This window comes from Cotesia glomerata, linkage group LG5 (genome assembly GCF_020080835.1).
Source record: "Cotesia glomerata isolate CgM1 linkage group LG5, MPM_Cglom_v2.3, whole genome shotgun sequence".
Taxonomy (NCBI): Eukaryota; Metazoa; Arthropoda; class Insecta; order Hymenoptera; family Braconidae; genus Cotesia; species Cotesia glomerata.
This window is the reverse complement of record NC_058162.1, coordinates 20577149-20818487: the sequence shown is the minus strand read 5'-3', so window position 1 is coordinate 20818487 and position 241339 is coordinate 20577149. Positions and strand designations below refer to the sequence as shown.

At 30.1% G+C, this 241339-nt stretch overlaps 27 protein-coding genes and 2 long non-coding RNA genes across 41 annotated transcripts; 7 read left to right on the top strand and 22 right to left on the bottom strand.

Annotated features, from left to right (window-relative positions):
• Nucleotides 1-288: 288 nt before the first annotated feature.
• LOC123265687 (PHD finger-like domain-containing protein 5A) lies at nt 289-1693 on the bottom strand. Its single transcript, XM_044729543.1, has 4 exons — nt 1459-1693; nt 943-1091; nt 641-831; nt 289-420 (listed from the first exon to the last, which is right to left on the bottom strand). The coding sequence occupies exons 2-4, from the start codon at nt 992-994 to the stop codon at nt 331-333; spliced, it is 333 nt and encodes a 110-aa protein (XP_044585478.1). The 5' UTR covers nt 995-1091; nt 1459-1693; the 3' UTR covers nt 289-330.
• A 243-nt stretch (nt 1694-1936) lies between these two features.
• Nucleotides 1937-2774, top strand: LOC123265688 (PHD finger-like domain-containing protein 5A). The gene is made up of 3 exons (XM_044729544.1): nt 1937-2137; nt 2233-2423; nt 2501-2774. The coding sequence occupies exons 1-3, from the start codon at nt 2086-2088 to the stop codon at nt 2588-2590; spliced, it is 333 nt and encodes a 110-aa protein (XP_044585479.1). The 5' UTR covers nt 1937-2085; the 3' UTR covers nt 2591-2774.
• A 932-nt stretch (nt 2775-3706) lies between these two features.
• On the bottom strand, nt 3707-10330 carry LOC123265682 (protein real-time). Of its 3 annotated transcripts, none has more exons than XM_044729534.1 (15): nt 9959-10330; nt 9065-9214; nt 8861-8992; nt 8668-8796; nt 8484-8590; nt 8029-8399; nt 7867-7955; nt 7643-7780; nt 7116-7236; nt 6928-7052; nt 6794-6862; nt 6169-6409; nt 5953-6065; nt 4430-4569; nt 3707-4354 (listed from the first exon to the last, which is right to left on the bottom strand). In XM_044729534.1, the coding sequence occupies exons 1-15, from the start codon at nt 10019-10021 to the stop codon at nt 4285-4287; spliced, it is 2058 nt and encodes a 685-aa protein (XP_044585469.1). In that variant the 5' UTR covers nt 10022-10330; the 3' UTR covers nt 3707-4284. The 3 variants fall into 3 exon arrangements, with proteins under 3 accessions (XP_044585469.1, XP_044585471.1, XP_044585470.1); XM_044729536.1 differs by lacking the exon at nt 9959-10330 and adding an exon at nt 9858-9924; XM_044729535.1 differs by lacking the exon at nt 6794-6862.
• Nucleotides 10331-12351: 2021 nt separating this feature from the next.
• LOC123265684 (post-GPI attachment to proteins factor 3) lies at nt 12352-16791 on the top strand. 2 transcript variants are annotated; one of them, XM_044729539.1, is made up of 7 exons: nt 12352-12988; nt 13063-13205; nt 15393-15545; nt 15608-15866; nt 16099-16303; nt 16395-16443; nt 16697-16791. In XM_044729539.1, exons 1-7 carry the CDS (start codon nt 12850-12852, stop codon nt 16706-16708), a joined length of 960 nt encoding a protein of 319 aa, XP_044585474.1. In that variant the 5' UTR covers nt 12352-12849; the 3' UTR covers nt 16709-16791. The 2 variants fall into 2 exon arrangements, with proteins under 2 accessions (XP_044585474.1, XP_044585473.1); XM_044729538.1 differs by lacking the exon at nt 16697-16791 and having other exon boundaries at nt 16395-16545.
• Nucleotides 16792-17341: 550 nt separating this feature from the next.
• On the bottom strand, nt 17342-23977 carry LOC123265681 (integrin alpha-PS1). 2 transcript variants are annotated; one of them, XM_044729532.1, is made up of 7 exons: nt 23252-23977; nt 22531-22658; nt 21956-21979; nt 18877-21398; nt 18701-18795; nt 18447-18576; nt 17342-18367 (listed from the first exon to the last, which is right to left on the bottom strand). In XM_044729532.1, the coding sequence occupies exons 1-7, from the start codon at nt 23413-23415 to the stop codon at nt 18137-18139; spliced, it is 3294 nt and encodes a 1097-aa protein (XP_044585467.1). In that variant the 5' UTR covers nt 23416-23977; the 3' UTR covers nt 17342-18136. The 2 variants fall into 2 exon arrangements, with proteins under 2 accessions (XP_044585467.1, XP_044585468.1); XM_044729533.1 differs by lacking the exon at nt 21956-21979 and having other exon boundaries at nt 17343-18367; nt 23252-23976.
• A 100-nt stretch (nt 23978-24077) lies between these two features.
• Nucleotides 24078-29950, top strand: LOC123265683 (D-glucuronyl C5-epimerase B). The gene is made up of 4 exons (XM_044729537.1): nt 24078-24402; nt 24602-24740; nt 24904-25035; nt 27162-29950. Coding segments are annotated over exons 1-4 (1707 nt in total). The 5' UTR covers nt 24078-24400; the 3' UTR covers nt 28596-29950.
• Nucleotides 29951-31000: 1050 nt separating this feature from the next.
• On the bottom strand, nt 31001-33560 carry LOC123265686 (coenzyme Q-binding protein COQ10, mitochondrial). Its single transcript, XM_044729542.1, has 3 exons — nt 33534-33560; nt 33254-33382; nt 31001-31488 (listed from the first exon to the last, which is right to left on the bottom strand). Exons 1-3 carry the CDS (start codon nt 33539-33541, stop codon nt 31041-31043), a joined length of 585 nt encoding a protein of 194 aa, XP_044585477.1. The 5' UTR covers nt 33542-33560; the 3' UTR covers nt 31001-31040.
• A 317-nt stretch (nt 33561-33877) lies between these two features.
• Nucleotides 33878-38072, top strand: LOC123265685 (succinate dehydrogenase [ubiquinone] iron-sulfur subunit, mitochondrial-like). Its single transcript, XM_044729541.1, has 4 exons — nt 33878-34027; nt 34717-35190; nt 35915-36016; nt 37592-38072. Exons 1-4 carry the CDS (start codon nt 33986-33988, stop codon nt 37814-37816), a joined length of 843 nt encoding a protein of 280 aa, XP_044585476.1. The 5' UTR covers nt 33878-33985; the 3' UTR covers nt 37817-38072.
• Nucleotides 38073-38271: 199 nt separating this feature from the next.
• On the bottom strand, nt 38272-43950 carry LOC123265680 (structural maintenance of chromosomes protein 1A-like). The gene is made up of 16 exons (XM_044729530.1): nt 43725-43950; nt 43135-43246; nt 42959-43058; nt 42584-42898; nt 42054-42506; nt 41567-41995; nt 41104-41315; nt 40590-41019; nt 40466-40531; nt 40238-40392; nt 39637-40039; nt 39298-39561; nt 39040-39219; nt 38788-38966; nt 38529-38709; nt 38272-38458 (listed from the first exon to the last, which is right to left on the bottom strand). The coding sequence occupies exons 1-16, from the start codon at nt 43852-43854 to the stop codon at nt 38393-38395; spliced, it is 3675 nt and encodes a 1224-aa protein (XP_044585465.1). The 5' UTR covers nt 43855-43950; the 3' UTR covers nt 38272-38392.
• Nucleotides 43951-45049: 1099 nt separating this feature from the next.
• Nucleotides 45050-48054, bottom strand: LOC123265039 (zinc finger protein 883-like). Its single transcript, XM_044728619.1, has 3 exons — nt 47600-48054; nt 46694-47399; nt 45050-46607 (listed from the first exon to the last, which is right to left on the bottom strand). The coding sequence occupies exons 2-3, from the start codon at nt 47390-47392 to the stop codon at nt 45171-45173; spliced, it is 2136 nt and encodes a 711-aa protein (XP_044584554.1). The 5' UTR covers nt 47393-47399; nt 47600-48054; the 3' UTR covers nt 45050-45170.
• A 229-nt stretch (nt 48055-48283) lies between these two features.
• Nucleotides 48284-50441, bottom strand: LOC123265041 (zinc finger protein 761-like). Its single transcript, XM_044728621.1, has 4 exons — nt 50401-50441; nt 50187-50311; nt 49445-50119; nt 48284-49100 (listed from the first exon to the last, which is right to left on the bottom strand). The coding sequence occupies exons 2-4, from the start codon at nt 50257-50259 to the stop codon at nt 48343-48345; spliced, it is 1506 nt and encodes a 501-aa protein (XP_044584556.1). The 5' UTR covers nt 50260-50311; nt 50401-50441; the 3' UTR covers nt 48284-48342.
• Nucleotides 50442-53463: 3022 nt separating this feature from the next.
• LOC123265040 (zinc finger protein 665-like) lies at nt 53464-55979 on the bottom strand. Its single transcript, XM_044728620.1, has 4 exons — nt 55792-55979; nt 55563-55703; nt 54716-55504; nt 53464-54382 (listed from the first exon to the last, which is right to left on the bottom strand). Exons 2-4 carry the CDS (start codon nt 55636-55638, stop codon nt 53505-53507), a joined length of 1743 nt encoding a protein of 580 aa, XP_044584555.1. The 5' UTR covers nt 55639-55703; nt 55792-55979; the 3' UTR covers nt 53464-53504.
• A 398-nt stretch (nt 55980-56377) lies between these two features.
• LOC123264745 (uncharacterized protein MAL13P1.304-like) lies at nt 56378-58848 on the bottom strand. 2 transcript variants are annotated; one of them, XM_044728187.1, is made up of 5 exons: nt 58829-58848; nt 58562-58713; nt 57139-57692; nt 56885-57074; nt 56378-56801 (listed from the first exon to the last, which is right to left on the bottom strand). In XM_044728187.1, exons 2-5 carry the CDS (start codon nt 58620-58622, stop codon nt 56509-56511), a joined length of 1098 nt encoding a protein of 365 aa, XP_044584122.1. In that variant the 5' UTR covers nt 58623-58713; nt 58829-58848; the 3' UTR covers nt 56378-56508. The 2 variants fall into 2 exon arrangements, with proteins under 2 accessions (XP_044584122.1, XP_044584123.1); XM_044728188.1 differs by lacking the exons at nt 58562-58713; nt 58829-58848 and adding an exon at nt 58447-58534.
• A 326-nt stretch (nt 58849-59174) lies between these two features.
• Nucleotides 59175-61705, bottom strand: LOC123265512 (zinc finger protein 624-like). 2 transcript variants are annotated; one of them, XM_044729309.1, is made up of 5 exons: nt 61519-61705; nt 61321-61449; nt 60598-61068; nt 60304-60522; nt 59175-60225 (listed from the first exon to the last, which is right to left on the bottom strand). In XM_044729309.1, exons 2-5 carry the CDS (start codon nt 61394-61396, stop codon nt 59570-59572), a joined length of 1422 nt encoding a protein of 473 aa, XP_044585244.1. In that variant the 5' UTR covers nt 61397-61449; nt 61519-61705; the 3' UTR covers nt 59175-59569. The 2 variants fall into 2 exon arrangements, with proteins under 2 accessions (XP_044585244.1, XP_044585243.1); XM_044729308.1 differs by having other exon boundaries at nt 59175-60228; nt 61519-61704.
• A 2466-nt stretch (nt 61706-64171) lies between these two features.
• Nucleotides 64172-66800, bottom strand: LOC123265510 (zinc finger protein 267-like). 2 transcript variants are annotated; one of them, XM_044729307.1, is made up of 4 exons: nt 66401-66800; nt 65944-66331; nt 65208-65318; nt 64172-65177 (listed from the first exon to the last, which is right to left on the bottom strand). In XM_044729307.1, exons 1-4 carry the CDS (start codon nt 66698-66700, stop codon nt 64321-64323), a joined length of 1656 nt encoding a protein of 551 aa, XP_044585242.1. In that variant the 5' UTR covers nt 66701-66800; the 3' UTR covers nt 64172-64320. The 2 variants fall into 2 exon arrangements, with proteins under 2 accessions (XP_044585242.1, XP_044585241.1); XM_044729306.1 differs by having other exon boundaries at nt 64173-65318.
• A 1626-nt stretch (nt 66801-68426) lies between these two features.
• Nucleotides 68427-70102, bottom strand: LOC123265539 (zinc finger protein 714-like). The gene is made up of 3 exons (XM_044729339.1): nt 69635-70102; nt 69436-69538; nt 68427-69367 (listed from the first exon to the last, which is right to left on the bottom strand). Exons 1-3 carry the CDS (start codon nt 69773-69775, stop codon nt 68619-68621), a joined length of 993 nt encoding a protein of 330 aa, XP_044585274.1. The 5' UTR covers nt 69776-70102; the 3' UTR covers nt 68427-68618.
• Nucleotides 70103-70571: 469 nt separating this feature from the next.
• LOC123265538 (PR domain zinc finger protein 5-like) lies at nt 70572-71935 on the bottom strand. The gene is made up of 2 exons (XM_044729338.1): nt 71584-71935; nt 70572-71518 (listed from the first exon to the last, which is right to left on the bottom strand). The coding sequence occupies exons 1-2, from the start codon at nt 71828-71830 to the stop codon at nt 70587-70589; spliced, it is 1179 nt and encodes a 392-aa protein (XP_044585273.1). The 5' UTR covers nt 71831-71935; the 3' UTR covers nt 70572-70586.
• Nucleotides 71936-72362: 427 nt separating this feature from the next.
• On the bottom strand, nt 72363-77083 carry LOC123266125 (zinc finger protein 184-like). Its single transcript, XM_044730155.1, has 9 exons — nt 76946-77083; nt 76446-76689; nt 75985-76096; nt 75708-75917; nt 75082-75632; nt 74269-74338; nt 73467-74212; nt 72975-73398; nt 72363-72889 (listed from the first exon to the last, which is right to left on the bottom strand). The coding sequence occupies exons 2-9, from the start codon at nt 76602-76604 to the stop codon at nt 72378-72380; spliced, it is 2784 nt and encodes a 927-aa protein (XP_044586090.1). The 5' UTR covers nt 76605-76689; nt 76946-77083; the 3' UTR covers nt 72363-72377.
• A 6171-nt stretch (nt 77084-83254) lies between these two features.
• Nucleotides 83255-84204, bottom strand: LOC123265806 (RE1-silencing transcription factor B-like). Its single transcript, XM_044729724.1, has 3 exons — nt 83958-84204; nt 83804-83882; nt 83255-83739 (listed from the first exon to the last, which is right to left on the bottom strand). Exons 1-3 carry the CDS (start codon nt 84111-84113, stop codon nt 83285-83287), a joined length of 690 nt encoding a protein of 229 aa, XP_044585659.1. The 5' UTR covers nt 84114-84204; the 3' UTR covers nt 83255-83284.
• A 3450-nt stretch (nt 84205-87654) lies between these two features.
• LOC123265803 (zinc finger protein 449-like) lies at nt 87655-89580 on the bottom strand. 2 transcript variants are annotated; one of them, XM_044729719.1, is made up of 3 exons: nt 89133-89580; nt 88470-88883; nt 87655-88390 (listed from the first exon to the last, which is right to left on the bottom strand). In XM_044729719.1, exons 1-3 carry the CDS (start codon nt 89263-89265, stop codon nt 87675-87677), a joined length of 1263 nt encoding a protein of 420 aa, XP_044585654.1. In that variant the 5' UTR covers nt 89266-89580; the 3' UTR covers nt 87655-87674. The 2 variants fall into 2 exon arrangements, with proteins under 2 accessions (XP_044585654.1, XP_044585655.1); XM_044729720.1 differs by having other exon boundaries at nt 89163-89577.
• Nucleotides 89581-90512: 932 nt separating this feature from the next.
• LOC123265804 (protein hunchback-like) lies at nt 90513-104705 on the bottom strand. Its single transcript, XM_044729721.1, has 4 exons — nt 104494-104705; nt 104271-104422; nt 91126-91315; nt 90513-91033 (listed from the first exon to the last, which is right to left on the bottom strand). Exons 1-4 carry the CDS (start codon nt 104582-104584, stop codon nt 90594-90596), a joined length of 873 nt encoding a protein of 290 aa, XP_044585656.1. The 5' UTR covers nt 104585-104705; the 3' UTR covers nt 90513-90593.
• A 4707-nt stretch (nt 104706-109412) lies between these two features.
• Nucleotides 109413-109976, bottom strand: LOC123266124 (zinc finger X-chromosomal protein-like). The gene is made up of 2 exons (XM_044730154.1): nt 109876-109976; nt 109413-109818 (listed from the first exon to the last, which is right to left on the bottom strand). The coding sequence occupies exons 1-2, from the start codon at nt 109974-109976 to the stop codon at nt 109413-109415; spliced, it is 507 nt and encodes a 168-aa protein (XP_044586089.1).
• A 21-nt stretch (nt 109977-109997) lies between these two features.
• On the bottom strand, nt 109998-111423 carry LOC123265808. 3 transcript variants are annotated; one of them, XR_006509674.1, is made up of 5 exons: nt 111151-111423; nt 110854-111058; nt 110644-110755; nt 110253-110557; nt 109998-110140 (listed from the first exon to the last, which is right to left on the bottom strand). It is a non-coding gene; the product is annotated as an uncharacterized LOC123265808 (long non-coding RNA). The 3 variants fall into 3 exon arrangements; XR_006509673.1 differs by having other exon boundaries at nt 110224-110557; nt 111190-111423; XR_006509672.1 differs by having other exon boundaries at nt 111190-111423.
• A 2249-nt stretch (nt 111424-113672) lies between these two features.
• Nucleotides 113673-121238, bottom strand: LOC123266122. The gene is made up of 7 exons (XM_044730153.1): nt 121128-121238; nt 120869-121025; nt 120316-120413; nt 119620-119833; nt 119421-119555; nt 119078-119243; nt 113673-114276 (listed from the first exon to the last, which is right to left on the bottom strand). The coding sequence occupies exons 2-7, from the start codon at nt 120978-120980 to the stop codon at nt 113673-113675; spliced, it is 1329 nt and encodes a 442-aa protein (XP_044586088.1). The 5' UTR covers nt 120981-121025; nt 121128-121238.
• A 25632-nt stretch (nt 121239-146870) lies between these two features.
• On the top strand, nt 146871-147893 carry LOC123265807 (probable ATP-dependent RNA helicase DDX5). Its single transcript, XM_044729725.1, has 3 exons — nt 146871-147298; nt 147374-147546; nt 147618-147893. Exons 2-3 carry the CDS (start codon nt 147399-147401, stop codon nt 147869-147871), a joined length of 402 nt encoding a protein of 133 aa, XP_044585660.1. The 5' UTR covers nt 146871-147298; nt 147374-147398; the 3' UTR covers nt 147872-147893.
• Nucleotides 147894-152484: 4591 nt separating this feature from the next.
• LOC123265809 lies at nt 152485-157084 on the bottom strand. 2 transcript variants are annotated; one of them, XR_006509676.1, is made up of 5 exons: nt 156913-157084; nt 156487-156688; nt 156003-156269; nt 155867-155926; nt 152485-152543 (listed from the first exon to the last, which is right to left on the bottom strand). It is a non-coding gene; the product is annotated as an uncharacterized LOC123265809 (long non-coding RNA). The 2 variants fall into 2 exon arrangements; XR_006509675.1 differs by lacking the exon at nt 152485-152543 and adding an exon at nt 155185-155243.
• A 37170-nt stretch (nt 157085-194254) lies between these two features.
• LOC123265802 (thyrotropin-releasing hormone-degrading ectoenzyme-like) lies at nt 194255-215731 on the top strand. The gene is made up of 11 exons (XM_044729718.1): nt 194255-194517; nt 194955-195167; nt 195260-195709; nt 196467-196895; nt 197567-197723; nt 197807-197990; nt 200347-200630; nt 204242-204444; nt 214887-215087; nt 215184-215330; nt 215427-215731. Exons 1-11 carry the CDS (start codon nt 194255-194257, stop codon nt 215671-215673), a joined length of 2778 nt encoding a protein of 925 aa, XP_044585653.1. The 3' UTR covers nt 215674-215731.
• Nucleotides 215732-217357: 1626 nt separating this feature from the next.
• Nucleotides 217358-228007, top strand: LOC123265800 (membrane alanyl aminopeptidase-like). 2 transcript variants are annotated; one of them, XM_044729714.1, is made up of 12 exons: nt 217358-217497; nt 217585-218099; nt 218934-219395; nt 219649-219832; nt 219912-220071; nt 224780-224861; nt 224934-225298; nt 225376-225650; nt 225735-225925; nt 227142-227444; nt 227541-227622; nt 227704-228007. In XM_044729714.1, exons 2-12 carry the CDS (start codon nt 217591-217593, stop codon nt 227932-227934), a joined length of 2844 nt encoding a protein of 947 aa, XP_044585649.1. In that variant the 5' UTR covers nt 217358-217497; nt 217585-217590; the 3' UTR covers nt 227935-228007. The 2 variants fall into 2 exon arrangements, with proteins under 2 accessions (XP_044585649.1, XP_044585651.1); XM_044729716.1 differs by lacking the exon at nt 217358-217497 and having other exon boundaries at nt 217508-218099.
• A 3468-nt stretch (nt 228008-231475) lies between these two features.
• Nucleotides 231476-232962, bottom strand: LOC123266121 (101 kDa malaria antigen-like). The gene is made up of 2 exons (XM_044730152.1): nt 232714-232962; nt 231476-232048 (listed from the first exon to the last, which is right to left on the bottom strand). The coding sequence occupies exons 1-2, from the start codon at nt 232960-232962 to the stop codon at nt 231752-231754; spliced, it is 546 nt and encodes a 181-aa protein (XP_044586087.1). The 3' UTR covers nt 231476-231751.
• Nucleotides 232963-241339: the final 8377 nt, after the last annotated feature.

Below are 241339 nucleotides of genomic sequence, written 5' to 3'. Positions count from 1 at the left end.
GAAATTTGGATGATTCAGAACTTTTAGAGAGCTTTCCAAAAATCATTTTTGGCCATAAAAAATTTTTGAAAATTTTGTACACAGATTTTTTCGCGCCAAATAATTCCATATGCGTCCATTTGCCGTAACTCCATTCCTACTCGAGATATCCGTAACTAAAAATTATTTTTATCGGCTGTGTGCTAACTTCAGGGTCATAATTAAATTACTATAAATGAATTTGTTTAAAAATGTATTAAATCAAAATTATTTTTACATTTAAAATCTTTAAAAGACGAATTAATTTATTTATAAAAAATTGAAAAAATTCTTATCAATAATTTACTAAATTTAACGTTTTTTAAATCCATATTTTTTCCTTTCGTAGAACAAATCGGTCTTAGAGCTACCCAAGTTGACAATTTTGGGACATCCGTCTCTCTGTAACAAACACAATAATTTTATTAATATAATTTTATAAAGCAAATGAGTTAATTAAAATAAAGTAACAGGCAATAGTTATTAATTAATTTTCAGTTATTTAACTTATGAATTGACAATTAAAAGCAATTCTTATAATGAGAATTAGTTTCATAAATTCAAATAACAATTTTTTATGTTACTCATAAATTAAATCTTTAAATATTCATAAGATACTTACATCTTTTTCCTGAATAGTGCACTCCTTACAGTAATAGGCGTCTGATACACCTGGGCCACCACAAATCACGCAACGTCCTTGGTACGAACCATAATTGCATTCATCGCAAACTCTGACCAACGTGCATGGTCGGACATAACTATCGCAGATCACACACTTTCCATCACATTTTTCGCATAAACGACCGATAGCTTAAATAAAAATATAATATTATTAATAAAATAAACTCTTAAACTAATCCAACCAAAGTTTGAACAATTTTTTAAATTTAATTACTCCAAAAAATAAGTGAAAATACATACCAACACCCGGTTGCTTGCGACAAAAAATTAAATCAGCATGATGTTTGGCCATGGTTTAATAAATAAATTAAATTGTAAAGATTACTCTACACACGTGATGTTTGCTCCGAAATACTCCTGTCAATATTTCATACCTCTAAAAATTTTACCTGCAGGAAAATTTCGGTAATGAGAATCTGTTTTTTATTATCTCCAACAATCACTTTCAATACATAGCAATGAATTATGTATGATATTAAAATTAGCCTTTTTTTGGCAATTTTTTAATTTTATTTAACAAAAAAATTTGTTCCGAAAAATTATTTTTAAAAAATTGCATTTTTAATTTTTTTTAATTTCTACATGTCAATTTTTTTAATAATTTTTTTCAGGTCATAATTTATTTGTTACAAAAATTTTTAAAATTATCAAATATCTGCTAAATTAATTTTCATGAATTATATTTATGAAAACTTATGAATAAAAAAATAGTTGATCGATGTATTCTTAAAATGAAAATAAATTAATATAACATACCTTGAAGAATTCCGTTAAATAATTTAAAACATAAAAAAAATTTCTCTACCGGTGAAATAATTTCTGTATATTGTTTTAAAATAAAAATAAATTTTAATAAATTATTTTCAGATGGATCCAACTAAACTTAACCTCAAAGAATGCTTTTGTGTTGTGTTTTATATATGACTAGATTTAACGTGCGCGCGCAAGCGCGCGTCTGAATTTTAGTATGGAATTATACCTTCATGCTTATAATATATTTGACTAATCACATTACGAATAAATTAGCTTTACATCTATTTCATCTTAATTTTATGTGGGGATTAATACTTTAAAATCAATTTTTCATGGTTGTAATTAAACAACATCTGATTGCTTGATGTGTATTATCTAAATAAATGTGATATGAAAAATTTTTTAAACAAAAAAAATAATGATAAAAAATTGAGAACATACTAGTGGCGCCAAAGAGAATAAAGACGTCGGTGTTATAATGCCGCAGAATTTGGATCTTGAACCGCTTAATTTCGCCTACAATTTTGTCTAAAAAAAAAAGAAAATTTCAATGAAAAAAAATAATTTATTTATGTCATTGATGATAAATATATTTACTAAAACAATTTGTGATAAAAAACCAAAGTAGTCATGGCGAAACATCACCCAGATTTAATTTTCTGCCGAAAACAACCTGGAGTCGGTGTGTAAACAATAGTAACCTTAACTCTTACAATGTTGATCTATTATGCAATATCAATAATAATAATTACAATAAAAAAATTTTTACTGTTTCAGCAATTGGAAGATTATGCGAGAAGTGTGATGGAAAGTGCGTCATATGTGACAGTTACGTCAGGCCTTGTACTCTTGTAAGGATATGTGACGAGTGCAATTATGGAAGTTATCAAGGAAGATGTGTTATTTGCGGTGGTCCAGGAGTCTCTGACGCTTACTACTGTAAAGAATGTACGATGCAGGAAAAAGACGTAAGAATTTTTTTTTTTAATAAATTTTATTACATTAGTATAACAGTTAATTAAATATTTTTTTTATTACATTTCAGAGAGATGGATGTCCAAAGATTGTTAATTTAGGGAGTTCTAAGACAGATCTATTTTATGAAAGAAAAAAATATGGGTTTAAAAGAAGATAAATCACTATTTATATATTTGTTACGTATTGAATAAGTAAAGATATAAATAAGATACGGGATTATTTAAATGAAAGACTTAAAGTTTTTTATACTATAGAAGCCAAATTAATAAGATTAGTTTACACGTAACAAAATAAAAAAAAAAAAAACAATATAATTATAACGTTATTTAAATTTATTTTTATAATACATAATTATAAGTAAAATATTTAACAAAACGTATTTTTTATTTAAATGCAATAAATGCATTAAGATATTTTTTGTCATGGATTTAAATATATGAATTTGAAAAGTTACATCTGAGTATTCAATCAAAAATATTTTCTATACAGTTCCAGGTGTCAAATTACGGATAAAATTTTAATTAATTATTGTAATAATTTTGATATTATTAAAAAATATAAAAAAAGATTTTATATTAACAATTGATCTTCTCAATTAAAATAATTCAGCGTTAGATATTTTACGCTCAAGTTAGATGTTTTTGATTTTATACAAACATGAGACCGTTTAAAACTCTAACATAATTTTTTTCTAATCTATCTTTGCAAACTTTCTAATCGAACGGATTTTTATTGATAAATTTTCAATTCGTTGAAATCATTTTCTCTATAAGTAACATCTACTATTTTCCACGAATAAATTTTAGTCTAATCTAAGATTTGTTTTCTGTATAATTGACTAATCTAGTGATTCTATTTTCGTGATAAGTCGTCGTGATATCAGTTGCTAAAATCTATAAAACCTCAAAAGTCATTGATATACGTTCTGCTACAATTGTTAATATTGACTAATGATTTTCCCAAAAAAATTATAAGTAAAATAGTGATGTTAATCAGATTATTGTTACAATATTTGCTGATAAAAATATTAAAAATATAATATATGTATAAAATTGCAATGTGTAAATAATAGCTAAAAAAAAAATTACTAATAATATTGTCACTAATTAATTACGTAGCACTCTAATTATCAATTCTATTGGCATCGACTTAAAGTTTATTATTATTCACGCTAATTATTTTTATTAAAACTAAATTAGTGATCTGACGGACGGAAACATTTAATATCGCCCTCTTATATATCAACAAATATATATTATTATAATTTTTTATTTTTTTTTTATATATAGCTTTTTTTTTAATACTTATTAACCGCTTCGTCAGATTCAATTGATCTTGCTCTTGATTAATCGTAATTAACCAATAAATTAATTTATTAATATTCCTGCGATGGAAGAGATCAGTATTATATTTATAAATTTATTTTTTTTTCAAATTAAAAATATATATGATTTTTCTCTTATGCATACTATGGAGCGATCATGGATCATTTTTTTTTATAAATTATTTTACGTACTTACGTAATATTTTTATGTATGAAAATAATTTATCAACGTATAACTCCCAACACCTTTTAATTGTATGTATATTAATAGTATTATTTGTTTCTTTGTTTATTATTGTTAATAATTATTAATTTGTTAGTTAATTAATGTAATAATTCGTGATTGATATTACTTTGACACACAATTATTAAATCAATTTAGTTCACCGAGAACTAAATTTATTTCAAATAAAAATTGTTCACTCTGCATTGTTGTGAATTGACGTATGAATTAATCATTATGATTATTATTATCTTTACGTATCAGGAATTGGATCAATGTTGATTCCTTTACGGACATCTATCTCTCATCTGGACAGAGAGGAACTCGCAACAGAGCGTCCACTTACAGCTGACTGAAGGCTCATCATTGATCCCCTGAAAAATTTATTGCAATAATGAAAATACGCACAAGAGCGTCTTTGTGAAATTTTATTAATAAAATGTAATTACCTATAATGCGCAGATGGTAGTACTTCGTAAAAGTACATAAGTTGAGCTTTATGCGAGCTTATTGAAGGTAGAAATTCACCCTCATCCGGATTTTTCCATTGCAAAATATATGTTCCCGGTTCTTGGATTATATGTGTACCCTAAAATTATAAAATAAATTTAATTATCTGTATAATTAAGAGAAAAAAATTTTGTCTCCGGCATATTTATATGATAAAATGAGATTTTTTAATTAAATTCGGTGTCATTGGGAAGGTCTTGATTTGAATTAGAGCTTTTTCAATATTTCATATGCTTTTCAGCAATAATTAATTTTTTATGATAAGTTTTCGAAGTAGTTGTAAGTAGATTTGAATTTCGCTATACAAGTCATAAATCCCGGAAAAAATTTTAAAGTTATGAAAAATTCATATTATTTCATTAATATTATTATAAAATAAAAATGATAATAATAATAATAATAATAAACATAACCAAAAGATCCAGGTTCGAGTCCTGACCTGAGCGTTCCGAATTATTTTTTCGGTTACTGAAAAAAATTTCACTGAGTAAAAAATAACATCTTTATATAATTCCAATGAAATTGTCTTCAAAATCAAAATTTTTAATTATTATATATATTCACCCGAGGATGGTATGAGTGATCATACCGACAATATTGTGGTAAAAAATAATTAATAAATAAAAATTGAATAGTCTCTAAGTGGATCGGGTGTTGGCTTAAAAAATTATAATAAATTCTCTTTAATAAATAAATAATAATAATATTTTTTTTTTTGGAACAAAAAATGGAGCGATCATATTGGGGGTGCTTGTTTTTCAGGAAAATTGTGGGTATGATACAATTATTATCATTATAATTTCTATTTTATAATAATTTTAATGAAATAATATGAATTTTTCATAACTTTAAAATTTTTTCCGGGTCTATTTTTTCCGATTACCACATGTCGTTTGTTTATTTTGTTTTATATGTATAAATGTGGTTATAGGTCAAAAATTAATTTATATAATTGAGAGACTAAGAAAAACTTTGTAACGAGTATATCTTCATCTTATATTGGGTTTGATATTTTTTCAGCTATAGTATTTATGATCAAAATAATTGAGAGAGTAACGAAAATTTTGTGACGAGCTTAATATTATTTTTAAAGGAATTTTTATATTTAAATTTGGTATCATCAAAAAAATCTTTACAAGAATTTGTGCCTTTTCACAGTTCTATATATTTTTCAGTGATAGTCTATTTTTTATGTTAAGATTTTGGAGCAGTTTTGAAAATTTTTTTCGTCCTATAAATTTTTTCCGTCCCATTTGTCCATTAAAATATTTTTCATTGGTCCTGCCATAACACTATTATTTTTAAAATTTACTTAAAAAATCTCCAATGTACAGTGTGATTATAAATATCAAAAAACTATTGAGCCAAAGTTTCTTATTCATAATACATAAATCTCGGCAGTCACATAGTGACTGCAGGTGGCTAGTATCTGTTGATCAAATTCATCAACTAAATATTTTACCTGAATGCTTTCTCCATCGTGACAAACAACACTCGATTCAACTTTAACACAGTTGACACCGTCTTTCCACTCTTTCAATGCATCAGAATCAGCTGTTGTTATTTCTAATGACTCTGTTAGAAAAATTAAAAAAATTTTTCCAATTACTTATAAAATTCTTTGGAAGAAATAGTTAATATGAATGAAATTTTTTTGTACTCGTCCTAAATAAATTACCATTGATATCAGTAGCATCTTGTTTTTCATGTAAAACAGTGAAGATAACATTGTGACGCATAACATCAAAGTCCCAAGTAAGTACAGCACCCGGATCATTAGTGTTGATAGCAACATGATGAACTTGACCATGTGCTAAACTTATAGAATGATACAAACTATGTTCATGGTCATTTGAAGCTGCTTCCAAATCCAATCTGTACAAACTCTTGGGCACAACTCCGCCTTCCATAACATAAGTCTAAAATAAAATTCAGTCAATAATTATATTAAATTACAAGGCTTCCATCGATAACAGAAATAACAGACACAGCACTTATTCTATTGATACACGAATATGTAAATATTTATTATCGCAATGTGTAATTAATGTGTGTATTTTATTTTCAATAAGACATTATCTTGACAATCAGACAACAAAAAATGATCGTGAAATAAAAGATCTTTTTCAACAATTGAAAAATTTTAAGTCACGTGCGTTGTCTGCATGTGTAGTTTAAAAAACATCACGTTGTACGAGTGAACGATTTAATACAAGTACAAATTTTGCACGTGATAATGATAATAAAAAACGTGATCATTGCGTCATTAATTTTAATATTTGCTTTTTATTAGTACATCTTACGTTATTACTTGTCACGGTGTTACTGTAATACCGAGTTGGTATTGTTAATTCATCGACCAAAATACTGTCCTATCATTTTATCAAAGGTTTATTATTATAAGTACAACTAAAAATAAATTCCACGATTGACTTACCTCAGATGGCCCACCAAGAAAATCAGGAATATATTCAGCGTCAATGTAATCGGTTAATCCTCCTTCATTTTGTTCTTGGTAGTCAGTTCCACAGTAAAATATAAATTTATTTCTTGTATTTTCATCTAAAAACAATAACTTGTCAGTCATATAACCCAAGAAATAAATAAATAACTAATTTAACTTACGTATAAATGTACTAATTAGTGTCCATAGTATTGGGAAACATCGAGGAGCACGTATTATTAAGACTCTACCCATTGTTTCTGGGTAATTCGCTTCGACAATTTCAATTATTCGCAGTAAAGCCTGTAATAATATTACATGTATGCTATTAAGAGAATTAGGTGAATTTGGTGACAGATATATATATATATATATATATATATATATATATATACGTCAAAACTAGGTTAATAATGTGGTTTCACTTGATATCATTAGAAATGTCTTGATTTAAATTTGTGACTTTTTATGGTTTCAGATGGTTTTTATCGGTAGTTAATGTAATATAAATATTCTGACTAATTGTAAATATATTTAAATTTCGAATAAAAAATTTATTTATTTATTTTTATTAAATTTAAATTAGCATACTCGAAATCCTTGAAATTTAAATATTTAAACAAACGCGTAATGACTTTAGGTTGGTAGTCAATATTATTTTTTAGATTCACATTAAGCTTGCGTTAATTATTTATTAATATTGACTTACTTTAATTCCAGGACGCCATAGATGACGCATATTTAATCCTTCGAGATCGATAAGTAAACACCACTGAGACACTGGATGTCCTAGTACAGTAGTAGCCTCTTCCATTAGCGACAACCCTTCTTCACAAATATGTAAAGCCTAAAAGTATTAATATAAATAATTCAAGTTAGCCAGTAAAAGTTTTAAACTATTGTCCACGCTGACGATAGTAAGTAATTACTTACCAACAGCAATAATTCATCTTCCCCGATCGATTTCAGTAAACCTTTGACGTCCATTTGTCCAAGTCGTAAAATGTAAAGCGGACGACCATCTATAAAAAAGACAATATTTTAACATACTTCTTTTTTTTTTTTTTACAACTATTGATTTCTTTTTATCCTCACCTTTGTCACAATGATGCCATCCACCAGGAAAATAATCCTTTACGACGCGCGGAGCCTCATACTCATCCAGTAATTTGTCAATTTGATATTTTTTACGCCAATGAAGCGACTGTGTCAACATTTCTTTAGCTTTATCAACCATAAATTCACGGGCGCGTAAAAACCGCAACAATGTAGCGTCATTTGGCACCGATGCACCTCGTAATTCTTGTATACTTTGACGTAGTTGTAATAGTTTACTTTCCTGCATTAAATCTAGTTTACCTAAATATCTCTCTATGTAATCAGAAGATAACTTTATTTCTTTGTTGACTGGTAATTTTGTTTCTGTCTCAACATCATTTTGATCCTTGCTTTCTTCAGTCTCAATCCTAAAAATATTTAATTAAATCAGCTTTTATAAATGATACTTTTAGATAAGTATGTAGTAAATAAATCATAAAATATATACTGACGTTTTTTCATCTTTCGGAGGGTTTTTTTCAGGGTCAACCCACGGCGCTACGTATGTTACCCCTTGGTCTTTTAGCTCATTAATAAAATATTCAATTATTTCCTTACCCTAAATATTTAAATCAATATAAATTAATAAGCCAATCATAATCAATTTGGTAAGTAAATAAAATAATAACTAAAAACCTTGGCTATATTTTGAGCGTATTGCTTCATGGCTAACTTTTCCATTGAATTTTCAAATCCAAAGAAATTTTTTATATCCAAACTCGCTGTTTGCTCGAAGCAGGTCCATTCGCTGTTTTCTGGGTGTATCTAAAATATTAATTTAATTAATAAAAATCCGAACATAAATAATAATATTAATGTTAAAACTTACAAAATATCGGCATTTCTCAATAACTGTAACACGGGATGAAAAACTTTCATTCCACGCTTCTATTTCTAAAATGCTATTACGTCTATCTAGGACATTTTTTTGTATAAAGTAAACGTAATCGACTCCAATTATCTGTAAAAAATAATTACACCAGCTGATGAATAATTGCTGCTATTAAAAATAATGATAAAGAATAATAAGAACCTTCTTCAAAATGTAAGGGGCTTCAACATTGAGTTTACATCGTCTTTCAGTGGTTCTAATTGATCCTCCTTGGCTTTCTTCATCTTTCGTAACATCGCATCCGACAAAAACAGGAATTTGTGGACACGTGGGGAATCTTTTCTCGTACGCCTTTTTATAAAATTAAAAGAAAAAAAAAAGAACAAGTTTGAGTAATAATTATTACAAACAAGAATTTAAGTACATATATCTAGAGTCTATAGAATTTTAATGATTGACTATGGTCAAGTGATTGCTATAATCAATAGCGTGTCTCTGTCAATTACGTGCATGAATAGCTTTATTATGACCAATCAAAATAATTCAACTTCTTATTCTCCTTACAATTAATTTATATTTTTATTTCAAGTCAAGCCACTTACAAACTTGACAGGCAATAAGCATTGATAAAAAAAAGAGCAAAAATAATTACTGCTGATAATTAATGAATGATGATAATGAAGAAGAGTTAAAGTAGAGAATTACCAGGTGGATTTAATTAAAGAAATTAATTTAAATTACTCAGGAGTAGAATAAGATTAAAGTCTTGGAAATAAAAAATTGTTATTGTTGATGTTAGTTGTGAATATCAAGGTTTTAGTACAAGTTCAAAGGCTAACCTTTGGCATTAAAGAAACTAAATAAATAAATAAATAAAATAAAGTGCACAAAGGTAAGAAAGTAAACTTTATACTGTTTACTATTTGACGGCGTGCAGTATAAATTGGCATTGGCATTATATACCCGCGTTCACATGCTTATTATAGGTACATACTATAAGTTAGAAGAAAGTAGGTAGCTGGTACGAGAGATGAATGTTTGATGACAGGAGAATTATTTGAAGGCTACAGACACTATCTATAATAATAAACGCACCAGCATAACAAGTGCAAATGGGTGCTTGTAGACCCGTACGGGCGACTGGTACTGTTGAACCATTTTATCCTTTTTTTCTTATTCCTTATTCCTTAAACTTGTTCTTTTTTTTTTCTTACTATGTAACAACAGATAAGATTTCACAACACGTTCACTTTTTACTCCTTTGTGTACCTTCTTTGTTTATTTTTTTTTTTTTAGTTATTTAGTTGAGATTGAAAGTGCAACGTGATGAATTTATATTATGACTTATGACTAATTGGATGCTGAGGTATTGTTAAGGAAGTAAATAAAATTTATTTTTTAGGTCGGCTGTTAATCCAATTGTCACAGTTCGAGATATCACGGACGAATGCGATTCTGAGGTCTGGAAGGGGCGTGATTTCGTTGTTGAAGCTCCGATCCTAGTGGACTCTGGTGGCGGTCAAGCAATTATATTTTATTGTAAAATGCGGGAAAATTTAAATTTTAGTGTGAGTTTAAAATTAGCGGCCAGCTGATTCTTGATAATTTCAAGTAATTTTAAATTTAATGATTGAAAATCAATCTTGAAAATTGTACAGAAAGAGTTATTAAGTTTTTAATGTATTTTTTTATCATACTATTTTTGTAACGAATAAATTATTAATAAATTTTTAAAAAGTATTACTTCAATCATGTAATATTTTTTTTCACTGTTTCATTTAATGATCGACGGCAAATAAAAACAAGTCTACATACAGTTCAGTAGTTAAGTAGAATTATAAAATATCGCAATTAGGTACAGTGTTAAATATTAATTTATAAGTATAACTAAAATAATTAATTTGAAAAAAAAAGTTTAAAGATTGCTTCAAGAGTAGAATTACCTGAAAATTAAATGAAAACTTTTAATTGTATGTGGAATTAGTAAGTGCTCAAACATATATGTCGCTCAAACATAATTTATATCTATAAATTATACTTTAATGATAAATCTTTTTTTCACTATTTATTAATAAGCATAATTAATAATTAGTCATAAATTCTTGTCATGAAAATAAATATTTGTATGAAAAATTCTTTGTTTGAAAAGCGGTTTGGAGCATGAATATGCTTACTAATTTCTTCCGTGCGTGCAGTTATTAAAAACTGAGAATATTACCTGTTGTTATCAGGATACAGGAATAGCATATAAGCCGCGGATGATCTTTAGTTTAGTATATTCGACCAAATTGTTGAATTTAATTAATTAGTCCAAAAATGGTTTGCCTAAAAACTGTAATTGTTCTCGCGGTCTTGGCTTCTGTTGTCAGAGCTGCTGAAAAAGAAACAAACGTATTTCCCAATATTGTAAGTAAAAAATTTTAATTAAGTTATTAATATTTAATAATAAGATATGTTACTCATATTTGATTTCAGAATACAACAGAAATATTTGTTCATTGTTCACCAACAAATATCAGTTTAAAATACGCACCAGAAGCGAATATAGCTGGTAAATTTTATTTTGAAAACTCTACGGATCCGGCGTGTCAAAAAGAATTTTCAAAAGGAGCTGAAGAAACATTAGTGGTGGATTATGAAACTTGTGTTCCGGACGAGAGTAAAAACTTTAGCATTATTGTCGAATACGTTAATGAAATAAATGAAACTATGAAATTCTGTGGGTCTGGTAGTTGTCAACCGGAACCTTTTGAGACTCTTACATTTTCAAAAGACAAGGAAGTACCAGTAGCCGAAAACCAGAAAGACGTTGAAGGAGGAAAAAAAATATTCCGGAACATTACTGAAACAAAAACCGAAAGTAATAATAAAACCGACAGTAAAATTGAGACCGAAAGTTATAACAAAACTGATAGTAATAATAAAATAGAAAGTAATAACAAAAATTTTAAATTTTGTGTATCGCTTAATGAAGACTTATTAAATCTTCCTGTTAAAATTTCAAATCGATTCTCAGTACAGTTTATAAAAATGTTTTTTTTTTTTTATGTTTTGTTTTAAACTAATAAAGTTTTTTTTAAATTTTATTATTCAATTAATAAAATATTAAAATATGATGTATAATTCAAGGAATAATTTGTGTATGTTAGTACTTACTTAGAAACGCATAAAAATAAATTAAATTTCAATTATTCACAAAGTGATTCAATAAGTCGCAAAAATATTTATTTTACTATAAAAATAATTTAACATTAATGTATTATTACTTATAAGATAAAATTTGTTTTGGTTAGAGAATAATGAAGATGATCTTTCTTCATACAATTATTTTTTTTTTTATCGTCATTATTATTATGCAATCATCTTTTTATGATTAAGAAATGTATATATTACTTCAAACTCAAAATTAAATAAAATTTAATTATATGTAATTTTTTTCTCCTGATATTTAAGCTGTACATATTATTTTATAATTTTATTTGGTAATTAGTCGCGTCATTGGCGTAAGCTTGGGTTTATTCGACTAAACCGTCTTAATGTGTTAAAATATGTCAGTTAAACTTAATAGATAAATAACTCAGTAATAATTTTATCAAGTTCAAAGTGCAGCGCAAAATTGAAACAAATGGTTTTATCATTATCCTGAAATTTATTCGGCAGAAATAAAAAACGTTGTAAAAGATTCATTATTTCTAAAGTCACGGTTGAAAACACAGATTTAGTATACGTAACTGTAGATAGGGGACAGGGTTCCTCTGATACACTACTGACGTAAAAATACAAAACATGTGTACGTTGTGTAATCTGTAATAATTGATAAATATCAAAAGTAATAAAATACTAAGAAAATTATCAAGAAATAACTAACATGGATTTAATTAACACTTGAAGATTTTTCTATTTATAAAATAATGACGATGCTAACAAGTTAAATATATTTTCTTTTATTAACTAGATCTCTTAAAATTTTTGTAAAATAATATTTGATGAGTAAAATGACAAATTTTTATTTATTTTTATTAATAAATGCATTTATTTACACAATTGTATCGGCTTCCACGGGCGACAGGTCCCAGTTTTATAGACAGTGTTTAATTGTTTGTTATTCTACTAGTTGTAAACACAGTAAGTAATGAATGACTTTTTCTGTATCATACTTTACAAGTAACTAAGTTTTAATTTTTTTCTTTTGATTTAAGATGTTGAATTTGAAGTTGTTTCCTTTGAAAATGGTGGATTCTTATCCTGGTCATGCGAAGAAAACTGCCGGTATGATTGCATGTGGGAAACTGTTAATCATTTTATTGATCACGGTCATCACGTACCACAGTTTCATGGCAAGGTATCATTTAATTAAGCCAATAGTCATAAGTTATAATTTATCATTGATAAAATAAGAAAAATTTTATGACAGCTATATCTGGATGATAGATGAGTCTCTGTAATCTATATAATTAAGAAAATAAGAAAAATTTTATCTCCGGCGTATTTATATGATGAAATGAGTTTTTTAAATTAAATTTAGTATCATTGAAAAGCCCTTGATCTGAATTTGGGCCTTTTTAATGGATCATATGCTTTTTAGCAATAGTTAATTTATTATGATAAGTTTTCAAAGTAGTTATAAATGGATTTAAATTTCGCTATAAACGTAATTTATTTATTTCCTTTGTTTTGTACGTATAAATATGGTTGTACTTCAAAAATTAATTTATATAATTAAAAGACTAAGAAAAATTTTGTAATGAGTATATCTTCATCGTAAATTGGTTTTGATATTTTTTCAGCTATAGTCATTTATGATTTAAATAATTGAGAAAGTAAGGAAAATTTTGTCACGAGTTTATTATCGACGTTCTAATTAGCAAATTGTCTAACTCCATTTTAGAGAATCCTCTCTTTGTACGAAAAAAACAATTAGTTCAAAATTTATTATCACTTAAAAAAACCATTTAATATCATTATTATTATCTAATAGAGATATTGACGTTCTAATTAGCAAATTGTCTAACTCCATTTTAGAGAATCTTCTATTTGTATGAAAAAAACAATTAGTTCAAAATTTTTTATCACTTTAAAAAACCATTTAATATCATTATTATCTAATAGAGATATAATATTTATGACAATAAAGTTAGCCGACATCTAAAAATTTTTAGAAGTTCTTTTATTGAAAAAATTAAAAAAAAAAATTAATTGAAAAAATTTCACATGTAGAAAGTTTTAAAAATTATACGTACAATTTTGTAAAAATATTTTTTTTGTTCTAATTTAATTAATAAAAAAAATCTAAAATTGTTGAACGTCAGTTAACTTTCATGTCATATAATATTTAGGTTTAAATCATTCAAATAATTTATAATTCGATTATGGCTACATCAAAATGTTAAAAAATCACCCTCTAAAAAATATGAAGTTAGACAAATTGCTAATTAGACCATCGATATAATATTTAGGTTTGAATCATTTAAATAATTTATAATTGGATTATTGCTATATCAAAATGTTAAAAAATCACCCTCTAAAATTTTAAAAAATCACCCTCTAAAAGGGAGCTAAGGCTTCAGGGTCTAAAATTTTAATAAAATAAATTAATAAAAAATAAGGAGTTAGACAAATTGCTAATTAGACCGTCGTTATTATTTTTAAAGAAATTTTTATAGTTAAATTTGGTATCATCAAAAAAGTCTACAAGAATTTGTGCCTTTTCACAGTTTTATGTATTTTTCAGTACTAGTCTATTTTTTATGTTAAAATTTGGAGCAGTATTATGAGTTGTTGTGTCCATGATTTAATATAATAAATAAGATAGCAGGAAAGTGGACAAAGAAATGATGTAAATCAATATATCAATTACTAATTCAGCATTTCTTTGTTCACTTCCCTGCTATCTTATTTATTATTTAGAGAAGTTTTAAAAATTTTTTTGTCCTATAAAATTTTTCCGTCACATTTGTCCATTAAATTATTTTTCATTGATCCTGAGATAACATTATTATTTTTTTAATTTATTTTAAAAGTACCTAAATTATCTAGAGTGTGATTATAAATATCAAAAAATCATTGAACCAAAGTTTTCTTATTCATAATACGTAAATCTCGGCAGTCACATAGTGACTGCAGGTGGCTAGTATGTAATATAAAGGGAAAGATTTTGATATATATTGGTGGCTTATATGGTTTCAAATATTTTTTGGAGATAGTCGTGTTAATATTATAAATGATAACTTTTAGAGTGAAACTGAAATTTTTAGACATCTGTCATTTTTTTGGATTTTTACAATAAATAAATTACTATGATGGAAACATTTTTTTTTAAATATTATAATAACAACTTTTTTACACATCTAAAAGTAGAATTTTTTTTATATATTTTTTTTTATAATAGTTTATTTATTGAAAAGAATCCTAAAAATCATCAGTAGTCAGCTAATATTTTAGAATCAACTTTAAGACAGCTTAAAGTATCTTAAATTTTTTTTTTATATTTTTAATGTCTGCAAGTAATTTTTTAAATTAATTTTTGCAGTGGCCATTTATTAGAATGTTTGGATTCCAAGAACCAGCTTCTGTAATATTTTCAATTCTTAATTTCTACGCTCACGTTATGATGTACCGAAAATTCCGCCGAGAAATAAAATCCTCCATGCCTATGTCTTTAGTATGGACTTATTTCACCGTTGTAAGTATGAATTATTCAATTGAATTTTTCAGGTATTTAATTATAATAAAAAAATCTTTAAGGTTTGTCTGAATGCTTGGTTTTGGTCGGCAGTATTCCATGCAAGAGATAAACCATTCACCGAAGTAATGGATTACTCTTGTGCATTTACGATGGTGATAACTCTCCTCTTCTGTATGCTGACAAGAATATTTCATAAAAACAATAAGATACTTGCTGTGATAACTTTTGGATATATTTGTATGCTCGTCACTCATTTGTCTCATCTGTGGTCTGGAAGCATTAATTATGGATACAACATGAAAATAAATATTTTTTTTGGTAACTATTTAAATTAAAACTACTAAAAAATCTTATCAATAAATACTGTTTTGAAAATTTATCTTGATACGTTATCGCTTAGATAAATATTTAAAATCAATTTAATAATTACGAACAAATTTAATTTTTTTTAAATGAAAATAATCTACACTAACACTTTTTAAACATTAACTCATCAAATATAAAATTCCAGCATTGAAACTAATTATAAATTTTTTGTTTTTTTCCCTAGGATTTTTGACGTTTCTTATCACGATGATTTGGTGGTATCGTAATTCTTCAAAACTTCCTCATTCTTATCTTATCGGCTGGTTTACGATCTTGACTGTGGCGGTTACTCTATTAGAAGTAGCTGATTTTCCACCGATATTTTGGACCCTTGATGCTCATGCCCTTTGGCATGCTTCTACCGCTCCGCTTGTTTATTTATTATACAAGTAAAAGTTTTACTTATACTTAAAAAGATAAAACAAAATAAATGTTAGTATAATTTTTCTTTTATATTTTAATACTTTGTTATTGTTGCAGATTTATGATCTCAGACTGTCATTATTTAAGAAAGCAATATAGTTATCAGGTAATATCAGACATTCACATTGACTAATAAGTAGATTAAATAATAATCAATTTTTTTTTTTTAAATAATAGACATTTGTAGGTAGAAAATCAATAAAAACAATTTTATTTTTTAATATTTTTACAGTTATTTTTTTCTTTATTCTTTATTTACTTTTTTTTTTATCTAATAGATTTGTATCAAATAAAAGATACAGTTGATAAAAATTAAACATTTAATTTCTTTACATAAAATATATATGAATAATTGTCAGGTGATTCCTTAAAAATATACAAGCTGTGATTAAGATCAATGACCACTCAACAAAAAAAAAAAAAAAAAAATAAACAACGTATATTTGATTTTAAGTGGCAAGACTCAAGAAAGTCTACATCTTTTAAAAAATAATTGTATTCAATTATTGGTTTCAATTGTCAACGAATAAAAGTCATAAAAATCTTTAATAAAATTTGGCACTAACGATTAAAAATGACTTTTAAATTAACTTTAATAGTTAATAATTCATGCTTTAAAGTCTCAGGAAGACTATTGTTAATAAATGGTGATTAATAGTTTTATAAACATAAAGTTCAAGTTAATCGCATTTGAATAAATTTTAGAAAAAAGGAATGTTATTATTAACGATATCCAATTAAATACTGTAAAAAAAAAAGTTTAGTGATAATGAATTAATGAGTTATTAAAAGTTGTTGATAGTTAATTATTTAAGTACCAAATGCAGTTTTAATTTATTTTTTCTTTTAAAAATTATTAACATGATTTAAAATGTCAACAATTTAACGTTTTTTTATTTCTTTCGAATCTAAATTAATAAAATTTTTGCCTATAATATTCTTATAATTCTAAAAAAATAAACTAGTAAAATTTTTTTATCGTTAATTCGAAATAATTTTTGTATAAAATCATTCAATATAACGCTGCCTTTAATAATTACCTATAATTAAAAATTTTTTTATAAAAATACTCTAGTACACTAACTAGATTGTTTTCTTGCTAAAAAATAAGACTAAGTGCCAATGTTATGTAACTTATATAACAAATGAAGGGTTGATGATTATGATTAAAAAACGATATTGAGGAAGATGTATAATTTTTTAAAAAATAATTTGTTCTTTAAACAATAAATACTTTGTATTAAAAGTCAATAGCCAGATGTACGGGAGTAGATTCGTTTATCATCAGTCTTTAGTGAAGAGACACTAAATCTATTGTTGTGTTAATAAAAAAAATTATGTCAAAAAACATTTAGCACCATTGAATCTTTGACAAGAAATAAAAATTTATACACTGACCCGTCCAGCACCCAGTGTTTTAAAACGATCGAATATTTATAAAACTCTCCCGTCAATATCGCGTCTATTAAATATAAGTATATTCGTTATATCACTTAAATGCAAGGCATAATTATTAATTACTATAATTAATAATTAATCAGTTAATAAAGTTAAATTAAACCTCGAGTATAAATACATACGGCCACGTAAGTAACACAGAGATAATGCAGTCTTCCAAAGAACACTTGATGTTTAAATAATTCCACGAATTATAAATATAAATATATATAAGTATTATATACTTATAAGTATAAAATGCAATTAAGATAACTATTTTGTGCTACCTTATTTTTTTTTGTTCACTGGAAGTTTTCACTTGGGATAATCTTCTCTTTTTAAAAATATTTTTTTCCTTAAAATTAGTGTTTAAATAGCGCTTCGTGTTCTGGATTATCGTCTCTATGTTTTTCTAAGTTCCCGGATAAAGTAGGGTCGGGCCTACGTCTTTTAAAGAACCCTAGTTTCCATAAAACTAATGTCAGCAGTATTAGTAATAATAAACCAGCACAAATGGCGACAATTATTATCCAAATAGGCACCGGCTCACTGTCTTGTTGGTCGCCTAGATCTGGATACGCTATCGTTTCAGCCTATTTAACAAATAACGATTATTCCATTAATTAAACCTTACAATTAACATGAGCAAAAAAATTATTAAAAAATATCTACCGTAGCATGGTCGTTTTTTAAATTTTCTTGCTGAATTTCAATGCTCGGTGGGATAACAATCCTCGCGTTTGAGCCTATTTTTACCTGGTCAACCTTCGGATAATCCTCGACAAGCGTTGAATTCCACAGTCTATTGACAGAAAAGAAAATAAAAAAGGTGAGTCATAAATCAGCTGCTTGCATTTTAAATACTTGAGAGTCTTCACTCATTAAACAACAAATGTATGATGAATACACTATTTAAAAATACATACCTTGCCTTCACAGTAATTGTCGCCTCTTGTTTACGTTGTAAGTTATAAATAATGCATCGAATATCAAAGCATTTAGCTGTTCCTGTTTTACAATTCTGCAGACAAAAATTATAATTTTATTTCATTGTAATTTAAATAAAAAAGAAAAGAGATCAATATTTTGTAAATATACAAACCATAGAAACAATTTGACGTGAATGTCCATCGCGATCTGTCATCATCCTCGTACTAACGACCTTTTCAATATCCCGGCGGTCTCTGATGTGATTAATTGTCCGATTACGGTAATAATTAACCGGAGAGCTCGTGGTTGAAGGAAACGGATCCAAATCATCGTAACTAACACTGCCAAGTAACTTTAGTGGATTAACAACGTAACCAGCCGGTAAAATACACTCTCCATCCCCAGCGTGACTAACTGTCGGCATTTCTTCGAGATACAGTAGCCACTTACCGTGTTTTTTGTCATTAGCAACCTCGTAAGGCCATGAAATAACAACTTCAACGGTCCTTACTTTCCAGGGACCTTCATTGAAGACTTCATACAAGTGCGAGACCTTAGGACCAACTTCATTCAAGTGTTTTATCGCAGATTCACCGACAATAGGACCTCCATAGTAAGCCCACTGTGTCTTGGCGCTTCCTTTTATTGACAATTCTGCGCGCTTCAGTACGATTGCTTGCAAGCGTATTGGTTGCTTTTCTTGGACTTCTTTGGAAGTTGAATTAGCAAAAATTACAAAATTTAATTGCGGTTCATTGTCTTCGACTCCTTTTGGGTCAAATCTCACTTGAACATTAACAGCATTGTCTTTTCTAAATGGATTTCCAATTGAACAAATTACCAGCGTTGAATTGTGGAGATTACAAATAATAGACTCATTACTTTTACTTGCAATATAATTAAGACTAGGTGAATGACTGATAAATAATTGCGCTTCGTAAGCTGACTCTCCAATATTTACTGCGCTTACGTCTACAACAACTTCTTCGACTTCACCTAACAATAATTCATAAAAGTTTGGCTTGACAACCGACGCTGATAAATTCAATTTTGCATCGACTTGTAAATCACTTTCACATATTTCATTATCACCGCAATCCTTTTGGAACGTTGCTTCAAATATCCTCGCAGCCTCTTGTTGGTTTAATATAGGATAATTATTTATATCGGGCAGCGGATTGCCTTCACGTGGCATTACTGGCTCTTCTTGTATCAGCGTATAATTCAAACGGAATTTAATTGGTGATTGAATATCACGTGTATTTTCTTTCAAGTAAACAATTTCACGTTGACAGTGCATAGATTTTGTTGGATCTAATGTTACCGTACGATTAATATAATGTGGTTTGTTTTTACCGAATCCAAACCATACTCTAGAGAACTTTTTAACGCCTGAATAAGTTTCAGCTTCAATATGATAATTAAGTTTAAGATTTACCATACCTTCATTACGAGTTAATGATTCAGTTTTGCAACATGCCTCAAAAGCAAAGCAAGTATGATTAGATGTTGGATCTGCTGAGCAGCCAATTTTATTTGGATCTACAGCTTCTATTTTTTCTTGATAAGTACCATCTTTACGAGCATAACGAACGGAAGTTGTAATATCAATTATTTTTCTAGCTCGAAGCAGAGCCACGGCGTCATTATCATAAGCACCGATTAATAAATCAGGGTAGCCGTTTTTATCCATATCAATTCCGCCGCTAAGTGAATAACCGAATGTACGTAAAGGCACGGGAGTATCCTCTGCATGTATCACTTGCGAAGGTGTCGTGATTATACCTGATTTAGATCCCAAATAAATGTACACAGTACCTTTACCCTCATAGGGTGCACCAATAGCAATATCTTCATATCCATCTTTATTTAAATCCCGTAAATTGGTCAACGCGAATCCAAATCGCGACTCTTCACGACCTACTAACTTGGTAGGTTTACATTTATCGCTATCTTTATTGTATCTGCATAGCGAAGTGTATATATAGACAGCACCGCCTTCTGCTTTGTTGAAATAAAACGGAGCGGAGACAATCAAATCGGTATTTTTATCACCATTAACATCAGCAGCGGCAATTTCGTATCCGAAACTCGAAGCGAATTGCTCGCCATTAAGAATAAGGGCGACATCCATGTCAGGACGTGAATGTTGGCGAGTTAAAATTACAACTTGTCCAGTTCCATTAGATCTTGGAGCACCGGAAGCGTATGACAGACCTTTTCCAAAGAAGTTTCCAACAGTCACCGACATTCCCAAGTAACTGTATTTATTGACTGGTGATGCGTCTTGCATAGGTGCATTGTACACAGTGTTGTCACGCTGTAAAAATTCATCAGACACTGTGAAAACGTACATAGTACCTCGCCAAGTGTGTGGCCCAGGAGTTCCAATAACAACACGATCTTCTGGAGTTAAAATACCGCTCGTCCCAGCTTGGCAGTAACCAAATTGTTCGTGAGCTTTGCTGGTTGGTTTTCCGGAGCATGGTTTTTTGATGTCATCGTATTTGAGGTCTTGGGTCAATATGTAGCACTGGCCTTGTCCCCATTGCGAGTCCGCAGTTTTTACAATATGCCGATGAGCGCATACCATAACTTTTCCACCAGCTCCTTGACTTCTGACAGTAACTCCGAGCCATTGCCCGTCTTTTATCTCATCGTTTCCGGGTGGTATCAGTTCGTCAGAGTCAACATCTGTGAAAAAATATACGTTAGTATTTTATTCATTATTTTTAATTGTATATGCAAAATGAATGTTGCAAAGATGTAAATAAAAAAAAGATATAAATATAAATTTTTTTTATGTTGTTAGTTGTTATAATGTATTTGTTTTATTATTGCGATGCTTTTCTTGCAGTCTCTTGCAGAATATGATGAATGACAATGATAAGATGATATAGCGCTTGAAATTATAAACATTCGTGTAAAATTAGCGTTAGTATTTTAATTAAAATAATTTAAGCCAAGCGAAATGCTGAGTAAATAAAGTAAATTGATTAGCTTAATTAAATTATTTCAAATAATGAAGTTAATCTATACATTTTTATTATTATTTTAATAATACGAATTGCGTGCCATTAAAGCATATGCAAAATGCTATTCCATGCTAAGTTGTCTTTTTTACAGCTTTCATTTAATAAAAATGAGCATAGCAAATGCCTGTAAAAAATATAAAAAAAAAAAAAAGATAACAAAATAAATTGAATATTTATTTTCTTTTCATTCAAAGAATCTCCCATTGATTGACTTACTTGGATCAATTATACCGTCTTCAGCTGTTGAGAGACAATCATAAAAATTTATAAATATATTATTCATTGATAAAATATAATCATAAGTGATTATTTTTCCTCTACTACTTATGTAATATTAGTTATAAACAATCGTTATTTTACATAATTAAGTATAGTTAATTTAGCTTAATACATAAATATTATTGTGTAAAACTACCTACTATTACATTAATTAATAAGTTATTAATTATTAACAATAATAAGAATAATAACTATAATATTAAATTATTATATATTACAGAAATAGTATACATATATTACGTAATATCTTTATGATATGATATAGAGTTACACCAATCATTCCCATTGTTAAACTGACATCTGTTTATTAATAAACTAGCGTTTAATATTTAATATTTTATTATTAATTTATTCTTTAACCCTTTAACGAATATATTTTTATTTTTATCTTTATTTACATTTGTTATCGTACATCAAATAAAATACGTACATTTATTATTTAAAAACTTATATTTTTTATGATCCGTTAAAAAGTTAAGAATTTTAAGGGATAGATAAATTTAAATACTTACTAAGTCTGCCGTCCGTAATAACTTGCTCACAATCATTTGTTTTAGTAGTCAATGGACACTGCCATAATGCCCCAGATCTGTTTGTACCAGGTTGTCTATTTTGATCCAAAGGTGCGCCGACTAGAATCCTAAAAATTTTAACAAACTGTTACGTACAAATAATAATAAATAATTCAAAAGATAAATTAATTAATTAATTAAGAAGTCAATGGAACTCTGGCTTAAAAAGTTCTTCAAAACCATAAAATATGACCTAAATTAACAAATTTAAATAAATTAAAATACTTAAAAGATGACTAAGACATTTATCTATTTATCGTGTAACCGCAGTAATCCGAGAAATGTTTTTACAACGAAATATTTACACAGAGTATGAACGAACCAGTCATCTTCTATCGCATCATCATAGTAAATTAATAATAATAAATGCTGTCTTGTTCTTATTCATTTATCCGATGGATTACTCTCAACTCTCTACTCTTTCATCCTCACAATGTAAATCTAAAACCAGTCACGGCATATGCATTCAGTTATCTCATTCAAACTCCCACTCTCACAATGGGGAACCATGAACCCGATATGATAACATCACTCAATTTGTTCACCGTTTGGTTTTTTAAAAACTAGGCACGCGTTTGTTATCAACCAGTCTAAAACAAAAACTAAAGCTCTTATAAATAAAATTTAATTAAAAAATAATATGAAAAGCAATTAAACTTACCAGCTTATTGATTTGTTATCATCCTCAAGTAGTTCTTGGTGCTCTGCTACCGAGTACCCAAAATAAGAATCGCTCCGTCCACGTTTGATAACAGGTATCCTCCACTCAAGATTGAAACCCAACGCTCCGTAGATCAGCACAAAAATAATCCACGGTAGCTTCATCTTTCTTCACACGCTGATTAATTACAACTATATCTACAATGGTAATATTAATAACAATAATATTTATTAACAGTTAAAAAACAATACAACTAATCACAAAACAGTGGATAATTTTTTTTTGGCTATCATAAGTCTGAAGAATTATGTCGACGTCAACAAACGACTTGTTATATCTCCAGGTGACACTAAAATACTGGAGGATAAATTGTAAGCGAGAAAATACGCCCACGCACTCTCACGATCCGGCATCGACTGGCGTCTACAGAAACTCTTCCTCTTCTCTCTCGTGCTTGTACAATTGTTGCTAGTCAGCTAGCTCATTGATATCAGACCAACTGGTCTCTGGTAGAAAAGAGAGAGCTAAATAATCACTGGATCATTTTATTCTTGAGAGCGTTCACACCCACGCACACCCTCACCACAATAAAAAATAAAATTTTAAATCTTTAATAAATCCAACGCTTTCTCTCACAAATGGTGAATTTTTAGCGAGAAAAATCCGAAAGACCCTGAGAGTCTTGACTCCGCTGGCAACTGTCTCTTTCTTTGGAGCTCTCTCTCCACCATCACCATCAGGGACAAAAATCATCTAGGGTCCCGCGGAGTTATGGTTTTAATTTTAACTGAAATAGTTCCCGCTAGAGTTTAATTCGTCATGCGCAGTCATCTCCGAGGTCCAAGCAACAGCAGGTACTTGGATAGGAGAAGCAAGCGAGAAAAAAAAATTTTGGTCACATCAGGGGTCAGGTGGATTGAGAGGACGGAGTGCAGAGTGGAGCGAGAGCGAGAGCCGTTGGGGTTCGAGCCAATGTTCATTGACGTGCGTCAGCTGTGAGCGGGTTGACGTCGCGTCGCAACAGCAGAGGCATCGCAGATGTCTCAGTTATTTAATGACACTTGTCTCCGATGAATTATTTTAACAATGTGATCTCTTGAGGATGTAAATACCGGAGGCGGCTAAACGAAAACAAGAAGGATCGCGATCATGTAAGTTCACCTATTTACATTTTTTATTTTCAATTATTCGTGATGGTAATAATAATAATAATAATAGTTATATTAACTGTCAAGATGTGTGATGTTGATCTCAATACATCTGTAAATATGCGGCAACTAATGTTATAGCTATAAGTTTTTATATATTTATACTTGGATACTTACTGATGTTTGTTTGATTTTTTTTCAGGTTTTATATGATGATGAGAATTAATTTCAAGACGATCCTTCTTGTATTGATCGTCGCCGTAATTAGTTCTATATTTACGTCATGGAATAACTGCGGAAGTAGTATTCTTATCAGAACGGCTGAGTGGAAGACTCGTAGGGTGAGTCTATTTATTTTCTTCATCCCTTATCTTTTCACATATATACTCGACCTATTTTTGTCGGATATAATCCAGTGATTAATTAATCTTGATCGCTATATATTTGCTTTTAATTTTATTTTATCCACTTGTATCTATATGGGTATGCTTTTTATTTATATAGGATCGTCTGGCTAATAGCGAGCTCGGATATCAAGAGATTGATTGTAATATTAATGGAGAATATTTAATTGGATGTAGGAGAGAGGGAGATGAAGTTTACATTCCTTTTTCATTTATTCACAAGTATTTTGAGGTATCATTTTTTTTATTTATTGTCATTGCATTCTTGATAAAGTGGATCCAAAAAGTCGACAAATTTTTCTTTTTGAGTGCTATTAAAACTTTTTATTCAAACAACGTAAAGGCAAATTCTTTTAATCTTTGGAATTTTTTTACTTCGTCTTATAAGCAACGGACAGGAAAAAACAATACATTTTTTTGTAAAGAATTGAACGGTTTAAAGAAAAGGTCTTTTATAATTTTGCGATAAATTCAGTCTTTCACAAATTATTCAAGGTTTAAGTTAAACGGGTCTTAAATTTTAAGTTTTTCTTTCTTCTATGGTAAAATTATTACTTAGATAAAAATTTGAGATCTATTAAAAAAAAAATATCTAAAAAAATTTCAACTAATAAGGAATATTGTAGCTGTGTTGATGTTTATAATTTCAACTTATAAATTTTTAAGTTTAAACGTGACTACTGGGCTTGTGTGCAACTTGGTATATCGTCTCATGATTTTTTTTATGAAAACAAAAGTTTAACGAACGCCGTTCGATAAATGCTTTTCATTATTAAGTCGTTTGTTTATATGACATTGTCACGAACTGCGCTTTGTATATTTAAATTAAATAGCCGTTTAAAATTTTCAGTGAATAATTATAAATTTGACATTTTGAAATTTTATAATTTTAAAAATTTTTCTTTATGTATTTAGAAAAAAAAAATTGTCGATTTTTTTTGTACACCCTCATACTTATCAAAGAATACTTTTCCTATGAATCTTAGGATTTCGTATAAAAATATGTTGGTTTTTTTAAATACTTAAAATGATTAGAATGTTTATTTTTTTCCAATATCTAAAAATCATTGTATGAAATTCAAAGTTGAATATAATATTTTTAACACTCAAGTGGTTTATAAATAGACTAAACGTTGATGTTCTTGAAAAAAAAATAACATTGATATTTTTTACGCACTATTCGAATGCAGCTAACTCGATTTATTTCGAACTTTTTGAAGCTTGGGAACACTTCAAGGGAAGTAAAATTTTATGGACCCATTACACCTTCGGATCATAAACGGGTTCTGAATTTTTATGATACTGAAAATAGCAGACAATTGTTATTTTTATGTACTAATTTCGTATTATTAGAAAGAACTATTCGAAAAAATGCACCTACTGATCTCTAATGTTCTTTCCGTGTATTTTTTCAGGTCTCGTTGTTATTTATTTATTTATTTATTTTAACAGTACATTGAACCCTACAGCAATGCCAATAATTGGGTTCCATAGAAAAAGAAATGAATATAATAATTGTTTTATTATAGTAAAGCTTAAATATAAAATTAATAGTAGTAAGTCTATGTTTTATCTGATAAATTGATCATATATTATTTGATAGTAATTAACAATTAGATAAGATGCACTAAGTCAGTGTCCAATTGAGGAACAAAGTTTTGCAAGAGAGTTATTAAAATTTATTTTGTTTCTATTCGAAAGATTTCAAATAATAAAACATTTTTTTCAACAATGATTACAGAAATTAGAAAACTATTTATAAATTTAGAATTCCGAGAGTTTATTTCTAATTTTAAATAATAAAAAAATTATCCAGAATATATATTATTTCTTAAGAATTCTTTAAAATGACTCGTTCAACTCAAATAAGATTATTTTTTAATCTGAAGCCATAAAAATATGTAATTACAAATATTTCGCCTCCAGATATTTATAATCTTGTGCAAATAAATAAAAATTTTATCAATACAATTCTTAGTTCAATAGTTGCTCACTCAACGTCAAGTAGTGGGTGTGTTTCATTATCATAAAAAAGTCAGAGATATTTTTTTTTCTTCAATATAACGATACTAAAATCAAATCCCTATATTCACTTTATCGTACAGATATATTTTTTTTCTTCCTCGAAACAATAAATATTTACATTACAATCGAAATTCGATATAACTTTAAATATAAATAAAATTATATCATGATCCTTTAATTATTTCTGAATAAAAAAATAAAAATGACCTGAATTTTCCTTAAAATTTTTATTTTATTAATAAATTTAAAAAATTATACGAAATCCTTTAGCTATTGGAAATTTTATATTATGTATTTAACCGTAATTAACATATTTATTGATTTTTTATTTAGGTATATGGTAAATTAGCTACATACGATGGGCTGGAAAGATTCGAATGGTTGCACAGTTATTCAAAAATAGTAAGACCAAAATCAAAGTATGACCCACGCGGAGTTTTTATGACATTTGAAAATTACAATGTTGAGGTACGTGAGCGCGTAAAATGCGTCAGTGGAAGCGACGGAGTTCCAATGTCGACCCAATGGGAGAGTCAGGGTTACTACTACCCGACGCAAATAGCGCAATTCGGTTTGTCGCATTACAGCAAAAATTTAACAGAGCCAGAGCCACATCGCAAGATAATCGAGGACGCTGATAAAGTTCAACAGGCATGGATTGTGCCGCAAGGCTCAGTAATGTCGAGAAATTACGACGTGCAGTCGAACAGTTATGTCTTGAGGTTTGGCACACCGGAGACAAGTACTTCGGGAATTTCAATAACGTTAGATCACGTGCTGTCGTTTGTCCTGAAGCTGGATCTGATAATAAAGGACAATGGCAGCGTGACGGTTGTGATGCAGCACCGAGAACGGAAAGATTCTTACTACCTTCATTATACTACCAGCAATATTGTCCTCAATACATTGAATAATAACATTTATTATGGGATTGGAGTGAGTAATAGTCAGTGGCGTCGAATAACCCGAGATTTAGTAGTCGATTTACAAAAAGGGTTGAGTGTTAACGAGAAGGGGAAGAAAAAACTGTCGAGATCGAAGTTAAAGATAATAAAAATAATTTTGTACGGTTCAGGAAAAATAGACAATATGACTTTGTCGACGAGCGAGCATATGGAGCAATTTTACGACGCAGCGCGTTGGTTTGTTGCTAATCAGAATGTGACATCAGGCGGGTGGCCAAATCCCGTAAGGAGAAAAGTTGCCAGCAGCATGGAGATTTTAGAGCCCGGATGGTACTCTGCAATGGGTCAAGGACATGCTATTTCAGTCCTAGCTAGAGCTTATTATCACTCTGGAGATGAGAGGTACTTACAGGCAGCTGTCAGAGGTTTAAAGCCATTTAAAATAACATCTTCGAAAGGTGGAGTGGCTGCTTATTTTATGGATAAATTTGTCTGGTACGAAGAATATCCAACCACACCGTCTTCATTTATATTGAATGGTTTTATTTACTCGCTTATTGGTCTCTATGATCTCAAGTGTATTGCTACAGGCAGAGACGCCGATGAGGCCACTGAGTTGTTTGATAATGGTATGATATCGTTGAAAAATATGCTTACACTATTTGACACCGGTTCTGGCACGACTTATGATTTAAGACACTATACGTTAAAGAGCGCGCCTAATTTAGCGCGTTGGGACTATCATTCCACGCACATTAACCAGCTGTTACTTTTGAATACTATTGATATTGATCAAATTTTTATGATAACTGCTGAAAGGTGGATAGGCTACATGAATGGTAAGAGAGCAGCGCATAATTAATTTTTTTACTATAAAATTTTTCCAACGACAACTTAAATATTTAAAGGTACTTTTAGACAATAACTCCTATTTTTTTTTTTTTTTTAGATTAAAATAGTCATACAGTTTTATCAATAAATTTGAACAAAAAAATTCAAAAAGCACTGTTCGGTTGACAATAAAATAAGAGATTTACGATAAATTCTAGCCAATTAAAAAAAGAAAATAAAAGCATTAGCTTTATTCCTTTTATTTATAAAAAAAAAAACTCTGAAAGATATTGAAAATTTATGTGTAAAGTTATAGTTATTATTTTTTTGTTTGGAAAAAACTTTAACTACACAGAAATTGAATTTATTTAGTAATTACTCAATCAAAAGAAATATATACACAGTTCCGATTGAATTCTGCTTGAATATGAATAAAAAAAATTACGGTTATTCAAATTGGTGAATGAAATGCGACCATAAATTTTTTAATCTCAAATGATTTATTAGCTTATTCATCATTGGAGGTAATTACTTTTTATTTATGTTCCAGCGAAATTGCCACTACTTTATTTTTTCGTTTAATTGTTCAATAAATAATATTGAAATTGTGATTTAAATACTTTAAAAAATGGGGGGGGGGGCGCACTATCTAAAAGTAACCATACTAACATAATAACTTTTTAGAGCTTGAATTTTTACCATTTTCTACTTTTCACGTTAGAGTAATTTTACATTCAACAATCTTGACATCCTTATAGTCTACCTCCCGTCTTTTTATTAATCGATCGAGAGGAAAGTAATATATAAATAAAAATTACGTTAATAACGTAAAAAAGTTTATATTGACGAAAAAATAAAACGGTGACGCCGTTTAGTGCCAGAATTTTTTTCTAAATTAACTCGAGTAAGAGGTTTTTCCATGTATAATAATTTATTTGTCTTCTCAACCAGAGAATTATTCCTTGTGAGATAAAAAACAATCGTTTTGTAATTTATTAATATTAAAATTAAGAAATTGTGAGTTTTATTAAACTCGAAAATTTTTAAATCCTTAGCAGCAACTATTTGTAATGCTTTAGTTAACTAGGGTATAATTAAAATTAACAAATAAATAAGAGAAGAAAGAAGTAAGTTAGATTGTAACAGGGTAGATATTTGTAATGGTGATAATAGTAATGGAATATTTTTTTAATAAAAAATGAAAATAAAAAAAAGACACGAGCTCTTGAGATAATTTATTAAAGTGAATATTTGTTTATATGAGCTCGGAATAATTATGAACTGAACATTCCGTTTTGTAAAATAGCGTATTTTTAATTTAATCATAATGTTTAAACTAAAAAAAAAAAAAAAAAAAATAGTGTATTAAAATATCAATCGTAAATAGTGTCAATACAATGATATGTAAAAATTTGATGATCATTAATTAGATTTTTAATGACAGTTTGTCTCAGGATTAAAAAAAAAAAACTTAAGCTCAATTGAATGAGCAACTGGTTTGTAATTATGTAGATAGGTAAATAAATACTCGTACGACAATATAAAAATTTATAAAAAAATTTCACGAGGTGTCAAGGACTAAAGGAACAATTAAATTCTTTTGTCAAAAAATTGTACTTGGTATTTATAAAAGCTTGTTTAAAAAAAAACAATTTGTACTAGCTTCGTACGATAAAATAATATATTTAGAATGCTTACTTCTGAAAAAATAAAGATATATATATGACAAATATACTTTTTCATGAAGTCCTGTAGAAAACGAGCTACTTTAAAAAATACTTGTCAATACAAAGATTTAGTGCTATCATAGATATCCTGAGAGGCTCTTAATAAAACAAATAATTGATGAGATCTACTTTATATAGCAGAAACTGAGCCTTGTAAATTGTAAATTATACGCTTAGCTAAATTAATAATAAAGAAAGCTTCGATGTAGTTTATTAAATGCCAACTTAGATATATGATTAAATAATGTCAATAAAACATCTCACAAATCTGTCTGATTATTTTCGCTACTAAAAAAAATATATATACATATATTATAAAAAAATATATATATGTATATACATAAAAGACAGTTTAATAAAAACAAAATCGCTCATACTCAAATGAGAGTGCAAAATAGATTATAATTTATAATATTTAATAATTAATAATGTTATTATTTATAATTTATTAACTGTAATAGTTGAGATGAAATGAAATATTTTTTTTTTTAATAAAAAATAAAAAATTTTTCTTCAAATTTCGTCATTACTTTATTGCTAATAGTACAACGACCTGTCAATTTTATTTTTGTTAAGTATTTTGAGCCCGATGAGGGTCGAAGATAACGAGGGAGAGTGACAAAGGACATTTCAAGCCACCACCTTCCTATTGATTTTCAATTATCGAACTTGGTAATATCGGTTACTGTTGAATAAATATAAGTCCTAATTGATAATAATTTAAGTATATTGAAGAATTTTTTTTACATTTATTTTTCTAGTCTAACAGTTTTTATACACGGTTTCCCGTGTCGCCGATGAGCTTCATTAATAAAAGCATTCTCCATTTGACGGACTATTTCATTAAAGACCAGATTCGACAAATTAGAATGTAGTAGAGATTTAAATTCAAATGACAATGAAAAATCAATGACACATGTATGTGGATTATTTTTCAGTCCAGGGCTAAAAATCCACAGCGTATTCAGATGATTGAATAATTTACCGTCTTTGCATTCCGCTTTTACAAAATACGGTCGGTGCATCGTCACACATGACGTATAGTTTTCGTTTAACAGCGGTGGAAATCCAATAACCAAATTGGCACGTAAACTGTCCTCGGAGCGAGAATACACTTCGGATTTTTTACAAAATGGCAAAAAATTTTTGTACTTTTGTACGTCTGCAACCACGTCAAATATTTGTTCCATTGAAAACCTAGAATATATATATTTTTTTCTTAGATTATATTATTCATTAGGATAAATGTTCCAGCAGTTGACCGCTTGCATAAAAAAGTCCAAAAATTGTTATCAACTGCATTTGTTATGACCTTGAAATTTATTTTTAACTATTTTTAAACTTATAGTCATTAGTCATTATAATGAATAGGTATTGCAAATATTGTTTAATTTTTGGAACATCGAAAATAATTCATGAAAATTTCTTACAGCATGATCTGACTAAAATCGGTCAGTTACTATAGTAGAGTATCCGAGAAGTGAGTACATTTCTTTTGTTAATAAAAAGTTCCTATTAGGTTAATCTTGTCGAACTAAATTTTGAAGTAGTCTTTAATAGTTTCTTAACAAATCTTTTAATAAATTTTTGTAAAAATAATCAAATAAATACCAATTTAATCACCGGTCAGACACTGGTACAATAAAAACACCATTGTACCATCAATAAATTACTTCGGTCATCTATAGGAACCCGCTATTTTTCAAAATACCAGTAGTTAACCACATGCACAGTTGTCAGTTTCTAACTTATCCCTCGGAGTACACTAGGGGTCATTTTGATTGACCCCAGAATTTTTCTTATCTTTCTTAAAAACTATTTAATTCAAAATAATAATGATTGTATTCAAAAGAGCATTGTTTTACCTACCAAAAATGTAATAAACTGAATTCCGAGAAAACGCATAGTTTCTGAGATATAATTCTTTGAAAGTCAAGTGGAGTCAATTTGACCCTGTGTGTACTCCAAAGTTCTGTTTTAAGGTGTTTACTCCGAGGGTTATATAAAATAAAAGTATAAATATGTTTACGTGATAATTTAATGTTTACATGGATGTTGTTATTTAAAATAATTTATAATTATTAAATTAATAATAATAAAAAAGTATTTATACCTAATGTTTAATGTGTTTCAAATAAGATGACTGCTGAGTCAAATTTACATTTGTGATAAATTTAAATATGAATTTTTTTGTTGTCATTGGAAATAATAGACATAAATTTACAGTAATTAATGGTTTATTTTAAACAATAGCCATTATTTTTAATAATAATTGCATGCATGCACCTCAACGAAATGTTTTGCCTTTGTAATTATTGAATCTACGTTTAATTTACTAATATAATCTGTTACATTTTTACTATTATTAGTTTTGTTCTAAACTAAACGAACTTTTTTTTTACTAACAATACAAATCTAATTTAAATAAATTAGTATAAAAACATTATAAATTACAGTCGACGCTCTCTGTATTGGACCTCTCTGTATTTGACCGCTCTCTGTATTTGACCACATTCTTCCTCTGTATTTGACGATTTTACACAGCTCTTATGGACAAGGACGAGTCAAATACAGAGAATGATCCTGTACGGGTGAGTCAAATACAGAGAGCGTTGACTGTAAACATAAAAAACTAATTCAAGTTTAAAAAATAACCAATCTTCTATAATCGGTCAACTACTGGAACATTCCGGTCAATTTACTAAATCAAACCGGTCGAGTACTGGTGTTTTTATCTTACCTGCATTTAAATGTGAATTTATATGTAATTTTATTAATAATTCAAATAAATAACATCACATATCAAAAACTTAAATATTTAAAGTTTAAATAAACTTTGAATTATTTTCTTTTAACATATAATAATTAAATTACGATCAATTGAAATCCTAAAAATTCTTAATCGGTCAACCACTGGTACATTTATCCTATATAAAATAAAATAATAATAATAATTACTCACCCAATTAATTTTCGACCTTCATATTCTTTAGTTCGGTCTTTATTCCATGTCGAATATAAATTTTTAAAATCCAGTCGATGACGTTTCACACAATTAAATAAATTCTTGTTTAAAAAAATAGTCCTGTATCTAAAAACAAATAAATTAATTAACAATTAATTTTTTCCCGCCACATATTTAAAAACTAGACAATTGCCAATATTTAAAAATGCAATTATAACCTTTTGCCCCTCCTATAAAAATGATGAAATAAATAAAACTCATAAAAAGTAAAACTTACCTATACATTTTGTAAATAAATAATCTTCTATATTAATATTTACAATTAAAAAAATAAATTAGCTATCTAAAATGTCACGATATTTTTTTTTTAACTTTTTTCCATTTGATTGACATGACATTCATATTTTTTATAAATAATTCTTTCTATAAATAAATAGTCCGTTTGTGTCATCACATTGGTCTACTTACAAAATTTATCTTCAACAATTTACGCATTTAAATTCATTTAAATCACGAGACAAACCTACGGCAATTTATTAATATATTTAAGCAATAAATTATACCTAACTCATTTGATAAAATATATACTTTATTTGTACAGTTGGTACTGAAGTGAATAGTATAGTCTCTGGCTCTCTACAGTCAGTGTGTATTTTTTTTTATTATATAACCCCGTTTTTAGTTAGTGCTCGTAATTACAAGTGTTCTTCACAAAAAAATTTTTAAAAAATGGCAAAGATCGTGCCTGCTTGTCGAAACGCCTTCCAACAGGTAAGATTATTCCCTTAAATAAGTTATTTATTTTTCTATTTACTCTTAAAAAGCATTTTTACTTTTTGGTTTAGAAAAGTAAATAATTGCGCATTGACAATTGATTATTAGGTGCTCTGACAGATGATTATTTATTTTCTTTATCTTTTTTATATTTATCGTAATTTAAGTTATCATGAAATCATTCGATCCTAATGAACTGATTAATTGATTATGTTTACATAGATAAGCCGGAAAGAATAGATTTATACATTAATGTCAAGGTTCACATAAATAATTAAGATGTTTTCATAACATCATGAAATATTGTAGTTTTGTAATAAATTATTTAAATATGTTATTTATAAAAATTAAAAAGCCTAATTTTTGAATCTTTAATCAGAATTATATTTTTTTACATTCAAATAAATTTTTCAAGATTTAATTAAAAAAATAAATTATATTATAAATAAATAGAAATTATATTAAATAAATAAATAAATTATATTATATTATATTAGTATGACTATCAATAATTAAAACGCAGAAAGTCGCGTTATATTTTAAAAGAGTCTATACAATTATCAGAGAAATTTTATTTTTTATTTTATAAAGTTGGATTATCAGAAACTAGGTCATTAGTAACCAACTCTTTATATTATCTTAAATTTTAGTTAATATCTAATAACTGTTTTTTTTTTTCTTTTTAGGTCCGATCATTTCACGTGGCAAGTAGTCAAAATGCAGAGGCCAAATTGAAGACGTTTTCGATTTACCGATGGAACCCGGACAAACCTGACGAGAAACCATACATGCAAGACTACAAAGTCGACTTGAATACTTGCGGGCCTATGGTTTTGGATGCATTGATTAAAATAAAAAATGAAATTGACCCTTCATTGACATTTCGTCGGTCATGCAGAGAAGGAATTTGTGGATCTTGTGCAATGAACATCGGAGGAACTAATACACTGGCTTGTATTAGTAAGATTGATAACAAAAATTTGACAGAAACCAGCAAAATTTACCCGCTGCCGCATATGTACATTGTTAAGGATTTAGTACCGGATATGAACAATTTCTATAGCCAGTACAAGAGTATCCAGCCCTGGCTTCAGAGGGATGATGGAAAGAAAGTTGGAACTCAGCAGTATTTGCAGAGTGTTGAAGACCGTAAAAAATTAGTCAGTTTCTAATTAATATTTTTGTGAAAGTATTTTTGAAGTTATACTTCTTTTGGCGCGTTAGGCAAAAATGATGAGGGTAAATTTTTACGATGTAGATTTTTACGATTTTTACGACGCATTCAAAAGTTATAGTTCTTTAAAAATTCGTAAAATTTTGTTTTTCGGTATTTTTTTATGATATCTTCGAGATCTCTCAACCAATCAATATAAACCTGTACATTTTCTTATTTTGCTTTAAAAACTGCGTCGAATGATTTTTTAAAAAAGAAAATCGAACAACACATTCAAAAGTTATCGTTGATTAATAAATATCAAAATGTGAAAAACTGTGCTTTGAGCTTGAAAAGCTCAAATATTAATAAAAAAATACATTTTAAGGTGCTTGAAATGCAAACTTAGTAGGAAGTTCTAGGGTTGGCCTGCACGGTCAACCGATTTCCAGATTTCTTTAATTATGTAGAAATAATTTTTTTATGATATTTAAATAATCTTTATTTAACTAGATAAAATGCGTTATAATAAAACTTTCAATGTATTAAATACCTTTTCTTCTATTATAAGTGTCGTTTTTTCTACAAACGTAGGATAACGCGATAGATAAAATATTTAGAAAGATTTTCATCTTGTTACGCCAAAGAAGTATAACTTCTAACGTGCGTACATAAGTACACACACACTTTTTTTAAATGACAAAAATTTATTAATGATTTATTTTTTATAGGATGGTCTCTACGAATGCATTTTATGTGCATGTTGCAGTACTTCTTGTCCATCTTACTGGTGGAATGCTGATAAATATCTTGGACCAGCTGTTTTGATGCAGGTAAATAGTAATAACAATAATAATAATAATAATAATAATAATAATAAGAACTATCAACCTTGCAGTCACTATGTGACTGCCGTGACTTGTGAACTATAAATAAATAAAATTTTGCTTTATTAAATAATGACTTTTGTTAAATTGCACTGTACTTTTTTAACTATTGACGTTTTTAAAGATATAAGCTCATCCCGATGTTACATTCATCAAGAGCTTTCATTTGAGTACCCGCATGCATTTTGATATATTTTTTATATATACATATATATAATACATATAAATATATGAAAAATTGATGTGGGTACTCAAATGAAAAGTTTCAATGAGTGTAATGTCGGGATGAGCTTATATCTTTAAAAATGTCAGTAGTAAACAAGATACTAGGTCATTTCTTAATTATTGATATTTTTAAAGATATAAGCTCATCCCGATGTTATTCTCATCAAGAGCTTTCATTTGAGTACTCACATGTATTTTGATATATTTTTCATATATACATATATGTAATATATATAGATATATGTATATATAAATATATGAAAAATTGATGTGGGTACTTAAATGAAAGGTCTTAATGAGTGAAACATCGGGATCAGCTTATATCTTTAAAAAGTTTGGAAAATCCAAAAGTACACGCCTCATAACGCTCATTCATTTTTTAAGAAAAAATAAATTGTGTAACTGATAAAAAAAAAAAGAAAATTATAATTAAGTAATTTCTTACAGAGTATTTTTTTTTTTTTTTTTAAATATCAGCGCCCTCTTTTCTTGTTATATGCGCACGCAGTCTAAAAAAATCTAGCTTTATCAAGTGGCGCCATAGTTTTCACGTGACAAATAAAAAAAATTCGTTTGTCTTTGTACGGTTATATCGTAATAAATTTTAATAAAAATTCAATTAAAAACAAAAAATACGTAAACTAGGCTACTGATATGAAATACGGACCCAGTTCATCGCATTCGTAAACTAATAAAAAAAGTCCGGTCTTGAAATATCAATTTGTTCGGGAGTAATCATTGGTACATCCAAAATGGGGTAACATCCGGACGTCCACGTAAAATTTTTTTCAAAACGTTTTTTTTTCAAAATAGCTACATAAAATGATTTTAGAAAGTAAAAGATGGTTTAATTTGAGTGTTTTCTCCGTGTACATCTACTTATATTATTGTATAAGTGTAATATGGTTGTGATAGAGACATTTAAAGATCACAAAATTGCTTGACCTTGACGAGTCGAGTATAAAGCACAACCTCACGCGCTTCGCGCTATGAGGCGTGCAAAATATCAATAGATCATCAGATAAGATGTCATTTTTTAATTATGTATCTAAAGATAGAGCATTTTCGAATGCAGCCTAAATACTTATCATTATATATTGACGATTGGTGAGAATGATATGAAACCATGAAAAGGCACAACTCCAGGTCAAGATTTTTCCAACGATACCAAATTTAACCATAAAAACCCATTTTATCATATAAATACACTGGTCACAAAATTTTGCTTATTCTCTTGATAATATAGATAATAATAATAATAATGTCTTAAATAAACATTAAATTTTTCTTATCTAGGCTTACAGATGGATAATTGATTCACGTGACACCAAAACTCAGGAGCGTTTGAACGAACTGCGTGATCCTTTCTCTGTTTTCCGTTGTCACACGATCATGAACTGCACTCGTACTTGTCCAAAAGGTCTGAACCCTGGTAGAGCAATCGCTGAAATTAAAAAACTACTGGGTGGTATTATCCAAAAAGGCAAACCTGGTTTAGATACTACAGCATTGCACAATTAATTATTAATACGGAGATGATTCCGAGTATTATATTATAGTCAAGGGAGGTGTAGTTTAAGATCTCGAATCTCTAAATTGACTGGTTTAAACTTATAAAGTTTATTAATGTTATTTTAAATAAAACGCATCTTTGGCTTAATCGATATGAGTAGAAATAAAATAAACTTTTTCATTGTTTGAAAACTTGATAATAAAATCTAATTTCTAACGAGGTTCTTGTAATTTTTTTTCTCTTGTAAATAAATATTTGACAAAATTTTTGCTATTAGTTTATTTTTTCACGTTACATATTATTGATAAATACTTGCCCTCTGATAAGTAAACAATAATTAGTTTTAAATTGGTTTAAGCTTGTTTATATTAAGATTACTTATGACAAAGAAATAATTTTTAATTTAAATATTTATCTGAATTATATTGTAAAAACATTATAAAATATAAAACATGAAGTTGAATATAAAAAAAATCCATTGTATAGAAAAAATACAAAAATTATCCACACAGTTAATAAGAAGAAAAAAATACTATTAATGATTGAAAGTAAGTACTATGATATTCAATATTCCAAAAACTGTCTTAATTGTTTTTGTATTTATTTAAATCAAGGCTCACGTATATAGTGCGTTTGCTATGATCACTTTTCTGAAATATATATTATATAATTATTTATAAATTGCGTAAGAGTAAATTGAAAATAATTCTTAGAACTTACTGTAGCAGCATAAAAACCAGAAACCCGGTCCGCGCATTTTATTACACTATCATTGTGTGATATAAAAATAATTTGTTGGTCCTTTTTAGCTTCGTTTAAGTACTTAATGACGTTTTTTACATTTTTTTTGTCCAAATCAGCGTCAATTTCATCCAATAAAAGTATCGGGACATGCTGATCTCTAAAAGAAACAATAAATTTCAAGTATTTTATTCTAATAATAACTAAAAAAATTTTTTTTCAACTTTTAAATATTCACCCATGAATGGAAAATAATAAAGACAAAGCAGCAAGAGTCTTTTCGCCTCCCGATGGCTCAATGGGACCACGATTTTGCTTATTGGGTGGTACAAACTTAAATTTAATTTCATCTAAATATGGTTCTTCCGGGTTCACTGTAAGCAGAAATGCTTGAGCCGAGTCACGACCTGTTATTTTCTGTAATAGATTTATAAATAAGTAAATTACATTCGAGATTATAAATAGAAATTAAATCAACTGGAGTATGTACTTTATAAACTGCTCCTAGTTTCTCTCTGATTGATTCAAAAGATTTCATGAATGTATCATATCTTAATTTCTTCACTTTTTCAAATTCACTGGTGAGTTTCCTTAATTCTTTTAAATGTTCCTTGTGCTCTTTATTAAGTTGGTCTATTTTTCTTTTAACTTCATCCAATTCAGATTCCACCTATATAAATAAATAAAGATTCATAATTATAAATTATTTATGATGCCAAAGTAGTAAAAATATAAAAGACATTCAAACCGTCGAACTCGTAGGCATTGCAATTAATTTCTGGCGTAAGCTAGCAAGTTCATCTTCATAAACTTTCAGCAATTCATCAATATTACGACCATCTGCGGAGTCTTCTAGTAAAGAGTCGTAATTAAAACACAGATTTTTTTCAAGGTTGTATATTTCTTCAAGCTTTTGAGAGTCATAGTCTTCAGGCTCCACAGACTCAATTAATTCGTAAAGGTCGTTTAAAGAAATATCATTATCTAAGAGCGGCAATTCAATCATCTCATTCTAAAATTTTATACAATTAGTTGGTTATTTAAATTAATAGACTCTTTAATGAAAGTAAAAACGTAAAATATAAACCTTTGCTCTCAAAATCCAATCATGAAAATCTGCTTTTAAAGTAGCACCGTTTTCACTTGGGTTTTGGATTTGGGACAATATTTGAGGAATTATATTTTTATCTTTTTCAATATCAGCTCGTAATTTTTTTAATTCAGTGACATTGATATTTAGCTTTTCAATCAACGGATCTAATTTTTTTTTATCTAACTGTTCTTCTCTTTCCAGTACTTTTAAATCTTTTTTTAATCCTTTCATTGTTGTTTTCTTATCGAGTAAATCAGTTTCCAAATTTTTAACAACATCACTCCACCTTTTAACATTGTTTGAGGTATTTTTATTAGATTCATACTCAATACAACTTTCAATTCGTTCAATTTGTTCTTTAATTTTGCGTAAATTCGATTTTTTTTCTTCTTGAAGTCTATAAATAAAAAAAATTAATTGCTCATAAATTTACACCTATTTTATAAACATTAATAAAAAAATTAACCTGATTCAAGAGAAGAAATCTATAACTAACAACGACATTTTGAATAGTTTGATTATTTCAATTCAAGGATTTTTTTTTTCATGAATCAAGTTAATTTTTTTTATTAGTGTATTGTTTATTATAACATACCGTGATTGATTTACATATTCACTGATGCATTTTATGCCAAGATTTTTACAAAAGTCTTGATAAACTTTATTTTCTATAGAAGCATTCTGATTTTGAAGCTCTTGACATTCCAAATTAACTTTATCCAATTCTTTTTGTATTTCCTCACACTGAAGCTGAAATAAAAGTTTTAATTGAAGCAACTATATACAGTTAATAGATATTATTGTTATAAAAAGTAATTTATACCTGAAAATATTTCTTTTCATCAGTTAATTTTGAAATACTTTCCTTTAATTCATTACACTCGGATTCCTACAAACAAAATCAAATGATAGAATTGAAGATTTATTGAAAATAAAAAAATACAAACCATTTTCTTGTAAGCATCTTTTAAATATTTTATTTTCCAATTAAGATTATTCTGTTTTGATTCTAATGACTTTAATTCAGATTGATTGTCTAAATATTTTTGCCTTTCTTTAATAGCGTTCATGATTTCTTTTTTTCGTATCTTCAAATTTTCAGACATCTGAGAATCAATTAATTGAACTCTTTTGCTAATTGAACTCTTTCCACCAGAAAATGATCCGTTTGTTTTGTAAAAAGTCCCATCTAAAGATACACAATTATGCTTATTTCTAGATTTCAAATCATAAGCGACATGGTTTGCTTCTTTTGACAATTCACAAACAAGGGTGTTTTTAGTGACGAATAAAACAGCACGACTTATTTCTGTCGGGAATTGTAAAACGTCATACAACAGCTTGACATTATTTATACCGTCATACAAACTTGGATCACTGAAATCATTTACAATTATAAAATTATTTAAGTTTTATTTTAATATAAATATTTTTTCACCTAAATAATAAATTGATACCCACCGCAAGCGCTCTTGTAGTACAGGAGCATCAAGATTATCAAGAGGAAGAAATTTTTCGTATGTCAGACAACTTTGCTCTAAAATCTCAACGCACTTCATAGCTGTTTTTCTAGTGTCAACGATAATAGCCGAGAAGAAATGACCAAATACTTTAGCCATCGGAATTTTATAACGATTATGAATAGGCTCGCAGACTTGATACATACGCCCGAACTATAAATAATCATTTGTAATCAGAAGTAAAAAATTTATTAATATTTAATAAATATTATTCATTAATAATTAACAATCCACACAAAAAAAATATTTAGAATGAAATTGTAAAGTAATTTAAAAACTTCATTCACTAAACTACGTGTACTTTAATATAACTAAAATGTATACTTTTGCCATTCGGCTACCGCCTTGACATTAAACTCTATAAATAAATAAATAAATAAAATTTAATAATCCATAATATTTACCACTCCTTTGACGGTTTTCTTCAAATATTCTAGTGTTTCTTCTTCCCATTTAGCAATCTGAATTTGTGATTTATCTAATTTAAGAGAATGTATTTTCTCATCAATTGCATCAAGCTCTGCCATCAATTCTATTCGTTGTTTTTCTGATGTTTCAGTGTTCAGTTTTAATTTATCAAGATCTTGGTGAACTTCTTCCAATTCCTTTTCAGTTTCTTTTATCTTGTTGACAATTTCTTTTAGTCCACTCTCATTGTTTGAAAGTAATTTGATCTGCATTTCTAATTGGTTATTCAGGTCATTCAGTTGACGGTGAAAATTTGCCATTTGATTATCAAATCCTCTGCGTCGATATTCTAATGTGTCTAATGCTTGAACAATAGCCACATTTTTCTCCGAAACAATAGTTTTTAAGCGCTGATACTCATTTTCCTTAAAGAAAAAAAATGTTTTGATTTCAATTGTTAATTTATTAAAATAAAATATATACCTGTTGTTCCACTTTTTCCCAATAATCTGGATCTTGATTCGACGCATCTAGATATTCTTTTTTCTTCTCAATTTCAATCTTCAAAGCATCCTCCAGCTCTTTTATTGCTTTTGCACGTGACTCATCAGATTCTTGAGCTTTTTCAAGATTTTTTCTTGCAGATTCTATTTTTTTCTCATCTTTCGTAATCTGTTCATGCAATTCTTCAAAGTTAGCTCTAACTGTTGTTTTTTTCGAAAAATTTACTGAAACTTGAAGCTCATATTCTTCAATTTTTTTTTCATAACTATCAATATTCTTTTGTAATTCCTTTAAAATTCGCTCTCTTTCTTTGATCTTATTTTCTTTTTTTTCTTTTATTTTTAGCAGCTTTTGTATGTTCTTCTCTACCGTCTTTATATTTACGTCCAGAATATACAAATTAGCAAGGATAAATTTTTTTAAATACTTTTCCTAAAAATAAATAAATTTAAATGATATAGAAGTCAAAAATAAAAAACCAACACTAAAGTTATTGAAATTAAAGTTACATAGTGTTCTTGAAGTCCATGTGAAATTCTATTAGTTTTTGATATATCTCTAAGGCGTTTTTGAGTAGTGAGCAACTCTTTTTTGTTATTAAATGATTTCTTTCCATCGAGTCTAGCTTGCTCTACCTGGCTCAACAAACTTTGATAATCTCTGCGAAAAGAAATAGAGCCACTAACTCTTTCAAATAAATTTATTAAATTTTTTCCATTTAAAGAAGCGATTGCCTGAATGTCTTCTTGATATACGATAATATTATTCTTTATATTTATGCCAATATTCATCAACTCTTGCACGTATGTTTTTTCTTCTACTTCCTGTTAAGCATTTAAAAATTCATACAATTCTCATAATCAAAACTTGAAAACATTCCTTACTTGGTCATCAATTGAATAATTGAATGAAGAACCAACAATCTCCTTGGTAAATGACTTTTCAGTCAAGTCCGCGAATGAAAACGTACATTTTACATATGTCCTGTTGAAGTTTTGAAATAAAAATTTATTATTTAAGTAAAGTAAATAAAGGTAAAAAATATTAAAAAGCAACTCACTTTTCTGATTCGTCAGCATGAATATGAATAAGCTGTTTAGCGTTACGAATTCGTAATTTTCGTAAATTTTCATTGAAACAAAAAGCGAAAGCATCAAGAAAGTTCGATTTACCTTAGAAATATAAGAAAAAATTAAATAAAATTATAATACTGAAATCAGCAAACATCTGAAAATTTTTTTATTTTTATGACAAATCATGCAATCATAAAAAAAAATTGCATTTGTAATTCTTTTAAATTTCGAGATGTGGAATTTTTTTTATAATAATTTAGTTGTCACAAAAATCCAAAAAATTGACAGATGTTTGTTAATTTCAGTATCATAAAATTTGCATATATTTCAATGAATAAACCATTCATGACATTTAATTTAGCTGTCACTTAACAATTTTTTAATTTTCTTAAACTTCTTAAATTTGTTCCAAAAAAATTATTAAAAAAAAATTGCATTTTTAATTTTTTTAAATTTCTGCATGTCAGTTTTTTTTTCTAATTTTTTTTGCCATAATGTATTTAAATAAATTAAAAAAATTATCAAATATCTGTTAAATTAATTTCCATAAACCATTCATGAAAAATAATATTCTTACCTGATCCATTTAAACCATAAACGCCGTTTAATAATTCGAAAGGATAAATTTTATTATCTCCAGCAAAAGACTTGAAAAAAGATATTTCTAATCTTGATATTTTAGTATTTAAAATAGCTGATTCCATCATCAGATCGTTTTTTACTCGTAATGGAATAAAACCTTTGTTTAAGATATAAAACCGTCACAAAATGAAGACAAACTTCAGTGTTTTACTTCTAAGAATCATAGAAAGGGGATGAGAACAATGTTGAATTTAACGGTCAAATAATTCTAGGAAAAAAAGTGCACATAAGAGTTAATTATCAATATTTATAGTATTAAATTTTTCTAAATAAATAAATAAATAATTAAAACATTTTATTGTTTAAACTATTTTGATAGAAATTAATGAATAAATAAAGCGGAAAATAAAAGATTGGCGCCAAAGCGAAGTTATGGCGCGAAAATTTAAATGTCTAAAAGTCAATATTTTGATTCTAACTTCAAAAATAACAATTTATTTATTAAGTTAGAATTAATTTTTCATAATTCTCACTATAAAACTATTCTATTCGCTCAAAATAATTAAATTAAATTACATTTTGATTATTTATCGCCTTGAATAAATATTGATATTCTTCAACGATGATTTAAAATGAATTTATTAATACGATAAATTATATTTAATTGTTTCAAAGTTAAAAAATACTTACTTGCGGAATCAAATGATTGACTACGAATTTCGCGTACTTTTTTTATGATTTTTATGCTTTAGTGTCAGATAGAATCTAAACTAGACCTTTTTCTTCTAGAAGATAATCCGTCACAATAAATAACTGAGGAGGTTCAATATTATTTGAATTAATAGTTGCGTTATTTTCAGTTGTACTTTAATTAAAGATAAAAACAGGTTCAAATAAAATTTTATTAACATGAAATAAATGAAATTGCGTGTGTGATTTCATCAATAATAAATTTTGTGATTCACAAAAAATATTGAACTGTAAAAACTTGTAACAATTTGGACGATAAAATATTCTGTTTGATCCAGCTCAGAGACTTTTTTTATTATTTATTACACAAATTATTTCACACAATAATGTACACATAAATTTCACATTTTTTACATTAATAAATACTATAAAATATATTTTAGTAAATTTACATCACGTTAAAACAATAATTCAGTAAAACAAATGTATATTATGAATTAAATTAATTTTTCATTTTTTGTATAAAAATGATTTAAAATAAAATCTAGTAATTTTTTAATTTTAACATAATTTTTATAAAAGTACTTTCTTTATATATTAAAAAAATTAAGTATTAAAAAATAATTTTCTATCAATTGAAACAATTAGTCCACAATTATTTTGAATTCAACTTTCGATTTATATTCAGACTATAGTTTAATTTTTAAATTTTGATTAACTTTAAAAGCACGGATATGTTTTATATTTTAAATTAAGAACTATGAAATTTCTTCCTATGCTGTAGTAACAAAATTTTTCTTTTCGATGATCTTCCACAGTCGTAACAAATATACAACCCTGGTTTTGAGTGATTTTGAATATGAACTTTAATTGAAATAGGCCATCTTGTCTTATATAAGCAAATGTTACAGTAAAAATATTTTTCATTCTTATGATTCTTAAGGTGAAGCTTCAAGAAATAACTACTCTTGAAAGATTCATCACAAAATTTACATTTAAAATCTTGAGACGGTTGGGATTCATGATGCCTTATTTTGTGGACCGCAACATGACCGACTTGGTTAAATCCGGCGTTACAAATATCACAGTGGTACATTTTCTTCGTTTTATGAATATTTTCATGTTTGAGCAAGTGCTTTAACTTCAAAAACTTTTTCTTACAAACATCACATTCAAATGGGACTTCTCCGGTATGGACGCACTTGTGATGACTCAAGCCTCGTATGGAATGGAATTTTTTGTGGCATTCATCGCATTTGTACGCGCTACTGCCGGCGTGAATCTTCATGTGGCGAATCAAGCAATATTTTTGAGACAATTTCATCTTACAATAATCACACTCGTAAGATTTTTTGTTGTAGTGAAGACGGATGTGTTTTGACAAGTAGAATTTTTGAGAGAATGTCGATTGGCATTCGTCGCACTTGAAAGGTTTTTCGTCAGTATGGATCCGCATGTGTCGCTTTAGATTCCAGGGTCCCCTGAATTTCGACTTACAAATCTCACACTCTTCAGTTCTGCTGGTATGGGTTGCTTTATGCTGAGTGAGACTAATTGATCGAGTAAATTTTGCCTGACAAATGTCACACTGAAAGGGTTTCTCGCCTGTATGCGTGAGCTTGTGCTTCTTCATATTACAAGCCGCAGTAAATTTCACATGGCAAATATCGCACTCATATCTTTTATCACCGGTGTGGATGCGCATATGAACGTTTAACAGTGACGGCCAGATGAATTTCTTCTTACAAACGCTGCATTCATATGTCTGCTTCTCCTTATGAGTACGCAGGTGCTGTTTTAGTTTCAAAAGACTGCTGAGTTTCATTTGGCAAACATTGCACACATGATACGGCTTTTTAGCATCGTTACAACGCTTTTTGTGCTGTTCCAAAAACTCAGCCCACTCAAACTTTGTTGAACAAATTTCACATGTAAATGTTTCGGTGCTTTTATGAATCCGCATGTGCCGTTTTAGAAGATGAAACTGATGGAAATTGACATGGCATACAGAGCAATTAAATAATTTATCTCCAACGTCGTGAATTCCCATGTGAATTTCTAATTGATTTAAACTGTTGAATTTTCTTTTACAAATTTTACATGGATGGGATTTTTCTGTTGCCTGGGATTTAGTTCCAGATTCAGGATGAGAAGAAATAGAAGCATCGGGTGTCTCCTGGTCTTCTATCTGTAAAAAGAGAAGTATTAATAAAATATAAATATTATATTAACTGTCTTAAATTATTAATAAAAATATTTCATTCATCTAGTTACGTTTAATGAAGATTCTAAAGATACTGATTTGTCTACTGAGTCTGTTGGCAATTCACAACTTGGAAAATCAGCGACAGAAGTCTGGCAAGTATCAATTACTTCATTTTCTTGACTTAACAAATCCTGAGTATTTGGAGCGACTACATTATTAAGATAAATAAAATTACCATTGGTTTTTTCCAACTCATTGTCTACGTTTACCATCACAAAGTTACTGCGGTCTTCAAATCTCACTGGAACTTGTTCTGAAATAGTGTTCACTGGGATAATGGGTGGCGCAACAAGACCATCTTCAGGTACCACCAAATAATAACAAGGAACCAGTGCATAATCGTTGATCGGAATAGTCGGCATAAGATTTACATTTGGATAAGAAAACTCAGGAACAATAGGTATGATATTTTGTTCATTTTGATCTATGGATATTAAATTTTGAACCGGTTGATTTTGATATGAGTTGAGATAAGCGTCATTCTGTGAACCCAAAAGTTCATATGATGTTGAGATATAATTAATATTTTCTGTTAATGTCGGTTCGGTATTTGGTGGTGGTTGGAATTGAGTATCTGTTGCACTGTTTATATGCTCCGTGTAATCGTAGTTCATATTGATTCCATTATTATTGAAATTGGATATTTTAATAACGTTATCTATTCCATCACAAGGATATTTTATCATATCATCAACTAATGTGAACATTTTGATTCTGAAAAGAAATATATAATTTTGTAGTAAAACATATTCAACAATTAAAAATAATTTTTTTTTTTTTTTTTTTTTCAATCAAATAAATACAAATATTATCAATAAATTATTTTTATGCATGCACACTTTTATTCTTAAAAAATACACATTAAATTATTCCTAAAATTGAATTGATAATATTTTACACAATTAAATACTCACCTTGTAATCTTTTCTATTTATCGATAGAATCCTGTTGAATTTTTGTATCTTTAGGAGAACTTGTTGCCAAATTAAATCCCAATCTCAGATTTTATTGATTTTCTCATGATTTCCATCTGTGTTTGAACTGAAGTGAGTACACAATACAGGAATATGTTTTATAGACACTGCAAACCATGGATACTGAGTACTGAAAGACTGGACCAGCAGTCAGCTGCCTAGTTTTTTACATGGGGTGCGCAGACATGCAATCAAAGACATCCCCTTCTCGCCGTCCCCAACTACTCAATAATGTGCGTATGTATATGTATAAACTCGTGCATGAAATGAATAAAAACCAGTAAGTTTCAATTGGAGTACATCAATATCAATCGTATCATCAAAAGGAAAAAATTATGACATTTATGTATGATTGTATTCGTACAAAAAATATTTTTATTGAAGTATTGTCAAAAGGATTCTCATAATAATGAATAAATTTATTATTCATTTATTTGTTTATTAACTTAAACTAATTAAAAAGTAAATACAAAATTATTAATCAAATAAAAAAAAGAAACAAAGGGTATTTTAAAGTCAATTACTATAAACGTTACGATAAATAATATTTTTATCGTGCAAAAATATAATCGACTTGTAATATTTAATTCAATAGTCAAAATGAAATTCCTAAGTATAGATTATATTTAAAAAAACAAAAAACAAAAACTATTTACGTTAATATAAATTACATAACGTAAATTTTAATTATCAATCTCGTAATGAAAATTCGACCTATGTTGTACCAGCAACTTCTTAAGTGGAAAAGACTTGCTACAATCATTACAAATAAATAATCTATTAAATTTATGCTTATCCATATGTTTTTGAAATTGTTTTACAGACTGTGTCATGTAAATACATCGATTGCATTTACGAAATTTTTTATTCTTATGAATCATCAGATGCAACCTTTTATTATATTTATTTGTAAATTGATCTTCGCAAAATTCACACTTAGCTGTTTGATTGAACGGAAATACTGTATGATTGTCAAGTTTATGCTTACTAAAACTTTCTTTTTTTGAAAATACCGATCTACAAAGATTACATCTATATTCTTTACTTTTGTGAATTTCAATGTGAGATAGAAGTTCACTACTACATGCAGTCGAGTACGTACATTGAGAGCAACGATTAGTTTCTTTGGCAAAGTGATGATTTATATGAACATTCAACGCTCTTAAATTAGTACTACTGTAATTACATTCCGTACAGGTGTATGGTGCTTTATCATTATGAAAGCGACGTAAATGATTATTAAAACAACGTAAAGTAACAGTCTTAAAATTACAAAAAGAGCATTTATAGTACTTATTTTTGATACGTTCCTTTTTAGAGAGTCTTTTTAGATCTCGAGAAGTTGCTCCAGCGAAAGTATACGGAGGATGTGAGAACACAAAGGGCATCTTCTTTGTATGAATTCTCTTTATATGGTATTTAATATGTTTACTGAGTAAATCTAAAAAAAAAAAAATTTTTTTAATTAAATACAAAATATTATTACCAGGCATTTAATAATTATAAAATTATTCATTAGTAGTTCTCATTGTAAAATTATTTGATGAAAATTAATTTATCAGATATGTGAAAATTTTTCAAGAATTTTTGTAACAAATAAATTATGTCAAAAACATGAGAAAAAAAAATTGGCATGTAGAAATTTAAAAAAACTAAAAATGCAATTTTTTTAAAAATAATTTTTCGGAACAAATTTGTTTTTTAAATAAAATTAAAGAGTGATCGTGACTGCTAACTTTAATTTCATAATTATTTGATGTCATGTGATAAAAATTTAAAAGTTACCGTTCGAATGGAATGTTTTATGACAAGTTTTGCATTCAAATTCAAAAACTTTTTGATCATCATTATTAGCGTGGGACATTTCTACAGCAACTTTTGCATTCTTTACGTTATTTGCATTAGTATTGTCAACTTGTAAGTGCTTTTTATTAAAATTTTCTGAATGAATATTGTTATCAGGCAGCAAAACTTTTGTAAGCTGAACAACAGGAAGATATTTATTTAAAATATCCAGTTCATGCCTAGTTGTTTGACTTTTTTCTTCCAATTTTTTTCCACTACTTTCATCATCAACCGGTAGAAAGTAATGTTCTGATTGATTGTCTGTATATTGTCCTTCCCATACGCTTAATGATTCCACTTTCAATATCTGTATACGATTCCCATCCTTTAAATCATTACTCTGATTATCCTCAGAGACAAAAATGTTTTTATAACTCGGTTCAGGGACATCAGTGTCCGGAGTGATGGGACAAAAATTTTGATGGTCAAAATTGAAATTACTCACAGCCAAAACATTTGATAATTCTTGCATCAAACGATTATGATAATCATCATCACTCACGAACTCATCATCATCATTAGTCTTAAGTTTATATAATTCTTTGTTGATGCTTTTAGAGCTATTAAAAATAATCTGCGATCTTGTAGTTATATTGACGTTTAAATTTTTATCAGCTATTGAAATTAATAATGGCGATTAAAAATTTGTTAAATTTTTTAAAACAAACAATAAAATTTTTACCTGACGATGTGTTGTTTAAAACTTCTACCTCGGAATCCTCATCACTAACAAGAATGACTTCCCCGGAATACATTTTCTCTGGATAAAAAATCTTGACTATTAGATTAAGAATTTGATTTCTAGTCCTGTTTAAAAAAAGAAAATTATCACTAAAATAAATTTATTCATTAATAAATATAAAGGCACGTTTTTCACAAAACTATAGCCTAGTTACCATAGAAATATTTTATATTATCTGTTCAACAGATGATATATTTTCATTTGCCGTTAATCATTTTTTATTCAATTAGATTCATTCATTTTTATACAACTATCATTAATATAGTATTAAACATTTCAAATTAAGATTAATCTTATTAATTATTATTTAATATTGCTCTGGGCTATTAAGTATCTTTAACAAGTTAAATAAAACAATGAAGCAAGATGTCTGCTTACTTTGTACCGGAAACGTTCTCGGTATTTTTTAGAGCGCGATTTTTTAAATTTGCACTTAGATCTCAAGCGGCACAAAATTTTTTTTGGTAACATTTTGTTGAATTTAAGTTGACAATTATTAATTTTTGACTTCTTACCCAAGCGTTACATAAAAAACTGTCGACTTTTTGATAAATTTTATTTAACAAGAAATCAAAAATTAATAATTGTCAACTTAAATTCAACAAAATATTACCAAAAAAATTTTTGTGTCACTTGGGTAAATAAAATTTACCAAAAAGTAAACAGTTTTTTAGGTGACGCTTGGGATAAGGTAAAGTACGCAGTACTTGAACACATAAAAATGGGCCAGTACTTAAACATACTTTTCAAATTGTTGTAATAAAAAATCCGTATATTTATTATGAGTAATATGCGCATGTTATAATTATTCAATAATACAGTTATTGATTTCTGTAAGTTTTTTCAATTATAAATTAAAACAATTACATTTTTATTAACTTAAAATTTTACATATCGAGAATATCCTATAGATGCTATTTTTTTCATAAAAAAGGTACTTACTAAACCGTAAACCGAACAATAAGTAAAAAAAACGGTATATCATCATTTTAAGTAAAAAAAATTGTATCACCCAATGAAATAGCCTTATCTAAATAATAAATATTTTTTGCAAAGACAAACTATAATTTTTATATTAAATTTTAGCGCTTAACTATACCTTCAAATCTTCAAAGCGGTACCCTGAACTTGAACAAGCTGGGGCCGTATAATTTAAAACGTACTCTAATCTCTAATAGATTTATAGTCTAGAGATCAGCATTGTGATTTGTATTAATTACTGCAAATTAAATAAGTTTTATAGCTAAAAATTAATGTAGTTAAGAATTATTGAATGTTGTGAATTGAGTTTTTTCATTTATAATTGAAAATTTACTTTGTCATTCATAAAAAATTAAATACAAATATTTTTCATTTTTAAATGAACATATTAAATATTTATAGTATTATTTTTAATATTAATCAAGAATATGTTATAATTCTTTTGATGTTTTAATAAAACTTTGAAAATTTTTGCTACGCCTATTACCATATATTTTATTAGTTCAACTACTGCGGCTTGTCAGAATTGATTGTTCAACTACTACTCCTTTTATAGTCTATCTTAAGAACGTTGTCAAAATATAAATATTAAATTATCTTTGTTATTTTGCGCTTCAATCAATTCAAAACTGTCTATATTTTCATGAAAATCACTAATTTGATCTAATAATTACTTCTTCACATATTAAAAGTAGGGTCAAATACGTTTTACTTTGAAATCTGTTTAACTGCTGGGTACTTTACCTTAACAAATAACTCAATATTAATAAAAATGTAACTACCAGAATCTACCTTTTATAAGATTATTAAATTCAAAGATTCAATAAAGTCTCAGTGCTCTGAGGGACACGGAAATATTAAGAGGAGCCGGCTTTCTGAGTTTCCTCACGTTGAAAAATGCCTGCTGGAATGGATTAAACAAACCCTCGATAAGAACATTCCCATAGATGGACCGCTGTTAAAACAAAAATCACAATACTTTGCAACGAAATTAGGAGTCGAAAAATTTTCAGCCAGTAATGGCTGGTTAGGTTCCAAAAAACGTATTACGTTTCAAAAAACGCAAATTTTGGATGAAGAAGCCGAAAAAATTCCAAAAAAGCAAGATGCTTTAAAGGCTTTGGAGACGCTCCACAAATTTTTTGAATATTCAGCAGTTGTTGATAGGACTATATTTGATAAAATTTATGATTTGGAAAAGTGCACACAAAATATAAAATCAGAAACACGAAAAAAATTAACAGATTTCTTTAAATAAAATTCTAGATTATTTGATTTCATTGTACTTGGACTTATCACTCTAATAAATTATACTTATCTTGTTTATAACTGAATATTTTGCATATTATTAAATAACCTCTGTAAGAGAGACATACTTCTCCTATACCTTTATAAGCTAGAAACTCGGATTAGTGAGAAACCTCTTGAAGAGAAAAAAAAATCACGGTCCCTTGAACTCTCTCTTAACCAGGTTTCACTGTACTTGTCAAGTTAAGAATAAAATTATAAAAAATTTAATTGTTATAAATAATATATCTATTTTCTATGATTAGTCTATTAAAATAAATATGTGATTGAAGAATTTTTTGTAGATTTTTTTAATACATTTATTAGTTTCACAATTAACGATTAATTTATTATAAAAATTATAATCTAAGTAGAAAAATAACATAAAAGTTATTTTTTTAATATAGCACACACGAATGTTTACAAGCAAGCATCAATAAAGGAATAATTTTTTAATAATAAAGCTCGTATAAATATTCATACAACATTGTTGACAAAAGTTTTTTAAAATGTCATTGCAAATCAATAAATTCCATAAAATGTATGAAGAAATTATTTTTGAATCTCGTTATACATTTTTAAACATCATTGACGATCATCTAACATTTAAATATTAGTCAACTAACATGACTATGTCAAAAAATTTTTTTGTCTTAGAAGACATACAGTAATGGCTTATTATTTATACATTTCTAATCATCTTATTAATCAAATAAAATTATACATATATCAAATTGAATAACCAAAACTAAACATAGTTACAGCTTTACCCAAAAAACTAACAAATTTCAATTTTTTTAAATATTAAATAGATATTTGATGCTTATACTTGAATCTAACAATCCAATAAAAATTTTATTTCATAACACTTCATTAATACTTTGTTAAATAAAATAATTTTTTTCTGAAAGTACGTAATGAAGAAAGAAAATTGTAATTAAGAGCAGCTTAGCACTACAATTTTTTGAAGATAATTAAAGATCTTGGGTCTTAAAAATTATTAATTAAGTAATGAAAATTTATTCGATGTTCGCTACATAAGTTCTTGCTCCGAAATGATTTATTGCAATCATTACAAGTAAATAATTTATTTTTTCTATGATCACTCATGTGTATTCGAAACTTTTTTTTACTAGAAGTAATGTAAAGACATATGCCACATTTTTTTAAGTCTTTATTAACATGAGTTTTAAGATGCACCTTCATGTTATAGTTATTAGTAAAAGTTTCCTTACAAAATGAACATTTTACTTCTTTATTTGAAGAAAATAATGTGTGATAATTTCGAATGTGCTGATCCTTATTAATGAATCTTTTACCACAAGCATCACACTTAAAACTTTCTGAACTTTCAGTTTCGTGTTTACTTAAATGAACTTTCAATTCATTTGTACACGGTGTTGAAAATGTGCAATACGTACACGGGTACATTTTTTCAGTAGGATTAATAGAATTAATTTCAGTTTTTATTTCTTTCAAATTAACACTCGAGGAATCGCTTTCTAAGTGTCTATGGGAGCGAGATCGGTTATTACTGAGATGATCTAGCGAGACAGTTTTATCATTCTTGGAATGTCTATTTTTTATATGGTTTTTTAAATCTTGAGAATATGCTCCCGCAAACGTACATGGTAAGTGTGGACACACGAAAGGCCGCTCATTTGTATGAATTCTCCGGATATGCATTTTAAGATTTTGTTGTATCTTAGATCCATAATTACAAAGACGACATCGAAACGGACGTTCCTTGATATGTGTCCATCGATGAGTTTGCATTGACATATGTATGTCAGTGGCATAATGACAATCATCACACTTGTAAACTTTATTGCCAGGGTGATAACATTTAATATGTTTTTCGAATGCATCTGAAACGTGAATTAATAGTTTGAGTACGAGATGCTACACTGATAAAAAAATTAACTTGACTCAAGAGCCAAAATCTTGAACCAAGAATACCATTTTGAAGAAAATGATTTTATTAAGTCAAGATAATAAATTCTTGAGTCAAGAAATTAATTATTCTTGAGTAAATTTTTTTTGTCTCAAGAATTTATTCTCTTGACTCAAGAAAATTATTTTCTTCAAAATGGTATTCTTGGTTCAAGATTTTGGCTCTTGAGTCAAGTTAATTTTTTCATCAGTATACTAAATAATATAACCGACTATTTTGAAGTTTGTAATTAAAAATTTAAACTCACCTCTTGAATTGAATGTTTTAATACAAGTCTTGCAGATAAATAATCCTTGATTAACATCATTTACTGAATTTAATTCTGAGCCAACTTCCTGTTTTACATTCACCAAATTTTGATGAATTAATGGTTTTAAATCAGGGACATTAACATTAGCATCAATTTGCAACTGTTCTTTGATAAAATTCTTTAAATTAATACTATTTTTCGATAAAGAAATCTTAGTTAACTGGACCATAGGAAGATATTTGTTTAAAACTTTAAGTTCTAGCTTGTTCATCGGAGTTTTCATCCACGGATCATTTGGACTTTGTAATAAACTTTCTGAATTATCATAATTCAATTTTAACAATTCATGTTGATGATTGTTAGCCACAACATTATTAAAATTTCCCTCAAATACTTTTTGATCTTGATAATCAACGGGGGGAACAAATTCTTCTTCCATACTGGTATCCATCCATTGGTTTATTCGATGGTTTAATGACTCTACGCTCACTATCTGTATATGCTTTCCTTCACCCATATTATTATTCTGAGTACTCTCGTCAACATTTTCTTCAGCTATCTCAGGGACTATCAAAGAATCTTGATTAACTGAATTAGATTTATATGAATTTATAAGATCTGACAACTCTTGCATCAAAAAATTATAATTCTCATCATCGTTATTACCAAACCCATCATCATCCACAAGCTCATTTAATTCATTCTTGACATTCTTAAAGCCATTAGTAATTACTGGGGTTACAATGTTTGTGTTTGTTTTACTAGTGCTGCATTTTGAATCAGATGCTGAAAATAAAAAAGACTTTAAAAAATTTGTCCGGAGTTGCAAATAAATAATTTGTACCTGATGTGTTTTGAATCATTTCTACCACAGACTCATCGTCATCATCACTAATCACGATGATTTCGCTAGGATACATTTTTAAAAATTTTTAATAATTTTTACCGGAAAATTATTTAAAAAAAATTCTTGAGACCATGAATGCTATAAAAAATGAATTAACCAATCAGATTTCTTATTTAAAAATATGTAAATAAATAAATACTTTTTTCTTATAACATAACCTATTTACCTGAAATGTATTTTATCTATTTCAAAAGACTCATCCGTTTATTTAATTACCATAAATAATTTATAATTTAATAAAATTAAATCCTTATCGTGTGGAATATTCCACAGTAATATAAATCTGTAACATCGGTCATTTGATACTTTAATCGGTTAATCTTGTGAATACTTACTGAACGAAGCAAAACAAGCTTTAGTTTTTTGTCGGGCATTGCATAGGTCTGACATCTTTAATAGCGCGAATTTTGAATTATAAATGCATAACAATAAAGACAAGTTATTATTTAAAAAATAAAAAAATAAATAATGAAATAGTACAGAAGAGTTTTATTATTTCAACAATTGTTATTTATAATCAATATAATCATCAAATATGATTTTTTTTCAATAATTATTTAAAAAATAATGAAATAGTACAGAAGAGTTTTATTATTTCAACAATTGTTATTTATAATCATCAAATATGATTCTTTTTCAATAATTATTTAAAAAATAAAAAATAATAAAAAAATAGTACAGAAGAATATCATTGTTTCAACAATTGTTATTTATAATCATCAAATATGATGTTTTTTTAAATAAAAAGCACATGAAATAATTAGTTTAATAAATCTAAATAAACAGAGTTATAATTAAACAATTATTTATGAAACCAATGAATATCAGTTAGTAGTGATTATGAAACTAGTTTCAACAATAATCATTCAATTTGATGTAATATTTAATTTAATCGCATTGGTTTGTTAACATATAGAGTATTAACATAGCCCAGTACATTAGGGTGTTTATTTTTTCTCACGAGTAAATTTTCATGAGTTACGTCTCGAGTAAGGAAGCGAATATTTTTATTGATAGAAGAATTCAATAAATTTAGACCTTCTGTCGACTCTGTTGATTTTTTCATATTTTGAGTTATTTTTCTTTTTAGCAATAGAGCTTTATTTGCTATTTGCCGTTGTTTGTCATTATTTACACACGAAATTCGAGACAAAGTCACACTGCATTTTTTATCAACTAAAACAATAAAAATCAATCAATAAATTTTCAAGTTGATAAATATTTTTAGCTCAATAATTAATGAATCAAATATTATATACCATTTTTTTTATATTGATTTGGTGGAATCACGTCATCCTTTTTATGTTCAGCATTAATGACACAAATATCATCATCATCATCGTCATTATTATTATTATTATTATTATTATTATTATTATTTTTTTTTTTGTTCTTATTGTTAGCTTCATTTTTATCATTACGAACTGCAGGAAAATTAAATTCAGGCTCCTGTAAAAAAATTATGTTGTCAAAATTATAGCATGACTGATTTATTTTTATTTATTTTTATTACTTTTATGACAGGGCTGTCATTTATTTCTTCGGACCCATGAAATGATTTCATATGACGAATCAACATAAAATTCAGTTTGAATTTCAATGGACAGTGGCTACACTGAAATTCCTTTTCGGATCTCCGATCTGTTTTTGCTTGTAACTGAAAATTTTTAGGTAGCCTTTTTACTATACACGGTAATTTTTTACCAATCAATCGTTTATTATCTTTAATCAAGAATTTGATTCCGGTTTTTGATGATGATGAATTTGGTATTTCATCTTCAATTACTGACTCGTTTTTGGAAGTACTCACTTCAGACTTTGCTCTATCTTTCAAATTAATTGAGTTAAAATTTATTTGTTTCAAAATAGACTCGGTCAAGTCTTGTAAATTCTTCATCGCTAAATGACTATTCTGCATAGCAATGAGATTACCTTGCATTGCTAAACGATTGACTTTTAAAGTTTCATGGCTTATATTAATATACTTATTGAATAAAGCCGTATTCGAATTTTCTAAATTAAATTTAGAACAAGAACTCAAACCTTTTGAGAGGTTTTGATTGATATCTGTAAAAAAAAGATCACAAAAAACTTATGTCCATTGTTTTTGTAAGTAATTAACTGTAGGAATTTCTTTCAATTTTAATGTAAATCAGGTGTGAAAATTTAATGTGATATTATTACAGGAACGTTCAAAGTAGATGGAGATCTACACGGAAAAACAAGTGTGTAAAATTTACAAAAAAATCATATAATTAAAAAAAAAGAGATTATATAAAATTTACCAACCAATTTTGTAAAATTTACAAGAATATTCTGTTATTGTTGCTGGATAACTCCTTGAATTAAAATTAAATTTAATTATCAATAAAAAAATGTAAATAATGATCCGTTAATAGTAAATTTCAAATTTTTTATTATAAGTGAATGAATAATTTTTTTATTTTTTTTATTGATTATAAAAAAATAATTTGTCTAGAAGTACACTGTAAAAAATCAGAAAAATTAAAATTTAGTGAAAAATTCAAAAAGTTTATAAATTAATTTGTAATGATGCTGACCCGAGTAACATTTTTTAATTTAATTAATTACGATAAATTTTCAGTAATAATTATAAAAACGTTCTACCAGCATTACTTATAGAAAAAATTCTCAAAAATTACGGACTTAATATATAGAATTTACAGATTTAGAACCACAAAATTTGTCTTGTAAAAATAGCATATTGAGTTTTGCAAATTTTACATGTCAATTTTAAAGAGTAGTTTTTTCTGTGTAGGAACTGGAAATTATGGATTACATTTACTGGACGTCGACTCACATATAGGTATTCGATGGTGAGTCTGGAGATTGGGATGTCTACAGTCGTTAGAATCACAGAGCCAAAGGTTTCATTCGAAACAAGTTATTATTAAATAATGAAGGATGAAAATTACCTTCAACACCCTCAATACCAGCATCGTCGTCACTAATTATAATTTCTTCATGAGAACTCATTTTGTAAATTTTTTTTAATTATTGCAAGTGATTTGAATCAAAACATTTTATGTTGTAAAAAAATATATTTAAAATTGACCTGCTCCTTTTCCTATTTAATATAAGTAATAATTAGTTATTAATTAATAGATGGATAGTTAAATAACTTTTACTTAATTTTTATAAATTATTGTCCTAAACTGCTATTATTTAATAATAATACTTACAAGGTAATACATACAAGGTACTGTTTACATTTACATTTCTAGAGCTTCTTTCTAAGCCGAACAAAGTTTTAAACATGGCTGACTCCTTGTAGTCTGGCGCCAAAATTCAAACAAATAAAGAACTACGTAAAATAGTTTTAATTATTTATTATTTATTAATACAAAAATACAAGAAAACGCTGATACAAAAATTTGAATACGATAATATTGAAGCCGATAATTAAACAATAACTTTTACAAACAAAATTTTTTTTGTGAATATGATAGAAAAAATACAATAAAGAGGGTTAATTTTTAATGTTCTTTTAAACAATTAAAAAAAAAATAATAATCTTTCATATATTCTTGGTAATTTTTTTTCCTCAGCACGGAAATCAATATTTATACTTTAAATTAGTAAACTATTCTAATGATAAAAACACGCAAATCGTAAATTAAAAAAAATTTAGATAGAAATGTAAATAAATATTACAAATGTTTAAGCATTTTGATGAAAAGAAAAGGCTAAAGATAATTGTAAATTTTTTGGTGGATATATTCTTTTAATCAATTTGTTTTTTTATGTCCCTCAATTTTTCTAACGCGGATAACTATTAATAAGCACGATATTTCGTAAAAAAGCATACAAAGTAGTACAGTAATAAAGTAAGTATTTATATAATTAAAAAAAAAAAAAAAAGATCTAAAGAAAACACTAATCTCAACATGAAAACTTAGTTATAAATTAAACTCTGCTTTTTTTTATTTTCGCTTTGGAGTAGTTTTACAATGAACCAATTTAGTATGACGGCAAAGACATTCAAAGTGTACGAAATTGTACGAACACATGGTACATTTGTATGTTTTTTTTCGTAATAATGAAATATGATAAAAACCCCAATGCTCTTTCAGCAGCCCCTTTTGTTCAAATGATTTTCCGCATTCGTTGCAAATAAACAATTCTTTGTTGGCATGTTTATTCATGTGGCTTTCCAGCGAGCTAGAATTTTTCTTTTGATAATTGCAAATACTGCATGCGTAAAAATCTCCAACTTTATGGCTATCGACATGTTTTTTCCACTTAGCTTTATCTTCAAATGTTTCTTTGCAGAATCTGCATCTCAGATTATCAGTTTTTGGTGATAATAAATGACAGTTATACTTGTGTTTCAAAAGAGCTTGAGAAGTAGGGAATTTCGCTCGGCAAGTATAACATTTAAATGGCTTAGCTCCAGTATGCGAACGTATATGATTTTTAATACTTGCCAAATAAAAACTCGCAAAATCGCATCTAGGACACTTGTAAAAACGCTCACCAGTATTTTTTCGGATGTGCAAATTTACTGCCGAGGAATAATCGAATTCACGATCACATTCTTTGCAATTACAACTATTCTTAGAAGAATAATTTTTTTGTTCTTCTGTGAAAAATTTCAAAATTATTTCATTGAAAAATTATTTAATTTTAAACATTGAAAAATAAAAAAAAAACTTACGAAATGATTTTGACTCCTTACTTTCTTTAAAACTTTTTTCAGCTTTGATAATCCGAGCTGGCGGTTTCCATAATTCATCTTTAGGTTTTTTTGTTATGAAACGACTTTTTCTTAATTCTTTCAAGTCACAGACATTTTTAACGTTATCTAGCTCAAACAAATTTTCAAAATCATTATCTTCATGTAAAGAATTTTCACAATTAGTTTGATGTTTTTTAGCTATAAAAAGAAGTTACCAAATTAATACAGCAAGTTAAATAATTTATAACGATCGTCAACAAAATTTATACATACCATCTTCATCACTAACTTGCACAACTGCCGTTCCGGTACCATCATTTAAAACTACAACAAACAGCTTTTTGCCAGAATGGGGATCAGGATTTAAATTATTATCATTAATATCCTCTCTGTCTTCTTTCTTAAAAAATTTTTTTTCAGTTTTAATACTCAGGTTTTCTTGCATTTTTATTTCATCTTTACTTTCTTCTGGCAATAAAGTTTCATCACTAGAAGTAGTAAGAGTACTATTCGTACTAGCACTAGTAGATGAAACGAGGCTTTGAAAACTTCGATGACCTAAATTAAAATCCCCAGCATTTAATGTCTGGATGCTTCTTATTGTGATGCGATTTAAAGCCATGCAATCCTTCAACATGTCCATTTTCTGGGTTGCAATTTCTGAACGACAATCAATCTCCTCCTTCATTTCACTTATTGAAACTTTTTGTTCAATAATTGAATTGTCATCCGGCTTTTGCGAAACTAAAATAAAATGATATAAAACGTTAACTAAGTAGAAATAAGTAACTGAAGTAATAGATACCAGAAATAATTTTCTTATTTGCAAAAATGAATCTACATAAATTTTTTGTTAATATTACATCAGCTTCAAATAAAAATGTCGAGTATCTACTACTGTGTTTAAAAAAAATATACAAATAAAAATTTTTTCATTTATAAATATTAAGAATAAGCGATGTGATTTATGATGTGTACAATTAATGTTATCTTTACCAAAATCAGATACTTGACCCTCTTGAGTTAAGTCACCAGTTATAAAATTTTCCATCTCCACTTGATGCGTCGTCATTTTTTTAGCCAACGATTTCCGCTGTTGTCAGTAAATAAAATTTTCTTAATATCCTGTAATTATTACTTTTATTTAAACATTTGTTAACAATGCTTATTAAATAACATAACCTTGTTACTTACGTATTTATTTTTGCGTCATAACGGGTTAAGTATATTAATTGTGGCGTTTAATGACAATCTTATACCGGCATTTATTTTTCTTCGTATAGTTACATGTATAAATTTCTTTGGGTGTTTCTTCCGCGAAAAAATCTAGGGGAACAATGGCGACCTCCGCGCGCCAATTTTTAATTGGGTTAGTAAAAAAAAAATTACTATATTATGTAACTACGTCAAATATAAAAATTTTGTTAATATCTAATAAATTAATAATAATTATTGAGATTATAAATATAATTTTATTTTACTTTTGTTAACATAATTCTTTATGTTTTATTTTTTTTTATTTTAATAAGAGTTACTGTGAGTAATATATATATATATGTGCTCGGTTGCAAAATATTTTACTTTTAATGAAATTCGTAAAATCTATTTACTAGGACTTTAAAAAAATTGAAATACACAATGACGCACACCAAGTACGTTCCAAAATTTTTTTCTTAATTTTTAAATTTATAACAAAATTTTTTTTAACTTCCGAAAATCATAAACAATCATATCGGTTACTTGGATTTTTTTATTTTACATATTTTTGTAAAGAAAAAAACAAATTTTTTTTTTCTTAATAGTCTTATGAACGTGGACTTGGCGCGATTTTTTTACAGTGAAACTGTTTTTGTTCGGATTTTAGTATTTTTTGTAATTATAATAAAAATTTACAAATGGTACCAACTTAAATCTGGCGTTGGTTGCATTTTTTATCTAATGAAGGATTACTATGCATTCTCGAATTATTTAGTCTGTGGCAGATCACTTTGCCCATCGAAAAAAAGTCAGGATCGAAATTTTTGCGTTGCTATAGTTTGTGCTGATTAAATTTAATAATTTCAAGTAGATTAATTGTTATAAGTAAATATAATTAATTAATAACAGTCAAATAAAGTATGAATTACTGTTATAATATACAATTTAGGAAAAAAAAGTACCGTAGAATTAAATAAAATTTTGCAACCTCAAAATAACCGTTCTGCTTACAGTAAACACAGTCGGTAGTCTGGCGCTCCGTTTACAGCAGATTTGAACGGAACTTGGCGCCAGATTCTACCGAATCTGTGGAAATGACATTAAAGTTAGCAACCACTTAACCATTTTTTAATTTTTTTTAACAAATAGATTTTTTCCGAAAAATTATTTTTAAAAAATTGCATTTTTGATTTTTTTAAATTTCTACATGTCAATTTTTTTTCTACTTTTTTTTTGCTGTAGTTTTTATTTGTTAAAAAAATTTTTAAAATTATCACATATCTGCTAAATTAATTTTCATATAAAAAAAAATAAAAAAATGTCCACTAAAAAACTTTAGGGCTCGTTTTTTAATTCAAGATTCAATTATGACTATCAATATATCTAGATTTATAAATATTAAACTTATATTTTGCCATTGGACAAAATTATATCTCGAATTAAAAAACTAGCTCTTATTGACAGATTTCTCGAGAGCAACAAGGTATGAATGAATGAATGGTTTTTATTTGGATCATGTCAGTGTTTTCCGAAATAATATGAGATCAACAAGGTACTTTGTTACGTAACAAATTTGTTTACTCCAATTAATTCTTTCAGTCTCGTTGTGAATTTTTTGAGAGGTATCGACTGCGTACTTGAAATTAATCTATACAATTTAAAAAATAACTGAAAGTAAAAATAGTAAGTGAAACAATTTGCACTATCATTTTTTTCAAACACTGAAATGAGTAAACACTTGACTATTTTTGAAATTTTTATGACAAATCAATAATGATAAAAAAAATTTTTTTATAATTTTTTCAATTTCTACAATTCGAATTTTTTTAAATCTTATAAAATTTATAATTTATTCATTCATATAGACAATTCACATTTATGTATACAAATAGTAAATCACTTTTTAAACTGTCTGATACTACATTTTACAATTGATTTTCCAAATATTTGTCAAATAAATCTTCTTCGTAGAAATTCGTATGTTCTTTTCTCAAAGTTAATAAAAAGTGAAAATAATTTTAAGGTATGTGATCGAAATTTCACCTAAAAATTTTAATTTAGTTTTAAAAAAGATAATAATGTTAAAAAAATGATAATTCATTGAAAATTCTATTTTTTTAAGGTATTTATTGATTTAAAGTGATATACAAAGTATGAAATTAGCCTACAGAAATATTATAAGTAAAACAAATTAATTATAAAACAAAATCAATTGAAATAGATAGTTATTATTAGTTACTTCAATTATATCTAAAATTATAATTATTGTGATGCAAGTGATGCAATTAGAAAATAGAATATTAGAATAATATTAATAGAAAATAGAATAATTAGAAAAAAGAATGTAAACACTCGATTTTCATGATTTATCGATTAAAATATTATGGCGATTAGTATTTATTATTTATAAGAGGATATTGCAAGAATTAGACAGTAACGTTACTGACACTAGTTAACAATTTAGCGAAATCCCATTCATTTCATTTGAACTTTATCAAGTATATAACAAAACGCGTACTTGAACGATAACGAAATTCCGGGCCCTAATGATCAATATCTTTAAAATATTGTTTATTTTTTAATAAATTATTTTTTATAAATGAACATCAAGTTAAACTTGATTCAAAAATTATATTAATCTTAATAATTTTCTTATTGATAAATCAATTATGTAGAATAATTCTACTATCCAATTTCTTATTTTATGGTAATAACTTATGTTTTGTTATTTGAAGAATTCATTTCATGAGCCAACTGAAGATGTTGAATAAAAGAACCATTACTCGTCGACATTTCTTGTCACAGTGAGCAATGATAATTATTATCTTTTTGAATTTGGGAGTAATGATGCAACTTCCAGTGTTTTTCCAATGATGTTTTTCTTTTAAATGACATTTTACAATCGTAACAAGAATAACATTGTTTTGTTGTATTATTTAAACTCTTTAATTGTATTTCTGATTTGTTTGTATTCGTATCAGTTGAATCTTTTTCTTCATGTGTACGCAAATGTTGCTTGAAAATTCTCAAAGTTTTGGTTGCAAATAAGCAATGTGAACATTTGTAAGATTTTGTTCTTAAATGCCTACGAGAATGCCGCATCAAATTGTCTTTCGTTGTAGTGGCATACAAGCATTGAGTACATTTGAATGATTTTACAGTATTATGAGTTTTTGAATGAACCCGAAGACCGTGATAAGTTATACTGCCGAAGGAACATACTGAACATTTAAAGGGGCGAATACCAGTATGAGTAAAGCTATGACGCTTTAAATTCTCTAAATAGGCACTTGCGAAGAAACATTGACTGCATTTATAGGGACGAAATCCAGTGTGAATACGAATGTGCCGCTGCAAATTAGGTAGGAATTGGCTGCGATATGGACATACTGAGCATTTAAAATTTTTCTCATCTGAATGGGAGCGAATGTGAATTTTCAATGTACATTTAGTTTTACTAGAATAGTTGCAATCAGAACATTTATAAGGTCGATCAGAGCTATGTCGGACCATATGACGGCGTAAATTCCACATAGTCACAAAATCGCACTCGGGGCATTTCTTGAGCTGTTTCTTTCTTTTATATTTACTAATAACCTGGTTTTTGACTTGATTGTGATCCTTAAGAAACTTGGATATATAATCACGATCATTATGTTCATTAATCGTGTTAACACGATCATTATGTTCATCAATCGTGTTACCACGATCATTATCTTCATCAATCGTGTTACCATGATCATTATGTTCATTAATCGTGTTAGCAATCTCAGGCGGCTGATATTTCGCTGATGATTCTGTAAAATAAATGAATAATGAGGTTACACATAGCTTGACTAATTTTTTTGATGAGTTTACTGATTTAATGAATTAATTAAATCTCAGTTGATTGGAATAACTTGGCAAAACTTTTAAAATTTACATATAACTAATTTTAAGAATCATCTTATAAAATTCTTCTAATTGTATACGGATAAAAAAGTAAACTTGATTCAAGAGAAGAAATTTTTAACTAAGAAAATAAGTTAGTAGAATGCCTTTGTTTTAAACCAATAAATTAAAATGATTTTCTTGATTCAAGGTTTTTTCTCTTTAATCAAGTAAATTTTTTGTCAGTGTATGAGAAGCATTGATTTTAAACAAGATTTCTATTATTATTTTGACATTAAACACAATACTAATATACTTCAGGTCTCAAGTTGGATAGCTTAAAAAACTTAAATTAAAATGAAATTTTGTAAAATAATCAAAATTAATGTACAATAAAATTTCTCTTGTTTTCAACGAAACTCCCTGACTACTAAGTGAATCTATAATTTTACTTTTTTAATTTTCAGGTTTTTTAATAAATACAGCCATGTTAAATTTTACATTTTTGATATTTGTTTACATAATAAAAAATAAAAATCATTTGATACCTACCATCATTAGACATTGATGAATCACTTGTTAGGTCAAGTACTTTTAATTCATTTTCGTATAAGCTTTTATTAAAATTTTCAGTTCGAATACTGCTGCTACTTTCTTCGTCAGACTCACTCAAGCCTTCAACGTCAACCTCCGATTCCTCTGTCTGTAGTTCGTCATTCTCTACGTTAGAAAAAGAAGTTATCTGAGGAACCTTCTCAAAAATCTGTTCATCAGAAAATAATTCTTGTTTTTCTGAAGAAAATCCCGGTGAATAAACTTCGACTTCAACTTGTCTTGTCTTGGCGGGACAATAATGGTCGCTCTCTAAAACTTGCCCACTGAAATTTTCACAATTGTCATTCTCTTGACAATTTTCGGATATAATTTTTAAATCATGATCCTGGAATTATATAGTAAAATTAATTTCAATATTAAACTAAAATAAAATTAATGAAAATGAAATTCTTACATGTGTTGATAAAACTTCTATATCATGTCTTCGGAATTCAGTTTCTGAATTGAAACAAGTTGGAATAATATCTTCTTTATCCAAATTATATTCATCCAATTGACCTTGGTTATTATTTTGATCTTTAATTTCAACCCGGTAAACGTTTTTCGCTAAACTTTTTTGTAACTTTGATTTTGTGACAGGTGAACACAAAAAAGTAGGGTTATTTATTGTAGAGATTTGAAGTTTCTTTAGTAAAACAATAGGCAGATATCTTTTCGGGATATTTGATAAAATATTTGCTTTAAAATTCACCATTTTTAACAATTTGATGAAAAACGTGATTTAAAAACTTTAAAATCAAAAATTTCTCAATCCATGCCTCATCGACTGGGAGCGCGCATATATACCGGAATAAAATGTAAGTGTGTGTCAGTGTTCCCAGAAACTTTTGCTTATCTGATCGACACAGTGCCGTCAAATTATCGGATCTTCTGAAAAATTATTAATTCATGTTAATTTATTAAACATAAGCATAACAAAATAAACTGTGTAGGGCGATAGGGCACCCGCGGGGTGCTGCATACTTCGAGCGGATAATAAATGAAAGTTAACCCGCACGGATAAGAATGAAAATCAAACATATCGAAAATTATCGTACAATAACCGTATATACAAGACTCATTTTATCGTAACTTTTCGTCACATAATCAAAGTCGGATGTACGATCGTACAATGCTTCAAATTATGTGACGTTTACGATAATTATGTGACGGATGGGAACACTGGAGTGTGTGTGTTATGGATATTTTATCAAAGTTCTGAGCATGTCTTTATTGTGATTGTATTCAAGACTCGACCGTGAAAATTGAATATCAATATATACTTTTTCATTTTTTAAAAATGATTTAATTGATAATTAATAACTGAAAAATTATTTAAAAAAAATTTTTTAATAAAATTGTTTTTTCATTGTTATCTTGAAAAAATATAATATTGAAGTTATCCGTCAACTGTCAATTCTCACACTCAAATTTTAAAAATTTTTTCAATAAATCAATTACAATAAAAAAATGCTTCTAAAAATTTTTACTTGTAATTTTTATTAATTTTCACATGTGGAACTTTTTAATTAAATTTTTTTTATAATAATTTAACTGATATAAAATTCTAAAAAAATTTTTAATGTCTGTCAACTTCAGTGTCATAAAAAAATGTGATGAAAATTAAATTAGACGACATCTGAAAATTTTAATAATTATTTTTATTGAAAAAATGTTACAATAAAATTCAAAGAAAAAATTTCACATGAAGAAAATTTGAAAAATTATAAACGTAATTTTTTTTAAAGTATTTTTTTACTTGCAATTTAATTGTTGAAAAAAATAGAAAAATCTTTGAACGTTGGCTAACTTTATTATCATAAAAATGTGATTACGAGTAGAACATAAATCTAACTAATATTTAAATTTCTATAATAATTAACTTATAATGAAAAAAATTTAGCAAAAAAATTCCACATGTATAAAAATTTCAAAAATTTAGATGCAAGTGCGAATTTTAAAAAATATATTTCTAATAATCATTAATTGGGCGACAACGGCTGGCTAGGAAATCTCACAGTCCTAACAATATTAATAATAATAATAATTAATTGGTTATAAAAATTCCACCAATTGTCACATATCTCCTAATTTCAGATCATAAAAAACTTATGGCTAGTAAATTTAAAAATTTATTTTTTATTTTGCGTAAATATCACAAATTTCATCTAATAAAAGAATATTTATTCAACAAAAATAACAAAACTTACAATTTACTTAAAATCAAGTGCATATATGTTATTACTAAATATATATGTAGAAACTTCAGTACATTAACAATCAATAAAATATAATATTTATAATTAGGAATTAATTTTTAGATAAAAAATGACTTTTTAAAATTAATGCAAATGTTTAGTAATGCCATACTGTAACGTTTAAAAAAATATGAGAGACAGCTGTAAAATCAATTATTGCCTATCATCAGCTCGTGTATTTTAAATTCTAATGCAAAGTAGTAAAAAGCGATTAGTATTTTTAAAAAACGCGTATTAATAATTACACTTAATAATTCTAATGAATTTTTGTGAATCATCAATATTCTGATGTTGATCTCGTCGGTGTTTTTTCAGATTCCTTCGACTGGAAAAATCTTTCCATCAAATTTCCCAGTGAAACTTTGTATATAACAATTACTCTATTGAATGCTGTTCACGCTTGTGTATCAACACATTACGACTAGAATCAAATTCAGCTTGACAAATGTTGCACTTAAATTTTTCATTAGTTAAATAATCTGAATGGTACATGTTTTTATGCCTCGTTAAATCACCCTTGCGTATATAATTTTTTGAACAAAGCTCACAGGTAAACTCTTCTGTATTTTCAGCTTTAATTGACTCTTTACCATGTTTGTCATACTTATGCTGTGTCAAATGACGTTTATGCTTATACTGACATGAACAAAGGTCACATTTAAATTTATTTTTTTTCTGAGTGTTACAATCTGTTTTTGTCTTCAAAATTTGATTCATTGTTTGCTTTTGCTCCGTCGAACTGGGTAGGTTCAATTGGTGGTTCTCCAATGACATTCGTGAATACTTTCTACAAACATGTTTGACAATATACTCACGATCAAAAGATTTCGCATCACAAATTCGACAAGCGTAATAACCTTCTTCTTTAGTATACATCAGGTTGTTAGATTTGGGTGAATTTCCATGTTTTGTACTTCTAGTAACTCTTGATCTATTTCCAGAAAGACGCAACAAACTTTTATCATCTTCACGCGCAGGTGTAACTTTTGAGCTATGGACCTCAGTAGGAATTCGAGCACTCACACGATTCATATTTTTAAAAAATTCTTCGAGATTTTTTGCTCCAATAGACTTATGAGGACCTACGTGAACATGAAACTCCTGAGTATGGGCCGCATGTAGTTCTGTTAAGTATAATAATTAGTTATCATTTTTTAAATATATTTATTACTATATAAACAAATGCACTTACTGGCCGAGCAAAATGATTTGTTGCAATCTTGGCAAATATATTCAACACTTTTGAGTGTATATAAAAATTCTTCTTCCGAATCCATTTTAATGTTACCAATAATCTATAAGTAAAAAAAAAGTAGTTAATATCTGCACATTTATCATCTTGAAACATTACATAAATATTTTCTACTCTTAATTTCAGGTCAATAAATTACCTCTGGATTTGTTATCACTAGTTTCTCCAAAGGAGCATCTTCGACGGAGCATGTGACAGGACTTTCTTTAGGAATTTCAAGAGTTTTCACTGCGTTTGATAAAAATGTAAAAAGGCTCGACAGTTCATTATTGTTTGACATTGCTTCATATAAATATGTAGCTTTATATTTAAAAAATAAAATGATGGATAATTAATTAAATATTGAAAAAAAAAAAAAAAAACTAGATCTTATTTGACGTGCATTCCACTTTTTTTAGATCCGAAGTTGAATAAATACGTGTACTTTACTAGGTTAGATTTGTTTGTAAACAAGTTTGGAATTTTTTTTCTATATGTATATATGTATAAATCTTGAGTCGTTTTATATTTGAATTATGGTAATGCTGATTGATTTACTATATAGCTTCAATTCAATAAAATTAAATTTTTCATAACTGATAATAATAAATAGAGGATAATTTTTTTCTTTGATGATAGAATAAGAGTGCTAGAAAGGGTAACTTTAGAATAAATATTTCAAAAAATTATTGAGAAAATTTTTTTATTATAGAGCAGTGATTTTTTTTTAATACGAAATATCTTATACACAATATAGCTAATTAAACAACAAATTATTCAAGTAATGATCATTTTAGTCCGAAAATATCAGTTGTGAGAGTACAACTCATCATTACACAAGGACTTTTTGCAACATTTAATGTTGAAATTATAACAATTAAAACTATCTTGTAATAATTTTTTTTTTAACAAATGAAATAACGTAATTATTGAAAATATATACGTTATTATTAGTATTATGGTAACTGATGATCTTTTAAACAATCAATATTCAAAATACAATGTGCTCTAATCACTTTTTTACTAATAAATCAAACTTTATAAATTTTTTCAAAAATTTAATACATAGTTATAACGCCAATCATAGAAATAATTTCAAAGTGGATTAAAATTTATAAAATTTTATGTGTACCAGCAAAGCTTCTTTTTTCGGATTTTTTTTTTCCACACAAGTCTGAGTGTTTTTTTAACCATGTTTTCGATTGATAACGTTGACCGCATTGACGACAAGTAAAGAGATGAGGTTTCATGTGGTAAAGATTCAAGTGTTTTTCAAGAGAAATTTTGGACTTTAATGGTCGACCACAATGATCACAAACATAACATTCAGGTCTCATGTGCTGGATTTTATGATCTTTAACCTTAAGTAAGCTTATATCTTTATATTGGCATAAATCACAATGATAAAATTTTCCTCTTCGATGACATTTCAAGTGAAGTCGCAAATCATTTTCATCGACGAACTTTTGTTGACAAATATCACATTGAGACTCTAAATTGTGATAGAGTGTTAAGTGTTTTTCAAGAGACATTTTTAACTTGAACCATTTCCCACAATGATCACAAATAACTACTTTAGGTTTTAAATGAAATTTTTCGTGATTTCTAAGTCGAATTGGCACCGGCGTCTTATATTGGCAGAAGTAACAATAAAAAAATTCATTTTTATTGAAACTATTTACTTTAACTTTTAACTTGGTAGCTTTATTAATTTTCTGGTCCAATTTATTACTAAGAGTTAATTTGTTCTTGTGCTTGTGGAGGTGTTTGTTAAATTTCTCGAGAATGCTGGAGGTGTAATGACACATATCACATTGATATTGATCACCTTCTTTGTAAGATCCAACAGTATTTTCTTCTGAAAATTTGTAGCTGCCAAGTAAACACTTGGCTGTATTTTTCTCCATACGACTTTCCTTGGGAAGTAAATATGTACAATCAAGTTTCTCTTTGATTTCTAGATTGCGGTCGTCATATGTAACGTCGAATTCAGTCTTGACTTCAATGTTTAAGTGAGTAGACAATTCGTGCTGTCTATGTAGATCTAGAATGGTGAGTAATAATCAATAAATACGTTTGTAGAAACAATTTAAAAAAGTAAATAATTACCTGGAGAGCTAAAGGATTCACCACAATCTTGACAAATATATTCAACGCTGTGGATTTCATAATGATATTGATCCACTGTATCATTTCTAACAAAGAGTTCGGTGTTTTCCGGGGTGTCTGTCTTCGATGAACAATAATCAATAAATGAAGTAATAATAATACTTTTTTGAGGAACATCAATTTTTTTTAATTCTTCTAAGTGAATTCCTAAACACTCTGACAAAAAAACAAGATCTTCATTTTCCATTATTGAGATTTTATTGACAAACAAACCAAGTTATTATCTTGGAGTTGAAACAGAGGCACGAATGTCAGCCATTTTGCAATTTTAATACCCTAGCGCGGCCTGTGTAATATTTTTAACATTAATTTTTAGGCATGTGTAAGTACAAGTTTCATTTTGAATTTTAAATACTTAGTTGATTTTTTAAATTTTGAATCTTTAACTATAAATTTTTCGATCATTTTTTAAACTCTTCAAGAGGCAAAAAAAAAATGACGGTGTTTTATTAAATTTAAGTAAACAATTAGAAATTATTAAATAAAATTTATCAGGTAATTTAACAATTTATTGTGTTACTTATTAATTTTAAAATTCAAATTAAACAATCTATTTATCTGATTGAAAAAAATCAAAAGATGGATTAATCAAGAACCTCAAAAAATTATACCAAAAATTTTTATCATAAAGAAATAATTATTTTAACTTTTTTATATAGTAAGTATAAACTTAATTTTTTAATATGAAATAATTTCAAAAAAAATTAATCAAAATAATAGATAAAAATTAAATATTAATTATTATTTTTAGAGTTTACAGCTCCAGCTACAACTCCATGAACAGTTCTAAAATGACGAGACAGACGACCGTAGTAGGAAAATGTCAGTTGACACTCATTACACGAGTATCTGCTACTCTGTGAATCATGACTAGTGACACGGTGTTCTTGTAATAATTTTTTTCTTCCAAAAGTCTTGTCGCAGTCATTGCAATTAAACAATTTGTTATTTTTATGATTTTTTGTGTGTTCATTCAATAATTCTAGAGATTTCGTAGTATAGAAACAGATACTACACTTAAAACTGCTTTGAGATCTGTTGACCTTAGAGCAGCTATCGCGCTGATGAAGTTTGGCTGCATAGGAACGCAAGCAAGTTTTCAAATTAGATTGCGAAACTACCGCTGTATCCTGATGAATCTTGATGTGTCGCCGTAAATTTCCTTGAAAATTAGACGCATAGTTACATTTCTTACATTTAAAGTTTTTTTTAACGTGTTGAGATTGAACATGTACTTTAAGACATTCTGCAAATAAAATCATGAGTGATAAAAATCACAAAAAAATTAAGCTTCATGGCAAACATAAATTAAATAAACAAAAAACAATTACCTTTTGTTTTAAATGTCTTGTCACACAGCTCGCAGTTTACTTTAATGTTATTTATTTTTTTAATTTCAGTACAATTATTTTTTCTACTTGATGGTCGTAAATTATAAACATTATCCGTCTTTTTAGTCTCTAATTTCCTAACTTTTGTCTTCAAAGCTGACAATTTTTTTTCATTAATAGGTAACTTAATTCTCTGAAGTCGAACGACCGGCAAAAAACTCTCTGGAACGTTGAATTCTTGTTTCTTCGAACAAATTTTCGCGTTCAAGACTTTACGTTTTGTAGAGCGAGTTATACGTCGTTGTGATGATGAATTATCTTGATCATAATTATTTGCGTTAGCTGTAAAGCGCTTTTTATTATTTTCCAAATTAATTTCTTCATCTACAGCTTTACGTTTCAATCTTTTAGATGCTCGATTCATCTAAAACAAATAAAAAATTATTTTTAAAAATAATATTGATATAAATGTAATTATTAGTTACTTCTTACATTTGAATAAGACTTATTTGCGTTTTTTAGTACTTCGATTAAACTCAGCTTTTTATTCGGCTCTTCTGAATTATTGCTCACTTCAAGTGGAATTTCCTTTGATGTTTTGTTGTCTGATACAGCTGGATTGGATAAATTACCACTATTTACAGGATAGGTATTCTTCTCAAGAATAACAGTAGATGGTGAGGATGAAGAGGTCAGAGAAGAATATAAAGTTGAATCTGCTTGCTTCGGATCTAGATCAACATCCATCGCATTCATAAATTCATCGGATGAATTCAAATCCATTGAAGAAATAGATTTATTCAGTATTTCAATATCATCCAGTTGTGCAGAATTTTTATCTATTTTAGTCGATTTATCAGATTGATCTTTAGTTAAATCTTCAACTTTTTTATTTTCAACGATTGTTGCATTACAACTTTCTTCATTTTTAACAAATGAACCATTCCATATTTTCAAAGTTATTTCGCTATTTATTTTATCTTTATCTAAAAGTAAATTATGACCAGTAACAATCGAAGAATAATCAGAGATGATTTTTTGCGGAATTTTCTTATCAGCAATTAAATTAATTGTTTTTAGTAAGTACTGCATTGTTGCATTATATAATTTTACTTGTTCTTTTATCAAATAAATTCCTTCTTGTATAATGGAGTTATAATTATCGTTCAAAACAACATTCTTTTCATCAATCAAATTTTTTGTGACTTCTTCTTTAATTTTTTTATCAGGAGTAGATTCTGAAATCGGCAATATCCATTAATTGAAGTAATAAATCATTGCTTTATAAACATACCTGTAGTTCCGTTAGAATAAACTTCTATGTTATTGTTGTTTTGCTCCACAGTATTTAATTCCTTCATATTTTTTTTTATGAATTACCTTTAATCGCTTATTTACATCCCAATTGTTAATTAAACAGTGAAAAAAGAAGAAATATGAAAATTTTTTATTAAATAAATTTAATTTAAGAAAAAAAATTAATCAATTAGACCATTTTATATTCATTTTTAGTAATTATAACCTATTTACTTAAATTTCTATTCATCTACTACTAATAACAATTATTTTTGTTTTATAGAAAATATAATTATACCTGGTATAGTGTGATATAGTTGCGTCAGAATTTTTTGGCCCTACCATCTAATTTCTCTTTCTACGCCACTTGATAAAGCTAAAAAGTAAAAATGAAATGATTTAAGATAGATAATTTACTTTTTTTTTTTTTTTTTTTTTTTTAATAATAAATCACAATATTAGTCCATATAAATAGAACAAATCAATTGTTTTATTCAAAATTTATATTACAAAATTTATTTCATGCAAAGTATAAAAATACAAACGTCGTTATCATCAATTACAATCCATGTGATTGAAATTTTTAAATAAAAAAATGATTTAATATAATAATCCATAAAACATTATAGATATTTACAAATCCTTATACACAATTGAAATTTACTTTTTATAATATATTTAAAAAAATTCAACTAAAAAATCAAGCAAAAAAACAAAAATTAAATCATGAAGAACTTGAGTTATTTTAAAATGTTCAAGGTTAAAACGTTGGCGTAATAATACAAAAACAAGAAAAATTAAAATATCAGTTAAAGTGCTTGGTTATGTGTTTTTTCAATGAGCTCGAATAATTTGTCATGTAAGAGCATTGATTACACTTCCAATCTTTTCCGTGCCTGTGAGTATTCAGATGGGCAGTCAGGTAATACTGTTCAGTAAATCCGAGATGGCAATAAAGGCACTTTAGTTTTTTATTGTCAGAAGTTCGAATCTGATGACACTTGAATTTGTGATCGTTCAATTGACGTGATTGACTAAACTTGGCATCGCAGTCGTTGCATTTAAAAGGACGTTTTTTAGAATGAATACTCGCTATGTGACTTTTTAAATTATGAGAAATTACAAAAGCACGTGGACAGTAAGGACATTTATGAGGTCGCTCATTGGTGTGGATACTCTTGATATGAGATTTTAAATTACTTGGATTCCGAAAAGCTGACGGGCAATGAGGACACTGATGAGGTCTTTTACCAGTATGTAGAAGGATGTGTTGCTGTAAGTTGTATTTTTTGTTGAATACATAGCCACATTTTTCACATTGGTATATTTTTCTTGGAGCAGGACCATGTTTTTCTTTTTTTTCTGAAAAATTAATTAATCAATTAGTTACTTGTAATAATAAATCCTTATATTGAAAAATATTTTAATAATACTGACTTGTTAAATTAAATTTATTTTTACCCTTAGAACTGATTTCAGATTTATGAGTCTTTGATTCTTTGTGAGACTCTGTATCAATCTCTGTTTTTGTTTTTTTATCAGGTATATCTATTCGATTAAGACGGACAAACGGCAAATATTCAATCGGAATATTCAATAGACGATTTCCTTCAGTGTGACAAGTCAAGACATGTTTTTTATGAAGTTCTAAAAAAATAATTAATCATTAAAATAAAACATTTACTGATTTAGTTTGTGTATAAAGTATATTTACCTGCTGTATTAAATGATTTGTAACAATCTTGACAAATGTACTCGATGCTGTGAATCCTATAACTTACTTCGACCTCTGAATCTACCTCGTTGTAACGATTATCGTTAAAATCCTAGAGCAAAAATATAAAATTCAATATGACAATTTTAATGAAATAATAAAACTATTTATCTGATAATTTTGTTTTTAGAGCATGATAAGTTATTTATTATAAAATATTTGTACTAATTAAAAATTTTTTTCAACTTTATTTTGATGTAACTTTTTATTAACTAATTAAAAAATCGATTAATATATTACCTAAAAAATAAATTTAAATTTAAAATTTACGTAAAAAGATTATCATAAGCTCACATAAAAAAAATTCAATCTCATAAATCATAACTATTAAGATTAAAATCATAAAGTCAGTGACCTTGTTATCGTACTGAAAATCAATTATTATTTATCGTAATAATTACCGATGATTGCGCTGTTGAACCATCGGACAATGAAGGGTCTTCAATAATTGTTGATATTATAATACTGTTCTCAGGAATATCGATTTTGTCGAGGACAACACGTGGGAGATAAATATTTGGAAACGAATCTGCCGCAATCGCCGACATATTTTCACTCATTTTAAGTATTGATACGTCAGATTGTGATTGCTTGGCTTCCAATATAATTTATTCAGTAAACTTAACCTCACGTTGATAAACTTATCTGAAAAATATTAGAAAAAATAAATAACTGTATCCAATATTTAAATAAATGTTATAAATAAAAAAAAAATTTTTTAAATATGTCAAAGTATTGCATAATATTTTTAATAACATGTAAATAGATATTGGAGTAATGAATTATAGGTGATAAAAAAAAAATAAGAGCAAGTCATACTTAGGTAATTTTTACACTTGCTACTTTACTACTGAATTTGTTCTAAACAATAAAAAAGTAAAATTATTATTTATTTACTTACGTATTTGTGTAATATTTTCACATGACAACTAACAACTAACCTCGTTAAATGTTGGATGTAGACACTGACATTCAATAGAGACCGTATAGAAACGTTTCCCCTCTGGCCCCATATTGACGTCTCCTTCTGTCTCCTACCACTTAGCCATAGTCGTAGACACCTAAATTTTCGACATAAAAGAATTTTTTAACCGCGTAACACTGAATATAGCAAAATACGACGCATTTATACATACAGTCGTCATCATTGATTTGTAACGGTTGGCAATGATTCGGGTAGAATAAAAAATTCTCAATTTGGACATCTCTCACTAAAAATTTCAATTAATAATATGTTCAGAAAATAAAAAAAATATACGAAACTATGAAGAAAATTCACATAAAATGAATAATTGTAAGCTCAGATAAGCATAATTATAGGAATTTATCCAAATAAAAATTACTATGCATAAACTTAATTAAAGATGAAAAATTCCTACATGGTAAATCACCAGAGAAATAATTTGAATATTAAAAACTATACAAATAAAATATTTCAAATAAATTTGATGTTTCAATTAAAAGAAAATAAATAAAATATTAGTCTCCTTATAATTACAGTCTTAAAAATAAACAATATCAAATAACTATAGCTCAATATAAAGACATTTACTAAATTATTAGATCATATTATTATACAAAATTAAAATTGAAAAGGCCGAAAATTAGAAAATGGTCCATTGAAACAATTTAAATTTAAAAAAAAATGGAATTATAAAAAGAAGATACAAAGGAAATTAAAAAATAATGACAAACCTAAATTCAGACAATTTGATTAAAAGACATCAAGGTTATTTGACAAATACACAAATGAACAACTCTGAATATAGAAAAGCTTTACAAATGAACATCTCTAATTATGGACAAGAAAATTCGGAAATCTCTCAACTTGGACATCTCTCATTGAAGAAAACAAAAAAAAAATACAATATTTTCCGAATTAAAAAATAAGTAATAGTTTTAAAAAACACGCTTTAATATGAAACCAAATTTTTTAGAAATCTATCTATTGAATTGGTCTTTATGAATTTTATCATAGATAACTTTTCTTCTGATTCTAGTCATCAGCGATGAACGCTGCATTAACCGCGTACTCCTACGACCTGAACAATTTGAGCGATGACAAGATGGCGGGCGACTTGTCTCGATCATCAAATTCAGTGCATCATCAAAACGGATCATCGCGTATCGGTGCAATGGAAATTACAACCGCGCAATTAGCCGTGACTCTAGCACGTGCTGGTGCTAATACTCAGTCGGCACCACCCCCCTCAAAAATCTACCTAAAAATTAAAAAATCGTACATTATCTATGATGAATAAAAACTAATTTTTTAGCAGAGTTCTCCGAAGAAGATGTCTTGGTGCAGAGTTTATAACCCTCGAACAATTGTTTTTATCTGATCCCCACACTTATTTATATAAAAACGATTTTTTTTTATTAATCACTTTGACTACATTTTGAATTATCCAAAAAATTTATTCCTACTTTTTAGTTTGGTTTTATATTAAAGCGTGTTTTTTAAAACTATTACTTATTTTTTAATTCGGAAAATATTGTATTTTTTGTTGTTTTCTTCAATGAGAGATGTCCAAGTTGAGAGATTTCCGAATTTTCTTGTCCATAATTAGAGATGTTCATTTGTAAAGCTTTTCTATATTCAGAGTTGTTCATTTGTGTATATGTCAAATAACCTTGATGTCTTTTAATCAAATTGTCTGAATTTAGGTTTGTCATTATTTTTTAATTTCCTTTGTATCTTCTTTTTATAATTCCATTTTTTTTTTAATTTAAATTGTTTCAATGGACCATTTTCTAATTTTCGGCCTTTTCAATTTTAATTTTGTATAATAATATGATCTAATAATTTAGTAAATGTCTTTATATTGAGCTATAGTTATTTGATATTGTTTATTTTTAAGACTGTAATTATAAGGAGACTAATATTTTATTTATTTTCTTTTAATTGAAACATCAAATTTATTTGAAATATTTTATTTGTATAGTTTTTAATATTCAAATTATTTCTCTGGTGATTTACCATGTAGGAATTTTTCATCTTTAATTAAGTTTATGCATAGTAATTTTTATTTGAATAAATTTCTATGATTATGTTTGTCTGAGCTTACAATTATTCATTTCATGTGAATTTTCTTCATAGTTTCGTATATTTTTTTTATTTTCTGAACAAATTATTAATTGAAATTTTTAGTGAGAGATGTCCAAATTGAGAATTTTTTATTCGACCCAAATCATTGCCAACCGTTACAAATCAATGACGACGACTGTATATACCTATGAAATAATTTTATTTTAAAGGAATAATATATAATCACTGAAAATTATAAAATAAATTTATTACAACGTAATAAAATTACAAATGTTTACATAGGAGAAAATTCAAAAAAATTTTTTTGCTTAAATTCAGAACTGAATTATTTTTTTTTTTTTATATTACAGATTTCAAAACCCTGATTAAACAACTGAATTCGATCGAATTAAACAGAATTAAATTTTTAATTCTTTTGAATTCAGTTAAATTCTGTTAATTCGGTACCTAACTTTAAAATGAATTCTGTTTAATTCGGCAGGTGAGCCAGAATTTAGCCGAATTAAAACAAATTCAAAATTATTAATTCGGTTCAATTCTGTTGAATTCGGAAATAATCCTCGAATTTCTGGCTCTGACTCCGAATTAGACCGAATTCAAAATTATTAATTCAGTTAAATTCTGTTAAATTCGGAAATAATCCTCGAATTTCTCGCTCTGACTCCGAATTAGATCGAATTAAAAAAAATTCAAAATTATTAATTCGGTTCAATTCTGTCAAATTCGGAAATAATCCTCGAATTTCTCGCTCTGACTCCGAATTAAACCGAATTAAAACAAATTCAAAATTTTCAATTCAGTTCAATTCTGTTAAATTAGGAGATAATCCTCAAATTTCTCGCTCTGACTCCGAATTAGACTGAATTAAAACAAATTCAAAATCTTTAAGTCAGTTCTATTCTGTTGAATTCTGCAATAATTCTGGAATCTCTGGTTTTGACTCCGAGTTAGACTAAATTAAAACAAATTCAAAATTTTCAATTTAGTTCAATTCTTTCGAATTCGGAAATGATCCGCGAATTTCTGACTCCGACTCCGACTGTGACTGAATTAAAATAAATTTTAAATGTTCAATTTCGTTGAATTCTATTTAATTCGGAAATAATCCTCGGATTTTTGGCCCTGACTCGGAATTTAACTGAATTAAAACAAATTAAAAATTTTGTTGAAATCTGAATATTTTTGTATTAATTAAGGAAGTTCGAGCGTAACTAATGAGTCAAAATAATGTTAAAATTTTTTTTTAATTTTAGTCCTCCCAATATTCGTCAAAATTCTTTATTTTAATTTAAAATAATTTAAACAATTTAATAATTGATGATTTTTACTTATTTAATAAAGTAAAGTAATAAAATGACTTTCGTATTTATTACTTGCCGGAATAAATAAACAAATTTGGCAATAGCGCGCTTGATTATACTCATAACAGAGACGTGGATGAGTGTGTGAGTTAAACACCTCTGTAACTATACTTCTATCCTTTTCTTTTTTTTCAGCTGTTGACGCGATGTTGTCAAATCTTTATTCGAATAAATAGCTGACGGTAAACGAGTTACAAACATAAAATTTGACTTTAAATATTTCAAAAATTATATCGGTAATGTATTATTATTAAATTGTTTTTATATTTTGCAATAATCCAAGTTTCTTGTGTATAGTTTTTTATCTGTTAAAATTGGGAGGTTAATATTGAAAAAAATAATTAAAGTCTCGACAAAAGTTTGTCCGCCATAAGAGCTCGTGTATAAGGAGATAAAATATGTGATTTTTAAAATTTAATATCTAAGTAACTAAGCGGTGAATCATTTTAAACTTTTGGGATTAGATAAATAACGTATTTATTTATACGTTTACTTAATTTCAAAGCTCAAAGTTGGAAATTATTTTTTATGTTAGATTCGCTTGAACTTCCTTAACAGCCGAGACCAGTGATTGCAGTTTCAATCGGCTTAGCGAAGCGAATGGAAATTTTGAAAAAACGTTTTTAGAGATAATAGATAATTTAATAAACTATTTCACCACAAAGCGTTTTTTTCAAAAATTTTATTCGTTTCGTGAAACCAATCAAAACTGCAATTGCTCTGCTGTTGGGAGTGCAACAGAGATAGTTCCGTTGAACTCCGTGAGAGCAAACCGAGAAAAAGATGGTCTCGCCTGTTAAGTAAATAGTACTCTGAAATGAATAAAACTGTTTACTTAGATTATAAAATAAAATTTTCTACAGTAAGTAATTATAATTTCGTACGAAGAATAAATATTCATTAACGAAAGAATTTTTTTTCTCAATTCAAAATTTTCATATCCGAGAAATTTTTCTACTTGGCTCTAGAATATTTTGAACTCCCTTCCCAGCCATAATAGTATATTACACACTTAGAGAAGTAAAATAAGAAATGTCTTAGATCACATTTAAAATTGTTGGCCGAGGCGAAGCCGAGGTTAACAAACATGTAATCTGAGGCTTTCTTATTTACTTCTCGAGGGGTGTATCCTATTTTTTTTGCTCGACAGCAAGATATTTATTATCACTAGAATTTATTCATTAAAACAAGACTTTGGTAAGGAAAAATCAAAAATTGATAACAATATTTCTCATTTGGATGAAAAATCCTTTCATAGATATTATTTTAATCATAGTTTTAGGATTTAATAACAATGAAATTGCGATAGTAAAAGATTTAAGACGATTCAAAATATAAAAAATTAAATTTCAAAGAACTCAGTAGTATTTAATTTACATTATGTTACAATTTTCAGATTTATTTTCCATACTTGAACAGAATTGAAAATTAAAATTTTTTTTTTTAATTTTCGCTCTGCCAAATTCTGTAGAATTGAATAGAATTAAAATTTTTAATTGTTTTGAATTCTGTCTTACCGAATTTAACAAAATATAACAGAATTGCGATTTTCAATTCAGTTGGATTTTGTTTTGCAGAATTCAACAGAATTGAGCAGAATTAAAATTTTTAATTCTTTTAAATACTATTTTGATGAATTTAACAAGAATATAACAGAATTGATATTTTTAATTCAGTTGAATTCTGTTCTGCAAAATTCAACAGAATTGAGCAGAATTAAATTTTTTAATTCTTTCGAATTCTTTTTTACCGAATTTAACAGAATATAACAGAATTGATATTATTAATTTAGTTGAATTCTGTTTTGCAGAATTGAACAGAATTAAAATTTTTAATTCTTTTGAATTCGGTTTTACCGAATTTAACAGAATATAACAGAATTAAAATTTTTAATTCGGTCGAATTCAGTTGTTTAATCAGGGAACTTGTTCATATTTTGAAAAATTTAATTCTCAATTTTAATGATAATGTAATTAAAAAATATAATTGTGGAATTAATTCTAAAATTATTTATCACATTAAAGTTAGCAGCACTTAATTATTTTTTAATTTTATTTAACAAAAAAATTTGTTCCGACAAATTATTTATAAAAAATTGCATATTTAATTTTTTATAATTTCTACATATCAATTTTTTTTGCAATAATTCATTTCTCACCAAAATCCTTAAAATGATTAAATATCTGTTGAATTAATTTTCATAAATTATTTAAAAAAAAAAAAATTATAAAATCAAATTTGCAAGTTATTTTATAACTCAAAAAATTTTTTAACAGTAGAATTTATAACAGTATATTTTTAAATACCCTGAGATAATTTTTTAATGTAACTAATAAGTATTAACTTTTAAAATATTTTAAAACAGTCAAGAAAATTTTAAAACTTGGAGCTCTTAACATTTTCAAATTAAAAAAAAAACTTAATAGATGGTAGATAAAATATTTAAAACAAAAATGAGTAATTAATTTAATGTATATAATTAAATACGTTGCTATTTCAAATAAAAATTCTATTAATTTTTTAAATAATCCAAAATTATAGTATTAAAATAAAAGTAATTTATTCTCTATCAATGATTTTTCAATGTTTTTATAAAATCTAAAGTCGTTAAAACACAATGAGTATGCCTTTTAGACTGGTAGACTTTCATAAATGACAGGCAACAAGTTTTCCATTAAAATTGTTTTCTTTTGTAAATGCCTGAATATTAAAACTCAAAATTTTTTAATTTGAAAAAGTATACTTCTTAGAGGTATTAGACTTTGAACATGATCTTCATGGCAGTTATATTTACATATTTGCATGTTCTAACTGTGAACACTAAGAAAAATTATTCTTTAGTGTGAATTTTCTTGATGTGAATCTTTAAATTGCCTAACAGCCCACTTGCGTGCGGACAATGTGGACACTTAAAAGGGCGTTTTTTTAAATGAACCGTCTCAATATGAATCTTCAAAGAAAAAAATCGTATAGTTGCAAACTTGCAGTGTGCACATTTAAAAGTTCGTACTTTTTCATGAACACTTTTGATGTGATATGTTAAGCTAGATGCTTGAACACATGTGTATTCGCAGTCAGAACATTTATAAGGGCGTTCTTTACTATGAAACGATCTGATATGATTATTAATACTTGTTAAGTATAAACTCGTGAAATTGCATTCTGCGCATTTATAACGCTTCTGACCTAAGTGATTCATTATATGAGTTTTCGACGATCCCTTATATTTTGATGAAAATTTACATTCCTTGCAGCGGTAACATTTTTTATCGTAACTACAAAAATCTGAAATATTATCAAAAGTTTAATATGTTAAAAATGATTACAACAATTAAAAATTATCAAATACCTGGCAGTAATGGCTGGCTACTAATCTCAGAATCTCCGTCATTTTTTAAATTTAAATTATTGTTATTATTTAGCTCATCCTGTAATTAAAAATTTGTATAATTATTCATTCTAATTAATTTAATATACATGACAAATTAAATCTTGTCAAATACCTGTTTTGTATCTGATTTGTTCGATGCTAAGGTTATTAAGTAAACATCTTTTAAAGATTCAATTATATTTTTTTTAGAAAAATTAATTCGTTCGAGTAAAACAAATGGTTGACAATTATTAAGAATAATTGATGAATTAAATTTTAGATTAGACATTTTCTACAGTGTTTAATTCATTTTTTGCTTACTCCATTGATTTATTGGTTTACCCTACAAAACATATAGTTTTATACAATCACAGTCATGGTTGTTTTTTCATGTACTATATTAAAAAACGCCATTCGGCTAAGCCCGACATGGATAGGTAGATTTATTTAATGAATATAAAATAATTAATAATAAGTGAAGAAATTTTAAAAAAAGTTCTAAACGAATTATAGCTCAAATTGAAAATAATCGTATAAATTTGAAGATTAATTTAACCCTTCGTAGGTAGCGTGTCTTTTCCGAATTAAGTCGGTCGCATGGTGAGCGCTCCGCCGCCGTGTTAAAACGTACGCGTTGTTGCCAAATGTAAACTAATACTATTTTCTTGTGAAATAAAGTATTTTTTCAATGTTTTATGATTAAATATAATTTTACTTTTATATTTTATCCTAAATTTAATTGAATAACAAAAATTTTTTTTTATTTTTATCACATGTGACATAATTAAATTTAACATCTAAGACCAGATTATAAAATTATAATATGACATTAAATCTAGCTGTCACTTGACAATTTTTTAATTTTTTTTAACAAACAAATTTTTTCAAAAAAATTATTTTTAAAAAATTGCATCTTTAATTTTTTAAAACGTCTGAATGTCAATTTTTTTTATAATTATTTTTTGTCATAATTTGTTACAAAAATTCTTAAAATTATCAAATATCCGCTAAATTAATTATCATAGTTAAAATTAAATTCAATAAAAAAAAAATAATTTGAAAAATTGGCAACCATTGTTATTTTATTTTTTTTTTTTTTTTTAATTCGTTCACCTGAAATTTTTTTGTTTTTTCATTATTTAAATAATTAGTATTATATAAAGCCAGACATCTGTTAATTTTAGTATGATGTATTATAAAATAATTTATTTACCAATTGTATTATTATTACTATTTTTATATAAATAATATTTAACCCTTCAGTACCTACGTTCTTTTTATTTAGTGTCTCACTTGCACTGCAGCGACATCCTATAAGTTGAATGTTGTTGCGTGAGAAAAATTCTCATAGCGAGGGTACAGAAGGGTTAATATGTGTTAATATGAGTGTAATTATTACATTATTTTGAACAAATCACAAGTTATAATGTAAACAGTAAAAACTAACCTCAAACATTACTTTATTATTTATTTTTGTACCTCACATGCGGTAAAACAGATTGAAATAGTGGCGGTAACGACATTTGGCAACAGCGCAGTTAGAAAATCTCCCGGAGGCTCATTCGCACCGGGCGGTATAGCGCCACCCGGTTCCGAAAATTGATTTTTTAAATTCATAAATATTTTTATGCTTTTTGATAACGTCACAATTTTTAGAAAGGTTAAAAGAATGCACTTAATTTTTTTCAAAATTATCAATGAACTCAATTTCGAGAAAAAAAAAAATGCAAAATAGGCGGCGCCGCGCTCACTATGCGACCTAAGAAGGGTTAATAGATTTTAGCTATCTCATACGGCTGACAAATTGTAAGAAGATAAAATCTAAAAACATGTTTATTGATGAATTTTACAAAATTTTTCGAGTCACGAAATAAATTTAAAAAATCATCAAAAGTGGACCGAAGATAGCTTAAATAAAGATAATTAAGTGAACTTTGAGATGAAATCAATATATTCGAACTATTTTTGACGGTAAAAATATTTCGATAAAATTAAAAATTTTTCAAAAATGAAAAAAATTTTCGAACACCCACAACTCGTAAACTAACCGGCCGATTTTGCTCATCTTCGAACTTGATCTTAGTATTGATCCACAGAATGAGCCCAAAAAATTTCATAAAGATCAGTTAAGAATTGAGGGCACAATCCTGCTGATATCCTACAACAGATAGATTTCTAAAGAAGTCTACCTAAAAACATAATAGAAAAAATGTTGATGTTTATAAACTTGAAATAATTGTTCATATTTACATTATTGTTAAGTAATTAGAGTATTGAAAGTATCAACATAATTTTTTTTTTCTTCATTTAATCTTCAATTTGAAAAAAAATTATGATAAATATTGTGAATTAAATTATTTAGGATTAAAAATTTTTTTAATAATTTTTAATCCAGATATTTTGGTTTGGAATTAAAAATAAGAAATCAATTTTTATTTCAAAAATTTTTAACTGAAAAATAATTTATTTTTCAATTCACATGTAAGTTAAAAGCCCCAATAGATGATCACGTACCAGTATATGATCACTCCATGTATTTGTATATCTATATTCACAAATATAGGTATACAAATACATGGAGTGATCGTATACTGGTACATGATCGCATCTATTGGGGCTTTTACCTTATATAAAATATAAAAATGAGAATTCTCTTTATAAAGAATACTTCCAGTTAATATAATAGAACAAACAGTCAAAAAGTATTTAAGAACAAAAGAAAAATCCTAAGGATACAATAACGATACAACAATTACGTTTATTTCTCATAAACCAAGTCGATTATCGGGTTTATGTACGTCAAAATTTTTTAAAATTTTATTTTTTCTCCAACTCATAACTTTAAACTTTGTAAAAATTCGAAATCATACTTTGCGAAACAGAAAGTTTTGATAGTTAGTAAAAAACTTGATTAAATCTCTATGTTTAAGTTAAATTACATAGATGTATTTGTATTATAAACGATTACTTAAGAAACAAAATAATTGACGTGATAATTAAAGTTAAACAGAAATTTTTTATATATTCAGTCAACGCTCTCTGTATTTGACTCACCCGTACAGGACCATTCTCTGTATTTGACTCGTCCTTGTCCATAAGAGCTGTGTAAAATCGTCAAATACAGACGAAGAATGTAGTCAAATATAGAGAGCGGTCAAATACAGAGAGGTCCAATACAGAGAGCGTCGACTGTTCTTCGTTTCTTAGGTATTAATACAAAATAAGTTATCACTATGTCAAATAACTTAACCGTATAAAAATGGATCAAATATTTCGTAACACATTATTATTTTTAACAGATAAAATTGGATATTTATGAGCACTTAGTTATAAAAATAATTGTTACTGATTATGATTATATTCACTATTAAATAATAATTCAATGCTAGTCACACATTTGAAGTGTTATTACATCAGAAAATATTCAATTATATCTAGTTAAATAAAAATAAAAATTATTAAATGTCATCAGTATAATTCATGTGTATAAATTAATGGTTATTGGATGAAAAATATTCAATTAATTTTTTTTTCATCATCGGTAAGTATATAAAAACCAAAAAATAATAAAATATTGTTTCAAATAAATGCTTTCACGTTATTTTGGACAAAAAAAAATAAAGTACTATCATACTTTATTTATGATAAAATAACGATTAAAAAAGAAAAAATATAAAAAATTCACCTACTTTATGATTAAAAAAAACCCGGTCCAAATCAATTAGTCGTATATTTATTGTAATCTAAACTCAATTAATTCTCTAAAAATAGTTTATATCTGAATATAATATATGTGACATTAAATTTTTTCTAGAACAAAAAAATTTTTAAGCCTAGCATAATGAGTTTGTTACTTATTTATTAAATTGTTCTCGTCTTTATGGCGTCTACTCCAATGTCTTTTTAAGTTGGCTACATGTACTGTTTTAAACGGACATTTATTGCAAGTAAACGTTTGTCCATTTTTATGAGTTTTTCTATGAAGTTCAAGTGAGTATTTATCTCCAAGTTTTTCTTGACAAATTGAGCAAGTAAATGAACCAGCTGAGTGAAACGAGCGCTTGTGAGTACTCAAGGTATTAGGTGTAGCAAGTCTTTTCTTACAAATCTCGCACTCAAATAAGTTTTCAGCGGCAAAAAAACATCTGTGATTATGATTATTGAGTTGAATCAATTCAGTAAATCCGAGTGAACAATGTGGACATGTGTGCGGAAATTCATTATTATGTTGAATTTTAACGTGCTTTCTCAGATCCGCTAAACGTTTAGTTTTATGAGAACATTTTGGGCATTTGAATGGCAGATCACTAGAGTGAATTAATATGTGATGTTTTAAGTGACTTCTTCGTTTACATTTGTAATCACACTGTTCACACTTGTGCTCTTTTTTATCTGTCACCGGCTTTGACTTTTTAAAACTCGAAGAATTTTTATCAACTGAATTTTGATTCGGTTTTCTCACGGATTCTACATTTGCAGTAGAAGTGTTTACTATTTTTTCAGGTACTTGGATTCTTTCAAGCAAAACTACAGGAAGATATTCTGCCAGAGCATGAAACTTTGCATCTAAAGAAAAATCGTTTAAATTATTTTCAATCAATAAGTCGTTAATAAAAAAATACTTTAAAAACCATTTAATACTAACCTAATAAATTATACGGTCTAGGATTCTCATTACACGTAGATTCGTGCTCACTTGATTGTTGAGATAACTCTTCTTGATTTAATTCCTCAAGTACCGAGACTTTTTCTGGTAAAATAACTGGAAAACTTTTTTTTGGAACACTTGGATTGTTGAAGTTCTCCGAAATAATATTTTTATCCCGTTTGAATTCAAGTATTTTTTTCTTCCAAGTGTCATTATTTATAATTGGTTTTTTAAAATTAAATCTCTTTGAAACAGCTTTCTCAAAAGTTATACCATCAACAAGTCGATTTTTCAAATGATTCCGATCCTTGAGATTCTTTGAAATTTTTTTTTTTTTACTTGGCCTAGTCCTTACTTTCGGTACAAGAAAAGTCTCATCAACGTATTCTTGTACCCCAAAAATAGAAGAACCTGAAAATAGATATCCTATCGATTATTGTATTACCTTAATTATTTATAAAATATCATACACTTGCATTTTTTGAATATGATACTGAAGTTAGCTGACAATTTTCAATTTTTTTAATTTTTATAACAAATTAATTACAATAAAAAAGTTTTCACTAATATTTTTTTTTTTAATTTTAACGTAGAATTTTTTTATTTAATTTTTTTCATAATAATTTTATTGTTATCAAATTCTAAAAAAATTTTTAATACTAATTAACTTTAGTGTCATTCTTTGAATACCTGATGAAATGTCATCGGGAGCTTCCATCCAAGCAATACTACCACTGAACTCGGATTCAGAGTCTCCAAGATGAATTATGTTGCTTGAGTTCATTGTTATCATGAATATATCAAATTTATTATGTTGATTATACAAGATTACCGGAGAACGTAAGTTTATTTCATATAAAGCATAACCTTGACTGTATAGTTTAACGAGTTAGGTACTTTTTGTTGTTAATTATATTTTTTATTGAAGACGAGATAAGTTTTGTTATAATTAATCAACTATCAATACGTTATACATAACTCTTCATATTTATATTTACATTCTTTGAAAGGTTCATATTACTTTGTGTAGAGAAAAAATGTCGGCTCGGCAGATAAATGTACTACAGCGCCAGCTGTTCGGAATTTTTTTTTATACTTCCAAACAAATCACGAGATTTGTTTTTTACATTGATGTAATTAATTAAATCAAATTAATAAAATTAATTATATTTATAACATAATTGATAATAAAAAATTAATATAAATTATTAATAAAAAGTATAAAATTCCACAAGCAGAATTTAATAATTCATTGAGTAAATTAAAATTAGTAAAAAAGTTGAATAAATAAAAAATTAATGTTTAAATTAAAAAAAATTTTTTTTTACTCGACGGGCAAAAAGCATCAACTTTCGGCCCGCTGCGCTAAACGAAGTTGTCTCTTTCTGCCTTTGTCGAGCAAAAAAATAGTATACACTCCACGGGAAGTAAATAAGAAAGCCTCAGATCACATGTTTGTCAACCTCGGCTTCGCCTCGGCCGACAATTACATGTGATCTGAGACATTTTTTACTTTACTTCCCTAGGTGTGTAATATACTATTTTTATTACAAGAGTTCATTAATGCAAATAAAATAATTGTTAAACAGTTACTTTAGTATCAAAATTATTTTAATTAAAATTAAGAAAATTATATTTATCAATGAATTTTATTCTACCTTTTAACTATTTGATTTGACTGAAGATATAACAAACATCAGACCGCATTACATATTAATTAAACTAGTAATAATTAAAAATACGGTTTAAAAAATGTCCAGAAACTTTTTAAAATTATTATTCCATATTTTTTTATAATAATTTTCAATTTTAAATTACTATTGTATAAAAATATTGAAAAGTTGTCAGATGTTTGCAGTCATAATTTTCTTTAAAAATCATGACATTATAGACAGTATGAAAAAATATGTTCAACATATGTTTGAATTTAATTTTGTTAATGGTTTATAATTAGTGCAATTACTAAATGTTAATAAAATTTTTTTTTAATTAAAAACTTCGATGAAAATTTGAAATCAAATAATATAAATGTTAAACCAATGATTAATAATTGCACTAAGTAGTTTTAATAAAATTTAGTACTCAGTGTATCAATTGTTTGTTTTAAATTGATACTAAGAATTATGACTTATGACAAATGAAATGATTTTTTAATTGATCTGCATATAACGCTGAGAAAGAACATACACTACATGGATACTTAGGCTGAGTAAAATGATTGCGAAGATGAATTGCCAAGTAACTTTTAGAAATGGCAGCGTATGGGCAGTATTGACATTCGTATGAGCGGTCTGCACCGTGAATTTTAATATGTTGCTGTAAAGCTGATTGAAAGTATGTTGAAAAATGACAAATTTGACATTGATACGGCTTTTTAACATTACTATGTTTACATATAAAATGTGTCCTGAAAGTGCCTTTGTTAATAGCAATAAATGGACATTTAGGACACTTGAATGAGTTATTATTATTATGAGCTTCGGTGTGTGTTTTGAAACTCGTTTTACTGAATGCAGCAAAGTCGCACTCCATGCATTGATAAATTTTATGATGTCTTGACGCTGAAATAAAATAATTACTAATTAGCTTACAAAAATTTATTAATATTTGTTTATTTAATTTATATTTAAATAAAAAATTAGTATATTCTTACTTGAGTTAAACTCTCCATTATGATAGTCTAAATCAGATGATAAGTTGATCATTTCAGATTCTTCAGCGAATTCAGCAGTTTCTTCTTCTTTTAGAAGTACAAGATTGAATTGACCAGTAGCAGAATTTTGTTGAAATTTCAACAAGGAATTTGAAGATGAATCGTCTGGCGGCGTTAAAACTTCTGGTAGCTAGTTGGGAAAATAAAAATCTCTATTAAAAATTAAAAAATTGGCGAAAATAAAAAAAATAAGACAAGAAACAATAAAATTATCGAAATGATAGTATGAAGAATGTAAGAGAGATTCGAAACTAAAAAAAATTAGGAAAACGGTTGACTCTGAAGGTCACTCCTGCAATTTCCCGCTAATTCCATACCTAAGTGCTTAAAATTGCATTTATGACGTTTTTGAGCCAATCAAATGATTTTCACGTTCTTGGCAGCGATTGGCATGGTTTTTTAAGCTCTAATAATTATTTTGATTTCATCAAAAACGATCCGAAAAGAAATGTCGAAGTTGTGTAAAAAAAAAAAATTTTTTTTTTTAATTTTTCGTTTTCGATAACTCACGAACGAATCAACCGATTTTGACTGGTCTAGCGGCGACCGACGTGATTTTCTAAAGTTAAGAGCCGATTAGTTTTTTGATCGATAAGTTATTCCAAAAAAAAACGATTTTTCAAAAATTTTCTTATTGAGATTTCTCAAAATCTAGCGAACCGAATTGGTTCAAATTTTTAGGAAATTTAATAGCAACGATACTCTTTGAAATGCCAAAGTTTGGTCAAGCCGTTCAGAAGTATGAGAGGATTACATACATACACACTAAGGTGCTTCATTTGAGACGACTATTTTTAACTTCCCGCTACGAAAATCGAAGATTTTCAAAAAATGGGAAGTTATTGTTTTCACCCCGTTTTGCAAAAACCGAGTTTTCATCAGATCTCGACGTTTGAAGGTCACAGGAAGCTTCCCTGACTATCCCCGCGAGGTTGTCACGGTGTCTGTATGTATGTGTGTGTTTTTTTTAGGGGAATCCTTTTTACGGATTCTAGGCATAGCTGTTTGGCCTGGATATGTGGCGACTCGACGCAGCGTCATACTAAAACTCGACACTAACGCCCCTACCCACTAAACCCTAAACCCCTTTTCCTTCTTTCCTCTAATCCCTCATGGAAACCGCCGTCAGGCATTACTTCGTGAAGGGAGGATCTAGCTACTGCTCTTCCTTCTGGTGGCTAAGGTGTTATTTTTCCTTCCTTCTAGTTTCTGTCATTTGCCCTTTTTCTTTCAATGGAACGCAAGTCTTTAAGGACTTCTGTTGCAAACGTGTTGGTAGCGTTCCAGGCAGCTTCTGATGACAACATTGCTTCTACTAGTGAATCTGGTTGCATTCTCTGGTTCAGGATCCTCTCCAGTTCTTCACGCTGTGGATCGAAACGAGGACATACAAAGAAGACGTGCTCCGCGTCTTCAGCAGCTCCTGGGCAGGACGGGCACTCCGAAGAGTCATCGTGCTTAAAGCGGTGTAGATACTCTCGAAAACACCCATGTCCCGACAACATCTGCGTAAGATAGTAATTGACCTCTCCGTGATTCCGGTTAAACCAAATGTCGATCCGAGGTATGAGACGGTGCGTCCACCTACCCTTCTCTGCAGCATCCCATTGTAGTTGCCATCGGCCTATGCTCTTCTGCCGTTCTTCAATTCTAAGTTCTTCAGGGATCAGTGCAGTTGACCTTTTTCGTTGGTAAAGGGCCCGTCTTTCCTCTGCTAGAACTCTAAGAGGTAGGGTTCCAGCAATGACGCACACTGCTTCTTCTGATATAGTGCGGAAGGCACTAGCTACTCGTAGGGCACTCAGTCGATATACTGGTCCAGCCTTTCTCCATGATTCTTGTGTCTTTAATGCGTCGGCCCAAATGGATATTCCGTAAGTGAGCACCGATATGACTACTGATGACAATAATAGCCTCCTGCTCTGTTTTGGGCCTCCGACGTTCGGCATCAGTCGTGCGAGACTAGCCCTCACTACTGACGCTTTGGCACTGACATGTTCCACTTGCTGCTTGAAGTTGAGTCGGGCATCAAGCATCACTCCCAAATATCGGATATAAGGTTGTGATGTGATTTCTTGTTCGCCGACTTTCAGCTTAATGGTCTCTACTACTTTTCTGCTGGTAATAAGTACTGCCTCAGTCTTGTGTTGCGCCAGTTGCAGGTTCACTGCGTCCATCCACCGGTTAACGTGCTCAAAAGTGAGATCGAACATATGATTTATCTCGTCAAGGTGTTTGGCAACGATCACTACGGCTACGTCATCTGCATATGCTACGAGTTTGACGTTTCTTGGCAGAGTTAGTCTTAATAGACCGTCATACATAATGTTCCACAGGAGCGGGCCTAGAACTGAACCTTGTGGTACCCCTCCAGTAATATCATACTCCCTCGGACCGTTCTTCGTGTCATACTTCAGGACCCTGTTTTCAAAGTAGCTTGCTACGATCTTAAGCAGGTATTCTGGTACATTCTTCTCTTGGAGGGCCTGCATGATGCATTTCCAATTGGCGGAGTTGAAGGCGTTTCTGATGTCTAGTGTCGCCACCAGGCAATACTTCTTCGTTCCACCTTTCCATCTGGTTCCTGCGTTGCTTCCTTGGCCGTATCAACAACCTGTTTGATTGCGTCCAGGGTTGATCGTCCTTTCCGGAATCCATACTGATTGTCTGCCAGGAGTAGGTCGACTACTGCTTCAATTCTCTGGTGAAATATGCGCTCAAATATCTTACCCGCCATATCTAACATGCAAAGTGGTCGGTAAGATGACGGTTCTTCTGGTGGTTTCTTCCCTTTAGGTAACAGTACCAATCGTTGCTGTTTCCACTTACGAGGAAAAGTCCCCTCCTTGAGGCATGCATTATAAGCGTCGAGGAATAATGTTGGAGCTGCCTTTATGATGGTTTTCAAGGCTATATTAGGGATTCCGTCCAATCCCGGCGCTTTATTATTCCCTACACGGTTACAGGCCTCCAGTAGTTCTTCTTCAGTGACAGGTGGAATGTCGTCCAGTTCGCCTGGCGCCAACTGGTAATCGAAGTTGCGTTGCTGTGGGAACAGTGCAGTGACGATTTTCTGAAGAAGTTGAGGACACGTAGGTGATGGCATTTGTTGTTTTTTCAGGTGGGTCATAACCACCTTATAAGGCCTACCCCACACGTCTTTATCCACCTCGTATATAAGCTCTTTCCAGCATCTTCTTTTGCTCTCTTTGATGGCTTTATTCAGTTCACGACGCGCCTTTTTGTACTCTGCGATCAGCTCCGCAGAGTTAGGTCGTCGATAGCCACGCTGGGATATTCTTCTTTTCTTTAGACACTCTTTCCGAAGAACACTGATGTGGTCGTTCCACCAGTGCACTGCCGGGCGTTGGCTTATGCTGTGTTTCCGGACCATACTGGCGTCACAGGCCTGGACAACTCTTTTCATCAGGTCCTTGGTCATTTCTTCTGCGGATCCAGTAGTAATCGGTTCACTATTAAGGGCTATTACCAATGTGCTTGTGTCAAAAGGCTTCACTTTCCATCCAATGGTATTGAATGACTTGATTGGTCTTCTTGTATTCCGGTCATGTGATATTTCCCAGAGAATTGCCTGGTGGTCACTGGCTGTGTAGATATCCATCACCTTCCAGTCGTATTTCCCACTGATGAGGCTGCTGCTGACGAAAGTGAGATCTACGATAGAGCTTGCTTCTCCTTTAGTATAGGTTGGCGTATCACCACTGTTGAGCTGGACTACATCTAGTGTAGAGAAAGCTTCTAGGAGTGCTTTTCCTCGCGCATTTGTCTGCTTGCTGCCCTAGTCTACTGCCCAGGAGTTGAAGTCACCGGCAATCGCGACCGGATAATGCTGCTTGGCGTCCTCGGTCAGTTTGTCCAAGAATTCAGTGAATTCAACAATGGATAGGCTAGGTGGTGCATAACAGCTGTAGAAACGGATGCCGTTAACTGTTGCTGCTACAAAGCCGGCATTATCATTGTTAACTACACTCTGGAAGGGATGCTTACCACAAGACCAGATGACAGCCTTGGTGGTGCTGTCAGATTCCCAAGGCTGGGTATTCAGGTATCTGTATGGCTCTGCTATCATTACTAAGTCTAACTCTAGTTCTCTTGTTGTTTGCATAAGCAGATCATGTGCAGCTTCGCAATGGTTTAGGTTTAGCTGCAATATCTTCATGTCTGTTTGTTTGTTATCTTCTGGAGTGCCTCTTTAAATACTGGGCACCTGGATGCGCCGGCATGATGAGCCGAGTTCTCCGCACTTTGATCCGCGCATAATACACATTTCGCTGGGTTTTTGCATTCAGCAATCTTGTGTCCCTCTTGTCCGCACCTAATACATAGCTTAGACCGATCCACATTGCTCTTGCACTGGGATCCAAGATGTCCAAAGTGCCAGCACTTGAAACATTGGATTGGTCTCCTCGTAGCTCTGATTCGGCAGTTGGTCCAGCCGATCCGGACTTTACCGCTTCCTGTTAATATCATGCGCGCTGCAGCTGCTGGTAGTGTCACAACAGCTGTCTGAGTACCTCTGTAGGCCTTATGAATCTTAATTGTCCCTAGTGGTATCTCGCAGGTTTCTCCGATTTCCGTTTGCAAGGCAGCCTGAATATCCTCCTTGGTTGTGGTACCGTCAAGATCTCGGATTTCGACGTCTTCCTGTGGCCCTTTGCAGATTACCTTCGCGTCTTCTTGGAGGATGTCCGCGATGGTCTTCTGTAAGGCTTGGTCTCGGTCAGCGCTCTTCCTCGAAAGCGTAATCAGCAAGCTCCCGGTCCTAGTTCTTTGGATCTTATCCACTGTAGTACGGACCTGTTCGTCAGGGACGTCCTGCTTTATTCGCTTCAGAATTTCAGCATACTTTGCCGTCTCTGCGGGGCGGATGATTAGTGCGTCCGGCCTGATCCGTTTGCGCGGTTCTTTCCGATTAGGCTCTGGCCTGGACTCCTTCGGCGGTTGCTTCTGGAGCTTTTCTACTGCTTGCTCTCTCTTGGACTTCCTTGACTGGACTTTTTGCCATTCATTCACCTCCTTTTTTCCGCCGTTCTGTGTTACCGCGTTTTTCGGGGGACTTGGTTTAAGGTCCTTCTTCTTCTTAGTACGGCTGGTCATTGAGTCTGGGGAATTTCGTTCTTTCCTTTTCCCGGGCCTGATATCAGTTCCAGTTTCCTCTCCGTCTTCGACAACTGACTCGACGTCACCCTCGCCACCTGTGTCCATCTCCTCGACAAACGTGTCGGCTTTTGCTGGTGAAACCGCTGTCACACTCGTCTTCATCACGATATTACCGTGTTGTTGTTGGATCTCCTGCCATTCTTGGTCCAGTTTTTTGAACCTTCTCAGGGCACTACAGATGTTCGTCGACTTCGACTTGATCTCCTTGTGGACATTTTGCTTGGTTTGGAGAAAGTCCTGCAGTCCACTGACTAGCTTCTCCAGATGTGCCAGCGCATCTGTCCTCTTCATCTTTGCACTAAGTAGCAGTGCGTCTTGCTGGGCATGAGGCCCGTTTTCACTCTTGTTTGTTTTCTGTGCATTACTCATACTTTTTAATTTACCAGCGCATCGTACGGAGTGGAGCGGGTTGCCATAACTAGGAACGGGTGTACCCTCGGAGATAGTACTCCTACCCCAGTTCCCTGAGGCCTAGCCGACACTTAGCCAGTCCCGGAATACACGGATGGACTAGACTCGCTCGGAGCGGTGAAGATTCCGATCTCTAACACTCACTGCGTACTTCCTGATCAAGGCCTGAAGTGGCTGGCTCCTGATCCACTGCTGCAACTTACACCTCGGTAGAGCAAGCTCACATCAGCCGTGGCCTGCATCGTCGGAAACTACGATACAGGTTCCGGTCACTCCCAGTGGGTCACAGCAGAGAACGATCGTCTTGTTAGGTCAGTTAGTGCGACCAACCCATTAAAGAGGAGTTTTGTCCACGGGAGCGTATTTTGTTTGGTTATTTTGCTTGGCTCCTACCCGCTGTACCTCATCAACTAAGAGATTAAGTGTCATCCAAGGACAGCGAGCGTTCTCCCATCCGCTCGGGTAGACGCGCCCGGTAGCAGTATCTCTTCTGCCCCGAGTGTGTGTGTGTGTGTGTGTGTGTGTGTGTGTGTGTGTGTGTGTGTGTGTGTGTGGGTGAAAGTATGTGAACCGCTTATAACTTTTGAACGGCTTGACCGATTTCATCGCAGTTGGTGCCATTCGAAAGGGCTTGACCAAACTTAGATTTTGAAAACTATTTGGACCGATTCAGATCAATAGATTTTGAGAAATCTTCAAAAAACTGAAAAAAAAATGTTTTAAATGTGGTTTTTTTGGAATAACTTTTAAACGGCTCGATGGTTCAATTCCAAAAACTAATCAGCTCTTAACCTCAAAAAACCACGTTGATCGCCACCAGTCCGGTCAAAATCGGTTGATTCGTTCGAGAGATATCGTGAACGAAAGAAAACCGAAAAAAGTGTTTTTTCGGAATAACTCCGAAATTTTTAGCGCGATCAATTCAAAGTTTGAGATTCTTTGTGAGGCTTGAAAAACTGCGTCGAATGCTGCCAACCGCGTGAAAATCGGTTTATTCATTCAAAAGTTATTGCGGTTTAAAAATTCAAAAAATAGTGTCATCAAATCCCTATCAGACTTTTGAGCTCGAAGAGCTCAAAAGCATAGGAAAACAATCTCTTTGAGCTTGGAGAGCTCAAAATAACCCATAAATTGTATTTTTGAGCTCGAAGAGCTCAAAAACGTCATTGGTGCAATTTTATGCGCCTAAGTATGGAATTAGCGGGAAGTTTCAGAGATGGCCTTCAGGGTCAACCGTTTTCCTAATTTTTTTTTTCTCACTCCATTGACGAAATATTGTTCTGAACATAGAAAAAAAAATTCTCACCAAGGGATAGTTCTTAATTTCAATTTTAAGTACTCGCTGGATGAATTTAAAGTTTTCCCATATAATTAACCCGTTAAAATAATTTTTTTTGCTTAAATTAGCTATAGCATAGCGACATTTCATGATATTCATTTGACCATGGGCAGAAGTTGTAGAGGAATCCTTCCTCTTTAAAAGCTCTGACAGCTTATTTCCAATTTATGAGTTACCTCGCCAGTAAAAAATTGTACATTCGATTTTTACTCAAAAGTCGTGGTTTTTTTATTTTTTCTCCTAAACTACTGATCTGACACCTAAATTGCAAAGGACCTTTTTTGTAAAGAATTCGATTTTCTATAAGATAGATTGATAGCTGAACCCTTTCAATAAATTGCCTCTGAGATAAATTTCATTAATTACAAAAAAACAATAAATGACACTATTTTATCGTAATTTTTATACTTTTTAATAAAACAACAGTTGATAAAAAAAATTATAACATTGTATATTTTTATAATCAAATATTGTGATATCGTTATAATGCCTAAATTTTTAAAATTTTTAATTGTCTGACAAATATTCTAATAAATATAGTTATTACATAGAATATATCCAAAATATATGATCATACATAACTCTGGCACACAAAAAAAAGTGGTATGTACTTTGGATTGCACCTACCTATCGAAATGAATATTGACCCACTGAATCCGAATTTCAAGTCCGTTTGACCCGGTAACCCTCCAATTTTGAGCATAATGCAAAAAACCCCAAAAAAATGCATAAAACTGCAGTCACGGCGATGAAAAAATTCTTGTGGACCCGGATCAAGTATGATTCTTTTGTATTTTAATTTACTGAATCTAAATCTGAACGTTAATTAGCCCAGTGCCCCGTTAACGTTTAAAAATTAAAAAAATCTCAAAAAACCGAAAAAATTGGGAAAATTGCAGTTACAAATTTGAAAAAAAAAACCTGTAAAACACGATTAAATACTATTCTTGTATTTTTCCACGCATGAAATACAAAAGAGAATAACAAACGGAAGAAAAATTTACGGCGTAGATCGTTTGAGAACAAACCCAGTGAACACATGACTTCAATATGACGTCATTTATAAGTCATAGGAATGTCACAATATTTTACGTAAATATGACGTACAATTGACCTGTCTTGTGATCCAATTATGATGTAAAAATATATGATATATTTTTGACATCATACTGATGTAAGTTTATTACTTCTCCATGATGTAACGGAAATGACTTAGATATTACGTACAACTGACATAATATATAAACTACAATATTACGTAACATTAATGCCATCATTGTATGTCATAACGATGTAAGTTTAACATCATGCGTTTACATCAGTGACAAGTCACGGTCTTACGTAATACCGATACCATCTGTGAGTCATTATTTAACATCAATAATTTGTCACAATTGTACATAATACTGACGTAATTTGAAAGTCATTTTCTAAATCAGTGACAAACGATTATTTTCCATAATATTGATAAAATTTGGGGATGTATTTTTTAATATTATCGATTGATCAAAATTTATCAAATATAAAACTTCTTCAACAAGATGTCTAATTTACAATTAATCGCTAAATATTAATGAAAATTGGTTTAAAATTTAGTAAGAATCAGGAAGAGGTAAACAGCTGATTTAAGCTGGTACCTTGCAAATTTAAGTCCGCTCTTAATAACAAAAATTTATAATTTATAATATTAATGAATATATCTAACATATTAGCAAATAACATACAAAATATTTTTCATTTACGTTTTTAAGAAAAAAACATACAAATTAAATACATGTGGGATATAAACTTTTTATATCTTTGCTTGTATGTTTCCATACACTGCAGAAAAAAAATCTTGACTCAAAGGTAAATTTCTTTGGACTAAGAATATATTAGAGATGACTGAAAATTTCGTGAATGAAGTCAAAATTTCTTGACACTAAAACACTTCTTGCTCCAATATAACTTCGGCCTCCGTCAAAATTTTCTTGGTGCAAGAAATACTTTTTTTTCGTTGCATATGTTTCTCACTTATATTTTTTCCATGAATTTAGGTACTTTTATCCATTGTAAAAATATTTTCGACTTCATTCAGTATAAATGATTTGGTGTGAAACTGATAACAAAATACCGAGTTCAATTTATGTGGCATGAACTCTAAATTTTTAAACCGTCAAGCGAATAAACATATAATTTCTTATGATTTCGCGTCAAGAAATTAAATGTCAGTCATTTAAATATTGCACTATTACTTGAAAAATAATTTTCTGACATTAGTGCTGCTACTTATGAAATATTGTATTTGAAATAATTCAAACAGTTCCATGATTGTTATTGACGAGACTAATAGTATTTTACACAGTAAAAAATTTTGCGTCATTGCGTCAAAAACTTTAGTGTTAAAAATTTTTGTGTTAAATATTTAACTTTTTTAAGTGTAAATTTAACATTTATTGTGTTAAATCAACATAAAAAAATGTTAAATATTTAACATAAAAATTTTTAACACAAAAATTTTTGACACAATGACGCAAAATTTTTTTACTGTGTACATCAAGTTTCATAATGTTGTTAGTATGTTAAATTAAAGAAATTCAAATTTCGAAAAAAATTGAAATTAAAAATAAAAAGAAATATAGAAAAAAATTGTATACTTAAAAGAGTTGAAATTAAAAAAAAAATCTAAATTTTGTAAATTGAAATTTTGAAGAAGAAAAATCCAAATGAAAAATACTAAATTTTCGGAAAAAATTAAATAAAAAAAAAATTCGAGTCTTGAGAAATCAATAAGTATTAAAAAATATTCAAATGACATGGATACATCGTTTACTCTGAAAAAATTTCACTCTGTGAAAGTTCTCTGTGTCCGCTTTTAGACGAAAATTTTTGAAAGTGTAAGATTTAATCAATTCTTATGAAAATTTATAAATTGCCTATTCATTACCACAAGTTTCACTAGAGAGCCTTTTATAAGAGTTTTTACAAAGTTTTATAGAACTTTATAAAATTTCATGAGTTTAATGAAATTTTATAAATTTGTATAAATTATTAGACTTGAATTTTATACAATTCCAGCTCTTAAAATCCATTTAATCTCAGAAAAAATTATGAAATAAGCATTTTTCATCATGTAAGGCTTATGACATAAGTTATTTACTTCGTGACATGAACCGTTACTTGGACAAGTGAGCAGCGTTCCAGACTTCGATACGTGAGGACCCAAGTTCGAGCCCAGCATATTTCAGGATTTTTTCATCAAGTATCAACATATAACTAGTGTTTCAAACTTTGTAATAAGTCCACAACACTATAATTAATTTCAAAATTGCCATCTTTTTATTTTTGAGAAATTTTTTTTAAAATATTTTTTCTGAGGTACAATTCTTACATCACTTACATCACTTTTACGTCATAATGACATCATTATCATGATATAGACATCACAGGTATGTCATATTGACGTCATAAATGTCATTGAGACATAATACTGACGTCATGACTACGTCATATTTTTACGTCAGAATCTTACGTCAAGAAGTGTGAAATAATGAGTCATATATGACTCATTCGTGACTTGTATCTTACGTAAATCCTGACATAGCCCAATGTCATTTTTACGTCAAATTGACGTAAACGTGTTTACTGGGAAAGAGTTCGATTTCAATGAAGAACAGTTTGAAATTCGAGAAAATCGTTCTCTTTATTCTAGTTATACGTCATTTTTTATAGATATTAAAATTTTTTATATTTTCAGAATATTAATTTATATTTTATGCGTAAAAAAAAACAAAAAAAATATTTAATCATGTTTTATAGATTTTTTCTCATATTTATAGCTGCGATTTTCCCGATTTTTTTGGTTTATTGAGATTTTTTTTAATTTTAAAACGTTAACGGAGCAAGAAAACTTCAGATTCAAATTCAGTGGAATAAAATACATGAAAATCATACTCAATCTGAGTCCAAAAAAATTTTTATCTATAATTTCAATTATTCATGATTTATTGCAATTTTTTTGGGTTTTTCGTTTTTTATTTCAAATTTGGTCGGTTCAGCAGGCTCCCAGTCAGCATCCAAGTCAGAAAGATTTCAGTATGAAGTCTTTTAAAAAACTTCTTATAGAAGTCCTAATGTGACGTCTTAAGGAGCTCTTTTTTACGAGGTCAGAACTAAGAGCTCTTAATGAACTCATAAGTTTGGAGTCAATTTTCTGACATCTAACTGAGTCCCTTTTTTGGACTTCTTTTTGAGTTGCGTATAATGAGCTTATAGACATTATAAACAAAAACACAAATTTCTTTTTAATATAAAGCTGTCAAAATCTTATTCATTTTTCATTTATTACTTTCCTGATTGAGAAATTAAATTGAAAATGATTAAAAATAATTCGAATTAAATGATTTAAAACAATTTAAATAGATTAATATATAGATATACACTTGGCATAGGTTAACTCATTTCTCTTAATCCAGGTTAATTAAATTTTTCAAAAATTTTAAATTATATTATGAATTAATAGGCAATAATGTTAAAATCTGGTTCGTAATCAAACTAATTTAGATAAAATAATAAAATTTGATTCTAATCTGAAAAAATTATGTGAACTTTCTACATTTAAGGAGTACTTAGTAGACTTTTGAATATTTTTTAGTATATAAATATTCGTAAAAGTTACTTTTTCTCTATCGATACACAGTATCAAATAGAATAAATAATATAGACAATGATCGCAACATTTCATCACTATATAAACTTAGCTTATAAGAATAATGAGATGTGTAACGACATATCGTTTGAACAGCGTAGGGGGCTAGGTATCGATCTAGCACGCGCGCGACTCGGGTTCGAATCTTAGTTACGGCAATTGCGATTTTCACTGTCTCTCTTTAAACCGACAGTATTAGGTCAAACTGAAATAACGAACATTCGAAATCAGCATCGGTGCTTCATGAAACTCTGAATTATTTTTCATAATTTACTTTTATTATTATTATTATTAATATTATTTTTGTTGTGTTCTTATTATTGTTATCATTATAATAGCGTATAGAGATAAAAAATCATTCATCTGTGCGAGTTCAGAAAAAAGAGCTCTTTAAGAGCTCGTTTTGATGAGTTCTTAAAATCTACAATAAGCGGCGCATTCGACCTCTTCAGAAGGTCTTAAAGACGTCTTTTAGACGTAGACTCTGACGTCCAAATCAGAAATCTGAGCTCATTCGGAATAACTTAATACGTCATTTTGCTATCTGGGCTAGTTAACGTTCAGATTAAGTTTCATTAAATTGGAATACATAAAAATCATACTTGATCCGGGTCCACAAGAATTTTTTCATCGCCGTGACTGCAGTTTTATGCATTTTTTTGGGGTTTTTTGCATTATGCTCAAAATTGGAGGGTTACCGGGTCAAACGGACTTGAAATTCGGATTCAGTGGGTCAATATTCATTTCGATCTATCTTATAGAAAATCGAATTCTTTACAAAAAAGGTCCTTTGCAATTTAGGTGTCAGATCAATAGTTTAGGAGAAAAAATAAAAAAACCACGACTTTTGAGTAAAAATCGAATGTACAATTTTTTACTGGCGAGGTAACTCATAAATTGGAAATAAGCTGTCAGAGCTTTTAAAGAGGAAGGATTCCTCTACAACTTCTGCCCATGGTCAAATGAATATCATGAAATGTCGCTATGCTATAGATAATTTAAGCAAAAAAAATTATTTTAACGGGTTAATTATATGGGAAAACTTTAAATTCATCCAGCGAGTACTTAAAATTGAAATTAAGAACTATCCCTTGGTGAGAATTTTTTTTTCTATGTTCAGAACAATATTTCGTCAATGGAGTGAGAAAAAAAAATAGCCGTCTCAAATGAAGCACCCTAATGCATACATACACAGCCGCACGGATACCACCGTAAAAATAGTCAGGGAATATTTCTAAAACCTCAAAACGTCGAGACCTAATGGAAATTCGATTTTCGCAAAACGGGGTAAAACCAATAACTTCCCGAATTTTTAAAAATTTTTATTTTTTTTTTAGCGGGAAGTTAAAAATAGACAATTTTTAATTGTCACACAACAGTGCAGTTTTAATTATACACAAACAACTTAACGGGTGATAATATTGATATTAAATAAATAAGCATTAAATTTATTCTTAAAACTCTTACCGTAGCTGGTTTTATAGGTTTTACATCATCCGTCCAGTAATGTTCCTTTCCGCTCAATGATTCAATTCTTGTAATTTTTATTTGATTGGGATTTGGTAAACCAGTATCAATAAAATTACCTTCATTCTTGGTTACATTTCGATCAGTTTTCCCTAAAAATCAAATTGATTAGTTATTAGTCAATTCATTGTTTCATGAACTAAAGATTTCTAAAAATTCATACTTGGTGCTAGTACGCATTCTATTTCTACAACAGATGAACTATCACTGTCATCATCACTCAATTCTATTTCTATAATGTTATTTGCACTCATTTTTTTAATTTGAGATAAAAAAAATTGTAAGCAATTTGTTTAAAATATTAAAAAACCAAAATGTGGTGCTGCTTGGAAATGGTTTCTGTTAACCGTCATAACCTTAATCTCTTTTCCATTAATATTAGCGCTGATTTTTTAAGTTCTGGCGCAGACAAGAATGAAAATCTCAAACAGTGAAAATTGTAACAATTTTTAAATAAAATTTTTAATTAGTAGAAATCTAAAAATTCTTGGAATTTTTATAACATCAATTATTATAGAAAAAATATTTTTAAAAATTCACACTTATAATTTTTTTCTAATTTCTTTGTTGAATTTTTTTGCTAAATTTTTTTCATCAACAGACTCGATGGAGTCTGGCGCCAAGTTCCGTTCTCAACAGTTCTCAAGCCAGACTACCGTGTGTGTATATACCGTAAGCAGAACGGTTTTTTGAGGTTACAAATTTTTTTCAAATTTACTTTGATTTTTTTTTTATATGATATTTTATAATAGTAGTTCATGCTTTTTATTACGCGTATTACTTCATTATTATCAATTATCTTTATAATTTCTATTTAAAACTATTAAAAATAATCAGCACAAACTATAGCGACCCAGATTTTTAGATTTTAACTTTTTTCTTATGTAAAAAGCGGACGGCCAGAGACTAAATAATATAAGGATGCATGCTAATCTTATAATAGATGGGAAACTATAGTGAAAAAAAGATATTTGACAGCTTGCAATATTTGACACACGCCAGGCGGCGCAAGAATAACTTTTACATGAACTATAGCTAGAAGAGGATAGTTTGCCACCGGAAATGTATTAAATTAAAATTGTCAATTTTTATTATAATTACAAAAAATACTGAAATCCGAACAAAAACAGTTTCACTGTAAAAAAATCACGCCAAGTCCACGTTCCTAAGACTATTAAGAAAAAAAATTTTTATTTCTTTACAAAAAGATATAAAATAAAAAATTAAAAAATCCAAGTAACCGATATGGTTGCATATGATTTTCGGAAATTAAAAAAAATTTTGTTGTAAACTTAAAAATTAAAAGTAACAATTTTGGAACGTACTTGGTGTGCGTCATTGTGTACTTCAATTTTTTTTTAAAAGTCCTAGTAAATAGATTTTAGGAATTTCATAAAAAGTGAAATATTTCGTAACCACGCACACTAAATACGTTCCAAAATTGTTTCTTTTAATTCTTAAATTTACAACAAAATTTTTTTTAATTTCCGAAAATCATATGCAACCATATCGGTTACTTGGATTTTTTAATTTTTTATTTTATATCTTTTTGTAAAGAAATAAAAATTTTTTTTCTTAATAGTCTTATTAACGTGGACTTGGCGTGATTTTTTTACAGTGAAACTGTTTTTGTTCGGATTATAATTAATTTGTTATAAAAATTAAAAAAATTTTTAGTTGTCTGTTAAACTCAGTATCACAATTTTAAAAGCTCAAATCATTTCTGACCTTAAAATCAGCTGATATTTATTCGTTTTTGGAATTTTATTTATAAAAAATAAATAAGTTATAGAGAATCTTTAAAAAAAAAATTGCATTTATAGTTTTTTAAAGCTTTTACATGTAAAATTTTCATTTATCAAAATTTATTTGTTAAAAATTATAAAAGTAATTGAATGTCTTTGAATTTTACTATAAAAATTTGCATTATTTTTCGGAAAATTTTTTAGATAAATTTACTTTAATTTTTATTCTGCATACATATCAATTATTTTGTTTCAACTAAAATGAATATTAGTACGTCAGTTACGTCTTGAATAATAGAAGAGAAAAAAACGTTTTTTAAAACTGTATCACTTTTATTAGAATTCATGCAAAAGATTATAATTAATCACTCACCACTTACAACAGTTTTATAAATGTAATTAAAATTATATACAATGCCTTTCAATGATTCGTACCGGTCAAGAATTTTACGGAAAATGGAAACATTAAAATTTGGCCAACTCTAAATAAAGAAATTACTAAGTAAAAAATTTATATAAATATTATATTAGAAATAATAAAAAAATTATTTGTCTAAATAAGGATAATTCAAAATTTCAATAATAATAAAGGTAGTAATGTAAAAATTTAGTTACCAAAAAAATTGGAATTATTTTAAAAAAGATAATCATAAAATTATAAAATTAAAAAATAAGATATCTATGACATTAGACAAATCATAAAACAAATAAGTGAAATGACAGATATTTAAAAAAATGGAGAAGAATAAATTTAGACAAGTTAATAAAAAGACAATTGAAAATTTAGAAATGTAAAAAAATTGACAGTTTTAATTATTCGTAAACTTAAAAAATAGCCATCTCTAAATATAGACCAGTAAATTTAGATATCTTTAATTTTAGACATCTCTAAATATTTACAAATATAAATTTTTACAATTTATAACAAAGACGATTAAAAACATAGTAATCATAAAAAATAAGTACTAAGAAATTTAAAATACAAAAGATAGCTAAAAATTAATTAATTTTCCTGTGACCGCTGCTCCAGGAAGTTATAAAGGATCAATTGTCCTGTTATTTTTAAAACACACCAAGATTTTGCTTTTAATCTTAGTAAAAAATATTTTTGAGGACCCGGAACTACCAACAGCTCCTGTGACCGCTACTCCAGGAAGTTGTACAGTTATTTGCGTTCGATTGTCCTGTAACCTAAAAAATACACCAAGATTTTGCTTTTAATCTTGGTAAAAAATATTTATGTAGACCCGAAACTACCAACAGCTCCTGTGACCGCTGCCCCAGGAAGTTGTAAAGTTATTTGCGATCGATTGTCTTTTAATTTAAAAAACCCACAGAGATTTTGCTTTTAATCTTGGTGAAAAATATTTTCGAGGACCCGGAATTACCAACACCTCCTGTGACCGCTGCTCCAGGAAGTTGTAGGTCATTTTTGATCGATTGTCTTTCAATTTTAAAAACACACCAAGGAGGTTGTAAAGTTATTTGCGTTCGATTGTCCTGTCATTTTGAAAACACACCAAGATTTTGCTTTTAATCGTGGTAAAAAATATTTACGTAGACCCGAAACTGCCAACAGCTCCTGTGACCGCTGCTCCAAGAAGTTGTAGGTTATTTTTGATCGATTGTCTTTCAGACAATCTCTTTTAGACAGAGTAAAATCTCTGTCGGTTTTTAAAATTACAGGACAATCGATCGCAAATAACTTTACAACTTCCTGGGGCAGCGGTCACAGGAGCTGTTGGTAGTTTCGGGTCTACATAAATATTTTTTACCAAGATTAAAAGCAAAATCTTGGTGTATTTTTTAGATTACAGGACAATTGAACGCAACTAACTTTACAACTTCCTGGAGTAGCGGTCACAGGAGCTGTTGGTAGTTCCGGGTCCTCAAAAATATTTTTTACTAAGATTAAAAGCAAAATCTTGGTGTGTTTTAAAAATAACAGGACAATTGATCCTTTATAACTTCCTGGAGCAGCGGTCACAGGAAAATTAATTAATTTTTAGCTATTTTTTGTATTTTAAATTTCTTAGTACTTATTTTTTATGATTACTATGTTTTTAATCGTCTTTGTTATAAATTGTAAAAATTTATATTTGTAAATATTTAGAGATGTCTAAAATTAAAGATATCTAAATTTACTAGTCTATATTTAGAGATGGCTATTTTTTAAGTTTACGAATAATTAAAACTGTCAATTTTTTTACATTTCTAAATTTTCCATTGTATTTTTATTGACTTGTCTAAATTTATTCTTCTCCATTTTTTTGAATATCTGTCATTTCACTTATTTGTTTTATGATTTGTCTAATTTCATAGATATCTTATTTTTAAATTTTATAATTTTATGATTATCTTTTTTAAAATAATTCCAATTTTTTTGGTAACTAAATTTTTACATTACTACCTTTATTATTATCGAAATTTTGAATTATCCTTATTTAGACAAATAATTTTTTTATTATTTCTAATATAATATTTATATAAATTTTTTACTTAGTGATTTCTTTATTTAGAGTTGGCCAAATTTTGATGTTTCCATTTTCCGTAAAATTCTTGACCGGTACGAATCATTGAAAGGCATTGTACATAAATTTATAAATTACTAAAATTTTTTTCTTTTACATTTTATTTCAACAAATTATTCTAAAAATAAAATTACCATTGAATTATCAAGTGGAAATTATAAACAAACGACACTATATAAAAGAAGCAATTTGATTGAATCACTTATTTAAAAAAATAAGTACATTGAAATTTATATTTTTTAATTTATTTGTAAACTCAAAAATAAGAAAATTATAGCATGTTGGTTTATTGTCATGAAATTTATATGAGTAAATATCGTTTTTAAAAATACTAACTACACAGAAAATTAATTGACCAACTAATTTTTTTAAAATTAAAGTTAATTTTTTATTCGATCCATAAAAAATATCAATTAAAAAAGTTCACAAATAACAAATTATTAAAATTATGATACAGATTGATTTTAATCTCCAAGAAATAATTATAAATGCGCGCTCGAAAAGTGTTGTTTGAATAATTTTGTTCGCCGTGCCTTAAAATCACACAAATTACATTTATACATCTTCCCTTTCCGATGAGTATTTATATGAAGCTTAAGGTAAACTTTATCTAAACATACATTTTGGCAAAAAGGACATTTGACTTGTTGATTTTTTTCATTCGCATGGCTTTGTTCGTGTCTCTTTAGTTCGCTTAGAACGACATATCTTTTTTGGCAAACACCACACACATATGGTTTTTCCTTGGAGTGGTTGTTGGTTTTGTGATACTTGAGACCGTTTGAAGAAATGCTTGCAAAAGGACATTACGAGCATTTAAACGGACGTTCCTTGGCGTGAGTCCTTTCATGAATCTTGATATTCTTCGAAGTTCTGCTCCTGAAGTCACAATGAGAGCACTTAAACGGCTTCTCACCGGTATGAATATGCATGTGAGTCTTCAAGGTACTCAAATTTGGAGTAGTAAAATTGCAATCAGGATGCGAGCATTCATGACTTGGACGTTCTTCTGAGTGTTTAGCAAGCATATGTTGTTTTAAATTTTGTTCAAGTGAGCATGAAAATGAACAAACCGAGCACTTGTAAGGTTTTTCCTTGGTATGAGACAGCAAGTGTCGTTTTAAATTAGCTTCTCTGTAGCTCACAGTCGCATTGCTTACAAGGATAACATTTTGCGCCAGCGTGAATGTCCTTCTCAAGTTGTTTGATAGTCTTTGCAATAATTTATATCAATTATGATTAAAATTTATCAAATAATTATTCAATTACTTACTAGCTGTTGCTAAAAACTTCTTGCATATTCTGCATTTGAAAGTTTGTTTTTTAGGACTTGCCGACGATTCAGGTCTACTAGATTCATCGGACGACATTTTGGTCAGTCAATCTTTAATCAAGTCAAGTTTATTGACAAATACTCCTATTTATTGTGCACAGCTTTATCTTGTAGGTTAGTGAGTTCAACATACTTATGAGCATCACCATAACAAATATAAATATGAGGTAATAGAGCCAGTGCTTCCTCTATTGTAAACTTCTATAATTATATTTAAATATCCCAAAAGAATTAAGCGTGCAGTTATTAGAAAAGATTTTATTAATATTCAAACTCTTAATAACTAAATATATTAATCTATATAACAAGTTACTTGCGGTCAATTATCTTATGATATAACAGTCAAGATAAAATGTAAATCGTCTCAATATTCTGGCATGTTGATATGAAGAATTTAGATCTGTTTATCGTCCTGATTGATTTCAATTATGATGATTATTTAAATAAGCTAATAGTTGAGTATTTCACAAAATTGACAGCATGAATTGCAAGGATAACTGGCGACGTGAGTCTTGGTATGTCGTTTCGAGTGGCTTACTTAAGATCTAGAGTCAGAACTTTCGGAGCTTTTTCGTTCTTTTCTGGAATAATGGTTTAGTACGTGCTGACTATGTAATTCTATAAAAGAAAGAAAATACTTAATAAATAAAAAAATTCTTGATGATATATTAGCTAATAATAAAAAGAAATTTGAAAATATTTACCGGTTGTTTCAAATGATTGATGGCAACGTTGACAAATATACTCGATACTAAGAATTTTGTGACGAGCTTCATGATTTGGTGTCAAATCTTTGCAGTTACGATCACAAAAGTTCTGCGAATTAGAAATGAAAAAATGAGTATATTAAATAATTGATTGTATTTTTTTAATACTTAAATTTTCATTATATTATTAAATTAATAATCAATTACCTGTTTCGATTGTGTTATATTTGATTTTTCTTTTTCAGAAGTTTCTGTGTTAATAACATATACAGGACTGTCCTTTGGAATGTCAAGTCGTTGGAGTACGACAGATGGAAGATATTTACTAGGGATGTTCGATGATGAGTTTAATTTAATTCCTGACATTTTAGTTTATTTATTGAAACTCTAAGTAAATTCTAGCGTCTGTAACCTAAAACAACATGTCAAAATTAATTAATTACAAAATTATCAATTAATTAAATAAAATTTATTGTTTTAAATTTTTAACAACAAAGTACTTACCCAATGCGCTCACAGAAAGAAATGATTTATTATAATTACTTTAAGGAATTATTTATTCCATCAATTAATTGGCAACTCCTGGGGTGCTGTAGTTCTTATGTACTTGTAGGTTAAAACGGAGTACTTATTGTAATTAACTAATCATAACAATCAGCCATTATTGAAAACATATTTCAGTGCTCTCTGATGTGGGTGTTATTAATGAATTTTTGCATGAAATATGTTTAATTTTTCGTAGACATTTTTAAAATTAAAAATTGCGGATTCGAATAATTTCATTAGCGTAATTAAACTGTCAGATTTTAAATTAATTATTCATCAGGCATTAATGAAAAATTTATGAAATTTAATAAAAATTTTTTGTAGATGTCAATGTTTATAGTGGAAATACAACAATCAATTATTATTGAATGAATAAAAAAAATTATAAAAAAAAACTATTATTTTTCTAAGTATACATTTTTCTATTTTTAATCTACTTAATATTTAGTTAGTTAAAAAATTTTAAATGTAGCAATTGCTACAATCACGTTTATACTAATACTGAAATCAGCCAGATATCTAACTGTTTTTCATCTTTTATTGTATTTGATAATAAATTAGTAGCAGAAAAATATTAAGAAAAATTAAATTCATAAATTTCTGTACCGTTTAGTAATTTTTAACAACCCCATAATTAATATTACACAAATACACATGTTTCATTTCACGTCTTTCTTCTCAATATAATAATAAATTTCTTTAAATATTTATAAAAGGTCTAGGTAGTAAACAAAATTTTCAGTTAATATAAATGTCAGAAATATAAACAATAAGTTAGATTTTGATTTATGCATAGACCAAGTGATTTTTGCAACTACTCTGTTTTTGTTTGTTTACAAACAATAAATGATGGTATCTGATAGAAAAAAAAAGCCGAAAAGAGAAGTTATAACGCCATCTGTTGAGAAGAAAACAAAAAATTTTTTTACAAGCAAGCGCCAAAAATTGGCGCGATTTCGAGGTAATAGTTGCATTATTTCTATGTCTGTTTCGTTGAAGTTACCCGTAGCACCAGAAACCTCATTCCAGTTTAATATTTGAAGTTTTACAAAAAATTTTTAACTGCCTTTCTGTGAAATATAAATTAGAAAATTAATATAATTGAATAAAATTTAAACGTACGTATTTCAAAGTGATATGAAGTAAACGAAGGACGCGCTGAAATCGTCTGCCAATTATTTTCCATCATATTTAAAATTAACCTTTTTTTTTTTTTTTTTTTTTTTTGGGCGAGAGGAGGGAAATCTTCATAAGACACCGGCTAGATGTTGATGATTTGGTTTCCGGTAGTGTGAGATTTTTACTCACTAAAACCCTCCCCTCTCTTGTACCTGATACTGCGGGACCGCGTTAGCATTACTTCGTAGTACCAGGCCCCCTCCAAGCTACTCCTGTAGCTATTTCCTCCTGTAGCTATTCCTCCTATATAATCATGTAGCTATTCCTCCGCTTTTTTTCCTCTTTCCTCTCCTCCAGCAGGACCTCACGCGTCAGCCTTCAAGGCCTCGACATATGGGGTTTTTTACGTCCCTCCTACTATTCCCTCCGTTTTGCGGCTGTGGCCGACTTACAGTCTGTACCCGCATTTGCCTGTGCCCCGCCCATTAGCACAGGGGCACAGTGACCGAGGAAACCACAGAGACCTGGTCAAGGTATAGTCGGCAAGGAAGCAAGCCCCGAAAAATCGCGGAAAAATTGCGACTGCCAGGGCTCGAACCCACGCCTGAGCGACTGCTGTACGGCAGTTTAAGACTTAAACTGCTCGGCCACGCAGTCGCTTATTTAAAATTAACCTATTTAAGGGGTTAGGAGTAGTCAGAGGCACGAAAAAATGAGAATTTTCAGTATTTTTTTTTTTGCTATTAAATCATGTTATTTTACAAAAGTAGTAATATGGCTTCATTATACAATGTTTTGACTTGAAGTCACGAAAATTTCAAAAAAAAAAAAAAATTTAATTTCCAAAGTTATAGCTGTCTGTTTTGACCCAGTTCCAAAAAAAGGTCCTTGCGGTGACAATCATAAGTCCTTGGAGATTCATCTAAAATCAATCGGATGAAAAAAATTAGTTTTATAAATAGATAATCCTGGGCCTGATCGAAGGATTTTTTTTTTCAAAAATTAACAAAATGGCGGCCTCAGGAAATTTTTGTCTAGATTTTTGGGAAAAAATCAACAGTTAATTGGTCTTAAAAAATCGAAATTTTTGAAAAAAAAAAAAATCCTTCGATCAGGCCCGAGTTTATTATGTATTCTAAAAGCTGTATAAATTTTATCAAAATCTACTGAGCGGTTTTTGAGTTACAGTTGTCACCAGTTCAAAAAACATAGTTTTGAGAAAAACGCGTTTAAAGTTTCACACTAGATTCACGTACAGAAATACGAATTATTAAATTACTTACATCGAGTCATCTATTCCTGGGCCATATAATAGTTCTTCAGCCATTGTGGAAGTTTCCAAAACATCAATTTGCTGTTGCCTATCTATGAAGCATTCTGCCTTCCCGAGTGTTGTCGTTGGCGCGCTGATCTGCCACTTGCACACGTGCAGCATCCAATTTTTCAGCATACCGATGGGAATTAGACCCACAATTAAGTCCTAGGGTATCCATAATCATTAATAATGGATTTGTACCTTCATTAAATATACAAGTAGCTATGTATGCAGCAATTTGTACGATAGTAGAACTAGTATTCACGGTTTTTGGGCATATTTCCCACACTAGTTGGTTGAAGCTCTCATTATTATTCTGATTGAATCCACCTACACATCTTGAAAGTAAATTATCATTACTGAGATCGTCGTAAATCGGTTTGATAGCTTTTAAAACATCAGGAGGTAAAGGAGAATAATCTTGAGTATAAGTATCAAGCTCTCCACTTGCTTCAGCGCGCTGGTAAGAGCACCAAGAATCTTCGCCTTTGGGACACATATCATGATTCGGATTTTCATCAGTCGAACCGTAGTGGTAAAAAGTTGCCATAATAGCAGATTTCATATCTTCAATAGAATCGTAATGACGACGTATTGATAAACCATAGTACACAGTTAATTTGTCTATTACTTTTCCTGTAAGCCTACCTCTACCACCAAGACCTTTTTATTTAGTTTTCAGAGTACGCAGTCGAGTCCCCATCCGCTTCTGAACATGGCCTATACATTCCTTTTTATTTATGGTTGTATTTTTGTAAAGATCTGCTTTTATAATTCCAGAATAGGATGACAATAGAACCCTAAAAGGGGGTTTCTTGAAGCTGCCGCTAGCTATCTGCTCCCGAGCGCTTTGAAGTACCCGAGCTCTCTTTGTTATTTGTCGAATAACTCAAAAATTAATTATCGGATCGACTTGAAATTTTCAGAGAATATTTTTAAGATATTACATAACGAAAATGCAAAAAAAAAATAATTGATTTTTTGAAAATTCTGACTACCCCTAACCCCTTAAAATTAACCTTACTGAAATTTAATTGTCAAAAAATGTCAAAGTTGACAAAAGATTTGTACACGTTTAAGCCATTCGTCTTGAAGGAACATGCACCTATAGATGATGAAGATCCAGAAGGAAGATGTAATAGCAAAATATATTATAAGGGCTATAATCTTTATATCTACGGTGGACTTGATCCAATGGTGCTTGATTATAACGGACGAGGCCATGATGTCTCAAAGCCAGAATTTCGCGACATGTGGGTATTATGTGGGTATTTAATTTACTGTCAAGAGAATGGGCGTACATTGAGAATGACGATAAATTACCAAGTCGTAACCATACTAAAAATAGTGTAATCTTCGAAGGGAACTTGTTAACCATTTGCACTACGTGAGCATCTAATTCTGGCAATCTTACATACTTATGTTACGTCCCGGTTACCTCACGGGTTTGTAAGTAACCAGTAGAACAACTAGAGCTGGAGATAAAGATGTTACGACCTCCAGAGTCGTAAGTAGAGGTTCTCGAATTAACTCCGAAATAACTAGCTTCGGTGAATTTAATTAACAAATGCATTTATTTAACTATTTAAAATACACTTGGAAATTGTACGATTTGACAACTGCCAGTGAAGTACGTAGTGGTATTAGATTTAATAGTCTCTCGACAAGAATTAATTATGAAGAGTCTTAAGTTCGTAACTTTAAGATCAAGAAGAGCCCCGAACTACCCGTGCACCCTGCTTATATGTCCTCCTCGAAGGGCCGTGCCCTGGGAGGATTAGGGTTGCGTATCAGGCTCCGAATGTCCTATCATTTTGAGTTGATCGCGTGTTCTTTTCGAGGGCCACCCGGACAGCGGGCATTGACCTCAAGTCCAAACTCCAGGACACGCGGGCGTTCGTTTATCATATATTTATTTAGAACATTCTCTTGAGTGTTCTCAAATATACCCTATGTAATCTACGCTAGTTGTCTACAGTTAATCATTTTTATTACTCTAGATTTCTCATCAACATTCTTCGTGAGAAAATGTTGATGGGAATTTAAAAATATTTTGTTTACTCTGGCGTGAGCTGAGTCTTACAATTTTCTTATCAGTTTCTATTTCCTGTGAACTATTATTTAACATTTAATATTTAATGTTTAATATTTAACATTTGGAATTCTTTACTTATCATTTTACATTATTATTTATAAAAAAAGAATATTTATGAAATTATTGTATAAGTGTTAGAGTTTAAATTAGCGCGCGTATTTGCTAATAGAGACATCTGCGAATGCAGGTGGGGACGTAACACTTATCCGAACAAAAACAGTTTCACTGTAAAAAAATCACGCCAAGTCCACGTTAATAAGACTATTAAGAAAAAAAATTTTTATTTCTTTACAAAAAGATATAAAATAAAAAATTAAAAAATCCAAGTAACCGATATGGTTGCATATGATTTTCGGAAATTAAAAAAAATTTTGTTGTAAATTTAAGAATTAAAAGAAACAATTTTGGAACGTATTTAGTGTGCGTGGTTACGAAATATTTCACTTTTTATGAAATTCCTAAAATCTATTTACTAGGACTTTTAAAAAAAAATTGAAGTACACAATGACGCACACCAAGTACGTTCCAAAATTGTTACTTTTAATTTTTAAGTTTACAACAAAATTTTTTTTAATTTCCGAAAATCATATGCAACCATATCGGTTACTTGGATTTTTTAATTTTTTATTTTATATCTTTTTGTAAAGAAATAAAAATTTTTTTTCTTAATAGTCTTAGGAACGTGGACTTGGCGTGATTTTTTTACAGTGAAACTGTTTTTGTTCGGATTTCAGTATTTTTTGTAATTATAATAAAAATTGACAATTTTAATTTAATACATTTCCGGTGGCAAACTATCCTCTTCTAGCTATAGTTCATGTAAAAGTTATTCTTGCGCCGCCTGGCGTGTGTCAAATATTGCAAGCTGTCAAATATCTTTTTTTCACTATAGTTTCCCATCTATTATAAGATTAGCATGCATCCTTATATTATTTAGTCTCTGGCCGTCCGCTTTTTACATAAGAAAAAAGTTAAAATCTAAAAATCTGGGTCGCTATAGTTTGTGCTGATTATTTTTAATAGTTTTAAATAGAAATTATAAAGATAATTGATAATAATGAAGTAATACGCGTAATAAAAAGCATGAACTACTATTATAAAATATCATATAAAAAAAAAATCAAAGTAAATTTGAAAAAAATTTGTAACCTCAAAAAACCGTTCTGCTTACGGTATATACACACACGGTAGTCTGGCTTGAGAACGGAACTTGGCGCCAGACTCTATCGAGTCTGTTGATATATTTGCAATATTCTCAATGAACATGTGATTAAGCAGCCTCTTCGAGGACAGATACCTGAAGGTCCATTATCATGTAATATAATTAGTGATGGCGGATATTATTATCTAGTTAGAGGTGTCGATGATGATGATGATAATCGCGTTGGCAATGTCTACAGAATAAATATGAGGAGTGAAATTTAGGAATGTATATATAAATGTCAAGGAAAAGATAAAGAAAATGAACTTTGGAAATGTATTCCTTATTACTTAGTTTTTGATGGAAAAACGATTTTTACTTTTTTTTCTCTTGACTGTAATGGGAATGTTGATGAGAATGTTGATGATGATGTTTATGATGATGATGATGATGATGATGGGCAGCACAATCATTTCATTCCATATTCTTTTTTGGTAATTGAAATTTTTAGATTAATGGTTTTGTATTTCTTTGTAACTAACAAAATATATTTTTTTTTCTTCAGAAACTTGCAGCATTTGATGTAGAAAATCGTCGATGGAGAATGATTTATACTCATGGGGATGTCGCCCTGTGGAAAAAGTCTGATAAATCCAAATAAAATACGATGTTTCATTGGAAGTTATTGCATACTATTGTGTTTTTGAAACAATAATTTCAGATATTTACCGATTAACGAAAAAAATAATGGATTCATTGGATTTTATCTGGAACAGGAACGACAGATTTGATTGTATCAGTATTTTCAATTGGTTATAATCCAGAAATGTGATACTTGAATTAACCGATAGAGTCAATGAGGTTGTATCAGTAAATTACATACATTTGTTGTATAGTTTTCGATGGAATTATAATGAGTAAAAACAGATAGAAAAGTATAATTAAGTATCGGCAATTCTGAGCTACTGTTTTGATAAAGAAATTACGGATAAATTTACAATGGTTTTCATGTAATCCCTGATTAAAAAAAAGTATTGAACCTATGCAACTGTATATCTAATAGATATCTATATTGTATGTATATACAGATATACAGTGTGTGTAATTAAATACTTTTTTTTAATCAGGGATTTTATCAGTCAAATATACATGGTACTCTTCAGTATAATTTTCCATTCTGTTAGTATATCAATCTTTATCAGACAATCCGAACCAGAAGACAATCAGATTGTATGGGTATAATCAAAATACAGATTTTCCATTCATGTACTGTTGAAAAACAGTAATTGCTGATAAAATTAATCGTTTTCAATTCTTATTTATATGTATTTTATTAGATATAAATTATATAACGCAGTGTATGAGAATTAATGAAAAAGTTTCAGCAATATACGCTTCGTTTTTTAATGTACTATTCCATTATAATATTGTATTTAAATTAATCTGGTTTTATTCAAAAGAAAATGATCCCATTGAATGAGGCTGATGCAAATACATATTTAATATACACGTAGTGCTCAAAAAAAGTAATTACCGTTAATTAAAATCTTCTTTTAATATTTTTTTATATGTATTTCCTCAAACCAAAAGTAATATAGCTTATAATAATATATGAGAAAGTATCGGCAATACATACATATCCTTCAACGCATGAATCTATTCTTGTTTTACATTTAGGTTTATCAGGTAATCCAAATCACAAAAAGATAAAATCGTATAGGGTTTGTTCCAATTCATTTTCTCCATTCACAAACTGTTTTAAAACAGTATTTGCAAATAAATTAGATCTTTTTTATAATTTCCTATATGTATTTCACCCAATGAAAAGTAATATTGCTAATAAAAATCTATGATAATGTATAAGCAATGTTATAATAATTTTTGAACGTAATAATTCATCTTAGCGTTATGTTCAAATTTACCAGATAAATCAAATTGAAAAATGATTAAATGACATGAGGGTTTGATCAACAATAATTGATAATAAATTTAATATTTTTAAAATATCATACGTATCATATATATATATATATATATATATATATATATATATATATATATATATATATATATATATATATATATATATATATATATCAGGAATATAACATATTGGCAATAATTGTACTTTGTTATATTACTTGACAAAATTTATTTATTATTTTATTTATTACTTAAAAAATTAAAGATAGAAAAAAAAATTTTAGTTATCAACGGCGTCTTCATTGCTACTAGTTTCACTCTCAGAATCAGTACTTTCTTCACTAGAACTACTACTGTCACTGGAGCTAGAAACTTTTTTTTCCGGATTCTGGCTTTACTCTTTTTCTTTTTTCCATCAGCCTTTTTCTCAATTTCATTAGCCTCTTCTTTTTCAGTTTCTATAACATACAAATATTTATATACTGTGAATGAAATTTGATGCCATAAAATGTTTAGATCTAATTTTCATCGACACAACTAGGATTAAATATTGTTTATGAATGTTTATTTAATTAAGTTAATGGTATCTCAACATCAATATACAAATAACATTGATAACTTTAAATAATTCTTACTTTTAAATGGTATTTTTTTTGGTCTTTCTAGATCTGAAATTTTTCCCCGAATATATTCCACGTAGTCGTCAATCTTCTCATTGATATGTTTTTCTGACAATTGCCTGTGTTTCTTTAGATAATGTCTGTAAATACCTGTAAAAAAATTTAATTACCCTCAACAAAATTAATTTTTTAACTAAAAATAAAATTAATTTACCTCTAACAGCAAGCATTTTTATGGGATCTAGTTTTGGTTTGGCAGGTCCTTTGGTTCTGTTGCTTCTTTTACCTGTTATACTACTAGTCTTTAATACGTCTCGAGTAAATATATTTACTGCTATATTTTTTACAAAGATAGCATCAGTCCCAGCTGCAGCTTTTGCATTATTATAATCTTGAACAGTAATCCAGACATTTTGACCGCAATGAATCTAAAAATATTTCGATTACAGCAATTAATAAAAAGTATAAGAGACAAGCGGTTAATTGCAAGCTGTACTCTAGTGGTTAGATCTTTTCTCTTGAATTTATTGTTAAATCAGATGTTTAATAGAGCATTTTTCCGACTTGGATCAATTAATTTTTTTTGCGCATTTTTATTTTCATCGCAGCATATATTTTCATATATCGAGTAATTGAAAAATAATTAATAGAAGTAAATAAACACTCCAAGTTAACACTTGAAAAAAATTTCTATAGAATATTTAATCGCTGCTCATTTATCAAATTATAGGTCTCTTTTAAAGTTTGATAAGTAAACTTGAGATAGCTTTTCATGCAATCGACAAAAAAAAATTGAAAAATAAGTATTTTTTAGGATACTTTTCATTAGAGTAAACGCAACGATTCAATTTTTTCTACAGCAACAATAAAATAATTAGATTCAAATTTTTTAGTTTAAATAAAAATTTACCATTTCGGTGTCTGTCCGTACAAAACCAACTGGCGGAGGCACTTTTATATTTTCGAAATCTATTGCTTGAACTGCTGTCGGTACTGTTGCGCGTGTACCTGAAAATAATCATAGATATGAATTAATCCATATCAGTTCTAAATAAAGTATGCATTATTGTCGATCGCAAAATGTAAATTGATTCATGTTACATGAAATGTCGATTTTTCCTTTTAAATCGTATTAGTTATGTTGGCTAACAAGTGATATTTAGAGATTCAATGATGGTGCGAAGGTATTATTAAGAGAAATTATATAAGCTAGTATATATTACGTATATTTTAACTTGAAGAAAGTACGAACTATTTCGATGTATTACTTGCAGAAATAATCTCAAAAAAATAACGAAAATAGAATCTATGACAGTTTACGAATATTGGTCTTTGTTATTTTAGTTTTATTACTTATATTAAATTGTAGAGTTTTTTAACCGATTTTTGCACAAGCTTCTTGTATTACTGATATAGTAATAATGAATTTAAATGGAAATGATTTATAATATATATAATATTACTTTGAATCTGCTGCCAATTTGACAAAATTGTCTGCAAAGCTGCGGTGACTACTTGCTGAAAAGCCTCTTGACTTTTTTTAATGTCATTTATTTCCTGTCTTACTTCGTTCATAACGCCATTTTCCGATTAATTTCTTTGATTTTTGATTTTACTCTTCTGTAAGACAGTAAAGTATGTTATATTAAAGCGAAATAAATTATTAATATTTGAAAAACTGATTCATTTGATTTTAATAGTTTTATTACTTTAATTACGCACCTTCGAACTTTTGCTACGTTTCGGTTTTTTGTCTGAAAGCTTACTTTTCTTCTTCTTCTTCAAAGACTCATTCACAGGCTGATCGAAAGAACGAAAAGGTTCACAGGAAATCTGTAAGTAATATGATAAATAGAAAATTCGAAAGAAACACACTGGCTATTACATAAATAAAATGATAAAATAACTATATTATTCGTTTTGTTAGAATTCATTTGTTATACATTCTTTGAATGACAGGTAACAATTTATTAGCGTTTGATTATTTAAGCTTAATATTTTATAATAAATTATTTAGTTAAATAGAGTTCTAAAATTCACAGTTTGATTTCTATTAGTTATGAGAAAGCTTCAAATTTTCATAACTGATGGAACAGTTAAAAACTGAAAAATTGATGATGTGATTTCCAATTAACAGCTTCATTAGTTATATTGTATTTTCGCATACCAAAGGGGAAAAATATCACAAAAAAGCCGGCAACAATTTTTACCATTTTTTTGAGTAGCTAGTAAGACGGTAAAAATTCAAATTTTTATTTAATTATTATAAAAAATTTTTATGTTTTATTGAAGTTCATTTTATATTTTTCACATTTGCAAGATATAAAAGAAGATAAGCACTCGAAAGAATCATAAAATATTTTGAATATTTTATAGTTACTACACTGAAAAAAAATTTACTTGATTCAAGAGAAAAATTCTTGAACCAAGAATATAATTTTGAAGAGGGTAATTGTCTTGAATCAAGACAAAAAATTCTTTAATCAAGTAAAATTTCCTTAAATCAAAAATTTTTCTACTTAAATCAAGAATATTCAGTTCTTCAAAATTATATACTTGGTTCAAGAACATTTTTTTTTCTGTGAACTTATGTACGATATCCACTTATTTATTTTTTTATCGATAAAATATGAAGCTTAATATATTCTCTACACTTAAAAAATATTAATTTTTATTAAAAGTTATTACGTTATTATCATATTATCATGATAAATTAATCATTGTATACATACGTCTTGCTCAGCGGCACTTTCTTCCAAGACAGTTTTTGTTGATCCACTTTCGAGAGAAGTATTGTTGGCATTCAGGGTAGTTGCGGTCGAGTCTTTAATCAAGTTAATTTGCTCAAGAAATTCGGGAGTTTCAGCAATTTCTGATACCGTTGGATCAACTTCTTGAGATCCACTTATTTTTGTCTGAAAATATGTTAAGATAAAATTTGAAAATTTGCATTAAGCAGAAATAATGCAAATTTTATCAAATATTGATAAAATTTTTCATCATTTTTTATTTCGACAGGCCAACATTATTATTTTTAATTTATTTCCTAATTGTCGTCAACTTAGAGGCGTTTTTAAACTCAAAAATTTGATTAATAAGAATCAAATGTTTTTTAAGAAAAAAAAGTCTTATGTTGAGCGAATTGAAGGACATTTCAAAGTTCGACTAACAACTCGTAAAATTGTGAAAATGAATGGAATGGCAAAATTTCATAGAATTTGAAGCTTAATAAAGAATTTTTTATTAAAATCGCAATTTGAGTAATGTAAATTAAAACTTATTACAAGTGCTTTCGGAAAAACTTCACAGAAATTTATGTATATATACAAATTTCAGTTACGTTTTCAGGGTTTTCAGTTATCTATAAATACATACATAAATAAATTTTTGAACTTATGGTATTTCTTAAATCCACATGCCAGATTTACTTGAGAAGTAACAAAATCTGTAAAAAGTTGCGCGTTAAAGATAATTTTAATAGTTACATTTCTATGAAATTCACAAGACAAAAACCGCTACGGTTTAATGAACATCACTAATACTCTCAAAATTTTTATAGTGCAATATCAACATATTGTTAACCTAAATCATAACAATTTCTGAGATTTTAGCATAATTTTTTAGATAGAGATAAGTGTTCCGCTCACGGATATTTCAATTTAAAATAATTTTTTATCATATTACTTGAGATAGTTGGTCATTGTCATGTTCCTCTGAAATAATTTCTTTTTGTTTATTTCCCTCGACTATATCTTGATTTGGAAGTCCATCTGGAAGAATATCATGTGCGTCGCTTTTTGTTACTGTAATAGATTTATCGTCTTTCTTAACTTGTAATTTTACTGATCCTGTTGATTTCATAGATCCATTCTAGAAATATTTATAGATTGATATTAGATACTTTAAACATTTTCGAAATTGTCTGATATGAGCTATTTTTAATTATACTGACATTTTGCACCTGTCTACTGCCACCATCATGACTTAAATAGCTTGTTGCTTTTTCTATGATAGAGTTTCTCTGTTTTTTAGAATCTGCCGATTTCTGAAAAAGAAAAAAAAATATATATCTATACAGTCACTCACTTCGATAAATACTTTATTATAATTTTCACTGATAGATTAATTTTTATACTACGTATGAGAAAAGTACATAAAAATTTTTTTTTCCCGCATCTGCAATAGATAACTTATTACTGTAATAAATTTACTCTATTTCAGTTAGCAGTTTACTCTATATCAGTGAGCATCGTTTAAGAGCTAATCTTAGAAATTTTGTATTTTTGCCTTCAATTATATTCGTTTTGAATTATTTAATTCTGATCTTTGAATGTATTTAATTATTATTATTAAAAATAAATAATATTATAATTTATAATTTAGTTTTAAATTTTTACCTTCGTCCCTTTAGATTTTTTGTCTTTACGATTTTTACGAGATTTTTTGTTGGGCATAGTTTCCATCAATGATTCCGGATCACGCTTTCTTTTCGGTAAAATAGTATGAATTATCGCCGACTATTTGAACGGAATTTAGATATTGTAAATAAAATTTTTTACATATACAATAAAAACAAAAAAACACTTCATAGATGTAAGATGCAAGATATGTCTAATAAATTTTATTAGCAAGAATATTTAAATTTTGATCTCATAATAAATAACAAAAGCAAAATTTTTAATTTATATAGAAAAATGAAACAATCTACAGTAAAATGGATGCAACTCACTTTGTAAAGTAGGTCCGATTTTTCTGGATGTAGTGTTTTTGGAGGAGTAGTCACTTCTTTCTGAACATTTTCATGGATCTTTACTATGATTTAATATGAATTTTGAATTTTCTATATCATTATTGTCATGAACTTTGGTTGCCAAATTGTCATGAACTTCTGTCCCATTACTAATAGCCTGTTAGTATTGAAATATTCAAATTTTGTTTATTCAATTAATAAATTTTATCGAAACGTGTTGTATTGCTAAAATTTTTATATTCATTAAAATATGATTTAATATACACAGTTTAATTTTGAAAAACTTTTTAGACATACTTTCTAATTAAGCAATATTAACAATGAAAGTAAAATTACAGTAATAGTCAATGCTATAAAGTAAGTAACAGATAGTGAGTTCATAGAAATTTATAAGTTATACTGCTCTGCTTTAACATTACTTAAATATTTATTTGTTATTAATTGGTTCAACCATTCTGTTATTATAATAAACTAGTTTTGTGCGAAAAATGTAATGAGATAATGTATGTATTTTCAGAATTTTTTAGCATAATTTTAATAGAGAAAAATGACTAATAATTACATGAAAGAAGATTACTATAACACTTAATATTAACATAATACAATGAATAATTATGTCCCCAAATTTTTGGGAAGAAGCAAATGTAATCATTTTCACCAGTTGAAAAAAAAATAACTTTTGTTCGTATACTTTGAATACTGGCGATCAAAATTTCTTGTCTTATGCTTCTTACTTGTAAGATATGAGATAATTGAACATTTGATTGGAAAGCTGTTTGAACAGTTAATATTTGATTGCCATAAAGATAACACGTATTATTTAAAGAGAAAAAACCATCAATCCGAATAAATTTTTTTGTATCTAACTGAACTACAGTATCGTTTGTTTTTGTAGGACGTGTATAAGCTGTGCTGCGAAGCACCATTTTATTATAAATACATCGATCATAAACTTTAGTTGAATGAGTATTGTCAAAATATTGGTGCATCAATAGAATCAATTGATCGTCCGGTGATTTCTCAGTGCCAATCAGTAAAGCATGATCATCACTTCGTGTACAGTTCTTCAGTTTTCGTGGCTTAAACAGATCCTTACAATAATTACGGCATTTCACAGATTCAGTATTATAGTCAATGTTGCATCGAATATTTTTCTCTTTCAATATAGAATTAACTATTTGATTTGAGACACCACTAACTCCTGTTATGTAACGTTTAATAAGAAAAATCATGCTTTCAAAAGGAAAAGCAGAACTTGACCACAATGGTCCACTTTGCCTAACTGATTCTACAACATGCAACAATGAGTGTAAGTTAAATGTCATCGAGTTAACACCGTAAATTAGTTGACAATCACGTAAAAACTGAAGTATATTTATTTCACATAGTAAAAGATCTTCTTCACTTATATTGTCTGTCATCAACGTATATATACTTGAAACTAATAGGAGGTACGACTGAAAACATTTTTCATCGAGAATACCCGCTAGACACGGTACACTATCAAATAATAGCCACGATTCCCATTCTGAAGCTTTCCATTTTGCTGTTTGATCTACTGTTCTCACAAGTCTATGAATTTCTTGAGGTCTTTTAATGTGTAATTGACGAGCCATGATCTTTTTTCGTTGTTGAGGATTTAAATAATATGGAGTTCCTGGTTTAGTCCACAATGCCCATAAATGTCGGGATACACCTAATAAAATGCCGTGCATGTAATCTAAAGGAAAACCCCACACGCAGTCGAAATGTTTCAATTCTAGCATTGCACAATTACCTTTGACGCCGTTTATTGACTTTCTCAATTTTTCCACTTGTTCTACATCTTTAATATGATTTTGATTTGTTCGCAATAATGGAACTTGTTGAGTGATAGGGTATCTCATAGCAGAACTATCGTAAACTCCAGTCGCATAACACCAACTACAACCTGAATATCCGTTGAACTGGAAACGGTTTTGGATAACTGGTCTAGCAACCGAATCTACGCATGATAAAAGACAGAAAAATTTTAAATTTCTTATTCGATCCTCATTATCAGTTATATTTATACCAGCTTCCATTATATTATTTGCTTTTTCAAGAAATTTTGACATGTAAGTTTGCATAAATTCGGGAGATGGCTCAGCCGATGTAATGTATAAACCACCAAGAAGAACGTTACGAAACCGCAATGTTGGTGATAATTCATTCATATGAAGTTGTATTGGCCACATACTTCGTTTGGAGCTTTTTGTAAGTGGTGCGCCATCTGTGTTGACGTTGTAAGTCAATGCGCCTGGTGAAAGTTTTTGTACAGCTTTATACAGTTGGCCGTCATATATATCATTTATAACTCCATCATTTCGCGGTTGTCTCAATTTTTCCATTGTATTTAATAAATCATTCTTTACTTCCATATCTCTGAATAATAATTTCAATTGATATTTCAAATCAATAATGATAAATTGATTTTTACTCGCCGATGATAGTTTATACTTTGCTTTACAGTCAGAACATTGAACTTTTATTTTTTTGTCCTTATCCGATAATTTCCTTGTATGTAAAATGCGTTGACATTTTTCTGTCTGGCAATAAAAATTTGATTGAATTTTCTTTCTTGGAGGATTATATGCTTTCGACCGTGAATAATGGGAAGCATTCCAAGATTCAAATGCTGGACCAGCTTAAACTTTTATTAAATTAATTAAGTCATCTTGGTCATTTCTTGTCAAATGTTTAGATACTGAAAATACCGTAACCATTAGCAATACATCTGAGACAGTACTACTTGACTGTGGAAACATGATTGTAGAACCATTCATTTTATCACAGTTAAAACGAAATGAGTCATCGGTCGATAAATTGTCCGAATCCGACTCTGTAGTTTGCTCATATTCTGAATCTTGCTCCGAATCTACTTCACTTTCACCATCAGAAGTTTCTTCATTATCTGAGTCACTGTCGCTATCAGAAGTTACTTAACTATCTGAGTCGCTGTCGCTATCAGAATACGGCTTATCATTTGAGAAGTTACTTTCGGAACTTAGTTTATCATCTAAAGTATTGCCGTTTTCTAAATATCTTGATGATACGTCACATTGATTGTGAGTAGATTGTTGTTGATGAGGATCCGAACAATCTATCTGAGTTTCCTTATAAATACAATGCGAGTCTACTAAGCTAGTGCTGAAGTCCATGGTGGAATTTTTTTCCACAGGATGTTGGTGTTGTTCTGACACTACAGAAGTAGAGCTAATGGATGACTGAAGCAATTTTGTTGTATTAGAAACTAATGGCTCAGTTATTGGAAAATCTGTATTAGCATCAAATATGTTTTAAGGACTGTTTACTGTAAATTGATCAAAGAGAACTTAGGTTTTACCATTTCAAAAAAATAATGAATATAGATTTTTTTTTTTCCAGAATGCATGTATACGTTACCTCCTGAGAATAAATTTTTTTCACACAGCTGTTTTATTTTATTTTTATGTCGGGATCGAGTTGCTCTACTAACTTTATAAGGATTATAATCTTTAAATAAATATTGTTTATTTATCCGTCGGCTCTTTTGCTGTTTCATCTCTATCGATAATGAAGAATCGAACTGCATTTATAAAGATTGATTAAATGTGAAATCTTGAATAATTATGCTTAAAAAATTAGAGATAGTAAGAAAACGGTAATTTTAAAAAGTAGCTTTACTATCGGCGATGAGTTAATTCAGAAGTTAAAAAATTAAAAAATACATTTTTTAATTTTATTGATTCACACGATACTATTGAAATAAATTGAATCGCTAAACTGTAGTTCAAAGTATCAATTTATGAGCATATTACCAATATAATAATAATATATTATTTTCTCAAAATATAATAGTCCAAGATTAATTATAACTAATGATGATACATACATAATAAACGAAAAACAAGTATAAAAAAGTCATATTTCAATAACTGATCTCTTTTACTAATCTATTTTGTAAAAAATAAAAATTGAAAACCGCGTAAAAGACACCTAAAAATCAAATGAAAGAAAAGAAGAAATAAGAACATAAGTTCGTAAGAGTTATTTTATCAAATATTTTACTTTTAATTCCAAAAATAACATTAGATTTCAATGCTAACCTATGACTAATTTTTTTTTTTTTTTTTAAATACTATAGTAATGAATAGAAAAATTTTTTCAATTGAAAGATTTGAATTTCAAATCTACAATGTGACAAGTTTTTTAGTGTTGATATTATCGGAAACTGATTATTGATTCCTTGTTATTGGGGATTGAAGCACGCTAATGTAGTACTACATTAGCATGATTAAAATTTATAGTTTAGTGCATGATTAAAATTTATAGTTCCAATTTAAATGACAGTTTTTTTATGATAGACAATTCCAATAGCTAGGTTTATTTAATAATTTTCATTAAAGATTCATGAAAATCTAAGAATTAATTTAAAATAATAATGCCTTAAAAAAACTTACCGCCAATTTAGCCTTCAACTGTTCTAATTGTTGGTTGACAACAGGATTTATGTCAACATTTGAAGTTGTTTTATTTTTCGCACTGCTTTCATCAATTTCAGTGTGACTTAATTCAGTGGCTGTTTCTTGATTTCGAGGGGGTGGAACTGTGATTCTTTTTACACGCTTTATATTAGCTTCACTTGTATGTCAGTTTGTCAGTATGTCAGTAACTCTCCGTGGGTAATCTGCGCGCCTGCGGCCTTCCTTGGTTCTGGTAGCCGTTTCTCAGGCTCGCTCTCCGAAATCGAACTCTGATTCCCCGTATTTATAATATTTATAAATAATTATTTTTTATTAGCTTCACTTGTATGTCAGTATGTCAGTATGTCAGTATGTAACTCTCCGTGGGTAATTTGCGCGCCTGAATATTTTTGATAATCAACAAATAATAGTTTAAAAAACTAAAAATCACGCTTTTATAAATAAACCAAACTAAAAGTAAAAATAAATAATAGTTTAAAAACTAAAAACACGCTTTTTATAGAAAACCAAACTAAAAAATAGAAAATAAATTTAAATTAAGAATAGTGTTAAAAATTTCAATAAATATAAATTAATAATAGTGTAAATAAAAAAAATGTATTTTATTTTAAAAAAAGCGTGGGGTGCTTTTCAAGATATTATCAAAATGATAATCACTCTACTCATATCTGTCAATAAAATATTTATAACTATTGACACCATGCACCTCACGCTTTTTTTAAAATAAAATACATTTTTTTTATTTACACTATTATTAATTTATATTTATTGAAATTTTTAACACTATTCTTAATTTAAATTTATTTTCTAATTTTTAGTTTGGTTTTATATAAAAAGCGTGTTTTTAGTTTTTTTAAACTATTATTTATTGATTTTATTTGTTTTTCAAGTACATCAATTGTATCTGAAAAATAATAAATATTATAAGCACATCCATCACATTACACGATAGAAAATATAATACATTATGCCAAATTATAAAGATAACAGTGTTAATAAGAACCACATTACAAAATATTTTAATTTCTTTGAGTGGATAATAGTGTAAAATACTGTTATGCATTCGTACAGACAAATTAACTAAGTTTGAAAAAAAAACCTTTGAAACTTTACATTTATACAGTTATTAAAATCATTTGGTTTCATTTATATTAAAATTAGGACAAATTTTGTTTATAATTTTAAAGTGTTCAATACATTTTCTTAAGAGTTTAAAAGGGACACATTAAATTCGATAGAATACGTACCTTCAACGAATATAGCAGCAAAGCTTTTTTTGGTGGTTGATTTTCATATAAGATATAGTGTTGTTTGTTTCTATTTACAGGTAGCTTTACTTGATCATAATTTTTTACCCATGTAAATGGTATAGTATCATATTTGTCTTCATCTACTAACTTGATATAAGCAAACATGGTGATTATCCGTAGGTCACTAGAATATGATAAATAGATTCAGTTAAGTACATAGTACATACTTTTCTAAAATCAGAGCATGCATACTAAATTGAATATCTATATTTAACAAATTTATTCTAATCCAACATCAAACAAATACGTAAAGTAAGTAGATACTAGTTTTGTTAACAGTGTATGTCACGTCTTTTAAATCTTTTTATGTCTCTGAACAAAAAATCCGGCTTCGTAAGCCTACTTTTATTAATAAAAACAATTGATGAAAGTTCCTAAAGTCATTTTTTGAGCTGCTATAAATATATGATAATTATAATGATTGCTGACTTTTCAATAGTACCTACTAGATTCTACCTGTTAAACTGGAAATTCTGATCCAATCATATCAATTCCCAGTAAACACGTTTACGTCAATGTGACGTCAAAATGACATTGGGCTATGTCAGGATTTACGTAAGATACAAGTCACGAATGAGTCATATGTGACTCATTATTTCACACTTCTTGACGTAAGATTCTGACGTAAAAATATGACGTAGTCATGACGTCAGTATTATATCTCAATGACATTTATGACGTCAATATGACATACCTGTGATGTCTATATCATGATAATGATCTCATTATGACGTAAAAGTGATGTAAGTGATGTAAAAATTATACCTCAGAAAAAATATTTAAAAAAAAATTTCTCAAAAATAAAAAGATGGCAATTTTGAAATTAATTATAGTGTTGTGGACTTATTACAAAGTTTAAAACACTAGTTATATGTTGATACTTGATGAAAAAATCCTGAAATATGCTGGGCTCGAACTTGGGTCCTCACGTATCGGAGTCTGGAACGCTGCTCACTTATCCAAGTAACGGTTCATGTCACGAAGTTAATAACTTATGTGATAAGCCTTACATAACGAAAAATGCTTATTTCATAATTTTTTCTGAGATTAAATGGATTTTAAGAGCTGGAATTGTATAAAATTCAAGTCTAATAATTTATACAATTTCATAAAATTTCATTAAACTCATGAAATTTTATAAAGTTCTATAAAACTTTGTAAAAACTCTTATAAAAGGCTCTCTAGTGAAACTTGTGGTAATTAATAGACAATTTATAAATTTTCATAAGAATTGATTGAATCTTACACTTTCAAAAATTTTCGTCTAAAAGCGGACACAGAGAACTTTCACAAAGTGAAATTTTTTCAGAGTAAACGATGTATCCGTGTCATTTGAATATTTTTTAATACTTATTGATTTCTCAAGACTCGAATTTTTTTTTAGTTAATTTTGTTCCGAAAAATTAGTATTTTTCATTTGGATTTTTCTTCTTCAAAATTTCAATTTACAAAATTTCGATTTTTTTTTTAATTTCAACTCTTTTAAGTATACCATTTTTTAATCTATATTTCTTTTTAATTTCAATTTTTTCGAAATTTGAATTTCTTTAATTTAACATACTAACAACATTATGAAACTTGATGTACACAGTAAAAATTTTGCGTCATTGTGTCAAAAATTTTGTGTTAAAATTTTTATGTTAAATATTTAACATTTTATGTTGATTTAACACAATAAATGTTAAATTTACACTTGAAAAAGTTAAATATTTAACACAAAAATTTTTAACACTAAAGTTTTTGACGCAATGACGCAAAATTTTTACTGTGTAAAATAATTAGTCTCGTCAATAACAATCATGGAACTGTTTGAATTATTTCAAATACAATGTTTCATAAGTAGCAGCACTAATGTCAGAAAATTATTTTTCAAGTAATAGTGCAATATTTAAATGACTGACATTTAATTTCTTGACGCGAAATCATAAGAAATTATATGTTTACTCGCTTGACGGTTTAAAAATTTAGAGTTCATGCCACATAAATTGAACTCGGTATTTTGTTATCAGTTTCACACCAAATCATTTATACTGAATGAAGTCGAAAATATTTTTACAATGGATAAAAGTACCTAAATTCATGGAAAAATATAAGTGAGAAACATATGCAACGAAAAAAAAGTATTTCTTGCACCAAGAAAATTTTGACGGAGGCCGAAGTTATATTGGAGCAAGAAGTGTTTTAGTGTCAAGAAATTTTGACTTCATTCACGAAATTTTTAGTCATCTCTAATATATTCTTGGTCCAAAGAAATTTACCTTTGAGTCAAGATTTTTTTCTGTAGTGTATGGAAACATACAAGCAAAGATACAAAAAGTTTATATCCCACATGTATTTAATTTGTATGTTTTTTTCTTAAAACGTAAATGAAAAATATTTTGTATGTTATTTGCTAATATGTTAGATATATTCATTAATATTATAAATTATAAATTTTTGTTATTAAGAGCGGACTTAAATTTGCAAGGTACCAGCTTAAATCAGCTGTTTACCTCTTCCTGATTCTTACTAAATTTTAAACCAATTTTCACTAATATTTAGCGATTAATTGTAAATTAGACATCTTGTTAAAGAAGTTTTATATTTGATAAATTTTGATCAATCGATAATATTAGTGAAAATACATTCCCCAAATTTTATCAATATTATGGAAAATAATCGTTTGTCACTGATTTAGAAAATGACTTTCAAATTACGTCAGTATTATGTACAATTGTGACAAATTATTGATGTTAAATAATGACTCACAGATGGTATCGGTATTACGTAAGACCGTGACTTGTCACTGATGTAAACACATGATATTAATCTTACGTCAAGATTACGTACAACCGTGACTTGTCACTGATGTAAACGCATGATATTAAACTTACGTCAAGATTACGTACAGCCGTGACTTGTCACTGATGTAAACGCATGATGTTAAACTTACGTCGTTATGACATACAATGATGGCATTAATATTACGTAATATTGTAGTTTATATATTATGTCAGTTGTACGGAATATCTAAGTCATTTCCGTTACATCATAGAGAAGTAATAAACTTACATCAGTATGATGTCAAAAATATATCATATATTTTTACATCATAATTGGATCACAAGACAGGTCAATTTTACGTCATATTTACGTAAAATATTGTGACATTCCTATGACTTATAAATGACGTCATATTGAAGTCATGTGTTCACTGGGTTACGGCACTTGTTCGAACAAATTTATTATGACGATTATAATTTTTTTTATAAAATCTTATAATAACACTTTAATAAATAATTAAATTCTGATTTCAATATTTAATCAAATAAATAATTCAAATAATCTCTCAAATATTGAAACAGATTTCAAAAATTACTTGGTAATTTTTTACAAAGCAAGTTAAAAGTAAAAATTTTATTGTAATTAAAAAAATAAACACTGTACTGTCTACTGTTTTAAAACACTCATAATGTCAAGCAATAATTGAAAAGTTGTCAATCAGCAAACAATGCAATACCAGAATTTAGAAATAAAAAACAAAACTTTTTTCATGTAACGCAATAGATATTAATAGTTAAGCTGGAAATCCACATAAAATCTTTTAAAACCTCATGGTTATCGATCGTTTAATGAGAAAATTCTAACATACAATTACTGACTTTTCAATAGTACCTACTATATTCTACCTGTTAAACTGAAAATACTAATACAATCATATTATGCACGGCACCTGTTCAAATTAATATATCACTACATTAACAAACTTTATTTTAAAATTGCAATACTATTAAGTAATGTTATTATTACGTTAATCATAAGCAAATAAAACAAAAACTCTGATAAATATTTACGCACATTGAAACAGTTATTCGGTAATTTTTACAACATATAAATGTATATGTATATATTTTTATATAGCCATATATATATTGGAGAAAAATTAAAACTTATTTTCATTGTTCAAAATAATTACTGCAGAGTCTCATGTCGTAAAATACTTACAAAATTAAACAATAATGAAGAAGTTTTTAAATATCAAAAAATAATTATTCTTCCAAAACTTAATAAAAATATTCAGTACTTACGTGTATGTTGGTGTCAATGGATTACTTGAAATTATATTAAATATTAAATTTTAATTATTTAAATAATTTTTTAATTTGTCAATTTAACAACGCAGTTAATTCACTATGAACGGCTAAGAAACAACTGAAACGACAGCCAACGTGACTACCGGCTTCTACACACTTTGGCGGGCTTTAGTTATGTACAGCCGAATCTCGTTAAGAGTTCGATCTCTTGGCCAATGAAGACTATAGAGACGTGTGGAGGGAGTATGAGAAACTTCTATCTACGGACTTGTAATGAGCGATCTTATAACGCGACTCGACTGTCTACGATAGAACTCTTATACTTTCAAACACTTCAGGTTCGACTTCCCCTACTTTTCAGTGGAAGTTTTTTCTCCATCTCGTACCCCTTTATTTTACTAGGTGAGTGAGAAAGACAACTCTTACTCTTCTTTATTATTAATAAATAATAGTTTAAAAAAACTAAAAACACGCTTTTTATAGAAAACCAAACTAAAAAATAGAAAATAAATTTAAATTAAGAATAGTGTTAAAAATTTCAATAAATATAAATTAATAATAGTGTAAATAAAAAAAATGTATTTTATTTTAAAAAAAGCGTGAGGTGCATGGTGTCAATAGTTATAAATATTTTATTGACAGATATGAGTAGAGTGATTATCATTTTGATAATATCTTAAAAAGCACCCCACGCTTTTTTTAAAATAAAATACATTTTTTTTATTTACACTATTATTAATTTATATTTATTGAAATTTTTAATTTTATTCTTAATTTAAATTTATTTTCTATTTTTTAGTTTGGTTTTCTATAAAAAGCGTGTTTTTAGTTTTTTTAAACTATTATTTGTTGATTATCAAAAATATTCAGGCGCGCAAATTACCCACGGAGAGTTACATACTGACATACTGACATACTGACATACAAGTGAAGCTAATAAAAAATAATTATTTATAAATATTATAAATACGGGGAATCAGAGTTCGATTTCGGAGAGCGAGCCTGAGAAACGGCTACCAGAACCAAGGAAGGCCGCAGGCGCGCAGATTACCCACGGAGAGTTACTGACATACTGACAAACTGACATACAAGTGAAGCTAATATAAAGCGTATAAAAATACTCAAGATTGTGGTGTTTATTTTGTTTGTAAGAAATAAACATTTTATTAAAGTTGTATAATTTTAAAAAACTACTACAATTACATAAATTCATACTTAATAAAAAATGAGAAATTAAATATTATTTTCTCTTAAGAAATCCAAATGTTGTCAGTCATTCTTCTTATTTCAAATTATAAAATTAAACACGTAATTTCTTTTAGCTTATAGGTACTTTGAAGTAACGATTATTTTTTATTTTTTAAAGCAATTTCAGAGTGTATCTAATTATTTTTTGTGTCTAAAATATCTATCAAAAAAATAATTAATATCATAAAGATTGTTAATAATTTTTTTTTTAATGAGATTGATTTGATTGTACGGTTAAAACAGTAAATTCGTATACGATTCTTTTAATCATAAAAATTAGTAACTGCAAATGAGACATTTTGGATTTTACAGGTGAAACTGAAATTAAATTTGTTTAAACTTAAAAAACTGAAATAAATAATTGAATTGTATTTTATAATGAATATCTGACTCAATCGGTACTCAAAAAAAAATTTCTGATAAAAATTGTTTCTCATTGTTTCTCATTATGGGAAGATTTATATAGGTGTATAACATATAGAAAATCAAAGAAATATTGTCGTGATATCCTATGGGAATTCATCTTTACCATGAAGGAATTCCTCATACCGGCTTATATGAATATCAAAATAATATGCTCTTGGTAATTCATACAAAAAAAACTGCAATTGCTTATTAGGGTGTCCGTTATTTCCCAAGTTGATTTTTTTTTCGCTATCGCACCCTTGATTTTTACACAGTAAAAAATTTTTCGTCAAATTTAACACAAAAATTTATGTTACTCACTAGCTTAACACAAACTTAGTGTTAATTCAACACAATCCGTGTGTAGCGATAAAACAACTCGGATCCATGATGATATTAACACAGCTCTGTGTTGAAAGTAACACAGTTCTGTGTAAAAAATAACACATAACTATGTTAAAATTCTCGAAAGCCCGTTCATGGAATTTGACATACTAAAATGTTATCAGTAACATATAAAAAATATTAATTTTAACATTTTCGATTGTGTTACTTCCCTGTTTAAAGATATTCACTGAAAAAAATAAAAAAAATTCGCTCTATGCAAATTATATATTTATAAATATATACTCAGAAATTGAAATCAATTGGAATTATTGAAAAAAATTCAAATCTCATGACAGTGAATTTTTTTCAATGAATATTTTTAAACAGGCTTTAATCAGCTGATACATATATACAGAATAATTCCTTTTTTGTTCTTTATTAAAGTAATTATAAGAAGGTATAATATAATATAATGACATAATATGAGAAAATAATTTTACATTACATATTCAATTTAATTTTATTATAAGAAATATTCTGTTATAACAACTAATTGATCTTCATCATTTTCATAACATTCCCAACTTTTAGTATAGGGTAAACCATCTACTTTCAAAATAATATTAGCAGAATTTGAAGCAGGTGTTACAATGATGTATCCTAATGAGGAAGATGATATTTTTAATGTCGTCCATGTTTCACAAATGACAAATATTTCTGATTGATAAAAAAAAAAATTTCAATGTTTTACTAAATACCGGAAGTTGATTTGAAAAAGACGTACAGATAAATTTATTCAATATTAATTCTGTTCCTCTGAATTTAACGGATTTGCCAAATATAATTTCTAATTCTTCTGTTACAGAGAAATAATCTTGAATAATTTGTAAGGAAGTGATTCTAGATTTTGTTTCTTAGTGCTTAAAAGAATAGGATTACAAGTAAATAATTCAGGATCATTACTCCAAAATGATAACATGATTTTTTGATGCCGTTCGGAAAGAGTAAATGCTACGTCAATAAAATTTTTTATTTTTTCGGATAAACTCTTTAAGAAACCGTTTTTACTTTCGTACCTCATCGTCCATTGGATTTTTGGAGGCCCCATTTTCTTAATTATTTCAGCATAGTGGAGTGCTATATGGTCTTTTGGAATTAAATTTCCTAAATATGTAGATATTAAAATTTTGTGGTGTTCTTTTATATTGTCCTCCAAAGTTTTTAACATGGCTTTAGTAATTCTAGTAGCTAATGTAATTTTCACTATACTAATAAGCAATAATATCAATTTTAATTTATCATTTTCTTTTTTCGGTATTTTCAAAATTATGTCTTTAATAATTAATGGTAAAAAAATTACTAGACAAAGAGTTTGTGCTGCATGTTGCCCAATATTATTCGACGTTTTACTCAAATTTATGCCACTTGGAATATTTGGTCGGTTATGCAAGCCATAATTAAAAGCTTGTACTCTATTATTTAAATCTTCTAAGGTTATTAGCTTATTTTCGATCAAAAAATCAAAAAATAACTTAAGGTCTCGTTGACAAATACCCTCCAACAGATCGTGCATTACATCAATTGTATAATTTTCACATATTTTAAAATGCTGAAGATTACTTAAAGGTGTAAATTTTTTAATGCCAAAAAAATTTAAAGTATCACTATTAGCACAATTCAGTCTCTTAGCCAGATATTGAAAACTTTCGGACGTACGTAGCAAATTATGATCAATTTCACAAGCTTTCTGGGCTTCCGTTTTTGTTATAGTACAAATTCTGCAATAATATGTTGAAGAAAATGATTCTTGCATGCCTAGCAACATAGCAGCACCTAAATTATCACAAGATAATGATACTAAAGCACCTTTAACAATAGAATTTAAAGATTTAATGAAAATGCCACTGGATTCTAAGATTTTTATATCTTCTAGTATAACGTCTAATACTGGAGCAATACCAAATTCTTTAATATCGTAATTATAACATAAAGCTAACAGGTGTATATTATTCAAATTCGAATTTAGATGGGCTGGTAAATTCATGATTGTGAAATAAAAAGCACCTATTTTATGGATACCAGCTTTAGTCCCGAGCGGATTACAAACCTCAAACTCGTCAAAGTATATTTGAAGCTGAATGACATATTTATTTTCGGTAAAAAAGGGTTATTTTTATAAACTTTTCCATCAATAAAATGAGTATACTCACTATCATTTGGCAAACGAGGATTAATAAAGTAAAATTTAACTGTTTCAAAATTTAATAACATGGTAAGAGTTTCTAACAAAGGGATATAAGTAAAAGTACTAGTTACAGAAACTTGTTTATAAAACTGTTCTTTTTTGTCATATTTTTTATCAATGCGAATTCCATGAGCTTTTTTTATTGGCTGGACAATAATTTCTTTAAAGTTTTTATTTCTTGTGTATTTTGTAAGTTTACTGGCAAAAGGGAGCTGAAACTGATTAACGAGATGAATTTTTTCATCGACATTTGAACAATTGATAAGACTATCAAGAAGAGGATATATTAAATCAGCATTCATTTGAAGTATTTTGTCAATTGTTGTTTCCGGTAAACCAAGTGTATATAAATTTTGCACATATTTATCAACGTTAATCCGTATTTCATTACTGTCATTTTTCAGAAAGATATTTGAATTATTTTTACTAACATCGTGTGATAAATTATCATCAATACTAGTCTTGAGGCATATTTCAACATGTTTTTTAAAATTACTGTAAGTCGCAAAATTTTGTGAACAGTTAGCGCAGCAAGTTAAAGATAGTTTTGGACTTTGATTTAAGTTATGATCATTTTGTAAATGCTTGCACAAATTATCAATGCTACTGTTTTGTTTTGAACAAATATAACACTTTAAAATCATTTTATTATTCATTAAAAATTTTCAATACGGAAGAGATTACAATTAACGCACGTAACTTAAATTTTAAAAGTTTAATAAAAGTTATTCAACTATTTTTTTGTCGATGTATCAAAAACATACCGTGGCAATAATTTCGATTAAGTTAGATAAGATAATTCTTACAAGTGATAATACTTTCAATTTTACTGATTAATAATATCACAATTCAAAACTATTATGGATCAGTCATTACTTATAATAAAAATACTCTTAACATTAAAATAATTTTGACGATGAGATCAATTAAGAGATTAAACTATGCAGTTAAACATTTAAAATATAAATAAATAAAAGTTTAACAGATACAACTTATTGCTATCTCTAATATCACAAAGATATTACAATAAGACTTATCATTTACGTCAATTAGACTTTTTAAATAAATTAAATATAATCTGTAACACAACGACGTCGAAATATTTAATTTGGTTGTTCTTCAACTATTTCATGTTGCTTAGAAGCTTCTAATTTAGTATAAATATCTACCATTTGGTTAGTACATTTATTATGAATACTGTAGAAATAGTTTTGTAGGAATATCCAAAAATTTTTTAAGTCAGAGTCAAACTCAACGTTGAACACGTAATGAGCTCTAAACAAGTAGTCAACAGCTTCAATTGTGTTTTTTGCCCTTAATGATATGCAGTGAATGTCAATTTTAATATGAAATTGACTTAAAGAAGTTTTATTAACCCCAACAGCTATAAGTTTAGGTTGTCGGAAGTCCGCTTCGTCATCGGATTGAATAGGAGTTCCAATCTGTAACAATGGATTATTTATTTTCAAGTTATGTGACATTATATATTATACTTTCATTCATTTTAAAATTTTTCTTCAAATACAAACAGGCTTAAAAATCATCAGTTTTTGAATAATATTTTTGATTTTTCCACGGATGGCATTTTTTTTGCCTTTTGCAGTTGGAGGAACCAATTGTGTCAAGCCTACAATCGAGTTAGTAGGGCGATCCCAATCTGTAAAATATATGATAATAGTTACCTTTCATGTGAATTAAAATATTACAGAATTATTTTTTTAGAGTGACATAAACATATAATACCTACCAAGAATTACTTTATTCTGATTTTCCGCTTCAAAAACATTTAAAATTGCATTGATGTATTTCGGATAATTTTCTAAAAAATTGTTAGAATCAATTTCCGGGAAAAGTGATTTGAATTCTACTTCAACCTAGCAACATTAAATAATGAATTATAAAGATCATTTTCTTTTTGGTTGTAATTTATTTAATAAACTTACCAATTTAGGAACATCAAGAAAACGAGGAAATATTTGGAAAAAATTTTCATACAAGTATAAAGAACGTCTAATTTCAAATGTTAGTTTAGTTTTTTGAATTATTTCGTCTTTATCTTTTGTTGTAGCTTTTTGTATATACTCAATAGCAGCTTTAAGACTTATTGTCTCATCAACTTGCTCAGTTACTGCAATGGGAATAGTTATACGAGGCTTTGACACTTCTTCGGTTTTTTTTTGTCTTTCAAAGCTGCTGGAGTCCTAGAGTAATTAGATAAGGCAGTTGCTATGTAGCCTGTTCCAGTTTGAGGATCAAAAAAATGTTCCTGTGGAAGAGTATGTGAAAATAATTAAAAATTTAAATTGATTAAAAATTATTAGTATCAATTATTAGAAATTTATACGCACCTATCCCAACTGTGTTTGAGTATTCCTAACACTGGGAAATAATTCAATTATTGAAGCTGCACAATCAGCTTTAATAGATGCAGAGAGCGATTTATTGCTTTGCTTCCTATATTCTACTAGATAGTGTGCGATTATATTTATAATTTTTCTTCTATCTTGTGTTTTCAAAAAATTATGCTTTGTATAATCATTCAATAAATCTTGTCCAAATGGCTCATTTAAAATAAGCTGTTGAAGTTTCTGGAAGGGTAAATGACATAAATGGTTTTATTATTATTGGTTATTATTAAACTTTTTTATGTGAATAGTCTTAATAAACTTCATATCTCCGCGTAAATTTTTACTTAATATAAAAAATAATTTTAGGATACCTGTGATGTAAAAGTTAAAGGTAAAGAAGTATTAAGCTTAGATTTTTTGGTAGGTGGTGGTTTTAACAGATTCTCGTCACTATTTTCTTCAGATGCTTTTGTTTGTAACACAACATCTAAGTTTGTATTTATTTCACCAGTTTCATTTAATATCAGTGTTAGTGATTGCTTGGAATCAATAGAATCAGAATGAGTATATCCTTCACCCAGATTACTCGGTACTAAAAAAATAATTCAACTCATTATTATGAAAATTTTATAAATTTTTGTAATGTAAAAAATATCATTTTATGAATTTATATTTAAAAATAACTTACAAATTTTACTAAGTGTAATAACTTTTTCCAATGGCTTAATTTTGATAAGGACTCCTCTGGGACTTGTTAACACATAATCAGCTAAAATTAAATCTAATTTTACGTTGTTTTCATCTGTGAAGTAAAAGTCAATATGCTTCAGTACTGGATATGTATCTCGAGCTATAAAATAACAGTAAATAAATTATTAATTATTTAAAAAAATGGAAAAATACTAAATATTTTTATGAATGAAATATTTTTAATTTAAAATGAACCTTTCTTAACAAAATCGGAGTAATCAATCGGGGTATCGAATTTAACCCATGTTTTTTCATCGTTAAATTCAAAAATACACAATATGCATTGGCTCAAAGTATCAGATAACATACCTGAATATTCTTCCATATCTCTAAAAATTAAATTGTTTAATCAACAATTAATTTTAACTTTTTTTAAATATTGATTGTAAATAATTATTTTTAATCAGAACAGTTTAATAATTATTAAAAACGAAAATCTGTCAACAACTTAGAGGTTATGTTCACTCAACCATTATATACAATTATATTTTATTCATTACACATTAATGACAATATACTTACTTTTTCGTTAACAAAAAAAACCGTGGTTATTTAATTGTGGATTGACTTGTCGACACTAATAAAAATTTCTTGATTGGCATGTGAGATGAGATAGGACACAACGTTTTCCCGCGTAGAAGTACAAACAACATCAACGGCTCTGTGATCTGAATTTGCGCTAACCACGCCATAGCGGCGTCATATTTAACACACGAATTGTGTAAATTTAACACATTTTGTGTGTTGATGTGAAAGTAACATTTAAAAAGTGTTAATCGAGTATCAAATAACATCTTAGAGTGTTAAAAAATGGATTAAACGAAAAACACAAACGATTGTGTTGAATCAACACACTAAAGTGTTAAATATTCTACACAAAAATTTTTACATTTTACACAATGACGAAAATTTTTTTACTGTGTATTTTACTTGCGAAAATAATAGTCACCCGTTCAAAACTAAACGGGCGTGAAATTTCTTGGATAGTAGGTTCAATAATTAAGAAAAAATTTTTTTTTATTGTGTATTGTTATATAATTAATCGTTTTTAATACTAATCCCCCCAGCCAACTGATCTTTGCAATTATTTTCCTTGCGAAAATAATAGTCATCCGTTCAAAACTAAGCGGGAGTGAAATTTCTTAAAAAGTAGGTTAAATTATTAAGAAAATTTTTTTTTTATTGTATATTGTTATATAATTAATCGTTTTTAATACTAATCCCCCCAGCCAACTGATTATTGCAATTATTTACCTTTCGAAAATAACAGTCACCCGTTGAATATTAAACGGGCATGCAATTTTCGGTGTGTCAAGTGAAATAATTAAGAAAATTTTTTTTTTATTGTTCGTTATTATATAATCAATGATTTTTAATACTAATCTCCCAAGCCAACTGATCTTTGCAATTATTTTCCTTGCGAAAATAATAGTCACCCGTTCAAAACTAAACGGGTGTGAAATTTCTTGGAAATTGGATAAATAATTAAGATAATTTTTTTTTTTTATTGTTTATTATTATATAATTAACGATTTTCAATACTAATCCCCCAAGCCAACTGATTATTGCAATTATTTACCTTACGAAAATAACAGCCACCCGTTCAAAACTAAACGGGCGTGAAGTTTCTTGGAAAGTAGGTTAAATAATTAAGAAAATTTTTTTTTTTATTGTGTATTGTTATATAATTAATGATTTTTAGTACTAATCCCCCGAGCCAACTGATTATTGAAACTATTTAGGGGAAGGGGGGGGCAAAATGGGCCCCCTAAAATTTTCAATATCCAAAAAAAATTGGGGGCAAAATGGGCCCCCAACATTTCCAGCACTCAAAGTGTTTGGGAGGTAAAATGGGCTGTTTAGACTTTAAAAACCAACATATATTTTTCAGTTAAACGGGCTCTAAAATTTTTGTATTAAAGAAATCATAAAAAAATTATATATAGGACAAACTAGGTCACGAGTTAATTAACAGCATTATTTACAATATTTATTGTTAAAAAACTATGTATTTTACCGAAATTTAAAATTTTAATTATTACAAGTTATCAAAAATATAAAAGTAAGTTTTTAAGTTGTCACTATCCAATAAAAGTTAACGAAATATAGTTATTTTAATCTATTTACACCTATCACACGTGTATTTACTGACTGTTTCATTTTCTACACCAGCACATGAATCGTGAGCCCAATTTTTGCATTTACCACATTGGATCCATGGCTCCACAGATTCAGAATACATTTGTTGACAAAAAATACAAGGTACATCGTCTTCTGATTGCTTAGATTTATTTTTACCTTTTCCTTTCCCTTTAATCGTCGTTTTACTTTGTCTTGGTTTTTTTGTTGGCTCATTTTTTGACTCTTCTTTTCGCTCAGCTAATTTATTTCTATAAGACGAACTAGTCAAAATAGCAGTACTATTATGCTTTGTTTTTCCCTGCTTCGATTTACGTCGGACATTACTTTGGGTTAAAGGAAGAACACTGTTGGGAGAAATTGTAAAGCTATCCATTCTTCGCCTCTTAGCTCCTTTATCTTCGCTGATATCTATAGAATCATCACTATCACCAAAAGCTTCTTTTAAAAATTGTTGCTTGTATTCATCGGCCGTAGTTTTTGAAGAGTGAGCAATGACTTCTTCATTTTCACACTCGAATTTCTGAGTTGTCTCAGCTACAAAATTTAACTTTACCGCTGTGTCGGCCATAAATGTTATTGAGCTCATTCGACGGCTTAACGATTGTAACTCTGGTTCTTCGGGTTTTTCAGTTTGAATGTCAATTATATCAGTGTCATCCTCAGTAGTTATATTAGTTTCATCCTCAGTCGTTACATCCTTATTAGTCTCATTCTCACCATTGTTAATATTAATACCAGGATCAGTTTCACTTTCTGTGTCACTACTGATCATCGTATAATTTTCATCATCTGTCGAAGGATCATCAGTACTTTTCGGTGGACTTTTGGGTGTCATCGCTTCAGCTGCTACAAAATCCTTATCTGCATAAACAGTCCTGTCGAAAGGACATATGCCAGCTTTTTTGAAACCGTTTCTTATAGTTTCTGGCTTCGCTGCGGATTTAAAAGCTGTGTTGTAGATTTTAGGAATATCGTTTGCTGTAATAACTCGACCTGGATTATTTCGAAACCATCTTTTAACTTCGTCCGAGTAAGAAATTGATGCAGGACGCATGACACTTACGTCGATGGGTTGTAGTCGATGAGTACAGTGTGGTGGTAAACATAAAATAATTACATGATGCTTCTTTGCATAATCAATCACTTTTAAATTTTGAGTATGAGTTGTGTGGCCGTCTAAGATCAACAATACAGGCTTATCTTTCGTTGGTTTAACTCTTCCTACAAACCATACAAACCAATTAAAAAAAATATCACTATTTACCCAACCACTTGGATGACACTGAGCCCAACAATCATCAGTAACGATTCGAGATAAATCAGATGGTAATCGTTTTCGAGGAAGTACGAAGATTATAGGCAAAAAAGTCCCTGAAGCAGACACACATATTTCTGCTGTAACTAACTGCCCTCGCTCTGCAGATGTCAAAATACCAACTTGTTTTTTACCCTTGGGTGCAATGACTTTGGATTGATGTTTTGGAACCGTCGTCACTCCAGTTTCATCGACATTGAAAATTCGATCAGGTGTAAATTGATATTTGTCGATAAGCGATTGCAACAAATCATAAAAATTATCAACAACAATTTTATTGAAACCTGCAGCACGATATTTAGAAGTTGGTTCTGGCTTACGAATTGACAAATCTTCTTTATGACGATTCAGAAAATCTTTACACCAGTCCCGTCCAGCCGTTTGATTTTTAAAAGGATGTTCGATACCATTTTTCTCGGCTAACTGGTATGCAAGCAAACATAATTCCTTCGTAGTCAAACCCGACAACCGACTCTCTTGTTTTTTCAAATATTCTACCAGCTCCTTTTCTTGGGTCGGACTAAAAACTGTTTCGATGCTTCCTAAACCTATAATTAAATAATAAAATTTAGAATAATTGGCAAAAAATAGAAATTGCATAAAGAATCTGTAAATTCAAAATTTAGAGTCATTAATAGGATTACGTTTTTCAATGCTTGTTTCTAAATCAGAATTAACTTTAAAAGTTTTAATTCGGCGTTGTAATGTTGATCGAGGAACATTGTATGATTTAGCCGCAGTTTTTAACCCCATCGTTCCGTTTACAACTTCTTGGATAGCTTTGGCCATCGATATTTCACTCCATGACTGACGTCCACTTTTTTTTTTGTACTTGCGCACCATTTCCAATAATTAATTACTGATATTGCCTAAATTTTTTAATTAGTAAAATGACGTTTTATTTACGAGCTCGATTATCCAATTTTTACTAAATGAAGTAAACATAAACAAACCATATGATCACGCGGGATGGTGTCTTTTACCCAGATCCCGATTACGCAGATGGCGCTATTACCCAGATTCGTTTTACCCAGATCCCTTTTACTCAGATCCCGATTACACACATATTCGATGACACAGAATATATATTGCGCAGATCCCCATTACGCAGATCCCGATTACCCAGATCAAAATTTTATAAACGGGTAGTACATTTGATGTTTGTTAAAATTATCGGTTTCAATAAATGAAACAATAAATATAAATATAAAGTAGTATATTTTAAATAAATATTATATAAAAGTAAATAAATAAATAATATATAAATAATAATTATTGTGGTAAATAATGTTGTGTTTCATAAATTATTACCGTGTTTAGTTTGTGGTTAAATTTTCGAAATGTAAATATACATAAGTACTTGTAAACTGATCAGCTGATCATGATTAAGCTGCAGCTGATTATTTTAGTGTGCGTACAAATTTTGGTAAGTAAAATTTTGAATAGGCTGAATTTTTATGATGTAAAATATGCATTAGATAAGGTGAAAACCTAGTTATTTACACTGGCCTTAGTTATTGAGACTTGCAATTTTATTTTCCAAAAACAAAAAAGCCAACTCCAATAAATAAATAAATACATATAATTTGTGAATTAAAAATTTTAAAATAATTGGTTTTTTGAAAACATTTTATTTTCTAATTGTTTCAGGAAACCTCGATGGGATCTAGGGCATCTGGAGCTATTCAAGAAGAATTTTTACGTTCCCAGTGACACAGTTTCAAATCGCAACCCACGTTTTATCAAGCAATATAGAAGCGAAAAGGAGATAAATCTTCGTGGAATATTATACCTAATCCATTTTTTTTCATTTTTGAAGAGGCCGGATTTCCGAATTACGTTATAAAATAAGTTAAGTATAATAAAAAGTTAAGAAATAATTTACTTAAGTAAATAATAATGATACACGATGATGAATAATTAGTAATAATAATTATAAAATTGGTTGATTAATAAACAGCAATTAAATTTATAATTTGTTCATTTAAATCTTTAATTTATTTGAATTATTAAATACATATATTAAATATTAATATTTATCTCTAATTTGTTTATTTAAATCCAACAGGTTGCAGATGACGTAAGTCACACATCTTGTATATGGAATACTTGTTTGTATGGCAGAGCACCGAAAAGTTCACAAGCCAGAGATCTTGACAGCGGAGTGGAGATTGCCATCGCTACTCCAGGAAGATTGCTAGATTTTCTTGACTCTGTCTGGACGAACTTGAAGAGGTGTACATATTTAGAGTTGGATGAGGCTGATCGTATATAGGACATGGGTTTTGAACGTCAAATACAAAAAATAATTGAACAAATTAGACCTGACAGGCAGACACTCATGTGGTCTGTGACTTGAGTAAAGGAGGTTAACAATTTAGCTGAAGATTTTCTTAAAGACTACGCTCAGATTAATGTTAGATCGTTTCAGTTGTCAGCTAATCAAAATAATTTAAAAATTATTGACGTTTGCCAGGACTATAAAAAAGAAGCAAAGTATGATATATTTGTAATAAAGTTATCTACTTAATACTTGTAATTGTAATTGTGATTGTGATTGTTTGTTTGTAGACTGAATACGCAATTGAAAAAAAAAATGTGTGAAAGCAAAAATAAAACGATTGTATTCATTGTAACAAAACGTAGAGTAGACAAAATAACGAGAACAATGAAACGTGAAGAATGGTCAACTGTATGCATTCATGGTGATAAAACTCAACAAGAACGTGATTGGGTTTTACAAGGTATTATTTAATATTGTTTATTGTCATTATTTTTTTTTACAATTTGCTAACTGTATTTATAAAAATTTTAGACGTTGAAGGCGTGAAGTTAGTGATAAACTTCAACTACCCATCTTGTTCAGAAGATTATGTTCATCGTATCTGTCGTAGAGGCCGTCGTCAAAAAACCGAAACGGCTTATACATTTTTTACACCCAATAACTCGAATAAATATAATGACCTAATTCAAGTATTAAAGGAGGCTAATCAGGTTATTAATCCAAAACTATTACAGCTTATAGATAGTCGCGCTGGAATGTTTAGACAACAAAAAGGTAATATCTAAATATAATTATTCAGGGGAGAGGTGCTGCAATTGTGACAAAAATTTGCTTCTCACTATTACTTTTTTGTTTCAATCATTTTAATTCTAAAACTATCAAAAGTTACGCTGTAGTATATTCTATAATACTGATTTAATTAAATTATTAAAAATTTATTTTAACTACTATAAAATGTTATCATGTATTATTAGCAAAAAAATGATTCGGTATAAAAAAATTTTTTACAAGTAATTTAAATAACTACAAATACTTAAGCATTGGAACTAAATTTAAAAGCTAAAATTTCCGCCCACCTCTTAAATTACTGTTTTTAATAAGTTACTAAAAAAAAATTATAATTTTCAATTTCATTGATTGTTACAATTGAAGCACCTCTTAACTAAATGAATAAACTTGCATAATTAAATCAAATTAAATAATGAATATAATTGACAATAGTCTGAATTAATGCAGGTGGTAAAATCGCTGGCGTGGTGGTGGTCCTTGCACAGGGAAGGACCGAAGTTACTCCAGGAGTCGCAGCCGTAGTTTCAGTAAAGATCGGAGCAACGGACGAGGACAAAGAAGTTACAGTCGCAGTTACTCGAGGAGCCATAGTCCAGTGAATAATCGTTCAGGCAAGTCGTCGGCAAGACTCTGTCAATAAAACCTCCTCTGCTTCATACCGCACCACCGCCTCCTCTTCCAACTACCTTACCTCCACCTATTATCTTACCACCTCTGCCTTCTGAGCCGGAAGAACGATCGTCGTGAAGCACGATTCTTCACCATCATTGGCGAAATTCGATGGTACACCATCTACTTCACACGAGAGCAGCGGGCCTGTCGGGGCCAACCATAGCCTCAAGCTATCATCATCGTCACGGTGAGGACGGATCCTCACCTAACGTAAATGTTATAATTTCGATGCCTTCGATATCCGGTCCAGGCGGCGGCAGCTTAGGGGTTACCTACCTCTATATTTATTTTTTTTTTATCGTCAGTCTGGATTTGACGGATCATACTGTGATTACCGGTATCACTTTTTAAATCACACATAACCTTTGTGAAAATATTTAAAAACAGCACTTTTGTAAACAACATCCTTATATTTGTCAATAAAACACTGAATATGAATACTCGGCAGATTTTTAATTTTTTGATTATTTTATTACCTATTACTTAACTTTTTTCAGTAAAGATACAAAAAATAAATATTAAATTACATAATGATGCAAGTAAGTGCACCATTTTGTAATAAACAAATTTTTGAAATTGAAAGGCTTCATAAGCCAAAACGTGGATCAAAAGTTAAATGATGCAGGGATCCATGACGTGCTGATTTTATTTAAAAAAAAAAAAGATAAATCAAGAAATCAATTAGCGGTAAATGGCGAAAGGACGATGACGACCGAAGATATAAAAACAATGTTTTTTTTAATTGAGGAATGGCCATTCTTTGTAATTTTCATAAAAGAAACGTGTTCGATTTCCTAGCAGATGGTAGTACGCATTGAACTCTGCATAAAATGTGAAGTGTTCATTTTCCTCAGCCCTCTTTGTCGCACTTTTGTGAAACTGAAAAAAAAAAAAGAAATATTTTGAATAATTAATAAAATCATTATATAAATTTTAACAAGCACTAATGATCATTAATTACTTTAAATTTGTGGTACAAATCACAGAAGTGGTGAAAGCACTCGTTGGGTGATTTGCTCCTTCGAAGGCCTGTCCACTCTGCTAATTCACTGAAATTAATGAAAAATATTATACTTTTTTGTTTAATCCTAAATTAATATTCCAATCAATTATAAATGCGGATATAATTATGAAAGTTAATTTATACTCACGTCCAACTTTCTTCGTCAAATAAATTAATGTACTCAAAGTTAATAGATTGAAACATGTGCTCGCAGGTACTTAATCGTGCAGCAATTAATATATTTTCTTGATTTCGTGTCCCTATAATTAACAGAATAAAATTAACATTAGATAGTGAAAAAGAATATACATTATATAAAACTATTGAATGAAATTAAAAAAAAAAAAATAAAAAGTTTAAGAAATTATTTAAATATTTATTATACTTACACATTTTTTCAAAGAAATAATTAATTTTATTAGTTTAGCAAAGAAGAGCAAGAATTATACTATCAGATGACGTTGTGATCTAATATAATTTATGTTAATGACTTTATTTATAAAATTAATGCTTTTTTGTTTTCATCATTTTTTATTTTTATTTGTTTTTTCAATTATTTTATTTATTAAGAAGGTGGGTAAGGTGGTAAGCTGTGATTGCCTAATTTTGAATTTGAATTTCCAAGTTAAAATGACGTTGTTTGACAAAAATATTGGATAAATAACTATAAAATTTGGCAAAAGGAACTCAGATAACTATCTTTTAGGTATTGATTCTATCATTTTTAGAGTAAAACATTTGGAAAAAAATAAATAAATAGTTTATTTTCCCGCGTGAAACTGCCTTGCCTTAGAAATCATCATAAAATGAAGTAAATAAAATTGTCTGTAGAGGAATTCCTAATTAGCTTACAACTAATACAATTTTTGGTATTGAAATATTTTTTCTTTTATTTTTTATGTTTATTTGAATTATTCAAAGTAGAGAATTATTCCATTGCGTGTAAAATTTAGCTATGTTATGATTTTATAATGATTTTTAAGGTAAGGCAGTTTCACGCGGAAAAATCAACTATTTAATAAATTTTTTCCAAATGTTTTACTTTAAAAATAATACAAGCAATACCTAAAAATAGTTATTTGAGTACTTTTGCCAAATTTTATAATTATTTACCCTATATTTTTGTCAAAAAGTGACATTTTAACTTGGAAATTCGAATTAAAAATGAGCTAATCACAGTTTGTCACACATCTTCTTAAATATATATTAAAGTTTTACAAATAAAATGTACTTGATTCAGCAAAAAATTTAATTATTTATGTAAAAGAAAAATTTTTATCTATAATTTATAAATAATTTATATGATTAAAAATGTATTACTACTTATAATTATTAAAATTATTTATATTTACTTGTTATTATAATAAATACTTAAAAAAAAAAATAAAAACAAAAAAAAACATTAAAAGAAAACAAAAAAAACCTATAATTTTATGTCAATTTTTGTTCAATAACAAATAAAAAAATTACTGAATAATTGTCAAAGATTGATTAGAAATATTTAATTATTTTCTATTAAAAAGTATGAAAATTATTCCGGGAAAGAGAAATGATTCGGTATTATTTTACCATAATGGATTCAAATACTTGCAAGATTATCAGTGCAAAAAAGTAGCAAGATGCTCTTATGGAAAAAGTGGCTGCAAGGCGACACTTCATTTTGTATCGGAAATCGAGTTCATCGCTAATTTTTCAGAATTAAATGAAAATGTTGATTTTTTCATCAAAAATAATCATAGCGATTTTCCGGAAGAAGATGCGGATGTTTGGAGAGCTATGAAGAAAGTCATGATTGAAGAAGCGGAAACAACAAACGAAAAATTAGTTGATATCTTCGATGATGTTTGTTCAAGGTAATTAACTTATTCATAAAATTATTCAGCCGATTTTTTATAGAAACTAAAACATAACCCGTGTAAAAAGTAAAGTTATATACGTATCTGTATAATCATCCCTTATTATTTCTCAATTATTTATTGTTTAATTTTATATTATTAATTTATCAGATTTCCCGAAGTTGCAGAAAATCATATTTATGATTCTGTAAGAAGTACTTTAAGTAGGAAGAGAAGTTTGAGCAGACCTAACATTCCCGATACCATGGCCGAGTTAGGGGCTGATTTAATTGATTCCATTTTTATGAAAGCAGCAGTGAAGTCGATCAATGGAAAAACGGCGCTTATATTTTCTACCAATGACCTTTTAATCGGTCTTAGCGAAAGCGACAAATTGTTCATGGATGGAACATTTTCCGTAAGCTATTTAATTAATTTATAACCACATTTTAACTATTAAACAAAATTATAAAGAAAAACTATAAAGAAAATTAAATTAAGAAAAGTTTATAAACATGTATTAGATTTTGCCATTATAACTTTTTATTTAATAAAAAAATGTTTTAGAGAACAGCACGGAAACCAAAAATGGAGCAAATTTACTCCATCCATTTTAAAACTAATAATACGGTAATAGTTCTAGCAATTTTTTTTAACAATTAATTATAAGAGACTAAAATTTTTTTATTATGGATTAACTAAAAGTTTTTACATGTACTTGTTATGTACAAGTACTTGTACATATTGATAAAAATTATGTTTATTATATTTCTTAGTATATAGCTGGGCTAATGATTTTAATGGAAAACAGGGATACGGAAATGTATAATGCCATTTTTCCTGGCTAATTAATCAGTTCCCTAATTTAGAAAACAAATCACTGGCCATTATGACTGATTATGAAAAAGCGTCATCTAAATCCTTAAGGATTAATTTTAAAGGCGCAAAGATGTATGGTTGCTACTTTCATTTTGTCCATGTGAGTATGCTTTGAAAATATAAAAATAAAAATATAACAAAATTTTAACTTTTTTACCTTCTTTTATGTAATTTTAATTGTAGGCTCTAATTAGGAATTGGCAACTTCATAAATTAAAAACTCCCAGTACATTTTATCTTTAATGATGAATGTGCCTCTGTTGCCTCCTTCATTGTTTCCTGAAGCAGAAAAATTATTCATAAAGAAATAAATAATGTGAAGCACACAGATTCAAATATACTTATTTATTTCGATTATTTCAAAAGATACTTGGCTGTCTAATGCTGATAAAGTGAGTGTTTTTAATGCTCCGGCTAATACTAATGATGGTGCAGAAAGTTTCAATCGCTACAGCAATCATATTATAGGCCAAGAGCATCCCGATATTTGGACATTAACAGGTAAAATAATAATTTCATTCTAATAAATATAAACGTAAAAAGTAAATTTATGAATTAAATAACTATAATGTGTTAGTAATTTGATGAACAAATTTAGCGACCCATTTTATCAGCATAGTTTATTAACTATATAGTTGTTGATGTTAAAAAATTTATATATCTTATTGTAAAATTGTTCCAGACGGTATTGAGAAAGTTCTAAAAAGAAGAACTAAATTTAAAAAGAGTGAAGAACCATTTGAAACCGAAAAGGAATACTCCCAAAGCAACCATCGACAGAATCTTGTACATTAAAAACATGCAACTCCAGTTGGAACAAAACCTTATTACGGTTGAAGAATTTTTAAAGTCTTTCCCTAGAAGTTTCGAAGAATTGTTAAGTACAGTAAAAAATACCATTCTTCGCAATCCAACGCTGCTAGATGCACCATTAGATAATTTAGATCTCTCACAATTGGATACAATTGTAAGAGAAAATAAAATTGACCAAAATAAAATATATTTGGACAATATAAAACAATCAATTGAAATAGTTCAAGAAAGAATGGTGAAAAAATCATGCAACCCTATGTTATCTTTAAGAAACAAAAGTAAAAATACAAAAAGCTCCCAGATGCAGAACATTAAAAATGTATCTGCTAGTTTCAGAAATGTAAAATTAAATTCCTTGCAAAATTCTTTCAAATTAATTAAAAAAACAACAACCACAACAGCAGCAGCATTAGCATCATCAGCACCAGCAACAGCAACATCACGACCAACATTAGCACCATCAGCACCAGCAACAGCAATATCACCACCAACATTTGCTCTATCACTATCAGCATTAGCACCATCAGCACCAGCAACAGCAACATCACGACCATCATTAACACTATCACGACCAGCATTAGCACCATCAGTACCATCATTATCAGCACCAGCAACATCACGACCAGCATTAGCAACAACAGCTGCATTAGCACCATCAGCACCAGCAACAGCAACATCACGACCAACATTTACGCCATCACAACCAGCATTTGCACCATCAACACCATCACTGTCAGCACGAGCACCAGCAACATCCCCAATACGAACACCAACACCTACACCAACAACGGATAGTAAATCCTTGATTAAGTCAACTTCTGTTGATAATATTTTAATTAGTAGTGAAAACGATAATAATTGTTTTGAAGATATTGAAAAAATAATTGAGAAGGTAAGTATTGTTTTACAATCATTAATCAACATTTCAATGGACAAAAAAAATATTAATTTATAAAATTATTAGAGCATTATCGATCCCAATTATAGAGAAAATGGTATTCAAGAGATCAATAATATTTATGCTATGAAACAATCATCGTATTTGTCTCAAATAGATTTCACAAAACAATTATTATTATGGTATATTTTTACAAAAAATTTATTCTATTAAAATAATAAATTATTTTAAAAAATTTTAATATTTAGATAGATATTGTTCAGCAGTATCTACTGCACTTACTTTTACAATTAATTTTAAATACAATTTTTTTAAAATATTTATCCATCAGAAAGTTATGCGTTTCAATTACATGTTAATGGGGAATGAAACTAATATTTACAGGTGTTATGAAGAAGTTGTTGAACTAAATGAAGTATGCCTTAAGACACCCGATCGGCCATTGGAATATGATAATAAATGTCATGGATTGATGGTTTTTTTAGCCGAAATTATCTCCAAAATGAAAGATATAGCTGACGATTTAGGATTAATATTATTTAATCATATTTTAAATCTTTTGCAAGCCCCATTCCCAAATACCATCACATTTATTAATATATCTCTGAAAGTAAGTACTTCTGATGATAACATTATTCAAAAATTTTAATAAATATTCTTAATTACAGTTAGCATTAAAGTATTTAAATAAAAAAAATTCTATAAACATAACAAGTTTAAAAGAAATTATGAAGGAACTAACAAATAATGATTTAATAAAAAATTCTGAATACTCAGTACATCAAGCTGAAGATTTGAAACATTGGATTTTCAACAATTGGAGCAATGAATGTTTCAATGAAGATAGTTCAGGTTAAAAAAAATTTTTTTTAGTAGTTTAATATAAATATAACTTTTGCATTGATCCACATGACGGAACTTTCCAAAAATATTGTAATTTCTTGACTCAGTTCGTTGAGCTGATTCAGAAAATACATATGGTTCAAATATATACATGTGTATATATATACTTATATACACATATTTATACAATATAACGCAGCTTGTCACGACGGCGTTTATAATATCCAACCGATATTTTCTTAATTCAACATACGTGATTTACGAAATCTACTTTCATTTAGACTGCCGAATAATGGACTTTTCAATAAATATTATCGTCATAATACCAAATTTATTTTAGGTCAAAAATTGTTGAAAAATTGCGAAACCACAAATTCTCCAATAGAAATCACGACTGTGTCTTCAACAACTTTGACCACTACAACCTTAACATCGACAAATAAATCAATAAATTTAAAAAGAAATTCACAAGACCATTATAACTTGCATTCATTTCCGAAAAAACAAAAAATTCAGGAAGGAAAACCACAAAATTTTTTAATTGCAAAAAAAATAAACAGCAATGAATGCATTTTAATACCAATAAATGTATTATCTAAAGAGCAGCATAACGATTTAAAAAAAACAATAGATGAAAAAAAAAAATTTGAAAATTTAGAAAATAAAAATATTAATTTTGATCATCTTTCAAATTTGTCAAAAACGTTGTGGAATAAAAAAAAAATGTCTTCTTTTCTTCGAGAAAAAAATTATAAAAAAAAAGTGTAGCACAAACATTATTGATTATTAAGTAATAATTAATTTAAAACATAAAACTGTTACGGTTTGTAAATAACTATTTATTAAAAAAATTGGATTTTATTTTCTTTTCTTTCAATTACTTTAAGTTAATAAAAAATAGATTTAAAAATGATTAAATATTTAAGATTATAAATAAAATTTTATCAATATTGATATTATATTTTAATTTTAATTTTGACTACAAAATTAAATCAATATATTATTGTTCAATGAATGATATAATAAAAAAAAATTTTTTTCATTTTACCTAGTTCACGAGCTGCTACGTCAATTGCTACAATAAATGGAGCCTTATCAGATCGAATATCTAATTGGATAGAAATATAAAATTAATTTCAAGAAATACAAAAAAAATTATGACAATAAACAATGTTAAATAATACCTTGTAATACCCAATTACGTTCTTGTGGAGTTTTATAACCATGAAAGCATACAGTTGACCATTCCTTACGTTTCATTTTTCTCGTTATTTTATCTACTCTACGTTTTGTTACAATCTAATAAACTCCAGGAAAATCTAGCAATCTTCCTGGAGTAGCGATGACAATCTCCACTCCGCTGTAGGATCTCTGGCCTGTGAACTTTTCGGTGCTCTGCCGTACAAACAAGTATTCCATATACAAGATGTGTGACTAACGTCATCTGCAACCTGTTGGATTTAAATAAACAAATTAGAGATAAATATTAATATTTAATATATGTATTTAATAATTCAAATAAATTAAAGATTTAAATGAACAAATTATAAATTTAATTGCTGTTTATTAATCAACCAATTTTATAATTATTATTACTAATTATTCATCATCCTGTATCATTATTATTTACTTAAGTAAATTATTTCTTAACTTTTTATTATACTTAACTTATTTTATAACGTAATTCAGAAATCCGGCCTCTTCAAAAATGAAAAAAAAATGGATTAGGTATAATATTCCACGAAGATTTATCTCCTTTTCGCTTCTATATTGCTTGATAAAACGTGGGTTGCGATTTGAAACTGTGTCACTGGGAACGTAAAAATTCTTCTTGAATAGCTCAAGATGCCCTAGATCCCATCGAGTTTTCCTGAAGCAATTAGAAAATAAAATGTTCTCAAAAAACCAATTATTTTAAAATTTTTAATTCACAAATTATATGTATTTATTTATTTATTGTATTTGGCTTTTTTGTTTTTGGAAAATAAAATTGCAAGTCTTAATAACTAAGGCCAGTGTAAATAACTAGGTTTTCACCTTATCTAATGTATATTTTACATCATAAAAATTCAGCCTATTCAAAATTTTACTTACCAAAATTTGTACGCACACTAAAATAATCAGCTGATCAGCTGATCAGTTTACAAGTACTTATGTATATTTACATTTCGAAAATTTAACCACAAACTAAACACGATAATAATTTATGAAACACAACATTATTTACCACAATAATTATTATTTATATATTATTTATTTATTTACTTTTATATAATATTTATTTAAAATATACTACTTTATATTTATATTTATTGTTTCATTTATTGAAACCGATAATTTTAACAAATATCAAATGTACTACCCGTATATAAAATTTTGATCTGGGTAATCGGGATCTGCGTAATGGGGATCTGCGCAATATATATTCTGTGTCATCGAATATGTGTGTAATCGGGATCTGAGTAAAAGGGATCTGGGTAAAACGAATCTGGGTAATAGCGCCATCTGCGTAATCGGGATCTGGGTAAAAGACACCATCCCGATCACGCAGCTGGTGCGCATGCGGTTTAGCACATGATGCGTGCGCATGTGCACAGACTCAAAGAATGAGCTTGCGCAATCTGTTTAAAAAACTGAATGTTATGGCGCGAAAATTCGATTTCTTCGAACTCATTGAAAAGTTATTCAACAAAAAACTTTGAATTTAGCTGTTATAAAGTCCAAATTTTAACTATCAACTTTTTTTTATATTGAATACATAACAAAAAAAATTCAAAACATCAAATATGTAAGAAACATATTGAGTTTTTTTGGGGGCCCATTTTACCCCACTTTTCTCAATTTTTTAATTTCGATGGAATAAAAAATATTAATACCATAAACTCAGTAAAAGGGCAAAAAAAATAAAACAAGCTGAAAAACTCATATTATTAAAATTTTCTGAAGGTGGCCCATTTTGCCCCACATTATCATTTTTTTTTTTTTATGAACAGAGCAAATTAAGGTCAAATACTTGGAAAGGGACTAAAAAAAAGTAAAACCAGAAAAAAAAATTTAAGATTTCAACATTTTTTTCTTAAGGAGCCAATTTTGCCCCCCCTTCCCCTACCTTACGAAAATAACAGTCACCCGTTTAATATTAAACGGGCATGCTATTTTTTGTGTGACAAGTGAAATAATTAAGAATAATTTTTTTTTTTTTATTGTTTATAATTATATAATCAATCATTTTTAATACTAATCCTCCCAGCCAACTGATTATTGCAATTATTTTCCTTGCGAAAATAATAGTCACCTGTTCAAAACTAAACGGGCGTGAAATTTCTTGGATAGTAGGTTAAATAATTAAGAAAATTTTTTTTTTATTGTATATTGTTATATAATTAATCGTTTTTAATACTAATCCCCTCAGCCAACTGATTATTGCAATTAATTACCTTACGAAAATAACAGTCACCCGTTGAATATTAAACGGGCATGTAATTTTCGGTGTGTCAAGTGAAATAATTAAGAAAATTTTTTTTTTATTGTTTGTTATTATATAATCAATGATTTTTAATACTAATCCCCCAAGCCAACTGATCTTTGCAATTATTTTCCTTGCGAAAATAATAGTCACCCGTTCAAAACTAAACGGGCTTGAAATTTCTTGGAAATTGGATAAATAATTAAGATAATTTTTTTTTTTTATTGTTTATTATTATATAATTAACGATTTTCAATACTAATCCCCCAAGCCAACTGATTATTGCAATTATTTTCCTTGCGAAAATAATAGTCACCCGTTCAAAACTAAACGGGCGTGAAATTTCTTGGATAGTAGGTTAAATAATTAAGAAAAATTTTTTTGTATTGTTTGTTTTTATATATTCAATGATTTTTAATACTAATCCCCCAAGCTAACTGATCTTTGCAATTATTTTCCTTGCGAAAATAATAGTCACGCGTTCAAAACTAAATGGGCGTGAAATTTCTTGGAAATTGGATAAATAATTAAAGAAATTATTTTTTTTATTGTTTATTATTATCTTATTCATCGTTTTTACTACTAATCTCCCAAGCCAACTGATCTTTGCAATTATTTTCCTTGCGAAAATAACAGTCACCTGTTGAATATTAAACGGGCATGCAATTTTTTGTGTGACAAGTGAAACAATTAAGAATAATTTTTTTTTTTATTGTTTATAATTATATAATCAATAATTTTTAATACTAATCCTCCCAGCCAACTGATTATTGCAATTATTTTCCTTGCGAAAATAATAGTCACCCGTTCAAAACTAAACGGGCGTGAAATTTCTTGGAAAGTAGGTTAAATAATTAAGAAAATTTTTTTTTTTATCGTTTATTATTATATAACTAATGATTTTTAATACTAATCCTTCCAGCCAACTGATTATTGCAATTCCAGTCCCCGCGGAATATAACGTTCACCCGTTTAATATTCAACGGGCGTGCAATTCCTGTCGCATAAGGTTAAATAATTAAAGAAATTATTTTTTTTATTGTTTATTATTATCTTATTCATCGTTTTTACTACTAATCTCCCAAGCCAACTGATCTTTGCAATTATTTTCCTTGCGAATATAACAGTCACCCGTTCGAAATTACACGGGCTTGCTATTCTCGGGTATAACGCACAATTTTCGATAAAATCATTTTTATTTGTAATTTTTAATATTGAATAAATAATTTTCAATCATAATTTCCTCAGCTGACTGATTAGTGCTATTATTTTCCTTACAACTATAACGTTTACCCGTTCAAATTTAAACGGGTTGGCAATCCTTAGGTATTGCCTATAATTATTAATTAAATAATTTGTTTTTTTTTTATAATTTTTAATTCATAATTAATTCTTTTTAGTAATAATCGCCTTAGCCAGATGATTACTGTTATTATTATCTGCAACAATATTGAAATCACCCGTGTGAATTTAAACGGGCTCGTTAACTGGGTTAACGGCTCGTTAACGGGCTCGAGTAACCGTCAAACACAATGCTTGCAGAGAGCCCGAAGTGTTCTTGTACATATTTGACGTATTTTGTAGTTATATCCTTGAACGATGAATTTCGATCCCAAATTACTTTATGTAAAAGAAAACCACCGTCAATAACAAAATGACTACTGGCGCTGATGTTAGAGGATCGTTCTACCGGTGTAAAAGCATTAAACAAAGATGACTTAGTACCTTTTCTCATGTCATCCTCCGCGAATAATGACAATGGGAAAGGTGCTAATTCATACCTCAAGTATTCTTTGACATCACTGACTGTTTCTCTTGAAATGCACATTCGTTGAAATAAGAGTAATGGATTAATGACGACACGAGTTTTATCAACTTCAATAGTACTTGTCATAGCGCTGAAAGAAAGAACCTTATTTTTACGCTGAAATGATAGCCGTTGAAAATCAGAACCTATGATATTAGTAATCAAATCTTCTCCTATCTCAAAGGCACGTTGACAATTAATATCCTCTGAAGCAACTATACCATTAACAATGCAAATTAATTCAGAGCAATCTTGGGTAAAGACATGAGTTGCGAACCAATTATCTATTTTTTCAAGATCTTCGTTGTCACGTTTTATGCGTGAATCGGAGCGCTTCAAAACCTTAGCTATTGACTTAATGAAAAAATGATGCGAATAAAAGTTGTTCCTCAAAAATCGATCTACAAAAATGGTCAGATATTATTTTTTCGTAAAATGATAAAAAAAAAAGTTACATTGAAAAATATAAATTTTTTTCTCGAATTTCTGAAGATTTTCGCTTATAACTTTTTTATTTATAGTTCTACGACAAAAAGTTACTGGACCAAAGTTGTAGAGAATTTAATTTGCAACAAAAAATGTTAACAAATTTTTTTTATCAAATAAATAGTTTAAGAGATATATCGTAAATACCATTTCAACCCCTATTTCCAAGATGGCGGCCGTGGGAAAAGGGTGGCGACCCCACAAACTTGGTTTTAGCTTTACACTGACCCCCTCTACACATCAAAAAAATAAAATTGCGTCCTCTAAAAAACGCAAGGTAAGGCCTAAAAAATGTAACATTTCAATGGACTAACTAACTCGATTATAGGCTTGACACAATTGGTTCCTCCAACTGCAAGAGGCAAAAAAATGCCGTCCGTGGAAAAATTAAAAACATTATTCAAAAATTGATGATTTTTAAGCCTGTTTGTATTGAAGAAAAATTTTAAAATTAATGAAAGTATAATATATAATATCACATAGCTTGAAAATAAATACTCCATTGTTACAGATTGGAACTCCTATTCAATCCGATGACGAAGCGGACTTCCGACAGCCTAAACTTATAACTGTTGGTGTCAATAAAACTTCTTTAAGCCAATTTCATATTAAAATTGACAATCACTGCATATCATTAAAGGCAAAAAATACAATTGAAGCTGTAGACTACTTGTTTAAAGCTCATTACGTGTTCAACGTTGAGTTTGACTCAGACTTAAAAATTTTTTGGATATTCCTACAAAACTATTTCTGCAGTATTCATAGTAAATTTACTAACCAAATGGTAGACATTTATACTAAATTAGAAGCTTCTAAGCAACAAGAAATAGTTGAAGGGCAACCAACTTAAACATTTCGACGTCGTTGTGTTACAGATTATATTTAATTTATTTAAAAAGTCTAATTGACGTAAATGATAAATCTCATTGTAATATCTTTGTGATATTAGAGATAGCAATTTGTTGTATCTGTTAAACTTTTATTTATTTATATTTTAAATATTTAGCTGCATAGTTCAATCTCTTAATTGATCTCATCGTCAAAATTATTTTAATATTAAGAGTATTTATATTATAAGTAATGACTGATCAATAATAGTTTTGAATTGTGATATTATTAATCAGTAAGATTGAAAGTATTATCACTTGTAAGAATTATCTTAACTAACTTAATTGAAGTTAACTAACTTATCCATAACTAACTTAATCGAAATTATTGCTACGGTATGTTTTTGTTATAACGACAAAAAAAAATGTGAGCCGTCATGGGACGTCTGGCAGATGTGAAACATCGTGTGTGTACAAGTAATATGCATAAAAGATAATATTATTACAGGAATTAAATATAGCCTAATGAAAAAATGAAGTATTACGAATTTCTTACAGAAAATGGTAACTTTATTTAATAAACATTTATTTACATGTGATATAAAAATTCGATATTAATATCAAGCGGCCACAATTTAAATATTTTCATCTGTGACTTCAGTAATAGTTATATTCGATGTTTCCTCTGCCGGTATTACTGTGACGATTGGTCGATGATAACTAAAGTACGTTACAAAAGTATTGGATGAAACATTATCAAGATATCTCACAAATACAGCATCTATTGTTGTTTCATATTTGGTAGTAGATTCTCTTGGATTGTTGTTGATTTGCAATTGAAATTCTTTTTGAAGAAATGTCATTAATGGCATTGATTCAGCTCTCCCTCGCAGTTTCGGAATTACTATGAAATCACAGTGAATTCACAGTGAAATCGTCTTCACCGTAAATCTACTGTGGGTTCACGGTAATTTCATAGTGAATTCACAGTGATTTTGTGCCATTTCGTCACTATGGTTTAGTGGTGGTATCACTGTAGATTCATGGTAGTCTCACAGAGATAACACCGTGAGTTCACAATAGTTCCACAGTGAATTCATAGTAATTTCACTGTGATTTCACCGTCGTTTTACCATGATTTAACCGTGACTTCAGAATGATCTGATAGTTGTAACACCGTTAGTTCATGATAGAGTTTCACTGTGAATTCATAGTAATTTCACTGTGAACTCATTGGGTCCGGGGTAAGAAAATTGTATATGATTAATATATAATTACATCTAATTTAAATATAATTATGTATAATGGTTTTTGTGATTATATATAATCATGTATAATTATATATAACTATATATAATCATGTATAATTATACATAATTATATGTAATGGTTTTTGCGATTTCGAATAATTATATATGATTAATATATAATTATATGTAATAATATGAAATGGTTTTTGCAATTTCGAAAAATTATTTATGATTCTTATATAATTATATGTAACGAAAAAAAAAAATAGTCATTTATATAACATATGCAGGACTTGTAGTTCACACGAACATATTTTCTCGCGATGTTCTCTTAGGTCAATTGGTAGCAAGTCAGTCTTCCGAGTATGAGGTTCGCGGTTCGATTCCTGCTCCCGACAGATATTTTTTTTTTTTCATGGAAATAATTATATACAATTATTTTTACCCCGGTGAATTCACTGTGAATTCACCATAAATTCACTGTGGATTCATTGTGAATTCACCGTAAATTCACTGTGGATTCATTGTGAATTCACCGTAGATTCACTGTGGATTCATTGTAAATTCACAGTGGTACCACTCTAAACTCACAGCATTACCACTGTGAGATGACCATAAAACTACAGTAACCGAATGGCACAAAATTATGGTGATTTCACCGTAATTTCATCATGGTCGCACTATCTTTTTACTATAATCTCACTAAAATTTCACTGTGATTTTACAGTGATTCCGAAACCGCGAGGGCTTGCAAAATTTACATTAAAATCTCCAGCTAAAATTAATGGTAGTTTATGTTTATTCGTTTTAAAAATTATTGAACCTCTTTGACTATAAGGAAATAACCTTTCACGTAAAAATGAAATTATATGATCCATTTTGTTATTAGGTGAAATGTATACTACAATCATAATTAATTCACTTCCGTCTTCTAGTTTAACATGTGAAGCACACATATCACCAATAGATGTTTGGGAAACATGAACTTCTGTAGCATTTTGAACTGCTAGATTCATGTTGAGTGTAGTAACATGTGAAATGTTGTTGTTTTTGTAAATGGCCACTCCAGCGGCCAGATCTAAGATAAAAATTAAAATAGTCTGGTACTATTCGATTAATAAAGTCTTACACAACATTGATAGTATGCCTTGTGTTTAACTGATCAGGGTGGCGTCCAGTTTCAATAATAATATTTTGTGATCCCTGTGATGATTGTTGGGAACTGAAATATTTAAAAAAATATGATATTAAAATACACAAGAAAAAGAAAAAAAATTTTGAGTGTGGCTTCAATATACTCATGAACTCAAATCTTAGTTAATTATTGCAATATATGACTAAAGATTTGCAAATATAAATTTTATTAATAAATTTTTCCATATTAATTCCTTCATGAATAATAAAAAAATAATTAATTGAAGATAATATTAATATAATTTATATAATTATTAATCTTAATATAATTTATATAATTACTAATATGATTAATATTAACATAATTAATTAAATATAAAAATATAATAATTACATTTATGGACACTTGAAAAATACGATCTACTTACTGATGACTTGGTAGTATGCCATAGTGTAGTTTCACTTTCTTTGCACAAGGTTGATCACTTTGATCTTCTGAGTTATCACTATCACACATATTTTATTGTCAAAAATTAAAATAAAAATGTTTCACATCAAAATTAAATAAAACGCAGGTTATGTGTACCGTAGTAAACAACAACGTCGAACTGAGTGAGAAGCCACACCGTACACTCTACTACATATAAAATATATATATTGTAACGTCCACGTTTTCAAAAATTATAAAAATAAATAATTTATTTGTCCCCGGCTCGAAATTTGCTCGCCGGAGTCCAGGGTCATAAACGGGGATTACGTTATCAATAACAAAATATAAACAAAACACTTCATTTTAAATAAATCAAAGAAAAAGGAAAACCTCTTTATTGGCCTGATCATGTTAATAACAATATAAACAAATATAATCAAATTAAACAATATATTAGAACACTCTTTTCACACATACTCGCGGTTCAAAATCGCGAACTAAACTTCAAGAGCTGGTTCCCCGCTTCCCCAGGAGACTAGCCGTCACCCCTGGGCCTAAACCTCTACCCCGAGAGCGAATGGAGAGTGTCCTCTTCGCCCCCACCTACACGGCTTATGATCACCTACCGTACCTCAGCTGAAGGCTTCGGCACGGGGAGAAGCACTTTCATCCGGTCGGTTCATGATACTTACCTGGGCCTTGGTCAGACTCCAGGTAGAGTATCATCCTCTGGAATTACTTGGTGAAGAGTATTCGCCCGAGTAATTCTCCCGAGAAAGAACTGCTTGCTTTATCGAGCCAAATTTTGGCGTTTATCATTTTTTGCCTAACTCTCTTGTAACGAAACGGAAGAGTCGTTTTAGACACCTGTCCGGTGTCCTCGAACTAGCATTCAAAAATAATTATTTATTATTTTAGTCGTAATTTCCTTCATTTTCTATCCATTCGTCTCGCCAAATTCTAAGTTTTTATTTTCCTAATTCAATTCTTTATTATTTTAATCGTAATTTCCTTCATTCTCTATCCATTCGTTTCGTCAAATTCACAATTCTTTATTATTTTAATCGCAATTTCTTTCATTATATATCCATTCGTTGATTTTCCATACTAAATTGTCCTCGGGACTTATAAAATCTTCGCTTACCTAAATTATTTCTTACAAAATAATAATCGTCATTTCTTTCATTTTATATCCATTCATCGCTTTCCCATACTAAATCTTGTTCGGAACTTAGAATAATTTTCCCAGTCTTTTAATTTCTTTTACAATCAATTCGTTCGGCTTCGTAATAATTTCTCACACGCTTAATTTCTTAATTTTAATCATACCTTCAGTAACAATAATATAAAATTATTAACTAAATAAATACAATAATTAAATCATAATCGCCGCACTAATAACAATAATTGTTTCTATTAATTTTTAAGTAATTAATAAAAAATAAACTAAAATACTCAAATACAAAAAGTAAAATTTGGGTCATAATATAATGTGTCCAAGTAATTCAGCACTAATCATGCTTATTTCATCAATAATTATAACTTTTACAAATTTAAAGAGTGCTCGATACTGATGAGCTACTTCAATGCTTAAGGGAAGTAACTTTGAAAGAGTAATCTTGAATGCTGTATGCACCGTGGTACCATCAATTGCTACAGCGGCTTTACCAGTCGAAGCACATGCAATGTATGCATTGCATAAACCATCAGTATTTTTAAAACGATTATAAATATCCATGATAAGCCGGATAACAGATGTTTTGCCACAACCAGCTGGGCCAGTCAAGAAAATTTGAAGAGGACTTTTATTTGGAGATAATAGATGTGATATTACATGTTGTAACAGTTCAATTTGTTTGCTGTTTGACATTCTCATCAATTTACAAAAGTCTGCATTTGACATCAAATTTTCTTTTTTCTTGGCAATGGGTCCAAGTTTGTTCAGTACAGCCAAACGAATGTCAGCATTGATATCTGAATTCGCATTTTGAAACAAATGTTGATATGGATCAGGTTCAGCGCATCTGGTCGCTGCATCTTCAACATCATCATTTGCAAGATTAATATCATTACGACACAAATTGCGACAAATTTGAATCGTCTTTTGAATGTCAAGATTTGATTCAAATTCTCGTCGACGATTTAAAGTCAAATCCTCGTTTTCATCATATATTTGGATGAATTTCAATTCCGACAGAATTTCTGCATCTTCGTTGCGGAAAGGAAAGTGTAAGGACACCATTTCTCTTTTATATTCGTTTAAATCTTGTGCCATATCAAAGTTACGATAGCGAATAATAAGTTGTTTATTTCTCTTTAAATAAGTTCCGTTGCTCTGAACAGTATATTTTGCAACAAACTGAGCGAGTGTGACATTTTCCAAGTCTTGATGTCGCTTTTTATATTTGTCGAACCAATCATCACGCCAAATATCAGTTGAATCATCTCCAACACCCATTGCGTCTAATTATTTTTGAGTTTTTCGGATTCTCTGCCGATCAGTAGGCCACATTAAGGGAATAGTGGTTACAACAGTGGAATATTTGGACATTGGCTCTCGTAAAAGATACCAAGCAGCTTCTTGACTTCTCATCTCTACACTATTTAACATATTGACTCCGATTTTTCGAGTAACTTCAACAATATCAAACTCTGGATGTTCATTCATAATTTCGATAATGAGAGGTTGAAGATATCTCACTCCTCTGTTGGTTTTATTGACATACTCGGCGACGTAAGCGGCACAAGAGTACTCTTCCGTAATAAATTGAATATCCATGTTAGACTTCACAATATTAGTCCGGTCAATTTAGACATTCGAAGTTACATAAAGTCCCAACAAGCTGAATTTCTGTGAACTTGTTCAAAACTTAATTATAAACAATGTCTAGAAGTTCCCCATCATTCCCCTGTAAGGAAAAAATTTAATTCAAGGTCAAAGGTAAAAAAAATGAGTTTTTCGCGATTTTCAGCAAAACGGTAAGTTTTATCATAAAAGTACTTCAAACAAAAATTGTAGATCATAAAATTATCTATAAAAAATGTATCAATACTTTTTTTCTTACGAGCCACCGTTTCTGAGATATAACGATTCAAAAAGTTATAAAAGTTGTTATCGTCATAATATGCACACGTTTCCACGCCACCTATGAAGTAGTGTACTTAGCGCGTTTTTTTTTAACGTGGTTTCCCCAGTAGACCTACTCCACGGGTCAGTTGTGATCCTGTTTAATGTAAAACTATTGCAAAATAACGGAAATTTTCAAAGATTGGGAAAGATAAAAGCGATGTAAATGAAAAAAAAGTGTTGAAGTTTATTCGTCTTATTCGTAAGTTTCAAATTCTTGTTCTTCTTCTTGATCTTCTTCTTGTTCTTTTTTTCCTGCTTCTTCTTCATCTTCATTTTGGATGCAAGTAAATTGCGTCAATAGCGATGTATCGCATGATACTTCGTCGGAGTCAAACGAATCCTCCATTGTTTGTGATTCAATATTAGAGCACGACCGGCCTTGACAATTTGTGCATGGCAAAGAACAAGACAGTCTGACTTTTTTGCAACCACATTTAGCACTGCATCCCTTTTTGCAGTTGCAAAAAATAGTGTTCAGCAGTTTTTCCGGCGCAGGTGGAAGTAAAGTTTGAACTGGCTCTAATATATTGTTGACCAACTTCCAACCCCAGTCTGTAGGGTCTAGCTGATAACCAAGCCACACTTGAACTTGGTAATATACTCGAAAAAGATGTTGGCGAGCAGCAACTGAGGTTGGAGGAAGACAAGCTAATTGAACTTGTTTTTTATTTTTAGTATTTTTAACGAAACATGCATATCGATGCTTATCTAAACAGGTAGTTTTTTTAGGAGCTCCGTACATAGAAAGAAGAAAGCGGATGCCGTTGGTAATAACTTCTTGTTGAGTTGAATTACTCTTTTTAAAAACTTCAGCACATTGAATTAAATCTTGTTTTTCAAACATTTTGAAAACTGCTGTTTTATCCCTCCTGTAAAATGCAGATGTCGTATCACAGCCAGTTATTGCGTGTAAAAATAGTACATGATCTTTACACTTTACTAAAGTAAATAAACTTTTTGATGAATATATATCTGATTGATGCTGAGCTTTTCCTGGTTTTAAGAAAAAAATAGTTTTTTCAGTTGGCGTTCGAGCAGTGAGTAATACAAGTAAGTCAACATCTTCACCAACAACAATAGTTGTATTTGTCAAATTGAATTGCTCTATTGCTGTTTCAATAATCAATACATCAGCATCATTATTAGCTTGTTTTACCAATATATTTTCAGCCGTAAACGATGTATATACGTGGCGTACTCATGCATATTATGACGATAACAACTTTTATAACTTTTTGAATCGTTATATCTCAGAAACGGTGGCTCGTAAGAAAAAAAGTATTGATACATTTTTTATAGATAATTTTATGATCTACAATTTTTGTTTGAAGTACTTTTATGATAAAACTTACCGTTTTGCTGAAAATCGCGAAAAACTCATTTTTTTTACCTTTGACCTTGAATTAAATTTTTTCCTTACAGGGGAATGATGGGGAACTTCTAGACATTGTTTATAATTATATTTTGAACAATTTCCCTTGTTGGGAAATTCAGCTTGTTGGGACTTTATGTAACTTCACTCTCAATTTTTGGTCTAAATTGACCGGACTAATATTGAAAAGAAATGGATTAAATGGATTGTGCCATTTCTCATGTGGCTGGCGTTTTAAAAATACTCTGGGTCTATTGATTCCAGCTCGCAATATATTATGATAGTGGTCATCTGAATGTATATCGTTGTCTTCATAAAATGAATCCATATCGAGATAGTCTTTATTTTCAAGATTTAATCTTATACTCTTATAATGATTAGAATAATGTTGAAAATCCGGTTCTTCTTTCTGCATAGGTGATAATATAATGGTTCTTTGACAAGGCATAAAAGGAACCTCGAACCTGCACTTCTGTGGTCTATTGGCAACAATTTTTTTAAAACACGTAAATGTGTGCTTGTGGATCTGAAGTTTCATGTTACCTGATGCTTCTTCAGATGAGACTGAAATTAAGTAATCAATTAATGCTATAGCATCAATTTTGCTATTATTTAGAGCATCCACCGGAGCGTTATTCAACCATAGTAACATGTGAGCGTGTGGACTTCCGCGATGTTGGAATTCAATCGTCTTGAAGTAATCTACAACGTAATATTTCCCAAAAGGACTAAATTTTTTTGATTGCAAAATAGCAAACAAAACATTCCCTAACTTGTTAAAGTGAATCGCGCAAGTTACAGCATCCTCATTAATTAAAGTCATTTTCTCCAGATAATGCAAGTTTTCGGCAGCTTCTAGCGTAATGTCGACTCCACAATGTTTTGATTTGTACAATTTTTGAATTGTCCGTCCAGCCGATTTCATTAGCACTAATTGTCAAAAAAATTGTTGGTTTACCAAGTTGCCTAATCATAGCAAAAAGGTCTTTTTCACGATTAGACCAATACCACGTCGAGTTTGGAATTGATCGTAGAAAAGCAAGGTTGGTTTCGATACAGTTATTAATATATTGTTCGTCCTCAATTTGTTGTCAAGTGACTGCTGTATTTTTACCAACATGTTTAAACGCAATAGTAAGAGAATCACGAACTCTTAATCGCATAATTTTCATTGCAACATATAAAAGATGATGCGGTGTTACAGCTCGACGATCAGATCTTCGTAATTCACTTGAAGCTATTGTGAATGGTGTTGCCTTAACTCCTTCTCTGAAGCTCCGAAATTGACCCAAGTAAATGGATGGGAATGAAAGCTCTTCCGCATGTTCATCGAACAACAAACTCCGTGGAGTATTTTGTTCTCCTGGTGCAATACGTAAGTATTGATCCTCATTCCATAACAGTGTATGTTGTTGAGCAGTTAAACTCTCTTCAATGGGTATGTGTTCACTTATATCTTCTAAAGGAACGTTAGTTGGGATTGAGTCGTTTTCGAAAAATGATTGATTCAATGTTATTTCATACTTTGTATAAAGTGGAGATTTTAACAAAAATTGTAACCAAGCTTTTATAGTACGCTTGTTAATCATACCGTGTAAATAACTGGATCTATGAATTTTTTTTCGTTTAATATGAACATTAATACATTGATCGTTATACATTGAACATTGATCGGGGATTTGTGGATATTTAAACACGTTATACACTGACATCATTGGAATTTTATCTTTATTCAATGATGTAAAGCACGTAGTGCATAAAGCAATCTTCTCTATAGATGTAAGAGGAAGAATTGTATTTAAAATCTGTTGATGTTTGTTTTGTCGAAAACTATCCAATGCGGATAATTCCCGTAATTGTTTTAAATTATACGATAAAGTTGGGATTAGGAAATTAAATAAAAATACTTGGATTTTTTGGGGAACAATTTAGAAGAATTTATTTGTCCCCAAAGGAGGAAAACCCAGCTAGGCTGGGAAAAAACCTCCTTGATGAAATTATACAAGTAAATTATGTATGTGTAAGTGTGAATGTGTAAAATTACGTTGCAATAACGCAATGGGGGTGAGCTCAACCGCCTTAGATAGAAAATTATCGATAATTTGAATTAGATAAGTCCCAAGGTGGGAGCTAGTAATATCTAATCACTTTGAACTATCTCAGAGTGAGATCTATTAATGTTCAATTGTCTCAAGGTGAGAGCAAATAATATTCAATTGATAACAGAATGTTAGTCAATTGAGTTTGATATTTTTAGTGTAGAAATTGGTCAAATGATTTGAAGTTGGAATTTAATTATTTATAAGCTAAATTAAATAAGATCGTAATTAAATGTCAATAACTAATTTAATGTAATTAATTGTTAATATCACGCGTCAATTATGGATTGACTAAAGCCGCGTGGCTGATGCAATCCTTTGTTAACGGTGGCGCGTAATGGCCGCGTGGCGTCACTAAATAAATTTACTTGATTTTATTTATGTTAATTCACTGAACTATTGAACTGATTTAAATGAATTGAGAATTTAAAGTATGATTGAAGCTAATATAATTATTTATATTTTAATGAATAATTTTAATATTTAAATGAAAGTGAGATGTAAGTAAGAAATATCAGAATCGATTCGCACAGAGTAGTCGTACTAGTACAAAAGTCCAAGCACAACTGTTGCAGCCGGCCACGTGAGCCGGCTTCTCTACCGCTAACCAAGGCGCGCATGGGCGACGGCCATAGCGTGATACGATTATTCCCGAGTTGTAACGATTAAGCCCGAAGGCGCAATTCTTCTTATAAGTATGTGACTAGGTCCTTTTCCTAGCGGTTAAACAATGTTGATTAGATGCAGATTTGAGATCTCTTTTAAACCACAACCTATCACAGACTGAGCAAATATGTCCGAACAGGTTATTGATGAATTTAGTCTTAAACTCTTCATGAGCTTTTTTATGATGATAAAAAGTAGAATAAGGTACACGCAAATCATTAGCCTGGAAGCCTCTCGTAACGTTGTTGATACTTGGCGTCGTTGTAGTATTTGGAATGTCTCTAATAATAAAATCTGCTTTAGATAAAATTGCACCCTCTTGATCCCTAGTACACGGATTATCTGTTGAAAAGGTTTCAGTAGATGGAGTATTTAGTACTGAGTTTTGAAGGACCATCGTAGATTTTTTCCGAGCTCTATACTGACGACTACGGTCGGCTGGTGTTCTTGACGTTTTTGGTAAATCCGAAAGAGAATTTTCTTGATGTATTTCAGCTTGAACATCAATCGACGTAGAGCAGTCTGGCTCTGAAATTGCAGAATTTTCTAGGGCCTTCTTCCGGGCTCTATACTCACGACTACGTTCTGCTGGTGTTTTTGACTTTCTTGGTGGATCCGAAACAGAATTTTCCTGATGTACTTCAATTTGAACATCAACCCGTGAAAAAATATTCTGATCAGGCTTGATATGAGCTGATAAGGCCATATAAAATTTTTTGATATGTTCATATCTGGCTTGATATGATCTGATATGTCCATATTTAATTTTTGATATGTCCTGATATGGCCTGATATGAAAATTGGCCATATCAGGCCTGATCAAGCCTTTTCAATTTGATATGTCTATATCAGACTTGATATAGCTTGATATGCTCATATCTAATTTTACATTATTTTTTAATAGGTCCTGATATGCTCTGATATAACCTTATAAAGTTATATATACTTTGATAAACTTGAAAAAAAAATCCCTGATCAGGGTTGATATAACTTGATATGGATTCATATGGTCTGATATACTCATACCCTTACCAGCACATAAGCAGTCTTATGTACTCATATAAAGGCATACCCGAATAAAAAAAACTATTTATCATTATATATGATTCATATCTAATTATATAGAAGCATATGTAATTCATTTATAATTATATAGATGTATATATAATTCATATAAAATTATATATGAATCATATATATATATATCATATATATATATATATATATATATATATATATATATATAGATATTCATTAAGATGGCGGGTGAAACAGACGCTCTAGAGACTAATGTCAAAACTTTTAAGTGTCATTCAAATTTAAAAGTGCCAAAAATTGTGATTTGTATCATATGTGAGAGTGTATATCATCCGAATGATTTTAATCGATTAAAAAAAGGAAAATACATCAGTGAAATGTTTGTGGTCTGTGGAACACATGATGTGGAAAGTATAACCTCAAAAAATGACTTTGAAAACATTGAACTAAGTGAAGATGCACGAAAAATCATAACACAAACGAAACTATATGAAAAAGATAAAATAAAGGAAGATCTGCAAAATAACATCTCTCTAAATAAAACAAGAGGTGCAATGTTATTAGATGAAACTGTCATAGAAGATGAGTTGGCTTTGCTTAGGGTGGAGAATGATTTGCTAAAACAGCTAAATCAAGAACTTGTTGATAAAAATCTATTGCTGAAAGAACTAGTGAATATAAAAAATCCGGTAAATAATAATAAGACGGTTACTTATGCTGACATGACAAAGTTGGATGGAAATACTTCAAGAAACGTAATTCCAAACATTATTGTAAAAGCAAAAGATAAAAATAATGTGAATGTAGATAAAAATGTTAAGTGTCAGCTATTGGAGGATACTACTGTGCCAATTAGAAAGATAGTTACAAATAAGTCTGGAGAAGTCACCATCAAATGCAAGAACAAGGAGGATGTCAAAAGAACAACGGTAATGCTAAATGAAAAATTAAAGAATGATTACCATATCGAGGTACAAGCACTTAAATCACCTAGACTAAAAATATTGGACGTTCAGAATAGTATGAGCTTAGGTGATTTGGAAGAAGACATAAGGAATAGAAACGCTAATTTGTTAAGTGGAAGTTTTTCAGTTATTAGTGAATACAAAAACAAAACAACGCAGCGCACCTTGATCATGGAAGTTTCACCTGAAATCTACGACTCTGTAGTTAAAAATGGACATAAAGTATACGTCGGTTTCCAATGTTGTAGAGTGATTGATGATATTAATTTGAATATATGTTACAAATGTGGTCGTTTAAACCACGTTAGTAAAAATTGTAAAAACGAGGATAAGTGCCTAAAATGTGCTGGTGACCACTTAACGGCCGCTTGCAAGTCTGATCATCTTACATGTGTTAACTGTGAATACTACAATAAAAAATACGGACAAAATAGATGTACACAACACCATCCCAATGATACAACCCAGTGTGAATACCTCAAATTCAAGCTACAAAAACTAATTAATGACATCGACTACCCTACATTACCCAAGGTACCAAAATACTTAGGTAGAATACTCGGACAAAAAAGTAAAACTAACTTATCAACGAATGCTCAATGACATCTTTACACATAGATAGTGATAATGATGTCATTACTGTAAATGATAAACAAGATATAGATGAAGATTTCAGTTATGAAGATTCTTATGATAGAATTAATGAATTAAATGAACAATTTAATGTGAACGATCTTATAATTGTTAACTTTAATGTAAGGAGTCTAAATGCTAATTTTGAAAAACTGGAATGTTTCATTAAAAGTTTAACTGTGTTACCTGATATTATTGTGTGCACAGAGACGTGGAGTTTAACGTGTCCAACTATTTTTAATATATGTGGATATAATATATACTATAATGACAGTCACATAAATAAAGCTGATGGAGTGGTAATGTATGTAAAAAAATCTTTAGCTGGTCAATCAATGAATATCGAATCGGTTGATGGAATTAAATTTTTATCAGTGGAAATAAAAATAAAAAAGAGTGGTGTCTTGAAAATAACTGGGATTTATCGATCACATGATACTGATAAAGAAACTTTTAAGGAATCTGTGAAAAAATATTTAAATAAAAATGCAAAATTGAAGAACCATATCATTACTGGTGACTTCAACATAAACTTCCTATATTCTGATTTGTTTACAAATGAACTTATGTGTAATTTTTTGGACTTTAATTATATACCATATTTCAATTGTATAACGAGACCCAGTTCAGTTGTTAATGGGGGTACTTGTATTGATAACATGTTTGTAAAAGCAGACATTAAAAACATTAAGTCATATATTTATACGAATACTTTTGCAGACCATTATACATTATTTTTAAAGTTAAATCTGTGTAAAAAAGAAATTCAAATAAATGAAAAAACTGTAATAGACTTCAAAAAGTTAAAAAGAAATAGTGATCTGTTTGACTGGTATAAAGTGCTAAGTTATAATTCTCCTGATGAAGCAGTGAACAATTTAATTGAAAATATACAAACTATTATTAAGAAGTCATACAGGAAACAACAGAAGCAAAAGAAGGACAGGCGACCCAGAAAAGACTGGATTACAAGTGGTATAATAAATTCATGTAAGACTAAAGAAACTCTATATCTTAGCTGGGCCAAAGATAAAAATAATTTACTTTTAAAAAGTGAATATATAATAAGTATTGTAAAATCTTAGATAGGGTAATTAAAAATGCGAAGCAAAACTTTATGAGAAAACAAGTAGTTGAATGTAAAGATAGCAAACGATTATGGCAATATATTAAGGATAAGATAGGTAAGAATGTAAATAAAAATAGTAATATAGTCATTGATATGTGAGGATAACGAAATAACTGATAATAAACAAATTGCTGATAATTTGGTTACATATTTTAGTAGTATCGGTGACACTTTAGCATCTAGAATAGACAAAACTAAATCACTCAATAAAAAAACATATGCCAGGAATCCATATAGTATTTTTCTCGTACCAACAAACAAAAATGAAATAGAGAAAATAATTAATGAATTAAAAGATAAAGCAGGGGGGGTAGATGGTATCAGCAGTAAGATTTTAAAAAAAATAGCTAGTAATATTAGTGAGCCTTTAGCTCACATTTTTAATATGTGTATGAACACCGGTATTTGGCCAAATGCTTTAAAAGCAGCTGAAATAATACCAATTTTTAAATCTGGAAACAAGCAATTACCATCGAATTACAGACCAATTTCGTTAATATCAAATATTGCTAAAATAATGGAAAAAATAATATATCAAAGGTTTACAGTATTTTTAAATAAACATAAAATAATATCTGAAAAACAATTTGGTTTTGTTAAAAATAGAGGAACAAATGACGCAATAAGTTTTGTTACAGAACATATTTATAAGCATTTAGATAATAATATTCCTACAATAGTAACGTTTTTGGACCTGGCAAAAGCATTTGACACAGTAAACCACAATATTCTGTTAGAAAAATTAGAAGCATATGGAATAAGAGGAGTGGTCCTGGAGTTATTAAAGAATTATCTAAAAAATAGAGCACAGTGTGTCAAAGTTAATAATGAAAAGAGTAAAAATATGAAAGTGACAGTGGGAGTACCACAAGGGACGATTTTGGGTCCTTTACTTTTTATAGTGTACATAAATGATGTCTTTGGTCTACTCCCGGACAACTCTATTGTTTCCTATGCTGATGATACTGCAGTTTTATGCTCAGGTAAAAATTGGAATGAGGTTCAAACTAAAACTATAAAGTGGTTGAAAGTACTGAACAAATGGCTATGTGTTAATCAGCTTTCTCTAAATATTGAAAAAAACCATATACATAACTTTTGGATGCTACAAAGATAGTGTACCAAAAGAGACAGAAATTTACATAGAAAATAAAAAACTAAAAAGGGTAACAAATTGTAAATACTTAGGAATAGTTATAGACAGCTGTATGAAGTGGGATTGTCATATCAAAGAGTTGATAAAGAAAACCAAATACTTTATTTTTGTTTTCTATAAGCTTAGTTTAATAATGAATAAAAGAACTCTGAAAATCATTTACCAGGCCTTGATTGAAAGTGTAATTAATTATGGAATTACTGCCTGGGGTGGAGCGTATAGTAATACGTTAAACTCACTAATTACAATTCAAAATAAACTAATTAAAAAAATAAACAGTGAGGATGTATTAAATATCAGGCAATCTTTTATTATAAATTCTATTATGACATACTATAATGAATGTAAACTTAGATATAAAGATATAGTTGTAAACACAAGAAACAAGTCTATTGCAATGCCAAAGAGGAACAAAACTATTTCATGCAAGAGTGCTAGCTATGTTGCTGTGAAATTTTACAATAGGTTACCAAACAATTTAAAGATGTTAGACGGTTCTAAAAAATCTATTAAGATGAAAATAACTGAATGGTTAAAACAAAATACAGAATAAATTGAGTTAATTAGTTTTTAAGTTTTAATTGTTCAATTTTGTATGCTAATAATTTTGTCTTCATGGATATAAATTACTGTACCAGTCCTATGTACAGATGGAAATCATCTCTATAGGACAGATATTTTTGTATTGTACACTTATTATGTATTTTTTCAAATATCTGTATTTCTGGTAATAATAAATTATTATTATTATTAATTATATAGAATTCTATATAATTTTTTTTACTCCATTGAGTATTTTGTGATTACCATAAAACATTCTCTTTTTCTATCTAAGAGTCTGTTACTCCAATGATTAACAATCTTTTAATATATAGTATTTTTCGGATGAAATAATAGGAATTAAAAAAAAATTTTATTTCACAAAAATTATTAGTTTTGTCAAGTTCAAAAATTGTTAGCCAGGCCCTCCAGCAATATATAGTTCCATATACTAAACAAATAATTCCATTAAAATTTAAGCTTTCAATTCTCATTTTACGTCGATTATTTTTTTAATTTCAAAGAAATTATAAATTTTAAAGCAACAAAGTACCTGAACAATATATCGTCGAATCATTTTTGCGATTTCATGTATACATAGATAATTTTATAAATCTACATATAGATACCATTATTATATATAAATATTGACAGTTAATAATTAATAAATTAGATAAAAAATTTTGTTCACTACGAATCGATCATGTATACGATTCGCATTACTTGTAGTTATAATAAACTCTGTTCTCCAAGTAAGTCTTTTAGGTAAACGGGTAGTGAATTAGTCTTTCAAGCGGTAGGTCCCCGGTTCGATTCCCACTCGCGCCGATTTTTTTTTCCTATGGAAATAATTATATATAATTATACCTAATTATACATAATTATATAGGGCCATTTTTCATTTATAATTATGTAATATAATGATATATAATTTTTTTACCGGGGCAGGTACATAGTCTGATATACTTATATCAAGGCATATATAGTCTGATATGGCCAATTTCTATATCAGGCCTGATATGGACGATTTATATCAGGCCTGATATAGTCTGATCAGAAAATTTTTTCACGGGAATCAACGTAGGGCAAGATGGCTCTGGATTTGTAGGATTTTCTCGGGCCTTCTTCCGAGCTCTATATTCACGAGTACGTTCTGCTGGTGTTTTACGTTTTTTCTAGGTGACATCGGAGTGCAGCTAATAGATTGTTGATTAATGTATGTAGTTAAATTTTCTGAAAATAAAATAAAATTAGAAATTTTCGAATTTACTACAGATGCGTTATGTTATATAGTAATTTTATTAAAACACTAAACTAAAATAAAAAAAATTTATAATTGTATTTTTTGAAATTTTTAATTACTAAAAAAACATTTAATAACAATAAAAATAGATAATGAACTTAATTAATGACAGGCAACAGTGATAGTATAAATATTATATAGAATGCAATATAGAGAATGTAGGTTATACATTATAACGGGTATTTTCGTCCCCGTGCGTTATCGAGGACGAAGTCCGAAATAAAATAATCTGGCCTACCTGCTTACCTGTTGTTGGGCGCCAGGAGCTTTGCTCCGATCACGTCGATTTCCGGCTACTCCGGTCCGGGACTCTCTTCGTCGGGTGGCGGGCCTTAAGGGTACGACTTAATTATAGAGGAACGGGGAAAGTATTCGGGATTGCTCGCAATTAATTAAAAAAAAATTAATAGAGCAATTTAAATTATAAATTTATTAACAATAAATGAAACGATTGGTTCAGAATGACAATCAAGAAAAGAAACGCACGGAAAATTAATAACAATAATAATCGTCGACGCTGTCGTCGATTCGCAGTTCGCAACCCGAACACGGAAAAGTTCAAAGTCGCCGCAATAGCAATAATGAGTTACTCGTAATAACCCACTTAATACTCACTCGCTAAATACTCAAAAAAAATTATAATGAGCCTTTCGCTCAGCCCAATTAATGACCAGCGACAAAAAAAAATTAAATCTGTGCTCAAATTAATTAACGGCGATTAATTAACTAAATAAAATAATAATCTTCGCTGAACTCACGTAAATACCATTAAGCAAGATAATAAAACATCAATCGTTGCACCAATTCAGTTAATTTCAGTAAAAGAAAAAAAAAACAAATAATCTCTGCTAAATTCGGTTAATAGCAATTTGCTAATGATGATTAATTAAAATTAACAACCATCAAAAAAAAATAAATCTCCGTTTGCTTTAGTAATAGCGACTAATTACATAAGTAAACTCAATAATCGATGCACCAAACTTCAATTAAGAATAGCCAAATTAAAGTTCAAGATTTAACTAATTTATTCGCCGAATTTAATTAAACCTTAAATAATAATATTCAATCGTCGAATTTACTCAATAATTAAATTAAATACAAAAAAAAACATTAAATAATAACTCAGTTCTCTGTCACTGATTCTCACACAGTTAAATTTTAATCTAAGTCCCAACTGCTCCGCTGAGAGTGGGCAACTTACGTCCAATTGCCTGCCTCGGACGCGGCAGCCGTTTCTCGGGTTCCCTTTCCGTAGGCGAACCTATTACTCAAGTCGGTAAATCGCACGAACCCGAAGCTCGATCAATGGGTAATCGAACTCATCGATTACCCCGGGAGTACAAAAATCAACCAGTGTGACTATTCCAACGAACAATAATAATTTTCCGACCGTACACACACACCAATAAATTATGACGGTACCTAAATACCTCGTGGGATTATCTCGGCTGACTAACTCAACTTAGCCTTGACGTTTTTACACGATGACTCGACTAGTGTCGAGTACAATTATTAATAAATAGAGTAGGATGTAATGAACCCATCCAACTGTTCTAACTAACACAATCGAATCCCACGAGCTATTTCTATTGAGACAAAGCCACTCACCCTGGTCACAGCGTTGCCCTGAAGTTATTCCTGGGTTGTTTCTGCCACCAAGTCGCTCTCGGCTTCCACGTCGGACTCTTGGATACTGGCTTCCTCGAAGAAGACAATTGTTGATCCTTCGGAACACGGACACGTCGACTAACAATCACCAAAAAACACGTCGTACTTTATGACGCTTTCGTCGAGTAACTAATTAGCAACAGCTACTTAATTTCGCCCTGCCTTTATTTTTCGGCAAACCAAAATCAGCACAATACGTCGTGGCTAATAAAAAAATCTACGTAACTTTCAACGCAAGAATTACTCAAGGATTTTCCCCAAAATAAATAACCAAAAAAAACTAAGTCGCAAAAACGTGTCTGCACACGGCAAGTCGGAAACGTGGAAGAAAGAAAAACATCAGCACGTGTCGCATTCTTTTCTCCCTCCCCTCTCTGCTGGGTCCGTCGTTAGCTGTGAACTCCAGAGATGGCGCCGTAAGTCCAATTTTCCGATATCGATATTTTGAATGATGTATTGGCGGGAGCATTGGAGCGCTCGCCAGCTAGCTTTACCCTTCACGCATGCGTCGAGTGCTCACTTCGAGTTCCACTCAGTCCGTCGTTTCACTCGCTCTCGAGACAGCCATCCTTCCGTCGTTGATGATCTTGCAGGTTACCCACGTCGATGATCCTCGTTGTTTCTCTTCGCGGGTTCGTGGCCGGCGTCGTTAGTACCGTCACAATAATTAAGTACTTAAATCTAACTTAACGCTACTTACTTACTAACTCAAATTACATTTTATCGCATTAGATTTAGGTTTCGCGCGCAATCGAGCTTCGTTCGAGTTTCTACACGCGAGGGCGACTCGGTCGCGGCGAATCCAACCAATGGGCATAAAATAAAATAAAAAAAACAGCTCAATTAAATTTTCCTTTAAAATTAAATTCAAAAGGTAAAATTAGAGAAACAACACCTTAACAGGTGGCGCTAAAAGCGGCCTGTTACAACATGGTACTTGGCGCATATTCATGTGATCAAAATAAAAAGAAAAATGTAATTATTAAAATAATTAATTATTCAATTAAATATAAAAAAATAATTATATTATTAACATTACATCAGTTAAATAATGTATACCTTACTTGATATACATTTATTTCAAATCTAATAATAAGTATTAATGAAAAAATAAATAAATAAAGTATTACTTACTGCGAACAACTGCTTGATCAACAAGGATTTCTTATTAACTGTCAACGAACAATAAATATTTACCACTAGTTACTATAAAAATATCTGAGTGAATAAAACAGTATAAACAAACACGAGGTTATAAAATACATAATAATAATTATATTTAAGAGCAGTGTACCTACAGTCTAAAATACAACGCATGCGCACATGAAAATAACATTTCTATAGTGTAAAAGTATAGTTTTCCTTTATTTTTTTCTCTCCGACTACGTACATATATGCGTCCTTTAATGTGACGCTAATATTATGATTATTGTGACGCTCATATTATGATTATTGTGACGCTCATATTATTATTATTGTGACGCGACCTTGAAATTTTACCCTCAACGCGCAAAAAGAAGTTTCACTTCAAAAATTTTTTAAAAAATTGCACTTACAGTTTTTGAAGTTTTTTTACAAGTGAAATTTTTAACTTCCCGCTAAGTGAATTGAAAATTTTCAAAAATGGGGAAGTTATTGATTATACCCCGTTTTTCGAAAATCGAGTTTTCATTAGATCTCGACGTTTTGAGGTTCTAGGAAGCTTCCCTGACTATTCCTGCGCTGGTGTCTGTATGTCTGTATGTATGTGTGTGCGTGAGTGTGTGTGTGTGTGTGTGTGTGTATGTGTGTGTGTGTGTGTGTGTGTGTATGTGTGTGTGTGTGTATGTGCGTGTGTGTGTGTGCGTGTGTGTGTGTGTGTTTTTTTTAAGGGGGGGGGAATCCTTTTTACGGATTCTAGGCATATCTGTTTGGCCTGGATATGTGGCGACTCGACGCAGTGTCATACTAAAACCCGACGCTAGCACCCCTACCCACTAAACCCTAAACCCATTTTCCTCTGTCTCCTAATCCCTCATGGAAACCACCGTCAGGCATTACTTCGTGAGGGGAGGATCTAGCTTCTGCTCTTTCTTCTGGTGGCTAAGGTGTTATTCTTTCCTCCTTCTAATTGGCGTCATTCGCTCTTCTTCTTTCTATGGACCGCAGGTCTGGCAGGATTCCCGTGACAAACGTGTTTGTGGCGTTCCAGGCAGCCTCTGATGACAGCATTGCTTCTACTATTGTCTCTGGTTGGATTTTCCTCTTCAGGATATTCTCCAGCTCATCTCGCTGTGGATAAAAACGTGGGCACTCAAAGAAGACGTGCTCTGCATCTTCATTGACTCCTGGGCAGGACGGGCACTCTTGGGAATTATCATGCTTAAAGCGGTGGAGATACGCCCGGAAACAGCCATGTCCTGATAACATCTACGTAAGATAATAGTTGACCTCACCGTGACTCCGGTTTAGCCAAACGTTGATCCTTGATATGAGACGATGCGTCCACCTACCCTTCACTGTGGCATCTCACTGTAGTTTCCATCGACTTCTGCTCTTCTGCCGTTCTTCTGTTCTAAGCTCCTCAGCGCTTAGTGTGGTTGTCTTCTTTCGTTGATAAAGGATCCGTCTTTCCTCAGCTAAGACTCTGAGAGGCAAAGTTCCGGAAATGACACACACTGCTTCCATAGATATTGTGCGGAAGGCGCTCGCTACTCTTAAGGCACTCAGACGGTAGACTGGTCCAGCCTTTCTCCATGATTCTTGCTTCTCTAGTGCGTCCGCCCAGATAGATATTCCGTAAGTGAGCATTGATGTGACTACAGATGATAGCAGTAGTCTTCTGCTCTGCTTTGGGCCTCCGACGTTTGGCATCAGTCGTGCTAAGCTAGCTACCACTGCTGATGCTTTTGCACTCACGTGTTCGACTTGCTGCTTAAAGTTGAGTCGGGCATCAAGCATCACTCCCATATATCGGATATATGGTTGTGATGTGATTTCTTGTTCTCCGACTTTCAGCTTTATGGTCTCTATCACTTTTCTGCTGGTAATAAGCACAGCCTCAGTCTTCTGTTTAGCCAGTTGTAGATTCATTGAGTCCATCCACCGGTTAACTTTCTCAAAGGTGATACCGAACATGGTTTAACTAAACGTGGTTTATCTCATCTAGGTGTTTAGCAATGATTACGACAGCTACATCATCTGCATATGCAACAAGCTTGACACTTCTTGGAAGAGTCAGTCTCAGCAGGCCATCATACATGACATTCCACAGAAGTGGATCCAGAACGGAACCCTGGGGTACACCTCCGGTAATATCATACTCTTTTGGACCATTCTCCGTGTCGTATCTCAGAATTCTGTCCGTAAAGTAGCTAGCCACTATCTTACGTAGGTATCCTGGTACGTTTTTCTCTTCCAGGGCTTGCATAATGCAGTCCCAGTTGGCGGAGTTGAAGGCATTTTTGATGTCCAAAGTGGCCACCAGGCAGTACTTCTTCGCTCCACCCTTCCATCTAATCCCTTCGATTGCCTCCTTGGCCGTTGCAACAACCAGATTGATTGCGTCCAGGGTTGATCTTCCTTTCCGAAAACCATACTGGTTATCTGTCAGGAGTGGATCGACAACTGCTTCTATTCTTTGGTGGATTATACGCTCAAATATCTTACCTGCCGTGTCTAACATACAAAGTGGTCGATAAGATGACGGTTCTTCTGGTGGCTTTTTCCCTTTTGGAAGTAGTACTAGTCGTTGCTGCTTCCACTTCCGAGGGAAAATCCCTTTCTTGAGGCATGTGTCGTAGACGTCCAGGAACAATGATGGCACTGCTTTTATAGTTGTTTTTAAAGCAATATAGGGGACCCCGTCCAATCCTGGCGCTTTATTGTTCCCTACACGATTACAAGCCTCCATCAGTTCTTCCTCCGTGACAGATGGAATGTCATCCATTTCATTCTGCGCTAATAGGTAGTTAAACTCGCTTTGTTCGGGGAACAACGCGTTTACGATCTTCTGTAGGAAATGAAGACACGTGGGTGATGGCATTAGCTGGTTTTTAAGATGGGTCATGACCACCTTATACGGCCTACCCCACAGATCTCTGTCCACCTCGTTGATGAGCTCCTTCCAGCATTTTCTTTTGCTATCTTTGATGGCTTTGTTCAGGGATCGACGGGCTTTTTTGTACTCTGCGACCAGCTCCGCAGAGTTAGGTCTTCGGTAGCCACGCTGAGATATTCTTCTCTTCTGATGACACTCTTTACGAAGGGCGCTGATGTGGTCGTTCCACCAGTGAACGGAAGGTCTTGTGTTCATGCCACGTCTACGAGACATTCTGGCGTCACAAGCCTGGGTCACTTTTTTCATCAGGTCCTTGGTCTTCTCTTCTGCGCAGCCCGTGATAATCTGGTCACTATTGAAAGCTACTAACAATGCACTTGGGTCAAGAGTTTTTACCTTCCAACCAATGGTGTTAAGTTGCTTTTTAGGTCTTCTCGGGCTCTGAACGTTTGATATTTCCCAGAGAATCTCGTTGTGGTCGCCGGCTGTGTAGATATCCATCACCTTCCAGTTGATATTACCTCTGGTGAGGCTGCTACTGACGAAAGTGAGATCTACAATAGAACTTGCGTCTCCTTTGGTGTAGGTTGGTCTATCACCACTGTTGAGCAGTACTACATCTAATGTAGAAAAGGCTTCTAGTAGTTCCTTTCCTCGCGCGTTTGTATGCTTGCTGCCCCAGTCTACTGCCTAAGCGTTGAAGTCCCCGGCTATTGCCACTGGGTGGTAATGCTTCGCGTCCTCGGTAAGTCGATCCAGAAATGCGGTGAATTCGACAGTAGAGAGGCTAGGTGGTGCGTAACAGCTATAGAAGCGGATGCCCTCTACTGATACTGCTACAAAGCCGGCATTGCTGTTGTCGACTGCATTTTGGAAAGGGAGTTTGCCACATGACCAGATGACAGCTTTGGATGTGCTGTCAGATTCCCAGGGTTGGGTACTCAGGTGTTTATATGGCTCTGCTATCAGTACCAAGTCAAGCTCTAGTTCTCGCACGGATTGCATGAGCAGGTCATGCGCTGCCTCACAATGGTTGAGATTGAGCTGCAGTATCCTCATGTTTGTTTGTTCGTCAACTTCTGGAGTGGCTCCTGAAATAACGGGCACTTATAAGTACCGGCATGGTGGGCAACATTCTCTGCCTTTCAATCTCAGCATATAATGCACATTTGGCTGGATTTTTACAATCAGCAATCTTGTGCCCTTCTTGTCCGCACCTGATGCAAAGCTTCGACCGGTCCACCTTGCTTTTGCACTGGGATCCATGATGTCCGAAATGCCAGCATTTAAAGCATTGAATAGGTCTTTTCGTTGCCCTTATTCGGCAATTAACCCAACCAATCCGGATTTTGCTACTTCCATCCAGTAGTTTCTGTGCTGTTGCTGCTGGTAGAATTACTGTGGCAATTTGAGTACCTCTATAGGCCTTACGGATCTTGATTGCCTCTAGTGGTATCTCACAGCCATCTCCAGCTTCCTTTTGTATTGCACCTTGGATGTCATCCTTCGTTGTCTCATCGTCGACGTCTCGGATCTCAATTACCTCCTGTGGTCCTTTGCAGGTTACTCTTGGGTCTTCTTTCAGTATGTCTGCAATGGTCTTTCTCAATGTTTGGCCTTTGTCGGTGTTCTTCCTCGAAAGAGTTATCAGCATATCTCCAGCATTGGTCTTATGGATCTTCTCTACCGTACTGCGGACCTGATCATCAGGGACGTCCTGTTTTATTCGGCGCAGGATCTCGGCGTACTTTGCTTTCTCTGTCAGCCGGATGATGAGGGCATCCGGTCTGATCCATTTCCGCGGTTTCTTTTGCTTGGGTTCAGATCAGGCTCCTTTGTCATCTGTTTTGAGAGCACCTCTTTCTTCTGTCGCTTTAGCTCTTTCTTGGACTGAACTTTTTGCCAAACCGACGCTTTTTCCTGTTCGTCGCTTCGTACTGCCGCTCCTTGCGGAGGGCTTTTCTTCAAATCCTTTTTCTTCACGACTTGGCTGATTGCTGGGTCGGGAGAAGGTCGATCTTTTCTCTTACCTGACTTGCTGCTGGCTTTACTTTTGTCTTCTGCGATTGATTCACCGTCACCTTCGGCTCCGGTGTCCATTGCTTTGTCAGTCACGACGACAGCCTGACAGGCTTTCTCCGGTGTATCATGGGAAATGCGCTGCAATGATGAGCGCCACTCCTCGTCCAGCTTCTCAAACCTTTGAAGGGCGTAAGCTACACCAATCGTCTTGGCCTTTATCTCTTTGTGAATGTTGACCTTTGGTTGGACGAAATCATTCAACTCACTGATCAGCTTTTCAAGGCGTTTGAGCGCTTGCGAATGCTTCATTTCAGCGCTTGCGTCAATTGCTGCTTGTTGGGCATGTAGCACGTTTCCACTCTTGTTTGTTTCCTGTAAATTACTCATACTTTTTTGATTTACCAGCGCATCGTACGGAGTGGAGCAGGTTGTCATAACTAGGAACGGGTGTACCCTCGGAGATAGTACTCCTACCCCAGTTCCCTGAGGCCGAGTCGACACTTAGCCAGTCCCGGAATACACGGACGGACTAGACTCGCTCGGAGCGGTGAAGATTCCGATCTCTAGCACTCACTGCGTACTCCCTGATCAAGGCCCGAGGTGGCTGGCTCCTGATCTACTGCTGTAACTCACACCTCAGCAGAGCAAGCTCACATCAGCCGTGGCCTGCGTCGTCGGAAACTACGACACAGGTTCCGGACACTCCCAGTGGGTTACAACAGAGAACGATCTTCTTCTTGCTAGGTCAGTTAGTGTGACCAACCCATTAAGGGGAGTTTTGTCCATGGGAGCGTATTTTATTTAGCTCCTACCCTCTGTACCTTGTCAACTAAGAGACGTAGTGTCATCTAAGGACAGCGAGCGTTCTCCCATCCGCTCGGGGAGACGCGCCCGGTAGCAGTATCTCTTCTGCCCCGAGTGTGTGTGTGTGTGTGTGTGAAAGTATGTGAACCGCTTATAACTTTTGAACGGCTTGACCGATTTGATCGCGGTTGGTGCCATTCGAAAGGGCTTGACCAAACTTAGATTTCAAATATAATTTAGAACGATTTGTACCAGTAGATTTTGAGAAATCGCAAAAAAACTACAAAAAAATTAGAAAAACGGTAGACCCTGAAGGCCATCCGTGCAACTTCCCGCTACTTTCGTAATTAAGTGCCCGAAATTGCACTTATTACGTTTTTGAGCTCTTCGAGCTCAAAAATATAATTTTCGTGTAGTTTTGAGCTCGGAGAGCTCAAAAGTTCGATAGAAGTTCAATAAAACACTATTTTTTGAATTTTCAAACCGCAATAACTTTTGAATGAATGTACCGATTTTCACGCGGTTGGCGGCATTTGACGCAGTTTTTCAAATTCTATAATATATTTTCAAATTCAAATTGATCAGACCGGAAATTTAGATGTAATTCGAAAAAAATACTTTTTTTCGATTTCCTTCATCAACGATAACTCACGAACGAATCAACCGATTTTGACTGGCTTGGTGGCGATCGACGTGGTTTTTTTATGTTAAGAGCTGAATAGTTTTTGGAATTGATCAGTCGAGCCGTTTGAAAGTTATTAAAAAAAAATTACATTAAAAAAAATTTTTTTTTCCGTTTTTTCAAGATTTCTCAAAATCTATAGGTCCGAATGGGTTCAAGTTGTATTCAAAATTTAAGTTTAGTCGAACCCTTTCGAATGGCACCAACCGCGATCGAATCGGTCAAGCCGTTCAAAAGTTATGAGAGGTTTACATACATACACACATACACACACGATATGATGATATGAAAATGACAGATCAATTTCAAACATTGTGTACGGTTCAGAGGGGGGATACCTCAGTGCTGGCGAGGGAAGAAGTGCAAACGGGCCTAAACTCGTCGTTATCAAGCGACCGTTTGAACAGCGGAGTAGACCCCATGGCTCTGCTGTCTAGCAATCGTAGCAAGGTTACAAGGAGTACGAAATCAGCCCAGATGGCCGAGAACGGACAGCTGAGCAACATTCCACCAAAAAGTGGAGGACCTTTTGCTCCTGTCACTAATCAAACCTACCGAGGAAGAATCAACTCTGTACCGACCGTTACAGGCCAACAGTCACCAATGGAGAGGCTCGGCAGCAAGATCGGAGAGTTTGCCGACTTTATAAAAGACAAGAAGAATCTCCATCATGAGATCAGGAAATTGGTTACGTCTATTAGTACGGCATATAGGCTGGCCAATAAATCACCAACGACGTCGGCGTCAACGACTCAAACATCTCCGAGTCTGAGCGAAAAATCACAGCCACCTCTAGTCACTCCTAACAAATTATCACAGCAAGGAGAGGGAAACAACAAGAAGAGGCCGCTGTCCACGCCCAGTCCTTCCGCAGAAATTGACAAGCCAGCACAGAAAAAGACAGCTTGGGATGATACCTGGACCAAAGTGACTCGGCAAAATAAGAAAAAGAAAGAACAGGAGCCAGCGGCTCAATCTGCTACAGCCCAAAACCAGCCAAACAACGGTGGCTCCAAGAAACTGAGGAGGAAGAAGACAAGAACTAAAGCTGTGCTTATCCAACCAGCTGAAGGGCGAACATACGCCGATCTCCTCAAGGAAATCAAGGCCAAGGTAAGCCCTGTCGAGACAGGCGTAGACATAAAGTCTATTAAAAAGACGAAACATGGAGGCGTTCTCCTTGAAATGGCTCGAAAGACCGAAGACAGCAAGGCTTTTACCGATGCAGTAAAGGCAGCCACTGCAAACATCGGCACAGTCAAGACGCTAACACCAACAACAACGATCGAGATCTTCGACTTGGATGAAATCTCTACCAAGAGCGAAGTCCGTGAAACACTTAAACGTGAATTCACTGACAGCCTGGAGGTCAAACGGGTAAATTTGACAAAACCCACACCACGAGGCAATCGGGCAGCCTTCTGCAAAGTAGACGAGTCCAGTGCGATTGAGGCCCTTGACAAGGCCCGTATAATGATCGGTTGGGTGAACTGTCGTATACGCCCAGTTGCAAAAGTAACACGCTGTTTTAAATGTTTTGGTTTTGGACACCAAAGACGTCAGTGTGCGAAACCAGACAGAAGCAAGTGCTGCTACAAATGTGGCGGAGAGAACCACAAGGCTGTAAACTGCACGGCGAAGCCAAAATGCTTCCTTTCTGCTCCGGACAAAAATCCCCAGGATGGTCTATGCCATATTTCTGGCACTGGAGCTTGCAAGGCATTCCGCACAGCACTTGTAGAAGACACGAGAGGGCAGAAATGACACGCAAAACCTGCTGCGCCAGCGTGTCTTTGAAGATAAAATCGACGTCTGCTTTATCTGCGAGCAATATCTAAACATCGAAGGTAAAACATGGTTCGCAGACAAAACTGGCACGGCAGCAATTTGGATTGTGAACACAAAGAACGTTACCGTCAACAACAGCGGAAGTGGAGCAGGTCTTGTCTGGATTCAAACCCCCACAACCTACTTCATGAGCGTCTATCTCTCACCTAACGAAGGGATCAGTGTGTTCCGACAGAAACTGGCAAATATAGAAAATGCGGTCACTAAATTCGACGGCGAAGTCATCGTAGCCGGAGACTTCAACGCTAAATCGGCTGAGTGGGGCGCTGCTTTCTCCGACACCAGAGGTAACGAAATCGCTGACGTCGCGGCTAGACTCGACCTTATAGTGCTGAACACCGGGAGCACCACGACCTTTAGAAGACCAGGGTACCAAGAATCCATCCTTGACATCTCGTTGGTGACTCCGATCGAAGACTGGACTGTATCCGAAGAATACAGCGACAGTGATCACCAGTTCATGACATTCAACGTTGGATTGGCATCTGCTTCGGTTTCACAACGCGACCTTTCTAAGCGGAAGTGGAATGCCAAGAGGCTTGATCGAGAGGCATTGCAAGCTTCACTTGCACGAAGCTGATCTATCCTTCAGAACAATCCGACTCCGGATACCTGCAGCGAGACGGAAAAGGCAGTGCTAAATACGATGAAGGAAATTGCTGCCGCATGTGACGCCTCTATGCCGCGGCTAAAAAATCAGAGTTTCCTTAAGCCGGCGTTCTGGTGGTCAACAGACATAGCAGAACTCCGGAAAAAATGCCACAGACTACGTCGGCTAGCAACGAGAGCTGCGAAACGCTCCCCCAATCAAGATCTACATTTGAGCGAGTATAAGCAGGCCAAAAAGAACCTAAACCAGGCAATCAAAGCAAGCAAAGTGAAACTGTGGCAAGAGATCTGTAACGACCTTGATAAAGATATCTGGGGTAAAGCCTACCAAATTGTCACCAAACGACTTGGAAAGGCTTCACCAGAGGCGCTGAAGTCTCCAGCCTTAATGGACAGGAGCAGAGCTTGTTAATGGACAGGAGTGGACATTGTAGCGGAGCTTTTCCCCAAACACCCACCGTGGGAGAAGAAACACTACACTAAAAACAGCGAAGTAACACCCTTCACAACTAAGGAACTACAAGACGCGGCCAAGTCACTTAAAACAGGAAAGGCACCCGGCCCTGATGGCATTCCAGCATCGGTGATCAAGACTGTAGCCCTGGAATACCCAGACATACTCCTGAACACCTACAACGCATGCTTGGCAACTGGCACGTTTCCCGCGGTCTGGAAGCGGCAGAGATCGGTTCTGCTAGATAAAGGCAAAGGTGGCCCTATAACACCCTCGTCATTCAGACCACTTTGCATGCTAGACATTGCTGGGAAATTGCTCGAAAAGCTTATACAGAGAAGACTACGAAACGATATCGATCGTGCTGGAGGCTTTGCCGCAAACCAACATGACTTCCGAAAAGGACGTTCAACAGTCGGTGCGATCCAGACAGTCGTAGGGACAGCGAGAGAAGCATGGACTAGTAGCATCAAAGCTCGTAAAGTATGCATTCTCCTCACGCTAGATGTCAAAAACGCATTTAACAGCGCGAATTTGGGAGATATCCTAGACGCTCTGGAACAAAAATTTGACGCAAAGCCAGAGAATTTGGCACTAATCGACAACTACCTTGACGGAAGAAAGCTAATAGCGAAAACTACAGAAGGACCACAAGAATACGCCATAACGGCTGGCGTGCCGCAAGGCTCAATAATGGGGCCCGATTTATGGAACGCCGACTATGACGAGCTTCTTAAAATTCTGTTACCAAAGCAAGTAGAGCTAACGGGCTTTGCAGACGACGTCGCGGCCACGGTAGTAGTAGACAGCGTAGAGGAGGCCGAACTACTAGTTCGGGAAATCATTGATGCCGTCGAGACTTGGCTCGATAAACACCACCTGAAACTCGCCAAGCACAAAACCGAGATGGTCGTTCTGACTCGTCAAAAATGGTTCCCAAAACCATTCGCTGTGGACATGGGAGGAACAACACTAACGTCAACAAGGGCCCTGCGCTATCTGGGGGTAATGATAGACGAGAAACTATCTTTTCGCGAACACCTCGATAATGCATGCCAGAAAGCCAGCAAGACGGTGTCTAGCCTAGCAAGAATTATGACCAACCCTATGGGACCAAGAACCAAAAAGAGAAGAGTTCTTCTAGAAGTAGTCCACTCGGTACTGCTTTATAGAGCAGAAATATGGGCAGACATATCGAAACAGAAGACCTACCGACGAAAAATAGCGGCAGTGCAGCGGCGAGGCGCTCTCAGGGTTGCCTGCGCCTACCACACAGTTTCCGAAGCGGCTGTATTGGTCATTGCGGGAGCCACGCCCATCGACCTATTAGCGTTCGAGAGAGTTAAACTCTATGACGCTAAAGATAGTGACGAAAACATGAAGGACGCAAGAACGAGGATAAATGCGGAAACGCAGCAAGAGTGGCAGGACCGATGGACATCTGGAGAGACGGGCAGATGGACAGCGCGCCTGATCCCAAACATCAACGTCTGGCTTTCTCGAAAGCACGGGGACACGGACTTCTTCCTGACCCAGCTATTGATGGGACATGGGCAGTTCAATGCCTATCTTTTCAAGATCGGTTTGCTCAGCACACCGACGTGCAAATACTGCCCCGACAAAATTGACAACGCCGAGCACACATTTTTTGAGTGTGATCGGTAGAAGGACGACAGAATCAGCACCGAAGAAACAATAGGCACAATGCTCTCCCCTGAGAGCTTGGTAACCTGCATGATCACTAAAGAAGAAAACTGGTCAACTGTCGCAGCCTACGCGCAGTGCCTTTTAAACGAAAAAATCGCAGAAAGGGATTAGAAACCAGTAGTAACAAGAAGTAGGTGTTGTGAGACACAACATGGACTGGATCGAAGTAATGCTAACGCGGTCCCGATCCAGTTTTCCCTGTAACATCTATGGGGAAAGGAGAGAGGAGGATGTTTAGTTGGTATTGTTGCAAAATAAATATTGACTTCTGAGTCCGACATATCCAGTCACCAATACCTAGTCCTGGCTCCAACACTAAGTCCTGGCATACGTAAATGTATTTTACCTCCTCTATAAAAAAAAAAAAAAAACACACACACACACACACACATACATACATACATACATACAGACATACAGACACCATCGCGGGAATAGTCAGGGAAGCTTCCTAAGGCCTCAAAACGTCGAGAGCTGATGAAAATTCGATTTTCGAAAACCGGGGTAAAAACAATAACTTGCCGATTTTTGAAAATTTTCAATTTTCTTAGCGGGAAGTTAAAAATTTTTAATATCAAAAAAAAATTTTTTTTGTTTTTTGCAACTTCTATAAAACGTAAACTTATGCAGATACATAATATTGTAATTTTGAGTATTTAAAAATAAAATGCACGACGTGGAAATATTAAATAATAAATTAATTTCAACTTTTTTTTATTTTTTGGACATAATCTTGCATCCTTAAAATAAGTCATCCTTAACGCATGGTAGAATTTAGTCTGTCAATTATATCTAAATTTGATCTATATATAGAAGAAAAAAAAATATATTTATTTATATTATATATGGGGCATTCCATGCCAAATCGACCACTTTTGAACCCGACCCTTTTCGATTTTTCTGAAATTTTGGTATCTTTCTCTACCCTATTGAAAACAATAAAATTTTTTTAGCCATAATTTATAGCTAAATTTGTCATTAAAGACAAATTTTGGGAACTGGGGAAATAAAGGATAAAGGGCGGAGGGGGGACCTTAGTAGGAATTTTCGGTAACCGAAAAAATAATTCGAACTGCCCAGACCGGGACTCAAACTCGGATCGTTTGGTTGCGCGCCAAAGGCTCTACCCGTTAAGCTATCCGAGACATTGTCCGTAACTACCATTCAGTCACCTAATACGACTTTTTATACTTTATTTTCTAATAAATAGTTCTTACAAATGCACTAACTTTGATCACGTTTTTTTTTTTTTTTTTTTAATACAAATTTTAACCGGATGTCGTTGTTTCAATAGAAACTTTGAGTATTCTTCTTTACAATCACGTGCATGAAACCTGGTATTAAGTAATTTATTTATTTGTAATTAATCATCAAAATTATTGAAGATCAAGAATTTTCAATTTTCAAAAATTTATAACTCAGAAACTATCAACTTACGGTAAATTTTATAAAAGTAATTTTCATCTAAAAATTGCCTCAAATATTGAAAATAAAATATCCGATCTCAAAAAAAATTATTTCTCAAATAATTATTTAAACAAATGGCTATAAACAATAGATGGCCCGAGATTTCGCAAAAATGACTGCGATATTCGGTTTCAGCGATGACTGCGAATTGTTTTTCAACGATAATTCGACTTTAAATCATGGAAAGTTGATATAAAATACATAATTTCTAATTGGCAAGTAGAAATAAAATAAATTTTACTATTATTTTTATTTTATAAACTTTTTTATAAATTGATTCTGTTTCAGTCGAACCAGATCTGAACCGATCAAATTTGATGTGGACAGATCTGGCCAAAATGCAGATCTGCTCAGATCTGATGAATTTGATCTGATTTGATCAGAGCAGATCTAAACTTTTTTTCCCGGGTATAATATATATATGTTTTGGGTAATGGAGAGATGTAAATATTTGGAAACAAGACTGAAATTTTGTGAATTATTTACTTAACTTTTTTTCTGTGCTCATTTTATTTTTATTTAACGAAAACTTGCTTATAAAATGCATTAATAACTTCATTCTCTTTAATAGGATTAATATTTACAGCTTTAATCATACTACAAAAGTCAGATATGTCAATCATACACTGATTATAAAAGCGTAAAAAATATAAATAGACGTTTATAACTCTGAACCAAGTTTACACTCCAGAAGATATAGCCATAATGTGTTACAGTAAATTTTGTAATTTGTTTGTAATAATTTTCTTGTTGTTAAAATATTCTCAGAGTATTCTTACATCCATTGGATCTGCAAAAATAATTCCCGAAAATTATAATTTGCTTTTCGCATTTACCGAAGAAAATGATTGTAGAAAGAAATGTATCTACAACGGTCAAGTAAACATAACAATGAAAGTAATAGGTAGAGCTGACACTTTTACAATACATGCTGATCCGAAAATGAATATTTATAAGGAACAAACCCGGTGAGTTTACTCAAAAAAAATACTTTGCTCCTTAAATAACTTAAATATTTAATAATTGATAAAAACGTGGCTATTCACACGTAAAAAACCCTGATAAATCCAGTCCACGTAAATATAAGGGCCTTTACATCCGTGCAACGTGGATTAAAGGCTCTTACATTCACATGGCGTGGATTTATCAACATTTTTTTACGTATGAATAGACATGTCTAATTGGTAAACTAACTTAAGGAAAATGTCGTCATATTATCTCATGAGTACAATATGGTTGTAATAAAGACATTTTAAGACAACCAAATTGTTTGACCTTGACGTTCCCATTATAAGGTGCTAATCTAACTAAATACTAAAATATCCTATAGTAATCAAAAAGTTTACTTCTCACAATCAACGGAAAATTTTAAATTAAAACAAAATTATTTGCTTATGCTTGATAGAATGTTTCGTATCTATCCTAATCAGACTGAAAAGCAAATATACATCGTTGATTATATCATAACAAGTGGGGACGTATCAACAATCATCGAAATACGCATGGATGAGTTTTTTACCGTGATATCAAAATCGCGATACGTACTCATGCTTTATTTTTCCCGAGAATTTGATGATCATCGCGGGTTTAATCATCCTGAAGATAAGAGCATGGATGGGTATTATTATATAAATTTTATCAATTCACGTTGAATTAATCAGAAACGGTACTAAATATTATTTAAAACTTATTAATAATCAATCTTTACAGAATTTTATTTGTAACAATTTTAATACCAAACCATGCTCACCGTTTATTTCCTTGTTTGACGGAAGTCAAATATACATCAACATTTGACTTGACTATCATTCATCCAACGCAATATATGTTAGTGGCTGGAACATCATTGAGATCAGTTACACAGATAAATACCTACAGCTCGATATCAATTTTTGAGCGGACACCTCATATCCAAGCGCATCATGTCTTTTTTGCAATATGGGCTTACCGAAACGTTCAAGCAGATTTTATGACTATTTGGTACCCACCAAAAACTGTGATGAAACTTCTGGATCCGCTTGTCCGATACAGCCTTTATAGTAATAGATGGATGACGAATATCACCGACACATACTATTCAGTTGACCCAATGAATATTGTACCATTTCCGAGCTCACGTGTGGCAGACTTTTATGTTGCGCCTGGTATCTCTTTGTTTAGGTAACTATACTATTTTTTTTTGTAGGCTTAAATCAAATATTTGTAGAAAGCGTATCGATCAGATTTGTGTCAAGGGAAGAGTAATGATAATGATAATAATAAGAATTAAAGCTTGGTTAATCCAAATCTGCATGCCTTAAGTTTTCATGTTATAATAAAATTATTGATCAAATATATTATTTTTAATTTGTTGATCATTTTGATTAAAACTTTAATTGGAATAAAACCGGTCTACTCTAAATTGCAGAAGCAAATGTAATAATAACGAAATTTTATTAATGAATTTTAATCTGAAAAATGAACTTTATTTAAAATTCAATTTTTGATATGTTTGTTCAAATTTTCTTGCGAATAGGATTAATCTTGAGATTTAAATTCGCTCACGTGTTGCAACAGTTTAATTACAAGTAATAGAAGCACATTCATACATCGACTTTCTAAAAAACTCTGTTTACAAACATATATTGAGCATGGCTGCTTGATGAATAAAAATTTGGAGAAAATGATGATCGAAATTTTCTCTTTACAATTAAACGAGTAACCAATGAGTCATGATTTTCTGTTTAGTCAATTGATTGTATTTTTCATGAATTTATGTATTTACAACACTATGTTTGTATAGAAAATTTCGCTAAATTTTTTATTTCGGTATCAATTCTTTCAATGTTTAAAATCAGTATATAATTGATTTTGAAACAAAATAAACGTTGAAATCAAAAAGTGTTCATTTGTAGGCTAAAGTAAATCATTCTTAAAGGGACACACGCATTTTATTTGATGAAGATGAATCAACAACAACCGACAGATTGGAAATGTTAACAGATATAACCCGTGCTGCTGCACAGCACGTAATCGGAATAATGATTTTCCCGAAACTGTGGTCACATATGTGGTTATATGACGGCGTCGCGGATTACGTAGCAAACTTTATACTCGACGAATTAGAACCTTCATTTCGCATCCACGACATGTCATTAGCCAGAACACTTTTGTGGACGAGAGTTGAACGTGATATGCGACCTTCAGCAACATTGCCATATTATTTCTTTGATACCTGGCATGATAAGATGTATTTTAGGAGGCATGACTATCACACTTACCAGACTGAAACGATCCTCTCCATGGTCCATCAGTACTATGACTTCAGAGATATTGGCAATTTGGTAAAACAGTTCTTATTTCGTGGGTAGGTGCTCGTTTTTTAGTTCGTACATTTACAAGCAAAACATTTCGTGTAACATTTATGGTAATCCGAAAAAATTGACCGGAAAAAATTTTTAAGTTATGAAAAATTCGTATTATTTCATTAAAATTATTATAAAATAATAATAATAATAATAATAATTGTATCATACCCACAATTTTCCTGAAAAACAAGCACCCCCAGAATTATCGCTCCATTTTTTGTTACAAAAATTAAAAAAGAATCTCTTTTTTGCTCGACGGGCAGAAAGCGTCAACTTTCGGCCGGCTTCGCTAAACGAAGTTGTCGCTTTCTGATTCTTCGAGCAAAAATAGTATATTACACACCTAGGGAAGTAAAGTAAGAAATGTCTCAGATCACATGTAATTGTCAGCCGAGGCGAAGTCGAGGTTGACAAACATGTGATATGAGGCTTTCTTATTTACTTTCCGTGGAGTGTATACTATTTTTTTGCTCGACGAAGGCAGAAAGCGGCACTTTCGTTTAGCGCAGCGGGTATAATATACTATATTATTAATATTATAATTTTTATTTTATAATCGTTTTAATGAAATAATATGAATTTTTCATAATTTTAAAATTTTTTCGGGTTTATTTTTTCCGGGATTCAACATTTACATGCTAAATAATTGGGGTTATTCTTGAAATTATAGAACTGAAAAACACTTTGGTCCGACTCCTGCTACTTTTGTTAAGCACTTAGCTGACAAAAGATTAAAGAAGTTGGTGCGAGATTGGTACAAAAATCGTGGGACTCCAATTTTGCATGTTAACTTAGATGAAAATGAAGCATTTGCCGAATTAACCCAGGTAATTTGATAAAGAACTTTTTGGTAAAAAAAATCAGCCCATGTTAGAAGGTGATTTTTAGTAGAGAACATTCAAATTTTTAGGAGAGATACAGTTTGATCCATTCATCAGAAGATAAGCATTACAATTGGACAATATTGATTCGTTGTAAATACGTCATTCCAATGAATACTACTCACTACAATATATGGATGTATTCAAATAATAATAATCACATGGTAAACGCTACTGAAATACAACGCTGTCTACTTGACAGTTATTCTACAGGTAAATAATCGTTAAATTTAATCCACCCATGGATAATAAGGTCAATTAAAAGTTAGCTATTCCTGGAGCTTGATGTTAATTAATATTTAAGAACAGTTTTAGTAAAACATCGACAAAAAATGGTAGTTTTTCCTATCAATAAAAACCAACTTAAATGATTGAAGTAGGGTAAAAGCCCCAATAGATGATCATGTACCAGTATATGATCACTCCATGTATTTGTATACTTATATTTGTGAATATTGATATACAAATACATGGAGTGATCATATACTGGTACGTGATCATCTATTGGGGCTTTTACCTTATAGTTAAGTAATAAGACCGATGAGTTTTAGTATACTAGTAAAAAAATTTCACGATATCGCCAAATATGATCAGATCATATATAACCAGCCCGAATCATTTATAGAAATACAAGAAAAGTTTATTACCAGTTTTTCAATTTTTTCTAGAAACGAGTATTAAAAAAATGTCTTATAAAAAAAAATTGGTTATCTGTAAAGTCGGTTTACGGACGATAGTTTTACGTGATAACGGCATAAAGAAACATTGATGAAAAATTGTATACTCTTATAAATTGAATTGAATTATTATTACTGAATTATCATTGTTTTGTATTTGAAAATTAAAAAATTTTAAATATTTAAAAATTATTTTAACAAAAAATAAGTAATTTAATACTATTAATACATTGATAATTAAAAACTGATATAATAATTTGATAATTGATATAATTATTATTATTTATAATTAATATTAATTATTTTTTATTATTTTATTAATTTATCGTTTATAATTATTATCAATTTATTTATTCATAATTAATATTAACTACTAATAATTATTAATATTATCAAAAACAATAATTTGATATAATTTGGCATAAATATTTTTAAAACTGGTTAAAAACATTAATTTTTAATTTTCAAATATTATTTACAGTTTTTGAAAATTTAATTTAAGTAATTTGTTTAAATATTCACGAACAATTAGTCATAGAACAATATTCGAACTGCTAGCTCTGGCGTCACGCGAGAAGAGAGATATATATGTGTCACAAGCCAATACTTCGGCTCTGGCCGCACTGCTTCGGCCGATCGTGCCTTTCTATCACTTGCTGTGCGCTCTCGCTTGCACGCACAGGCTCAAGCGGAACGCGACATTTTTTCATGTGTGTTGTTGGTGTTCATCAATTTATAAGACGTTATCACGTCAAAAATTAATTTAGTGGTTTATTAAACTAAAATCAATGTCTGACAAGCTCCTCAGGAGAGTTTAAGAATGATTTTTAGTTTATATCTTAACCCTTTGAACTCAATTCTCTCGTAAGGAGAAAATATAACGATCATGCGCTTTCTGTCGAAAATTTTCAATACTACCTTTGATCGATAAATTATCTATGAGCCGTGAATAAATTCATCAGGCCATATTAGTATTATTAACATGTATTTAATAGTATTTATTTGACCGATTAAGCTATAATTAGTACATTTGGTATTCAAGATCTAAAATCGTGTTAACTGTTGAATCATACACTAATAGGAAAACAATCTTGATTCAAGAAACTTTTTTTCTTCAAAACTTGAACTCTATAACTAGATATAGATATATTTCTTTCAAGAATTTTTGTCTCTTGGTTCAAGATAGGCGATAACATTGATTCAAGATGTTACCGACTTGTGTTAAGAATGTCTTTTTTTTGAGTCATTAATTTACTTATTTCCAAGAAATAATTTTTTTTTGGTATAACAATTAAAGACTAATTAGATTTTGAAATATACTTTGATGAATTATTTTAAGTTTTTTAAACGATAATGTTATTCTGATTGAAAAACTTAAATGTATCGATTGAAGGTAATATAGCTCTTATGCTAAGAAAATCTAAATCAAGACAAAAAATTCTTAAAGTAAAATAATCATTTGTCCACCAAAATAAATTCTTAGATCAAGAAAATATCTCTTGAGTCAACATAAATTTTCTATCAATGTACTGTAATTATCCATATTCAATACTGAAAATATTAAACGTTATTCTCAGATATTTTGATCGAAATAATATATTTTTTAATAAAAGAGTACAAGAACATTTTTTTTTCTTTAAAAAATTAAATTTATCTATGGTATATTTTTTCCGATTCATATGTTTAATTTTATTTTGGTGTATAGTAACAGTTTCAATTTTTTGTCTCTATTAAAACAATATTTGCTTGGATAATGATTAATATAAAAAATTCTTGATTAAATTGGATATTTTTCATTTCATCATAAATATCCCTAATTACGCACTGTTATTGCATTCTAATTGCATAAAGTTAATAATTAGTGATTGATAATTATAAATGTTTTTTAATAGCTGCTTATCGAGTGAATTATCCCGAATCATGGTGGTCTGACATCATTCACATTTTGAAAACAAATACAAAAGCGATTGGTGAATTGCAAAGAATGAGAATTATAGACGATGTTTTTGAATTATCTCTTGCTGGATATGTTCACACTGATTTTCTATTCAGTCTTATTCATTATTTAGAATTTGAAGATGATTATTTTCCTTGGCTTGCGGGTTCAAAAGTGCTGATGAAACTAAGAAAATTGTTGGGTTCTACTTATGTTGCAAGACATAAACGATATTTTGACGTACGTATTTATTAGAGATATATTAGATATATATGGGGTATTCCATGCCAAATCGACCACTTTTGAACCCGACCTTTCTAGATTAAGCTGAAACTTTTCTATTCTTTTCTACTCTTTGAAAGACATTTTTGAGAATTTTTTCAAATTTGTTTATCCAACCCAAAAAAAGTTATGAATTTTTCAAAAAAATGGCTTTGTTATTTTCAAATAGCCATAACTTTTTTAGACATTGGCCTTTGGGTACCTTTTCGAAAAAATACACAAAAAAAAATTGAATACGGTCAATTCTATAAAATAATAGGTTTTTTTTAGCAAAATCGTTCATTTTTCAAAGTTTATAACTTTTTTTTTTAATTTTTTTTTCTCAAAAAAAACTTCAATCAATTTGACAACTATACTCGCGTATCCCGGACAGAGCCGATTTTTAACATCCCGTTAAGAAAATCAAAGATTCTAAAAAATCGGGAAGTTATTGGTTTTTCCTCGTTTTGCAAAAATCGAGTTTTCATCAAATCTCGACATTTTAAGGTCTCTAGAAGCTTCTCCGACTATTCCCGCAATGGTGTCTGTGTGTGTCTATCTATGTCTCTCTATGTGTGTGTGTGTGTGTGTGTTTGTGTGTGTGCGTGCGTGTGTGTGTGTTTTTTTTTTTTTTTTTTTGTTTTAAGGGGGGGGGGAATCCTTTTTACGGATTCTAGGCATAGTTGTTTGGCCTGGATATGTGGCGACTCGACGCAGTGTCATACTAAAACTCGACGCTAGCGTCCCTACCCACTAAACCCTAAACCCCTTTTCCTCTTTCCCCTAATCTCTCATGGAAACCGCCGTTAGGCATTACTTCGTGAGGGGAGGATCTAGCTACTGCTCTTTCTTCTGGTAGCTAAGGTGTTATTTTACCTTTCTTCTAGTTGTTGTCATTTGCTCTTCTTCTTTCGATGGAACGCAAGTCTATGAGGAGTGTGTGTGTGTGTGTGTGTGTGTGTGTGTGTGTGTGTGTGTGTGTGTGTGTGTGTGTGTGTGTGTATGTGAATGTATGTAAACCTCTCATAACTTTTGAACGGTTCGACCGATTCCATCGCGGTTGGCATCATTCGAAAGGGCTTGACTGAACTCAGATTTTGAATACAGTTTGGACCGATTCGAACTGGCAGATTTTAAGAAATCTCAAAAAAACTACGAAAAAAAATTTTTCTAAATGTGGTTTATTTGGAATAACTTTTAAACGGCTTCATCGATCGATTTAAAAAACTAATCAGCTCTTAACATCAAAAAACCACGTCGATCGCCACCAAGCCGGTCAAAATCGGTCGATTCGTTCGTGAGTTATCGTTGACGAAAAAAAGTGTCTTTTTTTTAATTACACTGAAATTTCCAGTCTGATCAATTTGTGTTCCAAATTATACATCATAGAATTTGAAAAACTGCATCGAATGCCGCCAACGACGTGAAAATTAGTTCATTTATTCAAAAGTTATTGCGGTTTGAAAATTCAAAAAATAGTGTTTCATTAAACTTCTATCAGACTTGGAGAGCTCAAAATTACGCGAAAATTAAATTTTTGAGCTGACAGATCTCAAAAACGTAATAAGTGCAATTTTGAGCGCTTAATTACGAAAGTAGCCGGGATGGCCTTTAGGGTCAACCGTTTTTCTAATTTTTTTTTTTATATTTTTTTTTTAATTAATTGAAAAAAAAAAATTTTTTTATTTTAGAAAATTTTACAATTTTTTTTTCAATCAAATAAAAAAAATATAAAAAAAAATCGGCCCTGTCTGGGATGAGTGGGAATAGTTGTCAAATTGATTGAAGTTTTTTTTGAGAAAAAAAAAAATAAAAAGAAAAGTGACCAACTTCGAAAAAATAACGATTTTGCTCAAAAAAACCGATTATTTTATAGAATTGATCATATTTAATTTTTTTTGTGTATTTTTTCGAAAAGTTCATTCAAAAACAAAGATTTTTTTAAAACAAAGGTACCCAAAGGTCAATGTCTAAAAAAGTTATGGTTATTTGAAAATAAAAAAGCCATTTTTTTGAAAAATTTATAACTTTTTTTGGGTTGGATAAATAATTCTCAAAAATGTTTCTCCAAGGGTAGAAAAGAGTAGAAAAGTTTTAGCTAAATCTAAAGGGGTCGGGTTCAAAAGTGGTCAATTTGGCATGGAATACCCCATATACATATGATCATATTTTGATATCAGTAGCTATTCAGTTCCAGTAACTACAAAATTTTTCGTGGTAGCCCCCATGGAAATAATATATATTTTGGATATATGAAAAATATATGTCATTTTATATTTTGAATATAAATAAAATATATTTATTATGTACGTAAAATATATAAAAATATATTTCACGTATATTTCAAATATATTCTAATTACAGTACTTTTGGCCGTTTTTTGTATATAAAAAATATATTTCTGATATAAGAAAAATATACGCAAAATATATTTTTTTTGTATGATAAATTATATTTATATTTATAAATGTCGAATATATAAAAAATATACTCAGAATGTATTTTAAATATAAGCAGCTTTATATAATGAAAATATTTTCCAGACTATATTTTTATATATTTTAAATATAATTAAAATATACTTAAAGTCTATAGAACAAAATGACAGCCCGAGTTTTTGGATTTTGTTAACTTGAGAACATTTGCCAGTGCATGGTTACAATGTTTGTTCCGGAAAACTTTAAACTACGCCAGTTTCTTGTACGGTTCAAAATCTCGGGCTGTCAATTTTGTCATGTATGCTTTAAGTATATTTTAATTATATTTAAAATATATAAAAAATATAGTCTGGAAAACATTTTCACTATATAAAGCTGCTTATATTTAAAATACATTCTGAGTATATTTTTTATATATTCGACATTCATATTTATCATACAAAAAAAATATATTTTGAGTATATTTTTCTTATATCAGAAATATATTTTTTATATACAAAAAACGGCCAAAAATACTGTAATTAGAATATATTTGAAATATACGTGAAATATATTTTTATATATTTCACGTATGTAATAAATATATTTTATTTATATTCAAAATATAAAATGACATATATTTTTAATATATCCAAAATATATATTATTTCCATGAGGGAGTATTGCATTTTGTATTAATTTGATGATACTTTTCTTAAATATTTTTTATTTTTATATTTTCAACATATAAACTGAATTCTTTGTTAACTTAGGGTGTGAAATTACTTCTTACAAGAACAATTTATAAAAATCTAAAGAATAGCAATTACGGTCTTAAAATACTCAGTATCATAAAAGATTTTATTGTCATGTTATAACCACAAAATACTGTATTTATTACTCCCTAAAAAAGATAAGGTGACCTAAAAGGTTTTTTTTTTTTTTTTTTTTTTGAGTAGAATATCGATAAATTTATCAATAGCCTAAATAGATTATTGCGCCTCAAGCACCTCTTAAATTGACATAAGTAATTTTTTTATGAGTTAATGCGATCATCGCATTAGATAAATTACGCACTGAGACAATTCTATGAAAATAATAAAAAAATTATTTTTCCATAAATTAATAGTTTTCCGCTAATACAAAAATTATGTTTAATTTTTTTATTTTTAGCAAGTCGTCCAAAAGTTAGTAAATAATGTGTACAATAAACTAACACTAACTCCTAAACCAAAAGAACAGTACTACATACGCTTGCATCGAAAGAACATTATGAATATAGCTTGCAATTTTGGGCATGGAAAATGTTTAGGTGAGACTTCTGCAAAGCTTCAATGTTACCTATACATTTTTAATAAAAATCATTGCACTCCTAGGTTTGTACTATTTTTACTTTCGAAAGACCTCGATGTGAAGGGTACACGAAAGAAGTTATCGTTTTTATAATTTTATTTTTTTTTATTTTTAACAGCTGGTCTCTACGATTCCAGCTCTATATTTCTCTCCTAAACAAAGAAAAGTTTTGAAAAAAATGCTCTGCTACGTAGTAGATTTTTTAATTATCTATTTCATAGCAGAGCGTTTTTTTTAAATCCTCATTTTTTAACTAACCAAGATTTTTTGAATTTGAAAAAGTAGCTGTATTAAAAATTGCTTTATAAATGAAAAATAATTGAAAAAATCTGGAAAATGGTTGACACTGCAGACCATCCCCGGAACTTCCCGCTATGTACAACCCGACTAGAAATTTTAATGTAAGACTTATTGGGTCCTCATTGGGTCGCCCAATAGGGACTACACATAGGGATGTAACGCAAAGCCCTACACTGATAGAAGGATTTCTTAACATTTAAGAAGATTTCTTTGTATTTAAGAAATCATTTCTTAAACATCATTTCTTAGTATTTAAAAAATATTTCTTTGTATATAAGAAATATTTCTTAAATACTAAGAAATATATATATTTTTTAAATACTACGAAATATTTCTTAAATATTAAGAAATATTTTTTAAATACTAAAAAATGATGTTTAAGAAATGATTTCTTAAATACAAAGAAATCTTCTTAAATACTAAGAAATCCTTCTATCAGTGCACGCAGAAAAAAATTTTGTTAAAATAACCTAAGATATGTTCTAGTAACAAATGCATTTGTTAACATAGGGATAACAAATTATATGTTAAAATAACAAAATTTTGGTTATAGCAAGTTATTGATTTGTTATAACAACAAAACAATTTGGTTACTATAGCAAAATCTTTAAGTAGATTCGCCAAAATAATTTAGTTGGTATAAAAAATTTTTTTGTTGAAACAGCAAAATTATTCTATTAAAATAACAAATAAATTTACATTAAATGTTACATTAAATTTTATAAGAATCCATAATTTAAAAATATGCTATAATCAGTGATATCTGATTTGGAAAATATTTTAGCAACAAATTAGTTTTGTTATTGCAATAAAATGATTTTGTTAGGACAATATTGTTAACAAATTGATTTGGTCATTTAACAGACTGGTTTGTCAGTATAACTTGAAACATTTTGTTAATGCGATTAATAGATTTGTTACTATAACTAAACTCATTTGTTACCGGAACATATTTTTCAGTTATCCCGTCTTTTGTTATTTCAACAAAATCATTTTTATGCGTGTGTATGTGGCCCTCATTGGGCAATCCCTCTTGGGTCCCAATAGGGAAATCCCCATCATAACCCCATCTAAATTTTGAAAGAAAAAATATTAAAATTTTCGAAAAAATTAAAAATAATTCAGGATTAGATACTCATATCATATTAGAACTCATTAGTGAATTTAATCTCAGATTGAAATGGAATTATTGATTGAAAAAATCCTTGGCGTGAGTTGGGCTCAAACTTGCGTCTTTTAGGTCCTCAGTCGTTCACGTTACCGCTTGTCCAAGCAGGAGTACTATTAAAGTGGATTCTTATTTCGTATACATTAACTTAAGCGGTTTACTGAGACATTATTCATGTTATGCTGAAAATTTAAGAAATTATTTTTTTTTTATTTATTCACTTTACTGACTTAAAAATACAATTTTTGTAGAAATCAAATAGAAAATTGAAACATTAAAAAAAAAAAAGTTTACTGACAAATGTAAAAAAATTGAAAGAATCAAAAATAAAATTCCTTAAGAGCGGTTGATAGTTGATTTTCAAACGTGTTTTTCTCATGTATGTGATAAAATTTAGAAAAAAAACGCTTCGCTCTTCGATAGATAATTTAATTATCTATCGAAGATCGAAGCGCTTTTTTGGAAAATTTTCATTTATTTATGCATAAAATGCGTTTTAAAATTCCATTTGTTGTACAAGTATGACAGAGATACTTTCGTTTGTCCAATAGAGGGCGAGAGAGAGAAAAAATGTAAACCCTTCTTAAAACTGTCCGATTGATTTGGAATCCTCCTTATACTAGCAAAAAAATTTTTTCTAGAAAATTAAAATTGTTTTGAAGTGCAATTTTTTTTTTTAATTTTCGGTAATTATTTACAAGTAGGGTCAACCCTATATTGGGCCATAACTAGGTGAAAAATTACATTTTTGATTTTTTTTTGATTCTGCTTGTTTTTACGGCCCATTTATGATGAAAAAATGTCGTGAAAGAAAAAAATAAAGGTTTCGATAGCTTTTTTGCCTTTGATATTTAGAAAAAATTTTGGCTTTTTTTGATGTTTTTGATTTTTTTTTAAAGTACATAAAAAAAACGAACAATTGTTCAATTTGATGAAAAAAAAAAAAAAAATTAACACAGCTTTGCTTGGGTTGACCTCACTTGTAAGTAATTACCAAATTTTCCTATATGTATAAAAATTTCATCATCAAAAATTTTAATTATTTTTACAACATAAATTTTTTTGCAAATGTGAATCTTCTCAAAAGTTGGATATTCTTCGAAAATTGAATTTTTACATATTTATAATAAAAATTTTTTTCAATTAAAATTTTTTTTTTGTAGTGAGAAGAAAAAATTTCACGTATGAATCTTGTTTTAACAACATAAAAGTGTATTTTAGTCAAACAACTTAGTATTTGGATTTAATCTGAAATTAATCTGGGATGACTCTGCTAAAAAAAACTCCGGATTCACTCCGTGCGCGAATTGCTTAATTACTTCACTCCGAAACTCCGAGTAATGGGATTAAATTTCAATTCGGATCAAAATTTTCTTCGAATTCATCCCAATTTGTTACAATTTATTTTTAATCTTGTAAAACTAAATTTTTAAAAATATAAAGTTATGTAAAATTTGAAAAAGCTTAACTAAATTTTATTGTTTTTATTTAACAATGTTGAATGAATTTTTTTCCTAATTCTTTTCTATACTTACCGGCTAATTTTAATTTGTATTTATAATTAATTTACAGCAAATATATGCTAATAATATAAGCTCACATAATGCATTTGCAAGTGATGAATTGAAAAACTGATAGTTTTCCATTTTCACCCTAAGTATTCCCACTTTGGTCTCATATGAATCCCAACTAGAAAAAACTTCTAAAAATTTTGTTATTTCACATTGGGCATTCCCACTTTGGTCCCACATGAATCCCAACTGGAAAAAAGTGCCAGAAATTTTTTATTTTCACGTTGGGTATTCCCATTTAGATCCCATATGAATCCCAACTAGAGAAATTGACAATAATTTATTTGGTTTTCAATTGAGATTTCCCAATTAGGTTCTTCATTGGGTCCTCATTGGGATTTCCCTATTGGGCATGCCCCATTGGAACTCAATGGGTCCCAGATGTATACCTTGGGTATTCCCAATATAATTTCTAGTCGGGAAAACGCTTGAAAAATTATCTCTTCCGAAATAGTATACAGGCCTTGGCCAGTAAATTCGAAAGCCTCAGATCACATATTTGTCAACCTCAGCTTCGCTTCGGATGACAATTACATGTGATCTGAGACATTTCTTATTTTACTGGCCTAGGTACGTAATATATTATTTCTGTTCGACAGAGCCAGAAATCGATAACTTCGTTTAGCGCAGCGGCCCGGATTTTCAGTATAATTTGAACCGATTCAGACGGGAAAATTCCAAGAAATTTCAAAATAACTATGGAAAAATTTTTTGAAAGTGTGTTTTTTTTGGAATAACTTTTTAACAGCTTTACCGATCAATTCCAAGTACTAATCAGCTCTTAATATAAAAAAACCACGTCAATCGCCGCCAGTTTGGTTTAAATCGGTTGATTCGTTCGTGAGATATCGTCGAAAAATATTGAAAAAAATGTTTTTTAAATAACTTCGAAATTTCTGTTCGGATTACTTAGCGATTTAGAGATCATCTTTTTGTCCTAAAAAAACTGCGTTGATTGCCGCGAACCGCATTAAAATCAGTTCAATCATTCGAAAGATCGAATTTTAAAAAATTCTAAAAAAGTGTTATTTTAACATAACTTAAAAATTTTACGTTGAATTGTTTGGTAGGTAATGAATTATCTTTTGGTGCTTAAAAAATTGCGTCGAATTCCGCAAGCCCCATCAAAAACGATTAATTCGATCGAAAGATATCGTAATTTAGAATTTTTAAAAAAGTATGTATTTACAACCATTAAATTTTTGAGCTCAAAAAGCTTGAAAAGGTATACAAGTTGTATTTTTAAGCTCGAAGAGCCCAAAGCTTTGGAAAATTATGTCTACGACATATACAACTTACCGAGCATTTTAAACTTGTACATAGCGGAAAGCTCTAGGGATGGCCTGCAGGGTCAACCTTTTTCGAGATTTTTTTATTAATGAATTAAATGCAAATTATCTTTTTTTTTTTTTTTTTTTTTTTTTTTTTTTTTTTTTTTTTTTGCGAGAGGAGCGAAATCTTCATAAGACACCGGCTAGATGTTGATGGTTGCCGGTAGTGTGAGATTTTTACTCACTAAAACCCTCCCCTCTCTTGTACCTGATACTGCGGGACCGCGTTAGCATTACTTCGTAGTACCAGGCCCCCTCCAAGCTACTCCTGTAGCTATTTCCTCCTGTAGCTATCCCTCCTATATAATCATGTAGCTACTCCTCCGCTTTTTTTTTCCTCTTTCCTCTTCTCCAGCAGGACCTCACGCGTCAGCCTTCAAGGCCTCGACATATGGGATTTTTTACGTCCCACCTACTATACCCTCCGTTTTGCGGCTGTGGCCGACTTACATTCTGTACCCGCATTTGCCTGTACCCCGCCCATTAGCACAGGGGCACAGTGACCGAGGAAACCACAGAGACCTGGTCAAGGTACAGTCGGCAAGGAAGCAAGCCCCGGAAAATCGCAAAAAAATTGCGACTGCCAGGGAAATTATCTTAGGTATAGTAACCTATAAATTGTCTATATTTAGTGACGATTTTTTTTCGTGAAAAATTTCACGTAAAATTTTTAGTCGATAGTAAAGCAGAACCGTTATTATTCATGCTAGCGGCGTGCAATAACTAGTTTTCTAAAAAACAATTGATAATTAAGGAGTTAAACATTTTTTTTTTAAATTAAGAATGAGATAACAATATATTTTACATTTGAAAAAAAAAAAAAAATGACATTCGTAATGTTAGCATTGATACAATCCAGCATTGCTCGAAATTATTAATGATTCCTCAGAATCTAATCAATGAACAAAATTTTCATCACAGCAACGAATTAGTAACAAAAAAGCAAATAATTTAACACTGCAAATGAATTTTGTTACTTTCATAATGACCGAAATACTGATGGTGATGATTAATACTGGAGAAGTCAATGCCAATAATTACACGGAGAGAAATGGATAGCGTTTAACACAATGTCAGTATGGTCTCCAGACCGATACTCAAATAGTATGTGTAATATTGCAATTCAGTATTGTAACGAGTCCCATAAGTATGGCGTTATTTACTATGTAGTATAGTAATGGTGCTATTGTATTTTTTACGCGTATGCATAGCAGGTTTCCCGTACTGAAAAAAAATATATGCCGCATATACGGGGGGAAAAAAAAAGTATCCGAACAAAAACAGTTTCACTGTAAAAAAGTCGCGCCAAGTTCACGTTCATAAGACTATTAGGAAAAAAAAAATTTTTTTTTTCTTTACAAAAACATACAAAATAAAAAAATAAAAAAATCCAAGTAACCGATATGATTGTTTATGATTTTCGGAAATTAAAAAAAATTTTATTGTAAATTTAAAAATTAAAAAAAAAATTTTAGAACGTATTTAGTGTGCGTGGTTGCAAAATATTTTACTTTTGATGAAATTCGTAAAATCTATTTACTAGGACTTTAAAAAAATTGAAATACACAATGACGCACACCAAGTACGTTCTAAAATTTTTTATTTTTAAATTTACAATAAAATTTTTTAATTTCCGAAAATCATAAACAATCATATCGGTTACTTGGATTTTTATTTTTTATTTTGTATGTTTTTGTAAAGAAAAAAATTTTTTTTTTCCTAATAGTCTTATGAACGTGGACTTGGCGCGACTTTTTACAGTGAAACTGTTTTTGTTCGGATTTTAGTATTTTTGTAATTATAATGAAAATTTACAATTGATAACAACTTAAATCTCGTGTTGACTGCATTTTTACTGCAAACTATCCCCTTGAAGCTACAGTTTATGTAGATGTAATTCCAGTGCACCCTGGCGGCCGTAAATGTAAGCTGTGAATTACTTTTTTAACTGTAGTTGCTTATCTATAGGAGGATTACTACACATTTTTATTTTATCTAGTCTGTGGCGCTGACCTTTCTCCATCAAAAAAAAGTCAGGATCGAAATTTGTGAGCGAGCTATAGTATGTGCTGATAAAATTTAATAATTTCAAGTAAATAAATTGTTATAAGTGAATATAATTAATTAATACGGTGAAATAAATTATGAATTACTGTTATGATAAACAAATTGGGTAAAAAAAGTACCGTAGAATTAAATAAAATTTCGCAGCCTCAAAAAACCGTTCTGCTTACAGTAAACATAGTCGGTAGTCTGGCGCTCCGTTTACAACGGATTTGAACGGAACTTGGCGCCAGATTCTACCGAATCTGTGAATTTGGCGTATATGTTTTGTCGCAAACTCTCCAAGAAGGAGAATTTCCGTAATTATTTTGTCTTCTTAAGTATTCAGGAATCAGGATCAGGAATTCTAAATTTAAAATAAAACACTCGGTGTTGGGGCGAATAATTATAAATAATTTATTCCCCAATGGGAGAAAATTCTAGTAATGACTAGAGAAAAACTCCTCGAAGATAGATACAGTCGTGTATGACATGAATATGTGTGTGTATAAGTGAAATAATTGTATTGAAGATACAATAGGGGTGAGAGATGATCTCAGCCGCCGATAGGTTATTTAGGTTAACCGTCGACCTGTTAATGATGATCCGAGAAGATCTGAGAATTTTAATCCGAGAGGATCAAATGTGTGTTTGATCTGGAAGATCGAGTGAGTTGATCCAAGAGGATCAAAGTATTTATGATCTGATAATGTAAAGTAGTTAGTTAATTTGAGATGAATTAGATTTAAATTAGTCAATTTGAATTCTTTCGTGATTATGACTGTTTTTAATTTATTTTTATTAATTATGCATTATTCGCGAGAACCTTAAATAAATCGCAATATTTGATAATTATTACGTGAGAAGCACTGAGTTCAATATTTTTAATATAAGTTAAGTTGTATAATATGAAGCTAAATTTATTCGAAATCTAATTAATTATTACTCGTTACTGAAGATTTTGAAGTTAAACTAACATTTAAAGGTGATGAAATTACGCGTCTTATTACACGGCATGGAAGTTAAAACAATGGCCGCGACGCCACACCAAAGTGCTGCGTCACAACTATCAAAAGTGTTTAAATTTAATTACGATAAATTTATATTATCTTCACGATAAAGAATACGAATTTAATTAACTAGATGAGTTACTTTAATATCAGAATGGATGTATTACTATGTAATTGTTCACAATGAAAAACACAGAATAATGAAATTAAGTGTTAGCGAGGCTAGCGGGTATATTGTGTCGGTTACAGGTCCCAAACACAACTGAACTTCGCACATGGCGTCTCGCGCCTCGTGCTTCGTGCCGGCCGGGCTTCTTCCCGCTAGCTCATGGTGCGCAGGTGCAGCAGCCATTACAAAACGTGTTATTGGACATGTTCGTGGAGAACAGTCATAGAAACGACTCTTGTTGAGTCTCGAGTATAGTTAAGATTTTAGTATAGTAATGAGAGTCAGGGTGACCAACTCTCTTTTGCCTTGGCGGCAAAACAGTATATATTTTATATGTGTGACGTATATGTATTTTTGTCAGCATATATGCGCATATATATTTTTTCAGTGTGGGTTGGCAAGAGAGTATGGTCCTGAGACCCATACTACATTACTGATGACGCAATGGTACTAGCGGTTCCCGCTATAATTTTTGGCGTGTTAAGCAATTAAACTCTTGTGTTACCATCAAAACTACACTGATGGGAGGATTTGTTTTTATTTAATAAGCTTTATTAACTGTTAATAAATGATTTCTCAACATCATAGAATTTAATAAATATTTATTAAAAGTTAATTAATTATTTATTAAATACGATTTATTAAATGTTAATAAATATTTGTTACCAGTTAACGAATATTTATTAACAGTTAATAAATATTTATTAATAGTTAATGAATATTTTTTAACTGTTAAGAAATATTTATTTTACATAAAAAGCAAAAATAGCAATTTTCTTTTGACACTTTTTATAATTCTATAGCTGAAATACATGATAATAATTCAATTCACTAAATAAATTAATGATTTCAATATTTAAAAATATAAAAAAAAATTATGAGCTGTGATAGAATTTGGTATTTTGTAATAAACGTTAATATAATGTAATATAATTAATGCAAATAATTTATAAAGATGATTTTTGTTTATAAACAATCTTCATATCATATGACATTGCAATTAAGCGAACCAAATTTACTCAAAAAAATATTTATCAACTGTTAATAAATATTTGTTAACTATTAATAAATACTTAATAACTATTCATAAATGTACTTTCTTTCCAAATAAATATTTATTGAATGTTAAGAAGTATTCATTAAAATTTAATAAATTAAATAATTAATAGATAATAAATCTTTCTATCAGTGTATATAAGGTAAAAGACCCAGTAATTGACACTGGCCTAGTTATTGACACTTGCAATTTTATTTCAATTAAAGAAAAAAAATCGACTCTAATAAATTAATAAATGTAATTTTTGAATTATAAATTTTAAGATAATTGGTTTTTTGAGAACATTTTAATTTTTTAATTAGAATACATTTTTTTTAATAATCTCTTTCATATTTTTAATAATACAGACATAAATTCTTGTAATTTTTTAATTGATTGTTGTTATTTTTCTTCACTAAAACCAATTCATATCAGAGTAAGAATAAAAAAAAAAACAATCATGTCATGAAATAATATCATTTTTCATTTATATAATATATTTCGGACATAACCTACGCCTATAATAAAATAAACATTGTTGTTACTCCAATGGTGTTGTAGCTAATATCACAATATAGGCTAGGTCTACCTGCCAAAAGAATTGTACATACGGCAAGCCAGTATGGGCCTGACGGCCATACTAGCATTGCGGCATCCGCGATAACTATCGCCAATGTTACCATTCCCGCAATGGTCGAATCATCTATGTGTAAAATTTAATAATGGACAAAAATCTTCGATACCATACTGTATGGCGTTCTCGCCCATACTGGTATAGTGGTATCTACCATCCATTTCTTTCCGTGTAGAGAAAAAGGGATTTCTAAATTTTCAGAAAAGTTATACATTAATGGAAATACTAGTAACAATAATATTATCTATATTATTACTGCCCAAAACTCCTCGAAGAGAATAGTTGATATTTTAGCGCTACCAGCACTGTAATAAATTAACCGTGCAAAACAACCGAGCGACAAAATAACCGAGGACACAATAACTAGATGACAAAATATCATGGTTTTTCTATCTTTTTACTCAAAAATAGATAAGCTTATTATCTTGCTGCGCCTTGTTATCATAGATGTTGTGCGTGCTTATTGAATTTTTAACTTCCCGCTAAGAAAATTGAAAATTTTCAAAAATCGGGAAGTTATTGGTTTTACCCCGTTTTTCGAAAATCGAGTTCTCGTCAGATCTTTGACGTTTTGAGGTCCTAGGAAGCTTCCCTGAATGTTATCGCGATGATGTCAATGTCTGTGTGGATGTGTGTGTGTGTTCTTTATGAGGTTTCAACAAGTGCGTCGAATGCTCCCAACCGCGTAAAAATCGCTTCATTCATTCAAAAGTTATTGCAGTTTGAAAATTCAGAAAATGGTGATTTATTAAACTGCTATCAGACTTTTGAGCTCGGAGAGCTCAAAATAACACGAAAATTATATTTTGAGCTCGAAGAGCTCAAAAACGTAATAAGTGAAATTTTGAGCGCTTAAGTATGAAATTAGCGGGAAGTTGCAGGGATGGCCTTTAGGGTCAACCGTTTTCCTTATTTTTTTTTTTCCGGAAATATGTTTTCCAAGTCCATTTTTTACGAGGATATTTTTTCCGACCTCCTGAAAAATAACTGACAATATTTTTCTAAAAATATTTTGTCGTTTGGTCATTTTGTTACCAGGATACTTAGTCACATGGTTATTCTGTCTACTGTTATTTTTTCCGCGGTTATTTTGTCTCCGGTTATGGTATCGCGGCACCAGCGTAACCCTATTGTGTACCCTTCTGGCTCAATCCTTTCTTATACTAAAACAGGTAAATCTAGCAGTTGATTTTCGAACTTTAGCACGTGTCCAAAAATTTGGAAAGAATGTATGGTTGACGCAGATGTGCGAGAGATCGTTTTTTGTCAAGGTTTAAGACATGCACCTTCAAATGTTTGGTACCGAGTTTTTCAAATAATGAATTCAACAAACATATTCTATTCAACAAAACTTGTTATGGCACGTGGTCTTGCTTGCACGGAAAACATCAATATACTCGAAAAGTAAAAAAACAAATATTGTTTTTTTCTGTACAATTTGTATTACTTAGATAAAGATACAATATGTACATAAACACTGATAATTTTATTTGTTTTCAGTTACATAGCATATATGTTAGATCATGAGAATTTTTTTCCATCGGAAATGGTATTTCCTATTCTATTAACAGCTGCACGAGTAAATGAAGAACATGCACAATTGGTTTTACATTTCATCACTAAGAATCATGTGAAGCTTATTGATAGGTAAACAATTTTGATATAAAGTTATTAAGTACACGGCTTAGTTCCATTTAACTTTATTTATTTACGTATATTGCATAATATTCTTTTATTTATTAGGATGCAAGTGTGGCCTGATTTTCGTAAATACACTTCAACCATTGCTGAAGATATTTACAGTGAAAATTACGATAGAATATTACTAAAGTCCTCTAAGAATTCAAGTGATGATGAAGCAGTGCCGTTTTTAATTCCAGAGAATATTAAAAAAATAATAGTATCTAATTCACGATTGGCATCAAAATTTCGTCCGTACATCGAATCTTATCTCGAAAATATAGCTAAGAATATAACTATGAATTTATGATTTTATATATTAGCAAGTTATCATTTAAAGATAATAAAACAAAATTCTTGGAAGACGTGATTAGATTTACGGATTAGAAATTTTTTTGTTAATTTAAATCTTCTCAATTTAAATCTAAGTACACAAATTTTAATTACTTTACTAATTTCTTTTTATGAATGAAGATTTAATTTTTATTAATTGTCTTGAAATATTTTCTTGACTCTAGACTTAAAAAATTTTTTATCCAGTTGCATAGAAAAATAGATTTTTTAACTCAAGCATTTTTTTATTTTTCATGCAAGAGTTTTTTAACAATTCCGAAAGTAAGTTTTTTTTTTTCAATTGAAAAATAGAACAAGTTTAAATCAATATCAAAAAAAGAAAAATTTTCTTGGTTCAAGATAACTCTTTTTTCTGTATAGGGTTTGAGTCCAGTTGTAATTAAAAATTAAAAGTGTCAAAAGAAAGGGTTACGTGGTGCAGAAATCCGGTAGCTTAAGTGGTATAGCTCCAGATAGAATTGTTTTAATAATAGTGAACATGGAAATTTGCCATTTAAACTTCTAAAACAACAGTCATTAAACAGATCACTTTGGCATGAAACATTTATCAATGTCAATTTTTTGTCATGATTTGATTTAGAATTATTCACAAAAATTAAGGACTATTACGAAAATTCTGAACTTTCTGATAATTTCCATCGGGCCTAACTCGGAGAAAAATGGTTGCAAATAAAATTGCAAATTTCTAAATTTCGTTCATTTCACAAGAATTCTTTTAATATCGCTCAATTTTTATGAGTATACTTTAATCTGAGATTTTATTATATATAAATAAAAATGCAAAGAAGACATAATTTAAAATCATTCAGTATTAAAAAAATTCAATTTTTAAGTTTTAAGATTCTAAAAAATCATAGTTAGTAATTAATGACGAAACGAAGCTAATTTACAATCTGCTTTAATGGTATTCAAAAGAACGAATGTAGCAGTTTTATCGAAAAATGTTATGGTTTCTAATAACAATATCCAATTGAAAAATCTACACTAAAAATATCGAATCAAGGTATCATTTATCATGATGAGATTGCTATGAAAATCAGTTTCAAAAATCACTTTTTTATTTTGATTGAAATCAAAGTAGATATGGTTAGCGATTTGTCAATTTATAATAAATAATTCTTGATGTTGTAATCTAATTTTGAGTTTTCTTATTTTTTCGCCCTAACAATCATAAATCTCGATCCTAACTCCAGTTGATACCATTTGAGATTTCGTTATTTTAAAAAATTGCATAAGAATGAATTTTTTGATAGAACATAAAGCACATAAAATTTCTTTATTGAGTACAATAATTATCGATACAAGAAAAGATTATTAAAGACAAAAAATAAGAAATTAAACTTTATTTAAAATTTTTTTTGTACATCTTTTTAGATTTGATTGTTTCGTATTATTGTGCAAGATAAATCTAACACGTTCAAACATGTCTTACATACCTTATCTAAAAAATATTTATAAAGTTAAATAAAAATCCACTTACATTCGAAATATTTTTTAATTACCTCATGATTGCAATGGACTATACTAATAAATACCACTAATGGAGAGAACAACACACATAATAACACATTTGTATGTGCTTACAAATATATACAAGTCATACTGATAAAAGTTTACACTGATAAGATTAGATCGATTCTCTTTTTTTACGTTCCTATCAGTTAATCGTTGTAAGTCCAAAGGGAATCACGTAGACTGCTTCGATGCTAAGTGTGATCTTTAATTATAAATAATTTACTGTTCTTACTCGACTGCAAAATATATTTTGCGATTATTAGACGTAAGTAAAACGAGTTTAGTTGCTAAATTGACATAAATTAAGATCCATTGTTTCAAAAACTCATATCTCTTTATTTAAATACAACAGGACATCATGTCGTTGATGCAAATAACTTTATTCGCTGTGTTTTTTATGGCTACGACACAAGCAATCCCACCGTTATTAGATAGCCCTAATTTCTACGACGCACCTGAAGTGCTCCGTGAAGATAGCAAAGAAGATTACCAACTTCCTACAGATGTTGAACCAAGCAACTACGTGATTGACCTGACCCTCAAATATTTGGATGGAAAAGATTTTTCTTTTTCTGGAACATCTACTATTGATATCAATGTCACGAAAGATACAGATACTATTGTTTTACATGCTCAAAATCTCACAATTGACTCAGCGATTACCCTCTCCAATGTCACAACTCCAAGCACAACAATACCATATGATAGTAATTCAATAGATCATGTGACAAATTTTTTGAAAATAAAATATAAACAGAACATTGTAGCCGGTAATTACAGGTTAAAGTTAAGCTACACAGGATTTATTAACGATCAGCTGAGAGGTTTTTACCGAGGACATTATACAGATGATCTTGGTGTAACAAGGTAAGGAAATGTATAAAATATTCCGAACTGTTAATAATAAAGTTCAGTATTAAAAGTTTTTAAGGGAATATGCTGGTCTATAAAAGCACAAATTCATGTATTAGATGTTTTTTCACAAGCATTAAAAGAAAAATGAAAACAATTTTTAAGACACATTTTTCTACCGAATATTGATTGATGTGTCAAGAATATAAAGAAAGATATCTTAAATAAAAAATCGAAAATATAAAAACTGACCGGCTAGTAAAGTTACTCTCTAATACTCAAATAGTAACTATTAACTATTTTATAGTACATTATATGCCAAACAGTATATTTTGCACTACCAAATAGTGAGTATTGATTATTTCAGTTTTATAGAGTCGAGGTTTCGAAAAAAAAGCTCAACTTCAATGACACAATTTTAATTTTTCTAGTCATCCGAAGTAAGAGAAACGGTAAATTCTTCACCAGCAAAAATGATGTTATCATGTGAAATAGAAAAAAATCAATATAAATATTTATACAAAATGGCAGAGATTAAAAAAAAAAGAAATTTTTACCTGTTTTCTTGTTATATTTCTGAATTTTTAAAAAATAGTACACATTGAAATTTATTTATAAATCTTTTTTGAACAATGAATAAATATATCGAAAAGTCTCACCTTAAATTTCATATAAATTAGTTTGGTAGAAGTTGAGATTCATGGCAACTAACTTGAAAAAAAAAAGTATCTTGAAGAAAATATGCAGAAAAATATCGAGTTTTCCAGACTTTAAGACCAAAATATCCCTCTACCTGATTCTCAAATAACAACCCAAATATTAAACGAATGATTCAATTTATTGCTTTAGATGGATAGCCTCAACTCATTTTGAACCCGTTGGCGCCCGCTTAGCTTTTCCATGCTGGGATGAGCCAGCTATGAAAGCCAAATTTACGATATCGATTACCCACCATATGGATTTTAAAGCACTATCAAACACACAATTTAAATCAATTGAAATGAAATCCAACAATCTAGTTAAAACAACTTTTGAAACAACTCCAAAAATGTCAACCTATTTAGTAGCTTATGCTGTAGTCGATTTCGATCATATGGGAAACGAAAATGATAAGAGTTTTAGAATCTGGGCGAGAAAGAATGCTATTAAACATGGAAAGTATGCTGCTGATATCGGTTTGAAAGCATTAAAAGCACTCGAAACTTATACAAAGATAAACTACCAAAGCCATGGATTCACGAAAATGGATTCTATCGCATTACCTCAATTCGCTGCTGGAGCAATGGAAAACTGGGGTCTTGTTACTTATAGGTAGATCTTTCAATTTTCCTTGCTATCATCTTTTTCATTTTTTGCTTTTACAGCCACTCTTTCTAAAAATGCTCCCGCTAAAGGGGCTCGCTCTCTACAGGTGACACGAAACATTCGTGTATGTTTTCTGTAGTGCATCCAGAACGCGCATTTGGGATCAGAAGAGAGAGCACCTTTATCAGAATTTCGTATCTGAAAATAGCATTTTTAGAGGGACTTAACTGTATTCTAATTAATTTTTTCTCTACAACAGTGAAACAGGACTTCTTTTTGATGAAGAAAAGTCTTCTCTTTATGACAAAGAAGCCATTGCAAAAATAATCGCACATGAGTTTGCTCATCAATGGTTTGGTAATTTAGTCAGTCCGAAATGGTGGCAGTATGTTTGGCTCAATGAAGGTTTTGCTAGTTATCTACAATATGTTATCACTGCTGAGGTAATAATCTAAATTAAGAGTTTTAATTAAACCATAGTGATGAGTGATGACTGGTGACACGATAACTAATTTTTTCCAGGTTGAAAATAAATGGCGTCTGATGGAGAGATTTGTCGTCGAAAATTTACAAAATTCAGCTTTCATAGCCGATAGCTTCAATACAAGCCATGAAATGGAAGTTGCAGTGTCAAGCCCAAAAGAGATTAGTTCTATTTTTGACAGTATTACTTACAGCAAAGGTATTGGATGACTCGGGAGGCTCAACATCCGACTATTTTTTTTTTATTTACTGTGGAAATATGATTTTTTATCATACGTTGAGAGCTTTCTCCAAAGATAAGTTAAATAAGAATAGTATCCCAGTCAGCATCCAAGTCAGAAAGATTTCAGTATGAAGTCTTTTAAAAAACTTCTTATAGAAGTCCTAATGTGACGTACGTCTTAAGGAGCTCTTTTTTACGAGGTCAGAACTAAGAGCTCTTAATGAACTCATAAGTTTGGAGTCAATTTTCTGACATCTAACTGAGTCCCTTTTTTGGACTTCTTTTTGAGTTGCGTATAATGAGCTTATAGACATTATAAACAAAAACACAAATTTCTTTTTAATATAAAGCTGTCAAAATCTTATTCATTTTTCATTTATTACTTTCCTGATTGAGAAATTAAATTGAAAATGATTAAAAATAATTCGAATTAAATGATTTAAAACAATTTGAATAGATTAATATATAGATATACACTTGGCATAGGTTAACTCATTTCTCTTAATCCAGGTTAATTAAATTTTTCAAAAATTTTAAATTATATTATGAAGTAATAGGCAATAATGTTAAAATCTGGTTCGTAATCAAACTAATTTAGATAAAATAATAAAATTGGATTCTAATCTGAAAAAATTATGTGAACTTTCTACATTTAAGGAGTACTTTGCATGTATCAATTTTAAACATTTTATTCGAATTTAACGATATCTTATAACTATATACTTATTAATTATTGTTGAATTTTTAATATTCATTAATTTATCTATTAGATTTTATATTGTGAAAAGTAAACAAAATTTATATAGACTATTTAAAAAAATATTACAGGTAGACTTTTGAATATTTTTTAGTATATAAATATTCGTAAAAGTTACTTTTTCTCTATCGATACACAGTGTCAAATAGAATAAATAATATAGACAATGATCGCAATATTTCATCACTATATAAACTTAGCTTATAAGAATCATTATTCTTACATCTGATTAGATGTGTAACGACGTATCGTTTGAACAGCGTAGGGGGTTAGGTATCGATCTAGCACGCGCGCGACTCGGGTTCGAATCTTAGTTACGGCAATTGCGATTTTCATTTTCTCTCTTTAAACCGACAATATATTAGGTCTAACTAAAATAATAAACATTCGAAATCAGCATCGGTGCTTCATGAAACTCTGAATTATTTTTTTCATAATTTATTTATTTATTTATTTATTTATTGATAATAAATGCCAAGGCACAGGCCAAATGGCAAGATATAAAATACAGTAATTTTTGTGGAACTGAAAAATTTACAAAATATGTAGATAAATAACAAACAAAACTATAAAGTAATGTATAAATCGATTTAGCTTAACAGTATTATAAATTCAATAGGTATATTTGGTAATAATTTAAGATTAAATTAATGAGATTTAAATTAAATAAGATTTAAATAAGTCCATTTCTTATTTGGAATAAAAGTTAACTAACATCTTGTAGAAACTAGCTAAACAAAATAATACGTTGTACATTGCACATAAACTTAGAAATATTAATCGTAGAAATATTAATGTATCTATAAATCATTTGACAAAAGGTAATCGAACAATTTCTTTTTAAAAACTTCTAATGAACTCGCATCTAAGACATCTGGTGGAAGTTTTTGCCATAACCGTATTGCTGATATAACGAAAGAATGTTCTAGGCAAGATGTTGAGAATTTAGGTATTAAGAAATTTACATTATTATTTTTAATTGCAATTCTTTCTGAACGCCTAGAGTCATCATCAACGAACATTTCTCTTAAATAAATAGGCTTACCGATGGTTAACAATTTGTAGAAGTAAGTTGCCAAGAAGTACAATCTTCTAGATTTGACTGACAACCAGCATAATTGTTGTCTGTAAGGCGTGATATGTTCATCTCGTTTTAAATTATAGATAAATCTAATAGCACTATTTATGGCACGTTGTAATTTTAAATCATTCTCAACATTTGAATCAATAAGAACAACAGAACAATAATCAATTAATGGTAAAATAGTAGCTATAACCAATAGTTTCCTTATTTCCATAGTAAATATATTTTCTCGAATTTTCAAACAATAAAGAGCAGAATTTATCTTTTTAATAGTATAAGAGATATGATTTTTCCAGGAGAGATCATTATTTATATATAGTCCAAGGCATTTAGTTGAATTTACATAAGGTAGTTTAATACTATCAATAACAATAGGTGGAAGAGTAGACCAATTTACTTGCTTTAATTTACTATTTGTTCCAATGATCATTGCTTTAGTTTTATTGAGATTTACAGCCAAACCGTGTTCGCCAGCCCATTCGAAAATAGCTTGTGCGTCCTTTGTGACTAGATTAATAGCATTTTGCAAATTACTGACCGATGAGTGATAATAAATATATTTGTCATCGGCAAATAACCCATATTTGCAATGTGCAATCCGTCGTGCTACTAGGTTTATAACCATAAGAAATAATATTGGTCCTAAAACTGATCCCTGAGGGACTCCGGAAGATGTTTCGAGAAATTTAAGTGGTAAACTATTTTCATCTATAATTGACTGTGATCGCTGTGACAGATATGAGTGAAACCAGGTGATAGTTTTTAAAGAAAAGCCTAACTCAAACATAGTTTTTAATATCACTTTTGCATCAACATAATCAAAGGCTTTACTTAAATCAAACAATACAATAATTGTTAATTTACCTCTATCCATGGCATTACGTATATCCTCAGTCAGTTTTAGTAGAGCCGATTGCGTATTATGGTATTTTCTAAACCCTGATTGATATTTATCTAGCAGCTCATTTTCTTCTAAATAATTTACAACTTGATTAGCTACCAATCTTTCAAATGCTTTACTTAGGTGGGATAAATTAGCTATCGGTCGAGTATCTGCGGGTGACTTTGGCGGTGTCACTTTGTTTAAAGGAATAATAAAAACTATTTTCCAGATGTCAGGGAAAACACCACATTCTAACGAGCGATTAAATAGACGGGTCAAGAAGATAGTAATTTGGGGTATATGGTCTCTTAACCACCTTAGATTTAAGCCATCCGGACTTTTGCCCTTAGATTTTGATAGAGTTAATTTCAATGCTTTTGTTACATCAACAATATCAATATATTTCCAGTCAAAAGTACAATTTACTTGACTATGATAATGTTGTGGTAATGAATCAAGAAAAGTATTATTACAAGATGGATGTCGTCTTTTATTATTATTATTATTATTGTTATTATTAATATTATTTTTGTTGTGTTCTTATTATTGTTATCATTATAATAGCGTATAGAGATAAAAAATCATTCATTTGTGCGAGTCCAGAAAAAAGAGCTCTTTAAGAGCTCGTTTTGATGAGTTCTTAAAGTCTACAATAAGCGGCGCATTCGACCTCTTCAGAAGGTCTTAAAGACGTCTTTTAGACGTAGACTCTGACGTCCAAATCAGAAATCTGAGCTCATTCGGAATAACTTAATACGTTATTTTGCTATCTGGGATATTACATACCTAGGCCAGTTAAATAAGAAAAGTCTTCGATCACATGTAATTGTTGGCTGAGGTGAAGCCGAGGTTGAAAAACATGCTCTCTAAACATGAATTAGTGAAAATTCACTGGAATAAGTGAATATTCACTTTTTCTAAGTGCCAATCGAACTTTGGTTTCAAAGTGGTTCGATTGGCACTTAGAATTAGTGAATATTCACTTATTCCAGTGAATTTTCACTAATTCATGTTTAGAGAGTGTGGTCTGAGGCTTTACTTTTTACTAGTCAAGGTCTGTATGCTATTTTTCTGCTCGACGTAGCCGGAATGTAGCAACTTCGTTTAGAGCAGCGGTCAGAAAGTTGCCACAATGCGGCTACGTCGAGCACAAAAATAGTATACACACCTTGGCCAGTAAAAAAGTAAAGCCTCAGACCACATGATTTTCAACCTCAGATTCGCCTCGGCCAATAATTTCATTTCATCTGAGACCTTTTTTATTTTACTGTGCAAGAGCAATAAAACATATGACAATAAAACAAGTCAGAAAAACAATTTTTCTGCCCTCCGGCCGGAAAGTGGCAACTTTCTGGCCGCTGCGCTAAACAAAGTTGCCACATTCCGGCTACGTCGAGCAGAAAAATAGTATACACACCTTGGCCAGTAAATAAGAAAGCCTCAGATCACATGTTTGTCAACCTCGGCTTCGCCTCGGCCAACAATTACATGTGATCTGAGACTTTTCTTATTTTACTGGCCTAGGTATGTAATATACTAATTACTGTCGTATTTTTTTTTAATTTTAAGTGATAAAAAAATTTTAAACTAAAAATTCTTTTTCCGAGGTTATCTTTGAAATATACTCTTAAAATATTATAAACTAACATAATTTCATAGAATATTGTATTTTTTCTCTCCTCTGGAAGGAAAATGTCAACTTTCGTCCCGTTGCGCTAAACGAAGTTGCCCTTTTTTGCCTCCATCGAGCAGAAAAATAGTATACATACCTTAGGCAGTAAATAAGAAAGCCTCAGATCATATGTTTGTTAAACTTGGCTTCGCCTCGGCCAACAACCACATGTGATCTGAGACATTTTTTACTTTCCTGTCCTAGGTGAGTAACATACTATTTTGCGTTACCCTATTGAATAATTATAATTATAAATCACATTGTGTTTTAACAATTGGTTTCTTATAGCTGCATCTGTAATTCGCATGATTTCCTACGTTATGGGTGAAGATAAATTCAAAACTGCTTTGCAATCTTATCTTCAAAAATAGTAAGTCAATGAACGTCTTAAAATCTGAATAGTTTAAACTCATACTAATGACTTTTTTTATTAACTCCATAGCAAAAATGCTGTAGCGACATCTAAAGAACTTTTTGCTGAACTTGTCACTCAAGCCGATGCAAGTATCAAAACTTTTTTTGAAGACGCTTTACTAAATTGGGCAACAATGTCAGGGTACCCAGTTGTCAATATTGTAAGAGACTACAAAAATAAAAAAGCAAATGTCACTCAATCTCGATTCTTATCCGGGCAAAATAAAACCAGCTCGTTGAAATATTGGATCCCTTTGAATTTCGCTACGCAAGAACAACCTGATTTCGACAACATCGCTTCAACAATCACTTGGTTTAACCCGAAAAATGAATTTGTGACTGTTACTGCGCCCGCGGAGAATCAATGGCTCATTTGCAATAAGCAACAGTTTGGTAAGATACACACAAATTATCAGGTTTTGCACTTCTGCGATGAAAAATTTTCGTATAATGGAAAAATTTTTCACCAGGTTACTATCGTGTGAATTATGACGAACAAAACTGGAAATTGATAACTCAGTTCTTGACAAATAATCATACAGCTATAAATCTTCTGAATCGAGCACAGCTTATTGATGATGTATTCAATCTTGCTCGACTTAATTACACTAAATATAAAATAGCGTTCAATTTAATTGGATACCTCAAGAAAGAAGCTGATTTTGTTCCATGGTCTTCCGCGTGGAATGGTATTTCATATTTGAACAGGTTATTGGCGAACACTAAACTCTCTAATGATTTTAGAGTAAGCACAAAAAAATGTTTTATTTAGTTTTACGTATAAGTAATTTTGATTGAGCTAATTATTTTTTCTTGAAAATATTGATAGGATTACATCACAAGTTTGACTGGAAAATCAATTGAATCTGTCAAATTCGAAGAATCAGATACGGACGAGCACATTACGAAATTGCACAGAATGAAACTTATTGACAACACATGCAGTATGAGCTTGAAGTCGTGCATAGATTACGCAACAAAGAAATTCAATTTGTGGCTCAATGATTCTACGTCAAATCCGTAAGTTCATTTATTTATTTTTAAAATCTTCAAAACAAATTTGACAATACAATTGTTTTTGATAACACCTTATGATATAAGTTGTTATTTTGACAGTCAATAGACTTTGATACTACTGATATTAATTACTTTTCTGATAAGCTATAACAATAAAATTCTTCTAAGCTTCAACAAAAAAATTCAAAAAGAGCATAGTCTCAACCTAATTGCAAAATTTTGCGTCAGATCGATTTTGTAGTACATTACTATATGTTTGTGCTCAATTAAATTGCATCAATGTCGCAAAAATATATTATTAAATTCAAAAAACTCAGAAATTAATGATAAAAAATTTTTTGAGCATTTTGCACTCGAATATAGCAGGAAGTTCTAGGGATAGTCTGCAGTGTCAACCGTTCTTCAGCTTTTTCTCATTAAATAAATAATAATTATCAATTATTGAGTTCGATGTAAAATTATCAGTAAATATATTAATGTATAATAAGATTAATAAGTATTAGAAAAATTGAGAATGCGGAAAAATTCAAACACTATTGGGTCATTCTATGTCAAATCGACCAATAGTTGGAATCACGCCACTCGATTTGGAAAAATTTTTGTCAGAAGTTTTCTATTATCATACAACGAAGTTTTGCCGAAGGAAAAAAAAATAAAAAATTTTTTTCAAAACATACAAATTCGAAATTTGGCAGTTTTTCCAGTTTTTCAATTTTATTTTTTTTAATATCTCGAACGCTATTATAGATACAGTAATGGCTTTTCGTTTGTTTGAAAGGGGACACTTGGGGCTATTGAAAAAAAAAAAAATATTTCGGAAAAAAATTCTGAAAAATACCAAATTTGTCAAATTTTGAATTTTCGAAAATCGTCAAAAAAGACGATTGACATTAAAATTTTAGCTCAATTTTTTTTGTATAATATTTCGTTCTGGTCTCAAAAGATAGTGAAATTTTTAGATCTGGGTTTTTTGTTTTTTAAAAAATATGAATTTTTTAATTTCACCAAAAAATTTTTTTTTTGTTTTTTGCAACTTCTACAGAAGGTAAAGCAATAGTATTGCAATTTTAAGCGTTAAAAAATTAAATGCACGACGACTAAACGCACGATATCAAAATGTTAAATAATAAATTAATTTCAACTTTTTTTCATTCTTTATTCAAAGTGACATAATTTTGTTTAAAATTTCGATTATAAAAATTTTCAATTTCTTGCTTAGATTATCGAGAAATTTAAAAAAAATCATAATCTGCAATGGAGTACGTAATGCAGACAATGCAACTTGGAATAAATTGCTGTCGAAATATAACGATAATCAAGACGACGACGACGACATCTTAGCAGGATTGGGGTGTACATCGAATAAGGGTCTGTTAAATAGTTATCTCAGAATGGCTATCAACGATTCTTTTCTTGGGGGAAATCGTGATAAAATATTCAAAGCTGTTTACGAAGGAAGTGACCTTGGTGTAGACGTGTCTTTAGACTTCCTTAATTCTAATATTCACGATTTACTTTTGAGGTAAGATTTTCTCATTATATTTTCCCATTGACACAACGTGCTGGAACCGATTATAACATTTCAACTTATTAAAACATTAACTTTATTTTCGTTTAGTAACAGTGCAAGTGCCGAGAACGTCAAAACATACATTTCAGATATTGGAAGTAAAGTGACTAATAAAAACCAAATTGCAAAGGTATGAATTATAGTATCTTAAATATTTGCAGAAATTGAAGTTATTAACTGGTAATAACGAATTGTCAATTCTAAATTACAGATCGAAAATGTAAGAACACAAGATACAAGCTTAATGACTGGGGTCATAGATGATGGTTTGAAGAAAGCTCAGGCTAATGTTGAATGGCTGAACTCACGGTTTGAAGAAATTGACGAGTTTTTCAAAAAACCGGTAACCCCTTCACCAACCAACCAACCTGGCTCAGGAACAACGTTCGCTGTTTCGTTAACATTGTTATCTTTTTCATTTGCATTGATTTACTTAAACTAACATTTACATTTTCTATATTCCTTATTTTTGTAATTATATAGTAAGTAAGAATTTTTCATGGACATTGTATAAACTTTTATAGAATAATAACTTTTACATACTTATATAGAATAAAAATTCAGAATAAATAACTAGGTCATTACTAAACGAATATAAGTTCTAAAAAAAATTAAGAAAACGGTTATCCCTAAAGGCCATCCCTGCAACTTCCCGCTAATTTCATACATAAGCGCTCAGAATTGCAATTATTACGTTTTTGAGCTCTTCGAGTTCAAAAATATTATTTTTGTGTAATTTTGAGCTTTCCAAGCTCAAAAATTTAATAAAAGTTTAATAAAACACTATTTTTTGAATTTTCAAACCACAATAACTTTTGAATGAATAAACTGATTTTCACGCGGTTGATGGCATTCAACGCAGTTTTCTAAGCTTCATAAATAATCTTTAAATTTAAATTAATCGAACAAAAAATTTTGGAGTAATTCCGAAAAAAACACTTTTTTTCGATTTTTTTCGTCAATGATAACTCACGTTACTCACAAACGAATCAACCGATTTTGAACGGCTTGGCGACGGTCGACGTGGTTTTTTGATGTTAAGACACGAGTCGAAATATCAGACCCGTTTTACCCGTAAAAATTTTCAAGCTCTTTGTAGTACGATTTGCCGCTCCAAAATAAGCCTGCTTTAACCGTAAACAACCATGTTGTCCAACAAGTACGGTCTAAACAGGCGCACTTAGTCCTGTTTTAACCGTAAAAGTTCTTTTTTACTCAGATATATAATAATAAAAATACTTATGATAGTAATAATGACAATAATTTATAACATCTTAAGACGTAGGTTCAAATCCTGATTGGACCCAAATTTTTATTTTAAACAATAATAATTATAATAATAATATTTTATATTAAAATTATTTTTTTTATCATTCTGTCAGCAATTTTATGAATTAATATTAAAAACAATTTTATAATTGATAAAAAAAACTATAGAATGAGAAAATTTATCTATAAAATCATTATGAATAATAATTTTTACACACAATACAATGTAAGGTCATACCAGGTAATTAATAAATTATGTTAGCTGCGTAAAATTTACCTTATTCATTACTGTTAGAATTAACAGGGATAGCAATATGTAAATCATTCCCAATTTTAATTTCAAAACAAGCCGAAATTAATTGGTCGATGGAAATAGATACAAAATTATTCATTTTTGTACATTTAAACATGTATGGCAATTCATATTATACATTATGATCACCTTTGACTAGAAACACTCTTTCACCAACAATGGCAAAAATTTTATTTTGTTGAGGAAAATTTTTTATGAAAATTATTTTTATTCTGAGTAATTTTTTTTCTGAAATTATAATTATAAATATTATTATTATTATTATTATTATTATTATTGTAATAATAATTTTTATTGTAATTATTATTTTTATAATTATATACGTGATGCCTTGACGATGGCTTGATGGACAGGTGGGTGATGATTCGGGCAATTATGTAAATTTAAGTACTCACAATAGCTCAATTTTACAAAACACAGAACAGATCCCAGGTGATATCCAGTCTGATCCCTGTACAAAATATACGATGATGAAGTTTGTTTGGATCGAGTATATCGTTCAGAAATATAAAGCTTCGAATCTTTCAGCAACCTTAAATATTCATAAATTTTCTGAGCTGGTAATAAATTTTCCAAGGCGTGCTGAACATTATTAGGAATTATGTAATTATCATTGAACACTTTATAGCAACCTATTGAATAGCAACTTTCTTAAAGTCGTTCACCGATTTTACTATTGTGCTTGTGTTTCATACAAAATTCTTTAATTTTTCCTTCTGGTAACTCATCAAAATATCTCTGAAGTTTTAATTGTTGATTATGTGATCTCACTACCTGCGAATCGACGTGACGAATTCCGTTGATAACATTCAAATATTGTCCATTCAAATCTTCGTATTGGAAACACTCAGTTGCATATAATGGTTCAAGAGCTTGTACACATTTAGGCAGATGTATAAGGAGATGAACGTTGATAGAGCAGTGTTTTAAGCCATATAAGACCTCGAATTCACGTACAAATTTATTTAAAAAATTAGAGGCCATAATTACATCATTATTTGTTATTGAGTCTAAATTAAGAAGTGAAATTCCAGCTATAAACAGTGAAAAATTTTCAAAATATTGTCGTTGCATGATTCCTTCCAAAACTGGTAAAGCATAGTAGAAGAACCAATTTTTTAGCTCGGACGCCTTCCAATGTACAAGATCTTCAGTTGACCGAGGCATGCGATGTACAAAACTAGGTGGTTTAATAGACATTAACCGGTCATTAATGATATTCGCAGTATCGACCAATGAGTATGGTTCGCCTCCATGGCTAGAATCAAACCATAAAAATAACAATTTTTTCACTACTTCTCCGAAAACACAATGCATTTGGTCTATAGCCGTTCCAACTACAAAATCAGGCATCAATTTAGATAAAGCACACGGTCCTTTAACACCCATGTGTGGTGAATTTTCATTTAGAGCTGTTTCTGCAAAGGCGACACACTCCCTTAAAGTTCGCATCTCAGGATCCGGTGTGTATCGATATACATGAGTGTAAGAATTGCCATCTTCGCCTAAGCGATAAGTTTCACCAGGCCAAAAGCATGATGGACAACCATAAGAACCCATATAATAGGTGAAATTAAAAAACTGATACTTAGCTGGTAGGTCACAAGTTCCGAAGAGTAGTACAGCTTTAATCTTTTTAATATCGTTAGTGCTCAAAGTCACATTAATACCTTTTGATAAAGTTTTAAATTGTTTATAAAACTTATAGAAGTAGTTGTTGGCATTGGGTTTTTGAGGTCCAAACCATAGTCCAATCATTAGTAAATTTTGACGTTTTGTCCGTTCTGCAAATGGTAACTCGTTAATAGATAAGTACACTGGCCACATACTAACTTTTGAGGATTTATAAACTGGTATACCAAGTTAAAGAAATATTATCTTGATTTGCTAAAAAATCATTTCCAATGAACCTTTGATACAGACTTCCATTATATATATATATATATATATATATATATATATATACACATCAGTCATATGCACTGAAAAAAAAGTTTTCTACGCTTCAGGATACAGTATCGCTACTGTCACTATACCCACGTTACGAAACACTGGATCGCTATGGTCACTATCCGTTTTGCTAATTTAGCGATCTATTGAATAAACCTAGTGGTGATAGAGAAACTGACTTTGCATAATTTATTATTGATGTTTCAAATAATGATTTATATGATCGAAGCCAAGTTTTAAATATTTTATCCAGTAATAATAATTACGACAATAATCACCATGCACTTGAAAATTGTCGATAAACAATGACAAATGAGGTTAGGAACTTACGCCAAAGACACTGGCGCTTCAAGGTTAGGTCGCGACCGTCAGGATCCGTTCCCTGATTATAGCGATATGCCGTTTACGATACAACGGATAGTGAAGCGTAGAAAACTTTTTTTTCAGTGTGGTGATTATTATCTTCCAAACGAGCGTTAAAACGATGCTGCAGGCACTCGTAGAATCCTGGTCTTCGGTATAGTTCAATCAACTGTTACCTGACAGGAACTTCGATAAAATAGGCTTTCTTGCTTGACTCACAATTCACACAGATATCGTTTTCATTCTCTAAATTTTTTTGACAAGAGACGTAATAAAAATGTTTAGTTTTTTTTTTACTGTCCCTTTCTTAGAGAGTGAAAAAAATTTACGAAATTTATGTAAACTATTTTTGAAGCCGTTATTATTATTTTGAAGGCAATGTACTAAAATAATCATCAACTTTGATAACTGTGATAATGTCACCCAAGCAAGTCTGAGTAACATTATGCCGGACAAGTAATAATATTAACGACATACTTTGGCTGACTGTTAAAGATGCTCCAGGATAAAGCAGTTGCTCATAATCTAAATTCCTTTCATCATTATCACCCTCCTCATCACTATCATCTTCATCTGCTTCATCCTCACTCTCGTCGGTATCTTCATTTTCATTTAAAGGTTCTTCATTTTCATCCTGATCATTCTCTTCTCCGCCTTGAGTCTATAAATACAATTTTTTTTAATTACTTTTCAATTTATATAGCGGTTTACGTGATGTATGCTTAATATTAACAAAATACTAGTACCAAAATGAATTAAAAAAGCTCAATAGTTTTAAGTAATAACTCTATTAATTCTGTAGTAAAATAATAAATAAAGATATTTAAATATTAATAAAAATTAGTACTATTATGTTTTTTTAGTTCATTTCATGAGACTTGGAGTTATAGAGATTATGACACTGAAGTTGAAAGACATTAAAATTTTTTTTAGAATTTTATAGCAATTAAATTATCATAAGAAAAAATTTATTAAAAAGTTCCACATGTCAAAATTAATAAAAATTGTAAGTGGAAATGTTTACAAGCATTTTTTTGGTGTATTTGATTTGTTAAAAAATTTTTTTAATTGACAGCTGACGGCTAACTTCAGTATCATTAGAAAATGACACTGAAGTTGACAGACATTAAAAATTTTTTTAGAATTTTATGGCAATTAAATTATTATAAGAAAAATTTTATTAAAAAGTTTCACATGTCACAATTAATAAAAATTGTAAGTGAAAATGTTTACAAGCATTTTTTTGGTGTAATTAATTTGTTAAAAAAATTTTTTAAATTGACAGCTGACGGCTAACTTCAGTATCATTAGAAATTCATACTTTACCACATAATCCATTTGTCCATGTAACAAATCATTATCATTCCCGATTCCATTATTCATATCGAGATGATCATCCAATTCTCCATTTTGTCTGTTTTCATCATGACCATCATCATTCCGAACTTCATTATTTTCATAAACATAAGCACCCAACTGTTCGTATAAATTATCATTTTTAGCCTGAAATGCGTTGTTTACAATTAGCTTGATCATGCACTTGCCCATCAAATCTATCTTCATCAATACAATCATTCTTTTTACTGACAACACTTCAAATATTCTAATTTTCGTTTTTTAGACTAGTCATTATAACTTTTTCTGAAGCTTTTATTTTCTATATTTTTAATATTAATTATTTTTTTAAACTCCGATAACTAATACACTTCATCAAATGTTATTTTATTAAATATATTTATATAAACAATCACATATACTTAGTCAAACTGCGCATGCGGTTCAGAGTCTGATAAAATAAATAGTTAAGTTACCGACTAAGCTATGTCGAAATTACGGCCATAGGCAGCGTTGCACGAGTCGACGTAGACAGAATTTTTTTTTTTATTAGCAGCCATCTTGAGTCGTATTGTTTTCTGTTTCCTATCTACATCTGCGTTAAGTCATTATTAATATTATAAATTATCTTTATTTAATAAAAAAAATGCCTCCAAAAAAACGCAACAATACTAAAAAAGCCCATGAAACTTAATATGCGTTGATTTGGTGGATTATTGATGGGCAAAAAACAATTGCTAAACTCTCCAAAATTCCGAAAGCAAAACATCTCAAGGGTGAAACAGCAAAGTTATTCCGGGAAGGAAGTGTCGGAAAAGAAAGTTTTACTTCGGTAAAATAATAGAGTTTGGTGGTAAGTATTTTCAGATATTAGTTAATATATTGATAAAAAAAATATTAAAATATAAAAATATAAAATATGAAAATATAAAATATAAAAATATAAAAATATAAAATATAAAATAAAAAAATATAAAATATAAAAATATAAAATATAAAAATATAAAATATAAAAATATAAAATATAAAAATATAAAATATAAAAATATAAAATATAAAAATATAAAATATAAAAATATAAAATATAAAAATATAAAATATAAAAATATAAAATATAAAAATATAAAATATAAAAATATAAAATATAAAATATAAAATATAAAAATATAAAATATAAAATATAAAAATATAAAATATAAAAATATAAAATATAAAAATATAAAATATAAAAATATAAAATATAAAAATATAAAATATAAAAATATAAAATATAAAAATATAAAAATATAAAATATAAAAATATAAAAAATAAAAATATAAAATATAAAAATATTGTTACGTGTGAGCCTACACCTGGTTATTTACCTGTCACGTAAACAGACCTCCGGACTAGCTCAGCGTCTCACTGAAAAATATTTAGATGTTGATAAAAGGGTGGGTCGCGCAGTGAATGAAGAATACTCATGAATTACGGTACTAATTGTTTATTGGGCGTCCTCAATGCATGGGAGTTGCCCGAAATGGCCCTGAGAGTCTCTTTTACAAACTAATTCTATTTATGAAAGCAAATCTAATCCAGTACAATAATCCATTTGATGCAATACTTTTGATTCTATAACTGAGAGAGAGATGGGACAGCAACGAGAATAAGAGTCTTAGGAGACAATTAATCACGATGCAAGACAACTCGGACTCGACATAGATTCGGACAGACTAAACGACTGACTGATTACAAGAGGCCGCTCCTCCTGAAGGTCCCAGGTTTATGTAACCTCGGTCGCGGATGCCGCCAAACACCTGTATCACTGCGCGGAACTTGTATTATTCCGCGGTTGAACTCAGATTATTCCGCCCTGAGGAACTAGGTGGTTATTGTCAAGTTCCCTAGTCAGCAGAAAATGGTATCAAGGCGCCGAAAGCGGTTCCCTGTGCTAGAGTACCTGTTCGCTCGGTTCCCATGAGAAAGCGTCTCCTCAGCAACACGTGCAAGCAGCGATTCTCGGTAACCAGAGTCAGGCTAGAAATACAACGGAAATTCGGTGTCTAATTCAGGTGGGCAAGTTGGCCCATCGATTTATAGAAAATATATATAGAATATCATAATATTGACGGGAGGGTAGGCCCACCCGTCACATGCTCCCCCGGCTAAAAAAAGAAAGCCATTCTCCTGAATGGTATTAGGAATCTATTACCTTGAAGTCCCGATTTATAAAACGCGTTTTTTTTCCTCATCTAAATTGCTGTACCACCCTCTTGCTCAGACTAAATAATTGGAACCCTAAGAGACTTCTCTACATTCTAGAATAATAATGAATATATATATATATAATAGTGAATATATAGGCAATAATGAATATATGCTAACATGCATGTTGATTACAATACTTATGTCCCGACAATATAATGGTTTTGCGAAGATCTCTGGTAATGTCTCCTTCCTGATTGGTTCTTGTGTCCTTGGATAGTGTTAATATGATCCTCTTAGGGTGGTCCTAGATGGTCCCTGTAACAAAAAAAAGGTAGGTGGGATTTCGGGAGTGTGTTGAAAGGATTAATAGGATTCCAGATCTTCAATTAAAAGCGCATTGCCCTGTAGTCCCAGCTGTCGACGACCGTTGTTGTCTGCTTACTCCTCGAGTTGATCCTCTTGGGTCGATCGGTCATCTCAATGACCTCCGGGTTGCTGATCCTGGTTCCTGATCGGGAGGCTTTGTCGCTGATTTCCATGATGACCTCCATCGGTTGACTGGATTCCGGGATAGCATCTTCCACCTCACAATATGGGTTATCTCTTCCAACATCCTCACTGGTGTCGTTTTTCGTTAGATTACGTCTCTTCATTACACGCCATACTAGGTCACAAAGTACAGTCGCACTTAAAAGTGCTATAGCAGCGCAGATGTATACTAATGGAGATCTTGTTCCGTAGGACGCCGAATGCACAGTCTGATTCAACCCTTTTTGCTTGATAGCTCTCCAGATTCGATGAAATTTTATACCTTCCGGAAGTTGTACTTCATTTTCTTCGCTGATTTCTTTTAGAACATGGGTTAGATCCACTTGCATTTCCTTGGAAAATTTTTCTAATTCCTCATCTATCCTTGGCCAGGTTAAAACTTCCTCGGATATTTTCGTAGCGATCGTTATTTCCTGTGTGGTTGTGAATATCCTTTTTCCTGCCATTCCTTCGCAACCAGGAGCCATCCAAACTACTCCCGTTCCGCGCACTTCCAATTCTAATGATTTATTCGCTTGACACTTGCCCTTTACTATGTCAGCTTCCTGGGTTGTAAACAACCATGCATTTATTCCCATTAATTTTGTCCAAATTGTTTCCTTAATCTTCACGACTCTTAAATCACAACTTCGTAGATCAATATCTCGTGACTTCTTCCACAGTGCCACTTCACATTCTTCCGTCCCATCGGTTGTCTTTGCGGTTGCCGTCTGCATAGCCAAAAATCGTCCTTTTATCACCTGGCATGATCTTATTTCTTCCTGTGTCAGCGGAATATATCCCTGATCGTTGATCGCCGTAAAGGGGGTAGTAGGCTTGACAATCGAGCCAAATCCTGGTGCTGAGATGATCTGTGTCGGGGAAAGGATAATGCCTAATTAGTCTGTAACTTGTTCTCTGTATTAATGGAATTACGTATTTGTAAATTATTTGCTGATGAAAAATTATCACTTCGATGTCTATGATTCCCAGCAATAACCTTATGCCGTCGTTGCTTGTTCCCGTCAGTAGATCTGAGTTACTATTTTCTTCTAAAATCTCTTCTAATCCTTGTTTTATAACAGTTGGCAAATATACGTCACGAATTGCTTGACCTTCGTATGCCGCTAGAGCGACAAAAAATGCTGTAGCGGTGATTTTGTCCATTAGTATAATTTCAGCATCTATTTCCTCCCAGGTGGTTCCGTTTCCGATTTTTAGACCTCCTTGATTGGGGTTGATAATCCATTCGCCCTTTTCTGTTCTTCTTATCTTTTCTCCATTTTCCTTGATTTTAAAGATTTCTTGATGGTATTGTAGGGTTTCAGCGGTGGTAAATGCTTCCCGTATACTGCAGCGGTGGATGCTATCGCGCATTCGGGTCTTCATTCGTCTGATCTGTTCTCTCCATTCCCTGTATTGGCTGCTCGATTCTTCTTTCGCTACCTCGTTTATCTTCTCTTCCAAAATTCCGATTTTCCTTTCCTCGTCCTCGATGTTCATAAAGGTTATAATTGTTTTGTTGCGGGCGAATGGCCGATATTCTCCTATATCCTCTGAGTACAATCCCCTCCTGTTGTCCAAAGCGATGACCCTAGACAAGGATCCCCGAGTTGGCTCCATCAAGGCACTGGAATAATAATAAACATAAACAACTCACACCCTTTCCCCGTTTTTTTTTTTTTTTTTTTTTTTTTTTGTGTGTTACGATTATGCATATTTGTGTGTATATGTGTATGTATTGTGGCTTAATGCTAAAGTAAATATCTTTCTTTTAGAATCGCGACTCTTCTTCCCTGGTTTCCTCCAGATTTCCTTTTTGTCGCCTCGTTTTTTCTTCCTCGTTGTTTCTCAGAGGCTCCTTTGCTAGATGCAACAATAAGTGAGTTATGGAAGATAATATTGCTCCTAACAGATATAGATTCCAACCGTAGCCTCTGTGTAGCGTATATCCATGAACTGCCGTATCGATTATTATCTTTATATTATCTTTTCTCCCACTGGTTTTTCGCGAAATTTTCGATGTCTGCCTCGTCAATGAACTTTGCCATGGATATTCCCGAATTTCCTGAAATTGTCCTTCCGGTGGCTCCTCTTACTATGGTGTTTATTGTTACCGGTGTTTCTACTGGTAGCATTATTCTGTTTCTTAATTTTTCAAGATCTTTTTCCGTGTATATTCCACTCGTTGCCAGATGTTTCAGATCTTCATAACTCCAAGTTGGTGTCGTTAATGGGCTCAAGGTTTGTGGTCTGACAGTATCTTCGAAGTCGGGTTTCATTGTAATCCATGCTCCGTCTATTTCATATTCTACTGCCAACAGCTGATTACAATCCACCATCGTTCCCTCTTTGATCAGCATCCTAGACTTTGGAGTTAGAAACCAACTCTCATTTCTATATTTTACCGGTAGTTCTTGGTAACAGTCCTGTGTCTTCCTTAATGTCACTTCCACAGCTACGCATTTTATTAAATATATTATTTCTCCGGCGAGACTAGCGTAATATCCTGGGCCCTTCATTATAGCGTAGGCAAACTCTTCTGGTTTAAGTCCCGAAAACATGAGTGCATTGAACATTACTTGCCTCTCTACTTCACATTTGTGTAGCAATATGTCTCTGTATAGAGCTTTCATTTGACGTTTGATATGTTTTTCTACGTATATAAATTTTGAATTTATGTATGTGAAGATATCTAAATCGTGCGTTGCGATTGGTCGCGTTCTCGCTCCGTGTTCTCCTGGTTTTAATATCCTGATTAACAGTTTCGGGTGTTCTGTTTGAATTAATTTGTAACCACAAACTTCTTTTTCCATTTTCTTTGACAGGGCGAAGGTCGTCTCCTCTGTGTTTAGAGTATAAATTTCTGGTTCTCCCGGTTCACCCGATAGAATCAATCCCGGACCCTCATATAGTGTGAGATGGTTGGCTGTACAAGAATCATCCCTGATGACTTCCCAAAACACATAATTCCCTGATTGGTCGATACACTCTCCTTCTGCCCAGTCGCATCTTGATCCGCTTCCTAAAATTATTTTATTACTGGCTCGTTCAATAGTCGCATAATAGTTCTTGATTGTAATTTTACGGTCGCCTCCACGATAACTCCGTCCCATGTGCCAAATGGATCGCTGTATGAAACTCCCGTGCATTTTCCATCCACTGTTGTTTTTCCTGCTAGCATTATAGTCCGAAAATCAGTACTATTCCTTTTTACTCCTTCTATAAATCCTGAATCGCCCATCCTTAAGCTTCCATCTTCTTGTACTTTTTTACATTGTCTATAATCAAGCCTCATAAATGTACTCTTGTCTTCCGTTCGTTACCGCGAAAGTGTGATACCAATATCCGCAATACGTTATCACTCGATTCACTTCTACTCTACACTCCCGCACTTCCGTATTTTTGAATTCAGCTAGTTGCAGTAATTGTAAAGTTACAGCTTCTTCTCTCGGGTTCCTGAGAGGGACGTTGCACTCTCCTACCGCGACCGCTGACATCGTTGTCACGTTCATTGAAATTCCTCCACAGTCATATCCTATTAATGCCTGTGTTGTCTGGATGATCAGCAGCATCACTAGTAATAATCTTTTTATTGCTTTACTCATTCTGCAAAAATTTTATGGCATTAATTTATAACTTTTTATCTGTATATTTTTTTGGATCGACAGGATTTCCTTTCATCTGTATTTTATTTGGTGAACAATATCATTGGGCATGAAACGACAATTACTTAATTAACTATTCTTAAAATTACTAGTTATGAAAAAACATTTTGATCTACCAATTATTATTATTATCTTAATATAATATATTATATCCTAATCGTTTTTCAACGACTGAGTACGTATCCTACTGTAGATTTATTCCCCATGAAATATGAGATCACAAGGATAGAGTTATTCTTTTCTCATCTGTATCGCTTCTCCAGACGTGCTGACAGTGCTTTTCTAAGTACGTTATCTATGCTGGACCCGATGGTCCCACTTGCGTCTACTTAATTAAAATACTTATTCCGCTCCGACTGATCACATCTCTAGCAGTGACAGTTTAATAATTAAAGAAATCTTCAAAGAAAAGGAGAGAAAAAAAAATTTTCATTCAACATGTCCAATTATATCTCGACCTCTCATTTCCTTCGATGCCTACAAGTCTCCAACAGGGCTGACGGGGTAAGTTATTATAAGATTATATATTTTTTTGTTTTAATTTAAACGAATTATCATAGCTAATTCTGAATCCTCCCTAAAATTTGTTTATTATTTCCAGGAAATTTTAAGAATGTGTAGCATTCTGAGAATGCTAATTGAGGACAGCCCGAGGCCTGAGAAAGGGGTTGCTCTTTTGGTGGAGTTTCGGCGCATCTCAGGACTTCCCATGCCCATCGTTCTTGAGGGCATGATTACCGAGTACAATACGGCTCGTTCCCGACGGGTCCACGATTATCTCTCCCGTGGAGCACCTGCACGGCATTTCAATGACCCCTACCCTTACTCTCAGGACACTTTTTTGATTGATGAGCTGTGTTGTGGTCTCTCAGACTTGGTGAGCTCAAGTGAGGAGTAATTTGTTTTTTTTTTTTGAATTAGTTAAAATTAGAATTTGTGTAAAACAAGTGAATATATATGTAGTGAATTTAAAGTTCCAGTGTGTATCGTTATTCTTTTGATTAGTGGGAAAAATTTTCCATAGAATTTTCCCTCATAAGATTCTCCTCACCTGACTTCCCCAATTTCTTAAATTATATACAAATTTTATTTTAGTTTCGAAAAAGATAATTTCTTATTATTAATTAGTGTGTTTTATCTTAACTGAATTAAGTGAAGTAAATGTATATATGAATATTATAAAAAGTATATATATTTATATACCCATCGTACGTTTCTTAACGCTTAGAAAGTATACTCAGTACTTATGTGTATATCTATATATGTTTTTATAGCGATACTTTCTTTTATAAGGTTACAATTAAATTCATACTAATGTTAATTTTCAACAAGATTTGCAATCAGGAAATTTTCTAAGCTACAATTTTGAATTCTTATCGTTGTTTTGAAAAAAAATCAATATTTTAGGACTTATAGCCGATTTATAATCTCATGATTTTACATTTTCGATATGTTAATAATACTTCCTAAGTTTCTATATCCCCTAAGATATTGAAGATAGTCCTACAGTATAAAAACATTATTCATAGGAAATTTCCTAAGCTGCAATTTCGGATTCTTATAAATTTCTGAAAGATTTATATTTTAGGAGTTACCGTCATTTTTGCATTTATATTTTTATATTACGTATTCCCTATACTAAATTTTATTCGTTCACTACTTAGTTGCAGCTGCACGGCTTATCTCATTTTGATAAGCTCCGATTTTTTCCACAGCGTCTCAACTCCTCCAGTTGCCCCATGGATGCTAAATGGTAATTGCCTTTATGTTCTCAGTTTTCTTATTCTAAATTCCTTTGTTTCTCAGTTTTTCTTGACTTTATGTCAAAAATCTTGTGAAACTGACGTGTTTATTATTTTTTTTTATCTTGTGAAAAAAATTGTGGAAACTTCAGATCGTATAATTGTGCTAGACGTGTTTAAGTGGAGTTGACAATTCTGACGTGTGATTTGTGTAAAGGTGTGATATTTAACGTACATTATTTTTATGAAAAAAAAATTTTTTTTGAAAATTTTCAAAATCACGCCATTAATTATTGAAGGTAATTAAATGAAGTTTAAGATAAATTTGATATCTTTTATCCATCTTTTACGTCTGGAAAATTATTTTCATAAAATATACGAAATTCGAGAAAAAAAATTTTTTTTTTTTTAAATGGAAATTTTGCTCATATTCGAACTAATGAAACATATTATGACAAAATTTTCTCAAAATTTCAACATAAGACCGGCTA

Bases quoted from the DNA above. Each gene is read 5' to 3' on its own strand.
- LOC123265688 (XM_044729544.1), top strand. From the start codon at position 2,086: ATGGCGAAACATCACCCAGATTTAATTTTCTGCCGAAAACAACCTGGA. The intron at 2,138-2,232 runs GTGTGTAAACAA...TTACTGTTTCAG, and splicing joins CCGAAAACAACCTGGAGTCG to CAATTGGAAGATTATGCGAG. The intron at 2,424-2,500 runs GTAAGAATTTTT...ATTACATTTCAG, and splicing joins GTACGATGCAGGAAAAAGAC to AGAGATGGATGTCCAAAGAT.
- LOC123265512 (XM_044729308.1), bottom strand. From the start codon at position 61,396: ATGACGACGCATCAAGTGGAGATGGAAAATTTTATAACTGGTGACTTA. The intron at 60,523-60,597 runs GTATGTATAAAT...TTCTTTTTATAG, and splicing joins GCAAGTTAGTGATGAAGATG to CTAAAAAACATCAAACTAAT. The intron at 60,229-60,303 runs GTAAGTTTTTTT...AATTTTTCACAG, and splicing joins TAAGGAGTCAAAATCATTTC to AAGAACAAAAAAATTATTCT.
- LOC123265040 (XM_044728620.1), bottom strand. From the start codon at position 55,638: ATGTATCCTAGCGAAATCATCGTGATTAGTGATGATGACGATGAGTCT. The intron at 55,505-55,562 runs GTACAAATTATT...TTTTATTTTCAG, and splicing joins AATGATTCAAAACACATCAG to CATCTGATTCAAAATGCAGC. The intron at 54,383-54,715 runs GTGAGTTTAAAT...TTCACGTTTCAG, and splicing joins TAAAACATTCAATTCAAGAG to ATGCATTCGAAAAACATATT.
- LOC123265803 (XM_044729719.1), bottom strand. From the start codon at position 89,265: ATGATAACAATGAACTCAAGCAACATAATTCATCTTGGAGACTCTGAA. The intron at 88,884-89,132 runs GTATTAAAAATT...ATCTATTTTCAG, and splicing joins AATGACACTAAAGTTAATTA to GTTCTTCTATTTTTGGGGTA. The intron at 88,391-88,469 runs GTTAGTATTAAA...ATTTTTCTTTAG, and splicing joins TAGACCGTATAATTTATTAG to ATGCAAAGTTTCATGCTCTG.
- LOC123266121 (XM_044730152.1), bottom strand. From the start codon at position 232,962: ATGATTGTATTGATGAAGATAGATTTGATGGGCAAGTGCATGATCAAG. The intron at 232,049-232,713 runs GTAAAGTATGAA...TTGTATTTATAG, and splicing joins ATGGACAAATGGATTATGTG to ACTCAAGGCGGAGAAGAGAA.
- LOC123265806 (XM_044729724.1), bottom strand. From the start codon at position 84,113: ATGTCTAATCTAAAATTTAATTCATCAATTATTCTTAATAATTGTCAA. The intron at 83,883-83,957 runs GTATTTGACAAG...TTTTAATTACAG, and splicing joins ACAAATCAGATACAAAACAG to GATGAGCTAAATAATAACAA. The intron at 83,740-83,803 runs GTATTTGATAAT...ATAATATTTCAG, and splicing joins TAGCCAGCCATTACTGCCAG to ATTTTTGTAGTTACGATAAA.
- LOC123265510 (XM_044729306.1), bottom strand. From the start codon at position 66,700: ATGGTGAATTTTAAAGCAAATATTTTATCAAATATCCCGAAAAGATAT. The intron at 66,332-66,400 runs GTAAGAATTTCA...ATATAATTCCAG, and splicing joins TAGAAGTTTTATCAACACAT to GATCATGATTTAAAAATTAT. The intron at 65,319-65,943 runs GTAGGTATCAAA...TTTATTTTACAG, and splicing joins TTCATCAATGTCTAATGATG to AATCATCAGCGAAATATCAG.
- LOC123266125 (XM_044730155.1), bottom strand. From the start codon at position 76,604: ATGAGTGAAAATATGTCGGCGATTGCGGCAGATTCGTTTCCAAATATT. The intron at 76,097-76,445 runs GTAATTATTACG...TTTTTGCTCTAG, and splicing joins GTTCAACAGCGCAATCATCG to GATTTTAACGATAATCGTTA. The intron at 75,633-75,707 runs GTCAGTATTATT...TTAATTTTTCAG, and splicing joins AAATAAATTTAATTTAACAA to AAAAAAAAGAAAAACATGGT.
- LOC123265684 (XM_044729538.1), top strand. From the start codon at position 12,850: ATGAGTAAAATGACAAATTTTTATTTATTTTTATTAATAAATGCATTT. The intron at 12,989-13,062 runs GTAAGTAATGAA...TTTTGATTTAAG, and splicing joins TTCTACTAGTTGTAAACACA to ATGTTGAATTTGAAGTTGTT. The intron at 16,304-16,394 runs GTAAAAGTTTTA...TTATTGTTGCAG, and splicing joins CTTGTTTATTTATTATACAA to ATTTATGATCTCAGACTGTC.
- LOC123265538 (XM_044729338.1), bottom strand. From the start codon at position 71,830: ATGGAAAATGAAGATCTTGTTTTTTTGTCAGAGTGTTTAGGAATTCAC. The intron at 71,519-71,583 runs GTAATTATTTAC...TCACCATTCTAG, and splicing joins TGAATCCTTTAGCTCTCCAG to ATCTACATAGACAGCACGAA.
- LOC123265800 (XM_044729714.1), top strand. From the start codon at position 217,591: ATGTCGTTGATGCAAATAACTTTATTCGCTGTGTTTTTTATGGCTACG. The intron at 224,862-224,933 runs GTAAGTCAATGA...TTAACTCCATAG, and splicing joins CAATCTTATCTTCAAAAATA to CAAAAATGCTGTAGCGACAT. The intron at 227,623-227,703 runs GTATGAATTATA...TCTAAATTACAG, and splicing joins ATAAAAACCAAATTGCAAAG to ATCGAAAATGTAAGAACACA.
- LOC123264745 (XM_044728187.1), bottom strand. From the start codon at position 58,622: ATGAGTTCTCATGAAGAAATTATAATTAGTGACGACGATGCTGGTATT. The intron at 57,075-57,138 runs GTAATAAAAATA...ATTTTTTTACAG, and splicing joins ATGACAGCCCTGTCATAAAA to GAGCCTGAATTTAATTTTCC. The intron at 56,802-56,884 runs GTATATAATATT...TTATTGTTTTAG, and splicing joins AAATCAATATAAAAAAAATG to TTGATAAAAAATGCAGTGTG.
- LOC123266124 (XM_044730154.1), bottom strand. From the start codon at position 109,976: ATGTCGTCCGATGAATCTAGTAGACCTGAATCGTCGGCAAGTCCTAAA. The intron at 109,819-109,875 runs GTAATTGAATAA...ATTATTGCAAAG, and splicing joins TTTTTAGCAACAGCTAGTAA to ACTATCAAACAACTTGAGAA.
- LOC123265804 (XM_044729721.1), bottom strand. From the start codon at position 104,584: ATGAGTGCAAATAACATTATAGAAATAGAATTGAGTGATGATGACAGT. The intron at 104,423-104,493 runs GTATGAATTTTT...TTTGATTTTTAG, and splicing joins AGAATGCGTACTAGCACCAA to GGAAAACTGATCGAAATGTA. The intron at 91,316-104,270 runs GTAAGAGTTTTA...TTTCCCAACTAG, and splicing joins AACCTATAAAACCAGCTACG to CTACCAGAAGTTTTAACGCC.
- LOC123265680 (XM_044729530.1), bottom strand. From the start codon at position 43,854: ATGATGGAATCAGCTATTTTAAATACTAAAATATCAAGATTAGAAATA. The intron at 43,247-43,724 runs GTAAGAATATTA...TATATTTCTAAG, and splicing joins TTATGGTTTAAATGGATCAG to GTAAATCGAACTTTCTTGAT. The intron at 40,040-40,237 runs GTATGTTATAAT...TTTTATTTATAG, and splicing joins GAATATGTAAATCAATCACG to ACTTCAAGAAGAAAAAAAAT.
- LOC123265041 (XM_044728621.1), bottom strand. From the start codon at position 50,259: ATGTATTCCGGGGAAGTCATTCTTGTTAGTGATGAGGATTCCGAGGTA. The intron at 50,120-50,186 runs GTAAAAATTTTA...TAATTTCAATAG, and splicing joins TTTAAACAACACATCGTCAG to CTGATAAAAATTTAAACGTC. The intron at 49,101-49,444 runs GTAACTTTTAAA...TTTTTTTTTTAG, and splicing joins TAAAACATTCCATTCGAACG to ATTTACTCAGTAAACATATT.
- LOC123265687 (XM_044729543.1), bottom strand. From the start codon at position 994: ATGGCCAAACATCATGCTGATTTAATTTTTTGTCGCAAGCAACCGGGT. The intron at 832-942 runs GTATGTATTTTC...TTTTTATTTAAG, and splicing joins TCGCAAGCAACCGGGTGTTG to CTATCGGTCGTTTATGCGAA. The intron at 421-640 runs GTAAGTATCTTA...TGTTTGTTACAG, and splicing joins GCACTATTCAGGAAAAAGAT to AGAGACGGATGTCCCAAAAT.
- LOC123265039 (XM_044728619.1), bottom strand. From the start codon at position 47,392: ATGTTCACATTAGTTGATGATATGATAAAATATCCTTGTGATGGAATA. The intron at 46,608-46,693 runs GTAACTAGATGA...CTCTTTTTACAG, and splicing joins CTTTAGAATCTTCATTAAAC to ATAGAAGACCAGGAGACACC.
- LOC123265802 (XM_044729718.1), top strand. From the start codon at position 194,255: ATGTGTTACAGTAAATTTTGTAATTTGTTTGTAATAATTTTCTTGTTG. The intron at 197,991-200,346 runs GTAAATAATCGT...GTTTTTTAATAG, and splicing joins ACTTGACAGTTATTCTACAG to CTGCTTATCGAGTGAATTAT. The intron at 200,631-204,241 runs GTACGTATTTAT...TTTTATTTTTAG, and splicing joins GACATAAACGATATTTTGAC to CAAGTCGTCCAAAAGTTAGT.
- LOC123265807 (XM_044729725.1), top strand. From the start codon at position 147,399: ATGTGTGAAAGCAAAAATAAAACGATTGTATTCATTGTAACAAAACGT. The intron at 147,547-147,617 runs GTATTATTTAAT...TAAAAATTTTAG, and splicing joins ACGTGATTGGGTTTTACAAG to ACGTTGAAGGCGTGAAGTTA.
- LOC123265682 (XM_044729534.1), bottom strand. From the start codon at position 10,021: ATGGTTCAACAGTACCAGTCGCCCGTACGGGTCTACAAGCACCCATTT. The intron at 7,956-8,028 runs GTGAGGATAAAA...TCTTTTTTATAG, and splicing joins ATGGCATCATTGTGACAAAG to ATGGTCGTCCGCTTTACATT. The intron at 7,781-7,866 runs GTAAGTAATTAC...TAATACTTTTAG, and splicing joins AAGATGAATTATTGCTGTTG to GCTTTACATATTTGTGAAGA.
- LOC123266122 (XM_044730153.1), bottom strand. From the start codon at position 120,980: ATGAACGAAGTAAGACAGGAAATAAATGACATTAAAAAAAGTCAAGAG. The intron at 120,414-120,868 runs GTAATATTATAT...GATTATTTTCAG, and splicing joins AAATTGGCAGCAGATTCAAA to GTACACGCGCAACAGTACCG. The intron at 119,244-119,420 runs GTAAGAATTATT...TGTATGTTATAG, and splicing joins AAAAAAAATACCATTTAAAA to AAACTGAAAAAGAAGAGGCT.
- LOC123265683 (XM_044729537.1), top strand. The intron at 24,741-24,903 runs GTGAGTCTATTT...TTATTTATATAG, and splicing joins CTGAGTGGAAGACTCGTAGG to GATCGTCTGGCTAATAGCGA. The intron at 25,036-27,161 runs GTATCATTTTTT...TTTTTTATTTAG, and splicing joins TTATTCACAAGTATTTTGAG to GTATATGGTAAATTAGCTAC.
- LOC123265681 (XM_044729532.1), bottom strand. From the start codon at position 23,415: ATGAAGCTACCGTGGATTATTTTTGTGCTGATCTACGGAGCGTTGGGT. The intron at 18,796-18,876 runs GTTTGTATATTT...TTTTGTCTGCAG, and splicing joins CACGTCAAATTGTTTCTATG to AATTGTAAAACAGGAACAGC. The intron at 18,577-18,700 runs GTATGTATTTTT...TTCTGTCAATAG, and splicing joins ACAATTACTGTGAAGGCAAG to ACTGTGGAATTCAACGCTTG.
- LOC123265685 (XM_044729541.1), top strand. From the start codon at position 33,986: ATGGCAAAGATCGTGCCTGCTTGTCGAAACGCCTTCCAACAG. The intron at 34,028-34,716 runs GTAAGATTATTC...TTTTCTTTTTAG, and splicing joins GTCGAAACGCCTTCCAACAG to GTCCGATCATTTCACGTGGC. The intron at 36,017-37,591 runs GTAAATAGTAAT...TTTCTTATCTAG, and splicing joins GACCAGCTGTTTTGATGCAG to GCTTACAGATGGATAATTGA.
- LOC123265686 (XM_044729542.1), bottom strand. The intron at 31,489-33,253 runs GTGAGTAATTAT...TATATATTCTAG, and splicing joins GAAGGTCGAAAATTAATTGG to GTTTTCAATGGAACAAATAT.
- LOC123265539 (XM_044729339.1), bottom strand. From the start codon at position 69,775: ATGTCAAACAATAATGAACTGTCGAGCCTTTTTACATTTTTATCAAAC. The intron at 69,539-69,634 runs GTAATTTATTGA...TTTTACTTATAG, and splicing joins TAGTGATAACAAATCCAGAG to ATTATTGGTAACATTAAAAT. The intron at 69,368-69,435 runs GTAAGTGCATTT...TATACTTAACAG, and splicing joins CAAATCATTTTGCTCGGCCA to AACTACATGCGGCCCATACT.